General features: G+C 40.9%; 10 protein-coding genes and 3 long non-coding RNA genes across 26 annotated transcripts; 5 read left to right on the top strand and 8 right to left on the bottom strand.

Annotated features, from left to right (window-relative positions):
- Nucleotides 1–4,028: 4,028 nt before the first annotated feature.
- Nucleotides 4,029–36,100, bottom strand: LOC124274039 (indole-3-acetic acid-amido synthetase GH3.3-like). The gene is made up of 8 exons (XM_046709366.1): nt 35,876–36,100; nt 35,525–35,628; nt 33,950–34,950; nt 33,048–33,254; nt 8,467–8,594; nt 7,679–7,815; nt 5,793–5,875; nt 4,029–4,948 (listed from the first exon to the last, which is right to left on the bottom strand). The coding sequence occupies exons 1-8, from the start codon at nt 35,893–35,895 to the stop codon at nt 4,727–4,729; spliced, it is 1,902 nt and encodes a 633-aa protein (XP_046565322.1). The 5' UTR covers nt 35,896–36,100; the 3' UTR covers nt 4,029–4,726.
- Nucleotides 36,101–36,444: 344 nt separating this feature from the next.
- On the bottom strand, nt 36,445–50,764 carry LOC124274038 (probable indole-3-acetic acid-amido synthetase GH3.9). Its single transcript, XM_046709365.1, has 9 exons — nt 50,655–50,764; nt 50,287–50,390; nt 49,163–50,163; nt 47,531–47,737; nt 46,416–46,543; nt 40,239–40,375; nt 39,897–39,979; nt 39,165–39,405; nt 36,445–36,471 (listed from the first exon to the last, which is right to left on the bottom strand). The coding sequence occupies exons 1-8, from the start codon at nt 50,729–50,731 to the stop codon at nt 39,184–39,186; spliced, it is 1,959 nt and encodes a 652-aa protein (XP_046565321.1). The 5' UTR covers nt 50,732–50,764; the 3' UTR covers nt 36,445–36,471; nt 39,165–39,183.
- Nucleotides 50,765–66,287: 15,523 nt separating this feature from the next.
- LOC124274042 lies at nt 66,288–68,023 on the top strand. Its single transcript, XM_046709370.1, has 3 exons — nt 66,288–66,429; nt 67,016–67,098; nt 67,642–68,023. The coding sequence occupies exons 1-3, from the start codon at nt 66,393–66,395 to the stop codon at nt 67,861–67,863; spliced, it is 342 nt and encodes a 113-aa protein (XP_046565326.1). The 5' UTR covers nt 66,288–66,392; the 3' UTR covers nt 67,864–68,023.
- Nucleotides 68,024–70,402: 2,379 nt separating this feature from the next.
- LOC124274043 (indole-3-acetic acid-amido synthetase GH3.2-like) lies at nt 70,403–103,116 on the top strand. Its single transcript, XM_046709371.1, has 2 exons — nt 70,403–71,488; nt 102,604–103,116. The coding sequence occupies exons 1-2, from the start codon at nt 71,340–71,342 to the stop codon at nt 102,746–102,748; spliced, it is 294 nt and encodes a 97-aa protein (XP_046565327.1). The 5' UTR covers nt 70,403–71,339; the 3' UTR covers nt 102,749–103,116.
- On the top strand, nt 74,559–99,766 carry LOC124274040 (indole-3-acetic acid-amido synthetase GH3.3-like). Of its 3 annotated transcripts, none has more exons than XM_046709368.1 (5): nt 74,559–74,668; nt 74,918–75,021; nt 75,593–76,593; nt 98,050–98,256; nt 99,448–99,766. In XM_046709368.1, exons 1-5 carry the CDS (start codon nt 74,631–74,633, stop codon nt 99,676–99,678), a joined length of 1,581 nt encoding a protein of 526 aa, XP_046565324.1. In that variant the 5' UTR covers nt 74,559–74,630; the 3' UTR covers nt 99,679–99,766. The 3 variants fall into 3 exon arrangements, with proteins under 3 accessions (XP_046565324.1, XP_046565323.1, XP_046565325.1); XM_046709367.1 differs by lacking the exon at nt 98,050–98,256 and adding an exon at nt 77,230–77,436 and having other exon boundaries at nt 99,448–99,757; XM_046709369.1 differs by lacking the exons at nt 74,559–74,668; nt 74,918–75,021; nt 75,593–76,593 and adding exons at nt 94,047–94,074; nt 94,297–94,400; nt 94,985–95,982 and having other exon boundaries at nt 99,448–99,756.
- On the top strand, nt 81,436–92,022 carry LOC124274044. 4 transcript variants are annotated; one of them, XR_006897832.1, is made up of 3 exons: nt 81,436–81,486; nt 89,475–89,557; nt 90,624–92,022. It is a non-coding gene; the product is annotated as an uncharacterized LOC124274044 (long non-coding RNA). The 4 variants fall into 4 exon arrangements; XR_006897831.1 differs by lacking the exon at nt 81,436–81,486 and adding an exon at nt 84,751–84,885; XR_006897830.1 differs by lacking the exon at nt 81,436–81,486 and adding an exon at nt 88,597–88,629.
- Nucleotides 102,119–145,646, bottom strand: LOC124274037 (probable indole-3-acetic acid-amido synthetase GH3.9). 2 transcript variants are annotated; one of them, XM_046709364.1, is made up of 10 exons: nt 145,510–145,646; nt 126,165–126,268; nt 124,566–125,566; nt 121,850–122,056; nt 120,844–120,971; nt 116,379–116,515; nt 115,504–115,586; nt 114,428–114,661; nt 110,582–110,586; nt 102,119–102,131 (listed from the first exon to the last, which is right to left on the bottom strand). In XM_046709364.1, exons 1-8 carry the CDS (start codon nt 145,620–145,622, stop codon nt 114,440–114,442), a joined length of 1,995 nt encoding a protein of 664 aa, XP_046565320.1. In that variant the 5' UTR covers nt 145,623–145,646; the 3' UTR covers nt 102,119–102,131; nt 110,582–110,586; nt 114,428–114,439. The 2 variants fall into 2 exon arrangements, with proteins under 2 accessions (XP_046565320.1, XP_046565319.1); XM_046709363.1 differs by lacking the exons at nt 102,119–102,131; nt 110,582–110,586 and having other exon boundaries at nt 114,090–114,661.
- LOC124274002 (uncharacterized protein K02A2.6-like) lies at nt 108,989–111,805 on the bottom strand. The gene is made up of 3 exons (XM_046709335.1): nt 111,290–111,805; nt 109,251–109,617; nt 108,989–108,993 (listed from the first exon to the last, which is right to left on the bottom strand). The coding sequence occupies exons 1-3, from the start codon at nt 111,803–111,805 to the stop codon at nt 108,989–108,991; spliced, it is 888 nt and encodes a 295-aa protein (XP_046565291.1).
- Nucleotides 145,647–161,843: 16,197 nt separating the features above from the next.
- LOC124274001 (multidrug resistance-associated protein 1-like) lies at nt 161,844–191,026 on the bottom strand. Its single transcript, XM_046709334.1, has 25 exons — nt 191,019–191,026; nt 189,929–190,066; nt 188,608–188,895; nt 186,762–186,942; nt 184,984–185,304; nt 184,057–184,194; nt 182,687–182,833; nt 181,664–181,748; nt 180,130–180,196; nt 178,733–178,859; nt 177,580–177,756; nt 176,989–177,156; nt 176,669–176,858; nt 175,844–175,934; nt 175,031–175,214; nt 173,918–174,149; nt 173,086–173,396; nt 172,139–172,338; nt 170,065–170,188; nt 168,872–168,973; nt 167,486–167,632; nt 166,540–166,698; nt 165,106–165,272; nt 163,317–163,511; nt 161,844–161,955 (listed from the first exon to the last, which is right to left on the bottom strand). Exons 1-25 carry the CDS (start codon nt 191,024–191,026, stop codon nt 161,844–161,846), a joined length of 4,059 nt encoding a protein of 1,352 aa, XP_046565290.1.
- A 12,991-nt stretch (nt 191,027–204,017) lies between these two features.
- On the bottom strand, nt 204,018–205,120 carry LOC124274035. The gene is made up of 2 exons (XR_006897826.1): nt 204,765–205,120; nt 204,018–204,177 (listed from the first exon to the last, which is right to left on the bottom strand). It is a non-coding gene; the product is annotated as an uncharacterized LOC124274035 (long non-coding RNA).
- A 1,866-nt stretch (nt 205,121–206,986) lies between these two features.
- On the top strand, nt 206,987–208,112 carry LOC124274033. Of its 8 annotated transcripts, none has more exons than XR_006897823.1 (6): nt 206,987–207,142; nt 207,260–207,289; nt 207,430–207,489; nt 207,550–207,766; nt 207,798–207,828; nt 207,891–208,081. It is a non-coding gene; the product is annotated as an uncharacterized LOC124274033 (long non-coding RNA). The 8 variants fall into 8 exon arrangements; XR_006897822.1 differs by having other exon boundaries at nt 207,798–207,859; nt 207,891–208,007; XR_006897819.1 differs by having other exon boundaries at nt 207,550–207,828; nt 208,024–208,112.
- Nucleotides 208,113–208,252: 140 nt separating this feature from the next.
- On the bottom strand, nt 208,253–221,392 carry LOC124274032. Its single transcript, XM_046709362.1, is given in 11 exon segments — nt 208,253–209,029; nt 212,192–212,305; nt 213,111–213,360; nt 214,294–214,442; nt 214,932–215,147; nt 216,062–216,110; nt 216,778–216,903; nt 216,905–216,945; nt 217,585–217,630; nt 218,940–219,170; nt 221,378–221,392. Coding segments are annotated over 10 exon segments (1,446 nt in total). The 5' UTR covers nt 221,378–221,392; the 3' UTR covers nt 208,253–208,805.
- Nucleotides 221,393–231,863: 10,471 nt separating this feature from the next.
- Nucleotides 231,864–262,449, bottom strand: LOC124274000 (multidrug resistance-associated protein 1-like). Its single transcript, XM_046709333.1, has 23 exons — nt 262,341–262,449; nt 260,882–261,131; nt 257,566–257,842; nt 256,476–256,613; nt 255,845–255,991; nt 254,381–254,465; nt 252,557–252,623; nt 251,615–251,741; nt 251,067–251,243; nt 250,482–250,649; nt 249,709–249,895; nt 248,714–248,786; nt 243,807–243,930; nt 242,161–242,392; nt 240,529–240,839; nt 239,909–240,108; nt 238,622–238,745; nt 238,265–238,366; nt 237,559–237,705; nt 234,932–235,090; nt 234,216–234,382; nt 233,431–233,625; nt 231,864–232,145 (listed from the first exon to the last, which is right to left on the bottom strand). The coding sequence occupies exons 1-23, from the start codon at nt 262,447–262,449 to the stop codon at nt 232,034–232,036; spliced, it is 3,678 nt and encodes a 1,225-aa protein (XP_046565289.1). The 3' UTR covers nt 231,864–232,033.
- Nucleotides 262,450–265,650: the final 3,201 nt, after the last annotated feature.

Below are 265,650 nucleotides of genomic sequence, written 5' to 3'. Positions count from 1 at the left end.
CTCATCCTGTGGTCTACCGAGGTCCCAGTCTACCGAGGTCGGCCAGCGAAAGATTTCTCACATGTTTGCAAAACGAAGAGAAAATCATCAGGAAACAGTTGTTCACCATCGTCCCCATGCGCATGACCCAAGACGTCTGGTGAACTCATAAGAAGGCTAAGAATTGCCACGTGTGCGACGAATGGGGATGTCGTGAGAGATCACATCCACGTCACCGGTAAGTACAGAGGTGCCGCTCACAACGCGTGCAACTTGAAGCTCAGAATCAATCCCAAGACCATCAAAATCCCCGTCGTGTTTCACAATCTTCGTGGTTACGATTCACACCTGATCATGCAGGCCATCGCGAAGGTCGACGGAACATAGTGTGCATCCCCAACAACATGGAAAAATACATATCATTTTCGATAGACGATCTGAGATTTATCCGTGCGTTCAGTTCCTGCTGTAGTCTCTAGACAGTCTAGTGAACATCAACAACACGGACGACTTCGACATCACCAATAGATACACTGACACCGAGACTCGACCCCTGCTGCTGAGGAAGGGCGTCTACACCTACGAGTACATGGATGATTGGTCTAAGTTTGACGAGACGCGATTACCTCCCATCGACCAATTTTACAGCAACTTGATCGATTCCAATATCTCTCAAGACGGTTACGCGCACGCGATTAACATGTGGGACGAACTCGGCTGCAAGAATTTGGGTGATTACCACGACCTGTACTTGAAAACGGACGTGCTGCTGCTGGCCGACATGTTTGAGATATTCAGAAAAACGGTCTCTCTTGGGACGCCTTGTTGAAAAAGACCGGCGTGGAGCTGAAACTACTGACGGATTACGACATGCACCTGTTCGTGGAAAAAGGCTTGCAAGGTGGCATTTCCATGACCTCCAACCGATATGCCAAAGCCAACAACAAGTACATTCCCAGTCATGACCGCGGCAAACCGACCATACAAATACTCTATCTTGACGCCAACAACCTGTACGGCTGGGCCATGAGTCAGTATCTCCCCACCGGGGGATTCAAATGGGTCTCTTCGCCTGAGAAGATTGACGTGAATAGCATCGCGCCGGATTCGAACAAAGGCTACATGCTCGATTCGGACTTGGACTCTTCCGCAGAAATACACGAATCGCACAACAGCTATCCGCTAGCTCCCAAATGATTGACGGTGAACCCTGACTGGATGTCCGAATATCAACGAAACCTGCTGGTAGACAACAAGCTGGCTAACATCGAAAAACTCGTGCCGAACTTGATGAACAAGTCAAAATAAGTTGTTCACTATCGCAATCTGCAACTGTACTTGTCGCTGGGAATGAAACTCACGAAAATACAGAGGGTGCTCCAGTTTGATCAAAGTCCATGGATGGAACCTAACATTCGGTTGAAGACGTATCTGCGAAAACAAGCCATGAGCGACTTAAAAAACAAACTTGTACAAGCTCATGAACAACTCGGTGTTCGGCAAGACGATTGAGAATTTGACGTTAAAGTGAAATTAGTCAGAGACAGCTAGGAAGAAAAACTCAGGAAACTTATAGCCAGCCCGGCGTTCAACCGAAGCAAGATATTCGACGATGACTTTGAACAAAAGCCACATCAAATTCAACCGGCCCGGTTACGTTGGGATGAGCATCCTCGACTTATCCAAACACTTGATGTACTATTTCTACTACAACGAGCTGATAAAGCAGAACGGCGAAGTACTGTACACGGACACAGATTCTCTGCTCATGGAAATTCACACCGAGGACGTGTACGAGGACATGAATAAACACATGCACCTGTAAGACACCAGCGACTACCCTAAAGATCACCCTATGCACAGCCAAGTCAACAAAAAAAAAGTGGTCGGCAAGATGAAGGACAAATGAGCGGGCACGCCGATTCGCCAAGTACATTGGCTTGAGACGCAAGATGTGTTTCATCAAGAAAGCCGACGACGAAATCCGAAAGTCGAAAGGCGTGAAAAAACGTGGTGAAAAAACACACCAAGCACGCCAGATTCAAGGAAGCCCTGTTCAAGAATAAAACGTTCAAACACCAAATGAACATGCTGAGAAGTGACTGACACAAGATATACAGACTGAGAATCAACAAGACATCGCTGTCTCCCATAGACATGAAACAATGGATCGAATCAACGAAGTCACCACTTACGCGTACGGGCACAAACTCGTATCGAATAATTGAATGCTTATGCACACAGACGTACATATATCACGGAGAAAATTTATTACAGCCCGCAAGGGTACTGGAAAGGCGCGGACGCCATCCTTAATCGCCAAAGCCGCTTGAGTCTCGGAAGAGAAAGCCAAAGCCTGGCTTAAAAAACAAGCCATCCGGCAAGTCTACCTGCCGGCGCCTCGATACACCCCGAGAAGAAAATTTGATATTTCAACGCCGAATCGGGTCCACCAAGCCGACCTCCTGTTTCTCCTTCAAGACAGGGTGAGGCGCAAAACCTACAAGTACGCCCTGACCGCCGTCGATGTCGCCAGTCGCTACAAGGAAGCCGAACCGTTGACAACGAAAGATTCGAACGAAGTCGTCAAAGCCTTTGAACTCATATACAAACGCAGTGGCTTGACATGGCCTACTGTATTGCAAGTCGATCCCGGATGCAAGTTCATGGGAGCCGTGTCGCAGCTGCTGGCCAAGCACAAAGTCCAAGTGAGACGAGGTATAGCGGCAGCTCACCGAAGCCAAGACATCATTGAGAGATTCAATTGCACCCTAGCCGAACGCCTGTTCTCGCACCAATACTCGCAGGATTTAATGGATCCCGGAAACAGAAACACAGAATGGGTCGTACGCTTACCGCGAGTGGTGGATGTCATCAACAACGAAGTCACCAGACTCGTGGACAAGAGACCCGTCGAAGCCATCAAAATGAAATCTGTCGAATCTTCGTCGGCAGCAGCACGTCGGGATAAAACAGAGAAAACATTACCAGACCGGGTCAGCGTTAGGTACTTGTACCAGCTGGGAGAATACGAGGTAGACAGCAGAAAACGCGCCACCGATCCGATATGGTCCATGAAAACGTACAACGTAGACCTTGTCGACATCAGAGATGGCGAACCGAACTTGTACTACTTGAAAGACGGACGGCCGAGAACATTCGTCAGAGAGGATCGTACCTCACGACACAGTCCCTTACACATCACCCACCGTGTGATGATAGGTTATCGTCATGATTTTTTTATCAGTCTTCCATGCCTATTTTTCTGCTTAATGTAGCCAGCCAGCCAGCCACCCGTACACCAAGCCGAAAAAGACACACTCCCACGCAATGCGACTCGTCCGCCAAACGTGCTCGGAGGAGGAACCACCCCCGAGGCGACCCGAGCCTGTTTCTCGACCGACCCCATGCTCACTTTAAAGTCAATATTTCAGAAACTATTCCACCGATTTTAATTACATTTTGCATGCAACTCAGTAGTAGTATACACAATGGGGCTACGGGATTAGGGACTTCCCCAAAGGCTAAAGTTTTAAAAATAAATTGAGCCCTTGAGGGGACCTGGTTACGTAGCCACATTGTGTATACTACTACTAGTTTAGCCCCGCTTCAATAAGTGGCCAACTGCATCGAGTTACTGAATTGCAGTCAATAACAGTACTATTTTAACTTAAAAAATCATTCGTATATATTTCACCGTTACTCAAATATACCTTTACTCCAATATACTAACCTTGGCTTGTTTTTTTTCTATCATATGGATACAAGAACATAATGTCATTCACTAACTACAATATACCTTTCTCTCTTGTCTTTTACTTTCTGATTATTAGATTACCTTTAATTACTGGTCAATAGGATTGTATGCATGTAGTTCTTCTGGGAGAGCTGACGGGCTGTGCTCATTACATGCCATGGGGGTGCCTCTATTCAGATAATTAATCCCTGTAGATAATTTGGGATGTAGTTCAAATGGGAAGTAGTTCTTATGGGAGTAAACCAATTTGAATAGCTAATTCATTAATGAAAAAGGTAAATAGAAAAGGAACTAAAATGCACCCTTGTCTAACTCCTAACTGGCTGATAAAAGTTTTTGAAATTTCATTATTGTTACGTACACACACCCTTACATTCTCATAAATACTGCATACAAGTTTATTCATTTTGATACTTAGACCATTTAACCTTAATAAAATGTTTCTCAAATAGATTCAACGTAGGGTATTAAGAGTCTATGGTTCATCAGGACGCTAAGTACATTTAAAGCACATAGTTCCTCAGGACACCAACTACTTACACTTTCAATCGTTCCTCAGGACACCAAGTACTTTAAGAGTCAATAGTTCCTCAGCACGCCAAGTACGTTAAGACTACATGGTTGGTCGGTATGTCAAGTACCTTGTGAGTCCACAGGACGTCAACTACTTAAAGTGTCTGGGGTGTTTTTGGATACCAAATACATTAGGAGTCCATGGTTCCTCAGCATGTCAACTAAGTTTGTGCCACAGCAGTGATAGGAATCAGTCATAAAATTCTCTCAAAAATCCCCCGAAACCCAACCTGAATGTAAGCACCATTTAACCTTCACAAAATGTTTCTCAAAGAGATTCAGGGAAGAGTGTTAAGAGTCTATGGTTCCTCAGGACGCCAAGTACTAAAAGAGTCCATAGTTTCTTTGGCCACCAAGTACTTCAAGAGTCCGTTATTTCTCCATTCTCGGGAAAATAAATATTGCCACAATTACCAATCACAACTTGTTTGCCAACAGGATTCGTATCAATTCGAGTTTCGTCGTAAACTTCGGGTACTTGTACTGCTGTACTGCAGCCTTTGAGTTGAGGTCACAGTTGACCTGCTTGATGACGTCAAGCGTCCCGGACTTGACCTGGATCACTACAGGGTCGACAAACACACTCGTTGAGCGGATTTCATGGTAGAACTCAAAGTGGGATTGTAATGCAACGTCAACCTGAAACATTGTAAAGATTTTAAAGATCCTTCTTGTGGTAGGATGCTGACATATTGTAATGCTCGGGTAGTTTTATGATACAGATTATTGAAATAATTGCCAGTGAATGAAATACTCATAAACATATCAAGGCAGTCAATACCTTGTTAAAATAACCCCCCTATTGAGTTATATCATTTTCAGCCATCAAAATCAATATAATGTGTTATCTGTTTGTTGTCAGGTGCCTTCAGTGCCTACAGCCACAGTGTGCGAAATTTCCGCTGGTCCTGTGGTCCCTGGCGAGTAAAAATCCTGTAAACTTTGTGGTCCTGGTGGCCAGTGAATTTTGTATTGATAGTTAAGTAAATCTACGAATGTACCATGCTTGTAGTAAGGGGCGACTAACGGGATCGGGTGGTCAGGCTCGCTGACTTGGTTGACACATGTCATTGGTTCCCAATTGTGTAGATCGATGCTCATACTGTTGATCACTGGATTGTCTGCTCCTGATTCGATTATTTACAGACCGCCGTCATATTGCTGGAGTATTGCAGAGTGCAGCGTAAATCTAAACTCACTCACTCACTCTTTTGGACCAAAGAAGTGCAGGCAGGACCACTAATTATTGTCCACTCACTGGTCCTGTGGTCCAGTAGGAAATTTGGAAAAGTTTCTTTCCCCGTAGCCAGGGACTAAACATGAGACTTACAAATCTGTGAGATAACAGACTTATTTGTATAGCGTCCCTAATGTAATGTATTGCCTCATGCTATGAACGCTGCTTCTGAGCACCAGGGACGTTCTGCAAACTGCTTAAGCTGCGTCAGTCATATTTCACCCACTCACTGAAACAGGGACATACCTTTTCTTTGTCTTCATCTGATAAGGTAGAGTCATCTTCAAGCTCCAGAAATATATAGAAGCACCGTTCACAAGAAACGTCACCTGTATGTAACACACGTACATATTTACGTACACATGTCATCGTATCCCAAGTGCATAGACAGATGTTGCTGATCACTGGATTGTCCGATCCAGACTGGAATATTTACTGTTGCCATGTGTCTGGATCGTGCGGCTTTTAACAACAATCAAAACAAAAGAAAGAAAATACACAACAAACTTACGTACAATTCATCGAACCATTTTGAGTTTTACGCAAAAGTACTGAAGCACATAACATCTTCATAACCTAACGGGAGACCGTCAACCTAGTCTAAGTTTTATTGTAATTATAAATTGTAAGAATTGTTGTCAATAATTATGCTTGTTTAAACATCACTCATTCCTGCTGTGTATAAAGCGTTACATGTGCTGGAGTAATTTATAACCATTTATAGGCTGTGATGTGATCGTTGGTTCTAAGTTAAAGGCAAAAAATTTCTTAAATAAATAAAAAATAATAATAATAACAAAAATAATAATAATGACGAGAGCAAGGAATTCCACAGCTATTTTAAGCGTGCCAAGGTTGTTGTACAGAATCTGAAATTTGAGGTTGATTTTGCTGATGGCGATGTACTGCTCGACGGTACAACGATGGGAGTAAACCAGGTGAAGGCCTTCACCAAGTCTGCCTAGAGTTGGTCTTTTGTGGAGAAGCTTTCTGAGAAGCCATTGCATCGTGGGTACATGCAGTGTGTAGAACAGAATAGCAATCCCGCCGACTCTTTCGCCTGGATGAAGTCGGCTGGTCTTAAATGTGAAACTGAGGGCTTCCGTTTTGCTGCTCAGGACCAGTCACTGCCCATTCGTAATCGCCAAAATGTGATTCTTAAAGAAAATATCAATATGAAATGTCGACCTTGTAATGAATTTACAGTGTCAGTGGATGTCCTTCTTTGGCACAAACAGCATATCTTAAACGACATGATGGCATGGCTCGTTGCTTTTACTACTGTCTCCGCCATGTCTGAAGCTTTGACTCCGAGGTCCATCCATGGTACGGCCCTGAACATGTCCAGGGCGTCATGGAAAATGATGCTTTCAAACTTCTGTGGAATAGGCCCACATACAGCCCCAGAAGAATTCCTGCCAACAAACCTGATCTTGTCCTTTTTGATAAAGCCAATGAATTTATTTATATCATTGAATTTTCTGTCCCTTTTGACAGCAATGTGATTGGCAAGATTCAGGAAAAGCATGATAAACATGCGGACCTCGCCTTTGAAATGTCTCGCTTGCATCCCATGTACACTGTCATCAGGCACCTCATTGTTCTCGGTGCCCTTGGTTTGGTACCTCCTGATCTCTTGGCGCAGATCAGGTGAGTGCCAGGGTTCTCCACCGGGAGCACAGCCCTTCTGACACTCTGGGTTATGCAGAAGGCTGCACTGTTGTCTCCGGAAAGTTCTTGTTGGGTTCGACTAGGCAGTGTTTCCTGGGAGAAGTCCCATTCGCTGTCTGGGCTGCGTGTAGAGGGGGCAAGGGCCCTGAGCTGATGATGAGCCTTACCAGCCTGACTGTGCCAGGATCACCCGAACCCTCTCTGCTGCATTTTCATCATTAATCTGTAAAGCATAAATAAATAAATAAAATAAGATATAGATAAAAAAAGAAAGAAAAAGATAAACATATGTATTTAGATTTTCAATTCTAAATTAAAATTTCCAATGAATTATGGTATGGGCTGTAAGGGGGGTAATGCGTTTAGATACTAACTGTCTGAAGACTGGACTTGTCAATGCTTAACCACTGCTATTACATCTTACATGATATACCATATGGAACTGTTATGAAACTTGGTACCTGTTACGTCATCGATGTGTTGGTTCATACATGCCATGTAGCTGTATAACGATGTTCCCGACCTCCACGTTCTAGCAGCATCGTGAACGGCCTTCGTGAACAATATCTCAGGGTACTTATTGAGACAGTCAGACGATCTGAAGAAGTAATGGCAACACGTTTAGCAGATTCATCTTTTTTTATGTCTGGGGTGGTGGGGTAGCCTAGTGGTTAAAGCGTTTGATTGACATGCCGAAGCCCCGGGTTCGATTTCCTACAAGGGTACAATGTGTGAAGCCCATATATGGTGGCTTCGCTCCATGATATTGTTGGAATATTGCTAAAAGCGGCGTAATCAAATTGTGCTTTGCACAACAAAGTTTTTCATGTCGATGAACACAATGCCAAAATAATCGCTTTTAAAACTTTCTTATTTGTAAAGGAAAAAGCCACGCAATGCAAATTTTGTAAACTTCATTACAGATTCAAGCTCCTTGGAGGTATTTATAGTGACTGATAGATGTATGAAACCTGTGGAGATTGTGTTCTTGGATTGTCCATCACGTGGTCGGCCTCCATGTGTTTTGTTACTGGCGTGTCACAGTATTGATGGACATCATGTAAAGTATATCCACCCAACCATGTTGTTCGTTGCTCACAGTATCAATCGCTGGATTGTCTGATCCAGATTAAGTTATCTGCAGACTGCCATCATGTGGATGAAGTATTGCTCAGTACAGCGTTCAATATAGAACGGACTACCATTCATTGATTCATGAAAACCTATAAAAACCTGTGTATCAACGTACCTCTGGGAGAAGGTGTAGTTGGGAGTCGTCCCCGTGAAGCTGCTGACTCGCACGACGTCCCCGGTCCTATATCTGTACAGTCCCATCCATGTCGTCACCACCATCTCATACTCTCCACCAACCTCAACCTGGAGGGGGATAGTTCAGGATATTATGGTGGTTATACAATATAAGTTGTTCACTGGTCTCGAGGGGGACATTGACTGATGTACCCTCGATATTTGTTTATGTTCCCTGATCCCCAAAGGCGAGGGGAACATAAAGAAACATCGAGGGTACATCAACCCATGGGCCGAGGGACCAGGGTACATCAACCCGAGGGACCAGTGAACAAAGTATTTATCTTACCGAACACCTCAATGGAATTTTGAACTGTTTGAAGCACGGGTATCGGACCATAGTATTGAGTACCAGACAAGAAAAACAAATTTAGAATGATCTCCCTTCCATCCATTTGCATTCGTAAAACATCGGTAATTTCCGTAAATCATACGCGATTCAATGTAGTAGAATAAAGAATCATTACTACGAAGTAACACATGAGTTCGGCATTTCCAGCGGGGTACATAGAAAATGTTACTCGCTTGTAAGCGGGGTACATTGAAAATAATAGAAGAGCGCCCAGCAATAAGAAAACAACACAAATGTGTGAGGCAAGATAAGGTGGATTACAGGTTTTAAACATATGGATGAACGCGGTGTATTACAGAGGGTATATGAATTTCCCATATTACAGGGGTAAATATACGGATGAACATGGACTATAACAAAATGTAAATGTACGGATCAACAGGGTGTATTATGGCGAGTAAATGTACGGATGTGCATGGGTTACTACATAGGCCATAACTACAAGGAATACCACATAGGGGTATCACAGAGAGTAAATGTCCAGATGAGCATAGAGTATCACAGATAGTAAATGTACCAATGAGCATAGGGTATCACAGAGAGTAAATGTCCAGATGAGCATAGGGTATAACAGAGAGTAAATGTCCAGATGAGCATATGGTATAACAGAGAATAAATGTACCGATGAGCATAGGGTATCACAGAGAGTAAATGTCAAGATGAGCATGGGGTATCAGAGAGAGAAAAATGTACAGATGAGCGTGGGGTATAACAGAAAGCAAAAGTCCAGAAGATCATAGGGTATCACAGAGAGTAAATGTACAGATGAGAATGGGGTATCACAGGGAGTAAATGTCAAGATGAGTCTTGGGTATCACAGAGAGTTAATGTACAGATGAGCATCACAGACAGTAAATGTATAGATGAGCATCACAGAGAGTAAATGTCCAGATGAGCATGGGGTATCTCAGAAAGTAAATGTCCAGATGAGCATGGGGTATAACAGAAAGTAAATGTCCTGATGAGCATAAGGTATAACAGAGAGTAAATGTCAAGATGACACTGGGGTATCACAGAGAGTAAATGTACAGATAAGTATGGGGTATCACAGAGAGTAAATGTACAGATGAGCATGGGGTATCACAGAGAGTAAATGTACAGATGAGCATCACAGAGAGTAAATGTCCAGATGGGCAAGGGGTGTCACAGATAGTAAATGTACAGATGAACATGGAGTATAACAGAAAGTAAATGTCCAGATGAGCATGAGGTATAACAAAGAGTAAATGTACTGATAAGTATGGGGTATCACAGAGAGTAAATGTTCAGAGGAGCATGGGGCATAAGAGAGAGTGAATGTCAAGATGAGTCTGGGTTATCACAGAGAGTAAATGTACACATAAGTATGGGGTATCACAGAGAGTAAATGTACAGATGAGCATGGGGAATCACAGAGAGTAAATGTCCAGATGAGCAAGGGGTATCACAGATAGTAAATGTCCTGATGATCATGGGGTATAACAAAGAGTAAATGTATAGATAAGTATGGGGTATCACAGAGAGTAAATGTCCAGATGAGCACGGGGTATCACAGAGAGTAAATGTACAGATGAACATGGAGTATAACAGAAAGTAAATGTCCAGATGAGCATGAGGTATAACAAAGAGTAAATGTACAGATAAGTATGGGGTATCACACAGAGTAAATGTCCAGATGAGCAAGGGGTATCACAGAGAGTAAATGTACAGATGAACATGGAGTATAACAGAAAGTAAATGTCCAGATGGGCATGAGGTTTAACAAAGAGTAAATGTACAGATAAGTATGGGGTATCACAGCGAGTAAATTTTCAGAGGAGCATGGGGCATAAGAGACAGTGAATGTCAAGATGAGTCTGGGTTATCACAGAGAGTAAATGTACAGATAAGTAAGGGGTATCACAGAGAGTAAATGTACAGATGAGCATGGGGAATCACAGAGAGTAAATGTACAGATGAGCATGGGGTATCACAGAGACTAAATGTACAGATGAGCATGAAATACAGTAAATGTACAGATGAGCATCAAAGAGAGTAAATGTCCAGATGAGCATGGGGCAAAACAGAAAGTAAATGTCCTGATGACCATAAGGTATAACAGAGAGCAAATGTACAGATAAGTATGGGGTATCACAGAGAGTAAATGTACAGATGAGCATGGGGCAAAACAGAGAGTAAATGTCAAGATGAGTCTGGGGTATCACAGAGAGTAAATGTACAGATAAGTATGGGGTATCACAGAGAGTGAATGCACAGATGAGCATGGGGTATCACAGAGAGTAAATGTACAGATGAGCATCACAGAGAGTAAATGTCCAGATGAGCAAGGGGTATCACAGATAGTAAATGTCCTGATGATCATGGGGTATAACAAAGAGTAAATGTACAGATAAGTATGGGGTATCACAGAGAGTAAATGTCCAGATGAGCACGGGGTATCACAGAGAGTAAATGTACAGATGAACATGGAGTATAACAGAAAGTAAATGTCCAGATGAGCATGAGGTATAACAAAGAGTAAATGTACAGATAAGTATGGGGTATCACAGAGAGTAAATGTTCAAATGAGCTTGGGGTATAACAGAAAGTAAATGTCCAGATGAGAATAGAGTATAACAAAGAGTAAATGTACAGATAAGTATGGGGTATCACAGAGAGTAAATGTTCAGAGGAGCATGGGGCATAAGAGAGAGTGAATGTCAAGATGAGTCTGGGTTATCACAGAGAGTAAATGTACACATAAGTATGGGGTATCACAGAGAGTAAATGTACAGATGAGCATGGGGAATCACAGAGAGTAAATGTACAGATGAGCATGGGGTATCACAGAGATTGAATGTACAGATGAGCACGAAATACAGAAAATGTACAGATGAGCATCAAAGAGAGTAAATGTCCAGATGAGCATGGGGCAAAACAGAAAGTAAATGTCCTGATGAGCATAAGGTATAACAGAGAGCAAATGTACAGATAATTATTGGGTATCACAGAGAGTAAATGTACAGATGAGCATGGGGCAAAACAGAGAGTAAATGTCAAGATGAGTCTGGGGTATCACAGAGAGTAAATGTACAGATAAGTATGGGGTATCACAGAGAGTGAATGCACAGATGAGCATGGGGTATCACAGAGAGTAAATGTACAGATGAGCATAACAGAGAGTAAATGTACAGATGAGCAAGGGGTATCACAGATAGTAAATGTCCTGATGATCATGGGGTATAACAAAGAGTAAATGTCCAGATGAGCAAGGGGTATCACAGAGAGTAATTGTGCAGATGAACATGGAGTGTAACAGAAAGTAAATGTCCAGATGAGCATGAGGTATAACAAAGAGTAAATGTACAGATAAGTATGGGGTATCACAGAGAGTAAATGTTCAAATGAGCTTGGGGTATAACAGAAAGTAAATGTCCAGATGAGCATAGAGTATAACAGAGAGCAAATGTACAGATACATATGGGGTATAACAGAAAGTAAATGTCCAGATGAGCATAGAGTATAACAGAGAGCAAATGTACAGATGAGTCTGGGGTATCACAGAGAGTAAGTGTACAGATGAGCATGGGGAATCACAGAGAGTAATTGTACAGATGAGCATGGGGTATCACAGAGTGTAAATGAACAGATGAGCATGGGGTATCACAGAGAGTAAATGTACAGATGAGCATGAAATACAGTAAATATACAGATGAGCATCAGGGAGTAAATGTACAGATGAGAATGGGGCATAACAGATAGTGAATGTACAGATAAGTATGGGGTATCACAGAGAGTAAATATACAGATGAGAATTTGGTATCACTGAGAGTAAATGTACAGATGGGCATGGTGCATCACAGAGATTAAATGTACAGATAAGCATGGGTTATCACAGAGCGTAAATGTACTGATACGTATGGGATATCACAGAGAGTAAATGTCCAGATGAGCATAGGGTATCACAGAAAGTAAATGTACAGATGAGCATGGGGTATCACAGAGAGTAAATGTCAAGATGAGCATGGGGTATCACAGAGAGTAAATGTCCAGATGACTTTGGGATATTACAAAAAGTAAATGTACAGATGTGCATGGGGTATCACAGAGAGAAAATGTACAGATGAGCATGGGATGTCACAAAAGAGTAAATGTCCATATGAGCATAGGGTATCACAGAGAGTAAAATGTACAGATGAGCATGGGGGTATCACAGAGTGAAAATCTCCTATTGGGCATAGGGTATAACAGAGAATAAATGTCCAGATGAGGGGGTACAGATCAGCATGGGGTATAACAAAGAGTAAATGTACAGATAAGTATGTGGTATCACAGAGATTAAATGTCCAGATGAGCAAGGGGTATCACAGAGAGTAAATGTACAGATGAACATGGAGTATAACAGAAAGTAAATGTCCAGATGAGCATGAGGTATAACAAAGAGTAAATGTACAGAGAAGTATGGGGTATCACAGAGATTAAATGTCCAGATGAGCAAGGGGTATCACAGAGAGTAATTGTACAGATGAACATGGAGTATAACAGAAAGTAAATGTCCAGATGAGCATGAGGTATAACAAAGAGTAAATGTACAGATAAGTATGGGGTTTCACAGAGAGTAAATGTTCAGAGGAGCATGGGGCATAAGAGAGAGTGAATGTCAAGATGAGTCTGGGTTATCACAGAGAGTAAATGTACAGATAAGTATGGGGTATAACAGAAAGTAAATGTTCAGATGAGCATGAGGTATAACAAAGAGTAAATGTACATATAAGTATGGGGTTTCACAGAGAGTAAATGTTCAGAGGAGCATGGGGCATAAGAGAGAGTGAATGTCAAGATGAGTCTGGGTTATCACAGAGAGTAAATGTACAGATAAGTAGGGGGTATCACAGAGACTAAATGAACAGATGAGCATGGGGTATCACAGAGAGTAAATGTACAGATGAGCACGAAATACAGTAAATGTACAGATGAGCATCAAAGAGTGTAAATGTCCAGATGAGCATGGGGGAAAACAGAGAGTAAATGTCAAAATGACTCTGAAATATCACAGAGAGTAAATGTACAGATAAGTATGGGGTATCACAGAGAGTGAATGTACAGATGAGCATGGGGTATCACAGAGAGTAAATGTACAGATGAGAATCACAGAGAGTAAATGTCCAGATGAGCAAGGGGTATCACAGAGAGTAAATGTACAGATGAACATGGAATGTAACAGAAAGTAAATGTCCAGATGAGCATGAGGTATAACAAAGAGTAAATGTACAGATAAGTATGGGGTATCACAGAGAGTAAATGTTCAAATGAGCTTGGGGTATAACAGAAAGTAAATGTCCAGATGAGCATAGAGTATAACAGAGAGCAAATGTACAGATACATATGGGGTATAACAGAAAGTAAATGTCCAGATGAGCATAGAGTATGACAGAGAGCAAATGTACAGATGAGTCTGGGGTATCACAGAGAGTAAATGTACAGATGAGCATGGGGAATCACAGAGAGTAATTGTACAGATGAGCATGGGGTATCACAGAGTGTAAATGAACAGATGAGCATGGGGTATCACAGAGAGTAAATGTACAGATGAGCATGAAATACAGTAAATATACAGATGAGCATCAGGGAGTAAATGTACAGATGAGAATGGGGCATAACAGATAGTAAATGTACAGATAAGTATGGGGTATCACAGAGAGTAAATGTACAGATGAGAATTTGGTATCACTGAGAGTAAATGTACAGATGGGCATGGTGCATCACAGAGATTAAATGTACAGATAAGCATGGGTTATCACAGAGCGTAAATGTACTGATACGTATGGGATATCACAGAGAGTAAATGTCCAGATGAGCATAGGGTATCACAGAAAGTAAATGTACAGATGAGCATGGGGTATCACAGAGAGTAAATGTCAAGATGAGCATGGGGTATCACAGAGAGTAAATGTCCAGATGACTTTGGGATATCACAAAAAGTAAATGTACAGATGTGCATGGGGTATCACAGAGAGAAAATGTACAGATGAGCATGGGATGTCACAAAGAGTAAATGTCCATATGAGCATAGGGTATCACAGAGAGTAAATGTACAGATGAGCATGGGGTATCACAGAGTGAAAATGTCCTATTGGGCATAGGGTATAACAGAGAATAAATGTCCAGATGAGGGGGTACAGATCAGCATGGGGTATAACAAAGAGTAAATGTACAGATAAGTATGTGGTATCACAGAGATTAAATGTCCAGATGAGCAAGGGGTATCACAGAGAGTAAATGTACAGATGAACATGGAGTATAACAGAAAGTAAATGTCCAGATGAGCATGAGGTATAACAAAGAGTAAATGTACAGAGAAGTATGGGGTATCACAGAGATTAAATGTCCAGATGAGCAAGGGGTATCACAGAGAGTAAATGTACAGATGAACATGGAGTATAACAGAAAGTAAATGTCCAGATGAGCATGAGGTATAACAAAGAGTAAATGTACAGATAAGTATGGGGTTTCACAGAGAGTAAATGTTCAGAGGAGCATGGGGCATAAGAGAGAGTGAATGTCAAAATGAGTCTGGGTTATCACAGAGAGTAAATGTACAGATAAGTAAGGGGTATCAGAGAGACTAAATGAACAGATGAGCATGGGGTATCACAGAGAGTAAATGTACAGATGAGCACGAAATACAGTAAATGTACAGATGAGCATCAAAGAGTGTAAATGTCCAGATGAGCATGGGGGAAAACAGAGAGTAAAGGTCAAAATGACTCTGAAATATCACAGATAGTAAATGTACAGATAAGTATGGGGTATCACAGAGAGTGAATGTACAGATGAGCATGGGGTATCACAGAGAGTAAATGTACAGATGAGAATCACTGAGAGTAAATGGCCAGATGTGCAAGGGGTATCACAGATAGTAAATGTCCTGATGAGCACGGGATATAACAGAGAGGAAATGTACAGATAAGAATGGGGTATCACAGAGAGTAAATGTCCAGATGAGCACGGGGTATCACAGAGAGTAATTGTACAGATGAACATGGAGTATAACAGAAAGTAAGTGTCCAGATGAGCATGAGGTATAACAAAGAGTAATTGTACAGATAAGTATGGGGTATCACAGAGAACAAATGTTCAGAGGAGCATGGGGCATAAGAGAGAGTGAATGTCAAGATGAGTCTGAGTTATCACAGAGAGTAAATGTACAGATAAGTATGGGGTATCACAGATAGTAAATGTACAGATGAGCATGGGGAATCACAGAGAGTAAATGTACAGATGAGCATGGGGTTTCACAGAGACTAAATGAACAGATGAGCATGGGGTATCACAGAGAGTAAATGTCCAGATGAGCATGAAATACAGTAAATGTACAGATGAGCATCAAAGAGAGTAAATGTGCAGATGAGCATGGGGCAAAATAGAGAGTAAATGTCAAAATGACTCTGGAATATCACAGAGAGTAAATGTACAGATAAGTATGGGGTATCACAGAGAGTGAATGTACAGATGAGCAAGGGGTATCACAGAGAGTAAATGTACAGATGAGCATCACAGAGAGTAAATGTCCAGATGAGCAAGGGGTATCACAGATAGTAAATGTCCTGATGAGCACGGGGTATAACAGAATGGAAATGTACAGATAAGTATGGGGTATCACAGAGAGTAAATGTACAGATGAACATGGAGTATAACATAAAGTGAATGTCCAGATGAGCATGAGGTATAACAAAGAGTAAATGTACAGATAAGTATGGGGTATCACAGAGAGTAAATGTTCAAATGAGCTTGGGGTATAACAGAAAGTAAATGTCCAGATGAGCATAGAGTATAACAGAGAATAAATGTACAGATACATATGGGGTATAACAGAAAGTAAATGTCCAGATGAGCATAGAGTATAACAGAGAGAAAATGTACAGATGAGTCTGGGGTATCACAGAAAGTAAATGTACAGATGAGCATGGGGAATCACAGAGAGTAATTGTACAGGTGAGCATGGGGTATCACAGAGTGTAAATGAACAGATGAGCATGGGGTATCACAGAGAGTAAATGTACAGATGAGCGTGAAATACAGTAAATATACAGATGAGCATCAGGGAGTAAATGTACAGATGAGAATGGGGCATAACAGATAGTAAATGTACAGATAAGTATGGGGTATCACAGAGAGTAAATGTACAGATGAGAATTGGGTATCACTGAGAGTAAATGTACAGATGGGCATGGTGCATCACAGAGATTAAATGTACAGATAAGCATGGGTTATCACAGAGCGTAAATGTACGGATACGTATGGGATATCACAGAGAGTAAATGTCCAGATGAGCATAGGGTATCACAGAAAGTAAATGTACAGATGAGCATGGGGTATCACAGAGAGTAAATGTCAAGATGAGCATGGGGTATCACAGAGAGTTAATGTCCAGATGACTTTGGGATATCACAAAAAGTAAATGTACAGATGTGCATGGGGTATCACAGAGAGAAAATGTACAGATGAGCATGGGATGTCACAAAGAGTAAATGTCCATATGAGCATAGGGTATCACAGAGAGTAAATGTACAGATGAGCATGGGGTATCACAGAGTGTAAATGTCAGATTGGGCATAGGGTATAACAGAGAATAAATGTCCAGATGAGGGGGTACAGATCAGTATGGGGTATAACAAAGAGTAAATGTACAGATAAGTATGGGGTATCACAGAGATTAAATGTCCAGATGAGCAAGGGGTATCACAGAGAGTAAATGTACAGATGAACATGGCGTATAACAGAAAGTAAATGTCCAGATGAGCATGAGGTATAACAAAGAGTAAATGTACAGATAAGTATGGGGTATCACAGAGAGTAAATGTTCAGAGGAGCATGTTGCATAAGAGAGAGTGAATGTCAAGAGGAGTCTGGGTTATCACAGAGAGTAAATGTACAGATAAGTAAGGGGTATCACAGAGAGTAAATGTACAGATGAGCAAGAGGTATCACAGATGGTAAATGTCTTGATGATCATGGGGTATAACAAAGAGTAAATGTACAGATAAGTATGGGGTATCACAGAGAGTAAATGTCAGATGAGCATGGGGTATCACAGAGAGTAAATGTACAGATGAGCATGGGAGTATCACAGAGGTAAATGTCAGATGAGCATGAGGTATAACAGAGAGTAAATGTACAGATAAGCATGGGGGTATCACTGAGAGTAAATGTTCAGATGAGCATGGGGTATAACAGAGAGTAAATGTCAAGATGAGCATGGGGTATCACAGAGAGTAAATGTACAGATAAGTATGGAGTATCACAGAGAGTAAATGTACAGATGAGCATGGGGTATCACAGAGAGTAAATGTACAGATGAGCATGGGGTATCACAGAGAGAGTAAATGTACAGATGAGCATGGGGTATCACAGAGAGTAAATGTCCAGATGAGCATGGGGTATCACAGAGAGTAAATGTCAAGATGAGCATGGGGTATCACAGAGAGTAAATGTACAGATAAGCATGGGGTATCACAGAGAGTGAATGTGTACAGATGAGCATGGTGTATCACAGAGAGTAAATGTACAGATGAGCATGGGGTATCACAGAGAGTAAATGTCCAGATGAGCATGGGGTATAACAGAGAGTAAATGTACAGATGAGCATGGGGTATCACAGAGAGTAAATGTCAGATGAGCATGGGGTATCACAGAGAGTAAATGTACAGATGAACATGGGGTATCACAGAGGTAAATGTCCAGATGATCATGGGGTATCACAGAGAGTAAATGTCCAGATGAGCATGGGGTATCACAGAGAGTAAATGTTCAGATGAGCATGGGGTATAACAGAGAGTAAATGTCAGATGAGCATGGGGGTATCACAGAGAGTAAATGTACAGATAAGTATGGGGTATCACAGAGAGTAAATGTACAAGATGAGCATGGGGTATCACAGAGAGAGTAAATGTACAGATGAGCATGGGGTATCACAGAGAGTAAATGTACAGATGAGCATGGGGTATCACAGAGAGTAAATGTACAGATGAGCATGGGGTATCACAGAGAGTAAATGTACAGATGAGCATGGGATATCACAGAGAGTAAATGTACAGATGAGCATGGGGTATACAGTACATGTACAGATGAGCATGGGGTATATCACAGAGAGTAAATGTACAGATGAGCATGGGGTATCACAGAGAGTAAATGTACAGATGAGCATGGGGTATCACAGAGAGTAAATGTACAGATGAGCATGGGGTGTATCACAGAGAGTAAATGTACAGATGAGCATGAAACAGAGAGTAAATGTACAGATGAGCATCAAATGTAAAGAAGATGAGCATGGTGTATCACAGAGAGTAAATGTCAAGATGAGTATGGGGTATCACAGAGAGTAAATGTAGATGATATGGGGTATCACAGAGTAAATGTACAGATAGAGTATGGGGTATCAGAGAGTAAATGTACAGATGAGCATGGTGTATCACAGAGAGTAAATGTACAGATGAGCATGGGGTATCACAGAGTAAATGTCAGATGAGCATGGGGTATCACAGAGAGTAAATGTACAGATGAGCATGGGGTATCACAGAGAGTAAATGTACAGATGAGCATGGGGTATAACAGAGAGTAAATGTCCAGATGAGCATGGGGTATCACAGAGAGTAAATGTACAGATGAGCATGGGGTATCACAGAGAGTAAATGTCCAGATGAGCATGAGGTATAACAAAGAGTAAATGTACAGATAAGTATGGGGTATCACAGAGAGTAAATGTCAAGATGAGTCTGGGGTATCACAGAGAGTAAATGTACAGATGAGTATGGGGTATCACAAAGAGTAAATGTACAGATGAGCATAGGGTATCACAGAGAGTAAATGTCATGATGAGCATGGGATATCATAAAGAGTAAATGAACAGATGTGCATGGGGTATCACAGAGAGATAATGTACAGATGAGCATGGGATGTCACAAAGAGTTAATGTCCAGATGAGCATAGGGTATCACAGAGAGTAAATGTACAGATGAGCATGGGGTATCACAGAGTGTAAATGTCCAGATGGGCATAGAGTATAACAGAGAATAAATGTCCAGATGAGCATGGGGTATCACAGAGGTAAATGTACAGATGAGCATGGGGTATCACAGAGAGTAAATGTACAGATGAGCATGGGGTATCACAGAGAGTAAATGTACAGATGAGCATGGGGTATCACAGAGAGTAAATGTCCAGATGAGCATGGGGTATCACAGAGAGTAAATGTACAGATAAGTATTGGGTATCACAGAGAGTAAATGTCCAGAAGAGCATGGGGTATCACAGAGAGTAAATGTACAGATGAGCAGAGGGTATCACAGAGTGTAAATGAACAGATGAGCATGAGGTATAACAAAGAGTAAATGTGCAGATAAGTATGGAGTATCACAGAGAGTAAAAGTACAGATGAGCATGGGGCATAACAGAGAGTAAATGTCAAGATGAGTCTGGGGTATCACCGAGAGTAAATGTACAGATAAGTATGGGGTATCACAGAGAGTAAATGTACAGATGAGCATGGGGAATCACAGAGAGTAAATGTACAGATGAGCAGGGGTATCACAGAGTGTAAATGAACAGATGAGCATGGGGTTTCACAGACAGTAAATGTACAGATGAGCATGAAATACAGTAAATGTACAGATGAGCATCAGAGAGTAAATGTACAGATGAGAATGGGGCATAACAGAGAGTAAATGTACAGATAAGTATGGTGTATCACAGAGAGTAAATGTACCGATGAGAATTGGGTATCACTGAGAGTAAATGTACAGATGAGGATGGTGCATCACAGACATTAAATGTACAGATAAGCATGGGTTATCATAGAGAGTAAATGTAGAGATAAGCATGGGATATCACAGAGAGTAAAAGTCCAGATGAGCATAGGGTATCACAGAAAGTAAATGTACAGATGAGCATGGGGTATCACAGAGAGTAAATGTCAAGATGAGCATGGGGTATCACAGAGAGTAAATGTACAGATGAACATTTGGTATCACGGAGAGTAAATGACCAGATGACTATGGGATATCACAAAGAGTAAATGTACAGATGAGCATGGGGTATCACAGAGTGTAAATGTACAGATGAGCATGGGGTATCACAGAGACTAAAGGAACAGATTAGCAGGGGGTGTCACAGAAAGTAAATGCACAGATGAGCTTGAAATAGAGTAAATGTCCAGATGAGCATGGGGTATCACAGAGAGTAAATGTCCAGATGAGGATAGGGTATAACAGAAAGTAAATGTACAGATGAGCATAGGGTATCACAGAGAGTAAATGTCATGATGAGGATGAGATATCACAAAGAGTCAATGAACAGATGTGCATGGGGTATCACAGAGAGATAATGTACAGATGAGCATGGGATGTCACAAGGAGTGAAATGTCCATATGAGCATAGGGTATCACAGAGAGTAAATGTACAGATGAGGGGGTACAGATCAGCATAGGGTATAACAAAGAGTAAATGTACAGATGAACAAGGGGTATCACAGAGAGTAAATGTACTGATGAACATGGAGTGTAACAGAAAGTTAATGTCCAGATGAGCATGAGGTATAACAAAGAGCAAAAGTACAGATAAGTATTGGGTATCACAGAGAGTAAATGTACAGAAGAGCATGGGGTATCACAGAGAGTAAATGTACAGATGAGAATGGGGCATAACAGATATTAAATGTACAGATAAGCATGGGTTATCACAGAGAGTAAATGTACAGATGAGCATGGGGTATCACAGAGAGTAAAAGTCCAGATGAGCATAGGGTATCAAAGAAAGTAAATGTACAGATGAGCATGAGGTATAACAAAGAGTAAATGTGCAGATAAGTATGGAGTATCACAGAGAGTAAAAGTACAGATGAGCATGGGGCATAACAGAGAGTAAATGTCAAGATGAGTCTGGGGTATCACCGAGAGTAAATGTACAGATAAGTATGGGGTATCACAGAGAGTAAATGTACAGATGAGCATGGGGAATCACAGAGAGTAAATGTACAGATGAGCAGGGGTATCACAGAGTGTAAATGAACAGATGAGCATGGGGTTTCACAGACAGTAAATGTACAGATGAGCATGAAATACAGTAAATGTACAGATGAGCATCAGAGAGTAAATGTACAGATGAGAATGGGGCATAACAGAGAGTAAATGTACAGATAAGTATGGTGTATCACAGAGAGTAAATGTACCGATGAGAATTGGGTATCACTGAGAGTAAATGTACAGATGAGGATGGTGCATCACAGACATTAAATGTACAGATAAGCATGGGTTATCATAGAGAGTAAATGTAGAGATAAGCATGGGATATCACAGAGAGTAAAAGTCCAGATGAGCATAGGGTATCACAGAAAGTAAATGTACAGATGAGCATGGGGTATCACAGAGAGTAAATGTCAAGATGAGCATGGGGTATCACAGAGAGTAAATGTACAGATGAACATTTGGTATCACGGAGAGTAAATGTCCAGATGACTATGGGATATCACAAAGAGTAAATGTACAGATGAGCATGGGGTATCACAGAGTGTAAATGTACAGATGAGCATGGGGTATCACAGAGACTAAAGGAACAGATTAGCAGGGGGTATCACAGAGAGTAAATGCACAGATGAGCTTGAAATAGAGTAAATGTCCAGATGAGAAAGGGGTATCACAGATAGTAAATGTCCTGATGAGCATGGGGTATAACAGAGAGGAAATGTACAGATAAGTATGGGGTATCACAGAGAGTAAATGTCCAGATGAGCAAGGGGTATCACAGAGAGTAAATGTACTGATGAACATGGAGTGTAAGAGAAAGGAAATGTCCAGATGAGCATGAGGTATAACAAAAAGCAAATGTACAGATAAGTATTGGGTATCACAGAGAGTAAATGTACAGATGAGCATGGGGTATCACAGAGAGTAAATGTACAGATGGGCATGGAGTATCACAGAGAGTAAATGTCCAGATGAGCATGAAATACAGTAAATGTACAGATGAGCATCAGAGAGTAAATGTACAGATGAGAATGGGGCATAACAGAGAGTAAATGTACAGATAAGTATGGGGTATCACAGAGAGTAAATGTACAGATGAACATTTGGTATCACGGAGAGTAAATGTCCAGATGACTATGGGATATCACAAAGAGTAAATGTACATATGAGCATGGGGTATCACAGAGTGTAAATGTACATATGAGCATGGGGTATCACAGAGAGTAAATGGACAGATGAGCTTGAAATAGAGTAAGTGTACAGATGAACATCACAGAGAGTAAATGTACATATGATCATGGGGCATAACCGAGAGTAAATGTACATATAAGTATGGGGTATCACAGAGAGTAAATGTACAGATGAGCATGGGGTATCACAAAGAGTAAATGTCCAGATGATCATGGGGTATCACGGGGAGTAAATGTCCATATGAGCATTGGGTATCACAGAGAGTAAACGTACATATAAGTATCGGGCATCACAGAGAGTAAATTTCCAGATGAGCATGTGGTATCACAGAGAGTAAATGTCCAGATGAGCATGGTGCATCACAGAGATTAAATGTACAGATAAGCAAGGGGTATCACAGGTAGTAAATGTACATATGATCATGGGGTATAACAGAGAGTAAATGTACATATGTGCATGGTGTATCACAGAGATTAAATGTATTGATGAGCATGGGGTATCACAGAGAGTAAATGTCCAGAAGAGCATGGGGTATCACAGAGAGTAAATGTCCTGATGAGCATGGGGCAAAACAGATAGTAAATGTCAAAATGACTCTGGAATATCACAGACAGTAAATGTACAGATAAGTATGGGGGTATCACAGAGAGTGAATGTACAGATGATTATGGGGTATCACAGAGAGTAAATGTACAGATGAGCATCACAGAGAGAAAATGTCCAGATGAGAAAGGGGTATCACAGATAGTAAATGTCCTGATGAGCATGGGGTATAACAGAGAGGAAATGTACAGATAAGTATGGGGTATCACAGAGAGTAAATGTTCAGATGAGCAAGGGGTATCACAGAAAGTAAATGTACAGATGAACAAGGTTTATAACAGAAAGTAAATGTCCAGATGGGCATGAGGTATAACAAAGAGTAAATGTACAGATAAGTATGGGGTATCACAGAGAATAAAAATTCAGATGAGCTTGGGGTAAAACAGAAAGAAAATGTTCAGATGAGCATAGTCTATAACAGAGAGCAAATGTACAGATGCGTATGGGGTATCACAGAGAGTACATGTCAAGATGAGTCTGAGGTATAACAGAAAGTAAATGTACTGGTAAGTATGGGGTATCACAGAGAGTAAATGTACAGATGAGCATGGGTTATCACAGAGAGTAATGTGTACAGATGAGCATTGGGTATCACGGAGAATAAATGTCCAGATGACTATGGGATATCACAAAGAGTAAATGTACATATGAGCATAGGGTATCACAGAGTGTAAATGTACAGATGAGCATGGGGTATCACAGAGACTAAAGGAACAGATTAGATGGGGTTTTGAAGAGAGTAAATGTACAGATGAGCATGGGGCATAATCGAGCAGAGGTAAATGTACAGATGAGCAAGGGGTATCACAAAGAGTAAATGTCCATATGATCATGGGGTATCACAGAGGGTAAATGTCCAGATGAGCATGGGGTATCACAGAGAGTAAACGTACAGATAAGTATCGGGCATCACAGAGAGTAAATGTCCAGATGAGCATGGGGTATCACAGAGAGTAAATGTATTGATGAGCATTGGGTATCACAGAGAGTAAATGTCCAGATGAGCATGGTGCATCACAGAGATTAAATGTACAGATGAACTTGGTGTATCACAGAGAGTAAATGTACAGAAAAGTATGGGGTATTACTGAGAGTAAATGTACAGATGAGCATTGGGAATCACAGAAAGTAAATGTACAGATGAGCATGTGGTATCACAGAGATTAAATGTACAGATGGCTATGGGATGTCACAAAGAGTAAATGTACATATGAGCATTGAGTATAACAGAGAGTAAATGTAGATATGAGCATGGGGTATAACAGAGATTAAATGTATTGATGAACATGGTGCATCACAGAGATTAAATGTACATATGAGCATGGGGTATCACAGAGAGTAAATGTACAGATAAGTATGGGATATCACAGAGAGTAAATGTACAGATGAGCGTGGGGTATCACAGAGATTAAATGTACAGATGAGCACGGGATATCACAGAGAGTAAATGTCAAGATGAGCATGGGGTATCACAGAGAGTAAATGTCCAGATTTCTATGGGATATCACAAAGAGTAAATGTACAGAAGAGCATGGGGTATCACAGAGAGTAAATGTACAGACGAGCATAGGATGTCACAAAGAGTAAATGTCCAGATGAGCTTATAGTATAACAGAGAGTAAATGTCCAGATGAGCAAGGGGTGTCACAGAGAGTAAATGTACCGTTGCGTATGTCGTATAACAGATAATAAATATCCAGATGAGGGGGTACAGATCAGCATGGGGTATAACAGAGAGTAAAGGTACAGATGAGCATGGGGTATCACAGAGAGTAAATGTACAGATAAGTATGGGGTATCACAGAGAATAAAAATTCAGATGAGCTTGGGGTAAAACAGAAAGAAAATGTTCAGATGAGCATAGTCTATAACAGAGAGCAAATGTACAGATGCGTATGGGGTATCACAGAGAGTACATGTCAAGATGAGTCTGAGGTATAACAGAAAGTAAATGTACTGGTAAGTATGGGGTATCACAGAGAGTAAATGTACAGATGAGCATGGGTTATCACAGAGAGTAATGTGTACAGATGAGCATTGGGTATCACGGAGAATAAATGTCCAGATGACTATGGGATATCACAAAGAGTAAATGTACATATGAGCATAGGGTATCACAGAGTGTAAATGTACAGATGAGCATGGGGTATCACAGAGACTAAAGGAACAGATTAGATGGGGTTTTGCAGAGAGTAAATGTACAGATGAGCATGGGGCATAATCGAGCGTAAATGTACAGATGAGCAAGGGGTATCACAAAGAGTAAATGTCCATATGATCATGGGGTATCACAGAGGGTAAATGTCCAGATGAGCATGGGGTATCACAGAGAGTAAACGTACAGATAAGTATCGGGCATCACAGAGAGTAAATGTCCAGATGAGCATGGGGTATCACAGAGAGTAAATGTATTGATGAGCATTGGGTATCACAGAGAGTAAATGTCCAGATGAGCATGGTGCATCACAGAGATTAAATGTACAGATGAACTTGGTGTATCACAGAGAGTAAATGTACAGAAAAGTATGGGGTATTACTGAGAGTAAATGTACAGATGAGCATTGGGAATCACAGAAAGTAAATGTACAGATGAGCATGTGGTATCACAGAGATTAAATGTACAGATGGCTATGGGATGTCACAAAGAGTAAATGTACATATGAGCATTGAGTATAACAGAGAGTAAATGTAGATATGAGCATGGGGTATAACAGAGATTAAATGTATTGATGAACATGGTGCATCACAGAGATTAAATGTACATATGAGCATGGGGTATCACAGAGAGTAAATGTACAGATAAGTATGGGATATCACAGAGAGTAAATGTCAAGATGAGCATGGGGTATCACAGAGAGTAAATGTCCAGATTTCTATGGGATATCACAAAGAGTAAATGTACAGAAGAGCATGGGGTATCACAGAGAATAAATGTACAGACGAGCATAGGATGTCACAAAGAGTAAATGTCCAGATGAGCTTATAGTATAACAGAGAGTAAATGTCCAGATGAGCAAGGGGTGTCACAGAGAGTAAATGTACCGTTGTGTATGTCGTATAACAGATAATAAATATCCAGATGAGGGGGTACAGATCAGCATGGGGTATAACAGAGAGTAAAGGTACAGATGAGCATGGGGTATCACAGAGTAAATGTCCAGATGAGCATGGAGGTATCACAGAGAGTAAATGTCCAGATGAGCATGGGATGTATCACAGAGAGTAAATGTAAAGCAGATGAGCATGGGAGTATCACAGAGAGAGTAAATGTCACAGAGAGTAGATGAGCATGGTGTATCACAGAAGGTAAATGTACAGATGAGCATGGGGTATCACAGAGAGTAAATGTTCAGATGAGATGAGCATGGGGTATCACAGAGAGTAAATGTACAGATGAGCATGGGGTATCACAGAGAGTAAATGTACAGATGAGCATGGGGTATCACAGAGAGTAAATGTCCAGATGAGCATGGGGTATCACAGAGAGTAAATGTACAGATGAGCATGGGGTATCACAGAGAGTAAATGTACAGATGAGCATGGTGCATCACAGAGATTAAATGTACAGATGAGCATGGGGTATCACAGAGAGTAAATGTACAGATGAGCATGGGATATCACAGAGAGTAAATGTACAGATGAGCATGGTGCATCACAGAGATTAAATGTACAGATGAGCATGGGGTATCACAGAGAGTAAATGTACAGATGAGTATGGGATATCACAGAGAGTAAATGTACAGATGAGCATGGGGTATCACAGAGAGTAAATGTACAGATGAGCATGGGGTATCACAGAGAGCAAATGTACAGATGAGCATGGGGTATCACAGAGAGTAAATGTACAGATGAGCATGGGGTATCACAAAGAGTAAATGTCCAGAAGACTATGGGGTATCACAGAGAGTAAATGTCCAGATGAGCAGGGGGTATCCCAGAGAGTAAATGTCCAGATGAGCATGGGGTATCACAGAGAGTAAATGTACAGATGAGTATAGGGTATCACAGAGAGTAAATGTCCAGATGAGCATGGGGTATCACAGAGAGTAAATGTTCAGATGAGCATTGGGTATCACAGAGAGTAAATGTCCAGATGACTTTAGGGAATCACAGAGAGTAACTGTCCAGATGAGCAGGGCGTACCACAGAGAGTAAATGTCCAGATGAGCATGGGGTATCACAGAGAGTAAATGTCCTGATGAGCATGGGGTATCACAGAGATTAAATGTATTGATTAGCATGGTGCATCACAGAGATTAAATGTACAGATGAGCATGGGGTATCACAGAGAGTAAATGTACAGATGAGCGTGGGGTATCACAGAAAGTAAATGTACAGATGAGCATGAGGTATCACAGAGAGTAAATGTCCAGATGACTATGGGATATGACAAAGAGTAAATGTCCAGATGAGCATGGGATGTCACAAAGAGTATATTTACATAGGAGCATGTGGTATCACAGAGAGTAAATGTACAGATGAGCATGGGGTATCACAGAGAGTAAATGTCCAGAAGAGTACGGTGTATCACAGAGAGGAAATGTCCAGATGAGCAAGGGGTATCCCAGAGAGTAAATGTTCAGATGAGCATTGGGTATCACAGTGAGTAAATGTCCAGATGACTTTAGGGAATCACAGAGAGTAAATGTCCAGATGAACAGGGAGTACCACAGAGAGTAACTGTCCAGATGAGCATGGGGTATCACAGAGAGTAAATGTCCTGATGAGCATGGGGTATCACAGAGATTAAATGTATTGATTAGCATGGTGCATCACAGAGATTAAATGTACAGATGAGCACGGGGTACTAAAGAGAGTAAATGTCCTGATGATCATGGGATATCACAGAGAGTAAATGTACAGATAAGCATGGTGCATCACAGAGTTTAAATGTACAGATGAGCATGGGGTATCACAGAGAGTAAATGTACACATCAGTATGGGATATCACAGACAGTAAATGTACTGATGAGCGTGGGGTATCACAGAGAGTAAATGTACAGATGAGCATGGGGTATCACAGAGAGCAAATGTACAGATGAGCATGGGGTATCACAGAGAGCAAATGTACAGATGAGCATGGGGTATCACAAAGAGTAAATGTCCAGAAGACTATGGGGTATCACAGAGAGTAAATGTCCAGATGAGCAGGGGGTATCCCAGAGAGTAAATTTCCTGATGAGCATGGGGTATCACAGAGAGTAAATGTACAGATGGCTATAGGGTATCACAGAGAGTAAATGACCAGATGAGCATGGAGTATCACAGAGAGTAAATGTACATATGAGCATGGGGGATAACAGAGATTAAATGTCCAGATGAGCAAGGGGTATCACAGAGAGTAAATGTACCGATGTGTATTGCGTATAACAGATAATAAATGTCCAGATGAGGGGGTACAGATCAGCATGGGGTATAACAGAGATTATATGTAGAGATGAGGATGGGAAATCACAGAAAGTAAATGTACAGATGAGCATTGGGTATCACAGAGAGTAAACGTAGAGATGAGCATTGGGTATCACAGAGAGTAAATGTACATATTAGCATAGGGTATCACAAAGAGTAAATGTACAGAAGAGTATGTGGTATCACAGAGAGTAAATGTCCACATGAGCATGGGGTATCACAGAGAGTAAACGTACAAATGAGCCTGGGGTATCACAGAGAGTAAATGTACAGATGAGCATTGGGTATCACAGAGAGTAAACGTAGAGATAAACATTGGGTATCACAGAGAGTAAATGTACATATTAGCATAGGGTATCACAGAGAGTTAATGTCCAGAAGCGTATGTGGTATCACAGAGAGTAAATGTCCACATGAGCATGGGGTATCACAGAGAGTAAACATACAAATGAGCCTGGGGTATCACAGAGAGTAAAGGTACATATGAGCATGGGGTATCGCAGAGATTAAATGTATTGATGAGCATGGTGTATAACAGAGAGTAAATGTCCAGATGAGCATGGGATATAACAGAGATTTAATGACCAGATGAGCATGGGATATAACAATGAGTAATTGTACAGATGAGCATGCGGTATCACAGACAGTAAATGTACAGGTAAGCATGCGCTATAGCAGAGAGTAAATGTCCAGATGAGCATGAGGTATCACAGAGAGTAAATGTATAGACGAGCCTGGTATAACACAGAGATTACATGTACAGATGATCATGGTATATCACAGAGAGTTAATGTACATAGGAGCATGGGGAGTCACAGAGAGTTAATGTCCTGAAGAGCATGGGATATAACAGAGAGTTAATGTCCAGATGTGCATGGTAGATAACAGAGAGTTAATGACCAGATAAGCATGGGATATAACAGAGAATAAATGTCCAGATGAGCATGGGATATAACAGAGAGTCAATGTACAGATGAACATGGGCTATAGCAGAGAGTAAAGGTACATATGAGCAATGGGGAGTAAATGTTCAGTTGAGTGTTGGGTATCACAGAGAGTAAATGTCCAGATGAGCATGGGGTATCACAGAGAGTAAGTGTACAGATGAGGACGGGGAATCACAGAGTGTAAATGTTCAGATGACTATGGGGTATAACCGCGAGTAAATATACAGATGAGCATGGGGTATCACTGCGAGGAAATGTACAGATGAGCATTGGATATTACGGATGGTCAGAGTAACTTTACAGATGAGGGTGGGATATTACTGAGAGTAAATGTACAAATAAGAATGGGATATTACGGGGAGTAAATGTTCAGATGAACATGGAGTACAACAGAGGGTTACTGTACGAATGAACATGGGGTATTACAGAGAGTTAATGTTCAGATGAGCATGGGGTATCAGAGAGAGTAATGTACAGATGGGCATGGGATATAACAGAGAGTAAATGTAAAGATGAGCATGAGGTATAACAGAGAGTAAATGTACAGATGAGCATGGGATATAACAGAGAGTAAATGTAAAGATGAGCGTGAGGTATAACAGAGAGTTAAATGTACATATGTGCAATGGATATTACAGAGGGTGAATGGTCAGATGAGCATGGGGTATAACAGAGGGTAACTGTACAGATGAGGGTATGTTTGAATATATAGGATAAATTTGGTTTGGTATGACGACCAGGCGCATTAACTACTATATTTGTTGGTCAAAATGTGTTGGTCATGATTGGTGTGGTTTGGTTTGTGTGCTGTTTATCGCCGCATCTGTAATATTCCAGCTTTATTGCTGGAAATATTCTGTAAGTAATCAGTGATCAACATCATGAGGATCGATCTATGCAACTGGGATCTGAGCACACCAGAATTTGTCTTCACGTATTGCACCCATGTAGAGTTTTCCGTGTGACGAGCGAACGCTTTACATCTTGGGTACCCAAGCGCTCCTGAGGGTTATAACGAACTAAAATTGGTGGTCCCGTTGGTTATAACTGTAGTCTACTGTATTATTTACCGGAGTGTAAAGTCTCTTGAAAAGGACATGCTCATCGTGGTTTGTCAGGTCCATTATAAACAGAAAAGGTCTGAAATAGTAGTATACACAATTGGGGTTTTGCCGCAAATTTTCCTGAGAGGTTTATTTCGAAAAAGTATTGTCTTTTATCCATGAAGCATCGCTCTTGAACAGAGTTTTTTTCACTTAATACATAAGCTTATGTCGTGAGACATGCCATCCATCGTTTAGTATCGATGGGTGACACTTTTATAACGTATATGCATCCATGAGAAGTTGTAACCGTTTTGTTCCCATAAAAACCTAAACTGTCACACAGGGTGGTGAATTGTCATACAGGGTCATACAGGGTGGTGAATTGGCCTCGATTAATCACTCGACGTAGGGCTGAATAAATATTGAGGCCATCGACGTCCACTCCAACGCGCTTGAACAACCTCTTCTTTGAGTGGTATTTTAGAAGTTGGGAAGTACAATATAGAACAAACTTTATGGACAACAACTTTTTTTATTCGTGAGTGCAACGTTTCGATACAGATTCTCGTACCGTTCTCAAGCATAAATGGAACATGAAGAGGGGATATATATCACGCTACCCATTCCATTGATCGTTTTTCGTGCGTCGCCATTTCTTGGCGTAATGGTGTCTGAACAGGTGTTCGGCTAACGTTCGGTTGAATCTCTGGACGATGGCTTGGCTGCAATGCGCTCCCACCGTACTGCGACTAACCTCGACTTTGTGTCTGGACAGCAGTTGTGACATCGAGCTAAAACACTCACGTACTTGTAATTCTGCAGGCCACATTAAAGGGCTTCGTTTGCAAATATACTATTCACACTTTGCTATGCATCGAATCATGGATTCAAGAGAAAACTATGATGTAGGGTCAAATTTGGTTTAAATATCTATGCTTATTGTAAGCATGGATCCTAGGTCTCAGTATGTAATTGCATTTTGTGGATCCCATACCTGCTATTGACAGGTGTTGAATACTTGTCAGTGACTGGTTCCATGATTTGCAAAATGGCTGACTGGTGGCCTGAGAACCATGTTTATGGTTACTCACGTATCAGGTGCATAAGGTTAGATTAAAGTGTATGTTTGCCTAAAGAGGGGTTACCATATTATAATTTATCCAGTTTTAAATGGATACAATTTCAAGTTGTGGATTTTTGTGATCCTTAGCAAAGTGTGAGTAGTATACATTCCAGCGCCTTAGTCCACTTGAGCCGAATCTTTTGCTGTTAATGGTCCGGCTTCTTTGTAGCGCCTGGCCACATCCATCACGGTCAGGGCATATTTGTACATTTTGCGTCTCACCCAATCGTGCGGTAGAAACAAACGGTCGGTTTGATGAACTCAATTGGCTGTTGATACATTGAACTTTCTTCTCGGGATGTATGGAGGAGCTGGCAAGTAAATTTGCCATACTGCTTGTTTCTCCAACCAAGCCTTAGTGGTACTCTTCGGAGACTTTTGCGACTTCGGCAAGCTTGGTGACAGCGCTCGCTTCCTTTCCAGTAGCCTCGTGGGCTGTAGTAAATCTTATCCTTATATTGTTTTATTCATATTTATTCTTTAATAGGTAAAATGATTTTTTTCATTCTGAGTAGTCGATTACATTCGTTGAGCTAATCTTTCTTCTTGACGTCTGCTCTATGGGCTTTGCACAAACCATAATGGCATTCCACTTCAATACCGCATACTGAACACGTGTTGTTTACGAATCCATTTCTGATAAACATCATGTGTATGCCAAAGTATTCGGTCGTGCATTTCCTGTCGCAGGTTTCGGCTTTTAATGGGTCATTGAGCTTAATTAACCCGAAATAAACCTCTAAGAGGAGTTTGAGGCAAAACCCCTATTATGTATACTACTGAAATATTGTTGCCTGTGGCGATAGACAAACACAAAATGTCCATCACTAACTTTCAAATGTACATTCAGAGAAACACAGAAACATGAGCTTACCTCGTGAGCCTGAACAGTCGTAGGATCCTCCTTGTCTATACAGTCTTTAGGTATGAACTCATAGAAGTTCAGACACGGCAGGATTGTGTACTCCGTCTTTGTCTGATCCTCCACGTGCAGGTTAAGACCGTACAGACTCTCAGACGAGATATGGACGCCGGATGATAGTGGTACTCCTCCCAGAAAGTTCTTCTTCAGAAGCTCGGTCTAATGATAGAATCGAAAGCAAATATAGGCACCAACCATAACTAGTACTCGTCTTTCCAGGGCTTAGTGATTATAACAAGGAATTTGTTTAAGTGGCATTTAGAAGGTGGTGTGATGAACAACAAGGAGAGTTCTATGGATATACACCTTCTTTAATATGATATGAGCGACGTTTCGGTGTAGCTACTAACACCGTTATCATATTAAAGAAGGTGTATATCCATAGAACTCTCCTTGTTGTTTATACCAAGGAAGACAACAAGCGGTATCTTAAGCCTAGAGTACCTAATAGTGAGTGAGTGAGTATCGTTTTACACTGATTTTAGCGCTCTTCCAGCAGTATCGTGGCGAGGGACACCAGGACTCGGCTTCACACATTTTACCCATGTGGGAAATCGAACCAGGGTCTTCGGCGTGACGAGCTAACGTTTTAACACTATGCTACCCCACAGCCCTCGTAGAGTAAGGAATCTGACAGAGTCTGACCCTGTCATTGACCAACCGATCAACATTTGGTGCAGTTGTAAACCAAAGCGTTATCCATCCGTTTGTCCGCCCCTCTGTACACACACACACACACACACACACACACACACACACACACACACACACACACACGCAGATGGTTTGGTCTGAATTTGAAAACCATCAAGTGTCCACAGATCCATTACCAGGTGTCTTAATTATATACTCACAGCAAATGAAAAGGCTCCAGTTCCCGGAGCGTGGAGGGCTGCGAAGTTCGGCCACACAAGTGGACCGAAGTGAGAAGTTCCTTTACGAAATATCTTCCGAAGTTCATCGGCTCTTTCTGGATCTGGGGTCAAGGACGTCTCTAGTTTTTGCCTCATGCCAGGTTCAAGGTCAACGGTTTGGTTTATTGTCCCGGATTCGATATCTTCACACAACTGTTTCCAGTACTTCTGAATGGTTTTAAAGAAAATGAGCGCAGTCGGAGTTCCCAGTGAACTGAAGAGTGTCACGTATTTTTCTTTGAGCCCAAATAACGAGTGAAGATACAAAACCGTCTTCTCCTTTTCCATGGTGTACACTTCCGGTGGTGACGCAGAGAAGGGACATATAAAATATGCTGACCCACTTCCGGCACCCATAGGAACACCCAGATCTGACTTGGTGATGGACGGTTTAACACGGATATCATGCCATAATTGCAGCTTTGACATGTGTCGAAACCGGAACAGTGTGGTTCTGAGATAGACAAAATACATCCAACTCATTTTACCGAAACATTTCATATCCTTTGGATGTCTTTTACTTTTTCCCGAGGTTGTTCCCGAAGAAAGGACGATGTATTGGGGAGCTCCCGGAAACATGACATCACGCTCTCCATCAACCACACGAGACACGTACGAGTCATAGTGTATGTACGTGGTTAGTGGGTGCCTGGCGAGAAATTCCTCTACCGTTTTTATGTCACTGAATTTGAAATCTTTACCATATGCCACCTCTGCTCTTTGATTGAGGATGTCTCTGAGAAGGTGAGCCTGGGCGGTTTTCACGTCCTGCATAGGAGCTAGAATCTTTCTCTTGAGATGGTAATGTTGGATGAGGAGCTTCTTGAAGCTGACGTATTGTTGTAGCATGGAACTCCATGTATGGGAGTGTACGGGCTTGGATCTGTATATGTCTGCTGCTACCACTGAGGCCAACATGAATACAATGCCCACCAATCGTTCTGAAAGCATAAAAAGACACAGTACCTTGTAGTGGATCCTGTCAACCAAGGTAGGCAATTATGCACATAGTGTTTAAACGTATGTTTTGTTGTTTTTTTATACATTTTATTCCTTTCAGCCATTTACAATACTGCACAATTTCCACAATTGTTCATGACAGAAGGGGTAGATCCTTTTCCCATAATAGGTATAGTACACACCATATTTTAGCAGTTCTTTCGGCCTTTACTTTTAAATTTATGCATACTGTTGGTGTATTTGGAGATATATTCTTCAATTGATATAGTGTCCTTGAGAATTTTCACAAAACGTTTAAAGTTTTAAACTCGATATATAATCGTATATTTTAGCTGCTAGAAGAATGTGATTGAGGAACTTGCGTCCAGTATCAATACCCAACAGTATCTCAAAAACTGAAAAGTTTACATCGATATCACATGTTCTATGTATGTACTGTTTCAGGTTATTCCAAAACTCTTTAACACATATACACACAACAAAGACATGCATTATACTCTCAGGTTCAGACGTATGTTACTAGTATGTAATGAAGCGCAACAAATCTTCACTCACCTATAAGCAGGGCAAGGACGTTCTGTGACGAGGATCTGAACGTAAGATACAGGCCAAGAGTTCCAAGATGAATCCCGACAATCAGGACAAGGAATCGATTGAACCTGGAAACAGAAACAAATATCCACGAGGTGACTTCGGGATAGAGCGGGATCACTCACTAACTCACTCACTCACCACCACCATCTCCACATGTCATCGTATCCGAATTGCGTAGATCGATGCTCACAATGTTGATCACTGGACTGTCTGGTTCAGATTCGAATATTTACAGACCGAGGCCATATAGCTGTAATATTGCTGAGTGCGGCGTTAAACAACAAACAAACAAAACAAAACCAATATTCCTACCTTAAGTATAACAGTGCCATTATCCCCGTGTGCGCCTTGTAACTGCAGGTAGCTGATACTGATGTGGGTGGGACCCATCTCAATCCAGGACATATGGTCACGTGTTTAAATACTTGTTGAACAGGTTATCTTATATAAGTTGTTGCGAGGTCTCCTCGCCCTTTGTGAATTAATAGTGCAAATATTTTTATTTGAGTGAGCGGACAACGTCTGCCTTGTGTTATTCTGCATATGTCTTCAGACAATGCATGAATTGACTTCGAAGATGTGACATGTTTAAAATTCGCCTGGATTACATGTTTGAGTGGCATTTTAGAAGTTGGGACGTACACAATTCATGTTTCGCAAAGTGTGTGAGTGAGTGAGTGAGATTAGTGAGATCACTCACCAACTTCTAACATGCGATAAAATAATCAGTTGGAAGCAGTGGCAAATTCTGAATAATCATTGAGTGAAGAACACAACAGTGAGAGCAGTGATAAACACAGCAATTAAACGACACTTTAACCCAGTTTCGCATTGACAAACTGTTTCGCAACAAAAAAAAATGGGTTTCCTGGTAGACATCTGGCGTGGTTTCTATATCCAGGTAAGAAATCCTGCCACAACTTCACAACTTCTTTGCCAACAGGATTCGTATCAATTCGGGATTCGTCGTAACTTATTGTCGACTGTTTTCTTTTGTTTTCAAATAAAAACGTAGAACTGAGTCCTACTGTTTAGATTATAACCGTCATCTAATACTATATGCAGGTGAATCTGGCGTTATCCGGCTTACGGTGTGATGTCACTACGCTCTTTCTCGGCGAACTGTTATGTGAGGTTTGAATAAGAAGGGCCATGAATAGACAGCGACAACAGGGAGACCTTTGTAAAGGGACTCCCACTGAGAGAAGGTTCAACTGAAGTTTGGTTTTTTAAACCTTCATGTACTATGTCATGACAACTCTCGAATCCGCCCGTCTCGTGTCAAACACTCCGCAAATACTCGTGATGTGTTGTGAGCATAATATGTTTGCAACCTGCCTGGCCATGAACCATCTTCCTTCCATTATAAGGATTGCACTGATACCCGTGAAGATCCGGGTTAGAATTGATCTTCAGCAACCCATGCTTGTTTTAAGAGGCGACTACCGGGATCGGGTGGTCAGGCTCGCTGACTTGGTTGACACATGTCATTGGATCCCAATTGCTCACATCGATTCTCATGCTGTTGATCACTGGATTGTCTGGTCCAGACTCGATTATGTACAAACCGCCGCCATATAGCTGGAATGTTGCTGAGTGTGGCGTAAAACAAAACTCACTCACTAGACGTGGACTGTGTGAGTGTAGCAGTGGGTAAAACATTGTTTGTTGCCAGTAACAAGGTCACTCTGTGGCTGGTTCCAAAGCTGGAGGGTGGAAGATGTCATACTGATACTGGGCTGGCTCTTTAACTGCAAGATAGGCACTTTTCTTGCTGTGAGCCAAGGACTAAGTTTGTTGCGTGTCCCACTCGTGAGGCTGGCTGACCTCGACTTTGTTAACTGCTGAACATTACAGATTCATAGGAATCCATACATAGACTGCACTTCCAGCCGGGTCTATTGTGGCGATCCTATTCATTACGGTTCAGCTTCATGAGCAACAAGACTAGCGACACCAACATTATCCAAATTGTATGTCTCTGTTTGATGTCTGATGTTCGCGAATTACATTAACTTGCATACATTTTTATAAGTTGGGATGATGTTTAAAGTAAGTGCTTTTCGATTCGCCGTCCACTGTGATTAACGTGGGACCAATTCTATACATTAGTTTAACTTCACTCAATCTGCATCCTTCTTGTTCTGTGTGTCAAAATGTGACACAGCCTGTAGGAAAAGTTATATGTTATATTTACTGCTACCCGTGAAGATCCTGGTTAGAATTGATCTTCAGTAACTCATGCTTGTCGAAAGAGGCGACTGACTGGCTCGCTGACTGACTGGGTTGACACATGTCATCGTATCCCAATTGCGTAGATTGAAGTTCATGCGTAAAGGTAAACTCATTCACTCACTATTTACTGCTAGTATAGCTCACATTTTCCAAAATGCCGTTTTAAGTTGTGTTAATGTTTCAGCTATTATGTACAAAAGTGCACACACACTTATAAACTTTACATGGATTAAATAAATGTTTACCAGACCCACTGACTGTCTGAACATGGTTTATTACATGTCATACAAGTGAGTTTAGTTTTACGCCACAGTCAGCAATATTCCAGCTATATGGCGGCGGTATGTAAATAATCGAGTCTGGACCAGACAATCCACGAATCAAAAGCATGAGCATCGATCTGCACAATTGGGAGGCGATGACATGTGTCAACCAAGTCAGCGAGCCTGACCTCCCGATCCCGTTAGTCGCCTCTTACAACAAGCATGGGTTACTGAAGGCCAGTTCTAACCCCGATCTTCACGGGCCAACCTGCCCATGGAGCCTTGCAGGTGTCATTCTTCCTAGAGAACTATGCGTAATTGCGGCAGTTTCTGTGGCTGGGGATGACTTTGACGTACACGTCTGTGTAGCGCCTGTCACCAGCGTTCAATTTGTCTGAGATATGGAGACTTTAACAACGACATTATATTCTTGTTAAAGATGGTATTTGATGTTACCCTTCCTGACGCTTGGCACCAAGGGCACAAGACAAGGACCCGGACGCCCAGAATATCGGTACTGTGCACTGTGTACTGAGTCAAGTACCCACGTTAAACGGTGACATGGTATCCCATTGGGTCATCACTACACAACATCAGTCAGGATAGGTACAAGCAGATACACATACACACACACACATGCTGCTATGCAAGTGCAATATTCGTGAACGGTAGACCTACATCATGCATCCCTCCCCACAACTGGTTTATCAGATTGTACGCTTACATGTGCTCACAAATGCGGAATATATCGCCCACAATCAACGGGCCAGTTTAATACTAGTAACAAATCAATCGCACAATAGTTCACAAATATTATATTTATGTTTCGGACAGTTGCGTTAACCTTTACAAAACCTCTACAAGCGCTGTGTGCTAAAAGCGAAAAACAGCAGTGTTTGGAATCGGTTATAAAATCCTCCAAAAATAGACCCAACAAGAATGTAAGCACCATTTAACCTTCACAAAATTATTCTCAAAAGGATTCAGAGGAATTTGTTGAGAGTCTATGGTTCCTTAGGACGCCAAGTACTAAAAGAGTCCAAGGTTCTTTAGGGCACCAAGTACTTCAAGAGTCTCTTATTTCTCCATTCTCGGGAAAATAAATATTGTCACAGTTAACAATCACAACTTGTTTGCCAACAGGATTTGTATCAATTGTGATTTCGTCGTAAACTTCGGGTACTTGTACTGTTGTACTGCAGCCTTTGAGTTGAGGTCACAGCTGACCTGCTTGATGACGTCAAGCGTCCCGGACTTCACCTGGATCACTACAGGGTCGACATACACACTCGTGGAGCGGATTTCGTGGTAGAACTCAAAGTGGGATTGTAATGCAACGTCAACCTGAAACATTGTAAAGATCCTTCTCCAAGTGATTGAAATACTCAAGGCAGTCAATACCTTGTTAAAATAAACACCCTTTTGTGTAATATCATTTTCAGTCATCAAAGTCAATATAATATATCATCTGTTTGTTGTAAGGTGGCGTCAGTGCCTGTAGCTAGGGACTATACATGAGACTTACACATCTGTCAGAAAACCGACTTATTTGTATAGCGTCCCCGATGTAATGCATTGCCTCATGCTATGAAGGAACCCGTGAAGATCCGGGTTAGATTGATCTTCAGTATCTCATGCTTGTCGTAAGAGGCGACTAAGGGGATCGGGTGGTCAGGCGAGATTACTCTGTAGATGTTGTTGTCTGATTTTCGATATATATTACTTGCTTAATATTCAAGGAGTCAATGAACGCGCCTCTGAGCACCAGGAATGTTCTGCAACTGCTTAAAGCTGCGTCAGTCATATCTCCCTCACCCATTGAAACAAGGACATACCTTTTCTTTGTCTTCATCTGATAAGGTAGAGTCATCTTCAAGCTCCAGAAATATATAGAAGCACCGTTCACAGGAAACGTCACCTATATGTAACACACGTACATATTTACATACACATGCTACCATATAATTCACCCCTTCCCCCCTCCTGCAAAGTTCTAATGAATTAATGCTCCATTGCTTTAAATCGACTCTCACGCCCTCTACCGAATCCTGGTACGGGCTGTAAGGGAGATAATGCGTTTGGATACTGACTGTCTGAAGACTTGACTTGTCAATGCTTAATCACTGCTATTACATCTTAGATGATATACCATATGGAACTGTTATGAAACTTGGTACCTGTTACGTCATCGATGTGTTCGTTCATACATGCCATGTAGCTGTATAACGATGTTCCTGACCTCCACGTTCTAGCAGCGTCGTAAACGGCCTTCGTGAACAAGAACTCAGGGTACTTATTGAGAAAGTCAGAAGATCTGAAGAAATAGTGGCAACACGTTTAGCAGATTCATCTTTTCTGTGTCTGGGGCGGTGGGCTAGCCTAGTGGTTAAAGCGTTTGATTGACATGCCGAAGCCTGGAGTTCGATCCTAACAAGGGTACAATGTGTCAAACCCGTTTCTTGTGGCCTCCCTTCGTGATATCCTTGGAATATTGCTAAAAGCGGCATAATCATTTTGTGCTTCGGACAACAAAGATATCAAAGATATTCTGGTCGAAGAACACAACACCAAATTAATCGCTTCTAAAACTGAGAAACCTTTCTTAATTGTAAAGGAACAATACATGTAATGTAAATTTTGCAGACTTCATTACAGATTTTGATCCCATCTGATTTTAATATTTTTACACAAGTTTCGATTTTCGTTTACACAATTTTCTAGTTTTTTAACAAGCCATGTTATGTATGTTCGAGGCTCAATGCGCAAAAGGAATCTCAGCCCCAATGGGGACATAGCTCTACCGGGTACCCAGTAGCTATAAGCCACAGAAAGTCCCTAGCTGCAGGATATAAAACATCGCTTGTTGTTATGCATTCACATTCATCCTCCATGGAGAAAATATATTCCAAGCTACCAACGTTTGACGATGCGTGTGGTTTATGTATGGTGGCTGATTAGGGCCATCGCTTTCTCGCCTTAAAATTCGGAGGCGAGAAAGCGAGAAAGCGATATCACGAGACGAGAAAGCGATAACACGAGACGAGAAAGCGATAGCGCGAGACGAGAAAGCAATAACGCGAGACGAGAAAGCGATAACGCGAGACGAGAAAGCGATAACACGAGACGAGAAAGCGATAGCACGAGACGAGAAAGCGATAGCACGAGACGAGAAAGCGATAGCACGAGACGAGAAAGCGATATCATTGCGCGAGAAAGCGATAGTGCGAGAAAGCGAGAAAGCGATAGAGCGAGAAAGCGAGAAAGCGATATTACCCACAATTCAGTGCTGTCTGCGCATGATCGACTACAAACGGGAGCTCAGTCGCCATTGTAATTTCTGGATAGTATTAAATGGTTTTCAGTAATGTTCTTGCCCACGAATGGCGGTGTATGACTTGACGTTTAGAGAATATATAATAGAGATGTAGACTTTCCTTTGACATGCAATTTGCACGTATGCAATAGTCATATCGTGAAATAACGGAAACGTTCATTTTCTGATGTGACTTAAGGAAGTACATATTTTATGACATGACTGGATTCGAATTGTCTTCACCAACTTAATCACACCAACCAATTGAATTGTTTCTTTGATGGGCATTTTAGAAGTTGAGTTGAAGAAATATAATGACAATTATATTGGATATACAACTTCTTTTATTTTGTGGAGGCGATGTTTCGACATAGGTTCTAATGTCGTTGTCAAGCAAGTGATACATGAGTAACAAATCGAGAGAATATATACAGGAGTTGTTATTACAGTAGATAGGGAATGAGTTGTTTATACATTAAATGAGGTTGATGTACAACGCTTGTATAAGAGATTGAGTAAGTTGATTGGAAGCCAGAAGGGTGATATACAAGGACTGAATTAGAATTTATAGGAGGCCAGGTGGATGTATATACAAAAGATGGGTTTGATGTACATAGTTGAATTGAAACAGATAATGTACACAAGAAATATTATTGATTACTTTATCAAGTGATGGTAGGCATTGGGAATGTACTATCCTTCATCTCTGTTGAGAGCGGATCGTATCTTCTTGATGTGTACTGCTTCCAAAAGTTTCCGAATTTTCTAGTCTGACTGGTTCTTTTCTATGGTTTTCTTTGAATTATGATGTTGTGTGACAAATGTGTCGGAAGTGCCAGATGAACGGGAGGGACCTATGACAAATAAGGCATTGTGACGAGTGGTGATTTCCACCATGAGTGGCCAGCACTAAGACAATCAACCACATCCAAACCATCATCCTAAAATAAAATCACTGAGTGAGTGTGTGAATTTAAATATATGTCGCCTGAGAGCAATATTCATGTTTTAGGTTCATTGTTGATGGTTTTGTGACGCCATATTGTACGCCATCAGTTCAGTTCCAACTCAATGGAATGGTGAGTTACACTTACATTTCAAACAAATTGGAGCTTGCGTTTCTTTTGCAGCTCAGTTTATTACATATACATCACATTCAGAGAGTTTTGAAGGATGTGACACTATAAATGAGCCGTATGTAGACAATTCAAAAATAATTATCAATTCTCGCTGTTTGGTTATAGGTGAAGGAATTAGAAATGAGGCATGGGAACTTAACCGTTTATGTTCATGTCACTTTATTGTATTTCAGGGTGATCAAAATACAGCTGTAGTTTCTTTGAATTAATAAAGACGATGAAATTTATTAACTGAAGAACTTCACCTACATGAACCCAATTCGCTCCTACCCAAAGATAGAGGAGACGCACGTGACAGTAAAGCACCTTGGTACCTCAATGTAGTAACAGAACCATTCCACAGTCAATGGTGTAATCTAAGCAAATAAAAGGATGCAGTCAAACGTTCGTCTAATCAAAGCTGAAAATAGTACGCAGTTAAACGCTGGTCTAGCCATATATAGTGAACTTCTTTGGGTGGCATTTAGAAGTTGGTGTGCTGAACAACGGGGAAAGTTATATGGATATACAACTCCTTTATTTTAATGTAAGCGACATTTTGGTCCGCCAATTTCAAACCTGTTCTGCCATCAAAATATCTATCAAAACCCATCTTTTCCGCCATGTTTTCTTCTGACAAAAGTTAGATAATAGACATGTTATACCAACAACTGGTTTTCTACAATATATTGTTACCCCCCGCCGCCATTTTGACTGTATGTAGTAATTGATGTGTGTGATATGTACTCTTATACCACTATTGGTGGTCTATTGAGAATAAAAGTAAAGTAAAGGCTACAGCAGGACGTGGTCGCATAGGTTTTGAAAAAGTGATTGGTGACGGGTGTATCCAATTAACCTTTCGTAACATTTTAGTTTCCAGAGGAGGACTTGAAACTCGTTCAATATATGGAACTATCTACCTGTATCATCTTGTTTATAACTTGGTCAACTCATGTCAAAACGATTCAAATCGAATGAGAGCAATAGGTGACATTCACTGGGATGCAGACAAATGAGAAAAGGGCGTCAAATCTGCCTGATTTTACGATATATAAATGAACAGATTCAAGAATCTGCATATTTACAGGTGCAGTTGCATGGGCATTTCCGAATAGTACTGAGTCTAATGTATATCCATTTTGGTAACAGTACATGTTATTTCGAGTTACAGTATATATTGGACAAGTAAAGAAAAAGTGAAAACTGTGCTCATTTTTACTAGTCCACATGAGCATATCGGACTTTCTAAAATGTATGTTTCATATTGTGAGCATTGAGGTCACTGCAGCCAAATAAACCCTCCTACACATCTACAAAACATTTATCATGTACACACTGGAGTGAGTCGCTCCCGTCCTTCTCTATCCCCATCTAAACTCCTTACAATATATAAAAAAGCCATAGGTGCAAAGACTAGTACCTACTAGCTAGTAGTTACTAGAAGAAACCAAATTACTCAATAACTACTATACTGGGTCTGAAAACAAAATATCAAAACACCAAACAAAAAAAAGCACCCTTAAATTCAGAATCAACCCTTTAAAACATCCCTATCCAGCCACACATTACAGTGTAAACTCGATTATCCAGACTAACTCACAATGTCAAGGTCACACACCGCACGTTTCACAACCAATAAGTCACAATATACTTTACATTACTTACTTAGTTGAACTTACACGCAATTAACTTCCCAACCCTCTTACGTCCAACTTCTCAACTGCCCATCTAAACTAAATTATTTTCAATATACAGGTGTTTTATGATATAGTGCTTTATTCCCCAAGTAATAATTATGTTACGTTTTTGTTAAACACCTATCACGTCGGTCGATGACTTGTGGCACTGTCTCAAGTAGATAGTTGGGATATGGGGACAGACAGACATATAAGTATGTAGACAACCCATTCTTGTAGAAGTATGGAAGACGATGGCACATACATTTAGAACAATACCTTTTTCACATAAAAGTAGAAATATGTATGTGTGAAATAGGCACACATAAAAAGACCAGATGAAAGGCCCAGGGTGTATAAAAATTCCATCACTGAAACAATAAAGCCCGACGGGGAGTTCATTTGGTTGGTTTGTTGTTTAACACCGGACTGGAACACGATGTTACGGAGTATATTCTCATACTTCATCAGGTGAATGAAGAGACTAGAAACTAGGAAACAGAAAGCTAAAGACGTACATTTAAAACAACAGTGATAAGATAACAAGGGAAGCCAGTACTTAATTAGCGCTAAATTGGTAGGGTGGATGGACAAATTGAAGCCAGGGATTGTTAATCCCGGCATGAATAATGAGATAACAATGGTGGCATTTAATAAGGGAAATGACAATAAAGAATTGTAAGCCAGGAATTAATCCAGGTTTTAATTAGTGATGTAACAATAAATTAAATGATTGTTATCCTTTTTACAGACTTTTTAAGAGCACTCAGTTATTTCAACGAAAACACACTCGGTTTCTGGAGTTATTGTTGGATTATTGTTTGGACAAGTTAAAGGATTAATTAGAAAAGTGCCATAGAATTTGAAAGCATGTTCATGTTGTTTCTATACGACTAAACTAAATGAAAATAAAGCCTCCTGTTGGATGAAATCATACGCAGGTTAGACGTCATGTGCAGACAGGGCAGAATTATGTGAAATATCGCTTTCTCGCTCTATCGCTCTATCGCTTTCTCGCTCTATCGCTTTCTCGCTCTATCGCTTTCTCGCTCTATCGCTTTCTCGCTGTATCGCGTTCTCGCTTTCTCGCTCTATTGCTTTCTCGCTTTCTCGCTATATCGCTTTCTCGCCTTGGTATATCGCTTTTTTGCTCTATCGCCTTCTCGCTCTATCGCTTTCTCGCCTTGGTATATCGCTTTCTCGCTCTATCGCTTTCTCGGTTTCTCGCTCTATCGCTTTCTCGCGTAATGGTATTGCTTTCTCGACTGGTGCTATCGCTTTCTCGTCTCGTGTTATCGCTTTCTCGTCTCGCGTTATCGCTTTCTCGTCTCGTGCTATCGCTTTCTCGTCTTGTGTTATCGCTTTCTCGTCTCGCGTTATCGCTTTCTCGTCTCGCTTTCTCGCTTTCTCGCTCTATCGCTTTCTCGCTTTCTCGCACTATCGCTTTCTCGCGCAATGATATCGCTTTCTCGTCTCGTGCTATCGCTTTCTCGTCTCGTGCTATCGCTTTCAAGTCTCGTGTTATCGCTTTCTCGTCTCGTGATATCGCTTTCTCGTCTCGTGATATCGCTTTCTCGCTTTCTCGCCTCCGAATTTTAAGGCGAGAAAGCGATGACCCTATTCAGCCACCATATTTACGTCAGTCGATTATTAGATTGTAATTCGAGTGACTGATAGATCAAGGAAACCTGTGGAGATTGTGTTCTTGGATTGTCCATCACGTGGTCGGCTTCCATGTGTTTGTTATGGGCGTGTCGCCGTATTGGTGGGCAGCATGTAAAGTTTATCCACCCAACCATGTTGATCGTTGCTCAGAGCATCCATCACTGGATTGTCTGATCCAGATTCAGTTATCTGCAGACTCCATAAGGGCCCGTGAGAACCGATAACCAATTATCCGATCTAACCATCCCCAAACTAGCCAATTATTACGACTGTCCACAGCTGTGACAGCCAAACATAGTTGTACATTTGGTTCGGTCTAGTAAAGTCATGTTTGGAAAAAGAACTGGTTTTTGAATATACGTTTGTCACCGGAAATCTGGTACCGGAAGTTAGCTGGGACCCGTCTCGCATATCCTAATTTCGCGCACGCAAAGGGAGCCAGGAACCAGCTTAGCACCGGAAGTAGCGCCTCGCGATACTTACAGGCACTGTTGCTCAGTACGGCGTTCAAGATAAAACGAACGAACATTAATTATTACATCAAACCGCTAAAAAACCTGTAACAGTATATCTTCGTACCTCTGGGAGAAGGTGTAGTTGGGAGTCGTCCCCGTGAAGCTGCTGACACGTACGACGTCCCCGGTCCTGTATCTGTACAGCCCCATCCATGTCGTCACCACCATCTCATACTCCTCACCGACCTCAACCTGCAGGGGGATAGTTTAGGATATTATGGGGGTTAAACAAAGGTAAATATACGGATGAACATAGGGTAAAAAAACCATAGACAGACTGAGATCAACATGGTTCGTTACAGGTTGTAAACATATGGATGAACACGGTGTATTACAGGGGGTAGATGAATTTGGCATACTACAGTTACGACTATAACAAAATATAAATGTTCGGATCAACACAGTGACTTATAGCGAGTAAATATCGGTTGTGCATGGGGTATTACATAGGTCATAACCACATGGAGTACTACATAGGGGTATCACAGAGAGTAAATGTACAGATGAGCATGGGGTATCACAGAGAGTAAATGTACAGATGAGCATGGGGTATCACAGAGTGTATATGTACAGATGAGCATGGGGTATCACAGAGAGTAAATGTACAGATGAGCATGGGGTATCACAGAGAGTAAATGTACAGATGAGCATGGGGTATCACAGAGTGTATATGTACAGATGAGTATGGGGTATCACAGAGTGTAAATGTACAGATGAGCATGGGGTATCACAGAGTGTATATGTACAGATGAGTATGGGGTATCACAGAGAGTACATGTACATATGAGCATGGGGTATCACAGAGTGTACATGTACAAATGAGTAAGGGGATATCACAGAGTGTACATGTACAAATGAGTAAGGGGATATCAAAGACAGTAAATGTACAAGGCAGCATGGGGTATCACAGAGTGAACGTGTGGATGAGCGTTGGGTTATAACGACCTAAGAGTATAACTGCACTCTACTGTATTATTCAACTCGGCGTGAAGTCTCTTGGAAAAATACATTCACATAATGGTTTGTCTTGTCCATTATTTACAGACAGGTCTGAAATATTGTTTACTGTGGCGATAGACAAACACAAACATGTCCATCATTCACTTGCAAATGTACCAACGTACAGAGAAACACACACAAACAGGATGTTACATAGCCACATCTCACCCACTAGGTTACCTCGTGAGCTAGAAGAGTCGTAGGGTCCTCCTTGTCTATACAGTCTTCGGGTATGAACTCATAGAAGTTCAGACACGGCAGGATTGTGTACTCCGTCTTTGTCTGATCCTCCACGTGCAGATTCACACCGTACAGGCCCTCAGACGAGATGTGGATGCTAGATGATACTGGCACCCCTCCCAGAAAGTTCTTCTTCAAAAGCTCTGTCTAATGATAGAATGGAAAGCAAATATAGGTACCAACCAAAACTAGTACCCGTCTTACCATCAAGCGGTATCCTAGAGCAATTTCCGTGGACTGGTTGTTGCTTTTGTTATTGATTTTCTCCCGTGAGTACCCGGATGATGTCCGAGAATTCTTGACTGGTTCGTGACCTCTGCTGCGCCATCCGCAAACGCAGTTGATAGTGTAAGTATATAGATTGATCAACAAAGATGAAATCGTTTTTACTCGATAACATTTCCATCTTCATTATTCTGATAACAAATGAAAACATTTTGAAGTTTAGCCATCTGCCAGTGGTAAAAAATGTTAAGACTGAAAAATAACTATGTCAATGTACGTCTCTATATTTTGTCTTATATTCCTAATTAGTTTATAATCATATTTGTATGCATTTTGAAACTTAACAAAATGCACATGATCTGCTTATACGTATTGCGAATTTATAACATGACAGCAATATCTAGACATTTTATAGATTGTCAACGTCGACTATATATTATTTCACACACACGCCCGAAAACTTCACACTTCACGGCGAAAAAATTATTGTTGAATGCTACAAGAAATGAATTAAAATCAAAATGCAAATATCAAAATTAAAACAGACTAAAGTAATAGCAACAATGTCAGGCTATTACATTTTGTTCGAGGAATGTATCCATCAATCTACACATTAAGGATCGATATGCCATTCATCTGCAGCTGACAAAGTATCCTGTTCCATGTCATGTGTCTTTTAACAGTCTAATATGCGAAAAAGTAATTTTTCGTTTTAGGTTTTTCACATTGGTGTATAGTCTCATTAGTCACCCAAGATAGCACACCTGGCAACTTATTGCACGATGTCCGCCGTTCTTTAAAAAAGTAATTTAGCTAGCGAATAATGAGCAAGCAATCAATGTATTGGCGGTTATTCCTTTGAAGAAGGGCGTTGATTTTACACGGGCACTTTACGACAGGGTGTGTTCAGTATAGATTAGTTAATCTACGTGCATAATCACTACCTTTTGACAAATCCACCGTGCAAGATAAAAGCAATTAATCAATCAGCATGTTATCGGTTAATCCTTTGATCGATGTTTGTTTTTGTAACGCAGCTGATAATTCCTCTTGCTGAACTTCCATGCGCATATTACATAAGATGTAATTCATTGCCACATCAGACTTAATTGATAATGTTGAGTATTTACTCCAGACACGAAAACATAGAGGGTATTACCAATTTTGGTGAGGGTTATGGGGTTTACGCTATTTTTGACAATATTCCGTTAATTTTATGGGAGACCATAAATATGTTCATTCTTTTCTTAGTCAGGAGATTAGCTCAATTTGAACCTGAATGATCTGAATTTAGAAAACAACAAATGTCCAGAGGTACATTACCAGGTGTCTTAATTATATACTCACTGCAAACGAGTAGCTACCAGTTCCCACAGCTTGGAGGGCTGCGAAGTTCGGCCACACAAGTGGACCGAAGTGAGAAGTTCCTTTACGAAATATCTTCCGAAGTTCATCGGCTCTTTCTGGATCTGGGGTCAATGACGTCTGTAGTTTTTGTCTCATGCCAGGTTCAAGGTCAATGGCTTGGTTTATTGTCCCGGACTCGATATCCTCACACAACTGTTTCCAGTACTTCTGAATGGTTTTAAAGAAGATGAGCGCAGTCGGAGTTCCCACTGAACTGAAGAGTGTCACGTATTTTTCTTTGAGCCCAAATAACGAGTGAAGATACAATACCGTCTTCTCCTTTCCCATGGTGTACACTTCGGGTGGTGACGCAGAGAAGGGACATATAAAATATGCTGACCCACTTCCGCCTCCCATAGGAACACCCAGATCTGACTTGGTGATGGACGGTTTAACACGGATATCATGCCATAATTGCAGCTTTGACATGTGTCGAAACCGGAACAGTGTGGTTCTGAGATAGACAAGATACATCCAACTCATTTTACCGAAACATTTCATATCCTTTGGATGTCTCTTACTTTTTCCTGAGGTTGTTCCCGAAGAAAGGACGATGTATTGGGGAGCTCCTGGAAACATGACATCACGCTCTCCATCAACCACACGAGACACGTACGAGTCATAGTGTATGTAAGTGGTTAGTGCGTGCCTGGCGAGGAATTCCTCTACCGTTTTTATGTCACTGAATTTGAAATCTTTACCATAGGCCACCTCTGCTCTTTGATTGAGGATGTCTCTCAGGAGGTGAGCCTGGGCGGTTTTCACGTCCTGCATAGGAGCTAAAATCTTTCTCTTGAGATGGTAATGTTGGATGAGGAGCTTCTTGAAGCCGACGTATTGTTGTAGCATGGAACTCCATGTATGGGAGTGTACGGGCTTGGATGTGTATATGTCTGCTGCTACCACACAGGCCAACGTGCAGACAATGCCCACCAATCGTTCTGAAAGCATATAAAGATACAATACTTTGTAGTGGATCCTGTCAGCCAAGGTAGGCAATTCTGCATAGAGGGTTTAAAGGTATGTTACTCGGATGTAATGAAGCGCAACAAATCTTCACTCACCTATAAGCAGGGCAAGGACGTTCTGTGACGATGATCTGAACGTGAGATACAGGCCAAGAGTTCCAAGATGAATCCCGACAATCAGGACAAGGAATGGATTGAACCTGGAAACAGAAACAAACATCCCCGAGGTGACTCCGGGATAGAGCTGGTTCCTGGCAACCCAAGTTTGCTCACTCACTCACTCACACACTGACCACCACCTCCACATGTCATCGTATCCGAATTGCGTAGGTCGATGCTCACGATGTTGATCACTGGACTGTCTGCTTCAGATTCGATTATTTACAGACCGAGGCCATATAGCTGTATTATTGCTGAGTGCGGCGTTAAACAACAAACAAACAAAACAAAACAAATATTCCTACCTTAAGTATAACAGTGCCATTATCCCCGTGTGCGCCTTGTAACTGCAGGTAGCTGACACGATGTGGATGGGGCTCATCTCAATCAAGGATATATGGTCACGTGTTTAAATACTTGTTGAGCAGGTTTTCTTAGATAAGTTGCTGCCTGGTGTCCTCGCCCCCTGTGAATTAATAGACCTTATATTTTTGTTTGAGTAAGCTGACTGCATATGTCTTTTATGTAAGTTATGCTGAATTTTATTTTGTATGCAGACAGTGCATGCATTGACTTCGAAAGTGTGATTTATTTATTTTTAAATAGTGGGCCAAAATGTTTGAGGGGCATTTTAGAAGTTGGGACGTACACTATTCATGTTTCGCAAAGTGAGTGAGTGAGTAAGATTAGTTTTACGCCGCACTCAACAATATTGCAGCTATTCGGTGTGTACATAATGGACCAGGCAATCCAGTGATCCACAGATTTAGGGAGCCTGACCTCCCGGTCCCGTTAGTCTCCTCATGCGACAAGTATGGGTTACTGAAGATCAATTCTAACCCGGACCTTCATGGGTCTTCTGCAGATTGAGTACAAGGTAATATGTTTTACATGAAATCTCTGAATACGTCCTTGTGAGAAATGGAGCGGAATATTTTGTTACTTTGGATGTCTGTAGCTGAATTTCTGCAGCTTCTCCTACGGCCCTTATATGGCAGTGTAATTTATCGTTGCTGTAAAACCCTTATATTGGTACAATTGAAATTCGGTAGGAGTGTGTTTTAACTGTAATTAGTTGTCAGGAATGTGTTATTATGTGATGTAAGTAGTTGTGTGGAAAGTACTTTATTTTGATACGTTTGGCATCAAGTGCAGCCTTAAATCTTCTTGAACAGCCATAACTAACTTTTAAGTTTACTTAACCTTAGTTGTTGCCTGTTAATGTTTTTCAAATAAAAACGTTGTGCTGAGTCCTACTGTTTAGATTATAACCGTCTTCTAATACGTCAATAGAACTATATGCAGATGGATCTGGCGTTATCCGGCTTACGGTTAAATCGGGTAATGTCTCTAAGCTCTTTCTGCGCGAAGTATTATGTTGATATTTGGATATGAAGAGACATGAATAGACAGCGACATCATTGAGACTTTTGTAAATGGACTCCCAATGAGGGAAGGTTCAATTATTTTTTGAACCTGCATGTACTTTGTCATGACAACTCTCGAATCCGCCCGTCTGGTCTCAAACTCTCCGTCAGGTTGTTGAACAATACTCTTAATGTGTAAGTATAATGGTCGATTCACATCCCATATTTGCGACCTACCAGACCATGAACCGTCTAGCTTATGTAAGGAGTTTTGTAAACACGTATATACGTTGTATGGGAGACTATTATAATTTTTTTCGATTGCACTGCCATAAGCAGAAACCGGTCAGTAAGTGAATGCGATGGGAAACAAACACCATACAAATGTGATATAATTTTCTGTTAAATTTAAGTGTCACTAAGTGTAGAAGTCAATACTAGTCACGAGAAGAAATAACACCAGTTAGCAAGAGTGACAGTACAGATTGAATGTCAGTTCAAATACACTGGCAACGTATTTTACGCAGCATATATACATGGTCACACTTCACACTTCACTTTATTTAGAATTTAAGGCCATGTGGCAAAGAGTACAACAGGTAATACAACATTGTCATGGTGTGTAGAGTTGAAATATAATTCATAATACAATTATTTTAACGTAGGTTTTGCTTCAGGAATATACATATTCCTTTAATTATTGTCCTTGGGACATCTCAAGACCAGAACCCGCGACAAGGAATTCTTAAATTCTTAAATGACACTGTGTATCTTCATAAGGGCTCGGAATTTGACAATTGAAGGTGGGCTGTAGAAATAGGCTGGAATACAGAATATAAAATGGACATATTGGCAACAAGTGATATTCGTCTTCAAGCACGTTTAAAGTACATTTGTTACAAACTAATTCTTTATATGGGACAATTGTCTTTGAAAAACGTTGTTTTTGTATATTCAAGTTATGTGATTGGCATCGGAATTTGATCAACATTCGCATACGATCTTTGTTTAATGCGCCACAGGAAATATACAGTTCAGGTTCAAGAAGTGACTTAAATGTACATGTACTATAATTTACAAGAAATTATGAGTTTTTTCTTATTTTACTATTCCAGTGTTGTATATTAATATCTATACAGCGTTGTTTGCACTCAAACATGAAGTGATTTACATCGCCACAATCTTGGGCTAACCAGATATAGGAGAAACCTGTAGTAAATAGAAGCATTCGAACATGTGAAACCCAGTTTGTGCCTCCATTATCATCATAGGCTTTCATCATCTTATATACAGGCATTCGGGTATCTATTTTGGTCCATACGAATAATTCGGCACCAATATTTGATACATCTTGAATGGTAATGTACACACAAGTTATATCTGCCAATTTCTCCAAGTACAGCACATGATGCAGTTTTTTTACTGAGTGACAGAAATCTTTTATAGTACTCACTATGAACCTTTTCAATATACGTTCTATAAGTATAGCCCAAAATTTCATTTCCATACGTTAGAATTGGTAGTATCTTACTGACAAATATATTATTAGCAATAGTTAAAGACATACTTTGATACTTGGTGAACAGTTGAAACAGAGGGAAACATGCACGTCTGGCTTGTAAAGATAGCGTTTCACATGCTTTGGACCAAACTAAACGAAATGAAAACACAATTCCTAAATATTTATAATAAGGGGTGGCCTCTACAGGTAGACCTTTAAAAAAACATTTTTCATTTCTCTTAACGCGTCCTCCGTTTCGAAAAACAACCATCTTAGATTTATCCAGATTTACTTCGTGTTACAAAAATCTTCAAGAATGTCTAATTTTCTTTGTAAATCAACAATGCTATCTCCTAGTAGTGCAACGTCATCCGCGAACAGTAATATCTTAATAGCTTCCATGTATTCATTTACATAAATTCCACGATTATTGCCATGATGGAGATCGTCTGCAAGTTTATTGATGAATAGGATGAAAAGTAGCGGACTGAGCATGCAGCCCTGACGAACACCATTATTGGTTGAAAAGAAGTCTGTTCTAGATTTACCAGAACGAACGGAGGCACATACATTTGAGTAACTGTTCTCAATGATTTTATACATCTTGCCGTGTACACCCTTTTCAAGTAGAATATATAACATTTTCTTTCTATCAATAAGATCGAAGGCCTTGCAGAAATCGATGAAAGCTACATAAAAACGATGTTTTGCTTTACGCAGGTACTTATGAACTAAAGAATGGAGTGAGAACTTATTATCTATGGTAGAATAATCATGTCTAATTCATTAAGTAAAGCATTAAACTCGGCCCAGCTACGCAGTCTTTTTTCGAGAACATAAGTGAAAATGTTACCAATGACACTTAACATGGATATTCCCCGATAGTTGTTGGGATCAGACATATTTCCTTGTTTATAGATAGGTACCAGTAAACCAACATTCCAAGCAGAGGGGAATACTCCTGAATCTAAAATGACATTAAGCAATGCATAGAAATGATCAGCAAGGGAAGGTGCATTCTTCATGAATTCTGGTGGAAGGCCATCTATTCCTGGTGACTTGCCCGAAATAATATCAGAGATCGCTTTAATAATTTCCTCATGGCTGATGGTATCTGATTACATATTAATGTTCAAGCATTTTCTACATGGAAAACTATCACGATTTTCAAGAAAATGTGCAACATCGTGATCAAATTCAGTTTGACTATCAGAAGGATTTAAAAGATCTTTAAAGTATACAAACCATTCACTTGGTGTTATATCATTTTCATCACGTTTACTAGCAAGGAGACGAAGAGATGTAAACTCTGATACCAGCTCTTTAGCTCTGATATTTTCAAAATTAGTACTAAAGAGATGTTTCCCATACTCTTTCCATCGGAACTTAGGTACATCGAAAGATGGAATATTAGTTGAAGCCGTAGTATAAGTAGACGTAGATTCGTAGTTCAAACTGCATGATATATACTCCTCACAAAAAATTAAGCAACAAGTATTTTCAGTGTAATATTCTTATCAATCTCGATAGCGATTTTTGCCGACATGTTACTGAAAGGTAAATATTGAAAGAATACATAACATTAAGTGACTGTCAAATTGTTTTATCTCATAACATTGACAACATCACTCGAACACAACCACCCTCAGAAACAACATGCAAAATGTGTGGCATGAATGTGCTCCCCTCTTCACACATGCACCCTGATTGGTGTAAACCTACCTGTAATCATTCCTCTGGCACAACAAGCGGGTCCTAACTTCATTTTTATGGATGAAAATGCCCGTCTATGGATGATAATGCCCGAGAAAGAGTTGTTAACGATGTTGTTTAGATCAACAACATCACACATATGGACTGGCCTGCAAGGTCACTTGATCTGAATCCAATTGAACATGCTTGGGACATTATTGGTAGTCGTGTTTACGGTCTCCATGTTCACCCTCAGACTCTGGATGACCTTGAGCAGGCGTTACAGAGAGAATGGCAGAACATTCCACAACAGCAACTTTAAAAGGCTCATTTGGTCAATGCAAAGACCTGTGGAGGCTTGCATTTGTGCTCATGGTAGTCATACTCGTTACTGAACACTGCTTCACTGTCCAAAGCTGACTTGAACCTTAATGTTAACATTTTGCTCCATCAATGCAGCACATTTTGCACGACTGTTTCGCGGGTACATGCTTTTGATGATTTGTAAGTCTATTATTGCTCAAAACTATTTCATTTCATTTTGCTAATCGTGTGTACATAGGTTTCACCTTTCTATTGCATCATTCAGTGATTTGCAATTTCAATAAATGAAATTGTAATGAGACTACAAATTTGTGTTGCTTAACATTTTGTGAGGAGTATAGGTAAATGATCAGACACTGTAGAAGAATGTACTCTCATATCCGTTATTAACGAAAACAGACTAGCTGAAGCAAGGAAATAGTCTACTAGACTAGTACCATTATTCCCAATAAAAGTAAAAGAACCATCACTATCCGCTGGCTTTCTTCCATTAACAATGTGAAGACCCCAAGCTTTACACAGTGATGCTAAAGATTTTCCGAACCTATTAACTTTTTCATCCATCGAATTCCTTGGCTGACAGAATGATATCCACATGGTACAGAGAACCGAGATTAAGAAATCGGATATCATCCTCATCCTCCAAGATAAAATCATCAAGTTGCCCGGTTCTGGCGTTAAAATCTCCCATCAATAGAACGTCATGTTTTCCCAAATCAAAATCTGCTGCAACCACTGATAGTTTGTTTTCTAGATAATCAATACCGTCATCCTCCTGTTTATCATATACCTGACTATATTCCGGTGGGATGTATACGCCAAATAGTATCAACTGTCTAACTGCAAATGTCAGCTTCAGCACAACAACATTATCAAACTCCGGATACAATCGTGTACAGATGTGCTGCAAGCTCTTATGCACAAACATTGCTATCCCACCCGAAAAACGGCCATACTGACTAAACCTTTTGGCAGGTGTTGCGAAACAGCAGTAATTGGAGAACAGGTCTTTTAATTTGTCTGCATCGTGAACCATGGTTTCAACCAAACAAAATAGCTTAAATGTTTCTACAAAAGAAATAAAGTCTCCATCGTCTTACTTCGACAGGAGTCCGTGTATATACATGTGTGACGTCCGACATTTAACAGCTAATATTTCTATGCTCACAATTATTGTAACTGTTACACGTACATTTGCACACCCATCTGTTACCTGGCAGGGTAATATGTATGGCCATTGGTATATGCTGATACTTGCATAAACACGTAACTTGTTTAGACTGATTTGATTCTGTGCTTAGGTGAGGTGAGGTGAAATTGGGTTTAACGTCGTGCTTGAGAATATTTCGCTCATATGACGATGTGCATGCGTGTGCCCGGAGAGTGGAAGGTCGCAGGTTCGATCCCCGACTGCGTCATACCAAAAGACGTTAAAATATGGTACTTGTTGGTCCCTGCCTGGCGCTCGGCATTAATGGGTACAACAAGGACTGGTCGGCTCGGAGTCAGTATAAAGTGTCTGAGTGAGGTATTCATGCTTCACTGTGGCATGGTATCTCAGTGGGCTAGCACTATAAAACCAGCTTAAGTCTGGGCTAGTACAAGCAGCCGCACATACACATACACACGCATGCACGTCGTCATATGAGCGAAATATTCTCAAGCACGACGCAAAACCCAATTTCACCTCACCTACTACTGGACAGAAAATAGAAGGAAAATGGTTATTCCGTGACTCTTATCGGATACTGAACGCATCATACGATCGACTGTATCACATTTACATATTTTATTTTTCTGTACTCGGCGGCATTAATGAAGGGTCGAGCTATTGGTAACATATTTCTTAAAGGTCGTAAATTCTTCGTTTTCGTTTGGAATATATACAACTGAATGTTTTACAAACTTTCCTAACAGTATGGAAAAACACATCAAGCCATTGAAATGTCATTTTTACGTTCTTTAACGTCCTGATACATTCTGTTACAAATGGCACATTTTTTATTCAAATTGTCAATATGGGAATCCACATGCCACTTAATGTCAATGATTGCACGTGCAAGTCGCTCTATCCATGGAAAGTGGAGGACAATACACATGCATGGATGCTTTTTCACTGTCGTTCACTGTTCAGGTACCTGTTTGAAATCACAGATTAAAATGAGACGTTTCTTGACACATACTGAAAGGGGTCAGGCTATAGGCCTTTTGGAATCAGGTCAAACTCAGCGACAGGTTGCAGTCTGCTTTAATGTGAGTCCGAGTGCTTTTGGTAGACTGTGGCAGAGATTTCAAGCCAATGAGTCCGTGGAATATGCACGTCGACCAGGTCACAACAGTCAGTCCGAAATGATAGGCACATAATTAACACTGCGTTACGTAACAGATTCCTTAACAATGAATAGAAATCCGGGAGCACCGTTCGTCGACCTTTAAGGGCAGGCGGACTCCGCTGCAGGCAACCTGCAGCTCGTCCCCCACTAACACAGGCACAGGTAGGCGCTTTTGAGATGGAGTAGACATCATGGCCGCTGGAATCAGCGTCAGTAGTCTCGTGTGCTCTTCCCAGATGAAAGCAGAATCAATTTTTTCCGCCATGATGGTCGTCAGAGGATTTATCGTCGCAATGGTGAGCGAATCACAGTTGCAACTGTAACTACGCATTACCGATTTGGCGGGGGTCGGTCATGGTTTCGGCATGGATAACTCCTACTGGACGTACCCCACTGCACGTGGTCGACGGTTATCTTACCGGGACGAGATTCTGGCTCCTATAGAAGTACCATTCCTGCAAGCTATGCATGACTTTTATCGTAGCCCCTCTTTGCTGCAGGATGACAACGCTAGGCCTCATAGGGCCAGGATTGTCATAGAATTTCCCAGGCAGCAGGGTGTAGGGCGGATCGACTGGCCAGCATGCTCGCCAGACCTCAACACAATTGAGCATACATGGGATGAACGCGGTCGACTTGTATACACACGTAACCCGGCACCAGTGGATTTCCCAGGGCTCCACAGAGCTCTAGTAGAGGAATGGAATGCGTTTCCGCAAGCTTTCTTTATCAATTTGACAAGGAGCATGAGAACAAGGTGCACCTATGTCTTGGACGCGTGAGGAGGGTACACAAGATATTGAATGACCGAGTGTTTCATGCTTGTCATTTTCCTTTTTGTGGGGGTTGGTCTATACGACTGATGTTTAGCTAGAGCTGTTTGAACGTTTTGTCACTTTTGTCAACAGATAAAACATTATGATGACACCCTTAGTTCTATTATTTCTGAGAAATCTGTCTTTACATGTGCTATATATCATTTTACCCTTTATTAATGGCGCCTAGCATAGATTATAGGAAACACGAATTATACGAATCATTGCATGAACCATGTGAAATTGAAATTGAAAAACAAATTAACTAACAGCATCACAACACATGTAAATATGTATTGGGATATGTAGCTCTGGAGGAACGTTTGAATTCCATGCGTTTTCCAGTAAGGTCCAAAATATAAATCTATATACACACTGATTGCGAAAACAGCGTCACGTTTAGCTTAAAAAAAACGTACGATATTTTACCGTCGGAAGCAGTGGCAAATTCTGAATAATCATGTGTGTGAAGACTACAACAGTGAGAGCAGTGATAAACTCATCAATTAATCGACATTTTAACCCAGTTTCACATTGACAAACATTTTCGCAACAATCACAACTTGTTTGCCAACAGGATTCGTATCAATTCAGGTTTCGTCGTAAACTTCGGTTACTTGTACTGTTGTACTGCAGCCTTTGAGTTGAGGTCACAGTTGACCTGCTTGATGACGTCAAGCGTCCCGGACTTCACCTGGATCACTACAGGGGCTCCAATCCTCACCGTTATACGGCTGCCGCGAAAGAATTCAAAGTGGGATTGTAATGCACTGTCAACCTGAAACGAATTGAGATTGTTATTACCTCTCTTCCTGTACATGTGCACAGTAGAGTAACTGTGATACAGGTAAAAGACAGTTGCCAACACGATTTTGTTTGATTCAAGTACAAAATTGAGTGAAACATGTGATGAAATCTGTTTATCAACTATTGCTTTCAACTACCGTGGGAATCCATCATTTGTTCCAGAATCCGCATGGCGCTTTGAGCTCACAAACGAAGCGGTTCATATGCGTAAGGGAAACGCATATAAAGGGAAACTACTGCTGTAGTTAGCTCTTAAAGGGAACAAATGGTTACGAAATGCAGAGAAAACATAATATCAATGGATTCTTGCACACAATATGAATCACTGGATTGTTTGATCCAGATTCAGTTATCAGTGTAGTTACCGTCATATGTACAGTACAGTTTCTGGCTGTGCAAAATTGAGTGAAATATCTGATGAAAAATCTGATCTGTTTATCAACTATTGCTATCAGCTACCGTGGGAATCGATCATTGTTCCCGAATCCGCATAGCTCTTTGAGCTCTTTGAGCTCACAAACAAAGCGGTTCATACGCGTTAGTTCGAAGTTGTCTCCCTTTATAAAGGCCGTGTGGGAAAGACGCATCATGTCAGAAAGAGCACGTAAAGTCTCAAAATCACCATAATCTGGGGCTTTCTGAAATTGTACAACGCTGTGTAAATTTAACTCACTCGCTCACTCCCTTATCACTAAAGCATTGACGCACCTTTTCTTTGTCTTCATCTGTTAAGGTACGGTTATCCTCAAGTTCCAGAAATATATAGAAGTATCGAGAAGATGTAACGTCACCTGTATATAACGTACGAAAACCTTTATCTCTTGAAACATAAATTCAATGTCGTAGCTATAGTAAGAGGCAAAAGGAACTGAACCTCTCATTTGATTTAATGATATAATAATAATAATAATAATAATAATGGTACTTATATTGCGCTATATCCACGCCATGAAGGTATGCTCAAAGCGCATTGCCTCAAACGATGGAAACAGAGGCAGTTGAGTTCTCCACAGTGGTATGAGTTATGTATCTTTTAGGTATAGTGCTTGAAAAGGTAGGATTTAAGACTGTATTCAAAAGTATCAAGAGATGGAATCAACCTCAGTGATTCGGGTAGAGAGTTCCACAGAGTAGCGGCTGAGACAGAAAAGGATCTGGAGCCGAAAGTTTTAAGTTTGGTGACAGGCACCCGAAGGAGCTGTTGTTGACTAGAGCGTAGAGTTCTTGAAGGGAGGTATGAGACAGTCAGATCACTCAGATAGGCAGGTCCAGTACCATGGACAGCTTGGTAAGTGAGTGAGAGTATTTTGAAAATGATTCGCTCAGGAATGCGAAGCCAGTGAAGCGAGTTTAGCACTGGTGTGATGTGTGCCTTTATGTTCGTCCGAGTGACCAATCTGGCAGCATAGTTTTGGATGTGCTGCAGACGTCTGATTTGTTGTTTGGTGATTCCATAGAGCAAACTGTTGCAATAGTCTATGTTTGATATGTTTGATCATCACATGAAAATGTCTGATCTTAGCGATATTTTGTCCAAAGTCTGAACTATACTGGCGCTTATTTAGTACGTTTAAGATTAATTCTACGTGGTTTTATGTTTAAAGCTATACTTTGATTTAAAAATTTGAAAATAATGATCGCATAATCAAAACTGTTGATGGTTATTAAACTGGGTGTTTACTTCCAATAACTGAGGTGGACTTTGGCTCGTCTGGATTTTGTGGCATTTGGAGTAAAATGCAATATCTGTTTTTTATTTCTCAATATTGAAATTTGCAATTAATAGGTCTCATTGAGTCTACGGTGCAGCAATTTGCTGGTTTAAGCTGTGCGTTTTCGTCGTGGGTTTGAATAAAAGATTTGCCCTAAATACGGTTTTGTTTTTTTGCCAAAATAGCTGTGCTCAGTTGTTGTGACCAAGTTGTAAACGCCTGCATCTGTTTGGGTTTTCCTCTCACATCACACTTCCACACGTAATCTAACTGAAATAATTTCTCAAACAGTGTTACGTTCATTTCAAATCGCAACCAGCGGATCCTGACGTGGACGGTAAAGGAGATGATGTGTTCACATGTCAACACTTTTCAAAGCTAATACTCTGCTGGTGTGTTACATCTTGCGAAATGTATCGTCAGGACGTGTCCACATACCTGCCTCTACATGCTGGCTTTCACATGCCATGTAGTTGTAAAACGATGTCCCTGACGTCCACGTTCTGGCGGCGTCGTGGACGGCCTTCGTGAACAAGAACTCCGGGTACTTGTCGATAAAGTCAGATGGTCTGTGGAAAAAAGTAGCATGTGTGAGTAAGTGAGTATGGGTTAAGCCCCTTTTTTCAATATTCCAACAATATCACGGCGGGGGACTACAGACACGGGATTCACACATTGTACCCATGTGTGGAATCGAACACGGGTCTTCGGCGTGGCGAGCGAACGCTCTAACCACTAGGCTACCCTACCGCCTCCGTAGCATGTGAAGCAGATTAATATTTTGGGTGTTCACATTTACCGTTTTATTTCGATACTGTTCCAAAGAAAGTTAACCATTCTGAGATTGAGAAACTTTGTCACCAGGCTATGTGAATTAACGAAAATATATTCCGTTGTTTTATTCCAACATGGATACACAGACCATTTAGAAAGAGGTCACATGTAACATATGCTAAATTTGGAATTACATTTGCTGAGTTACGTACAGATTCTAGTACTTTTGGGGGGGTTAAGTCTCATCCACACCCTCAGAGTCCACATGTCAAAGTCAGACGCCTAGCCCGCTCAGTTGCCGAATGCGTGATGTCATGTTTCCGGGAGCTCCCCAATACATCGTCCTTTCTTCGGGAACAACGTCAAAAGTAAGAGACACTCACAAGACCTGTAAAATACGGTATAAATAAGTTGGATGTATCTTCCCTATCTCAGAACCACACTGTTCCGGTTTCGACACATGCCCAAGCTGCAATTATGGCATGATATCCGTGTTAAACCGTCCGTCACCAAGTCAGATCTGGGTGTTCCTATGGGAGGCGGAAGTGGGTCAGCATATTTTATATGTCCCTTCTCTGTGTCACCACCGGAAGTGTACACCATGGAAAAGGAGAAGACGGTTTTGTATCTTCACTCGTTATTTGGGCTCAAAGAAAAATACGTGACACTCTTCAGTTCACTGGCAACTCCGACTACGCTCATCTTCTTTAAAACCATTCAAAAGTATTGGAAACAGTTGTGTGAAGATATCGAATCCGGGACAATAAACCAAGCCGTTGACCTTGAACCTTGGAAGGTAACATGAACTTTGGAAGATATTCCGTAAAGGAACTTCTCACTTCGGTCCACTTGTGTGGCCGAACCTCGCAGCCCTCCACGCTGTGGGAACTGGTAGCTACTCGTTTGCTGTGAGTATATAATTAAGACACCTGATAATGTACCTCTGGGCATTTGTTGTTTTCTAAATTCAGATCATTCAGGTTCAAATTGAGCTAATCTCCTAACTAAGAAAAGAATGAACATATTTATGGTCTCCCATAAAATTAACGGAATATTGTCAGAAATAGTGTAGACCCCATAACCCTCACCAAAATTGGTAATACCCTCTGTGTGTTCGTGTCTGGAGTAAATACTCAACATTATGGATTAAGTCTGATGTGGCAATGGATTACATGTTATGTAATATGCGCATGGAAGTTCAGCAAGAGGAATTATCAGCTGAGTTAGAAAAACAAACATCGATCAAAGGATTAACCGATGACATGCTGATTGATTAATTGCTTTTATCTTGCACGGTGGATTTGTCAAAAGGTAGTGTTATGCATGTAGATTAACTATTCCATACTGAATACACCCTGTCGTAAAGTGCCCGTGTAAAATCTACGCCCTTCCTTCAAAGGAATAACCGCCAATACATTGATTGCTTGCTCATTATTGGCTAGCTAAATTACTTTTTTAAAGAACGGCGGACATCGTGCAATTAGTTGCCAGGTGTACTATCTTGGATGACTAATGAGACTATACACCAATGTGAAAAACCTAAAACAAAATATTACTTTTTCGCATATTAGACTGTTAAAAGACACATGACATGGAACAGGATACTTTGTCAGCTGCAGATGAATGGCATATCGTTCTTTAATGTGTATATAGATGGATACATTCCTCGAGCAATGTAATAGCCTGACATTGTTGCTATTACTTTAGTCTGTTTTAATTTTGATATTTGCATTTTAATTTTAATTCATTGGTTGTAGCATTCAACAGAATCATTTTTTCGCCGTGAAGTGTGAAGTTTTGGGGCGTCTGTGTGAAATAACATATAATCGACGTTGACAATCTATAAAATGTCTAGATATTGCAGTGATGTTATAAATTCACAATACGTATAAGCAGATCATGTGCATTTTGTTAAGTTTCAAAATGCATACAAATATGATTATAAACTAATTAGGATTATAAGACAAAATATAGAGACGTACATTGGCTTCGTTATTTTTCAGTCTTAACATTTTTTACCACTGGCAGATGGCTAAACTTCAAAATGTTTTCATTTGTTATCAGAATAATGAAGATGGAAATGGTATCGAGTAAAAACGATTTCATCTTTGTTGATCAATCTATATACTTACACGTTTGCGTTTGCGGATGGCGCAACAGAGGTCACGAACCAGTCAAGAACTCTCGGACATCATCCGGGTACTCACGGGAGAAAATCAATAACAAAAGCAACAACCAGTCCACGGAAATTGCTATGGATCATTGCCCCTTTAGGATACCGCTTGACGGTAAGACGGGTACTAGTTTTGGTTGGTGCCAATATTTGCTTTCCATTCTGTCATTAGACCGAGCTTTTGAAGAAGAACTTTCTGGGAGGGGTGCCAGTATTATCTAGCATCCACATCTCGTTTGAGGGTCTGTACGGTCTGAACCTGCACGTGGAGGATCAGACAAAGACGGAGTACACAATCCTGCCGTGTCTGAACTTCTATGAGTTCACACCCGAAGACTGTATAGACAAGGAGGACCTTACGACTCTTCTAGCTCACCAGGTAACCTAGTGGGTGAGATGTGGCTATGTAACATCATGTTTTTGTGTGTTTCTCTGTTTGTTTGTACATTTGCAAGTGAATGATGGACATGTTTGTGTTTATGTATTGCCACAGTAAACAATATTTCAGACCTGTCTGTAAATAATGGACCAGACAATACCCCATGCTCATCTGTACATTTACTCCCTGTGATGCTCATCTGTACATTTACTCTCTGCGATGCTCATCTGTACATTTACTCTCTGTGATACCCCATACCGATCCGTACATTTACTCTCTGTGATACCCCATGCTCATCTGTACATTTACTCTCTGTGATACCCAATGCTCATCTGTACATTTACGCTCTGTGATACCCCATTCTCATCTGTACATTTACTCTCTGTGATACTCAATGCTCATCTGTACATTTACTCTCTGTTATACCCAATGCTCATCTGTACATTTACTCTCTGTGATACTCCATGCTCATCTGTACATTTACTCTCTGTGATACTCCATGCTCATCCATACATTTACACTCTGTGATACTCCATGCTCATCTGTACATTTACTCTCTGTGATACTCCATGCTCATCCGTACATTTACGCTCTGTGATACTCCATGCTCATCTGTACATTTACACTCTGTGATACTCCATGCTCATCTGTACATTTACTGTCTGTGATATCCCATGCTCATCTGTACATTTACTCTCTATGATACCCCACGCTCATCTGTAAACTTACTCTCTGTTACACCCTATGCTCATCTCTACATTTACTCTCTGTTATACCCCATGCTCACCTGTAAACTTACTCTCTGTGATACCCCATGCTCATCTGTACATTTACTCTCTGTGATACCCCATGCTCATCCGTACATTTACACTCTGTGATACTCCATGCTCATCTGTACATTTACACTCTGTGATACTCCATGCTCATCTGTACATTTACTGTCTCTGATATCACAAGCTCATCTGGACATTTACTCTCTGTGATGACCTATGCTCATCCGTAAACTTACTCTCTGTTATACCCCATTCTCGTCTGTACATTTACTCTCTGACATACCCTATGCTCATCTGTAAACTTACTCTCTGTTTTACCCCATGCTCATCTGTACATTTACTCTCTGTGATGACCCATGCTCAGCTGTACATTTACTCTCTGTGAAACCCCATGCTCATCTGTACATTTACTCTCTGTAATATCCCATGCTCACCTGTAAACTTACTCTCTGTTATACCTCTATGTAGTATTCAATGTGATTATGGCCAATGTAATACCCCATGCACATCCATTATAAGTTACCGTGTTGATCCGAACATTTATAGTTTGTTATAGTCGTAACTGTAGTATGGCAAATTCATCTACCCTCTGTAATACACCGTGTTCATCCATATGTTTACAACCTGTAACGAACCATGTTGATCTCAGTTTGTCTATGTTTTACCCTATGTTCATCCGTATATTTACCATTGTTTAACCCCCATAATATCCTAAACTATCCCCCTGCAGGTTGAGGTCGGTGAGGGGTATGAGATTGTGGTGACGACAAGGATGGGCTGTACAGATACAGGACCGGGGGCGTCGTACGCGATCATCTTGATCTATGTCCCCATGGGGGCTGAGATTCGTTTTGCGCACTGAGCCTTGAACATACATAACATGGCTTGTTAAAAACTAGAAAATTGTGTAAACGAAAACCGAAACTTCTGTAAAAACATTAAAATCTGATGGGATCAAATTTTGTAATGAAGTCTGCAAAATGTACATTACATGTATTGTTCCTTTACAATTAAGAAAGGTTTTTCTGTTTTAGAAGCGATTAATTTGGTATTGTGTTCGTCGACCAGAATAGCTTTATTGTCCGAAGCACAATATGATTATGCCGCTTTTAGCAATATTCCAAGGATATCACGAAGGGAGAACATCAGAAATGGGTTTGACACATTGTACCCTTGTTAGGATCGAACCCCAGGCTTCGGCATGTCAATCAAACGCTTTAACCGCTAGGCTAACCCACCGCCCAAGACATAAAAAAGATGAATCTGCTAAACGTGTTGCCATTACTTCTTCAGATCGTTTGACTTTCTCAATAAGTACCCTGAGTTCTTGTTCACGAAGGCCGTTCACGACGCTGCTAGAACGTGGAGGTCAGGAACATCGTTATACAGCTACATGGCATGTATGAACCAACACATCGATGACGTAACAGATACCAAGTTTCATAACAGTTCCATATGGTATATCATCTAAGATGTAATAGCAGTGGTTAAGCATTGACAAGTCCCGTCTTCAGACAGTCAGTATCCAAACGCATGTCCCCCCTTACAGCCGATATAAGGATCCGGTAGAGGGCGTGAGAGTCGATTTAAAGCAACGGAGCATTAATTCATTAGAACTTTGGAGGAGGGGGAAGGGGATGAATTATATGGAAGCACCCGTGAGGGCTGATAGTTATTATTATTGAGAGAATTTTATTATATAATTCATGTTTTTCTTAGAGAAGTGAAGTGTGACATTTTGTCGTCAACTTCGAATCAACGATCACATCACAGCATATAAACGCAGCAAGAATCATTGATGTGTAAAATCTTAAACTGGTTCGATGAATTGTACGTAAATTTGTTGTGTTTTTTTCTTTCTTTTGTTTCGATTGTTGTTCAAGCCGCACGATCCAGCCATATGGCAACAGTAAATATTCCAGTCTGGATCGGACAATCCAGTGATCAACAACATCTGTCTACGTACTTGGGATACGATGACATGTGTATGTAAATATGTACGTGTGTTACATACAGGTGACGTTTCCTGTGAACGGTGCTTCTATATATTTCTGGAGCTTGAATATGACTCTACCTTATCAGACGAAGACAAAGAAAAGGTATGTCCTTGTTTCAATGGGTGAGGGAGATATCACTGATGCATCTTTAAGCAGCTGCAGAACATCCCTGGTGCTCAGAGGTGCGTTCATTGACTCCTTGAATATTAAGCAAGTAATATATATCGAAAATCAGACAACAACATCTACAGAGTAATCTCGCCTGACCACTCGATCCCCTTAGTCGCCTCTTACGACAAGCATGAGTTACTGAAGATCAATTCTAACCCGGATCTTTAATGCATTACATCGGGGACGCTATACAAATAAGTCGGTTTTCTCACAGATTTGTAAGTCTCATGTATAGTCCCTAGCTACAGGCACTGACGCCACCTTACAACAAACAGATGATATATTATATTGAATTTGATGACTGAAAATGATATTACACAAAAGCGTTGTTATTTGAACATGGTACTGACTGCCGTGATATTGACTGCCTTGAGTTTTTCAATCACTGGCAATGATTACAAATATTTATACAACCTGAGAATTACAATATGTCAACATCGTAACACAAGGAGAAGGATCCTTACAATGTTTCAGGTTGACGTTGCATTACAATCCCACTTTGAGTTCTACCACGAAATCCGCTCCACGAGTGTGTTTGTCGACCCCGTACGGATCCAGGTGAAGTCCGGGACGCTTGATGTCATCAAACAGGTCAACTGTGACCTCAACTCAAAGGCTGCAGTACAACAGTACAAGTACCCGAAGTTTACGACGAAACCCGAATTGATACGAATCCTGTTGGCAAACAAGTTGTGAGTGTTAATTGTGGCAAGATTCATTTTCCCAAGAATGGAGAAACAATGGACTCTTTTAGTACTTGGCGTCCTAAGGAACCATAGACTAACTTCCATGAATCTCTTTGGGAAACATTTTGTGAAGGTTAAATGGTGGTTACATTCTTGTTGGGTGTATTTTTGGAGGATTTTATAACCGATTCCAAACACTACTGTTTTTAACTTTTAGCACACCGCGCTTGTAGAGATTTTGTAAAGGTTAACGCATCTGTCCGAAATAATAATAAAATATTTTTATGACTATTTTGCAATTGATCTTATTACTGGTATTAAACTGGTCCGTGGGTTGGGGATGCTATTTTCCACATCTGTCCATGTTGTGTGCCCTTGGTGCCAGGCACCAGGCTAGGTTACAACAAATACCATCTTTAACATCGTTGGGTGAGTAAGTCTGGTTCTACGCCGCTTTTAGCAATATTCAAGCAATATCACGGCAGGGGACACCAGAAATGGGCTTCAAACATTGTAACCATGGGGTAATCGAACCGGGTTTTCATCGGAATGAGCGTCACTATGCTACCCCACCGCCCTTTAAGGTCTTTGAAGCATACACTCTTTTCACTACTTGGAGTCCTTGGAGTTTGGAGGTAAATATAACAACTCGTCTGAAGAAATATGCACACTATACAAACGTATTTCAAGTATATTTAGACCTAATTGTAATCCATATACATGATTGGTGGGACGACATTTTGCCAGTAATTTACGAATGGCTTTAGATAACATAGTTTTTAAATCATGTGATGCTTCCAGTTCTTTGGGCAATGTGGTTTCATGACTTAAGCTATCGCTGGTGATGATGAAGGCAGGTTCGATTCCCTACACGGATACAGCGTTAGAAGTAGAAAACAATCACTTGTGGACAAAGATGTCTTCATATCCAGGACAACGTAACAGGTCTGCGTTATCGGAACGACACCTGAGTTCATTTCCAGTACGACAATTCTCGCCCCCACACAACACAACTTTCTCAGAGCTCAGAACAAGAATATAATGTCGTTGCTAAAGTCTCCATATCTCAGACAAATTGAACGCCGGTGACAGGCGCTACACAGACATGTATTTCAAAGCCACAGAAACTGCCGCAATTACGCAAAGTTCTCTAGGAACAATGACACCTGAAAGGCTCCATTGGCAGGTGGACCCGTGAAGATCCGGGTTAGAACTGGTCTTCAGTAACCCATACTTGTCGTAAGAGGCGACTAACGGGATCGGGAGGTCAGGCTCGCTGATTTGGTTGACACATGTCATCGTATCCCAATTGTGCAGATCAATGCTCATGCTTTTGATTCCTGGTTTGTCTGGTCAAGACTCGATTATTTACATACCGCCGCCATATAGCTGGAATATTGCTGACTGCGGCGTAAAACTAAACTCACTTTTATGACATGTAATAAACCATGTTCAGCCAGTCAGTGGGTCTGGTAAACATGTATTTAATTCATGCCATGTTTATAAGTGTGTGTGCACTTTTGTACATAATAGCTGAAACATTAACACAACTAAAAACGGCATTTTGGAAAATGTGAGCTATACTAGCACTAAATAGTGAGTGAGTGAGTTTAGTTTTACGCATGAACTTCAATCTACGCAATTGGGATACGATGACATGTGTCAACCCAGCCAGTCAGCGAGCCAGTCCGTCGCCTCTGCATGAGTTACTGAAGATCAATTCTAACCAGGATCTTCACGGGTAGCAGTAAATATAACATAGTACTTTTCCTACAGGCTGTGTCACATTTTGACACACAGAACAAGAAGGATGCAGATTGAGTGAAGTTAAACTAATGTATAGAATTGTCCCACGTTAATCACAGAGGACGGCGAATCGAAAAGCACTTACTTTAAACATCATCCCAACAAATATATGCAAGTTAATGTAATTCGTGAACATCAGACATCAAACGGAGACATACAATTTGGATAATGTTTGTGTCGCTTTTCTTGTTGCTCATGAAGCTGAACCGTAATGAATAGGATCGCCACAATAGATCCGGCTAGAAGTGCAGTCTATGTATGGTTTCCTATGAATCTGTAATGTTCAGCAGTTAACAAAGTCGAGGTCAGCCAGCCTCACGAGTGGGACACGCAACAAACTTAGTCCTTGGCTCACAGCAAGAAAAGTGCCTATCTTGCAGTTAAAGAGCCAGCCCAGTATCAGTACGACATCTTCCACCCTCCAGCTTTGGAACCAGCCACAGTGTGACCTTGTTACTGTCAACAAACAATGTTTACCCCACTGCTACACTCACACAGTCCACGTCTAGTGAGTGAGTTTTGTTTTACGCCATACTCAGCAACATTCCAGCTGTATGGCGGCGGTTTGTACATAATCGAGTCTGGACCAGACAATCAAGTCATCAACAGCATGAGCATCGATCTGCGCAATTGGGATGCGATGACATGTGCCAACCAAGTCAGTGAGCCTGACCACCCGATCCCGTTAGTCCCTCTTACGACAAGCATGGGTTACTGAAGATGAATATTCTAGCCCGGATCTTCACGGGTATCAGTGCAATCAGAACCTTATAACAGTCCCCCATATACAAGTATAACCTTTATATCCGTCTTTACAAAACTCCTTATATAAGCAATACGGTTCATGGCCAGTTAGGTTGCAAACATGGGATGTGAATGGATATGAGGACGTAGGTTACAAGTATCCAGATTGAGATTACCAGTATCAATTGCATGTATATGGTGCAAATTGTAAATGTAAGTACATAAACAAACGGAAGTCCAGGGTTCAAAGCACGACCTTGAACACGGGCATTGGACAGTTTTTGATATACCAGGTGTAACTGAAATATAACTAACTTACGGTCAAGAGAGCAGATATATACTGGTGCTCGAAAGAAACTGTACACCACAAAATATGACATTAAAATTCACAAACACAAAAATGAAGTGATAAAACCTTACTGAGCCATGTGACACACGTATACACCCATCATTTCCGGGAACAAACGGGGAAACAAGTTAACGAATCGACAAACGTCGCAAAAAATCAATACACGCATGCTGATGGTATAAAACACCATACGTGACACGTGAGCGTCACAGTAGTAAACCGAACACAAAAATATTCCACGTTTGAGGCAAATCGAAAGAAAAAGAGCTGTCGGAAGGAACTAACCAAACCGACATTGCCAGAACCGTCGACTGCATCCGAGCAACTGTCATCAGACTGATGCAACGACAAAGACCAACAAGCAATACGTCAGACAGGCCTAGGAGTGGTCAACCACGTGTGACAAAGCCACATCCGAACAATTCATCTGAGAAATCGTTTTGTAACAGCGACGTCAACGGCAGCGACGGCACTAGGACACCGTATCGGTCGACATGCTATGCACTGGAGACTAAGAGAACATGGTATTCAAGCACGTCGACCCTACCGCGCAGAGGCATCAGACTCTTTAAAGCCGACGTCGCCGAATGACAAGGACCAGGCGAGTTCGACGTTGGAATGAGGAGTATGAGATGGTGGTGACAATGTGGATGGGACTGTACAGATACAGGACCGGGGACGTCGTGCGAGTCAGCAGCTTCACGGGGACGACTCCCAACTACACCTTCTCCCAGAGGTACGGAGATACACTGTTACAGGTTTTTTAGCGGTTTTCTTGTAACAATGAATGTTTGTCCGTTTTATCTTGAACGCCGCACTGAGCAATACTTTAGCCATATGACGGTAACTACACTGATGACTGAATCTGGATCAAACAATCCAGTGATTCGTATTGTGTGCAAGAATCCATTGGTATTACGTTTTCTCTGCATTTTGTAACCATATGTTCCCTTTAAGAGCTAATTACATTTGGAGTAGTTTCCCTTTATATGCTTTTCACTTCCGCATATGAACCGCTTTGTTTGTGAGCCCTAAGCGCCATGCGGATTCTGGAACAAATGATCGATTCCCACGGTAGCTGAAAGCAATAGTCGATAAACAGATTTCATCACATGTTTCACAGCTACAAACTTTACTTGAATCAAACAAAATTATGTGTTGGCAACTGCCGTTTGCCTGTATGGTAGTTCCGCCACTGTGCACAACACGGCAAGAGAGGTATTGACAATCTCATTTCGTTTCAGGTTGACAGTACATTACAATCCCGCATTGATTCGCGGCAGCCGTATGACTGGGAGGATTGGCGCCCCTGTAGTGATCCAGGTGAAGTCCGGGACTCTTGACGTCATCAAGCAGGTCAACTGTGACCTCAACTCAAAGGCTGCAGTACAACAGTACAAGTACCCGAAGTTTACCACGAAACCCGAATTGATACGAATCCTGTTGGCAAACAAGTTGTGATTGTAAACTGCAGCAAGATTCCTTACCTGGGTATAGAAACCACGCCAGATGTCTACCAGGAAATCATTTATTTTTATTGCGAAACAGTTTGTCATTGCGAAACTGGGTTAAAGTGTCTTTTAATTGCTGTGTTTATCACTGCTCTCACTGTTGTGTTCTTCACTCAATGATTATTCAGAATTTGCCACTGCTCCCAACTGATTTTTTGATCGGCGTTCTTAAAGTCGGTGAATGAGAGTGAATAATAAAGCTTACGGCTCAAGGATAACGATTTGGTTATTGCTTAGAGCGACATGTGGGTGAAAAATCTAACACCGTTTTCAAGATAAACATAACAGTGTGTATATCGATTTTGCATTTTTACCTTTCTGGAAAATGCTTTCAGAAAATTCAAACGTTCGTCCATAGTAACATATCCAATGATGGTGGCTGAGCGGGTCGGGCGGCTGACTTTGTGTTTGTGTGCTGGTTCTGTATGGTTAAGTCAGTCAGTTGGTGATGCAAGTTTGTATTTAACTCAGTTTCAAGAAAGAAGTCTTGATATGTTTAATTAAGAATGGCATTCAGTAATCGATAATAGTTCACTGTATGACTCTCATAGAATATGCAAAATTACTACTCCAGCCGGAGAAATATCTGTCGTTTTTAACATCAAAGAAATTAAGATATCCATTTATACGTTTTAGGTTAGGCTTGATCAACATAATGGTAAACGAAGGAAGACGTTTTCATATTGAACGATGAGGGAGAAGGTTCCCTCTGTGTAATTTAGATGTGGGAAATGAAATCTATTTTTCACTTGTATGTCCTTTTCATAAAGATTTGTGTTCGAAATATATAGCTGAATATTATCTATGTAAGCCACCTTCATTAGCTTCTTTTACCAACTCACCAGCATGAAATAATAAAGCTGTCGTACTATATTAATTATTCTCTTATTAAACGTAACAATCTGATATAAAGTTTTGTAGCCCCATCGTAATATACTGCCTGTAATATGATTTGCTGTTTGAATCACTAATTATTACTTTTTGCAACGTCTGTATAATGTATATGTATAACTTCAATGTATATGGCCGGGAGGCCTTTTCTAAAAAAACATCTTTGGTATGTTTGAGTGTAATCGAAACGTTATAACAGTCCCACATATACAGGTGTAAACTGTATATCCGTCTTTGCAAAACGCCTTATATAAGCTAGACGGTTCATGGCCAGGCAGGTTGCAAACATGGTATGTGAATGGACTATTATGCTCACAACACATCATTGTGATGTGTTCAACGAACTGGCGGAATGTTTGGCACGAGACGGGCGGATTCGAGAGTTGTCATGACAGTACATGCAGTTTAAAAACAAAACTTCAGTTGAACCTTCTCTCAGTGGGAGTCCCTTTACAAAGGCCTCCCTGTTGTCGCTGTCTATTCATGGCCCTTCTTATTCAAATCTCACATAACAGTTCGCCGAGAATGAGCGTAGTGACCTCACACCGTAAGCCTGATAACGCCAGATCCATCTGCATATAGTTCTAGTAACGTATTAGAAGACGGTTATAATCTAAACAGTAGGACTCAGCTTTTTATTTGAAAACCAAAAACAGGCGACAACTTGACTCATGTATTGTCAACGTTTTGTCGCGTGACAGTGACGACAACGGTGATCCAGGCGAGTGCGACGTTCCTATCGGCTTCACCGTCACGGTTAGTGACCTATAAAAATACAAACACGCTAAGGTCGTGTCAGTTCAATAAACGTAAAAGTGAGTTATGGCTGTTCAGGAAGATTTAAGGCTGTACTTGATGCCAAACGCATCAAAATAAAGTACTTCCACACAACTACTTACATCAAATAATAACACATTCCTGACAACTAATTACAGTTAAAACACACCGGATTTCAATTGTACCAACAGCAATGATAAATTACACTGGCCGTAGGAGAAGCTATATATATAGAATTATAAGGGCCGTAGGAGAAGCTGCAGAAATTTAGCTACATCCAAAATAACAAAATATTCTGCTCCGTTTCTCAAGGACGTATTATGTGATTGTATGTAAAAATTTATTTATCATGTACTCACTTTGCAAAACATGAATTGTGTACATCCCAACTTTTAAAATGCCACTCAAACGATTTGCCTTGCGATTTTACAAAAACTCACACTTTCGAAGTCAAGGCATGCACTGTCTGAATAAAATATAAAATACAGCTTAACTTATGTAAGACACATACAAGATAAAACAAGACAGACATTGTCTGCTCACACACACAAAACTAGATTGTTTATTAGTTCACAAAGGCGAGGAGACCTCGCAATATCTTATATAAGATAACCCGTTCAACAAGTATTTAAACACGTGACTATATGTCCTGGAGTGAGATGGCCCCCATCCACATCAGTATCAGCTACCTGCAGGTACATGGCGCACACGGGGATAATGGCACTGTTATACTTAAGGTAGGAATATTTGTTTTGTTTTGTTTGTTTGTTGTTTAACGCCGCACTCAGCAATATTACAGCTTTATGGCCTCGGTCTGTAAATAATCGAATCTGGACCAGAGAGTCCAGTGATCAACATCGTGAGCATCGATCTACGCAATTCGGATACGATGACATGCTGTGTTGTGGTGTTGGTCAGTGAGTGAGTTAGTGAGTGATCTCGCACTATCCGGAAGTCACCTCGTGGATATTTGTTTCTGTTTCCAGGTTCAATCCATTCCTTGTCCTGATTGTCGGGATTCATCTTGGAACTCTTGGCCTGTATCTTACGTTCAGATCCTCGTCACAGAACGTCCTTGCCCTGCTTATAGGTGAGGGAAGATTTGTTGGGCTTCATTACATACTAGTAACATACGTCTGAACCTGAGAGTATAATGCATGTCTTTGTTGTGTGTATATGTGTTAAAGAGTTTTGGAATAACCTGAAACAGTACATATATAGAACATGTAATATCGATGTAAACTTTTCAGTTTTTTAGATACTGCTGGGTATTGATACTGGACGCAAGTTCCTCAATCACATTCTTCTAGCAGCTAAAAGATACGTTTATATCACAAGTTTAAAACTTTGAAAGTTTTGTGAAATTCTCAAGGACACTATATTAATTGAAAAAATATATCTCCAAATACACCAACAGTATGCACAAATTTAAAAGTAAATGACCGAAAGAACTGCTAAAATAAACTACTATACCTATTATGGGAAAAGGATCTACCCCTTCTGTCATGAAATATTGTGGAAATTGTGCAATATTGTAAAATGGCTGAAATGAATAAAATGTATTAAACAAAACAAAACATACGTTTAAACACTATGTGCAGAATTGCCTACCTTGGTTGACAGGATCCGCTACAAAGTACTGTGTCATTTTATGCTTTCAGAACGATTGGTGGGCATTGTCTTCATGTTGGCCTCAGTGGTAGCAGCAGACATATACAGGTCCAAGCCCGTACACTCCCATACATGGAGTTCCATGCTACAACAATACGTCAGCTTCAAGAAGCTCCTCATCCAGCATTACCACCTCAAGAGAAAGATTCTAGCTTCTATGCAGGACGTGAAAACCGCACAGGCTCACCTCCTGAGAGACATCCTTAATCAAAGAGCAGAAGTGGCCTATGGTAAAGATTTCAAATTCAGAGACATTAATACGGTAGAGGAATTTCTCGCCAGGCACCCACTAACCACGTACATACATTATGAGTCGTACGTGTCTCGTATGGTTGATGGAGAGCGTGATGTCATGTTTCCGGGAGCTCCTCAATACATCGCCCTTTCTTCGGGAACAACCTCGGGAAAATGTAAGAGACATCCAAAGGACCTGAAATTTTTCGGTAAAATGGGTTGGATGTATCTTGCCTATCTCAGAACCACACTGTTCCGCTTTCGACACATGTCAAAGCTGCAATTATGGCATGATATCCGCGTTAAACCGTCCATCACCAAGTCACATCTGGGTGTTCCTATGGGAGGCGGAAGTGGGTCAGCCTATTTTATATGTCCCTTCTCTGCGTCACCACCGGAAGTGTATACCATGGAAAAGTCGCAGACGGTATTGTACCTTCATTCCCTATTTGGGCTCAAAGAAAAATACGTGACTCTCTTTAGTTCAATGTCAACCCCGCTAGCACTCGACTTCTTTAAAACCATTCAGAAGTACTGGAAACAGTTGTGTGAGGATATCGAATCCGGGACAATAAACCAAACCGTTGACCTTGTACCTGGCATGAGGCAAAAACTAGAGACGTCCTTGACTCCAGATCCAGAAAGAGCCGATGAACTTCGGAAGATATTTCGTAAAGGAACTTCTCACTTCGGTCCACTTGTGTGGCCGAACTTCGCAGCCCTCCACGCTCCTGGAACTGGTGCCTTTTCGTTTGCTGTGAGTATATAATTAAGACACCTGGTAATGGACCTGTGGACATTTGATGGTTTTCAAATTCAGACCAAACCATCTGTGTGTGTGTGTGCGTGTGTGTGTGTGTGCGTGTGTCTGAGAGAGAAATATGTGTGTGTGTGTGTGTGTGTGTGTGTGTGTGTGTGTGTGTGTGTGTGTGTGTGTGTGTGTGTGTGTGTGTGTGTGTGTGTGTGTGTGTGTGTGTGTGTACAGAGGGGCGGACAAACGGATGGATAACGCTTTGGTTTAGAACGTATGCATTTGCATATGTCTGCACCAAATGTTGATCGGTTGGTCAATGACAGGGTCAGACTCGGTGAGATTCCTTACTCCACGAGGGCGGTGGGGTAGCCTAGTGTTAAAACGTTAGGTCGTCACGCCGAAGACCCGGGTTCGATTTCCCACATGGGTAAAATGTGTGAAGCCGAGTCCTGGTGTCCCTTGCCATGATACTGCTGGAAGAGCGCTAAAATCGGCGTTAAACCACACTCACTCATTCACTTTTAGGTCCTCTAGGCTTAAGATACCGCTTGATGTCTTCCTTGTTATAATCACTAAGCCCTGGAAAGACGTGTACTAGTTATGGTTGGTGTCTATATTTGCTTTCGATTCTATCATTAGACCGAGCTTCTGAAGAAGAACTTTCTGGGAGGGGTGCCACTATCATCCGGCGTCCATATCTCGTCTGAGAGTCTGTACGGTCTGAACCTGCACGTGGAGGATCAGACAAAGACGGAGTACACAATCCTGCCGTGTCTGAATTTCTATGAGTTCATACCTAAAGACTGTATAGACAAGGAGGATCCTACGACTGTTCAGGCTCACGAGGTAAGCTCATGTTTGTGTGTTTTTCTGAATGTACATTTGAAAGTTAGTGATGGACATTTTGTGTTGTCTATCGCCACAGGCAACAATATTTCAGTAGTATACATAATAGGGGTTTTGCCTCAAACTCCTCTTAGAGGTTTATTTCGGGTTAATTAAGCTCAATGACCCATTACAAGCCGAAACCTTCGACAGGAAATGCACGACCGAATACTTTGGCATACACATGATGTCTATCAGAAATGGATTCGTAAACAACACGTGTTCAGTATGCGGTATTGGAGTGGAATGCCATTATGGTTTGTGCAAAGCCCACAGAGCAGACGTCGTTGGAAACCAACTTATTTATGACAAGAAAAAAGATTATCTCAACGAATGTAATCGACTACTCAGAATAAAAAAATCATTTTCCCTATTAAAGAATAAATATGAATAAAACAATATAAGGATAAGATTTACTACAGCCCACGAGATTACTGGAAAGGAAGCGAGCGCTGTCCCCAAGCTTGCCGAAGTCGCAAAAGTCTCCGAAGAGTACCGCTATGGTTTGGTTGGAGAAACAAGTAGTTTGGCAAATTTACTTGGCGCTGGAATGTATACTACTCACACTTTGCTAAGGATCACAAAAATCCACAACTTGAAATTTGTATCCATTTAAAACTGGATAAATTATAATATGGTAACCCCTCTTTAGGCAAACATACACTTTAATCTAACCTTATGCACCTGATACATGAGTAACCATAAAAATGGTTTTCATGCCACCAGTCAGCCATTTTGCAAATCATGGAACGAATTTCATTGACAAGTACACAACACCTGTCAATAGCAGATATGGGATCCACAAAATGAAATTACATACTGAGACCTAGGATCCATGCTTACAATAAGCTTAGATATTTAAACCAAATTTGACCCTACTTCATAGTTTTCTCTTGAATCCATGATTCGATCCTTAGCAAAGTGTGAATAGTATATTTACAAACGAAGCCCTTTAATGTGGCCTGCCGAATTACAAGGACGTGAATGTTTTAGCTCGATGTCACAACTGCTGTCCTAACACAAAGCCGAGGTTAGGCGCAGAATGGGGGGAGCGCATTGCAGCCAAGCCATCGTCCAGAGATTCAACCGAACGTTAGCCGAACACCTGTTCAGACACCATTATGCCAAGAAATGGCGACGCCCGAAAATCGATCGATGGAATGGGTCGCGTGATTACCTTAAGTGGTAAGGTCGAGCAACAACGAAGTGACGCGTCTCATCTACAAAAAACCCGTTGAGGACATTAGAATGAACTCGTAGACGACCGAATCGGCTACACCACCAAATAAACAAACAGAGAAGAAACTGTCAGGTCGGGTGAGCGTGAGGTATTTATACCATCCCGGTGAACTCGAGGGAGGGGATCGACGTCGTGCCACGGACCCTGTGTGGTCCATGAAAACGTACCAAATCCATTGGGTAGATATCAAAGAGTGAGTGAGTGAGTTGAGTTTTACGCCGCACTCAGCAATATTCCAGCTATATGGCGGCGGTCTGTAAATAATCGAATCTGGACCAGACAATCCAGTGATCAACAGCATGAGCATCGATCTGCGTAATTGGGAACCGATGACATGTGTCAACCAAGTCAGCGAGCCTGACCACCCGATCCCGTTAGTCGCCTTTTACGACAAGCAGTCGCCTTTTATGACAAGCATGGGTTGCTGAAGACCTATTCTACCCCGGATCTTCATGGGTCAGATATCAAAGAAGACAAACCCCTTGTGTATTACCTCAAGGATGGACCCAGCACAGGATTCGTGCGAGAGGAATTGCTTGTTGTACTTCGAGACACGGTATTACCTCCCTATTAAGATTTGAACCCTTTACAGTATATAGGCTAGGCAGTAAGCTGATGAAGCTAGTGAGTTAGACAAAGGAAAGGCATGGAAGCCAATGAAGTAGAAGTAATGAGATGTTTATACAGTAGAGTTTAACTCACTGGCTTCATCAGCTTACTGCCCAGCCCATCATGTAATAATGTTGTTTTCTTTGTTACATTGTTACATTCGGTATATATACTCCCCTCTTCATGTTCCATTTGTGCTTGACAACGGTACGAGAATCTGTATCGAAACGTCGCACTCACGAATAAAAAAGTTGTTGTCCATAAAGTTTGTTCTATATTGTACTTCCCAACTTCTAAAATACCACTCAAAGAAGAGGTTGTTCAAGCGCGTTGGAGTGGACGTCGATGGCCTTAATATTTATTCAGTCCTACGTCGAGTGATTAATCGAGGCCAATTCACCACCCTGTATGACCCTGTTTGACAATTCACCACCCTGTGTGACAGTTTAGGTTTTTTATGGGAACCAAACGGTTACAACTTCTCATGGATGCATATACGTTATAAACGTGTCACCCATGGATACTAAACGATGGATGGGATGTCTCACGACATAAGCTTATGTATTAAGTCAAAAAAAACTCTGTTCAAGAGCGATGCTCCATGGATAAAAGACAACACTTTTTCGAAATAAACCTCTCAGGGGAATTTGCGGCAAAACCCCAATTGTGTATACTACTATTTCAGACCTTTTCTGTTTATAATGGACCTGACAAACCACGATGAGCATGTCCTTTATGAAGAGACTTTACACCCTGGTAAATAATACAGTAGACTACAGTTATAACCAACGGGAACACCAATCTTAGTTCGTTATAACCCTTAGGATTGCTGGGGTACCTAAGAGGTAAAGCGTTCGCTCGTCACGCGGAAAACACTACATGGGGGCAATGCGTGAAGACAAATTCTGGTGGGCTCTGATCCCAATTGCATAGATCGATGCTCATGATGTTGATCACTGATTACTTACAGAATATTTCCAGAAATATAGCTGGAATATTACTGATGTGGCGATAAACAGCACACAAACCAAACCACACCAATCATGACCAACACATTTTGACCAACAAATATAGTAGTTAATGCGCCTGGTCGTCATACCAAACCAAATTTATCCCATGTAATCAAACATACCCTCATCTGTACAGTTACCCTCTGTTATACCCCATGCCCATCTGACCATTCACCCTCTGTAATATCCATTGCACATATGTACATTTAACTCTCTGTTATACCTCACGCTCATCTTTACATTTACTCTCTGTTATATCCCATGCTCATCTGTACATTTACTCTCTGTTATACCTCATGCTCATCTTTACATTTACTCTCTGTTATATCCCAAGCTCATCTGTACATTTACTCTCTGTTATACCTCATGCTCATCTTTACATTTACTCTCTGTTATATCCCATGCTCATCTGTACATTTACTCTCTGTTATATCCCATGCTCATCTTTACATTTACTCTCTGTTATATACCAAGCTCATCTGTACATTTACTCTCTGTTATACCTCATGCTCATCTGTACATTTACTCTCTGTTATATCCCATGCTAATCTGTACCCTTGTAGGAAATCGAACCCGGGGCTTCGGCATGTCAATCAAAGGCTTTAACCACTAGGCTACCCCACCGCCCCAGACACAAAAAAGATGAATCTGCTAAACGTGTTGCCATTACTTCTTCAGATCGTCTGACTTTCTCAATAAGTACCCTGAGTTCTTGTTCACGAAGGCCGTTCACGACGCTGCTAAAACGTGGAGGTCAGGAACATCGTTATACAGCTACATGGCATGTTTGAACCAGCACCTCGATGACGTAACAGGTACCAAGTTTCATAACAGTTCCATATGGTATATCATGTAAGATGTAATAGCGGTGGTTAAGCATTGACAAGTCCAGTCTTCAGACAGTCAGTATCTAAACGCATTACCCCCCTTACAGCCCATACCAGGATTCGGTAGAGGGCGCGAGAGTCGATGTAAAGCAACGGAGCATTAATTCATTGGAAATTTTAATTTGGAATTGAAAATCTAAATACATATGTTTATCATTTTTTATTTATTTATCTATATCTTATTTTATTTATTTATTTATGTTTTACTAATTAATGATAAAAATGCAGCAGAGAGGGTTCGGGTGATCCTGGCACAGTCAGGCTGGTAAGGCTCATCATCAGCTCAGGGCCCTCGCCCCCTCTACACGCAGCCCAGACAATGAATGGGACTTCTCCCAGGAAACACTGCCTAGTCGAACCCAACAAGAGCTTTCCGGAGAATATGTAGACTCTCGAACAGTGCAGCCTTCTGCATTACCCAGTGTGTCAGAAGGGCTGTACTCCCGGTGGAGAACCCGGGCACTCACCTGATCTGCGCCAAGAGATCAGGAGGGACCAAACCAAGGGCACCGAGAACAATGGGGAGCCTGACGACAGTGTACATGGGATGCAAGCGAGACATTTCAAAGGCGAGGTCCGGATATTTGTGATGCTTTTCCTTAATCTTGCCAATCACATTGCTGTCAAAAGGGACAGAAAATTCAATAATATAAATAAATTCATTGGCTTTATCAAAAAAGGACAAGATCGGGTTTGCTAACTGGAATTCTTCTGAGGCTGTATGTCGGCCTATTCCAGAGAAGTTTGAAAGTATTATTTTCCATGACGCCCTGAACATGTTCAGGGTCGTACTATGGATGGACCTCGGAGTCAAAGCCACAGGCATGGCGGAGACGGTAATAAAAGCAACGAGCCATGCCATCATGTCGTTTAAGATATGCTGTTTGTGCCAAAGAAGGGCATCCACTGATAAGATGTTGGACAGTATCTGTAAATTCATTACAAAGTCGACATTTCATATTGATATTTTCTTTAAGAATCACATTTAGGTGATTACGAGTGGGAAGTGACTGGTCCTGAGCAGCAAAAAAGGAAACCCTCAGTTTCACATTTAAGACCAGCCGACTTCATCCAGGCGAAGGAGTCAGTGGGATTGCTATTCTGTTCAACACAACACACTGCATGTACACACGATGCAATGGCTTCTCAGAAAGCTTCTCCATAAAAGACCGACTCTGGGCAGACTTGGTGAAGGACTTCACCTGGTTTACTCCCATATCTGTACCGTCCAGCAGTACATCGCCATCAACAAAATCAACCTCAAATCTCAGATTCTGTACAACAACCTTGGCACGCCTAAAATTGCTGTGGAATTCCTTGCTTTCATCATGAGTCTTCACATGCATCACCAGAGGATCATCCGATAAATAAATATGTGCAAAAGTACACAATAAAATTCTGTCATGAAGAGCATCCACATTAATCAAACCCCAACCTCCAGAATTGATTGGCATGTATAAACGGTTAAGAGAGGAACGAGGGTGGTGGGCTCTGTTATCAGACATGATCCTTCTGGTCAGACGGTCAAGACTCTGGATGTCTTGTTTTGTCCAATCAACTACTCCAAAGGAATAGGAAAGGACTGGTACAGCAAAAGTATTGGTGGCTTTGACCTTGTTTCGAGCATTTAGTTCTGAGCTCCAGATTTTCATTAAGCGAGATTTATACTCGGCCTGAAGTATTTCTTGAATCTGGGCATTTTGGAGCTTGTCTCGAACTTGCATTCCAAGATAGGTGTAGGTCTGATCTTCCACAAGATGCTCAATACTTCCTCTCCCCTGTAACTTGACCGATCCATCATTAACTACCTTGCCACGTTTCAAATGAAGAGTATTACATTTGTCGAGTCCAAATGTCATGCCAATATCATTAGAAAAGGACTCGACAAGGAGAACCTGCTCTTTCAAATTGGTATCTCCTTTGGCAAGGAGCTCGATGTCATCCATGTAAAGGAGATGAGTAAGTGGTGTTGGGGATCTGTGCTGAGGAGGTCCGGGATGGTAACCCTCCTCTTTATTGAGCAGAAAGCTCAAAGGATTTAGAGACAAACAAAAAAGAAAGGACTGAAGGAGTCCCCCTGGACAATTCCCCTTCTGATTGGCATAGATTCCGAAGTCTGCACCTATCCTTGCGAGTACATCTCAAGTTGAGTCGACCAGCAGCTCATTAAAGACTTGAGTAAATAAAGTAGTCGCTCCGGGAGGTGAATACAACGCAGAGACTTAAGAATCCATTCGTGAGGGACAGAGTCGTATGCTTTTTTGTAGTCAATCCAGCACATGGAGAGGTTGCGGTGATATGTTTTAGCCTCTTCCAAAATCATTTATTCTGTACAAGAAGTTGATCCTTGCACCCCCAACATTCCTTTCTTGCTCCCTTCTGCTCTCTGTAAATTATATCATTGGAAGAGCAGTAAGATGACACGAGGTTTGTCAAACACCCTGTGAATATTTTGTATTGTGTATTCAAACATGTGATAGGGCAGAAGTTTTTGGGATCAGTCAAGTCTCCTTTCTTGGGGAGAAGTATTGTGCGACCTTTGCAGAACCATGGGGGGACATCACCTGTGTCCACAAGAGTATTGAAACAATGTAGTAATGGTGTTTCGAATGCCATCAGGCCCTGGGGCTGTATTAGATTTGGACTTTTTTATAACACTTCTCAGGCAATCTGGTGAGATGTAACAGACAAACGACCTAGTTAGTTTCTCATGCATTGCATGGTCATAATCACGGACCCACGGTGCCTCAAGGTTACAGTCGCCAACTACAGACCACAACTGTTTCCAGAACCTTTCATTTGCATCCATGGGAGGCCGTTTATCATGCTCACCATCACCGCTTGTTTTAAGTTGCCTGTAGAAGTGCTTTTCATTATTTCTAAAACGTTTATTTTGTTTGATGAATTTGTTTTTCTTTTCCCATTTTTTCTTTCTTTCAGTCTAAACTTTTATTTTTGCCTTAAGAGAATCGACAATTTGGAGAAATACCTTTTCTTTTGTTGTCTTGTACTGTAATTTTAATTTCCTCCAAATTGACTTTTGCCGTTTTGACATTGGACTTCCTGATGATCTTATTTTCAGGCACAACTCTATCAAGGATATGTATTTTCTAGTTTCCGTTAGTTTTACTTGAAACCGTGTTTTCTTTGGTGAAGGTTTCTTAGATGCTTTTTCTTTGGAAACTTTGTGAAGTTCCTCCAAGGTTCGAGCAGCAGCATAGACACAACAATTTACTTCATGTAATGAACAGTCCGCAGAAAGTTTCATAGAAATAATGTCATTTAATAAATTAAAATCATGTTTGGGAAAAGATACATTTGTTTGTTGAATTGGCCTCCGTTTTTCTAAAGGTATATCAGATATTTCATCATAAATAGAATGAAACAAAATATACACAGGATTTTCTGAAAGATCTGCAACTGAAGAAGAGAAAGAGTGAGGGTCCGACATTTCGGGGCCAATTGGCTCTATGCCAGAAGAATTTCCATCAGAAAGAGGAAAGAGGTTGACACGGACATCCATTAGAAGTTTTGGGTCTGCTGCCACTTGAGCATTCTGCTCATGCAAAGGTTCCTGACGGGCACCAGTTGTTGGTTGAACTGGCTCACGGCGTATGAGATTTATAAGACGCCGGAATTGGTCGCGGCGATTTTGCTCCGTCAGGTAAGCATACATGGGCATGGCATTGTCCCAATGCAGCTTAAGCGACTTGACATTGATGCGTGGATTATCAGGCCACCCTGTAGCTTTCGCACACTCAAGTAGTGTGGATTTGAGATGGTTTGACCAAGATATTCTTGGCTGGGTTCTGTGCCTTCCCCTGGGGCAAGTCCCATCTCCAGTATGGTTTGTTTCTTTACCGGAGGAAGGCTGACTGGGCTGCGGAAGTGAAAGATTGAATTCTTCTTGGCTTGTAGTAACCCAGTAATTTCCCAGCTTCGGGGTCTCAGCCCTAATTGGGTGATGTACATTCAGTTCAGGGAATATAATTCCCCTATCTAGGCCCACCACGAAGAGGCGAACATCATCAGGCCCTTGTTATTATTATTATGTTTTACAGATTAACTCATTAAGGCCGAGAGACGCATATATGGGGCAAATTAATCAGCTCCTCACAGCGAATGACGTGTTTATGGGGCAGTTAATTAGCAGTTTCTCACAGCGAGAGCCACATACAATCGTCAACAGAAAGCACCTCTTATTCAGCGAGAGACGCACATGTGTGTTGTACTTTTCAAAATCGCACTGTACCTATTATTTCAACCAATTTAGCAGTACTGAGCAAATGTTAGCTTTTCTAACGAGAGATCCCACCTTTAGTATCAATCAGAAGAAGTATTTAAAGTGTTTTGATAACAATTGCTAATCATTATCATAGGCTTGTACAGCGTTTAGCAAATGAACAAATGTCGGTGAGAAAGGGGATTATGATGTTTTTACAGAGGTAAGTGCCTGGTACTCGAGTAGATTAAACATAACTGAACTTACTAATTTGAAGTTTACTGAATTGTAACTAGTTGTTTTCCATAATCTAAAGTTCGTAATGTTACCTAAGCGAATATAGTGATAAGTCGCGCCTTTGCATCGAATACATAGATACATGTCAGTGTTATTACTGTCAACGCGTGGATTATATGTCAACTGGGGAATTAGCTCATAATTAAGATGAAGTGTGCGTTGATAAAGACGAAGGCATAGTTGAGTTCAAACATCTTTAGTACATGACAAACAAATACACAAGACATGAGCTAAGTGAGCGGAGTACCCCAGGGCGTTTCCTACGAGCGGCATTATCCTGCTCGTGGTCGCCCCAACAGACAGTCCAGTACTCCTTCACTGTCTAGATGTGAGCATACTAAGTATATATACAGTTTTTGACAACAATGGACAGGCGACGACTCATCAATGGACAGACAGAAAAACAATAGCACTTCCTTGACCAGTTGATGTGATGGCAGACACGGCCAGGGGGGATTACCAAAGAAGGTTATACATGTTTTATACAATAATTAATGGGCTGACAAGTCAATTTACAATGCGGTAGTGATAAGGATGTACAGTAGTGATTAAAAATACAGCTTAGTGTCATATATATATTACAATAAAGTCTCACATGTCTTGAGTACATAGTTTTGGACTTTTTAAATATTTGGACGATGACTGTCCTGAATTAGTCCCTATAACATTACAACAATGAAATGTTTTACTGCGTTTGTTACAAAAGACAGTAAGTTGGTAATTCAAAACATTGTCACACATGGACAGAAGTAATATCATAAGTTATTTCATGTAAGCCATACAAAGGTATTTCAAGCATTTTTGTTCAAGCTGTTGAAAGTTTCATGTTGATTTGAATTGTCAGTTTTCTATGCAATTTTCATGAGCATTCTGTAAAACGTTTGTATTTGATCTGTGTAATTATCAAATCCGGTGCAATTATCACGTGTATCAATCAACTCAGTCTCTATTGATCCATCATCAATAAAAGCTGGATAGTATTTCAGTTACGGTATCGATACACATGCGTATAATCATTCGAGCAGATTACAGTAATGAGATAATTGAACGCCTCTTTCGACCTTGAAATAACAGCCTCCGGTAGAATGCATATGTAGTTACGTCCTTTGTGAAAGGTTTGTCCCGTGACAAGTGTAAAATAAACAGATGCGCTGTTATATCATTGGACATCTTGCGTTATGGAGTCACGCCCCTCTCTGTGATGTTTATACATGCATGCACATCTGTAATCTTATGAACCTCGTTTGCATTCAGTAAAGATATAGGCACGCCCACCTTCATAAATATTGGGGTGGGGGTGTCAACTGCAAGTTTATATACTATGATGAATAATTCAGTATAGTGTCACCTCGTGAATTCTGTAATGCGTGTACTTTAGTTTGGATAGTCATTCGTATCAAGGTGAAGATTATATTTACATGTACAGCACACCATTATGTTTTATGTACTAGTGGTGTGCATAAAATGTATATGAAAATAAATACTACCTCTACTCAGTGGTTGGATTTCAATCGCTTTGTTTTACTTATTGAAAAACACTAAAATGAGGACAAATAAACTCGCCAAAGTGACTATCTACTCCTATTTGTCTTATGTGTGTACAATGTATTTCATACATCGTTACCAGTGTGTATGTTTACAATACACAAACTGTTACATGATAGCTTGAGTTGATAAAGCCGAAACCCAGCATATCGACTGGTCAAGGATATAGCCAATAACCAATCTCTATCCAAGCTGCTGAGTGACCAAACGTGCTCTTCAGAAATTTCGCCCACGCCCCGTCACCTGTCCTTTCCTCTGTGACAGGTATCTCATGATACGATTGGTCCCTGTTTTACATATGACCAGCCACTATACTGAACAGTTGAGATACCAGTGTGTATGTTTACAATACACAAACTGTTACGTGATAGCTTGAGTTGATAAAGCCGAAACCCAGCATATTGACTGGTCAAGGATATAGCCAATAACCAATCTCTATCCAAGCTGCTGAGTGACCAAACGGGCTCTTCAGAAATTTTACCCACGCCCCATCACCTGTCCTTTCCTCTGTGACAGGTATCTCATGATACGATTGGTCGCAGATAACATATGACCAGCCACTACATTGAACAGTTGAGATACCGAACGTTCTATTCGGGAAATTTGATGACGCCCTATCACGTGACTCTTTGTTTAATGTCTATGCAAGGAGTATGTAGTATACATTTTGTAAATGTATGTTTGTATGGTCACGTATGTTTTCTGCATTAAATCTGTATGAAATAAAGTGCAATGCTATGAATGTGCTTTATGCTAGTCACAGACTAGCGTTATAGTACTTCCATTAAAATAATTCGTAAACACTAGAAATGTATCGGCAGAACCGCTATTTTCGTCGAAGATTATAAAGTATGAAAGTAAATTCTTCTTTACAGTATGTCATTGTCATAGATGTTTTGTAAATTTAAACCTCAAACAATGATATAAGAGAGAGAATTATTTGTTAACGTGTGTCTCATCTGTTACATACAAAGAATACATGTGTATGCATATTGTGATAAAATATAAATGTACAAGCCGACAAAAAGTCTACAAGAGAAACTTGCAATAAAATTACATAAAGCTTGCAATACACGACATGTATTCACACCTGATTTCTTTCAACATATATCTTTACGACACAATTAAACAATCAGGACTTGTTTGTACGACTAGACAGTTTCCTGTGATCCCCGAAACCTGCCAGGGAAATCAGGTGTGACTAGCACTAATTAGTCTCGGCACAGAGAGTGGGGAATCAGCGAGGGCTTCCAGGTGTTGAGTAGTGATGGGGCTCTCGGGCTTGATGAGTTAAAGATAGTATGCAGCAGGGAGGGTTCGGGTGATCCTGGCACAGTCAGGCTGGTAAGGCTCATCATAAGCTCAGGGCCCTTGCCCCCTCTACACGCAGCCCAGACAGTGAATGGGACTTCTCCCAGGAAACACTGCCTAGTCGAACCCAACAAGAACTTTCCGGAGAATATGAAGGCTCCCCAACACTGCAGCCTTCTGCATTACCCAGTGTGTCAGAAGGGCTGTACTCCCGGTGGAGAACCCGGGAACTCTCCTGATCTGCGCCAAGAGATCAGGAGGGACCAAACCAAGGGCACCGAGAACAATGGGGAGCCTGACGACAGTGTACTTGGGATGCAAGCGAGACATTTCAAAGTCGAGGTCCGGATATTTATCATGCTTTTCCTTAATCTTGCCAATCACATTGCTGTCAAAAGGGACAGAAAATTCAATGATATAAATGATTCATTGGCTTTATCAAAAAGGACAAGATCAGGTTTGTTGACTAGAATTCTCCTGAGGCTATAAATGGCTATAAATTACTCCAGCACATGTAACGTTTTACACACAGCAGGAATGAGTGATGTTTAAACAGGCATAATTATTGACAACAATTCTCACAATTTACAATTACAATAAAAATTAGACTAGTTGGACGGTCTCCCGTTAGGTTATGAAGATGTTATGTGCTTCAGTACTTTTGCGTAAAACTCAAAATGGTTCGATAAATTGTACGTAAGTTTGTTGTGTATTTTCTTTGTTTTGTTTTGATTGTTGTTAAAAGCCGCATGATCCAGACATATGGCAACAGTCTGTATTCCAGTCTGGATCGGACAATCCAGTGATCAACAACATCTGTCTACGCACTTGGGATACGATGACATGTGTACGTAAATTCGTACGTGTGTAACATACAGGTGACGTTTCCTGTGAGCGGTGCTTCTATATATTTCTGGAGCTTGAAGATGACTCTACCTTATCAGATGAAGACAAAGAAAAGGTATGTCCCTGTTTCAGTGAGTGGGTGAAATATGACTGACGCAGCTTTAAGCAGTTTGCAGAACGTCCATGGTGTTCAGAGGCAGTGTTCATTGCCTCCTTGAATATTAAAGCAAGTAAAATATATTGAAAATCAGACACCAACAAAAACAAAGTGCTCGCACATAGAAGTTCCTCCGTGGTTGGTTGGTTGGTTGGCTAGTTGGTTTATGGTTTAACACTCAGCAATATTCCAGGTAAATGGCGGCAGTCTGTAAATAATCTAGTCTGGACCAGACAATCCAGTGATCAACAGCATGCTCAACCAAGTCAACGAGCCTGACCACCCAATCCTGTTAGTCGCTCTTACGACAAGCATGGCTTGCTGAAGACCACTTCTAACCCGGATCTTTACGGGTTCCTCCATAGCATGAGGCAATACATTACATTAGGGACGCTATACAAATAAGTCTGTTTTCTCACAGATTTGTAAGTCTCATGTTTAGTCCCTGGCTACGGGGAAAGAAACCTTTCCAAATTTCCTAGTGGACCACAGGACCAGTGAGTGGACAATAATTAGTGATACTGCGTGCATTTGTCTGGTCCAAAAGAGAGAGTGAGTTTAGGTTAACGCCGCACTCTGCAATATTCCAGCAATATAGCGGCGGTCTGTACATAATCGAGTCTGGGCCAGACAATCTAGTGATCAACAGCATGAGCATCGATCGATCTACGCAATTGGGAACCCATGGGATGTGTCAACCAAGCCAGCGAGCCTGACCAAAGTTTGCAAGAATGTTTACTAGCCAGGGACCACAGGACCAGCGTTAACTTCGCACACTGTGGCTGCAAGCACTGAGGGCACCTTACAACAAACAGATAACACATTACATTGATTTTGATGACTGCAAATGATATTACTCAAAGGGGTGTTTATTTTAACAAGGCATTGACTGCCTTGATATGTTTATGAATATTTCAATCACTGTCAATTATTTCAAATATTTGTACACTAAAACTACCCGAGCATTGCAATATGTCAACATCCTAATACAAGAAGGATCTTTAAGATCTTTTCAATGTTTCAGGTTGACGTTGCATTACAATCCCACTTTGAGGTCTACCACGAAATCCGCTCCACGAGTGAGTTTGTCGACCCTGTAGTGATCCAGGTGAAGTCCGGGACGCTTGACGTCATCAAACAGGTCAACTGTGACCTCAACTCAAAGGCTGCAGTACAGCAGTACAAGTACCCGAAGTTTACGACGAAACCCGAATTGATACGATTCCTGTTGGCAAACAAGTTGTGACTGTTAACAACTGTGGCAAGATTCATTTTCCCAAGAATAGAGAAACAATGGACTCTTGAAGTACTTGGTGTCCTGAGGAACCATAGACTCTTAACATACTTCCCTGAAACCTTTTGAGAAACATTTTGTCATGGTTAAATGGGTTGGAGAATTTTATGACTGATTCCTACCACTGCTGTTTTCTGTTTTACCACAAACGTACTTGATATGCTGGGGAACCATGGACTCATTATGTCTGAGAGATGACCGAGAGATTCCCCGTATTGGTACAATGTGTGAAACCCATTTCTAACGTCCCCCGTCGGGATATTGCTAAAAGCGGCCAAACACCCAACTCACTCTTCAAATAAATGTGATAATCTGGGTTTTGTCGCCGCCATACGAGTATTGCAGCACAACAAGCACCTAAACCCACCTGAGCCAAGTGAATCCAAACAAGTTACGTGTTTATACAAATATCGACATATACAAATGGCCATAAATATTGCCGCGCCAGGTGACAGATGGGTCTACAAATGTACGTGTAACAGTGACAATAATTGTGAGCATAGAAATATTAGCTGTTAAATGTCGGACGTCAGACAAACGGATATCTTTCAAAGATCTCACCACCCACCATCCACACCACCCACCAACCACCACCCACACCACCGAGATAACTATTAGGGGACAAGGTTCAAGGTCATTGACAGTCTTGGCAATTACTTCATGTCTATCGTAGTGGGTATGGTTTTACGCCGCATTTAGCAATATTGCAGCAATATCACGGCGGGCACAAAAGAAATGGGCTTTACACATAGTACCCATGTGGGAAATCGAACCCAGGTCTTCAGCGTGCCGAACGAACGCTTTAATAACTGGTGCCTCACCGCTCCCTGTCTATCATAGATATCTGGAAGGTAAATGTACTAAAACAGCATGGACCTTTCCAGCATTGTCTAAACCAGTCCAGCAGTTGTGTCAGGTTTACTTTGCACCTAGTTACCCAACCTTAGCCTGTTTTGGAGTCTTGACTATTGCCCCAGTGAGGCGAGTGTTATCAAGTTAGTACATGTATATATGCTGCGTAAGATACTTGTCAGTGTATTTCAACTGACATTCAGTCTGTACTGTCACTTCTTTCGTGATCTGTATTGACTTGTAAACTTAGTGACATTAAATTCAGTCGTAAATTTTATTATATTTGTATGTTGTTTGTTTGTTTCACATTGCATTCTCTTTTTCTGCTTATCTCAGTGCAATCTGTGAGTAATTGTAGCTTAACGCCGTACTCAGCAATATTCCAGCTATAAGGTGGCGGTCTGTAAATAATCGAGTCTGAACCAGACAATCCAGTGATCAGCAGCATGAGCATCGATATACACAATTGGAATACGATGACATGTGTCAACCAAGTCAGCGAGCCTGACCACCCGATCCCGGTAGTCGCCTCTTACAACAAGCATGTGTTGCTGAAGATCAATTCTAACCCGGATCTTCACGGGTATCAGTGCAATCAGAACCTTATAATAGTCCCTCATATACAAGTATAAACTGTATATCCGTCTTTACAAAACTCCTTTTATAAGCAAGATGGTTCATGGCCAGGCAGGTTGCAAACATATTATGCTCACAACACATCACGAGTATTTGCGGAGTGTTTGACACGAGACGGGCGGATTCGAGAGTTGTCATGACATAGTACATGTAGGTTTAAAAACAAAACTTCAGTTGAACCTTCTCTCAGTGGGAGTCCCTTTACAAAGGTCTCTCTGTTGTCGCTGTCTATTCATGGCCCTTCTTATTCAAATCTCACATAACAGTTCGCCGAGAAAGAGCGTCGTGACATCACACCGTAAGCCGGATAACGCCAGATCCATCTGCATATAGTTCTAGTACCGTATTAGAAGACGGTTATAATCTAAACAGTAGGACTCAGCTCTACGTTTTTATTTGAAAACAAAAGAAAACAGTCGACAGCAAGTTGACTTATGAATTGTCAACGTTTTGTCACAGGACAGACACGAACGCGGTGATCCAGGCGAGTGCGACGTTACTATCGGCTTCACCGTCACGGCTAGTGACCTTTGAAAACAAACTGACGTACAAAAGAAAGTACAAACCTGATACTTTGGTAAAATGTTTTCCTGAAAAGAGCGTAATATTTAGAAAAGTGTTTTGAAGGCAACTCAAAAGTCACAAATATTGTGTACGTGCTACAATAACACCATAGATACCAGTTGGAACATTGCTAGCAAAATATTTACGTTGCTTTAATAGTCTCAAAGCACCAGGTGTGTACTTTCTTTTGTATATCAGTATACTAAAAAAATAAGGTTATTTCAAATACACAATGCCATTTTAGAAAGTGGTCAAATGTAACCTATGTTCTATTTGGGATTACGCTTTCTTAGTAAAGTACAGATTCTAGTACTTTTTGGGTTGTGTCCCATCCGGGATTCGAACACACACCCTCAGAGTAATCCAAAATATAACATTTGTTACATTGACCACTTTCTAAAATGTTATAAATTACACTGCCATATAAGGGCCGTAGGAGAAGCTGCAGAAATTCAGCTACAGACATCCAAAGTAACAAAATATTTTTCTTAGTTTCTCACAAGGACGTATTGAGAGATTTCATGTTCAACAGATTACCATGTACTCAATCTGCAGGTCCGGGTTAGCATTGATCTTCAGTAACCCATGCTTGTCGTATGAGGAGACTAACGGGATCGGGTGGTCAGGTTCGCTTATTTGGTTGGCACATGTCATCTTTGCCAAATTGCTTAGATGGATGCTCATGCTGCTGATCACTGGATTACCTGGTCCAGACTCGATATATAGCTGCAATGTTGCTGAGTGCGGCGTAAAACTAATCTCACTCACTCACTCACACACTTTGCGAAACATGAATGGTGTACGTCCCAACTTCTAAAATGCCACTCAAACATGTAGCCTGGCGAATTTTAAGCAAATCACACCTTCGAAGTCAATGCATGCACTGTCTGAAGACATATGCAGAATAACACAAGGCAGACGTTGTCCGCTCACTCAACTAAAAATATTTGTACTATTTATTCACAAAGGGCCAGGAGAGCCTCGCAACAACTTATATAAGATAACCTGTTCAACAAGTATTTGAACACGTGACTATATGTCCTGGATTGAGGTGGGCCCCATCCACATCAGTATCAGCTACCTGCAGTTACAAGGCTCACACGGGAATAATGGCACTGTTATACTTCAGGTAGGAATATTTGTTTTGTTTTGTTTGTTTGTTGTTTAACGCCGCACTCAGCAATAATACAGCTATATGGCCTCGGTCTGTAAATAACCGAATCTGATCGTGAGCATCGATCTACGCAATTCGGATACGATGACATGGGGAGGTGGTGAGTTAGTGAGTGAGTTAGTGAGTGATCCCGCTCTATCCCGAAGTCACCTAGGCGATATTTGTTTCTGTTTCCAGGTTCAATCCATTCCTTGTCCTGATTGTCGGGATTCATCTTGGAACTCTTGGCCTGTATCTTACCTTCAGATCCTCGTCACAGAACGTCCTTGCCCTGCTTATAGGTGAGTGAAGATTTGTTGGGCTTCATTACATACTAGTAACATACGTCTGAACCTGAGAGTATAATGCATGTCTTTGTTGCGTGTATATGTGTTAAAGAGTTTTGGAATAACCTGAAACAGTATATACATAGAACATGTAATATCGATGCAAACTATTCAGTTTTTGAGATGCTGTAGGATATTGATACTCGACGCAAGGTTCTCAATCACATTCTTCTAGCAGCAAAAAAAGATAAGTTTATATCACGACTATAAAACATTGAAATTTTTGCGAAAATTCTCAAGGACACTATATTAATTGAATAATATATCTCCAAATACACCAACAGTATTCAAAAATTTAAAAGTAAATGACCGAAAGAACTGCTAAAATAAACTACTATACCTATTATGAGAAAAGGATCCCCCTTCTGTCATGAAATATTGTGGAAATTGTGCAATATTTTAAAATAGCTAAAATGTATAAAATATATAAAACAAACAACAAAACATACGTTTAAACCCTCTGTGTAGAATTGCCTACCTTTGCTGACAGGATCCGCTACAAAGTACTGTGTCTTTTTATCCTTACCTTGTTCTTTCAGAACGATTGGTGGGGTTTGTCTTCATGTTGGCCTCAGTGGTAGCAGACATATACAGATCCAAGCCCGTACACTCACATACATGGAGCTCCATGCTACAACAATACGTCAGCTTCAAGAAGCTCCTCATCCAACATTACCATCTCAAGAGAAAGATTCTAGCTTCTATGCAGGACGTGAAAACCGCCCAGGCTCACCTCCTGAGAGACATCCTCAATCAAAGAGCTGATGTGGCATATGGTAAAGATTTCAAATTCAGTGACATAAATACGGTAGGGGAATTTCTCGCCAGGCACCCACTAACTACGTACATACACTATGAGTCGTACGTGTCTCGTGTGGTTGATGGAGAGCGTGATGTCATGTTTCCGGGAGCTCCCCAATACATCGTCCTTTCTTCGGGAACAACCTCGGGAAAAAGTAAGAGACATCCAAAGGATATGAAATTTTTCGGTAAAATGAGTTGGATGTATTTCGTCTATCTCAGAACCACACTTTTCCGCTTTCGACACATGTCAAAGCTGCAATTATGGCATGATATCCGTGTTAAACCGCCCATCACCAAGTCACATCTGGGTGTTCCTATGGGAGGCGGAAGTGGGTCAGCATATTTTATATGTCCCTTCTCTGCGTCACCACTGGAAGTGTACAGCTTAGAAAAGGAGCAAACGTCACTGTATCTTCACTCGTTATTTGGACTCAAAGAAAGTTGCGTGACACTTTTCAGTTCACTGTCAACCCCGCTTGCACACAACTTCTTCAAAACCATTCAGAAGTATTGGAAACAGTTGTGTGAGGATATCGAATCGGGGACAATAAACCAAGCTATTAACCTTGAACCTGGCATGAGACAAAAACTACAAACATCCTTGACCCCAGATCCAGAAAGAGCCGATGAACTTCGGAAGATATTTCGTAAAGGAACTTCTCACTTCGGTCCACGTGTGTGGCCGAGCATGGCAGCCCTCCACGCTCCGGGAACAGGTAGTTTCTCATTTGCGGTGAGTATCAACACCTTGCAGTAGACCTGTGGTCATTTAAACAAATCAGATTATTTTAGGTTCAAACAGATCTGAACTGATTAAGAAGAAGAATGAAAATATCTGTATCGTCCCCAAATATTGACGGAATATTGCCAGAAATAGCTGAAACCTCACTCGCTCAATAAAAGTTGCAATATCCATTGTAGCCTGTATTTGCTCAAGTTGATCAGCTACTCGGCCTTTCAAGCATCTCTCCGTGTTACATGCAATGATATTTTACTTTCATTCTCCATTCACAGTTGGTTGCAAGAGATGTCTTTGTAATTATATAGTATTTGTATTAATCATCTTGTGCATCTCCTTTGACATGAACTCACCATTGTCCACCCTCGAACAAATAAGGTCAACAAATTGTTGCATAAAAACAAAAAAAGTAACGGACTAAGAGTACGTTCTTGTCGTACACCAACCAAGCAAAAATACTCAAATAACCTGTTTCTTTTACCCGCAGAGACTGCAGACGTATCATAACTGCAGACTGTATGATGCCAAAACACCCAATAATTTACATTAAATGATCAGATTCTTGAGAGACATTTAGAAATACACAATGCCATTTTAGGAAGTGGTCAAATGTAACATATGTTATATTTGGGATTACACTTTCTCAGTAAAGTACAGATTCTAGTACTTTTGGGGGGTTGAGTCCCATCCGGGATTCAAACCCACACCCTCAGAGTCAGACTGACAGTGTGGCAGTAGATGGGTGGATTGGCTGGTCAGTGTCCGTTCCTCCTTGTCCCTGACTTGTCTTTCTGTTGGTCTGTCCACGAACTTCCCCCGTGTGTCAGCTCTGTCTTTAGGCTTCCTCTGTCCTTGCTGCTTCTTAAGGCAGATGAACGAGCAACAAACTGTCGGCGATTACCATGGACATGAGTCGGTCATATTTCGACGGGATTGACATATCTTGACATAGCTTGACATGATTATAATTTACAAAACTGTATTTTACTGAAAAATATGTCCATTTTAGAGAGTATATGTCAGTCAACGATGTTTACTAAATGAACCACATAGAAATAGAAATAGAATGCAGTGATATCAGTGAGAAAACCACACACAATACTATAACCAGTAGAAATTTACCAGTAAGTTCAGAAAAAGATTAATTAACACTTAAAAGGAAGAAATGAATAATGATGAAAGAATGTGAAAAAACAAAGGAAGTTCTATGACAAGTTTTATACTGCTACAAAGGACTACAAGATATGAGCACATCAACAATTTCACAGTGATCTTGATATTGAAACCATTATACAATGAAGTGGATAGTCTACTACTAATGAATGAGATATCTACACCTGTTAAGCCATGTGAAATAACCTCCCAGGAAGTGATGAATTCATCAGAGGGACATAAGGATTTGCAGTTACAGATTCTTAAAAATAACTTCAAGAAAGACACATTAACGACAATCGTGCAGGCGTTACGTGTTTCCTAAAAAGTACCAGAGACAGAAAAAGTAGTGCTCTATATGCTAAATGAGATTTCCGCATAAGTGTATATAAGTATTTGCATGGCTAATAGACCGTTAATGCCTAAATTAATGCCTGATATTCAGATTGGATTCATTACAGGCATATGCATAAGCAATAACATTAGTCTCTTGCACGACATTACTTACGGAACCAGGAGAACCAATAAAAAAAACTGGATAAATAAAAATATCAATACAAATACATGTCCCTAAAATTAAGTAGCACAGACAATTATTGCCCAACAAAGTATGAATTACATGAATATACTATACGTTTACCCAACATTTCTTCTAGGAGATATCATTTTAATTAAATTGAAACAGATTGATTGATTGATTGATTGATTAATTGATTGATTGATAGATTGATTGTTGGATGGATGGATGGATGGATGGATGGATGGGTGGGTTGGTTGGTTGGTTGGTTGGTTGGTTGGTTGGTTGATTGGTTGGTTGGTTGGTTGGTTATCATCACATCCATCCCCCCTGGTAAGACGGGTACTAATTTTGGTTGGTGCCTATATTTGGTTTCGATTCTATCATTACAGACTCAGCTTCTGAAGAAGAACTTTCTGGGAGAGGTGCCAGTGTCATCCGGCGTCCATATCTCGTCTGAGGGTCTGTACGGTCTGAACCTGCACGTGGAGGATCAGACAAAGACGGAATACACAATCCTGCCGTGTCTGAACTTCTATGAGTTCATACCTGAAGACTGTATAGACAAGGAGGATCCCACGACTCTTCTAGCTCACGAGGTAAGCTCGTGTTTGTGTGTGTTTCACTGAATGTTTGTACATTTGAAAATAAGTTGTAGACATTTTTGTTTCTCTATCGTCAACAATATTTTCAGACATACCACGCCGGTCGGTAAATATACGAGGAGGGCAGTGGCTGATTGTATGAGCAATGCCCTACACAGTCAGATTTTAAGTCACAGTTTACAATGCGATCGCTGTTTTTAAGACTGAGGGTCAACTTGTGGTTTCATAACAAGATCTATGTTTCGTGCGTTAGGTAAAATTACGGTTGGTGTGTTGTTTAACGCCACAGGAATATTCCATCTGTATGCAGGCGGTCTGTAAATAATCGAGTCTGGACCAAACAATCCCTATATCTTCCCTGTACCCACAACATTCACCTCTATCTTTCCCCAATAATACCCCATGTTCATCCATACACTTATATTCTATACGCTATATTCTCCCTTTCTCCTTGTCAGATCCTATGTTCATACGTTTTTTTACCCCCTGTAATATCCTATGCTCATCCGTATATTTACCCCCCTGTAATATCCTATGTTCATCTGTATATTTACCCTCTGTAATACCCTTTGTTCATGCGTATATTTACCCCCTGTAATATCCTATGTCCATACCCGTGAAGGTCCGGGTTAGAATGAGCCTTCAGTAACCCATGCTTGTCGTAAGAGGCGACTAACGGGATCGGGTGGTCAGGCTCGCTGGCTTGGTTGACACATGTCATCGGTTCCCCATTTCGCAGATCGATGCTCGTGGTGTTGATTACTGGATTGTCTGATCCAGATTCGATTATTTACAGACCGTTGGAATATTGCTGAGTGCAGTGTACAGCTCATTCACTCACTCACTCACTCACTCACTCACTCCTATGTTCATCCGTATATTTACCCCCTGTAATGTCCTATGTTCATCCGTATATTTATCCCCTGTAATTTCCTAAGTTCATCTGTATATTTACCCCCTGTAATATCCTATGTTCATCCGTATATTTACCCCCTGTAATATCCTATGTTCATCCGTATATTTACCCCCTGTAATATCCTATGTTTATCCGTTTATTTACCTCCTGTAACATCCTATGTTCATCCGTATATTTACCCCCTGTAATATCCTATGTTCATCCGTATATTTACCTGCAATATTCATCCTGTTATTTCCCATATAATATTCTATATCCTCCCCCTGCAGGTTGAGGTAGGTGGAGAGTATGAGATGGTGGTGACGACGTGGATGGGGCTGTACAGATACAGGACCGGGGACGTTGTGCGCGTCAGCAGCTTCACTGGGACGACTCCCAACTACACCTTCTCCCAGAGGTACGATGATGCACTGTTACAGGGGTTTTATTGTAACGGGTTTCGTGTACCAAGGGATGTTTGTCCATTTGTTCTTGATCGCCGCCCTCAGCGGTTGCTTTAGATTAAATGCCCTAATGGAGCAGTGTGCGAAATACTCCTGATGTTGGAAAACGGAAGTAAAAATCTTCAAATCATCATCCGATAATTAAATAGTGACCAGACAGTCCACTGATTGATATTGTGAGCAGTTAACCATATGGTTACCACTACCTTTTTAACAGTCAATATTGTAACGAAATAAGGAAAAGGTTTATTCCCTCCGTGGTGTAGTGGTTAGGTCGTCGGCCCGGAGAGCGGAAGGTCGCGGGTTCGATCCCCGACCGCGGCATGCCAAAAGACGTTAAAATATGGTACCTGTTGGTCCCTGCCTGGCGCCCGGCATTAATGGGTACAACAAGGACTGGTCGGCTCGGAGTCAGTATAATGTGTTTGAGTTGGGTATTCATGCTTCACTGCGGCATGGTATCTCAGTTGGCTAGCACTATAAAACCAGCTTCAGTCTGGGCTAGTACAAGCAGCCGCACCTACTCTTTCTTAGTAAAGTAGAGATTCTTAAGTACTCACGGTAATAGAAATAAAATGGTTTATGATGTTCATTTTATCAATAATTTTAAACCAAGTAACATTAATTTGTTAAACATTCAATAATCACCCTTTTACACAAAGTTTACTCTTTGACATTATTTGTAAATTCTTCCGAGAAAGATTATTTTACAGGACAGAAAATCTGTACAAATAATTTATTTAATGTATTATGAAATTTCATCAGATTTCAAATTTAATTTTCCGATGCAAGCTATAGTAAGCAAATAAGGTGAACTCTTCACATGTCTGCTAATATAGTTTCTGTACTAATAATATGTTTAATATATTTTTATTAATATTTACAAAATTAACGATATCGGTAAATTGGAAATTATGTGTGTTTTTATCGCAATATATTTCACACTTTTATTCTTAACACACGATTATCATATGATCACATGTTCACAGCGTTGATTGTCACGAGCACAGAGACTATGAGTCCGGACATTGAAACTTTGATCGCCAATGTGTTCAGCTTCTTTAGTCCAGAGATAGATCGGGGAAAACCTCTTGTTAGTCCCGACAGAGTGGTTTACCGCACAAGTCGAGCATTGGGAGTTCCATATGACAAAGTTGATTCAGTTGTATACAAAGCAAAGCAAGTAGGGGTCGTCTCAAAAGTTAAAAAAGGAAGAAAACAGAAGTTCCAGTAAATAAAAATAAACCATGCCCCAGTTACATGTATACAAAACAAAGCAAGTAGGGGTCGTCTCAAAAGTTAAACCAGGAAGAAAACAGAAGCTCGGGTAAAAAAAATAGACCAGTTACATGACGTACAGCTTAACCTTGAGTCAAGGTCATGTTGTCCTGAGAACGCCGGTCCGCCATTGTGAACTCAACACCATCGAGTTTATCTGGGCGAATTGCAAGGGGTTTGTGGCTAGGCATAACGCGGTGGTTCATGTTTCGTTTGGAATTGTAACTCTAGAGGTTTGGCGGAAAGCTGAGGTCACGTCATTGCCATTGAGAGAAGTCAAGTTCAACCAATCATCCTCTCTCTGGCAGACTCCGAGTCAGAATCCAGTGACTCTGACATCGATGAAACCTGATTCAGCCTCATATAGTGATGAATCATACTTGAATCATCATGTAATCTTCACATCCCCTGCTTTTGACATTTGAGAAGAATAAAGCACAAAATATAAAATGCCACATTTCATTATGCATATAATGATTTAGTTTCCTTTTTCAATATTCGTAACAGTAAATCTCTAAAAAGAACCTATTCAGCGCTTGCTTCACATCTTCAAACAATTGAAAAATATTATAGGACAACGAAGTCTCCCTACCTTCAAATTGTATTCCCACAGTGGAAGAAAAATATTAAATATTGTTTGCATTTTTTTATAATAATATCTACCGATATACATTTTGCTTCATATGATTCCTAAATTTAATTGTGATATCTGTTTTGTCCAGACAGACGGATGGACGGACGAACATCGCTCACGCCATTAGAGTGTTCCGGATTGTTAGATTACATGTGCCTTTACAATTCGATATGAATGAGATATACCTCCCGCCTTGTATTGGCATTTTGAATACAAAGTTCTCTTTATTCAACAAAGTATGTTGCACGCTCTGGCGAGCGCGGGCTTGTAAAAATCCGTCAGTATTCAGCGTTATCTACAATTCAGGGTGACATGACTACCTCGTCATTGCGCGCATCATATCAACAGTGCTTTCATTTTTTTCATTTCATGAGAGGTTTCCTTAAAGAATGCACTCGAAAAACCACGGGTTCTTTAACCTTGCTGACCTGTGATGTCGTGCATCCATCTGCCTATGAATGCGTTATCGTTGCATAATTAAGTTCCCTCCACCTTTCCTCCACCAAGAAATGAATATTGAACATCAATGAAACCCCAACCAACAATTAAAGGCACGATTTGAGACGACCCCTAAATGACAATGCACGTGCAAATGAATCTTCCGGTCTCAACAGTACAGCATGCAGTTGTTGTCAATCATTTTTGATGCAAATTTTACCAGTGAAGGACCCGTGCAGGTCCGGGTAAGAATGAACCTTCAGTAACCCATGCTTTTCGTAAGAGGCGACTAACGGTATCGGGTGGTCAGGCTCGCTGGCTTGGTTGACACATGTCATCGATTCCCAAATGCGCAGGTCGATGCTCATGCTGTTGATCACCGGATTGTCTGGTCCAGACTCGATTATTTACAGACCGCCGCCACACAGTTAGAATATTGCTGAGTGCGGTGTAAAACTATACTCACTCACTGATGCAAATTTATTACATGTTTACCTGTAAAACGACCTTTTCGAAGATGTTTGGATGAAAATAATGAGAGGCTTATTTGGCAATAACGATATTGTTGGAATACTGCTAAATGCGGCATAAACTATACTCACTCACTCACACATGCTACTATTTTTCCACAGATCGTCTGACTTTATTGACAAGTACCCAGAGTTCTTGTTCACGAAGGCCGTCCACGACGCCGCTAGAACGTGGACGTCAGGAACATCGTTATACAACTACATGGCATGTGAAAGCCCGCATGTAGAGGCAATAACAGGTGTGTGAACACGTCCTGACGACATATTAGGCATCAGTAGAGTAATAGCTTTGATAAGTGTAGTCCTCAGAGTGTTGGTATGTAAACACAGTATCTCCCTTACCGTCCACGCCAGGATGCCCTGGTTGTGGTTCGAAATGAACGTAACATGAAAATATTTCAGTTGGATCAGAGCGTTGGTATGTAAACACAGTATCTCCCTTACCGTCCACGCCAGGATCCCCTTCTTGTGGTTCGAAATGAACGTAACATGAAAAATTAATATTTCAGTTTGATTATGTAGTGGTACCTGTAGTTAGCATTAGCGGTATCTCTCCCACTAGTCTAAGGGAGACAACTCGGTACGGGAATTCCGGTAATAAAACATTGCTACCGACTCCCGGCTTGTTCATCGCTCAACACTGTAGTGTATCACCTTCTCATATCACCACACAATATCTTCTCGTTTTCACACACTTTTAATCACCCGAAGAGAAACGATAGAGGTACATTGCTAGGTTTGAATATGGCCACCGAGTGACGTCACATAGTACTAGCTTGTATTTATACTCTACCTGAAATAATCTCTAACCCAGCCATGCAGTAAATCCGTGCACGTGAATAACATGAATATCCTCAATCCAAAGTTTAACAAATCAATACAGTACAAACACTATAATGTTAGAATGAAGTCGTTATAACTAACACAACATGGTGTCAGAAGTGGGATTTGGTGCGAGAAATTACAGTAAGCATGTTTTGATCAATCAATGAATTGCAGTCGTCATGTATTGGCATTCACGTAACTGGCGAGAACGCGTTTCGGGGGCTTGGACCGATCGTCTCTCTGCACAGATACAACCAGTTGCCAAGCTTTCTTCTCGGTCTCGTCAATCAAGGATAATCGTCCTGAGGCTCAGGTTACAAGGATAATCGTCCTGATAGAATTGCTGTATCGGCGATCGTTCAATATTCAAAATGAATAATTTGAAGGCACCAACATCAATGGATTTAACGGGAAATCTAGCAGCAACTTTTCGGATTTGGAAACAAGAATTTGAATTGTACAAGGTTGCAAGCTGTCTAGACAGAAAACCTGCAAAAGTCATTGCTTCAACGTTCCTTCACGTCATATGTAAGGACGCACGACAAGTGTATAACACTTTCGATTTTGAAAATGACAGTGATCGTGATAACTGTGACATTTTGATGCAAACAATTTAAGATTATTGTAATCGCAGAAAGAACATTACATTTGACAGAAATGTTCTTGGAACCAGAACTCAACAGATTGGTGAAGAATTTGACAGCTTTTATACTGACATACAGAATAAAAGCACAACTTGTGAATTTGGAGACATGAGAGATTCATTGGTCAGAGATAGAATTGTAATTTGCATTCAGAATGAAGAAACAAGATCACGTATCTTGAGAAAACAGAATTTAACTCTAGAATTGGGTTTGAGTATCTGTAGAACAGCTGAAACAACAGTGTTACAAGTTCGAAGCTTACAAGATTACAAAGCTGCTCATGTTGGGTATGTACGGAAGAAAGTTTCTCGTCATAAGGATCTACATCTAAGGTAAAGCCTAAACAACATCAAAGAAAATCTTCTGATAATTGCACCTATTGTAGTAAGGAAAAACATGACAGGAAATTTTGTCCGGTTATGTCAGAGCTGTTGAGGATAGTAGTGAGTGTGAACAAGTTTCAGATGAACAGGAATCTGTATCGAGTCGATCAGTACAGAGGAAACAGTGTTCAACAGTACCAGTCCTCAGATTACTGACAAGTGCATCTTTCAACTTTTAGTCGACGAAACACCCATCCCCCCTAAAAGCTGACACTGGAGCTGTTTCCAAACAGAGAGCTACAGAAGCCCAGAAGAATTCTCCGGGGAATTCAAAACCCGCTGGACGTCGTGGGATGATTAGTGCTACAGTGAAATACATAGTTAAGTCTGTACAAGAAACATTCTATATTTTAACAGAGAGTAGCCATTTACTCTTAAGTTTCGATGCTTGTGAAGGTCTAAGACTTATTCAGTTCTGCACATCTGTAACTAAACGGGATATGTTATCCTAGTTCCCAGGTCTATTTACAGGTCTAGGTTAAATGAATGGAGAGTATGATCTCAAGTTGAAGTCTGATGCACAACCGTACAATCCAAACGTGCCAGGAAAGGTGACTGCGGATGCTTCATCTTATGGATTGGGAGCCGTTTTGATGCAACAGCACAAGCAAGATTGGAAACCAGTGGCCATCGCATCTATCTCTCCCTCCGATATGGAAACCAGCTATGCTCAAATCGAAAAGGAAGCACTTGCTCTCCAGGACTATCTCATTGGCATTCAGTTTGTATTGGAAACTGACCACAAACCCTTAGTTCCTCTCCTAGGTCTAAAAGGTCTTGACACATTACCACCCAGAATTCGACAGCTCTGATTATGCGATTATTTTTGGTTTATATCAAAGTATTGTTTAAAACATAACACCATGTAGAATTATTCTTACAGGTACTGAATAAGCGCCAATACAGTTCAGACTTTTTTGACATAATATCGCTAAGTTCAGATATTTCATGTGAAAATTCAACATATCATTAAATCAACTGAGAGGTTGAGTTTCTTTTGCCTCTTATTTTAAGAGATAATGGTTTTCGTACATTACATACAGGTGACGTCACGTCTTCGCAATACTTCTATATATTTCTGGAACTTGAGGATAACTCTGCCTTAACAGATGAAGACAAAGAAAAGGTACGTCAATGCTAAAGAGATAAAACTTAGTGAGCGAGCGAATGAGTTACAGTTACACAGCAATCTACAATTTTACAAAGACCCCTGATGATAATACTTTTTGAGATGTTAAGAGCGCTACATGATGCGTATTTCTGAAATGACCCCGGTGATCCATGGCGTTTGTATTGTCCACAAGTGCTTACAGAAAGATATATAAGCCACTACATTGTTGGTTAGAGAGAAAGTATTCAAGTGAGTGAGTGAGTTTAGTTTTACACCACACTCAGCAACATTCCAGCTATATGGCGGCGGTCTGTAAATAATCGAGTCACGACAATCCAGTGATCAACAGCATGAGCATCGTTCTGCACAATTGGGAACCGATGACATGTGTCAACCAAGTCAGTTGAAGATCAATATTCTAACCCGGACGTTCACGGGTGAGAAAGTATTCAAGATAATAGCAATGGCTGCCTGACCCTGAAGGCATGGATGATACGGGTAAGGTAGTGCAGGTATCACGGAGCTTTCGCTTCACACGGTCCGCTTTATAAAGGGAAACAACTCCGAACTTACGCCTTTGAGCCAAATTCGTTTGTGAGATCAAAGCGCCATGCGGATTCTGGAACAAATGACCGATTCCCACGGTAGCAGATACCAATAGTAGATAAAGAGATTTCATCACACTTTACACTTAATTTTGTTACAGCCAGAAACTTTACTTCAACCAAACAAAATTATGTGTTGGCAACTGCCTTTTGCCTATATGGCAGTTCCGCCACTGCCAGCATATGTGCAACGCGAGAAGAAAGGTATTGACAATCTCATTTCGTTTCAGGTTGATAGTGCATTACAATCCCACTTTGAATTCTTTCGCGGCAGCCGTATAACGGGGATGATTGGCGCTCCTGTTGTGATCCAGGTGAAGTCCGGGACGCTTGACGTCATCAAGCAGGTCAACTGTGACCTCAACTCAAAGGCTGCAGTACAACAGTACAAGTACCCGAAGTTTACGACAAAACCTGAATTGATACGAATCCTGTTGGCAAACAGGTTGTGATTGTTAACCTGGCAAGATTTCCTACCTGGATATAGAAACCACGCCATGAAACCTTTTAATCTTGTTGCGAAACAGTTTGTCAATGTGAAACTGGGTTAAAATGTCAACTAATTGATGAACTTATCACTGCTCGAACTGTTGCAGTTTTCACACACATTATTATTCAGAATTTGCAACTGCTTCCGACTGTAAAATATCTTGCACCATTTTCAAGCTAAACGTGACTACAACTGATGCTGTTCTCGCGTATATAGATATTGTATTTTGTACCTTTCTAGAAAATGCATGGAAGAAAATTCAGACGTTCCTCCACAGCAACATATCCAATAAATATTTACATGATTTGTGATGCTGTTGTTCGTTTATTTATTTTTCAATTTCCATTTCACATGGTTCATGCAATGATGTGTTTCGTATACTAGGCGTCATTAATAAAGGGTCACTCGGTCATTCAATATCTTGTGTACCCTCCTCACGCGTCCAAGACATAGGTGCACCTTGTTCTCATGCTCCTTGTCATATTGATAAAGAAAGCTTGGGGAAACGCACTCCATTCCTCTACTAGAGCTCTGTGGAGCACTGGGAAATCCACTGGAGCTGGGTGACGTGTCTCGACCGAGTTCATCCCAGGCATGCTCAATTGGGCTGAGGTCTGGCGAGCATGCTGGCCACTCAACCTGCTCTACACCCTGCCTAAGGAATTCCATGAGAATCCTGGCCCTATGAGTCCCAGCGTTGTCGTCCTGCAGTACAGAGGGTCTTTGCAGGAATGGTACTGCTATAGGAGCCAGAATCTCGTCCAGGTAAGATTACCGTCGACCACGTGCAGTGGGGTACGTCCAGTAGGAGTTATCCATGCCGAAACCATGACCGACCCTCGCCAAATCGGTAATGCGTAGTTACAGTTGCAACTGTGATTCGCTCACCATTGCGACGATAAATTCTGATTACCATCATGGCAGAACAAATTGATTCTGCTTTCATCCGGGAAGAGCACACGAGACCATTGTCGTTGATTCTAGCGGCCATGATGTCTACTCCATCTTTAACGCGCCTGCCTGTGATGTGGTGTTAGTTGGTGACGAACTGCAGTTCGCCTGCAGCGGAGTCCGGCTGCCCTTAAAGGTCGACGAACGGTGCTCCTGGATATATATACATTGTTTACATTGAAGTGTTCTGCCTAAAGATCTGCTATGTAACGCAGTGTTAATTATGTGCCTACCATCTCAGACTGTTGTGACCTTTTCGACGTGCAAATTCCACGGACTCATTGGCTTGAAATCTCTGCCACAGTCTACCAAAAGCACTCGGACTCACATTAAAGTTTGCCCAGATTCCAAAAGGCCTATAGCCTGACCCCTTTCAGTATGTGTCAAGAAACGTCTCATTTTAAGCTGCGATTTCAAACAGGTACCTGAACAGTGAACGACAGTGAAAAAGCAACCATGCATGTGTATTGTCCTCCACTTTCCATGGATAGAGCGACTTGCACGTGCAAATCATTGACATTAAGTGGCAGGTGGATTACCATATTGACAATTTGAATAAAAAATGTGCCATTTGTAACAGAATGTATGAGGACGCTAAAGAACGTAAAACTGACATTTCAATGGCTTGATGTGTTTTTCCATACTGCTCGGAAAGTTTGTAAAACATTCAGTTGTATATATTTCAAACGGAAACGAAGAATTTACGACTTTTAGGAAATAGTGTTACCAATAGCTCGACCCATCATTAATGGCGCCGAGTACAGAAAAGAATATGTACATGTGATACAGTCGATCAAATGATGCTTTCAGTATTCCAATAAGAGTCACGGAATAACCATCATTCCTCTGTTTTCTGTCCAGTAGTAAGATGAGGGGCAAACAGCACTGTAGCATATATCTTCAGACTGAACTGGCAGATTTAACTGTATCCGTGATTGAATACATAACCATGCTCGGCAGTCTCTTAGTTTTTATTCCCGACATGCATTGCCTTACATACAGGAAACGGAAGTGGTCGGTACTCTCCAGGGAGTAATCATTGTAGCTGTCAACTGCTAGTACTACACCTCTTTTCTTCTTAATAAAATTGAATTACAACTGTCAACTAAATAATGTGAAACATTCAACCACTTACTTTAACTATACTTTACCAATGAACATGTTTATGTTAAGCCTTAACCAAAGTGGAATTTTCATTCCTTAATCCATCAATACTTTGTTTCAGTCCAATAAAACACTTGGAAAGATATCCAGATAACTGTTCACAAAACTTCAATATGTCAGTGACTTTCACAATTACAGTTCATGCATGTAATCTGGCCTGACAGAAGTAAGTCTTCATGCTCCATTCAGGTGTTCACTAACTATACAAGTCTTTATGCATCATCCACTATATATCCGACGATGGTCTGGGTGATGAATTTGAAACTTGTGGTTTGCTAAATACTAGTTGACTATTATCTAGCTCGCTCTCACATTCATCCTGAAAATTCATAACAGGATTATTCACAACACTTTCATGCTCTTTTCTCACTGGAGAATTCACAACACTTTCTTCCCTGTCATGAAACTTTTTCACTGCAGTAATATTTCTCGTATATTCAACTCCTTGAGGAGACTCGATTACCACACTGTTCCCCTTTCTTTCAACCACTGTGAAAGGTGTCGGGTTAAATGGTGTAGACAATTTATTTTCACGATACTGCTTCACAAGCACACTATCTCCACTCTGAATATTACTTTCACAAGCTCTCCTCCTCTGATCAGCATACTCTTTTCCTTTCTTCTCGTTGTCTCTGTCTCGTACTTCACTGTCTTCCTTCTGGTAGTCTTGAATTTGTGGTATCTTCGTCCTGATGATTCTCTTGTACATCAGCTCCGCTGGACTTCTCCCAGTTGTCGAGTGTGGTGTACTCCAGTACATTATCAAGTAATGATCTAACTCTGATTTCCAGTCTCCGCCTTCTGCTTGAACAATTTTGATCCGCTTCAGTATAGAACGATTTTGCCGTTCTACTTCTCCATTCGCTTGAGGCCACAATGGTGTAGTTGTCCCATGCTGGATACCATTCACTTGCATGAATGTTTTGAACTGTTCGCTGATAAACTGAGGTCAATTGTCAGTTTGTATTGACAAAGGCAGTCCATGAGTTAGGAAGAATTTTGATAGTACTGTCACAATCTTCTCAGCTACCGTTGACTTCATGATTTATATCTCGAAGTACCTGCTGTAGAAGTCCACTACTACAAAGATGTAATCTCCTGATGGTAATGGTCTTAACAAATCAGCAGCCAAATGTTGCCATGGTGATGTTGGCATCTCTGTTCTTGACATCGGGGTTGGTAATAATAATAATAATAATAATAATAATAATACTTTATTGCCCAAGAAGGGAATTTGTCTTGCGTTATGGACGCTGGAATTACAATGAATACATATATCCATTACACACACATTACAACACGAACATCAGTCACACGATCTGAGGAGCTCTCACAGATCACAGTGAGCAATCAACAGTGGTTAAAATGATTTAAAGTACGTTGAAACATGACCAAATGCTGTTGTTTTCACAGATTAAATGAATGTAAAGGGGAAGGATAAAACTGGACATTAAGAAAATAAATAAATAAACTACAATGTATAACACTTTAAGACTAGCACTGGATACAGAAGAGATACATAAAACACAGTAGAATGCTGAGAAATCTTCCTTCTTAGTCCGGAAGTATATTATCATTTCTTTTGTCTTTTTAGTATTTAGGACAAGAAAGTTATCTTCACACCAGTGGTGCTGGTTGTGACACTAGCTGACATCCATAACAAGTGCGACAATACTGTTCTGCTTCCCTGTCGATTCCAGGCCACCAAACTTTAGTGCGTAGTCTCCGCTTCATGCTCACTATTCCAGGGTGTCCTTCATGAGCTAACTTGAGTACTTGCGTCCACAAACTCTTCGGGATTACAATTCTAGTCCCTCGTAACACCAGTTTCCCTACTGCTATTATCTCACTTCTGATTGGAACAAACTGTTCGCAATCAATCCTATGCAACTGTCCATTCAGTAGACATTGTCTCACGTCTTCCAGCTCTTGGTCGCTGTCTGACTCTCTCTCTCTATGTCTCTTGTTGTAAGAGCTACCGGAGTTGCCTCACTTGCCACAAATTTAATGTATTCTTCTATCTTGGAGTGACATGTAGAATTCTTCTTCACTTTCAGGAGCCTTGACGAACTGTCTGCAATGTTGTTCTTCCCAGGAATGTGTCTAACTGTGTACTTGTACGGTTGCATTCGAAGAACCCATCGTTCGATTCTTGCACTGGGCTTTGATCTTTGAGAGTAGATAAATTCCAGAGGTTTGTGATCTGTCAAAAGTTCAAATTCTGCTCCGTAGATGTAAGCATGAACTCTCTCACAAGCCCAAACTAGTCCTAAAGATTCTTTCTCGGTCTGTGAGTATCTCCTTTCAACATCTGCCAAACTTCTGCTTGCGTACGAGATAATTCGATACTCGTCTCTTTGCATCTGTACTAGAACTGCTCCTAGACCAACAGGACTTGCATCTGCAATCACCTGTGTTTTCGCTTGCTTGTCGAAATATGCCAAAGTCTCGGCACTTCCTAGTCTGTCTTTTAATTATTGAAAGGCCTCCTACTGTTCAGGTCCCCATACAAATGGTTGATCTTTCCTGGTGAGTCTCCGTAATGGTTCAGAAACTGTCGCGAGATTCTCAATGTATCTTGCCGTGGAGTTTACTAGTCCTAGAAATCTTCTTACTTCACTTGCACTTTCAGGTGCCCTGGCTTCCTGCACTGCTTTTATCTTTGTCTCTGTAGGTCCTATTCCTTGATCTGAAAGTACATGCCCCATGAACTCAAGTTTCTTCATCTTGAATAGACACATGTCCGGGTTCAGTTTCATCCCTCGGTCTCGTATTACATCCAATACTTGTCTCAATCGTTTGTCGTGTTCTTCGTCTGTTGCTGCATGCACGATGATGTCATCAAGTATGTTGTGTGCTCTGTCACAGTTCTGTAATAGTTGCTGTAAAACCTTTTGGTACATTTCAGGTGCACAGGATATGCCAAACATTAACCGTTTGTAACGATACAGTCCCTTGTGAGTGATGAATGTCGTTATGTCTCTCGCATCTTCTGACAGTTCTTCTTGATGGTAGGCCCACTTGATGTCAAGCTTGCTGAAGATTTTACTCTGGTTGAAATCTTGTAGAACCTCGGCGATAGTTGGAATTGGGTGTCTGGCTCTCCTCACAGATTCGTTTGCCAATCTCATGTCAACTCAGTCTAATGTCATTTTCACCTCTCGCCACGACGACCACAGGTGATATACAAGAACTTGGTCCTACAACTTTTTCGATAATGTCCAACTCCTTAAATTCATCCAACTTCTTTCTTAATCTATCACGCAGATGATATGGAATCCGTCGCAAAGGTTGGGCGACAGGTTGAGCATCTGCATCTACTGGAATGTTAAGTTGAAAATTGTTCAGCTTACCAAATCCTTGTAAGCAATCTTGGTAATCTGTCTTGATCTTGTCGGTTGTGTTGGACGAGCTGACAGCGTTCACATTTAGTCCTAACTTCAATACCCATAGCTGTATAGCTGTCTTTCTTCCCAGCAAAGATGGTCCCTTTTCTTCAATCACTGTAAACTCGACTTGTTTCAAGAGTCTGTCACACCAATTCACTGCACATGTAAATGTTCCTGTCACTTGTAGAGCCTTTGTAGATCCATATGGACACATGTTCCTTGTTTCCTTCTTTGATGAACACTTTATCCATCTAGCTTTCAAATGCTCCTGTGTATTTCTGTCAATGATATTACAAGTTGTACCTAAGTCAATGAGCATCTTCAGTAGCACTCCACCAGCAACTATGTCCCCTTCATAATCTTCTGAATCACTAGAAACACTGAATGAAAAGTCTTTCTCACTTTCTTCTTTTTCTGTGTCAACCTGATTAACTGATTTCTTGTGATTGTAGTTTCTGTGATGATTTCGTCTGTGGTCATCTCTTGATTAAGTCTTGCAGCATGTCTCAAAATGTCCAACACCCTTACACTTTCTGCACTTCTTTCCCCTAGCAGGGCAATTTGAGTCTTTATGCATATGATCTTCAAACCCACAACAGTAACATCTGACCTTCGGGTAATCCCTCTGAGACTGACCTGCCTTGAATTTCCCCCTGACTGATAGTCTGTTAACTCCCATATTTAAACCTTCCATCGTTGTAGCTTGCCTTTCTGTATCCTCGAATATCCTCGCCATCTCTCTAACTTTCTTCAAGTTAAGCACTGTACCTTTTTCCAGAAACTTCCGCCGAAGTTGATTTGAGTGACACTTCTCAATAACTTTATCCCTGATTTACACATCCACCTAATCTAAATCTCCAAAATCCCAAGATTCACTTTGTTGACGCAACCTTCGGACGAACTGTTCCATCGTCTCAGTCGGAGACTGTTTCATATTACGAAAGAAACATGTGTCTCTCATATGGAATGTTCGATTGCGGTGTGAAATACTGATTTAACGCTTTAACACACTTCTTGAAACAATTATCGTCTCCAGCCACGTCTGGTAATGTAAAAAAATGTCCTGCACACGCATACCAGCTTTATGCAACAACAACGCTTTCATCTATTCCAGTTTCTTGACCCCTTTTCCAGTCGCGAAAAGTTTGTAGGCACGAAGCCATCGTTTCCAACGAGGCGCTAATCCACTCGCATCTGAGCAGTCAAATTGAGGTAAATCCCCAACATCCCAGATCGAAACAGCAGCCATGATCTTCTGTCCGATCTAAGTTTTCTCTCGTCGCCAAATGTAGCATATATCTTCAGACTGAACTGGCAGATTTAACTGTATCCGTGATTGAACACATAACCATGCTCGGCAGTCACGTTTGTATTCCCTACATGCATTGCCTTATATACAGGAAACGGAAGTGGTCGGTACTCTCCAGGGAGTAATCATTGTAGCTGTCAACTGCTAGCACTACAAGCACATCTGTGATTCAAAGAACCGTTGTTATGACTGTTGGTTTACGTAAAGTAATCCATTGCTGGGTACAGTGTGTAAAATTAGACAGGTTCAATGAAGACTGAAGAAATAAATGAATTTGACAGTAACATGTCTGAAATAAAATGTGCCAATATGAATCTGTCCGTTATTTAAGCAGGGCCTGTAATTTCCAACTCATGGACCTATGACTTTTATGTAGTCATTAATATAAGTCAGGTTATCTGGAAATCAAACATGTTCAGCGAATATGAAATGCGAGACAGAAATGTACCCGTACAGATCCGGGTTGGAATTGGTCTTCAGTAACCCATGCTTGTCGTAAGAAAGGAGACTAACAGGAATGCGTTTCGCCAAGCTTTCTTTATCAACTTGACAAGGAGCATGAGAACAAGGTGCACCTATGTCTTGGACGCGTGAGGAGGGTACACAAGATATTGAATGACCGAGTGACCCTTTATTAATGACGCCTAGTATACGAAACACATCATTGCATGAACCATGTGAAATGGAAATTGAAAAATAAATAAACGAACAACAGCATCACAAATCATGTAAATATTTATTGGATATGTTGCTGTGAAGGAACGGTTGAATTTTCGTCCATGCATTTTCTAGAAAGGTACAAAATACAAAATCTATATACGCAAGAACAGCATCAGTTGTAGTCACATTTAGCTTGAAAATGGTGCAAGATATTTTACAGTCGGAAGCAGTTGCAAATTCTGAATAATCATGTGTGCGAAGACCACAACAGTTTGAGCAGTGATAAGTTCATCAATTAGTCGACATTTTAACCCAGTTGCACATTGACAAACTGTTTCGCAACACGATTAAATGGTTTCATGGCGTGGTTTCTATATCCAGGTAGGATATCTTACCACAGTTAACAATCACAACTTGTTTGCCAACAGGATTCGTATCAGTTCGGGTTTCATCGTAAACTTCGGGTACTTGTACTGTTGTACTGCAGCCTTTGAGTTGAGGTCACAGTTGACCTGCTTGATGATGTCAAGCGTCCCGGACTTCACCTGGATCACAACAGGAGCGCCAATCCTCCCCGTTATACGGCTGCCGCGAAAGAATTCAAAGTGGGATTGTAATGCACTGTCAACCTGAAACGAAATGAGATTGTCAATACCTTTCTTCTCGCGTTGCACATATGCTGGCAGTGGCGGAACTGCCATATAGGCAAAAGGCAGTTGCCAACACATAATTTTGTTTGGTTGAAGTAAAGTTTCTGGCTGTAACAAAATTAAGTGAAAAATGTGATGAAATCTTACAACTATTGGTATCTGCTACCGTGGGAATCGGTCATTTATTCCAGAATCCGCATGGCGCGTTGATCTCACAAACGAATTTGGCTCATAGGCGTAAGTTCGGAGTTGTTTCCCTTTATAAAGCGGACCGTGTGAAGCGAAAGCTCCGTGATACCTGCACTACCTTACCAGTATCAGCCATGCCTTCAGAGTCAGGCAGCCATTGCTATTATCTTGAAGGTCCAAGTTAGAATATTGATCTTCAGTAGCCCATGCGTGTCGTAAGAGGCGACTAACAGGATCAGGTAGTGAGGCTCGCTGACTTGGTTGACACGTCATCGGTTCCCAATTGTGCAGAACGATGCTCATGCTGTTGATCACTGGATTGTCGTGACTCGATTATTTACAGACCGCCGCCATATAGCTGGAATGTTGCTGAGTGTGGTGTAAAACTAAACTCACTCATTCACTTGAATACTTTCTCTCTAACCAACAATGTAGTAGCTTATATATCTTTCTGTAAGCACTTGTGGACAATACAAACGCCATGGATCACCGGGGTCATTTCAGAAATACGCATCATGTAGCGCTCTTAACATCTCAAAAAGTATTATCATCAGGGGTCTTTGTAAAATTGTAGATTGCTGTGTAACTCATTCGCTCGCTCACTAAGTTTTATCTCTTTAGCATTGACGTACCTTTTCTTTGTCTTCATCTGTTAAGGCAGAGTTATCCTCAAGTTCCAGAAATATATAGAAGTATCGCGAAGACGTGACGTCACCTGTATGTAATGTACGAAAACAATTATCTCTTAAAATATAAACTCATTGTCTGAGGTATACTAAGAGGCAAAAGAAACTCAACCTCTCAGTTGATTTAATGATATGTTGTTTTTTCACATGAAATATTTGAACTTAGCGATATTATGTCAAAAAAGTCTGAACTGTACTGGCGCTTATTCAGTACCTCTTAAAAATAATTCTACATGGTGTTATGTTTGTAAACTATACTTTGATATATAACATTGAAAATAATCGCATTATCAGAACTGTCGAATTCTGGGTGGTAATGTGTCAAGACCTTTTAGACCTAGGAGAGGTACTAAGGGTTTGTGGTCAGTTTCCAATACAAACTGAATACCAATGAGATAGTCCTGGAATCTTTCACATGCCCATGTGAGAGCAAGTGCTTCCTTTTCGATTTGAGCATAGCTGGTTTCCGTATCGGAGGGAGAGCGAGATGCGAATGCCACTGGTTTCCAATCTTGCTTGTGTTGTTGCATCAAAACGGCTCACAATCCATAAGATGAAGCATCCGCATTCACCTTTCCTGGCACGTTTGGATTGTAGATTGCGAGAAATGTGCTGCTACTGACAGCTTGCTTGATTCTCGACAAAAGCAGTTTTCTGTGGATTGTCCCAGTGCCATGCATTCTTCTTGTTAAGATGCCAGGGCATCCTGGCGTGGACGGTAAGGGATATACTGTGTTTACATACCAACACTCTGAGGACTACACTTATCAAAGCTATTACTCTACTGATGCCTAATATATCGTCAGGACGTGTCCACACACCTGTTATTGCCTCTACATGCTGGCTTTCACATGCCATGTAGTTGTATAACGATGTTCCTGACGTCCACGTTCTAGCGGCGTCCTTAACGGCCTTCGTGAACAAGAACTCCGGGTACTTGTCGATAAAGTCAGACGATCTGTGGACAAATAGTAGCATGTGTGAGTGAGTGAGTATAGTTTATGCCACATGTAGCAGTATTCCAACATTATCGTTATTGCCAACTAAGCCTCTCATTATCTTCATCCCAACATCATCGAAAAGGTCGTTTTACAGGTAAACATGTAATAAATTTGCATCAGAGATGATTGACAACAATTGCATGCTGTACTTTGGAGACGGGAAGATTCATTTGCACGTGCATTGTCATTTAGGGGTCGTCTCAAACCGTGGCTTTAATTGTTGGTTTGGTTTTCATTAGTGTTCAATATTCATTTCTTGGCGATAACATAGTCGTTTATGACAGGTCCGCAGGGCCTGCTTTTGGTAGAGGATCTTAATTATGCAATGATAACGCATTCATAGGCAGATGGATGCAGGACATCACAGGTCAGCAAGGTTAATGAACTCGTGTTTGTTTGTGGTTTCATTCTTTAAGGAAACCTTTTATTAAACGATAAAAACAAAGCACTGTTGATATGATGCGCGCAATGAAGAGGTAGTCATGTCACCCTGAATTGTAGATAACGCTGGATGCAACCGGATTTCAACAAGCCCGCGCTCGCTAGAGCGTGCAACATACTTTGTTGAATACAGAGAACTTTATTCAAAATGCCAATACAAGGCGGGAGGTATATCTCATTCATATCGAATTGTAAAGGCACATGTAATCTAACAATCCGGAACACTCTAATGGCGTGAGCAATGTTCATCCGTCCGTCCGTCTGTCTGGACAAAACAGAAATCACAATTAAATTTAGGAATCATATGAAGCAAAATGTATATCGGTAGATATTATTATAAAAAAAATACAAACATTTTTTAATATTTTTCTTGCACTTTTGGAATACAATTTGAAGGTAGGGAGACTTCGTTGTCCTATAATATTTTTCAATTGTTTGAAGATGTGAAGCAAGCGCTGAACAGGCTCTTTTTAGTGATTTACTGTTACGAATATTGAAAAAGGGAAAATAAATCATTACATGCATAATGAAATGTGGCATTTTATATTTTGTGCTTTATTCTTCTCAAATGTCAAAAGCAGGGGATGTGAAGATTACATGATGATTCAAGTATTATTCATCACTATATGAGGCTGAATCAGGTTTCATCGATGTCAGAGTCACTGGATTCTGACTCGGAGTCTGCCAGAGAGAGGATGATTGGTTGAACTTGACTTCTCTCAATGGCAATGACGTGACCTCAGCTTTCCGCCAAACCTCTAGAGTTACAATCCCAAACGAAACATGAAACATGTTATGCCTTGCCACAAACCCCTTGCAGTTCGCCCAGATAAACTCGATGGTGTTGAGTTCACAATGGCGGACCGGCGTTCTCAGGACAACATGACCTTGACTCAAGGTTAAGCTGTCCGTCATGTAACTGGTCTATTTTTTTTACTCGAGCTTCTGTTTTCTTCCTGGTTTAGCTTTTGAGACGACCCCTACTTGCTTTGTTTTGTATACATGTAACTGGTTTATTTTTTTTACTCGAACTTCTGTTTTCTTCCTGGTTAACTTTTGAGACGACCCCTACTTGCTGTGTTTTGTATACATGTAACTGGTTGTGTTTTTTTAATCGAACTTCTGTTTTCTTCCTGGTTTAACTTTTGAGACGACCCCTACTTGCTTTGTTTTGTATACATGTAACTGGTTGTGTTTTTTTTACTCGAACTTCTGTTTTCTTCCTGGTTAACTTTTGAGACGACCCCTACTTGCTGTGTTTTGTATACATGTAACTGGTTGTGTTTTTTTAATCGAACTTCTGTTTTCTTCCTGGTTTAACTTTTGAGACGACCCCTACTTGCTTTGTTTTGTATACATCTAACTGGTCTATTTTTTTTAATCGGACTTCTGTTTTCTTCCTGGTTTAACTTTTGAGACGACCCCTACTTGCTTTGTTTTGTATACATGTAACTGGTTTATTTTTTTTACTCGAACTTCTGTTTTCTTCCTGGTTAACTTTTGAGACGACCCCTACTTGCTGTGTTTTGTATACATGTAACTGGTTGTGTTTTTTTAATCGAACTTCTGTTTTCTTCCTGGTTTAACTTTTGAGACGACCCCTACTTGCTTTGTTTTGTATAGATGTAACTGGTCTATTTTTTTTACCCGAGCTTCTGTTTTCTTCCTCGTGTAACTTTTGAGACGACCCCTACTTGCTTTGTTTTGTATAGATGTAACTGGTTTATTATGTTTTTATTCGAACTTCTGTTTTCTTCCTGGTTTAACGTTTGAGACGACCCCTTCTTGCTTTGTTTTGTATACATGTAACTGGTTTATTTTTTTTACTCGAACTTCTGTTTTCTTCCTGGTTAACTTTTGAGACGACCCCTACTTGCTGTGTTTTGTATACATGTAACTGGTTGTGTTTTTTTAATCGAACTTCTGTTTTCTTCCTGGTTTAACTTTTGAGACGACCCCTACTTGCTTTGTTTTGTATACATGTAACTGGTCTATTTTTTTTAATCGGACTTCTGTTTTCTTCCTGGTTTAACTTTTGAGACGACCCCTACTTGCTTTGTTTTGTATACATGTAACTGTTGTTTTGTTTTTTATTGGAGCTTCTGTTTTCTCCTGGTTTAACTTTTGAGACGACCCCTACTTGCTTTGTTTTGTATACATGTAACTGTTTTTGTTTTTTTTATTGGAGCTTCTGTTTTCTCCTGGTTTAACTTTTGAGACGACCCCTACTTGCTTTGTTTTGTATACAACTGAATCAACTTTGTCATATGGAACTCCCAATGCTCGACTTGTGTGGTAAACCACTCTGTCGGGACTAACAACAGGTTTTCCCCGATCTATCTCTGGACTAAAGAAGCTGAACACATTGGCGATCAAAGTTTCAATGTCCGGACTCATTGTGTCTGTGCTCGTGACAATCAACGCTGTGAACATGTGATCATATGATAATCGTGTGTCAAGAATTAAAGTGTGAAATATATTGCAATAAAGCCCACATAATTCCCAATTTACCCACATCGTAATATTAATGAAAATATATGTATGTAGTACAGAAAATATATTAGCAGACATGTGGAGAGTACACCTCATTTGCATACTATAGCTTGCAAGTAAATTTGAATTCTGATGAAATTTCATAATACATTAAATAAATTATTTGTACAGATTTTCTGTCCTGTAAAACTAATCTTTCTCGGAAGAATTTACCAATAATGTCAAGGAGTAAAATTTGGGTAAAAAGGTGATTATTGAATGTTTAACAAATTAATGTTACATGGTTTGAAATTGATAAAATGAAAGCCAAAAACCATTATATTTCTATTTACGTGAGTACTTAAGAATCTGCACTTTACTAAGAAAGAGTAATCCCAAATACAACATATGCTATTACCATGATATGTTTCACAACGGCTTTTATGCTTGGAATTAATTTCTAATTTTACCTCACTCACTAATACTTTATTCATTCAAAGCTAGACTGTGAGGTGAGGTGAAATTGGGTTTATGAATATATGTCGTGCTTATGAATATTTCGCTCATATGACGACGTGCATGCGTGTGTATGTGTAGGTGCGGCTGCTTGTACTAGCCCAGAATGAAGCTGGTTTTATAGTGCTAGCCCACTGAGATACCAATGCCGCAGTGAAGCATAAATAGCCCACTCAAACACATTATACTGACTCCGAGCCGACCAGTCCTTGTTGTACCCATTAATGCCGAGCGCCAGGAAGGGACCAACAAGTACCATATTTTAACGTATTTTGGTATGAATCGGTCGGGGATCGAACCCGCGATCCGGGCGCCCTAACCACTGCACCACGGAGGTGGTCCAAAGCTAGACTGTAGCATGATGAGGTTTACAAGAGATATATACAACCGTATACATGGTTAATTACATACATTGATACCATGTACATGAATAATACAATGATGGAGTATTTATTTGAATTTACATAGCACATGGTGACAATATTATTAAATTGGATACATTTGTTTGCCTGAAATAGATTAATCATATCCAATGTTGAAGGCTTTGTAATGAACTTTTTGGGAATAAACCTTTTCCTTATTTCGTTAAAATATTTACAGTTAAAAAGGTAATGGTAACCCTATGGTTAGGTGCTCACAATATCTATCAGTGGACTCTCTGGTCACTACTTAACTATCGGATGATGATTTGAAGATTTTTACTTCCGTTTTCCAACATCAGGAGTATTTCGGACACTGGTCCAATAGGGCATTTAATTTAAAGCAACCGCTCAGCGCGGCGATCAAGAACAAACGGGAAAAAAACATTCATACACAAACACCGCTAAAAATACCCTGTAACACCGTACAAGAGTACCTTTGGGAGAAGGTGTAGTTGGGAGTCGTCCCCGTGAAGCTGCTGACTCGCACGACGTCCCCGGTCCTGTATCTGTACAGCCCCATCCACGTCGTCACCACCATCTCATACTCTCCACCTACCTCAACCTGCAGGGGGAGGATATAGAATATTATATGGGAAATAAAAGGATGAATATTGTAGGTAAATATACTGATGAACATAGGATATTACAGGGGTAAATATACAGATGAACATAGGACATTACAGGGGTAAATATACGGATGAACATAGGAATGAGTGAGTTGAGTTTTACGCCGCACTAAGCAATATTCCAGCTATATGGCGGCGGTCTGTAATTAAATCGAGTCTGGACCAGACAATGCAGTGATCAACACCATGAGCATCAATCTGCGCAATTGGGATACGATGACATGGTTGTGTCAACCAAGCCAGTGAGCCTGACCGCCCGATCCCGAAACATAGGATATTACAGGAGGTAAATAAACGGATGAACATAGGATATTACAGGAGGTAAATGAACGTATGTACATAGGATGTGACAAGGAGAACGGGAGAATATAGCGTAGAATATAGAATATAAGTGTATGGATGAACAGTGGGTATTATTGGGGAAAGATAGAGGTGAATGTTGTGGGTACTGGGAAGATAAAGTGATTGTCTGGTCCAGACTCGATTATTTACGGACCGCCTGCATACAGATGGAATATTCCTGTGGCGTTAAACAACAAACCAACCGTAATTTTACCTAACGCATGAAACATAGATCTTGTTATGAAACCACAAGTTGACCCACTGTCTTAAAAACAGCGATCGATAAACTGTGACTTAAAATCTGACTGTGTAGGGCATTGCTCATACAATCAGCCATTGCTTTGTCTCCTCGTATATTTACCGACCGGCGTGGTATGTCTGAAATATTGTTGACGTTAGACAAACAAAAATGTCCATAACTTATTTTCAAATGTACAAACATTCAGTGAAACACACACAAACATGAGCTTACCTCGTGAGCTAGAAGAGTCGTGGGATCCTCCTTGTCTATAGAGTCTTCAGGTATGAACTCATAGAAGTTCAAACATGGCAGGATTGTGTACTCCGTCTTTGTCTGATCCTCCACGTGCAGGTTGAGACCGTACAGACCCTCAGACGAGATATGGACGCCGGATGACACTGGCACCTCTCCCAGAAAGTTCTTCTTCAGAAGCTCAGTCTGTAATGATAGAATCGAAACCAAATATAGGCACCAACCAAAATTAGTACCTGTCTTACCAGGGTGATGGATTTGATGATAACCAACCAACCAACCAACCAACCAACCTACCAACCAACCAACCAACCAACCATCCATCCATCCAACCAACCAACCAACCAACCAACCAACCATCCATCCATCCAACCAACCAACCAACCAACCAATCAATCAATCAATCAATTTAACTAAAACGATATCTCCTGGAAGAAATTTTGGGTAAACGTATAGTATATTCATGTAATTCATATTTTGTTGGACAATCATTGTCTGTGCCACTTAATTTTAGGTACATGTATTTGTATTTTACTCATTATCTCTCTATTTGTCCAGTTATTTTTATTGGTCCTCCTGGTTCAGTAAATAATGTGCAAGAGTCATATGTTATTGTTTACGCATATGCCTGTAATGTTCCAATCTGAATATCAGGCATTAATTGAGGCATTAACGGTCTATTAGCCATGCAAATACTTATATACACTTATGGAGACAACTCATTTAGCATGTTGAGCACTACCGCCCAAGTGTCCGTCTGACTTTATCACTTTCCCCATAGTAGCTCCTGTTGGACTCTTGTCAACTGTATAGTAAGTGTTCTCCCTGCCCCCACAAGGTTTTACTGCGAGAATAACAACACGCATTCTTTGTGCGCCATTACAACTCGTGTTGTTTCAAGAATGCCAGAGGCGTTACTCTATGTTCATTCTCGTAGTAATTCTGAAACGTCTTTGCCAAGAATGAGGAGCTGTCATTTACCGACATAAAGCCACCAATATAAACGATGTCACTGCGACAATACGACAGTTTGAGAGACTAGCGACTTGTCAAACATTAATCATACTTTGGGATGTTTAGCCCTGAGGTCAACAGACCTCATTGCGTTGATATCTCATCTGAGAAGTTTATAGCTGGCGTTAGAAGGGCCAATGTGGCACATAGATAATGTTACAATGTCGCTTCTCACTATACCGGTGCACATGGTCTAAACTGCGCATCTGTGTTTTGCATATTCAGAGAACTCCCATGGAATCCCACCATCTCCTGATTGATCAACTTTAAGATTATCTATTGCAAACCATATTTCATAAAGTGTAACCTCTGATGACAGATGTTGTGGGCACATTTCTCAATTACTAATTATATGTAATGATATGGCTTCCACCTCCAGACCCATTGTTTCTTTCCTCTCGTTCACCTGTTTGTTCAACAGATTATTAAAGTGTTCCCGTCAGATTTGAACGCGTATATCATGACTTGTAAAAGACTTATCAGGATATCACATAATTAATTTGTAATAGATATTACAGTCGTCCGTCACTGACGCTAGAGCTAACTTTTACTTGACATTTAGCTTAAGATTCCTAACTTTTGACAACAGATTCGTTAATATATATCTGACAATTAATATGTTTTTCTTTGATTTGGTCTAAGACGGAACACATTTAGAAATGTAATGCTTAAATCAATATATTCACGGTCAAGTCACACTCTGGCTGTAATTTACCCAAATGTGCCAAGTTTGGGCATGACGTCTTTTCATCATATCCACTGGATTTCTAATAATTACTTTATATAATGAACCCCAACATAAAGGCAATACAGAAATAACCAGTAGTTATGGAGGAATCTCCTTGTTTAACACCGAGAGCAAAATAACTTTTGACATATTAAATAAGAGACGAGACACTTTTCTTGAAGATATTGAAAGACATATTAAAAGATATCAAAATGCCAAAGTGGATTCCAAAAACATCATTCCACTGTCGACAAGATATATATTTTGCAGGCATTAGTACGGCAACACATTACGAGTAAAATGGTATAGTTTACCGCGCTTGCATGGTCTGTATGTACTTTACAGAAATAAACTAATGATTTAAAGTAAATTCTTTGGTGTTTGGGCATCGAACAGTCTGCAGTTATGATATGTCTGCAGTCTCCGCGGGTAAAAGAAACAGGTTACCCGAGTATTTTCCATGCTTGGTTGGTGTACGGCAAGAATGTACTCTCAGTCCGTTACTTTTTCTGTTTTTGTGCAACAATTTGTGGACCTTATTTGATCGAGAGTGGACGATGGTGAGTTCATGTCAAAGGAGATGCACAACATAATTTGTTTAGCATTTGCAGTTGATTTAATACAAATACTATATAATTACAAAGACTATTGCATCTCTTGGGACCAACTGTGAATACATGGAGAATGAAAGTAAAATATCATTGCATGTAACATTGAGAGATGCTTGAGAGGTCGAGTAGCTGCTCAACTAGAATGTGAAAGGAATCAGGATATTGCAACTTTTAGTCAGCGAGTGAGGTTTCAGCTATTTCTGGCAATATTCCATCAATATTTGGGGACGATACAGATATTTTCATTCATTTATTCATTAATCAGATCAGATCAGTTTTAACCAACTATGATCTGATTTGTTTTAAAATGACCACAGGTCTACTACAAGGTGTTGATACTCACCGCAAATGAGAAACTACCTGTTCCCGGAGCGTGGAGGGCTGCCATGTTCGGCCACACACGTGGACCGAAGTGAGAAGTTCCTTTACGGAATATCTTCCGAAGTTCATCGGCTCTTTCTGAATCTGGGGTCAATGATGTCTGTAGTTTTTGTCTCGTGCCAGGTTCAAGGTCAATGGTTTGGTTTATTGTCCCGGATTCGATATCCTCACACAACTGTTTCCAGTACTTCTGAATGGTTTTAAAGAAGTTCAATGCAAGCGGAGTTGACAGTGAACTGAAAAGTGTCACGCACCTTTCTTTGAGTCCAAATAATGAGTGAAGATACAATGACGTCTGCTCCTTTTCCAAGCTGTACACTTCCGGTGGTGACGCAGAGAAGGGACATACAAAATATGCTGAACCACTCCCGGCACCCATAGGAACACCCAGATGTGACTTGGTGATGGGTGGTTTAACACGGATGTCATGCCATAATTGCAGCTTTGACATGTGTCGAAAGCGGAACAGTGTGGTTCTGAGATAGACGAAATACATCCAACTTATTTTACCGAAAAATTTCAGGTCCTTTGGATGTCTCTTACTTTTTCCTGAGGTTGTTCCCGAAGAAAGGGCGATATATTGGGGAGCTCCCGGAAACATGACATCACGCTCTCCATCAACCACACGAGACACGTACGACTCATAGTGTATGTACGTGGTTAGTGGGTGCCTGGCGAGAAATTCCTCTACCGTTTTTATGTCACTGAATTTGAAATCTTTACCATATGCCACATCAGCTCTTTGATTGAGGATGTCTCTCAGGAGGTGAGCCTGTGCGGTTTTCACGTCCTGCATAGAAGCTAGAATCTTTCTCTTGAGATGGTAATGTTGGATGAGGAGCTTCTTGAAGCTGACGTATTGTTGTAGCATGGAACTCCATGTATGGGAGTGTACGGGTTTGGATCTGTATATGTCTGCTGCTACCACAGAGGCCAACATGAAGACAATGCCCACCAATCGTTCTGAAACAAACAGAGCCAACTTTTCTTTAAAAGGTAATCATCGAGCTTTCATTCCACACGCGGCTTAATAAGGAGTCCTGCAATGTTAAAGTCTTCCACAGTTACAGAAGTAGCAGCCTTCCAACATTTGGTAATAATTATCCCGTGTTACTCATGGAGTGCGGGTCTCTGGGTGTCCATCTGTGGCTCCTGATTTACACTACTTCGACAATGAGATTTGGTATCCCCGATGGGATTTCAGGAAAAAACAAACTGCCAATGAGTGAGTGAGTGAGTGAGTGAGTGAGTGAGTGAGTGAGTGAGTGAGTGAGTGAGTGAGTGAGTGAGTGAGTGAGTGAGTGAGTGAGTGAGTGAGTGAGTGAGTGAGTGAGTGAGTGAGTGAGTGAGTGAGTGAGTGAACCAGTCACTTATCTGGCAACGTGGCAGCTTCATGTTGGAAGAATGTTGAACACTGATGTATGGTCGAGACTTTTATCTCTGATCACAGGATGTTGCCAACTCACACGTTGTTGTAATCGTGCGAACGTAGCGGACCTTTACAGAGTGTTTATGACCTCCAATAATCGTACAAGATATAGCTTGATAAATCATCACTCACCTGTAAGCAGGACAAGGACGTTCTGTGACGATGATCTGAACGTGAGATACAGGCCAAGTGTTCCAAGATGAATCCCGACAATCAGGACAAGGAATGGATTGAACCTGAAAACAGAAACAAACATCCCCGAGGTGACTTCGGGATAGAGCTGGTTCCTGGCAACCCATGTTTGCTCACTCACGCACTCACTCACTGCCATTTTGTGTGTTTGTTTTTGTCACAGCTCTTCTGATACTAGTGATACAATGTATGAGGTCAAAGAGCATAACAGTATCTTTGCTTCTACAATTGTACACTATCGAATTATAATAAACTTTGGTAACATTATCAAACATTATTTTATTGTAGATAGGACAATATGTCTGCAGTGCTACCGACGCGGGTGATTTAATATTTATCGTACAGTCACAGAACAGAGCTGTGGATGTTCGAATGAAGACTTTACCTGGTCTCCACCTTGAGAAAGAGGTAATTTATTTCCTCGTTAAAATGTCACGCGAAAGAATTTAGCCCAAGGGCAAGGTTGCTTGTCCGCGGTCTAACAGTCGTCCTATATAGACAGTGCATGTACTGATATTAAGATTTCTAAATAATGATTTTATAAAATCAAAAGGGTAACCCCATAGCATGTTGGACATTTATTGATATCAAATCACCGAATACATATTAAATGACTAAGTATTATAACTATCTAAGTGAGTCGCAAGCCAAGCTTTCCAAAATGAAGCTGATACGAATCAAGCAGAATTTGTCTGAATTTGCCTCCTTGGTAAACTGTGTCGTGGCATTTCATTTGGTATTAAACCATCATTAATTCGCATACACGCAAACATGAAGTCTTTCTGTAACTGCAATGATCTGGAACGAGTCGTTATACCAAATTTCATCGAACCATTAATAACTAAGTTGATTTAAAAAAAGATATGTAGCTCCAGTTTCTGTTTTATTGTACTTGAAAGTGTAAACATGAAGTGTTTCCTCTGAGGCTGACTCTCAAATTTGTCTGGCCATTAATAATTAAGTTGATTTAAAAAAAGATATGTAGTTACAGTTTCTGTTTTATTGTACTTGAAAGTGTAAACATGAAGTGTTTCCTCTGAGGCTGACTTTCAAGTTTGTCTGACCATTAAAAATTACATGTTGATTTAAAAAAAAATATGTCGCTAAGTTTCTGTTTTATTGTACTTGAAAGTGTAAACATGAAGTGTTTCCTATGAGGCTGACTCTCAAGTTTGTCTGACCATTAATACTTACATGTTGATTTAAAAAAGATATGTCGCTACAGGTCCTGTTATATTGTACTTTAAAGTGTAAACATGAAGTGTTTCCTCTGAGACTGACTCTCTCAACAGATAACTTCATTTTTATCGCCATTTGCTCAAAATAGCGGTCAGTGGATGGTATGGTCCAGACTTAACTACGCATAGGCCGCCCGCCTATTGCTGAAACATTGCGTTAAGGTGTGACGTTAAACATCAAATACATACAGACCCATCACCCCGCGAGGTACTCCTTAGTCTGTCATACAAAATATATCCAAGACCTCCCACGCAAGTCTAGAAAATGTGGCAAGTCTAGATTTTCACAGCTTCTGAAAATGAAGAAAGTCTCAGGGCTCCTTATATTATGTGTTGATTTGTTTCACTATGAACCTTTTTTCTGTAAAATATGTTCATTTCAGAGACTAGTTGTTAGTCTAGGTACTCCTTAATGAAGAGTACAATGTTAACCTACACAAGAACCACACAGAGTAAGGTAAACGACTACTGTAAATGATGCGTTCAGTATCATTCATGTATACCCTACCTTGAGTGGACGAAGGCCATTATTCCCCAGTGACCATGTGCCTTGAAGTAAAACTGAGGGCCACAAGGAGACGACGGTTGGAGCCCCTCATCCGCGGGACCTCATTTCATTGGCTACAAAATCGAGCATGTATGGTCACATGTTCCATAATGAGAACATTTTTCATCTTACGTTTTGCAGTTCTTGCTGAGCCGGTTTTATCATGTGTGGCTTTCTGTACCGGCTCTTTATTTTGTTGTGAATTATTATACAGTTAGCGTTGTTTTGTGTGAGTTTGTGTGAAAGTGTAAGTAGAACGCACATTTGTCAAGAAACCCAACTTGGCCATTCTGAAAACAGGTTTTCCATAATTCATCATGATATTTTCAAGGTTATATACTAAAGCCACAATAACTCGGTCCGCCTAGTGGCTGCAAGAGTTGTATACTCCTCAGGGAGTTGAGATTGATAATATGATGTGCCGTTGAGATTGAGATCCAGTGATCGAGGGAAGAAATACCAGCGCCTTGAGCAAGCACTATTTGCTTGGATATGTGCGCTATATAAATATCCTCTGATAATACTAAAGATGAAATAATTAATTTTTTTAAAACTCAAAATGTTAACTATGTCGTCCTTGTTGAAAAAATATCCTTGCCCCAAACTCATGCATTTTGGTTTGCAAATGAATGTATTTATACTACTGGAAAAAAGTAACGTCCATTATTTGGTGTTATGTCATTTTCAAATGTCATTTTCTTTTATGACTTCTGGAAATGATACCGATATTTTACACCTGTCATTATATCTTGACAAAAGTATGCATTGAACAAAATTTAATACTGCATGTAACATCTGACAGTGTAAGTTACTGTATGTGCTGCATACTCTGTATGTGGACCGGAGGCCTAAAATACAATAAACTTCTTCTTCTTCTGATGCAAAAATGAATATCATTATCTCTGGTGCTTTCCTTAATCACTGTTTCACTGTTGACAGGATAATATCGAAATCTGTGTGTTCTGACAGTAGGCATTGTGACACGCGCTTGAAGATATTTGTTGTTAAAAGTTAGTTCACAAATAAATTGGCGTTGATCCAGGCTTGACAACGACGACACAGACGACACTAAGCGATTGAAGAAATCTTGGGCAATGGTGATCGAATGTGTGAACCATCGCTTGTCCCAATTCAACTAACGTCAATGGCTAATTCTGGGCTAGATGTAAACATCGCTCCATTTCATCCCAAAGTGTGCTTGATAGGGAACAGGTCCGAAGAAACAGCTGGCCAGGGGAGTATCGGAATGTTCTGCTGCCCCAGGAAATCTGTCACATCACCGGTGACATGTGGTCGGGTATTATCTTGCTGAAGTTGCGTCACTGTCCTTGAATGAACGGCTGCACACGAGGCCCAATGATCTTTTCCCCGCAGACCTGTCAGATTGCCCTTGACAATGACAAATTGTGACCGACCATGAGATGCGATTACTCCTCATAACATAACGCCCATGCAACCAAACTGTCGACGTTGAACAACGCACGCGTCAGTATACCCTTCACCTCGTCGTCTGTAAATAATTGCCCTGACATCTGAGCTATCCAGATGAAATATCGACTCACCTGTTGCTTGTCGTAAGAGGCGATAAACAGGATCAGGTTGTCAGGCTCGCTCACTTGGTCATGTATCCCAATTACGTAGGTCGATGCTGATGCTGTTGATCACTGGATTGTCTGGTCCAGACTCGATTATTTACAGACCGCCGCCATATAGCTGGAATATTGCGGTATTCAGGGGAAAATCAGGACTGATCAGTTTGGAGTCTAAGTGTCCATGAGAGTTCAAACTGTTTTCGCCTGTTGCAATTTTTCAACCAAAGCCAATTCCAACTCTTCTGAGAATAACCCGTCCACCAGTATGGCGGCATGTTACAGAAAATCCATACGGAGGGATCTTGCATTAGTCGTCTCATGGTCACAACATCACCACGCTCTTGCTGCGTGAATTATTGTGTTGACTGGTAAAACGGAAGAGTTTACCCAAGTATGTGTGGAGAGGGATTCCCGCTGTAGGAGCTGGAATTGACTCAGTCGGTTTTCAACCAAGGCTACCAGCCTGCATGGGCTACGTCACGACTCTCGAACATCCCTTCGCATGTCAAGCTCTCGTCCATTTGATATACACGCCTCTTGTTGTGCCGCAAGCGTTTTGGGTGATGTACATGTTAGCGACCTACATGTTTATGGATCATCCATCTTTTCTGTGGACTGAAGGCGTGATCCCTTATTTAAAGGACTCTATGTTCCACGCTCTATCGCTTTCATTTCCAGCAATATCCCGGCGGGGAACACCAGAAAAAAAGATTAAATTGAATACTCAAACAAGTCGATACATTAGCCATTACATTATACACTGTGTGAGGTAACGTATGTGTTGATGTAACAGTAACTTATGATTCTTGTTTTAATAATTACTTCAATAGGATATCTACCGAGTTCCCCATAAACCACAACATTTGGAGTAGATTGTTTTACCTTAAGTCACGGGAAGGGTTATTTTCAACAGGGACTGCCAGATCCTCATATTCACCTGCCCGATAGTCGGGTTAAAAGTTAGACATGTATATATGAAGATAGTTTGTGAGTAGGTAAGTTTTGGTCAGGGCTGGCAAATTTTACATCTAACCAGCCCTGTGGTCAGGCTGAATTTTTGGGGAGTTTTTTACCCTGCTTAAGTATATATTTACAAAAGTTCTGATGCGTTTCCTCTAACATAGTTGCATTTTCATACCCCATAGTTGCATTTTCATACCCCAAACGTCTGACCCACGTAATAAAAGTGGTAAAGCGCATTGAGCAAAAAGTTTTAGCTGACAGTCAATTAGGATTTCAAGTTCCCTAATAGTTTTAAAAACATCGCCCTTGTTGCATGCTCTACAAATCTCTTCATTGCTTTAGCAAACTTACCATTGCCGTTAAATAGAATCCCCAAGTATATATATTTTGGGACAACGCCAATTTCCTCATCAAAAAGTTTCAACCTATATTTGTTTTTGACATAGACTTTTGGAAATATGTTGAGAAATTGTCTAAGCTTAATTGTAATTCTTCAGCACTTTCCGATAACGAAACAGTGCCATCTGCATGCAAAAGTGCTAATAATTCTATATACACGCCAAGCTGATCCTCAATAAAACAATTTACAATACCAAGTTCATTTATATTATGTTCATAAAATGGTTTCAAGGTCATTAAGGTAGAGAGCAAATAAGAAAGGAGATAAATTTTCACCCTGTCTAACGCCAATATTACAGTGGAAGAGTAGTGAAGAAGAATTACCATGTTTTACACAGGATTTAATTTGTTGATACATATTATAAATTATATTAAAACATTTGCTGCTTATATTACTTTTAATAACTTTATTCCATAAACCATTTCTCCAAACAGTATCAAAGGCCTGACTTAAATCAATGAAAGCACAATATTGTTTTTATTAAAACCTTTATATATATCGATAAGAGATTTCAGTAAATAAACACTGATCTGTAGTAGAAAAAGCTTTACGGAAACCGGCTAGTGCTTTACTTATAAGTGCAATGGAATCTGAAAAGTTTTGTAATCTCTCCGACAGTATGGAAGTGAAAACGTTGCACAAGCAGCTCATAGGCGGATCCAGAGGGTGTGTGTGTGTGTGTGCGCCAAAAACTTTTGTCCTGTAAGTTTATTAAATGACCATTGAAACTCTCGTGAAAATGAAGTGTGCACCCCTCCTTTCTCAATAGTGTGCATCCCCCCCCCCTTTCTCAAAAAGCTGTATCCGGCCCTGCAGCGTACAATTGTTATACCTCTGCAATTACTAGGATTGGATGGACACCCTGTATTCTTATAGATTGGTCTGATGTAACCGATTAACCACAATTACACACGCATTTACACATTCTAACATATGCCGGCATGAGAGTATCAAGCGTTGCTTTTATATATTCAGTGTGTTCACCGTCAATACAACAGGCCTTGTTGTTGCTGAGCGCTTGAAAAATCACTGTAATTGGATTATCTAATACATGTATGTCACAATTACTCAATTTACGCATGTCGATATTGACATCATCGCTTTCTCATTCATCGCAATCTCATTCATACTCTTAAAATTGTTAAAAACCTTCACTAACTCAATATTGACACTCTTTTGGGGAAAGATTTCAAAATATTCGAAAATGTTTTGGGATTAGATTTTAGTGCTAAGCGTATTTTTTCTGCACATTGCCTTTTGCAGGCTTGATTTAAATGTTTTAGAGTTCTGTTATAGTTTTTACAGGCCGTAACAAACATTTTGTGGTTTGTATCGGATATGCCTTTGCCAAATATACGTCTAGCTCTATGATATGGCTTTTCTGCCGCTTTTTCAATTTTGATCAAACCACGGTTTCGATTTTGCTATTTTCGGAAATATTTTTACACCCAAACGCTGCTTTGGTGGCAGAGATGATTTTTTCCCATAATGAGTTGGTGGCACGAGTAATGCATTCTTGCGAAACATTCTTTTCCAAATTCGAAACATTTAGAATCAATATGATTGGAATATTCAGTGCCTTTGTCATTGTTCCATTACTTCTAGTGGGAAAATGTGCATAATTCATGTCAATATCATCCTCAGATTTCTGTACATTACTCTTCTTTTGTTTTCAATGGAAAATGTAATCTCTGAACACTGTACTGCCATTAGACTTGCAGTGCAGCGATGTCATAACATTGTTATGTCATCAAGTTCATGACGTCATAACATTGTCAGGGCATTGTACAAAATCTACTGTCAAAGCGATATCTCCTAGTTATTAACTGCTATGAGTTTCTAATTGAGCGTTTTCTTGGACGATCTTGCGGGCTTTCTTTGGAGATTTTACTTGCGCTCTCTGACGTTTTAGGAAATATAATTATTAACAGCTAAACTTACATTTCACTGCACTGGGGATAGTTTAGTTTGATGTTTCTGAGATCCTTCATATTTGCTAAACGATTTCATTTCAAATACGACAATGAGTGTGGCAGCATGTTGCACGCAAGTTCAGACAACTGGTAGACACCGCATACACTAAATCCCGATATGACTCCACACAGTTTTCGAGAAAACAGTCGCCTGGAAAGAAGTAAACGAACGCACGTGTGTGTAACTGAATGTCTCACCGTAATGAAGATATATATTTTTCATGATTATTTAAACAATCACATAATGCCATGGCCGATTTTAGTAGTCGGGATTATTTTGTATCAAAGTACCTCTGTGCTTACGCTTGTTTTGACTGATCTGTCGTGTTTTCGCACATAACAAGCACCGAGAAGGGGGCAAGTCTTCTTGGAGGTTTTAGAAAGGGGCAAGTGATGACGAAAGATTTCAAACCGTTGGAAGCCGTCACAATTGTTTTTATAAACACTACCTGAGTATCCATCATTGGGAACCAGTAATTAACACCGTTTCACATTGAGGGGGCGGTGGGGTAGCCAAGTGGTTGAAGCGTTCGCTCGTCACGCCGAAACCGGGTTCAGTTTCCCACATGGGCACAATGTGTGAAGCCTATTTCTGGTGTCGCCCGCCGTGATATTGCTGGAATATTGCATACAGCAGTGCAAAACTAAACTCACTCACTCAAACTCACCGTTTCACATTGGGAAACTGTTGAAAGCAGCCACATATCTGTATAATTGAGTGAGTTTACGTTTACGCCGCTTTTAGCAATATTCCCGCGATATCATGGTGGGGGACACCAGAAATGGGCTTCACACATTGTACCCACGTGTGGAATCAAACTCCACGGGTCTTAGGCGTGATGAGCGAACGCTTTAACCACTAGGCTACCCCGCCGCCCCTAACCTGTATAAACACTACCGGAGTATGCATGACTGGGAACCAGTATTTAACACCGTTCACACTGACTGGTTCCCACTGAAGTCAACGTTTAAGATTTAGGTAGGTGGCACAACATTCAACCAAAAGAAAGAAATTGTAACCTCTGTGACATATGCGATGGTGGCGATGAAATTTTATTACATTTTTCTCTGCTCTTTCTTCAAACGTCCTCGGAAGACATATATTGTACAATAGTATGTTAAAAAATCAAAGTGTACAAATCTAAAGAATTGTTTACCTGTAAACAAATAAGCGTTTAAATAAATGTATGTACATTCTATAATACTATCATGAAGACTGACTTACGGCCTGAGCGTAATATAAGCTGTTCTGACAAACTGTTTCCCAACAAAGTTCAGCCGAGTTGCTTCCGTGATATGACCCAGATTCATTAAGAGTCCACTGTGTCTGTTGACATCACGTTTATATTCAAGTAAGAATAAATTTTCACACACTTTAACATTTACAGCTTGTTTGCAAGCAAGATTCGTAAAAATTCGGGTTTCTTCGTAAAGGTCGGGTACTTGTACTGCTGTAACGCAGCTTTCGTGTTGAGGTCGAAGTTGGCCTGCTTGATCGCATGAAGTGTCCCGGCCTTGACCTGCACGATGACAGGGGCGACAACCTTCCCCGTTGTCCGGTTGCCATGGTAATATTCAAATCGGGATCGTAGTACAACATCAATCTGAAATGAAATCCGATCATTAGGACAAAATCATGTTTCACATACTGCATCTGATTGTGGCTCACTGTACTCTGTTTCTTTCTGTAGAAGATTCCAGGGTGCAATTTTGATGTCGTTTTTAGTACATTCTAAGATGGCTATTGGATTTTCCTCGGCAACCCAGTCACTCATCACAACGTAGCTGAATACGTTGTCAGACGGCAGGGATAAGGTGAACGCACTCTCACTCATTCACTCACTAATCATAATATACGTTTGAATAAGATTAAGGCACAGGTTTCGTTTCTGAATGGCAGCTTAAGTGGGTTTCATAACAGACGAAACCATTACGGAACAAAATATGGAGAAACAGGGACCTAGAAAGCATGGCAAAATGTCTACGCGTCCTTAGACGTACAAGAGCTTACAGCTTTTAATTATTGCTTAAAGCTTAAACAAAGCATGGAAAAATGTTTCTGCTTCCATAGACGTACAAAAGCTTAATTATTGCTTAAAGCTTAAACACATGAAACATACGATTTCACCAACTGGAAGCAAAGGCTTACCTTCCCTTGTCTTCTTCTGACAGGACTGTATCATCTTCCAGCTCCAGAAATATATAGTAGCACCTTGAGGAGTTTACATCACCTGTGTACAAACAGTCCCCGTCGTTATATGTGCAATTGCTCTTGTGGGATTTGGAGCGGCGATGGGTTTCACTTAGCGAATATTTAACCTTATAACTTCTGACTTAATGTCTTCGGGTGCATTTAGAAGTTGGAGTAGTAAGGGACGATAACGATATATGGATGAATAACCTCTTTATTAAAGTGAGAGCGACGTTTCGGTGCAGGTTTTAACAGAGTTATCCTTCCCAACTTCTAGCTTATTTCTGGCAGAACCGAAACATTGCCGTATGGAATACCGCGTTCAATAATCGTGTAAATAATAATAACGAACAAGCAATGAAATAGTGATGTCTTAAATGAAGTGACGGCTAACGGCTGGATTGGGGATGCTATAGGACGTCCATAATGTAAAAGATGTACGGTCGTTCTCAATAGAATTATTCGGTCGCCCGCATTACCTTATCGGTTGCTGGGGATCTGCCGGAGTGAGTGAGTGAGTGAGTTTAGTTTTTAACGCCGCAATCAGCAATATTCCAGCTATATGGCGGCGGTCTGTAAATAATCGAGTCTGGACCAGACAATCCAGTGATCAACAGCATCAGCATCGATCTGCGCAATTGGGAACCGATGACATGTGTCAACCAAGTCAGCGAGCCTGACCACCGATCCCCGTTAGTCGCCTCTTACGACAAGATGGTCGCCTTTTTATGGCAAGCACACGGGTTGCTGAAGACCTATTCTACCCCGGATCTTCACGGGTCTACAATGAGTTAGGTTCACTGTGAACAACAGCTCCAGCATATCGTGTTAACTAGCCATGGGGGAAACTGTGGTATGCTTTTGCATGACAAACGGAATCTGTATTTCGAATCACGCCCATCGGATCCAGTCATTGCAGGTAAGGGAGGTAACTTATATATCAGGGCTCTAACGACATGGCTTATGAATGAGAAAAACACTATGTTCAGAAATTTGTTGCTGCGAGATTACTAATGTGTACCTGTGATTGTATCTATGTGGTGACTCTCACACGCCATGTAGCTGTATAATGACGTTCCTGACGTCCACGTTTTAGCGGCGTCGTGGACTGCCTCCGTGAACAAGAACTGTGGGTACTTGTCCATGTAGTCAGACGATCTGTTGGAAAGACAATACAGGATTCCTTGTACCCGAGTGTCAGATGTCAAGTTAAAGAGGTAAAGAGAAAATCTGGAATTTGTTCTATGTACCAAAATGGCACAAGCACCATGAGTCTGTATATCATACAAAACCAGAACTACATCTGGATATACAAACTGACAAACACCTGACATTCTGAAATTGAAAAGAGTGTTAATGATATCACATTCATATGAAAGAAGTGAGTTGGGTGTTTGGTCACATTTAGCAACATCACGGCGGGGGACATTAGGAATGGGCATCACACATTGTACCCATCTGGGAATCTCTCATCTCAGTCTAGTAGAGAGTGTTTTGTCTCTGTTTGTTTCTTTGCTACTTAACGGTGCACGATTCCAGCTACATGGCGACAGTGTGTAAATGATCGAATCTTGACCAGACAGTCCAGTGATCAACCGCATTGGCATCGATCTACGCTACTGGGATACGATGACATTGTCTCGACCAAGTCAGCAATCCTGACCACACGATCCCAATAGTCGTCTTTTATGATAAAATGGGTTGCTGAAGAGCAATTGTAACCCGGATGTTCACGTGTCATGTCATTTTGAATTTGGTCTTCATACAGAAACAGACGAAAGGGACCCATTTTGTCCCTTAAATCGACTGGAACAGTTATCGCCGAGAAATGGTAATTTGATGGTTATTGAATCATCTCAGATCATGGTTATACCTAAAACATAAGTCTCATGTTCAAATTACTTGAAAAATACAACCAATATGTAGTGGAACATATGGTATACAAACAATAGCTGTGTTTAGAAATACTCGTGGAATCTTCAGTAATTTATGACTGGCAACTTAACATGCTCGTTTATTTAAAAAAGATTAACATTTGTTCCTAAAGATTTGTCCTACAGTTTGCATACACTATAAGATTTGTCCTACAGTTTGCATACACTATAAGATTTGTCCTACAGTTTGCATACGCTATAAGATTTGTCCTACAGTTTGCAGACACTATAAGATTTGTCCTACAGGTTTGCATACACTATAAGATTTGTCCTACAGTTTGCATACACTATAAGATTTGTCCTACAGTTTGCATACGCTATAAGATTTGTCCTACAGTTTGCATACACTATAAGATTTGTCCACTACAGTTTGCATACACTATAAGATTTGTCCTACAGTTTGCATACACTATAAGATTTGTCCTACAGTTTGCATACACTATAAGATTTGTCCTACAGTTTGCATACGCTATAATATTTAGAGAGTGTGGGGTCGCCTGGGGGCTGCGCTTAATCTTCACATAAACGTCATAAGAGAAAGGAATAACTCATAAATAACTGACACCTTATTCATGACACAGAGAAAGTGGGCGGTATAATCATTGCCTTTATTATAGCCGTTATAAACACACGTCTCATCAACCGTAAGAATGGCGATGGTGACAAGACGATTTAAAAAACAACAACAAATCACAGTGAGAGTGTGAGAGTTTAGTTTTACGCCGCACTCAGAAATATTCCAGCTATATGGTGGCGGTCGGTAAATAATCGAGTCTGGACCAGACAATCCAGTGCACAACAGCATGAGCATCGATCTGCGCAATTGGGAACCGATGACATGTGTCAACTAAGCCAGCGAGCCTGACCACCCGATCCCGTTAGTCGCCTTTACGACAAGTATGGGTTACTGAAGGTTCATTCTAACCCGGACCTTCACGGGTCCCCAACACAATACAACACTGATAAAATGACATATTACATTCTCGTCGCTACAATACCCACATACATGCTCTTGGTTCTAATTTCACACAGGGTAACAGTGGACAAACACGCTGATAACAGTGGGCGAAAACCATGGTAACAGAGGGACAACTACCCTGGTAACAGTGGGAAAACACCGTGATAACAGTGGGCGAAACTCCCTGGTAACAGACGGCAAATACTCTGGTAACAGGGGCGAAACTCCTGAAAAACAGTGGGCGAAACCCTGGTAACAGCGGGCAAACACTCTGGTAACACCATGGTAACAATGGACGAACACCCTGGTAACACTGGGCACTCATCAACGTACCTCTGGGAGAGAGATGTAGTTGGGAGTCGTCCCCGTGAAGCTGCTGACTCGCACGACGTCCCCGGTCCTGTATCTGTACAGCCCCATCCACGTCGTCACCACCATCTCTCATACTCCCCACCGACCTCAACCTGCAGGAGGGGGCTATAGTATATTATGGGGTGAATATACAGATGGACATAGGGTATGAGAGGGAGTATATATAGGAGGTACATATACTGATGAACATAAGATATTACAGGGTGAAAATACATGGATGAATAGTACTAGCAATTGTCCGCTTATGCGCTCATATCCAGGCACATTGCATGCTCACGGCGCTACGTACATTACTATCCCCGGTCATAGGACACTATCGTACTTTCCGATACTTTTTCAACTCCCCTGGGGATCATATAACCATGCTGCCTGTTAGGCGCGATGAACTAAACACTCACATTGCCAGCACATCCTCACGGGTACCCATTTTACAGCTGGGTGAACTGAGGGATACGCATGTGGAGAACATTGAGAATTACAGGAGGTAAATAGTGAACTGAAAAGTGGGATAATACTGGATGTACAGGAGTGAGTGAGTTTAGTTTTACGCCGCACTCAGCAATATTCCAGCCATGTGGCGGCGGTCTGTAAATAATCGAGTCTGGACCAAACAATCCACTGATCAATAGCATGAGCATCGATCTACACAATTGGGATACGATCACATGTGTCAACCGAGTCAGTGGGCCTGACCACCCGATCCCCGTTAGTCGCCTCTTACGACAAGCATGGGTTACTGAAGATCAATATTCTAGCCAGGACCTTCACGGGTCGGGTATACAAGAGGTAAATATGGGTACATATAAGTGAGTAAGTAAGTAAATGTGATGTGAATAACAAAACGAAATACTTCGGTAAGAGTGAAGGGTATACGGTGTAACAACGAGACGTGTTAATTTGAAGTTGTTCATGGTGAGTACAAGTGGCTATCTCGTTGCTACACCGAGGTCCCGCTAAGGTTGTACAGGTGTCCGGAATGGTATTTCTGTGATTTTAGAGGGGCGGTGGGGTAGCCTAACGGTTAAAGCCTCCGCTCGACACGCTGAAGACCCGGGTTCGATTCCCCACATGGCCATGATGAGTACAATGTGTGAAGCCGATTTCTGGTGTCTAACGCTGAGTTAATCCTGAAATATTGCTAAAAAGCGGCATAAAACCATACTCACTTACTGTTTGGTTGTTCGTCAGTTTGAGTGTCTCATATGCCGATTGCATACCCCTGATAGTACGTATGATTTCAGCTGCCCAAGAGGTACTTGCGTTTCACTTTCTTGCCCCTTCTATAAGAAACTGTGCCGTGGAAATGCATCTGGACAGAGCACTGCTGTGTTTGGGCGATGTGTTTCTCATTGATTTAGTCTGAAGTTGTGTGTCTGGTTACGGAAGCGTTATTTATAGTGGTGAAGTGTCTTTAGGCCATCAGTTATATACAGTGGGCATGTAAGCGTAAGTCAATTAAACAAGCATAGCCCCATCTCACCCACTAGTTTACCTCGTGAGCTAGAAGAGTCGTGGGATCCTCCTTCTCTATACAGTCTTTAGGTATGAACTCATAGAAGTTCAGACACGGCAGGATTGTGTACTCCGTCTTTGTCTGATCCCTCCACGTGCAGGTTCAGACCGTACAGACTCTCAGACGAGATATGGACGCCGGATGACACTGGCACCCCTCCCAGAAAGTTCTTCTTCAGAAGCTCAGTCTGTAACGATAAAATGGAAATATCAGTACCTTCCGAAATGGGACACTTATAATACAAGGCGGGATGCTTGGGAAAATGCTGAATATTAATGGGATCGACCGATAATGTAAGCCTTGAAGGCCTTCTACAAACACGTGACCTAAACCCGTCAAACAGCTTGTGTTGGACTTTGCCCGGTGATGTAAGAAAGTTTCTTTTAAGGAATAAGCACAGCGTGAACATTATCCTACAGTCTAATAAGATGTAAATCTTGGTCATGATATCGTACAGCAATCATGTTAAAATATTTACGGAGTTCTTACATTCCGTTTTCAGGAAACCTGGAGACACCTCGACTCAAAATGTATATCTTTTGCCAGGCAGTTGGCCCGATTCTGAGGGTAAAGAATTATTTTTGCGGGTAAATTTAAGGGAGAGAGGGGTTGATTGATAGCAACAAATCACACATTCTTATACCCAGCACTTCTAAACACATACTCACAGCAAACGAGTATCCGCCAGTTCCTGGAGCGTGGAGGGCTGCGAATTTTGGCCACACAAATGGACCAAAGTGAGAAGTTCCTTTACGGAATATCTTTCGAAGTTCATCGGCTCTTTCCGGATCTGGGCTCAAGGACGTCTGTAGTTTTTTGTCTCGTGCCAGGTTCAAGGTCAACGATTTGGTTTATTGTCCCGGATTCGATATCCCTCACACAACTGTTTCCAGTACTTCTGAATGGTGTTGAAGAAGTTGAGTGCAAGCAGGGTTGACATTGAACTAAAGAGTGTCACGTGTTTTCTTTGAGCCCAAACAGGGAATGAAGGTACAATACCGTCTGTTCGTTTTCCATGGTGTACACTTCCGGTGGTGACGCCGAAAAGGGACATACAAAATATGCCGACCCACTTCCGCCTCCCCATAGGAACACCCAGATCTGACTTGGTGATGGGCGGTTTAACACGGATGTCATGCCATAATTGTAGCTTTGACATGTGTCGAAAGCGGAACAGTGTGGTTCTGAGATAGACGAAATACATCCAACTCATTTTACCGTAAAATTTTGTGGTCTTTTGGATGTCTCTTTACTTTTCCTGAGGTTGTTCCCGAAGAAAGGACGATGTATTGGGGAGCTCCTGAAACATGACATCGCGCTCTCCATCAACCACACGAGACACGTACGACTCATAGTGTATGTACGTAGTTAGTGGGTGCCTGGCGAGAAATTCCTCTACCGTATTAATGTCTCTGAATTTGAAATCTTTACCATAGGCCACTTCTGCTCTTTGATTAAGGATGTCTCTCAGGAGGTGAGCCTGGGCGGTTTCACGTCCTGCATAGGAGCCAGAATCTTTCTCTTGAGATGGTAATGTTGGATGAGGAGCTTCTTGAAGCTGACGTATTGTTGTAGCATGGAACTCCATGTATGTGAGAGTGTACGGGCTTGATCTGTATATGTCTGCTGCTACCACAGAGGCCAACATGAAGACAAACCCCACCAATCGTTCTGAAACAAGACAAGAGTCATGAGGGTTTTTTCTCTGCTTTGATGTTAACAATGGAGGTTTTGTTAAATCGCAGCTAACTAATAAAGCTTGCAATGTTTAAACTCTCTGGTTTGGGCAAGCCCTGTCTCGAATTCCTCCTTACAGAAACAGCTTTTCGGTTACCCTAATGCCGTAAACGTATGATCCGTCACCAAAGAGTTAACTTAGCTGCACATCGCATTTAATTGTACTATCAAGATGCATCCGTTTTGTGTGGCGCCAAAGCTGGAAGTAATTTGTTTGGTGTTTGACCTTTACTAGCTGCATCAAACACAAAGAGAGTGTATGATACTGAACCGTGGAACCGTAACCCTTGACAACCAACAGATCCTGTCAGCTAAGGTAGACAACTCTGCACAGGAGCTTAGAATGTCTCACACGCTGATGTGGATCTCGATAAATCTTCACTCACCTATAAGCAGGGCAAGAATATTCTGTGACGATGATCTAAACGTGAGATATAGGCCAAGTGTTCCAAGATGAATCCCGACAATCAGGACAAGGAATGGATTGAACCTGGAAACAGAAAGAAACATCCCTGGGGACAATCGCCCATGTGTATATGATGTTAAGCGGTACTCGTGGGCATTTTCTATATTTCACTTCTCGATATCAGTTTTTGTTGTTGCTACTGTTTTGTAACCGCTCAGCGATTTTCCAGCTATATGAGGGTGTTCAGTATATATTCGAATCTTGACCAGACAACCCAGTGATTAACATTATGGGCGGCGATCTACGCAACTGGCACATTATCTGACATTCTATACATAACAGTCCAGATATGGTCTAATACTATATACATAACATTCCAAACATAGTCTGACATTCCACTTATAATTTTCCAGACATTGTTTGACAGTTCAATCATAACATTCCAAACATCGTCTGACATTCATTTCTTAACATTAAAGACATTGAAATATACAATGCCATTTAGAAAGTGGTGAATGTAACATTTGTTAGATTTGGGATTACAGTTTCTTTGTAGACTCTAGACCACTTTCTAAAATGGTATTGTGTATTTCATAGCTTTCGGCCGTGGGAGCCGTGCCAGTTATCACTTATCAGAGGGTACACAAAGTCCGCAGTCTAGACTACCAGTTGTCCGACTTCCATTTTTGTGGAAGCCGCGGTGGCTGAGCGGTCTAGGCGTCTGACTTTGTGTGCTGGCGACTAGGTGTCTGACTCTGAGGGTGTGGGTTCGAATCCCGGATGGGACTCAATCCAACAAAAGTACTAGAATCTGTACTTTTTCAAAGAAAGAGTAATCCCAAATATAACATATGTTACATTAAAGACATTGTTTGAATTCCATTTCTAACATTCCAGACATTGTCTGACATTCCATTTCTAACATTCCAGACATTGTCTGACATTCCATTCATAACATTCCAGATATTCTTTGACATTCAATTCATCTCCTGATTTTCCATTCATAACTTTCAAGACATTGTTTAACATTTCAATTCTTAACATTCCAGACATTGTTTGACATTCCATTGATAACATTCCAGTCTCTTTCTTGACTTTCCTTTCAAAACATTCCAGACATTGTCTGACATTCCATTTATAGCTTTCCAGTCTTTTGTCTGACATTCCTTTCATAGCTTTTCAGACATTGTCTGATATTCCAATAATAATTCAGCATTTAATTTTCCAGAGATTGTTTGACATTCCATGCATAACTTCCGGACGCTTGATATTCCAGACATACATCGGGTAGAATATATAGATTTGACCCCAAGATTGACAATTTTAGGGCTATTTTTGACATGTATGGAGTGTCATGGAAAGGCGATGAGGTGAGGTGAGGTGAAATGTGGTTTAACGTCGTACCTAAGAATATTTCGCTCATTTGAGGACGTGCATGCGTGTGTATGTCTGGCTGATTGAACTAGCCCAGGCTCCGATTTCCCAAGAAACAAACTTTAGTTTTTACTCAAATTTCAAACTGAGTTTGATAATTTTAATCAGTTGAATTTCTAACTCAACTGTATTTCTAAAATCAAAAGCCAAAGCAACTTAAGTAACTATCTACTAAACTTAAATTGTGTACTATGTTTGAGTTAAATGTCGATTTCTGTTTATTCTGGGAAAATGTTCCTTCGGTTTCTAAAATTTCAGTAAAACTTTAACTTAAGTCAAAAAATCGAGGCCTGACTTATGCTGGTTTTATAGCTCATTGGGAAGTAAAGCATCACTGGGAAGTATGAATACCCCACTCAGACACAGTATACTGACTCCGAGTCGACCAGTCCTTGTTTTACCCATTAATGCCGAGCACCAGGCAAGGACCAACAAGTACCATATTTTAACGTCTTTTGGTATGACGCGGCGGTGGATCTAAACCTCGACCTTCCGCTCTCCGGGAGGACGCTCTTAACCATTACAACAAACGGATTTCATCATTCAAGAGCACGCCTGAACGCACTTGTATAGGTGGACAACAGATCTGAACTAGGCTGGTCAATAGACAACTTGTAGACACATTATGGGGTCCTATTTTAAGGTCAGGCGAGATTTTTTTCCTTACTCGAGGTTAAACCTAGGGTAAACCTTTTCAAGGGCAATGGACATAGTGCTAAATAGTAACACTGAAGCATAGAGAACAATCGCATTGATATTTATTGAAAAATAATTCCAAAAGCTAATATATGATGTATTTTAATGTTCACGAGCCATATTCTTTGTTACATCTTTAATTCAATGCTATTGTATCATATGAACACAGACACCGCAATGAACCGAACGAATCAATTTAACTAACTTGCTGTGTTTATGCTATAGCATTGGAACCAGGGACCAGACACACACACACACGCACGCGCATTCACACACGAACACACGAACACACGCACACACTCAAAATACATATGTACGTACGTACAAACATACATACATACATATATAAATGGGAGACATTTACATAATTATTGTCGTTTAAGCGATGTATTTTTGTCATAGCACAAAGATTAAAAGTGAGTGAGTGAGTGCGTTTACGCCGCTTTTAGCAATATTCCAGCAATAGTATGGCGGGCGACACCAGAAATGGGCTTCACACATTGTACCCTTGTGGGGAATCGAACCCGGGCCTTCTCGGCGTGACGAGCGAACGCTTTAACCACTCGGCTACCCTACCGTCCCAGATTCAAAGATGTGTACATGCATACATGGACCTCATCTCCAGTACAGTAGCCTAATTTTACTTTTATAGTATACTTATATGTGTTTTAGATACAGAACAACACCCGTGCGATATTAATTAGGACCGGCTATCGATATAAATCATAGAGATTGGTAATCGTTAACTGTATATCAATCGACTATCGATAAATATCGGAGAAGTGACTTTGAGCAAAAATGCTCAAAAATTCTGAAACAAACAAATATATTTCACATTACTGAAGAGTGGTGACATGTATATGCGTGGATTGCTAACAGAATAACGTCCTGAACATAATTTAGTAGCAGCCCATGAATAAAACCTAACTTTTGTTATTGTGAGTTTAAATGAAAACTTTATTCTATCACTAATGTTGCTGTACAATATTATCAATAATACTATTTTAATATGAATAATCATTTATACTCTTTCCTATCGACGATATTTCCGATTATCGATCAGCCATCCGCAATATTAATATCAAATTTGTTTTTGTTTCACTGTGTAGATTAAGATGTTCTTCGCATGATCCTATGGTAGAAAAAAAGTAGATATAATAATAAATTCAAAAGAAATCAGATTGTTTAGATTTTCTACATTGAATGTAATTAAAGATGAGTTCAGCAGTACTGGAAAAATAGAGAGCTGATTGACACCCCATTAGCATGCCACCATTCACAGTAGTTAAACATCAACATTATGTGAAGTGTTTAGAATCAGTCATGCCTACCTTGAGTGGATCAGAGCCATTATTCCTGTGTGCGCCGTATACCTGTGGATAGCTGATAATGACTTAGATGGGAGCCAGCAGAGGTAATCCTCGACCCTGGGACTTCGCTCCATTGGGTAACAGCCCCGGCATATATGGTCACGTGTTTCGTGGAGTGCACCTTCTTTATTTTGTAAATATCCGTTGAACCGGTTTTCTATGTAAGCTGCCGTGTAGACCCTTTTCTCCCCCTCTGTGAATTATTAGACCGTGAATTTTTGTGTGTGTCAGTTATGTTCTAGTTTCAGACAGTGCAATATTTCCATATTGAAAGGGTAGTATGTTTTATGTCTTATTCCAGTTTCTGCTCAGGAATCCTCTGTGAAATATTAGACAGTTAACAAATCAAACAGTATATATTGTTGATATGTTAGTTAGCTGGCGTCGTATAGATTCACACGAATCTGATATGCGACAGGTAGATATAGTCTGTTTCGAATTCTGTCAAACCGCATTATATCTATTGGTATTTTATTATGTTGTAGGGGCACATGAAACAAACCATTTCTTGGTGAGTGAGAGTTTTCAGTGGCTCGTGCTTTGTGCAATATTCCTGCAATATTAACAAGAGGAGGTTGTTGAAAAAACATATCTGGTCACGGGGGGCAAACGGTTTTAAATCGACATCGGATTGGGGTTGGGGGTTGGGGTTGGGGGTTGGGGTGGCCTATGGTTAATGTTAGCTACACATGGAACAATACTGCATGCTTGATGTAAAGCAAGGTGAAGATAGTTGTAGTTCATAATTATAACAGATAGCACAGTCATAACAGATTTGTAACACATGGAACAGTACTGCATGCTTGATGTAAAGCAAGGTGAAGATAGTTGTAGTTCATAATTATAACAGATAGCACAGTCATAACAGATAGTTGTAACACATGGAACAGGTTAATTATAACAGATAGCACAGTCATACACATGGAACAGTACTGCATGCTTGATGTAAAGCAAGGTGAAGATAGTTGTATTTCATTATTGTAACAGATAGCACAGTCATAACAGATAGTTGTAACACATGGAACAGTACTGCATGCTTGATGTAAAAGCAAGACAGCTGTATTTTATAGTTGTAAAAGATAGCACAGTAATAACAGATGGTTGTAACAGATTTAACAGTACTAAATGCTAGACGTAGAACAGAGTAAAGATAGCTGTATTTTATAGTTGTAACAGATAGCACAGTAATAACAGATGTTTGTAACACATTTAACAGTACTAAATGCTAGACGTAAAACAGAGTAAAGATAGCTGTATTTTATAGTTGTAACAGATAGCACAGTCATAACAGATAGCACAGTCATAACAGATAGTTGTAACACATGGAACAGTACTGCATGCTTGATGTAAAGCAAGGTGAAGATAGTTGTATTTCATTATTGTAACAGATAGCACAGTCATAACAGATAGCACAGTCATAACAGATAGCTGTAACACATGGAACACTACTCATTCTGACTCATGACTGCCTCTACAACGATAGCTTTCCCGACTATCTAAAAAATCTCGTCTCTGTGTATGTACGCCAGTGAAGTCTCCGATCCTCCTCTGAATTTCTCCTCACCCAACACATATCTCCAAACCAATTGTCTGAACGAGCCTTCTCCTTTGCCAGCCATGAACCGTGGTACTCTCTTCCAAAGGAAATAAGGAACACTTCATCGAAAGAAACTGTTAAACCTCTGCTAAAGACACAACTATTCACTGGTGCCTTTTTGTAAAACATGAACTATTTCCTTCCCCAATATTTTCACAGCGCCACTGAGCATCTCTATGGTGGTTATTAGGCGCTTTAATACATTGTTATTATTATTATTGCTAAATGATAGATGTAAAACAGAGTAAAGACAGCTGTATTTTATAGTTGTAAAAGATAGCACAGTAATAACAGATGGTTGTAACAGATTTAACAGTACTAAATGCTAGACGTAGAACAGAGTAAAGATAGCTGTATTTTATAGTTGTAACAGATAGCACAGTAATAACAGATGTTTGTAACACATTTAACAGTACTAAATGCTAGACGTAAAACAGAGTAAAGATAGCTGTATTTTATAGTTGTAACAGATAGCACAGTAATAACAGATGTTTGTAACACAATTAACAGTACTAAATGCTAGACGTAGAACAGAGTAAAAATAGTTGTATTTTATAGTTGTAACAGATAGCACAGTAATAGCAGATGGTTGTAACACATGCAACAGTTTTAAATGATAGATGTAAAACAGAATAAAGATAGTTGTATTATACAGTTGTAACAGATAGCTGTAACACATGCGACGGTAATACCAGAAGGTTGTACGACACAGTATAGTACTGACAGATAGATGAAATGCGGGAAAGACTTACATACATACAGAAAGAGTGTGGTGTATGGGGAGACACTAGAGTACTAGTTTTTGATCATGTTAACACGTGGCGACATATGTTCTTGCCCGTGTCAATTCATGTCATTTTTTTATTCTCATAAACCACCTTGGTAGTACAAAAGCATATATTGTAAACTCATATACATATACAAATTCAAATTCAAATTCAAGATGGCAGAAAACAACATATAAACATTTTTTTCTGACAAGAGAAGATAGATGTTGGAAATATTTTGATAGATTTACTATGTCTCGAGATGTTTTTTACAGATAATATTTTCGTGAACATTGTTTCATTGGGAAATAGAGGTTAGATGGGTGGGTAAATATTGTTTCCTCAAAGTATCTAATGCTTTGCAATGAAAAATATAATGATGTTCATCTGCGATGGTTTTACAAGTGCATAGTTGACACGTTCTCTCGTCCCTTGGAATGTTATGCAAGCGGCCCGTCACAATAGGTTAACTATGACTACATGTTCTAAATCTGTCACCGTGATATGCAACACCATGACATTTTACAGCACATTGCGCGTACATAGATGTCATACACAGCACAGAGGTAACTAACGGCCAAAAGAGACGTGTGTGTTTAGAAATTGTACATGCAGAAACGTTATAAAAACTAGTAAGTTCACATGTTGTAGATACGAATTGAGACAACCCACAAAAGAAATGCCACGGTTACCCCCCCCCCAAAAAAAATAAAAATAAATAAATAAAACAATTAAAACAATTAAAAATAAATAAATAAATAAATAAATAAATAAATAAATAAATAAATAAATAAATAAATAAATAAATAAAATTAATTAAAAAAATAACAATAACCAAAAATTTAAAAAAACAAACCCAAAAATAACAAAAACCGTAAGAGGGCCATAAGAATGCTGCCAATGGAGCATCACAGACCCATGTTGCAAGAACATTGGACTGTTTCCGTAATACTGTGGTGATCATAGTCCGGTGATGTGAACAAAACTATTTACAGGTAGGACAACAGACAGGCCAAAAACAGACAGAACAAGGGTCTGGAAGTCGCAGAGTTGTTTTTACAAAGGTATGTCTAGTATGTACATGTAAAAACAACTCTGTGCTCCCTGTACATACTATGTATACGTTTGTAAAAGCACCTCCGTGCTCCCTGTACATACTAAACATGCCTTTGCAACTACTCACTGTCATTCACATGATGAAGGGGCAAGTATTAGCCCAGAAACGTTGTGTGTCAATAGTAAAGAAGTTGCACATCCATATCAAGTGTCTTGTATTACAATGTAGCTAGATATTCGCCAAGGTACGTAACGCTGTGTCAGTGTATGTGTCATCAACGTACGTATGACATAGGCGATGCTATACGCAAGTTGGTGTTTAACGTATAATGGGATATGTGTCATGTGTGATTTAATACGTTTACGTACGATATGTTATCTACCATGTGCCATGTGGTATGTTACGTTCAAAGGGATATGTGTTATGCGTTATTTGATAAGGTAACGTATGATATGCTATGAACCATGTGATATGTAACGTTAGTTGGTTGGTTTGTCATTTAACGCCACACACAGCTATATGTCTGTACATAATTGAGTCTGGACCAGACAATCCAGTGATCAACAGCATGAGAATCGAACTACGCAACTAGGATACGATGACATGTGTCAACCAAGTCATCAAGCCTGACCACCCGTTCCCGTCATTTACGACCTGCATGCGTTACTGCAGACCAATTCTAACCCGGGTAGATAGCTATACGTAAGCACACTGGAACTGGGACGTTGCAATTACCATGGTGATGTTCATTGTAATTACATATTGCCGATGTGACGTTAAATATTAACTCACTCACTCACTCATTGTAATTACCATGTTCAACGTAGTGATACCAAGGCTCGCATATCTCTAAGTCGTTATCAGTACAGAAGAAACATAACTCTGGTATACCGTCACATAGCCTTGCTCCAAGGCTGTACTAAATGCCAAGCCAATGTCTGTATAGTAATTCTATCCCTTAAAGACACAGGTGTAGATGAGCTGAAGGATGCCAGCCTTTTTCAGGGACTACGTGTTAGTTTTATTCATATTTCTTAGAAATTATCATTTAAACTATAAACGATTACATTAGAGACTTGCGCAAATCTACTCATAAGGCTGCTGTTACTATTCCGAATAGGCTTGCTCCAAGACTTTACTGACTGCTAAGTCCATGGATGTGTATTAACTCTTTCCTTTAAAGTTGCAAGTCTTGATAAGGAGATAAAATAAGGACGCCAGTCTGTTAGAGGGATATTTATACTTTTTATAAATTATCATTTAAACTATTAATTATTACCTAAGAGACTTGTGCAAGTCAAAACGTCAAGCTATTTACGTGTCACAAAAAGTACCACAATTTCCAACGCAAAAGGCAGTCGCTCCAGTGATTGTGATGGTCATGTGATTTTTCAGTGGTGTAATTGACGTGACGTTGCATGTGTTTATGACGGGTGGCACTGGTGGGGCAGGAAACGCTCAACTATTGTAGTGATCCATAAACACCCTTTTACGACATAGCCGTACTCAATCGTAAACATCAATAAACATTGCATTTGGTACAGATGTCTTACGATGAGGGAAATGTTTTTGTCCTTTATATTCTTGTAGATCACCCAAACACCCGAAACAGACGTATCCATAGTTGTTGCTCAGACGCACTGGAAACTTGTTACATAATCAGCGAAATAATAGCCTGATCCGCTATCTATGTTCGGGGTTTCTACTGTCCACAATGGTCAAGGAGAATATCAAATTGAACTTGCTATGTGCAATGTTTTTGTGTGATATGTAACGTCGGATGAATGTGTGCAATGTGTTGTGTGATATGCAATGTACGATGTGTTATATGGGCCATGTGTTATGCAACGTCGCATTGTATGTGTGCCATGTGTTATGTGTTATGTGACATGTAATGAACGATTTGTTATATAGGTCGTGTGTTATTTAACTTCGGATGGGACGTACCATGTGTTATGTGATATGTAATGTACGATGTGTTATATGGGCCTTGTGTTATGTGACATTTAATGTACGATGTGTTACACGGGTTGTATGCTATGTAACGTCGGATGGGATGTGTGCCACGTGTTATGTGATATGTAATGTACGATGTGCTATATGGTCCTTGTGTTATGTAACGTCGGATGGGATGTATGCCATGTGTTATGTGATATGTAATGTACGATGTGTTATATGGCCCTTGTGTTATGTAACGTCGGATGGGATGTATGCCATGTGTTATGTGATATGTAATGTAACATGTGTTATTTGGGTCTTGTGTTATGTAACGTCGGATGGGATGTGTGCCACGTGTTATGTGATATGTAATGTACGATGTCTTATATGGTCCGTGTGTAATGTAACGTCGGGTGGGATGTATGCGATGTGTTATGTGATATGTAATGTACGATGTGTTATATGGGCCTTGTGTTATGTAACGTCGGATGGGATGTATGCCATGTGTTATGTGATATGTAATGTACGATGTGTTATTTGGGTCTTGTGTTATGTAACGTCGGAAGGGATGTATGTCATGTGTTATGTGATATGTAATGTCCGATGTCTTATATGGTCCTTGTGTTATGTAACGTCGGATGGGATGTATGCCATGTGTTATGTGATATGTAATGTACGATGTGTTATATGGGCCTTGTGTTATGTAACGTCGGATGGGATGTATGCCATGTGTTATGTGATATGTAATGTACGATATGTTATATGGTCCTTGTGTTATGTAACGTCGGAAGGGATGTATGCCATGTGTTATGTGATATGTAATGTAACATGTGTTGGTTGGGTCTTGTGTTATGTGATATTTAATGTACGATGTGTTATATGGTCCTTGTGTTATGTAACGTCGGATGGGATGTATGCCATGTGTTATGTGATATGTAATGTACGATGTGTTATATGGTCCGTGTGTTATGTAACGTCGGATGGGATGTATGCCATGTGTTATGTGATATGTAATGTACGATGTGTTATATGGTCCTTGTGTTATGTAACGTCGGAAGGGATGTATGCCATGTGTTATGTGATATGTAATGTAACATGTGTTGTTTGGGTCTTGTGTTATGTGATATGTAATGTACGATGTGTTATATGGTCCTTGCGTTATGTAACGTCGGATGGGATGGATGCCATGTGTTATGTGATATGTAATGTACGATGTGTTATGTAATGTACGATGTGTTATATGGTCCGTGTGTTATGTAACGTCGGATGGGATGTATGCCATGTGTTATGTGATATGTAATGTACGATGTGCTATATTGTCCTTGTGTTTGTGTTATGTAACGTCGGATGGGATGTATGCCATGTGTTATGTGATATGTAATGTAACATGTGTATATTTCCTTGTGTTATGGTCGGAAGGGATGTGTTGCCATGTTATGTGATATGTAATGTACGATGTCTTATATGGTGCCTTGTGTTATGTAACGTCGGATGGGATGTATGCGATGTGTTATGTGATATGTAATGTACGATGTGTTATATGGTCCTTGTGTTATGTAACGTCGGATGGGATGTATGCCATGTGTTATGTGATATGTAATGTAACATGTGTTATTTGGGTCTTGTGTTATGTGATATGTAATGTACGATGTCTTATATGGTGCTTGTGTTATGTAACGTCGGATGGGATGTATGCCATGTGTTATGTGATATGTAATGTACGATGTGTTATATGGTCCTTGTGTTATGTAACGTCGGATGGGATGTATGCCATGTGTTGTGTGATATGTAATGTACGATGTGCTATATGGGCCTTGTGTTATGTAACGTCGGATGGGATGTATGCCATGTGTTATGTGATATGTAATGTACGATGTGTAATATGGTCCTTGTGTTATGTAACGTCGGAAGGGATGTATGCCATGTGTTATGTGATATATGTAATGTAACATGTGTTATTTGGGTCTTGTGTTATGTGATATTTAATGTACGATGTGTTATATGGTCCTTGTGTTATGTAACGTCGGATGGGATGTATGCCATGTGTTATGTGATATGTATTGTAGGATGTGTTATATGGTCCGTGTGTTATGTAACGTCGGATGGGATGTATGCCACGTGTTATGTGATATGTAATGTACGATGTGTTATATGGTCCTTGTGTTATGTAACGTCGGATGGGATGTATGCCATGTGTTATGTGATATGTAATGTAACATGTGTTATTTGGGTCTTGTGTTATGTGATATTTAATGTACGATGTCTTATTTAATGTACGATGTGTTATATGGTCCTTGTGTTATGTAACGTCGGATGGGATGTATGCCATGTGTTATGTGATATGTAATGTACGATGTGTTATATGGTCCGTGTGTTATGTAACGTCGGATGGGATGTATGCCATGTGTTATGTGATATGTAATGTACGATGTGCTATATGGTCCTTGTGTTATGTAACGTCGGATGGGATGTATGCCATGTGTTATGTGATATGTAATGTAACATGTGTTATTTGGGTCTTGTGTTATGTGATATTTAATGTACGATGTCTTATATGGTCCGTGTGTTATGTAACGTCGGATGGGATGTATGCGATGTGTTATGTGATATGTAATGTACGATGTGTTATATGGTCCGTGTGTTATGTAACGTCGGATGGGATGTATGCCATGTGTTATGTGATATGTAATGTACGATGTGTTATACGGGTCGTGTGTTATTTTACGTTGGAGATGATGTGTGTCATGTGTTATGTGATATGTAATGTACGATGTGCTATATGGGCCGTGTGTTATGTAACGTCGGATGGGATGTATGCCATGTGTTGTGTGATATGTAATGTACGATGTGTTATATTGGCCTTGTGTTATGTGATATGTAATGTACGATGTGCTATACGGGTCGTGTGTTATGTAACGTCGGATGAGATGTGTGTCATGTGTTATGTGATATGTAATGTACGATGTGTTATATTAGCCTTGTGTTATGTGATATGTAATGTACGATGTGTTACGCGGTTCGTATATTATGTAACGTCGGGTGGGATGTGCCATCTGTTATGTGATATGTAATGTACGATGTGTTATTTGGGTCTTGTGTTACGTAACATCGGGTGGGATGTGTGTCATGTGTTATGTGATATATAATGTACGATGTGTTAACGGGTCTTGTGTTATGCAATGTCGGATTGTATGTGTACCATGTGTTATGTGTTATGTGATATGTAATGTACGATGTGCTATATTGGCCGTGTGTTATGTAACGTCGGATGGGATGTGTGTCATGTGTTGTGTGATATGTGATATGTAATGTACGATGTGTTATACGGGTCTTGTGTTATGCAACGTCGGATTGTATGTGTGCCATGTGTTATGTGTTATGTGATACGTAATGTACGATGTGTTATACGGGTCTGGTGTTATGCAACGTCGGATTGTATGTGTGCCATGTGTTATGTGTTATGTGATATGTAATGTACGATGTGCTATATGGGCCGTGTGTTATGTAACGTCGGATGGGATGTGTGTCATATGTTGTGTGATATGTAATGTACGATGTGTGCAGCGTTATGGGCCGTGTGCTATGTAACGTTGGAGGGGATGTGTGCAGCGTTCGAAATAATCGCAGGCCCGGAGGCCCTTCGCCTGTTGTTGTTGTATCGGGCCGGCAGTTTCAAATATTTGCAGGGCCTTGTGTTTTTTTTGCTTAACTGGAAGTAGTGTTTTACTACCTGTAATGACAGAATTAAACAGTGTGTGTTATATAACGTCGGATGGGATATGTACCATGAGGAATATGTTGTGTGGTATGTAACTTCGGATGGGATATGTACCATGAGGAATATGTTGTGTTTTATGTAACTTCGGATGGGATATGTACCATGAGGAATATGTTGTGTGTTATGTAACGTTGGGTGGATATTTACCATGAGTAATATGTTGTGTGGTATGTAACGTCGGGTGGATATTTACCATGAGGAATATGTTGTGTGTTATGTAACTTTGGATGGGATATGTACCGTGAGGAATATGTTGTGTGTTATGTAACTTCGGATGGGATATGTACCATGAGGAATATGTTGTGTGTTATGTAACTTCGGATGGGATATATACCATGAGGAATATGTTGTGTCTTATGTAACGTCGGGTGGATATTTACCATGAGGAATATGTTGTGTGTTATGTAACTTCGGATGGGATATGTACCATGAGGAATATGTTGTGTGTTATCTTACTTCAGATGGGATATATACCATGAGGAATATGTTGTGTGTTATGTAACGTTGGGTGGATATTTACCATGAGGAATATGTTGTGTGTTATGTAACTTCGGATGGGATATGTACCATGAGCAATATGTTGTGTGTTATGTAACGTTGGGTGGATATATACCATGAGGAATATGTTGTGTGTTATGTAACGTCGGATGGGATATGTACCGTGAGCAATATGTTGTGTGTTATGTAACTTCGGATGGGATATATACCATGAGGAATATGTTGTGTCTTATGTAACGTTGGGTGGATATTTACCATGAGCAATATGTTGTGTGTTATGTAACTTCGGATGGGATATGTACCATGAGGAATATGTTGTGTGTTATGTAACTTCGGATGGGATATATACCATGAGGAATATGTTGTGTGTTATGTAACTTCGGATGGGATATGTACCATGAGGTAATATGTTGTGTGTTATCTTACTTCAGATGGGATATATACCATGAGGAATATGTTGTGTGTTATGTAACGTTGGGTGGATATTTACCATGAGCAATATGTTGTGTGTTATGTAACTTCGGATGGGATATGTACCATGAGGAATCTCGATCTGTTGTGTTTTATGTAACTTCGGATGGGATATGTACCATGAGGAATATGTTGTGTGGTATGTAGCTTCGGATGGGATATGTACCATGAGGAATATGTTGTGTGTTGTGTAACTTCGGATGGGATATGCACCATGAGGAATATGTTGTGTGGTATGTAACTTCGGATGAATATGTACCATGAGCAATATGTTGTGTTTTATGTAACGTCGGGTGGATATTTACCATGAGGAATATGTTGGGTGTTATGTAACGTCGGATTGGATGTTTACCATGAGTAATATGTTGGATGTTATGTAACGTCGGATTGGATGTGTACCATGAGGAATATGTTGTGTGTTATGTAACGTCGGATTGGATGTTTACCATGAGTAATATGTTGGGTGTTATGTAACGTCGGATTGGATGTGTACCATGATCAATATGTTGGGTGTTTTGTAACGTCGGATTGGATGTGTACCATATAAAATCACGGGACGGTAGACACAAATACAAACACAAAGTGTTGATTGTCTCTATTGTATTATGATGTGTCGCTTACGAATATATACATGCACGTCTAGCGTTGTCAAGCCGGAGTTACAGACTGTGAGGCTACTGACATAGGACATGACATTCTATTGTTTCATTCCCGGTCATTGTGACACTAGAAGTGAGGTATTTAATGACCATGTAACCTGTACGTCGCATGTCTAATCGTCCCATTTGTTTAACCACCAACTGTCACATGTCATGATTTTGTTTTGGTTAAGTTACAACCTTATCCCCATAAATGTTCGGGTTACTGTCGACAGACCTGCAGTCTGAGTGTGCCTGTGCTCCAGATACGGTTCACTGGTTCAAACCGTGCGTTCAGAATGATAACGTACATTAAACGAACAACCTGGTTTACCCGTGATTACAAAATGGATGTCTACTTGTCTCATATCTGTACTGCCTCGGGAAACAAGTTGCCGGAAGACCTTGATTTTATTTCTCCCATAAAGCCACAGGACGTCAACGCTTATTTTCTGCAGCAAAATTTCCATATGAGAACTCAACTCATAAAATAATACTACACCTTAGCTCACTGCCCCACACGATAAAGAAACTCGTCGAAAATGCAATTAAAAGCCTACCCTCTTGAATAAATGGAAATAAATATTGCAGGCTTATAAATGACGCCAGCGCCTAACATGGTTTCTTTCAAATACTCCAGATATTTGTGATTAGTTTGCTAGTTTCCAAATGTCATCTTACTCTTGTGTTCCATGAGATAGAAAGTGTACGATGTCATATTTAATATTTGTGATTTGATACGTTTACGTACGATATACTGTGTACCAAGTGCCATGCGATGTATAACGTAAATAGGGGATATGTTCTATGTTTGATGTTAATGTACGATATGCTGTGTACTATGTGATATGTAACGTGCGAGGGAATATGTGCTATGTGTGATGTGATATGATAACGTACGATATGTTGTGTAGCATGCGATATGTAACGTGCGAGGGAATATGTGTTATGTGTCATGTGATAAGTTAACGTACGACATGTTGTGTAGCATGTGATATGTAACGTGCGAGGGAATATGTGCTATGTGTGATGTGATATGTTAACGTATGATATGTTGTGTAGCATGTGATATGTAACGTGCGAGGGAATATGTGCTATGTGTGATGTGATAAGTTAACGTACGATATGTTGTGTAGCATGCGATATGTAACCTATGAGGGAATATGTGCTATGTGTGATGTGATATGTTAACGTACTATATGTTGTGTAGCATGTGATATGTAACGTGCGAGAGAATACGTGCTATGTGTGATGTGATATGCTAACGTACGATATGCCGTGTACCACGAGTCATGTGATATGTAACGTACGAGGGAATACGTGCTGTGTGCAATGTCATATGTTAACTTACGATTTGATGTGTACCATGTGTGATGTGATATGAAACGTGCAAGAGAATATGTGCTATGTGCAAGGCCATATGTTAACACGTACGATATGATGACAAGACAAGACAAGATTTTTATGAGGTCAAAGACCAATACAATATAAATATACTGAATATTCGCCTGTGCACATGGCGAGGTACGTATATAGAGAGCAATCATATTGTTATTAACATTATTGCCCAAGAATGATGATATGTGTGAACGATTTACAAAAATTCAAGTTTGTGTCTTTCATTTAAGATATAATAAATACACTTTGCAGCTTTCAATACTTCAAAACTGTTTTTACATTTTAACAATTTGATAAACTTAAACATACTTATATTTTCCAATAAAGTATTACTAAAATGCTGTTTACGTATTTCTCGATATTTTGGACAAATCAAGAGTACGTGGTACTCATCTTCTATTTCGTAAGTACAAAAGGGACATAATCTATCAGCAAGAGGGATTTTAGTCACACTCCATCTTCCTTTGTCAATCATAAGCATATGTGAACTAAATTGGAAACGTGTAAACGCAATTCGGTACTTCTTAACATCAATATTAGTTAAATATTTCTCGATGCACAGAGTTATCTTAATATGAAGATACAATCTAGTTTCACTCAGAGTTGATAATTGATGTTTCCACATTTGTGAATAAATATCCTTAGCCCTTTGTGTAAATTCTCTCACAAAATCACAACTTTCACAACATATTGGGCAACCCAAATATAACCAAAACCAAACCTGAAGAGCGTATCTCTCAATAAACTTGCCCAATTTTCAACATCAGGGTTCTCATTTGAACTATTCAAAACTATATATCTATCTGGTTTACTTCTCAAAATCTTAAGCCAATATTTGATCATTCTGAAAAAAGGGCATGTACCCAATTCTCCATATAAGAACGTTGATGGAGTTGACATTTTGACATAATATATGTTTCATAAATTTCAAGTGTACACTTTCAATAGCATTAGCTTCCATAAAGCCCCAAACTTTGCAAACCATATGAGAGAATAGGAGAAACAACTGATTGGAATAACTGATACTGAATATCTGGAGTATTGTACACATTATCATTGAATATATTGTACAATGAACCAAGTGCCTTCAATCCTTGTTCTGATAGGATTTTCTGAGCTTGTGAAAAACTGCCACCTGTTGAAAATACTAAACCCAGATATTTATAACTATTGATTACCTCAAGGGTGAACCATTATAGGACCACTTTTCAGCCTTGCCTTGTCTACCTCCTTTACGAAAAAAAAACAACCTTCGTTTTTATGACGTGTACTATGTGTGATGTGATATTGAACGTACGAGGGAATAGTGCTATGTGTGATGTGATATGTAACGAACGGTGAATATGTACCATGTGTGATGTAATATGTTGTATGATGTAATCGTACAATGGGCTCTGATGTTAATCAATATTTCTTATCATTATGAAAAGGGTGTTACTGTATTCATTTAAAATCACATAAGCACTGTTTTCAACAGAAATACATGACGGCGCTTGACGATTAGATATAAAGAAAACAACAACAACAACAACCGTAACATTTCAGAAGGAATTAATATTTAATTACTTGATTGATACATACAACAATTAAATATACATGTAGGAACCGACCAGACAATATACCAACATGGTTTGTCAGAGGCCAAGATAAGCTGCGTATCCGGGTAAAATACGCATCGAAAATTTTCAATTACGCATTGAAAAATAATTGTTGCGTACCAATTTCGCATTTAAACTGTTAGATACGCAAAGAGTTTAAAACAAATGCGTACGGAATATACTTATAAAAATCGCTTGCGTAATGAAATAGACATCGATTGCTATCAATTTGTACTGTTAGTATAGGTCAAGTGTTGTACTGTCAGTATAGGATGAGTGATTTTTTATCAAATCATTTCCCTTATATTTAAGTTGGTTTTGAGTAGGTATGACATAAGGCAGAACATACCTGCTTAGTAAACTTACTCAATGACACAATACTTAGGTAGGTAAAATGACTGAAATACGCACATATTTCAAAGCAGTGGGTAACGGAAAATGAAATACCCACTCAACATTCATAATACCCACTCCAAAAAAATACAGTGGGTACAGTACCCACATTAGCTAAATCTTATCTGGAGCTCTGGTTTGTTACTTATTTACTAAGAATAAACTCTTGTGCCTGGGACGAAATGCACAGCCGTTAATCGAAACCTAATACCCTCTTATTCTATGTTCTCTGAGTTGACTCCCTTGTGCACTCCAGGAACCTATGATCGAGGTTTCGAATCTGGATTCGCCTCCATTTTATTTCTACGTGTTTCTTTGCCATACACGTTGTGATGCAAAAGGAATACTTGTAAAATCTCCCTCCCTCCCTCCCACCCCTCTCTCTGTGTTGTTGGTTATCTACGGACTCAGTATTATTCCAGTGATAACGACATATCGAATCATAACCAGAAAAACCCGTGATTGACGTTGTGACGAACGATCCAAAGCATCCCAAGTCGCCTCTTATGACAAGCTGGTAAATGGCCAGACGGTGGCCACATGAATACGTGCAAATACCTAGTTGCGGGTACAGCAACGTGCAGTAAACTTGGAAAAAGTACTGTGACTATGTGTCCCAGTCCACCAACGGTGAATGGGTACGGTAGCTCCTAAGGATGGGAAAACCACATTAACTCGGTGCGCGTAGTGGCTGCAAGAGTTGTATGATCCCCAGGGAGTTGAGATTGATAATACATTGTGCCGTTTGAGTTTGACATCCAATGATCGAGGGAAAATCAAAGCGCCTTTGAGCAGGTGAGCTGGATATTGGCGCTATACAAATGTTAGTATAAAAAGCACATACCTATTGTGACCAGGGATAGGCAAGTGGTTACCGTAAGAAGGCTTTGTGGCTGATATGGTTATAAAGAGACTTCAGGAGGGCCAGTGGTCTAAGCAGTCAGGATCCGCTAGTCGCGGATCATTGTTGTCATCACAATAATCATACGATTACGTCTGACTGATTTCGAACATGCTTTCCACATTCATTTAACAGGCCGTGATATAGATGCGATGACAATGGTGTGTGACATTGCTTTTAATATGTGTCATAATTCTCTAATAATACATACTTCAATTTCTTAACTCTATGCACAATACTGTTATGTTTGCGCTGCATGTTAATGCACTGTATACAAATAGGATGTTAGTGTGTTTGTTTGAAGCATGACACTCATACACGTGTTTTTAAAATGTAAACAACACACAGTAAGTAATCATCTTGCAGGTGCCCATAAAAACGTTTGATTGAACTTAAAAACAACTGAACTGATAAACAACTTTGTACATTAACAAGCAGTTGTGCATTGTGGCTTAGTATTCTAAAGTACCATCAAGGTACTTCGTACCACTGAACAAACACGATTCCATCGTCTACATCAGCATCCAGGGATGCAGCAAACGTCCACAAGTATAGTCATTGATGATGTCGTGTGAACAGTGATTATAAAACAGGTTGATTGGACTGAACTGAACTGAACTGAACTGAACTGAACTGAACTGAACTGAATCGAATCGAATCGAATCGAATCGAATCGAATTGAATTGAATTGAATCGAATCGACTTGAATTGAACTGAACAGAACTAAACTAAACTGAATCGAATTGAATTGAATTGAATTGAATCGAATTGAATTGAATTGAACTGGACAGAACTGAACTGAATCCAATGGAATCGAATCGACATGAACTGAACTGAATTGAATTGAATTGAATTGAATTGAATCGAATCCAATCCAATCCAATCCAATCAACTTGAACTGAATTGAATTGAATTGAATTGAATTGATACTTCGGTACATCCTAATATCTGGGCGTAAGTTTTCATGGGTATATACTGAATCGGAGAAAGGAATGTATGCACTTCAATCTTGGCTCTATTCATGAGTGTGCACTGTAAAATGCCTCCTTGTGTCCATCCAAAGGTCATGTGCACGTCATCCGTTGTAAGGTAGTCATTGAAGTAATGCATGTACTCATTCGTAAGATTCCTGCATCACATATACAGCGTCCAATAACTATTTCTTCTTTGTTTCAACATGGCTGTATACTTTCATTCGCCCGGCGGTTTAATTTTGAAAGAATAAATTTGAAATACGAAATGCGAGTTGATCGTGCCATCTTCAGATTAAACCGGCGTCTTTTGCCATTCCGTAGAATACAGACTTCCCATCCTTCAGAAGGTCCTCTGGTGAACCAGTCTCCTGTATTCTGCCAGAAGCCATCACTAATATCCTGCAACAATATGGTGTCCAGTAAATCATTAATGTTTGATCGTTAACCGCTCAACAACAATACATAACATATACAGTCAAATCCCGATGAGTCGAATGCCGGTGTCTCGAATATTATGCATAACTATGCATAGCTAATCAGACTGGAACTGATAAGGTGCCCTTATTAGTGATAGGGAAATCATTAGGTAAACAAATGCTTACGTGGAGGAATTAGGACTGGATCATCTTTTGTTCTACCCTCATAGACATACCTATGTCTCGAATACATCGATAAGTCGAATTTATTACTTGGTCCCCAGCGATTCGACTCATCAGGATTTGACTGTATATATAAAGTATACAGGTCATATAACAATGTGTTTCTCACTTTCGTTTGATTGTTGTTTAATCTCACGCTCAACTATAGCCTCTTTCACATGGACACAATTTACTTACATAAGCAATTTACTTACATGAGTATGTATACTCACATAAGTAAACGTAAATATACATCATGTTCACATGTTGTGTTTCGCCAGGTATAAGGAAACATTATCTCGTGATTAGAATAACTGAAGTTTCATCATTTGAGACAATGTCGTTGAATAAGCTGCTCATGCAAAAACGGAGGAGAGATTTCCCATACTTTGTCAGTTTGGCCCTGGGGTTGTGTCATGAGAGAGAAGTATGGAGTAGAGAACGATCTCGCCATTGGTCGTCTCAAGCCATGAAAATGTCCGTTGATGACACGCTTTGGATAGAGAACTTTCGCATGACTAGAGAGACATTTTATGTTCTTTGGGAAGCACTTTAGAAGTTGGGAAGTACAATTCTGACAAATGTATGGAGAACAACTTCTTATATTGTATGAGTGCGATGTTTGAGTACTGAGTTGGCTTACAAGTATCGTTTCATGTGGACGCTAAGACAAATTGATATAGTTTAATAAAATTAAATATACTATTTTAGGTGTTTACAAGAGCATCCAGTGATAATTCTTTCCCGTTGCCAATATGTCAGGGCCTCATGGAGATGCAAGTAGGAGTTCACCATGCTTGTCCTAAGTGGCGACTAACGGGAGGGTGGCCAGCTCACTTACCTGGCGCTCCTTTCACGAAGCAAACTTTACTAAGGTTAAGCCTTAACTTCCATTCTTTAACATTGCACTAAGGTGACCTTTGTGACTTACGATCACCCTTGTGCTTTGTGAAAGGAGGCCCTGGTCATGTCTGTCATTGTATCCCAATTTCCGGAGATCGATGTTCATGATGTCCATCGCTAGAGTTTCTGATCCACATTTTATTATTTACACCCCCGATCACACAGCAGAATGGGACGATGAACAACAAATGGCTTAAAATATCACTCAGTCCAACTTACTTGTCATAATCCATGACTGTGTTCAACCTGTGGGCTATTGTGATGACGGTGCATTCATCAAATGCATCTCTGATTGTCTTCTGAATCAAGGAATCTGTTTCCATGTCAACAGCTGCCGTGGCTTCATCGAGCACCAGTATTTTAGTGTGGCGCAATAAAGCACGGGCAAGACACACCAGCTGTCTTTGTCCAACACTGAAAGAACATCAATTTGGCAATTTGTCTTTAGCTTACCTTTGCAGTATTTTCTTTTTTCAAGGTAAAAATAAACACGTTTTTCAACAATAATAGTAATAGTAATAGTAATAGTCTGCTTATATGGCGCTCATATCCAGGTACATTACGTGCTCATGGCGCTACGTACATTACTATTCCCGGTCATAGGACACCATCGTACTAACCGATACTTTTTCAACTCCCTGAGGATCATGCAGCCCTGCTGCCTGTTAGGCGCAGTGAACTGATCACTCACATTGCCACATCCTCCCGGGTACCCATTTTACAGCTGGATGAACTGATACAATGTGGATCTAAGTATCTAGTCCAAGGATACTACGCAAATGTGCCCACCTCGGGACCGGAACCAAGGTGCCTCCACCCGGGAATCGAACCCGGGCATTCAGCGTGATATGCAGACGCTTAAGCCACTGCACTATTGCGCTCTAATAATAGCAGTTACCAAACCCTCTGGAGAGGGTAAAAAAATCCAAGTCAACATTCGTTTTACGTTCGTGGATGTTCCAGAGGCTAAATCAAATTGCCGTGTTGGCGCATACTTTGTCCAAGTTTTTTCTTAGTGTGTTTTTTTAAACATCCATTTGATAAATTACATGAATTTCATATGAGGTGTACATGAAACCGACTAGATATTTTTGTATTTATGTAAATATATCATGCATAAAAAATATTTCATTTAACAGACAAACTCGTTCTTCTTTTTGTTCAAATCAGTTAAAAATATCACAATTAGTCCACAGTTCACAAGTGATAAGACGCGTGTTTGACAAATTAAAGTTTACGGAGCACCGCGGGGGTAATATTTCTCTTTTGTTCATATATGTTTTTAGCGGTCTACAATGGGCAGGTTGTCCAGCAACTGATCGAATGTTTAATTAAAGACCGCTGTTAACCCACTGACAATAACAAGTCGGTTGTTTACGTGTGAATTAAAGGGGCACTGCCTTTAAACGAGTACGTTGATTTACTTCGTTAAACAAGTCGGGCGGTGAGGTAGTCTTGTGGTTAAAGCATAAGCTCTTCACGTTGAAGGGCCGGGTTCGATTCCCCACATGGATGCAATGTGTGAAGCCCATTTCTGGTGTCCCCGGCCGTGATATTGCTGGTCTTGTGCCAAGAGAGGCGTAAATCCAACTAACTCACCCATCACTACCTCCATAACTTGGGCTTTGTGCACACTTCCATACATCGACTGATTGGGTGTACATTATAGAGGCACAAGATACACACTCATACACCACTTATAATGTATAAAACTGTCGTCACTCTGGTACTGATCGTGTGTATATCAGAGAAGTACCCTCAACACACTCATACATCTATTCGTGTGTATTTAAAAGGAGTATTCTCATCTGAATGGTACATTAAATAGTGTATATATTAAAGGGACTGTCAACACACTTGTATTTCACTTACATTTAAGTCGCGTTCTGTGTGCATTAAAGGGCTTGCCTACAGACGTGTACTTCACTTACTGTGTGTGCATTTAAGAGACTGTCAACACATTTTTACTCCATTTACTGTGTTACTATTAAAGGGACTGTCTACACACCTGAGATTCTCCCCTCCTTCTCCACACTCGTACATCAGCTGGCCGGGTACCTCTACCACAAACCTCCTCAGATGCGCCCTGTCCAGAGACCGCCATATCTCGGTATCACTGAACTCGTTGAATGGGTCCAGGTTCATCCTCATGGTCCCGGAAAACAGAACAGGGTCCTGAGAATGAGGGAACGTATGAAACATGTTTCAGTGGAAACAGGACTATTTGAGCTCTCAATCAAGCTCTTAGATGCTTAATACAACGATGATTAAGTGCTGCTTCATCCTAAAGGCGCTGCTATTACATCTTTACTGAAGCAACGGCTCAAAATAATTACAGCATAACTTCATAGGCAAATGGCCATGCACATTTTTTTCTATCATTATATCTACCATGATTACATTTCCTGAAATCATTCCACGCACTGTTCACGCAATACAGTCTCATTAAAATCACATCAAGTCAATGCATTGATTACACAACAGTCTCGTTTCCTGCTGACTGGGTTTCATCTTATTACGCAACTTCGTACAATAACCAGTCCAGAATTTTGAGGCCAATTCATTCAACTGGATACATAAATATTAATCAGTATTACATGTATTTGATACATCTGAGCACTTGTATATTGCAACACTACGCTCCTTCTAATCCTTGCAAACACGTCGTGCATCGTGCTCTGTCGTACAGCGTGCTCTGACAAACGGAAATCTGGAAATCGTGGAAATCTCGAAACGAGGCTCTGCCGCTAGAAAGGTTAGGCGGTCTGGTACGGACTTGATATTATATCAACCACATTGTGCATTATCAAACCGCATTGAATAAGCGCAAAAAACACATAACAGGTGTAACCAGTGAGCCAAATGAATTGTGAATCATTTTACGACCTCATCAAACAGGGGCAGTCTGTGACGTCTTAGTTAAGGTCATGCGGCCTAAACCGCGACATAAAATATAGAAATACGATGTTATTAAAGTTTAAAATTAAAAAATACTTGTAAATACCATTTTCTTATGAAACAAGTAATTGGAATACAGTGTAACCATAGTTGTTTGTGGTATGTCTTTTCACTTTCAAACGAGATAATTCGGATCGGCTGAAAAGAAGGTCATTGTCTGAATAGGTTAATGAGACTCATGTTTCGGTTTGTTAGGTAAAGGGGTGAGTGTGGGGTCTGATTTATTTATGTCAGCGTCTGTATTATGAGAAACATATCGTTTTGGTGTATATTCGTACTGCTTCATCAGCTGATGAAGGAGGTAGAATACGCTCTGAAACGTCTTGCTCCTGCTTCATCACCTTCATCTTTAAAATAATTGCTAACTACCTGGTAATGGGTAACAATCGTACAATAATCCCCACATCTCTGACGTCATTCCTATTATCGGTATTCCCCACAACGGATCTACATCGTGGTTGTTATAAACAGTTAATTAAGTCACCTGGGGAAGAATCGTCAGTCGGGATCTGACGTCATACAACCCGATCTCAGCAATGTTGATCCCGTCTATCACAATGGAGCCTCCAGCGGCTTCAAGGATCCTAAACAGAGCCAAGGTGAAGGACGACTTGCCGGCACCAGTTCTACCCACAATTCCCACCTGAAAACATAATATGACACAGAGGTTACATGCCCTACATGTTCATTCCTGGTACAGTACAGCATTACAGTTTATCGTGTTGGGCCTGCCAGCATCAGGATAACCATGTGGGGTTTTTTTTGCCTTTATTTGTTTGGTTTTGTTGAACACTCAGCAATATTCCAACGAAATGACGACGTTCTGTAAATAATTGCGTCTGGAACAGACAATCCAATGAAATACGATGACATGTGTCAACCAGGTCAGCGAGCCTGACCACCCGATCCCGTTAGTCGCCTCTTAGGACAAGCATGGGTTGCTGAAGATCAGTTATACTCCGGATCTTCGTAGGTCATTTATGTATGAATCCGGACTGATGGAAGACGTGAGCTTCACTGAGGAAGTAAAGAGAGCGGAATAACTGCAATGGATTTGGATTTAGATTTGGAGGTAGGGCGGAGTCGACGGGCAGGCTGGGAGAGGTGGTAAAGATCCCATGCACAGCTTCGTGGGCAAGTGACAAATGATGATCCCGGGTTATGTTTCACTTTATGTGATCATACTGAGAAACAGACCACGTGGAATTATACACATGCTATCAACCACTTAAAACGTATGAGTAAAACTCCAATTTTTGGAATACTTTTAGGAATCCCAACAGCTAATACAATCATTACTAAGCACTCAGAAACACTATTAACACAATGCTTTATTTAACACAATGCCTTTATTGTGTTTATCGCTTTTGTTTCAAAAAAACCAAATCCAAATCATCATAATGGGCTCATAATTTTAAGAAAGTGTATACCTTCTCTCCTCCTTCTATTGTGCAGTGCAGACCCTTCAACACTAGGTCCAGCCCGGGCCTGTAGCGGGTCATGTAGTTGATGAACTCCACCCTCCCATACTCAGGCCATTCCACTGGAGGCCGGTTGTTGTGTATTATCGGGTCCGCCTGGATTACACAACTGTTGTATATGATCATGATAATAACAATGAAGTCGTTTGTTTAATGATATGAAAGTCATACGTGTTTTATTTTGTGTGTGTGTTTGTGTGTGTGTGTGTGTGTGTGTGTTTGTGTTAGTGTTTGAATGAGTCTTTATGTTTATCTTAGTGTGTATGAGTTTGTTTATGCATGTGTGTGTTTGTATGTAAATGTGTGAGTGTGTGAATGAATCTCTTTGCGTATCTTAGTGTGTATGAGTGTGTGTATGTGGATGTAAATGTGTGAGTGTGTGTATGAATTTCTTTGTTTAGCCTAGTGTGTATGAGTGTGTGGATGTAAACGTGTGAGTGTGTGAATGAGTCTCTTTGCTTATCTTAGTGTATAAGTGTGTGTATGTAAATGTGTGAGTGTGTGAATGGATCTCTTTACTTATCTTAGTGTGTATGAGTGTGTGTATTTGGATGTAAATGTGTGAGTGTGTGAATGAATCTCTTTGCTTATCTTAGTGTGTATGAGTGTGTGTATGTGGATGTAAATGTGTGAGTGTGTGAATGAATCTCTTTGTTTAGCCTAGTGTGTATGAGTGTGTGGATGAGTCTCTTTGCTTATCTTAGTGTATGAGTGTGTGTATGTAAATGTGTGAGTGTGTGTATGACTCTCTTTGCTTATTTTAGTGTGTATGAGTGCGTGTATGTGGATGTGTGAGTGTGTGTATGAATCTTTGTTTAGCCTACTGTGTATGAGTGTGTATTTGTATGTAAATGTGTGAGTGTGTGAATGAGCCTTTTTGCTTATCTTAGTATATGAGTGTGTGTATGTATGTGTGTGGTGTTGTGTGTGAATGTATGAGTGTGTGAACGAATCTCTTCGTTTATCTTTGTGTGTATGTATGTGTGGGTGTGAGCGGTATGGATGTCTCTGTCTGTGTGTATCAGTGTGGGTGGGTGTGTCCGGTTGTTGGAGTGGAAGACGATATTGATGATACTGCACTTTGGTGTATGGGCAGATTTGTTTGGTTGCGGGAAGGGGAGACAGTATTGATAACCCTGACTCTGTCTCTATGTAAGCTTAGGGGGGTTGGCGGAATATTGATATCACTGTTTCTTTGTGAGGGTGGGACTACGTACATGCCCGCAAAAATGATCTTGGCGCCATGTTTATTGCAACTACACTATCTTAACATGATCTTACGACAATCAGAGCGCTGAGGTTGTTTTGCACAACGGCAGGTGTTCATAATATTACCTCTGTCTCAAGCTCGGCGTACTCCTTGACCCTCTCGACCGACACGATGTTGGTCTCAAGGTCACTCAACTGCCGCACCATCCAGGACATCGACCCCGCCACCTGTGACATTCAACATCAGCCATGTACATCGTTGAATAGACTGCATTAGATACTATACACTGCGTCCAGAATTAAAATACTTATGAATACACAATACGGGCCAAACGCTGTATTGCGCTCTATCTAGTGCTAAGTTGATTGTGACGAATAAAGACGAGGGAATGTGATCGTACATGATACGATAGCCGCCATTTGAGCTAGCTAAACTAGATATTACCAGAACTATATGTTTTGCGTCAAATGAGCACGCTACTCTGATACCTAACCATCATTAAACAGAGGCCCAGATAAGCTGCGTATTCGGGAAAAATACGCATAGAAAACTTTCAATTACGCATTGAAAAATAATTGTTGCGTACCAATTACGCATTAAACTGTTAGATACGCAAAGAGTTTAAAACAAATGCGTACGGAATATACTTATAAAAATCGCTTGCGTAATGAAATAGACATCGATTGCTATCAATTTGTACTGTTAGTATAGGTCAAGTGTTGTACTGTCAGTATAGGATGAGTGATTTTTTATCAAATCATTTCCCTTATATTTAAGTTGGTTTTGAGTAGGTATGACATAAGCCAGAACATACCTGCTTAGTAAACTTACTCAATGACACAATACTTAGGTAGGTAAAATGACTGAAATACGCACATATTTGAAAGCAGTGGGTAACGGAAAATGAAATACCCACTCAACATTCATAATACCCACTCCAAAAAAATACAGTGGGTACAGTACCCACATGAGCTAAATCTTATCTGGAGCACTGTAAATCATGATGAAAATGTATATCAAGTCGATGACATTTTTCTGAAGTTGGTCAAGTGAGTACAATATCTCAGGTATAAATACACAATACCAATTGCAAAGTGGTCAAATGTAACACATGTTCTATTTAGGATTACACATTCTCAGTACAGTACAGCTTCTAGTAGTTTTTGTTGAACTGAGTCCCATCCGGATTAGAGGCCTGATGTTGAGGGTGTGGGTTCGAATCCCGGATGGGACTCAAGCCAACAAAAGTACAAGAATCTGTACTTTACTAAGGAAGTGTAATCCCAAATATAACAAGTGATACAATCGTAATACTTACTTGAAGGGCGTACGACACAGAGAGCCCTATAATCCCACCATTGGTCCCGGGGGAGACAACCGCAAAGATGGCGGAAGCGAAGATTATGAAACTGCTGATCATATCAAGATAGTAGGCCAACCACCTGCAAATACATGAGTTCTGTTTAAAAGAGGATAGCCAGAAAATAAATTGTCACAAAAACAGTATTCTTACGCTAACAACACATTTGTACTATACTCTTATCAAAAGTGTGGTTCATATAAGTAAATGTCTTTGAAGACAAAAATCTTATATTCGTAGAAATTTAAATTTATGAGGATTTCAATTGAATGAGCATCAGTAGATTATGAAGGGTAATGGCCTGACACATACAATTAATGTCATTAATTTAATTTGGTCTAATAGCCTGGCAAGAAAGCATAACACCTACATCGATCTTGTTAACCCCAAAGATGTTTTGGTTTTGCTTTATCCATCGTGTTTTCCAGAAAGTTGCAATAAATGTCATAAAACGATAAATTATTATTTGCTCAACATATACTGTATTGTATCGATTACATCATTCCAATTTTCTTTGGTGTAAAATGTCAGTAATCGTCATGACTTATGATTTCGCCAAGCGTGTTGCGATCCTTGCTCGGGGGTTATTTGGTCGAGTTGTGAGCATTCGGGACCTAGGTGGGGATTATGACAAGTTTTCTTTTGGACTTGATGACGACATTTCGAGATTAGACGTAGCAGTCACAACTATGAGGTCTAATGCAATTCCCCTTTTCGCTTGTACCAAGTGTCTGCGTGCATAAACAATTTTCTTGGCATTGAAATAGTTAGTGACGGGTTAGAGTTTTCTCCAGCAGCCCGTGTCATCACTGTTTGTTAGTGTGTCAGTCCTGAGAGTTGAAGTGGGCAGTCGACCCTGGCAGGTACTTATCATGATTATAGAGATGGTATTTTCGGTTTTGATAACTGCTGAACATAAGAGATAATGTCATTGTAGATATAGTCAATCTTTCATTGCCTTATCACGAGGTAACTATGTTAAACCAGCCAGAACTTATTCTACTTCAGCACAGAAGAGTCACGCTACTTGGTTATCTTCAGGGTGCACTATTCCTGGTATGTGAACCGTTTGATGATGATACAGGTTGATGTCAATGACAATAAGACTGCTCTTCTGTGACTAGAGACCATTGTCGTGATCCTATTCGTTCACTTTATGCTTCACGAACACACCAAACAAAAGAAATATTATCATATGTTTTATGTCGTATGCCTGAAAGGTTAAGAACTAGACCCAAACTTTATTTGACATAAGGCTGCTGTGTTGGGGTTTTCAATAACATAGTTATTGTGCAGGTATTTTATATATCAGTCTCAGTCTCAGCAGAATAGACATACTATCTAAACTCATCGTGAACGGGGCGGTGGGGTAGCCTAGTGGATAAAGCGTTTGCTCGTTACGCCGAAGACCCGGGTCTGATTCCCCACATGGGCACAATGTGTGAAGCCTATTTCTGGTGTCCCCCGCCGTGATATTGCTGGAATATTGCTAAAAGTGACGTAAAAATAAACTCAGTCAGTCAGTCATCGTGAACGTCACAGGTTTTCCTTCCACATTAAGCTGACAAGTCGTAGTAAAAATAAAGTTGTATATATCATCTAACTGACTCCAATCCAACTCGGAAAGCCCTGCCGCCTGACTAAAGGAATGTTTGGACCTAGATATAGACAGTGACCTGTTTAGTCCTCAGTAGTTTGTAAGATAAATCTTGTTCATATACGTTTTTATTTACTTTTAAATCTGATCTTCCACACAAGTCGAAATTTAAATTTTACGACTGAGTCATCTGGTTCATCGATCACTTGATTGTCTGGCTTCAGTTCTGGTAGTTGTTTTGTAAATACATTTTGGGGAAATTGTGTGAATTACGGGTGCCACTTGGTGTCAAAACTGAGCTTCATAGGTCCATTAATATTATTTTCCTATTTTTCCTAAATGAAATCTCTCTCTGAGAAAAGTCGTGCGGGGTATTCTTTTGCACTTGCTGAATTGAGCCTCTGAATACACTAGTTGCTTAGAACGACTGACTACCTGTTCGCCATCAGACCGGCAAAGTAAAAGACTTGATTTTTGTCAACTCTCTTCTTGGACTCTTCTATGAATCTGTCCACGGCACCATACGCGCGGATGCTGCCTGCGCCGGTAATGGTCTCGCTGAAATGGATGTAGATTGGGGAGCGTGTCACGGACTCGATACGCTTCAGTTGCCTGGACGTCGGGATGTAGAAGTTCTGGGGAAAAATCGAGACAGTCATTCAAAATTCCATAAGTATCTATGTCGACACGTCGCTATTGTGCAATAAAGAAGTTCATCATCAATAAAGACTTCAAGTTGTCATTCTTAGGGCATCTGATGTTGGGGAGTTATACAAAACCATTTGATACACGAGCCCATATTTCCTATGTCTAAAATGTCTAAATTTGACTTCTTGAATAAAGTTCCTGTAAACAGGTGGTGGTGGTGGTGGAAATTGGGTTTAACGTCGTGCTTGAGAATATTTCGCTCATATGATGACGTGCATGCGTGTGTATGTGTATGTGCGGCTGCTTGTACTAGCCCAGACTGAAGCTGGTTTTATAGTGCTAGCCCACTGAGATACCATGCCGCAGTGAAGCATGAATACCCCACTCAGACACATTATACTGACTCCGAGCTGACCAGTCCTTGTTGTACCCATTAATGCCGAGCGCCAGGCAGGGACCAACAAGTATCATATTTGAACGTGTTTTGGTATGACGCGGTCGGGGATCGAACCCGCGACCTTCCGCTCCCCGGGCGGACGCTCTAACCACTACACCACGGAGGCGGTCCTGTAAACAGGCAAGTAGACTAACATTATATTATACTGTAGATTGTTTGGCTTTGTCTTGGTATGCTTGCTCAAGTATTGAAGACGTGCTTGGGATATTCGAATTACTTGGTGTATTAAAGGTTATCTGATCGTGTTGAAGCTGAGAACCCGCTCGTCTCTTCTTACCTGTATGCATATGTATAATATAACCAGCGGAACCAAGACGGAGATGAAGAAGGGGGTGTTGACGCTGATGATGATGAGAGTTGCCACGACGTTGGAGAGTGTGGACAACAGCATCCTGATGATTAAAGGTAGGGTGTTGTCGATTGTCTCAACGTCACGTGACAAGCGGTTGATGATACGCCCGTAAGGCGTGGTGTCGAAGAACGACATAGGCGACCTGAAGACGCGGCTGAGGATGGCATCATGGAGACGAGCGGCCGCCCTCACCATCCGCACCCGAAGCAGATAGCCATACCCCGTGACAACGACAACTGCAACGGAAATGAATTCGTTTATGCCTTTTCAAATCGATTGATACCAAGTACATATTCTTAGGCCATCCGTATTTTTTAAGTGTTTCTCATCTCGAGGGCGAAAAAATATATAGCAACTCAATTACAATCATATTCTATGAACCTTCAAAAATATTGGATAATTGTCGTTCAATTAATTTACGAGGAGCTTTAAATTTGCTTTTTAAACATATTTTACATAAATTATGATGAAGACATAATTATTAAGCTGATCTGGTTTTTACGAGTTTTTAAAAAAAATGGGCGGACGGGATGATGAAGATGATGATGACGATGATAAATTTTGTAATTATTCCCAAAAGGTCTGATTTTCAAGGGTATACACTCAAACACTGTGTGACCAATTACGGTTATCTCGAAGTGAAAGCTTGATGCAAGCATATTGCCTATTAGGTATACATTTGCGATTGAGTCGAACATCGGATAACTCGAAGTATTGTTTGCGCTTTCTTTTGCCCCTTTTCCTGATGTTAACTCACGCATGTATAAGGAGAAGGCGGAGTATAGTCCAAGATATCTGTGATTCACGTCGACAAACGTCTGGGAGGTAACGGCGGAAGCGTTGGTCAGTCTAGGATCCTCTGTCCAGTCAGTGAGGTAGAAGCCGGACCAAGAGTTGATAGCCTGGTATGCAAGGAACAGCAACACGGCCACTGTGACCGAAGGTAGCCCCGCCGCCCTTCCGTACATCAGGAACACGCCCCACTTCACCTGCAAATGTCCACGTACCACAATGTATAGTTTGATATGTTGTGTGACAAACATTGTTTCTGAAATTAAGTGGAGGGTCCTTGGGAGAGGATAGGGGGTAGCCAGGCAGAAATGTTCACCGAGTTGTTCAGCTGAATGCTCAGGAATAGCACAAATCTAGCAGTACATTGATATCATTCTGAAACTCAAGGTGCAGAGTTATGTCCCTTGTTTTCTGAACCTGATGATGCTTAATTTGGCTTGAACCCAATATTCGCACTCAGTGATAACTTGCTGAACCAAAACATTTAAAGGTTGACTTTAAGGTTACATATTGGGTAGTATACTCTGATATGTATTAAGTAATAGACATTAACAGTTTATTTTTGCTGAAATAGTGTACACGTCATACAAGTGAGTGAGTAAGTTTAGTTTTACGCCGCACTCAGCAATATTCCAGCTATATGGCGGCGGTCTGTAAATAATCGTCTGAACCTGACAATCCAGTGATCAACAGCATGAGCATCGATCTACGCAACTGGGAACCGATGACATGTGTCAACCAAGCTAGCGAGCCTGATCACCAGATCCCGTTAGTCGCCTCTTACGACAAGAATGGGTACCTGAAGGTTCATTCTAACCCGGACCTTCACGGGTACGTCATACAGGAATGAGAGGCATATGTCATAACATTGTGATCATTACAGTCTGTAGCAATGGATTCTGAAGCAGGACATCACTGGCCATTCTGAACGTTCATTTGGTATAGATGAATCTGGTGAATACGCAACCTAATACAGAAGATACATATCGACCATAACATATTTGAACTGAGGATAAATCACTCAAACCTGCTGATTCCTGATATTGAATCAGCTCGAATTCGAGATCGGTAAATGTACTGCCTGAATCAAGGATCTCATAATTCCTTCATCAAGGACGATGTCGTATGAGCTGATGACGCTGCCTACCCGTCCGTATAGAACGTTCTCCTCTTCCGTCAGAGCCCCACTCTTCACGACCCCTTGTTGTTTTCGACTCCTTACACTCCGGGATAACGACATCGACTTCGACTCCGCCATTTTCCTGAAAATTATAGACAGGCGTTGTCGCTGAATTTTGCAAAATGTTACACTGCCAAAATGCGTGTCTGATATCATGGTATGGAACGTGCTGTTTTTTGGGTTTTTTTATCAATACTCAGACAAATGGGAACTTGTAAACACAAAAAATGGAAAAGTTCATATGAGAGTGAGCATAGTTTTGCGTCGCCTTAAACAATATTCCAGCAATGTCACCAGAAATTGGCTTACACTGTTGCTACGAGTACAGGGCCTCAACCCTTCACAACTGTGTTTGGTCCTATGTCCCATTGAGCACCCGTGTGAGTGAGTGAGTATTATTTTATTCTACTTTTAGCAACATTCCAACAATATCACCGCTGGGGACACCAGAAATTGGCTTCACACATTACAGCCATGTAAAGAATCGAATCCGTACCTTCGGCGTGACAAGCGAACGCTTTAACCACTATGCTACCCCACCGCCCACAGATTAGTGAGCTCCGTTGAGATTTTAGTAAAATTCCCGAGCGACCTATGCTTCTCGTAAAAGGTGACGATTGTGAGTCAGTGAGTTAGGATTTACGTCACGTCGACAATATGTCAGCCATCATGTGACGGAATAGCGGCTATAATGATCATCGTTTACTATACCTTCTTCTCCTCATGTAACCGTCGTCAGAGGAGCTGTAGTCGGACATGAGGAGTTCCAGCCTGTCCCGCATTCTCTCCCTGATCTGCTGGACTGTAGATGACACGGATACAATAAACCATTGAACTTACATGTGTCACAGGTGGGTACCCGGTAGGGCAGGGCATGGTCACCACGCCGTTGTTTAACATGGATACCTTACCAGATCCTGACCCGTGCAGACCTTGTTTTATCCCTTAGTGCCTAGCACAGTATATATTTTAACGTTTAATGGTGTGACACTGCTGGGGATAGTTAGAACACAAGGGAGATAACTCTGTACTGGGCACTGCGGCGGCGCCTAATCATGCGTCAGTGTCACCGTTACACCACGTAACATCATAGGTGAGGTGATGTGAAATTGGGTTTAACGTCGTGCTTGAGAATATTTCGCTCATATGACGACTTGCATGCGTGTGTATGTGTATGTGCGGCTGCTTGTACTAGCCCAGACTTAGGCTGGTTTTATAGTGCTAGCCCACTGAGATACCATGCCGTAGTGAAACACGAATACCCCACTCAGACACATTATACTGACTCCGAGCCGACCAGTCCTTGTTGTACCCATTAATGCCGTCTTTTGGTATGACGCGGTCGGGGATCGAACCCGCGACCTTCCGCACTCCGGGCGGGCGCTCTAACCACTACACCACGGAGGCGGTCAGATAACTCTGTGCTGGGCACTGCGGTGGCGCCTAATCATGCGTTAGTGTCACCGTTACACCACGTAACAACATAGAATTACATTCATTGCAACTGCTTATATTGTAGTATTAATGGTTCCGTACTTTCCTCGTCCTCTTCCTCGTCCTCATCTATCCTATCAATGAGGTATTCCTGCAGAAATTGGGCAAAATGGCCGTTACGGGACATCAGCTCATCGTAACTTCCGGTCTCTGTGATGTCACCGTCATTCATGACAATGATGTGGTCCACCATGGGGAGCCAGTGGACGCCGTGTGTCACCAGGATCCGGGTCTGGTGACAAACAAAACCTCATCAATTGTTTGATCGAGGAAATGTTATTTTACGCAATAAAACACATTCATAACGAGTGACTCGTTAAACAAACGCGAATACATGTATCAATCGAATAAATGGTACCTACTTTGCCATGGAGTAAGCCATTAGCGCCGATGACGTTCTTGAAGATGTGTTTTCCCACGTGACTGTCCACGGCGCTCAGAGGGTCATCAAACAGATAGATATCCGAATTGCTGTAAACCGCACGTGCAAGACTCACGCGCTGCTTCTGACCTCCGCTCAAGTTGATGCCCTGAAAGTCAAGGTCATCATGATAAACAAGACCAAGGTGAAGGTGATGATATACGGCTTGTCGTGAAATCAACTAAAGGTTCATGCGTTGATCCACAAGGTACAGCAAAAACTTAAATCGACCTTTTCATTCTCGCCAACAATAGTTGCAAAAGTTGCTGATACGGACTTTAGCCAGAATTGATCACTCGATGTCTTTAACAGAATATATTACAACAAGTGTCTCCATATCACTGATGTTGGCATTTGACTGCGTTCTTTGACGACTTTATAATCATCACATATTATCAAACTTTTTACGTTAAACCTGACATTGGACAAAGTCGAAAGGCCCCGTATCTGTGACGTCGTAGGAAAAGAACGTTAAAACGTCACCGGTTTTTCTACAAGTCAGATGATTAAGAAAGAAAGAAATGTTTCTCACCTTCTCGCCAATCTCAGTGTGGTCGCCAGCAGGGAGAAGGGCAAGGTCTTCTTTTAGTGCGCATGCGTCAATCACGGTCTTATATTTCTTCTCCCGCCATCTTTTTCCAAACACGATGTTGTCCCGGAGACTACAGTTTTGTATCCAGGCTTGTTGTGGCACGTACCCTGTAGATGACTGGAGTGGAGTGAGTGAATGAGTGAGTTAAGTTTTACGCCGCTTTTAGCAATATTACAGCTATATCAAGTTGGGGAGCACATACATGGTCTTCACACACTGTACCCGAGTGGGGAATCGAACCCGTGTCTTAGGCGTGACGAGCGAATGCTTTAACCACCAGGCTATCCTGCTGCATCATTGGAGTGGAAGGGATTGAATATATACTAGTAGTCAGTTTTTCTTTCATAAATTTTAATGATGTTTGTGAATCTGTTTAAGGCCAAAGCAGACAATAGTCAGCTACATGGCATTGTATGGACACTCCTCTTGTCTCGAGCTACTTTTCACTCGATATGTATCCCCGAACTCGAGACGATTATATTGTCCAAAACACACAGAGGATATCTCATGATCACAGATGCATTGGTGTTGATATCTGACAGCACTGCCACAGACATACTCTTAATGATTTCCTTTTATCTGCGTATAGTTTGGAAAATTTGGTATAGTACACAAATGGATGGATGGACCAACGGACGGATGGATATATGGATGCATTATGCACGGGCGGATGGACGGAATGACAGGCAGACTAGTATTTAACTGTTATAGTGCACTGCTTCCAAACGTAAACTGACGTACAAAAAAAAGTACACACCCGGTGCTTTTGGATTACCTTCCAAAAAAGCGACGTAAATGTTTTGAAAAGAGTTTTTACACTGATACATAAGTCACAGACTTTCTTAAGATGTTGCCAAAACACCACAGATATCGTGCCAAATTGTGAAGTTGCCAGTCAAAATCACAACACTTTTCAAATAATCCCAAAACACCAGGTGTGTACTTTCTTTTGTACGTCGGTTTATTTTGAAATATTCGATAATCTTCACAACCGATACTGTTCAATCAGATAGATTAAACTGGCCCAGAAATATCGATCTGAGATCATTTCAGGTAACATGTGAACTATTTCCACTATTTTTATTGGTAGTACCTGAACTGTGACGGTCCCTGATATTTTCTCCATCTCGCCCAGGATCGCCGATATGACGGATGTCTTCCCAGAAGCCACTTGGCCCACGATAGCAACCAGCGCCCCCTCGCGGATATTCAGGTTAATACTGTAACGCATAAAGAAATACACTCATCTAAGGCGATTCCTGATCCTCAGAGAACCAGTTGCCTGCTGAACCTCTACCCGTGAAGATCCTGGTTAGATTTGATCTTCAGCAACCCATGCTTGTCGTAAGAGGCGACTAACGGGATCGGGTGGTCAGGCTCGCTGGCTTGGTTGACACATGTCATCGTATCCCAATTGCGTAGATCGATGCTCATTCTGTTGACCACTGGATTGTCTGACCCGGTCTCGATTGTTTACAGAACGCCGCCAATAGCTCGACTATTGCTGAATGCGGCGTTAAACAACCAACCAATCAACCAACCAACAAATACAGTATCTCTTCAACAGGTGCCTAAATATGATATGCAGAGTTGCGTCCCTTGAAGGCTCGCTGACTTGTTTGACACGTCATCGTATCCAACTTGCGAACATCGATGCTTATGTCTTATGTATCACTGGTTTGTCTGGTCCGTACTAGATTATTCACAGACCGCCATCATACAGGTGGAATACTGCTGTGCGTGGTATTTTAAAACAAGTTTACACGAAAACAAACAAGTGCGAGGCCCGTCGGAATTAAGTTTCTACGTGTGTGCAGCCTTCTCAATGGTTCATCAAAGTGGTAACGTCTGACACCTACATCATCCTGGGCTTTCCTCCTACATTAAGCTCATACAAGTGAGTGAGTTTAGTTTTACGCCGCTTTCAGCAATATTCCAGCAATATCCCGACTGGGGACACCAGAGACGGACTTGATACATTATACCAATGTGGGGAATCGAACCCGGGTACCCGACGAGCAAAAGCTATAACCACTAGGGTCCTGATGATGAATAATGAGAATATTTGTAACGCGCCTTTTCCAGGCTAGATATCCTGCTCAAAGCGCACAATCTGATCATTATTACCCCGGATACCCAAAGCTGCCTGTGAGGCGCTAGAAGGTTAATAGTCACATGACTTATCCCACAAGGTACCCATTTTCTGCTGGGTGAACAGAGGCAATTTTAAACAATACTCACTTCCCTAAGGTGAGAGCACATGTGCTTCGTTGTGGGCAGGACTGAAGTCGAAGAAACTCAGGAGTCAAGCTGCCAAACGCGGTCACCCATCTAAGGACTCTCCGCGCCCTGAGCTCTATGCACAACACCACACGCCACCGGAGGGATGGCAACTGAACAACCCTCCAATGCGGCGTTAAAATACATTCATTCGTGAAGGAAAAACGTGGATATGGTGGATTAACTAACTGATACCAAGAAGAGCCTTACTTTGTAAGCGTGGGCTCCATGGTCCTGTCCCAGGTGAATGTTCCGTTAATTATTTGTACTGCGTAATCTGAAAGTAAACGCATAATCTGTCAGCATCTCTTGTGACAGAAAATAAAGAACAGCTTACTCGAAATCTGTCAACAGTCAGTTTTAACTTGACACAACTGATGCAGTTCAATGGTTCCACTATGGTCCTTTCTGGCGTGAATTAGGACTGACTGACTGAGTTTGGTTTTACGCCGCTTTTAGCAATATTCCAGCAACATCACGGCGGGGGAACACCAGAAATGGGCTTCACACATTGTACCCATGTGGGAATTTGAACCCGGGTATTCGGTGTGACGAGCCAACGCTTTAACCAACAGGCTACCCCACCGCCCCCGCGAATTAAGAATGAGGATAGTTGTAGACGATCTCTCATTGATGCAAAAAATTGTTTGTTTTGAGTCATATTCGAAACTTTTAAATAATTTGTCAACTTAAACTACTTTTACTCAAAATGTGTTTTAAGATTAAAACCATGCGTGTATCATAATTACTTATACTTATTCTACTTATGATTATAACTACTTACATGTTACATAAATATACTCATGCCAATAATGGTTGTCACGCCTTAAATTTTTTAATTGGAGAGGGATGTGGGGTTGGGTTGGGGTGGGAGAGGGGGGTGACAACCATTATTGGCATGAGTATATTTATCCGACAAATGATATAATTATTAATACTGGCCGTGTTGTATTAATACTTGTCCTGTTCATAATATATATAATTACCTCCCTGATATCATGTATATTTACCTAAGAGACAGTATGTATATCTAACCCACGAATAATGTATTTGATAACCTTATTTACAGTGCAAAACTTTACCCTTTATGTATCCCTAGAGGTGTTCATTGATAAGTACCCGACTTATGACAGACGTCTTATCCAACAATGAGGGGCGGTGGGGTAGCCTAGTGGTTAAAGCGTTGGCTCGTCACGCCGAAGACCCGGGTTCGAATCCCCACATGGGTACAATGAGTGAAGCCCATTTCTGGTGTCCCCCGCCGTGATATTGCTGGAATATTGCTAAAAGCGGCGTAAAACCCAACTCACTCACTGACAATATTATTCCAGTTATCCTTGATGTTATCTTCATGCTGTTTCAGTTTCATATACTACCCATCAAAAGTTTAGACTCGCTTAAATCAATCACTATATGTTATGTATGTACATATGGTAACAACGATGGTTTCTCCACTTGGAGGAAACATCTGCAAACGTTATGCAGATTAATTGCACGAGGATCATGCATCAAATCGCTGAAAAGCATGTGGAAATATCAGTCAGTCAGTCAGTCAGTCAGTCAGTCAGGCCAACAATGAACTCTGTCATATAACGAATGATTGATACAGGTTCTAGTCACTTTCTGTATAATTTATTTTGTCAATAGGCGCGGCGGCGTGTATAACGAACTACAGTTTTAACCAACCAAATGGTGTGAATCCTTTGAGTTCGTTATAACCGGAGTTTGCTGTACGTATAATTACCCGATTGGTGGTCAGTCTGCACGTTCTCAGGACTAAGGTCTTCAGTACACAGAAACTCGTTGACTCGCCGGGTAGATACGAAAGCCTGAGAGCGAAAGAGATGATACATATCATTTTCCCGAAATCTTTCCGTTGTGTCTGTTGATATCAAATATATGAAAGGTCTGTATATAGTTACAACTTGTAATTCAATATTAAACATGTATCGATGAATGTTCATGCAGTTCTGATTTGTCTTCCAAAATCAATATTCCAACTTTTCAGTTTGTAATAAAGAAATACAGTTCGCCCTACTTCCAAGTATTGTGTAATTAAAGTGCAGTTTTGCCCTGAACTATTACAACTGAAGCGCCAATACGCATTTAAAACAAACAAACATCGTTAGTATTGCAGACATGGTGTTCTGTTCCCAATATTTCGGTGCTTTCACAGTCACTCATTAAATCAGCCATCTTCACACTAACCCACACACTGACACAAACACCAACCCACCTCTACACTTAGCCACCGACCACTCTCATACTCACCTAAAGTTAAACACACTGACTCTCTCACCTACTCAATCACTCACTCACTGACACAAACACCAACCCACCTCTACACTTAGCCACCGACCACTCTCATACTCACCTAAAGTTCACACTACACTCAATCAGCCACCGACCACTCTACACTTAGCCACCGACCACTCTCAAACTCACCTAAAGTTAAACACACTGACTCTCTCACCTACTCAATCACTCACTCACTGACACAAACACCAACCCACCTCTACACTTAGCCACCGACCACTCTCATACCTCACCTACTCACTCAACCATCCGCTCACTCACTCACTCACTCACTCTTACATGCAACTGCTATGTCAGATATTCCAATCGTCAGGTTGGTGCCAGTGGACCATCAACCCAACTATTTCGATCGCAGACCAAGGATCCTAACAGCTAAACAACATGGAAAAATAACTCTCAACCAGCGGATCCCGACACCGACAAGGGGCGCAACTCGATATACCGTGTTTACCTGTATTGCGGTGGTGATGATCCCGGGGAGGAGGTTCATGGGGACACGGAGGATGTTGAAGAGGGAGAGGGTGACGAAGGCTTTGTTGGCGTCTAACTGGTTGGTGGGGTCGCTGAAGATGTACGTTGCAAACGTTGCCAGGACAACCTGTCGTCGCATAAACACAAGCTTAGAAATGTATATCATGGGGAACTGAAACTGACAGTCCGGAAAACTATCTTAACTGTGCTATGCTCGTTTTGCGAAACATGCAAGAATTCTGAGTAATGATTTAATTTATATAATTTGATCAAGTTCACTTACCCTAAGCTGCACCATACCTGTTAATACAGTGAGGGTCAGGACCGGGGCGCTAGAAACTCACCGGAGGCTATAATTTCTCTTGTTTTGTCCGTGTGAAATTACATTTCTCTTAATCACCAAATCACAAAAGAAAGTTACTACGTTAGTAAATTTTGATTTAGCATGTTTTGTGCAATTACGTATGCTATGCTATTGGCATATATATTCCAGAAGTCAAGAGAAGATGTTTGACCTGCACCCGGTGAAGATAATGTTTGACCTGCACCAGATGCATCCTCGATAATCTCCAGGGTATAGTGGAGATTTATACGGTTCGGCCCGATGATTTTATTACCTCCCTTGGCTGACTTTTTATTCTATCAGGTGTCTACGCTGGGAAGTTGAGCGTACCAAGCAAAAGTGACAAGTCACTTTCGCTTCTTGAATTATCTAACCGATTAAACTTGGCAACACAATTGATGCAGAGGTACTCTGAAAGAGGTAGAAGGAGTTCTTGCATATATATTTTTAAAGTTTCAGACCTGTCAATATGTCTGTATGATTTCCCCCAAAATCTTAGTCGCGCTGCTCGGTCGTAACGGCGGCTTAGCTGATTGGCTACTATGAGAATGCGGAGCCAGCAAAGGGAGGTAATAAAATTATCCGGCCGAGCTATAGATGCATCCAGGATGTAGTGGAGAGTTATCGTAGCGTATACCCTGGAGATAATCGAGGATGCACCAGATGAGGATGATACTAGAATTTGACCTGCGCCAGATGAGGATAATGTTTGACCAGGTAAGGAAGAAGTTTGACCTGCACCAAATAAAGATAATGTTTGACCTGCACAGGTAATGATTATGTTTGAATTACACCAGATGATGATAATGTTTGACCTACACCAGATGATGACAATGTTTGACCTGCACTGGATGATGATAATGTTTGACCTGCACCATGTTAGAATGATTTTGTACCTGCACATGGTGATGATAATGTTTGACCTGCACAGGTAATGATTATATTTCACCTGAACCAGATGAGGATAGTGTTTGACCTGTGTCAGATTGGGATAATGTTTGACTTACTAGGAATGGCGCCAATGTCCAGCTGATGCCCAGACCCGCGGACAGGTAGGAGATCTTCAGCAGCACGTCCACCTCCTTCCTCCGCACAGACTCCACCTTCCGCTTGAAAGACGTCTCCCACGCGTACAGCTTCAGCACCTGAGCAATGAGACATCGGCATACACATGGAGAGACGTTTGAGAAGAGAATACGATAATAGTGTTGACTATGACGATGTCCGTAATGATGTTGAAATGATTGCAGAGAACAGTGATGATGATTATGTCTGTGTTGTTGTTAACGATGGTGATGATGATGATGACGATGACGATGACGACGACGACGACAACGACAACGACGACGACGACGACGATGATGATGATGTTGATGATGAACATTTTGCTTTTTTTTGATCGCTTTGATTGACGTTGATAGACCCTCAAGAACTTTACAAGCAATAATATCACAATGCGTTTTGTTTGGCTTTTTATATTTTTAAATGGGAGTCGATTGGGGCTAAGGATAATATATTGCCTTGACAACGGCTGTAAAACTAGATTTAGTTTCCATTGACGCAATCACCCTAAATAAAAAATATAAAAATGTTACAATACTGTATTTAATGCCGAAAAAGTCTTTTGGGGCAGATTATATTTTTTTCATATTCCCTAAAATCCCAGTAGTTTATACGGGTATGCTAGTTTGTTGAGATTGGGGCAGTGATTTAGCAGTGTGTCGGTGATTAGCAATGTTAAAGAAAAATGCAATTTTCAAGTGAAGATTTTATTTGCCTGACAGTTTAGCGCATATGCAGAGAATCCAGAGAATCAGAAAATGACAGAGTTCTTTTGTGAGCTATTCAGGCCACTAGTGTTCCTCAAGTCCAGGATGAAGTATGACCCGATAACTACTGTGGAATTAAGAGTAACGGAGTGACGAGGCACATACCTTGATCCCATTGAGGACTTCGTTCAGTAGTTTGATGCGCTCGCCCTTCAGCTGGAGATTCAGGGTTTGGAGTCTCTTCTGACGTCCACTGAGGGCAGCGTTGAGAGGCAGTAGGAAAAGCAGAAGGCCCAGACCGGAGAACACTGACGCACCTATTGTCCGGTAGATCATGGCGATGGACACGACGATCTGGATAGGCACGGACGAGAGGAGGGCGAGGTTCGTCATGACGTCACAAATACGTTGAATGTCCACTGACATCAGGTTGACGATTTCACCGGTCGTTGTGGTTTTCTTTGCCTCGTTGTTCAGTGTTAACGCCTACAAAGATCATCGTGATGAGGTGAGGTGAAATTGGGTTTAACGTCGTGCTTGAGAATATTTCGATCATATGACGTCGTGCACGCGTGTGTATGTGTATGTGCGGCTGCTTGTACTTGCCCAGACTTAAGCTGGTTTTATAGTGCTAGCCCACTAAGATACCATGCCGCAGTGAAGCAGGAATACCCCACTCAGACACATTATACTGACTCCGAGCCGACCAGTCCTTGTTGTACCAATTAATGCCGAGCGCCAGGCAGGGACCAACAAGTACCATATTTTAACGTCTTTTGGTATGACGCGGTCGGGGATCGTACCCGCGACCTTCCGCTCTCCGGGTGGATGCTGTAACCACTACATCACGGAGGCGGTCATCGTGATGAGGTTATCATCGACGTTAAGTGGTATCGCAAAGATTTTTATCTGAGAATTAATGTGAATTGCAGTTAGTTCTCCCAGCAAATATCGAAAGGCCATAAGTAGTACACCAATGGTGATTAGCACAAGAACCCTCCTGTGCCGTCGGAGAACACTGAATAGCGATGGTAAGACAGGTTCGCGAGTGCGTGTGTGCGCGTGTACGTAGGGCTCAGTTCGTGGGTGGAGCTGGTATTGAGAGCTATGTCCCTAATCTGTATCAAGGGTAGTGTTTCTTTTCACCGACCTATTTCTTTTACTTATGACGCATTTCAATCCAGCGTATCAATTGCGGGTTAAGAACCATTTCGTTGAAGAAACAACTCAAATTTGGCTCGATCTTCACCGTTTTTCAAAAATGAAATACTATACGAACGTATATGGAAGCTAAAATAATTCCAAAAGATAAAACGCAAATTCTATATTTTTATTCTTTTACATGCAGGTAAAAAATACAAGCGACATTTTGATTTACAGGTATTTTATTCTATACATTTGTATGGGCCGCGTATAATCACTATCAGGTCACCCTACCCAACTGTCTATGTGGGAATTTGGGAGCATTACAAAGTACACGTGGACGAAATTTGTCATTACTACTCGCGTACAGATATTTTTATTAAATGATATGCCATATATTCATGACATCCACATCAAGGCTAAACATAATATAACATCAGCTTTCAATTCTAATTGTTTGTTTGTTTGCTTGAGACTAATGCTGCTCTTTTTTTCAAAGTTTTATCAAATGCAGTTTCGCGTGAAGGAGTGAGGGGCAACATCAGTATTCCAGAATTTTTCCAGAAATCTCATATCCTCTTCCACAACGAATTGGTATGCAACTTATCCTCTGTAGGAACACTTTAACCCAGCTTCCCCGTATCAATAAATAATAAAAACAAACAAAAGTAAACACGTACGATTATGTCGATGCAAAAGACCTGAAGCACGTGTCTAGTGTGCCTTTTTTAAATAAAAAACACCATATAGATTCAAAAATTTCATATCAGTTCACACAATACTAGACAAAACTAACTGACCTTCTTATACACGGCTGAGATACACGTGGTCTTAATGTGCATTCCCAGAACGGTTGCTATGGCAAAGCCCGCCTGTCCGATGACACTTGTGAGCAGCTGTAGAGCCAACAGCGTGGAGGCCAGGACATACCCCCACCAGGCCTCCCGGTCAGACTTGTCCGAGACAAAGCTAATGAGGGCACTGCGGAAAGAAGAGATATAGAAAATATCTTCGAATAAACATTTGAGAGCTAACCACATGAAAAACACCTTAAGTTCAGCGTTTCAGAGCTCTTGATGTCCACAACACATGTAAAAGGCTCCAGTTCGATGCACCCAACGGGTACAGGATACAGTATGTGAAAATAATTTCATCATCATCATCATCATCGTGGTCGTCGTCGTCATTATCATCGTCGTCGTCGTCGCCATCATCATTATCGACGTCGTCATCGTCATCATCATCATCATCGTCGTCGTCGTCGTCACCAAAAACATATCATTATTACCAATACAATTATCATCATCACCAATGTCACATTCATCATCACCATTGTCTTAATATCTACTCATAATAAACTTCCCGAGGATACCCTGCTCTAATTTCCCCTTGTACGAAATAAATTCTCGTTCAGTTGCAAGGATATTTGAAGACGAATACAATTTTTTTATTTCTTTCAGACAAATAGTAAACTCTCCGTGTTTTTATATCGAAACTCCCAGCATCCACATAGCTTTCAATCACTGGGATACAGAGTCCGGGATATTTTCCGTAGCATAAAACGACATTTACTCACAGCCACACTCGCCATGGTGACACGTGGAGGGTAAAACACTTGGTGGGTAAAACACTTGGTGGAGAAAACACTTGGTGCGTAAAACATGTGGTGGGAAAAACACTTGGTGGAGAAAACACGTGGTGATGAAAACACGTGATGATGAAACATTTGGTGGGGAAAACATGGTGGGGAAACAAGTGGTGGGGTAAACAAGTGGTGGGGTAAAGACGTGGTGGGGAAAACATGTGGTGGGGTAAACAAGTGGTGGGGTAAAGACGTGGTGGGGAAAACATGTGGTGGGGAAACAAGTGGAGGGGTAAAGAGGTGGTGGGTAAACACGAGGTGGGGAAAACATGTGGAGGGGAAAACACGTGGTGGGGAAAACACGTGGTGGGGAAAACATGGTCGGGAAAACATTTGGTGGGGAAAACATGGTGCGGAAAACATGGTGGGGAAAACACATGGTGGGGAAAACACATGGTTGGGAAACAAGTGGTGGGGTAAACAAGCGGTGGGGTAAAGACGTGGTGGGGAAAACACACGGTGGGGAAAACATGTGGTGGGGTAAAGACGTGGTGGGTAAACACGAGGTGGGCAAAACATGTGTCGGGAAAACACGTGGTGGGCAAAACATGGTCGGGAAAACATATGGTGGGGTGAAAACATGTGGTGTGGAAAACATGGTGGGGAAAACATGTGGTGGGGAAAACATGTGGTGGGGAAAACAAGTGGTGGGGAAAACATGTGGTGGAGAAACAAGTGGTGAGGTGAACACATGGTGTGGTGAACACGTGGTGGGTAAACACGTGGTCGGGAAAACATGTGGTGGGGAAAACATGGTGGGGAAACATGGTGGGAGAAACATGTGGTGGGGAAACAAGTAGTGGGGAAACACGTGGTGATAAAAACACATGGTGATGAAACATGTGGTGGGGGAAACATGGTGGGGAAAACACATGGTGGGGACAACATTGTTGGGAAACAAGTGGTGGGAAAACATATAATAGGGAATCACATGGTGGGTAAAACACATGGTGGGTAAAACACGTGTTGGGGAAAATACGTGGTGGCCCTTGTGTGTTTCTCACCTCAGTATCAATGGACCTGCAAGTTTGAGTGTATCGCTGGTTAATGTTAAAGTCGACATCAGCATTATTCGTGTTCCGTACAGCTTCCACAGGACTCGGAATAGCGACGGGCGTCCACGTGAAGTGTCGCCATCTTGAATTTTCTCCAGTGAGTCCGTGTAACTTGACGTAGCGCTGGTACTGATGTTGATGTGATGCTTCTTCAACAATGGCGAGTTTTCCCGGTAGTCATTATGATAGGAATAATTAGATGTGTTTACCCTTTGTTTTTGTTTTTTCATCTGTGGTCTGAAATAACATTTGTTTATATTGAAATTAGAAAGTTGAGCGTTTAAAATTTGTTAAAAATTGTGTCTTTGAAAATAATATATAAACGTTTGATCTTTGAAAAAAATATTTAAATGTTTGATTTTTGAGCAGTTTTGAATGTTTGATCTTTGAGCAGTTTTGAATGTTTGATCTTTGAGCAGATTTTGAATGTTTGATAAATTAGAAAAGATGTTTGAATGGTGAGTCTTCGAGGAAACTCTTGGTATTTTGATATCCTTTTGAATGGTGGAATTTGGAATGCGTTTTGGACGTTTATCTTTTCCAAGTTTCGTAGCATAAGAATATGTCAGAAGAGTGTTCAAAATACATCATCATAAACTGATGCGGAAGAATTATAGTCCTGGGGTACGATACACAGAACGTTCGTAGCACAACGACATTCGTAAGCCTATTGTAAACTATAGAGTTACGACATATCGTAACGTTACGAACCTTTTGTGGATCGGGTAGGTACGATACACAGAACGTTCGTAGCACAACGTCATTCGTAAACCTATGGTAAACTATATAGATACAATAGCTCGTAACGCTACGTACGTGTATGCTTTGTGGATCTGGAATCATTATTTGTACCGTATTCGACGAAATAAAAGCTGCCTAAAACAGTTGGCCTATTTCTTGTAGCTTGTCATATGTAGATGTTCAGAGATGCTTCCCTTTGGTGAAACCCCTGATCGTTGTTTCAAACACGCAATCATGATAATTCTACCTGTGTTCATGGATTTCAATAATGTTATACAGGTCAGTGACTTTGAGCATTCCTGGCAAATCAGTCTAACATGCTGTGATATCACTGGTATATTGTTGAAAGCAGTGTTAATCTAAACTGATTCACCAACTTACTTAGGGGCAGAGTGGTAGCTCAGTGGTTAAAGCGTTCACTCGTCATGCCAAAGGCTCTACAACACCATTTCTGGTGCCCCCCGCCGTGATATTGCTGGATTATTGCTAGAAGCGGCCCAAAACCATATTCACACACTCACAAACTTACTTGACTGTGTTGACCCGAGTCACCTCGTCCCGCCACTGGGATTCAAAGGGAGGTACCAGAGTTCGGCAAGCATCTCTTGGGTTCAGATTCCATAGATCCACTTCTTGTATTCCTTTTCTGTAGCCGAGGATCACAAGCCTAGCAGGAAATGACAATAACGCTTTAATATATCGATAAAGAAAATGCACATAGAGCACATTTGCTACAGGTTTTGCAAAGTTTAAACGTTGCCACGAAGTTGAAAATATGTTTACTGTACATGGTGGAAGCTCTGTTATAACGTATTGTGGAATTCGTGTCAGTTTCACAATAAGAGACATATACGTCAGTGTTGAGAAATGGAGAGCGAAACATTATAAGTTGTTCACTGGTCTCGAGGGGACATGGGCTGATGTACCCTCGATGTTTGTTTATGTTCCCTGAGCCCGAACATAAAGAAACATCGAGGGTACATCAACCCATGGGCCCCGAGGGACCAGTGAACAACTTATTTATCTTACCGAACACCTCAATGGTAATTGTGAACTGTTTGAAGCACGGGTATCGGATCATAGTATGGAGTACCAGACGACAAGAAAAACAAATTTAGAGTTAACTCCCTTCCATTCATTTGCATTTGCAAAACATGGGTAATTTCCCTACATCATACGTGATTCAATGCTATTCGAGACAAAGACTTACTACTTCGAAGTACCAAATGAGTTCGGCATTCCCACCGGGGTACATAGAAAATGTTACTCGCTTGTAAGCGGGGTACATTGAAAACAATAGAAGAGCGCTCTGCCAATCAGAAAACGACATTTATGTGTGAGGCAAGATCGTCTTTCTTTTCAACTGCTCATATCAGTCTAGCATTATACTGCTTATCTTTTGAAGCGATACTTTGAGTAAGATGGCGGACTCTGAATAAGATGAAACATCAAGTGTATTCAACTGCATAAATAAAATACACGTACAAAGTTCGTATACAGTTCAAATACTTGTTGTCTGTTAGTTTGGCTTTTCTCGGTACAAGGCAGTACAACATACCTCATGAAGCCAACCAGAACTTCTCGATAAAACCGTCCTGATAAACCGATTTCAAGCATACCTCGACATAGTTGACTTTACTATAACGACGTTCCAACGAGATTTATAGGCTAACGGTGCTACACTCACGGTGTTTTCAGATAACGACACTAATCAGTTTCAAAACTAACAACGTCCGTACTAACGAAGTTTCCAGACTACCGGATCTGTACGAAAGAAGCTTTCTGGAATGACGAGGCCCGTACTAAAGAGGTTTCAAAACAAAAACTGTCCGTACTAACGAGGTTTCCAGACGAACGGGTCCGCACAAAATAGGACTGGGCTGACGGGGTCCGCACGTATCGCACAGCCTTGCGTAAATACTTTTATAGATGTGTAACAATATATGAATGTGAATTTACGGAAACGGGTTAAGGGCTATATTTTCGTACGGACAGAGACAAACGGCGGAAATATGTGTGGAAAGATACAAAGGGCAACGGCAACATCGTACCGAAAGCTTTGACGCACGCCAATCGGTAGGGAAGGAGGCTTGCTGACAAATGAAGTGGTCAGTTTAGAAAGATTGGCTGATTCGATTGTTGTACGCCGCACTCAGGAATATTCCAGCTATATGGCGGCGGTCGGTAAATATTCGAGTCTGGGCCAGACAATCCAGTGATCAGCATCATGAGCATCGATCTACGCAATTGGGCTACGATGACATGTGTCAACCAAGTCAGCGAGTCTGACCACCCGATCCCGTTAGTCGCCTCTTACGACAAGCATGGGGCACTGAAGACTGATTCTACCCCAGATCTTCACGGGTTCACTTTAGAAAGAGTGAGCGGGTGAGTTTAATTTTACGCCGCACTCAGCAATATTCCAGCTATATGGCGGTCGTCTGTAAATAATCGAGTCTGGACCAGGCAATCCAGTGATCGTCAGCATGAGCATCGATCTGCGCAATTGAGAACCGATGACATGTGGCAACCAAGTCAGCGAGCCTGACATCCTGATTCCGTTAGTCGCCCCTTACTACAAGCATAGTCGCCTTCTGTGGCAAGCATGGGTTGCTGAAGACCTATTCTACCCCGGATCTCAGACAGTGTATAGATTGGGCGCTACAGGAGCTACCTACTTCGTCATCCACCAGAAGATGCGTCTTGACGGGAACGACGCTGTCACCTCAGGGCAAGGATTCTGGAAATATTCACATCTACGTCCACAGACACAATAGTGAAGGAATGATATATTTTGTGATACAAGCAGGAGCAGAAGCTAAAACACAATTCAAGAGAGTGGAAGATGTGACTCCCTGCACAGTTTGGTTGACACTGCTGCGTTATTTCAAACTATGTGAATGTGTGTGTTCGTGTGTAAATGTGTTTGTGAAACAGCCAGAGACAGAGAGAGTGAGAGACAGAATTAGAGCGAGAGCGAGAGTTAGAGCGAGGGAGGGAGGGAGCAAGAGAGAGAGAGAGAGAGAGAGAGAGAGAGAGAGAGAGAGAGAGAGAGGGAGAGAGAGAGATAGACAGAGACTCAAAGTCGTCTATTTCATCTTGATTATTTCAAATGCATAACAACTCGGTTAGAGTTGGATTTTTAAGTGAAAATTCTAATTGAATCAAAAGAATATCAACACCCTAATAAAATATTAGACCCTAATCTGCATAAAGTACCTTCAAACATGTCCTTTCTTTTCAAGTAGTGGTGTGTAAACAATTAGAAGTTTAATCAATCTACTTTATTGTCCATGTATTGTAATCGTTATTATATTCAACGATCAACAATCTTATATGATCAGAGTTACTTTTGCCCGGAACATAGAAAATACCCTCGACTCTCGAGGATGATCACAAACCTCTCCCAGCGGATAGTAACCTCTTCTTGATCCCGGCAGATCCGAAAACCAATGCATGAGAAACAAGATGCTTATCAGCGAAAATTTCAAACAGAAGAAACAGAATTTCAGGATGTCGTCTTCGTAAGTCTGAAAGAAATCATTTGCCATTGTAACACATGATTGGTGAAATTTCCCACATCTTTTCACGTGCAACTATATTATCCAATCGGAGACTCGCTCTACTATTCGGTGCGTGTCTGTAGCCTGAGATTTGTTTACTTCCGGGCATATGTCCTGACTTCGTACGAGATAGGACGGCAAAATTATTGAAAGCTTCAAATGGGAGTAAAATCACCAAGTTAATGATATGCAAGGTACTTTACAGAGGTCAACTGAGTATAAATTGTGCAGTTTATTCAACGGTCAAAGCGATGGAAGCGTTTGTCAGACCGAAACCAAGCCGAGCCGAGCCGGGCCCCCATTTTGTTTCGATTTACTGACACACCTTTCTTATATCTTATATATATAGGTCATAGTTATAAATATATCAGAGTCGGGTGCCTATGAGGATAACGAAGTGACATGTTAAAGGCTGAGTGAAACGACGGGTAAAAGGAATGTGTAAATGAAAACAAGTGCAGAGTCTAACTAAACGGATAGAGTGAAAGGCAGGCTTCAAAACAGAGGGAAAGGGTTGGACAATTGTGATGAAAGTCACTTGTTGTTGCAGCCTCACCTCCAGCATGACGTACGTGTAGAGGGGGACAACAGATGCGATCAGCATGAACGTCCAGAATACAAACAGGACACCCGATGTGAACACCCCTCTAACTCGGTCTAACTGGATCAGAGCAATCGCCAGCACCTGACAATAGAACAAGAAACGTACTGAAGTCATTATTTGATTGGCAAGTTGGTGAGTCAGTGTTGAAGTCATTGTGTGATCGGTAAGTTGGTGTGTCAGTACTGAAGTCATTGTTTGATTGTCAAGTTGGTGTGTCAGTATTGGAGCCTTTGTTTGATCGGCAAGTTGGTGTGTCAGTATTGAAGTCATTGTTTGACTGGCAAATTGATGTGTCAGTAATGAAGTCATTGTTTGATTGGCAAATTGGTGTGTCAGTAATGAAGTTACTGTTTGATTGGCAAGTTGGTGTGTCAGTGTTGAAATCATTGTTTGATTGTCAAGTTGGTGTGTCAGTAATGAAGTCATTGTTTGATTGTCAAGCTGGTGTGTCAGTATTGAAATCATTGTTTGATCGTCCAGTTGGTGTGACAGTAATGAAGTCATTGTTTGATTGTCAAGTTGTTGTGTCAAGTTGGAGCCTTTGTGTCAGTTGAAGTCATTGTTTGATCGGCAAGTTGGTGTGTCAGTATTGAAGTCATTGTTTGATCGGCAAGTTGGTGTGTCAGTATTGAAGTCATTGTTTGATCGTCCAGTTGGTGTGTCAGTAATGAAGTCATTGTTTGATCGGCAAGTTGGTGTGTCAGTATTAAAGTCATTGTTTAATCAGCAAGTTGGTGTATCAGTATTGAAATCATTGTTTGATCGTCCAGTTGGTGTGTCAGTAATGCAGTCTCTGTTTGATTGGCAAGTTGGTGAGTCAGTGTTGAAGTCATTGTTTGATTGGCAAGTTGGTGAGTCAGTATTGGCGCCTTTGTTTGATTGGCAAGTTGGTGTGTCAGTATTGAAGTCATTGTTTGATCAGCAAGTTGATGTATCAGTATTGAAATCATTGTTTGATCGTCCAGTTGGTGTGTCAGTAATGAAGTCATTGTTTGATTGTCAAGTTGGTGTCTCAGTAATGAAATCGATATTGAATCAGTATTGAAACACCAGTTTTGTGGATAACAAATTCTTGTTTATTGCACAGAGCGACGTTTCCGTGTAGGTTCTTACACCGTTGTCAAACACTTTATTTTACACCGATAGTTAGCTACTTTTTTAAGTTTAATAACGTTGTAAGAAATATTACGGTAGGCTAGGGACACCGGAAATGGCCTTCACATATTGTATGCATGTGGGGATTGAACCTAGGTCTTCGGTGTGACGAACGAACGCTTATAACCCACTGCCCAAAAACGCCCACAACACTAAATTTCTATTAGAATAATGCTTGAAGGTTCACTTACAAACGTGACTACTTCCACCAGGTGGCCTGTAAACCTGGCCCATGGAGTTATCTCCCCATTGGCTTCAAGTCCCGCCAGGTGGGACATATCCAGAATACCAAGCATGATTAAAGACATACAGCATAACTGAAATGAAAAAATGAATACACACATGCGTCAATGAAACAGATTGATAGAATATAATCAATGACATACATTTGTCTTAAATATGCTTTCTCTTGTAATTGTTAGTGCCTATCCACACCGATAAGCGAGTACACCGAACGTTAATCTAAATATAAAAGAGCGAGTGTCACATATCTAGAACACCTTCCCTTAATCTTCGTACCATTGGCAGAATAAGAAAGTGTCTCTCTAGAGATTCGGCATTGGTGACATCTCGTTACATCTCAGTTGGGTTAACCTGACGGGCTCCTCAACAAACATCAGGTTCAACGTTCGCAGACAGATACAGAATACTTGTCAGACCAATCACCACATATCTCCAGTTCCATTTCGTGCCTGTATTACCATGGACCAACCACCTGCTTCTCTCTTGCCTATCGATGCTATAATGATGAAGCTCAAGCTTATCTCTCAGATTTATTTCTCCCTTACAACCAACGCGTTCGCAGAGATCCCAAGACAAGATATGATCTCCTCAACTACACAAGTGCATGAGGTAAAGAAAGAATCCGAGAGGACCAAGCTTTGAGTTCGAGATAACCTTCAGTTTGACACATCAAAGTTCGCCAAAACGGTGTATAATTTAAGAAATACCGTTTGCTCTTCCCTCATCGCTGCCAGCGATTGCTTCAGCTCGCTTGAGTCCGAGTGCTTTAAATAACTATAACAGTTCACGACAAAACTGTACTATATTACATCATACATGGGTGTAGAGCGAACTCCCTGTTCTAAGATGCTAATCTAATCCTTAACATATTTTAATTGAAGGCGCAAAATAAAAAAAACAACGCATCGGTGACCTAAATTAGCAGTTCTTCATCAGGGCTAGCTGACGTACTGTTCTATTGACGTGTCTGCCCCATACGTTAACATACATGTACATGCTACCAATATAACATATGATAAACAGTTTCAATACGGTTTACGTTCAGGTTTAACATTTTCTCTTTGATACTTCAGTTAAATACGTCACATCTTTACTTTCAATATAAGTTTACATCAGTACATTTCGAATAAGCTGACTAGTCACGTGACATTCACCAGATGCACTGTGGGAATGTGGACAGCTAACATTGCTTTTTAAATGTTAGTCAAGCTGGGGCATTTTTTCCGTTGAAAAAGTTAAACGTTATGTTTCCTCCATGATTGAATCAACTGTAAACTTTGAAACTGGGTGTTAATGGAGTTAGTTGCACTGGAGGAGACTCTACAAGACAATGACAACTGACAGCAATCGCCCCAACGGTGCTATTGATTGCGAGGGGCAAACAATTTGCGTCCGTTCAATGTGGAATTTACGGCTTGATAAGGTACTGCTGGCGATTTCGAACTTTTAGCGAAACGACTTATGTATATTTAAAAAAAGTACTATATAGTGTATTATTATCGTTGTGTCCGTAAAAGTTATTAATGGCCCCAAACTCTGATTTTATGTTTGTTGGGTTCATATCTGACTACAAATACTGTCCGACGAGGCATCACAACCTGAAGGTCAGCTAAGCACTCACTGTTTTGATGAGGTTCAAGGTACTGAAAGGAAGTTTCGGCTTCTTGGGTCTGGAGAAGGTGTAAGGTATATAGATGACGGCAACCACCCACAGGAAGGCACAGGGAGCCCAGATTAGAAGTGTAGACCGGAAACATGACGTCAGTTCCGGCCACGTGTTGTTTTGCAGTAGTGTCTGGTTCTGAAATTAGTATTCAACTATGATCAAGTATAGTGCTCACAAAAAGTTAAGCAACACACATTTGTAGTCTCATTTCATTTTCATTTATTGAAATTGCAAATCATGGACTGATGCAATAGAAAGGTGAAACATATGTACACACGATTAACAAGATGAAATGAAAAAGTATTGAGCAATAATAGACTTACAAACCATCAAAAGCATGTACCCGTGAAACAGTCGTGCAAAATGTGCTGCATTGATGGAGCAAAATGTTAACATTAAGGTTCAAGTCAGTGAGGGAGGGAGGGGTGCAAAGAGAGCAACAGCCAGGTGTGCCAAAAAAAAAAGGAGGAAACGGCACAGCACAGGTTAATGAATCAATGACTTTGTCGGCACTTGTGCAAGTATTTCGCGTACACCTGTCTGTTCCTCTCGTTGCAGTCCTCCCTCGTAACAAATAGTGAACTGTAGTTTGTTCACAACTCTTTTTTTAAGGTCATAAATTCTGCAAAAAAAGCAGGTCTGATGGTCTGATGTTATGATTATGATTAGTGTTTCATTGAGCATGCTATGTTTAGTTGTTTTCGATTTAGATTGCAATTCATCGGTCCGATTTTGAGCCACACGGACTATATATAGCACTATGTCGGGGATTGCAATTTTGTTTTTAAAAAAAGACAGTAACTTTAAATAAACATTCACAGTCCTGAATTACGTAATAATGTATTTGACATTACTTAATAATGTATAGAAAATAATTATTTGGTTGACATATGGAGACAGTGTAATCTATTTTATAGTGCGCTTGGTGGAAGAGAATGTATTCTAATTTCAAGAGATCTTGCCAATTCATCCTTATCTTGTGACAAACATTTGGAATAGACAAACAGAAACCTTGACTGCACAGCCATTACATTATCACTATCAAGCTTCGAAACCGCCTCCGTGGTGTAGTGGTTAGAGCGTCCGCCCGGAGAGCGGAAGGTCGCGGGTTAGATACCCGACCGCGTCATACCAAAAGACGTTAAAATATGGTACTTGTTGGTCCCTGCCTGACGCTCGGCATTAATGGGTACAGCAAGGACTGGTCGGCTCGGAGTCAGTATAATGTGTCTGAGTGGGGTATTCATGCTTCACTGCGGCATGGTATCTCAGTGGGCTAGCACTATAAAACCAGCCTCAGTCTGGGCTAGTACAAGCAGCCGCACCTACACATACACACGCATGCACGTCGTCATATGAGCGAAATATTCTCATGCACGACGTTAAACCCAATTTCACCTCACCTCATCTCATCAAGCTTCAAGTTCAGCAAATCTTAAATGACAAAATATATACGTATACTTTAAACACTTATCCAAGAAACGTGACACGAATGTGTCAAAAATGTCTCGCGTGTGATGCTGAATGTGAAAACTGAAATCAACTGATTCTGTTTCCAATGGGAGTATGGTTTTATGCCACTTTTAGCAATACTCCTGCAACATCACACAGGGGGGAGTCAGTAGTGGGCGTAAAATGGCACCTGCATGCTTTTCATAATGTGGGGCGGTGGGGTAGCATGGTGGTTAAATCGTTCGCTCGTCACGCCGAAGGCCCGGGTTCGATTCCCCACATGGGTACAATGTCTGAATCCCATTTCTGGTGTCCCCCGCCGTGATATTTCTTGAATATCGCTAGAAGAGGCGTAAAACTAAATTCACTCACTACTCATAATGGTCACACAGTTGACATATTTGAGTGACTAAAATGAAGATGGGTGTCCCGTTATCTTGCAATGTACTCTCTATTGGTGATATGTCACATACCTACATATCGTGATCACTTCATTAAATGTCTAATAAAGATATAGTTTTCGCGCTGTAAACTGATCCACATGTATCTGTGATATTGAATAATAATAATAATAGTCCATATATTGTGCATTTATCCATGCACATTGCATGCTCAAAGCTCTGACATATTACCCCTGGTCAACGAGTACAGAACACTTCCTGCGGAGAATACAACCGGTCGCCTGTCAGGCGCTCAACGTTCAAATTCAGACTACCATCGTATCATACCAGATACCCAATTTTACTGCTTGATTTAATGGCATTTGGTAACGCTATCGTAATGCTTAAGTATAATGGGGGCGGTGGGGTAGCCAAGCGGTCAAAGCGTTCGCTCGTCACACTGAAGACCCGGGTTCGTTCCCCACATAGCCCATTTCTGCTGTACACCGCCGTGATATTCATGGAGCATTGGTAAAAGCGTCGTAAAGCCATATTCACTCACTCACGTTTGCATAATGTGTGTGAACATACGTGCCTGTGCACGTCCATTGTAGGCGAGTTGTGCTTGTGTGACCACGTCTTTTGAATCATACTCGCCAATTATTCATGGGGTAGTGGAAACGTGGAAAGGAGGGGATGTATCTGTACAAGGTGTTTATGCATTGATACGTCTCATTGTTTTCCTGATGCGATAATGTTTTGTTGATTCAAGTTGCTTTCAAAAACGAGCAATTCCGAGTACATTTTTCAATTATGTACAATGTAATAACTTTTATTTTCATGAGTTTCCTGAAAGTTTGAGTATTTTCTCGTTACTTCAATATTCTTTCAAAAACCCGATACTTACGAGTTTTTCACAGAAAGTAAAAATAAGCACAATATAACCAAATAGAGAAAACAATCGTAATTTCAAGTTTTTAAAAGCGAATTTGAAGTAATGACAAATTAATCGATATTAGACAATATAATGATACAACGAAAAACTAATCGAAGCATCGAGAAATTTCGAAACATATTTATACTAAAAGAATGGCACCATCAGGCTCTCGTATTAAACGTAGTCCCATTCTTTATTTGTTTGGTTCAACCTATGTCAACATCGCTACACACTGTTAATAGCATGTTACGTCTTGGTGGAGCTAACGCCGTCACTGTCATCTCTTGTGATTGCATCCATACAAAGGTCAAAACACAGAATACATGATGTCGATGTGTTGCAGAAGGTGAAGCTACCGTCGTATCTAGACTCACGCGTTGATGCCGCGAATCACTTGTCATGTAACCATAGGAACTGCACTTGGTGAACCATCGACCTTATGAAGCAGACTCGCTTAACACAACTTCACGAAGAGACGGGGACTCGTCCACATGCGTATCCTTCATGCTCAGGTGACGTTTAGGTCAAACTGGTTTCTTTAGGAATGTCCGTTCGTAGAGCAACACTACAATGGCTTCATTACAGTTTTATATACTGCGGTGTTCGCAGCCGAAACTCCTCAAATAGTGTCATAGTTTCATACCTTACTTTAACAAGAAAATCCTCATCAGAAAAATATTTAACCAATGTTTGCTTGGTTCATACTTCTCGTAATGTATATTCTTATATAGTAAGATGTAAGCAAAGCCAAACGTAAGAGAATCGTTGTCTAAATATCGATCTATTATCAATAAATATCGGAGACGTAACTCTGAGCAAAATGGGAAAAAAAGAACTGAAAGAAATAAATCTATTTCCCACTACTGGTGAGTGACATTTTTTAGCATGGGTTATTAACAAAAGTTCTGCTCATAATTTAGAAGTTTTTAGGCTCTGTGCTGAGCACAAATAAAGGTACTGAATACAGTCCTAAAATTGCATATTGACTGAGAAAGTTCACAAAGGTTACTATACAATATTAACGATAGCACAATTTTCATATCGATAATCATTTATAATTTTACTATCGATTATCTTCGATTATCGATTACGTTAGCCAGCCCTCGTGGACCCACTGATGAACATCTGTGTTTGACGAGACATATATTCCAATTAAGCAGGTCGGGATATACAAGTATATATGACCTTCTTGTTGAAACACATATCCCACCATGTACAGTGTCATCAAAAGGTAGGACTGTCACAACGGGCATTCACGCCATCATGGTTCCAGATCACGTCACCAGCCGTTCATTTAAATGGCGTATGAATGGGAGGGTTGTAAATCGTGTAAACGTCACACTCATTTTACGTACATCATTACATGAATATACATTGCAGAATTAATGTCATGTGTCAAGACAACCTGCCCGCTGTGACCAGTCCCTGACGAAGTATTTAAAAATTCCAACATGGTTTTTTTCCGTTGGTATATACACATGACGGAAAATAAAACCAGAAATATTTTGAAAAGCCACTTTCATTTGCTCAAAACGCATGCTTTTCTTTTCCTTCGGAATAGGCATTCAGGCGTTTCTACATGCATCATGACACATATCATCTAACTCATGTGTAACTTAAAAGGTGACATTTATGGATGTCAATTTCTTTCTGAGGAACACAATATTTCGGAATATATTTACACTCCTCCATCGAGTGAATGAAAAAGTAGGAAGCAGATAGCAAAATATTCAATATGTGGAACATTGATAAGACATGGTTGGTTGATTGGTTGAACATTGATTGATTCCTGGCTTGTTGGAATACGAATATGCTGCGAAACATTGTGTTTGCTGGCTGGAAGCTCTTGTTGGAATACGAATATGCTCCGAAACATTGTGTTAAAGAAGTTGACCCATGAAGGTCCGGGTTAGAATGAACCTTCAAAAACCCATGCCTGTCGTAAGAGGCGACTAACTGGATCGGGTGGTCAGGCTCACTGACTTGGTTGACACATGTCATCGGTTCCCAATTGCGCAGATCGATGCTCATGATGTTGAATACTGGATTGTCTGGTCCAGACTCGAGTATTTACCGACCGCCGCCATATAGCTGGAATATTGCTGAGTGCGGCGTAAAACTAAACTCACTCACTCTCTTAAAGATGTTGACACCCACAAGTTAGCATCATTTAATTGCCGAGGTTTACGTAATAGAAAGAAAGGAAAAGAAACAATGAATATATGTGAGAACAAATGTCCCATCATATACCAGTCAACCAGACATTCATGGTGACTTTAACATCATGGGAAATATATGGAGAATATAAAGTATAAAATTGCCACATATAAACCTATTGCTGGAGGGCACAATATATAGTGTGAATAAAAAACATATCAAAACCTCAGTTTTAAACCATCGCTCATTCCTTTCTCTTCAAACCGAATCAGGACGACGTGAACAAAGTTTTTGGTGATGCGTAAAAATATCTTGCAGGGTTATTTAAAATCGCATCGTGTCATTTTTAACTGAGAATAGGGTCACAAAAGGATCAGCAAACTAACATTTTGCCAGTCAGCCTGTTATCTTGATGAAAAGGTAATCTCTTTGTTGTTTAACGCCGCAATATGGTGGCAGTCTGGTCCATACAACCTAATGATCAATAGCATGAGCATCGTTCTACACAAATGGGATACGTTGACATGTGTCAACAAGTCAGCGAGCCTGACCACCCAAGTCAGCGATGGGCCTGACCAATTCTAACCCTTCAGAGGTCCTATTCCTGCATGTATTAAACGGCAAGTAAAAAAGAAGTAAACTAAAACGTGCTTTCGTTACATACGTCAATTTACAAATCTACTGAAAAGGCTGACTCAGGTATGCCCAAGCAGCGATATCGAAGATTATATATAGATATATCCCCAGCAGACCAAATGACCTAGAAACATGCATACTCAGACTACCCAGTGTGCATCAGGTGGTTATGGCACTTTCCATTCATCAAAGAAGTGCCTCTGTAAGTCAATTGTTTCTGACCAATGCAAATATGACATGATCCAAACATACAAAAAAAAAAAATCGTAATTGCACTAACAGCTTTAAAAGAATGAACAAGCAAAGGGAAATAGTTGCAACCATCTAAATAGGACTAGCCTTGGTAACCACAATACACGGTATGGAGCCTCTGCATGTATTTTACTACTAGGTGTGTGTCAACGGTTGACTTACCCAGAATGGACCTCCACAGAATTTTTCAAACGAGCCCATATCCAAGTATGATCACACACAGCACACCTTCATCTTGTCGTGCATGAATCCGACCCCCTCACTGGGAAAGTCGAGTCAACAGGTAGCGAGGAGTGTGACATGGCACTGTATTTTGACCCCGCCGTAAACACCATGGCTACATACTTACATGGATACTTAAACCGTCTTACAGGAACAGCTTCCGACTGAATAAAATGTCCACATGTAGCTCCCTTGTATTTGGTATATATATACACATTCATTCATTCATTTTATTTATTTATTTATTTATTTTTTTATTTATTTATTTATCCTTCATTCATTCATTCATTCATTTATTTATTTATATATTCATTCATTCATTCATTCATTTATTTATGTATTTATTTATTTACTGATGTGTTTGGTTGTTTTATGTGTTTGGTTGTTTTATTTATTGATTTTTATTTATGAACAAATTGATATACTCATAATGAACTAACTGATATACACGTAAATGTTTTTGTAAGACCACAATTATATGTACATTATATATATATGATGATCATGCTTTTTTGTCCGAATTATTATTTAAGTTTTCAATTTCTGGTCCACTACTTGCAGAATTCTATATTTGCTTGAAGATATTCACTGTTTTCGTAACTATATTTTCACCGATATTATAGCTGGTATATCGCAGAGTGTGCCGTTAAAATGTTGTTTCAAAAATCGCATGCTTTCTAAGGCATGGTGTACAAGTTTTAGAGCATGATAGCGTGCGGTTGAAAGCATCATGCATCAAGCGAGTGCTTCAGTGTAGACGGACGGGGACAGGTTATAAACTGGAGCGACACTTACGAAAGACACAGCGACTCTGTTGATGCATTATGTTGAGTCTCACACACGTGATGATATAAACCAGGCTGACTGACAGTATTCTCTACTTACCACCATAATCCATCCAGAGGCGGTGAAGGATTCTCTACACATGCATTCAGAAAGGGGAGAAGTTGTCAGAGCAAAGAAAGATCGCACGCATTAATTAGCACCCAACTTGGAAAATCAGTTCTTATAAAAATGTAAAAATGAAAATACTTTATTTTGCTTGATCAGTAAGAGGTTTCAAATCACTATACACACCTTTAAATGAAACAGCCGCTGTTAAGGTTTCATCACCATGAAATCTATATGTAATGTATAGTCGGTTGTCATATCAAGTCTACTATGGCCCTGAAGAATGTTATGTTGGTATAGGTTAAAATAATTTTAATATCAGGTTGTTAATTCAATTCGATATCGTCAAAATCTGCATTTTAACGCCGAAGAATGATGAAAGTTAGTTATTATTGATCAAGAAATAATTTTAATATCAAGTTTTGAATTTGCATTTTAACACTGAAGAATGATAAGTCGGTTTGTATTGAACAAAATAATTTTAATATCAGGTCTTGAATTCAATTCGATATTGTCAGGATTTACCTGCATTTTAACAGAAAACATTTGCACATTTAAATATTCATTTATGGATAGCCTCCTTAAAACTCATGCAACAATGAATGTCGATAACCTATTACCTTGCGTTCTATATTTCAGAAGTTGGAGCAAGTTCTAAATCTGTTTAGAATAGAAGGTAAGTATCAAACTGAACACTTTATTGTGACATTATACATTACTTTGTTGTCTGTTAACATGAAAATACTTTACTTGGCTTGATCAGCAAGAGGTTTCAAATCACTATACGCACCTTTAAATGAAACAGACGCTGTTAAGGTTTCATCACCATGAAATCTATATGTAATGTATAGTCGGTTTTCATATCAAGTCTACTATGGCTCTGAAGAATGTTATGTTGGTATAGGTTAAACTAATTTAATATCAGGCTGTTAATTCAATTCGATATTTTCAAAAGCTGCGTTTTAACACCGAAGAATGATGAAAGTTAATTTTAATATCAGGTTTTGAATTCAATTTCATATTGTCCAAATTTGCATTTTAACACTGAAGAATGATAAGTCGGTTCGTATTGAACAAAATAATTTTAATATCAGGTCTTGAATTCAATTCGATATTGTCAGGATTAACATGCATTTTAACAGAAAACATTTGCACATTAAAATATTCATTTATGGATAGCCTCCTGAACAATCGATATGTCGATTACCTTGCGTTCTATATTTCAGAAGTTGGAGCAAATTCTAACTCTGTTTAGAGTAGAAGGTAAAGTATCAAACTGAACTCTTTATTATGACATTGCACATTACTTTGTTGTAACTTTTCGTCTAGTTGTGGAGTTCCTTTTACGTGCATATTTGCAGGTTTATAATAGTGTACCTTATAACACCTGTGTGTACTACAAACACAAACAAATTCCCTGCTGACTAATCTCAGGAAGAACCCGTTAATATGGATGGTACCGCGTTAATGTGAGTGAGTTTAGCTTTACGCCGCACTCAGCAATATTCCAGCTATATGGCGGTGGTTTGTAAATACTCGAGTCTGGACCAGACAATCCAGTGATCAACAGAATGAGCATCGATCTACGCAACTGGGATACGATGACATGTGTCAACCACGTCAGCGAGCCTGACCACCCAATCCCGTTAGTCGTCTCTTACCACAAACATGGGTTACTGAAGACCAATTCTAACCTGGATCTTCACTGTGCCGTGTTAATGAGATCGACAGATATATATCCGTATTAACGAGTGAGTTGGTCGTTTGTAGTCCCCTTTCGGGATCATCACAACATGAATCACATTGGCTTCACTGACAAAAGTAACGTCTCGATTCGAACCCGCACATTCTGCGTGACGACCAAATGTGACAACTACTAGGCTAGCCCACCACCATTGACTGATAAATCACAAAAACATGCATAGTGAATGTTAATTGTTTAAGTATTGATCAAAACGTTTTAAAAAGGAATTTTCACAGGAGGCGTTTGTCAGGAGTGTGCAAGTTCTGGACAAGCGGTGTTTCTCCGGTCTACGAGGGAACACACAGTATATACAGCACATGTCTACAGCTGGTCTCTTTGTCAACATTTATGATCGTTGTAAAAGATATGTAAAACCGCAAACCGGATATATACTAGATGTGTGACGATACAGAAATTTCACCATATGAGGCGTATCGCAATATCTTGGAACGATACGATTCGATGTATATCACGATGTGTTATCTTTACTTATTATTCTTTAAAAAAATATATTTTGATTGTAAGTAACAGTGTAAATTTTTACATAACCATCAATTTCTAGTGAAAATACACAATTTTAAGATCCACTGTACATATCATGATAAGAAAAATAGTATCGATATATTTATCGTAAGATAAAGTATCACGATTATCGATACTACGATTTAGATAAATCGTCACAGCTTTAATATATACTTGGTGAGTGAGTGAATGAGTTTAGTTTTCCACTGCACTCAGCAATATTCCAGCTAAAAGGAGGTGGTCTGTAAATAATCGAGTCTGGACCAGACAATCTAGTGATCAACAGCATGAACATCGATCTGCGCAATGGGGAACCGATGACATGTGTCAACCAAGTCAGCGAGCCTGACCACCCGATCCCGTTAGTCGCCTCTTACGACAAGCATAGTCGCGTTTTGTGGCAAGCATGGGTTGCTGAAGACCTATTCTACCCCGGAGTTTCACGGGTCAATACATACTTGGTATGAGTATGTTCCATAAGCGATAAGTGAGGCAATATTTTGCCAAATATGACATATGTTGCATGACAATTTTCGCTTTTTCTTTGAGAGATCATAACAGTCACGCAAAAGGATAGAAAATACTCTACAAATTAAACAAACATATTTAATGATTTTACTTTCAGCACAATCTTACAATGATTAGATATGTTAATAACAGTACAAACATAAATCCATGCATACAGGCACACAGGCGAACAGGACAAAATCTATATGTCAAACCTTTCATCACGTTTAATGTTAGTTTGTTTACGAGATACAGTGAGTGCTTATGAAAGACTATGACGGCGACCAGACAATGTAGTGACGGTTAGTCTGAGCAACGAGCCGTCTTGGTAGGACGAGACACGATCAACCAAGTCAGCGATACTGACCACCAAGTAGATTGCAGAGGAACGGCTCACACCTGGAATGTGTTGTTTGTTAATGTACTTGACACGGAGGACTAATAATTAAGACCGAGCACCCATATACACAGGGAACAAAGCGTCAGTAGCACCGGTTACATATGTTGTTATGTCCCGATCTGCTGTGAATTCCTTACACATTATACATATTACATTGATCTCAGTTGCAAAATTTGTAAAGGACGTGTTTCTCCAAATTTCACATCATCGAAATGAAGATGTTTCATTTGAAGTGGCCAAATAATTATTGCAATTAATGAAGCATTTTCAGACACGGCACTCGATAACCGATTATCAAAATGGTAAATCCGCAGGAAACAGGTTATCAAAATGGTAACTATATAGCAAAATGGTTATCAAAATGGTAACTATATGGGAAAGGTAATCAAAATGGTAACTGTATAGGAGAAAGGTTATCGAAAAGGTAACTATATGGGAAAGGAATTATGATCAAAATGGTAACAATAGTAACATATCAAAGTGGAAACATCAGGAAAATATTATCAAAATTGATCTATATAGGAGAAAGGTTATCAAAATGGTAACTATATAGGAAAGGGTTATAAAATGGTAACTATATCCAAATTATCAAATGGTAACTATATGAAAGATGTTTCATATTAGTGGAAGAAATAATCAAAATGGTAACTATATAGGAGAAGCATTAGGAAACAGGTTAGTAACTATATATAGGAAAAGGTTATCAAAATGGTAACTATATAAGAGAAAGGTTATCAAAATGGTAACTATAGGAGAAAGGTTATCAAAATGGGTAAATCAAAATGGGTTAAAATCAAAATGGTAACTATATAGAGAAAGGTTATCAAAATGGTAACTATACAGGAGAAAGATTATCAAAATGGTAACTCTATAGGAAACAGGTTATCAAAGTGGAAACACTATAGGAAAAAGATTATCAAAATGGTAACTATATAGGAAACAGGTTATCAAAGTGGAAACACTATAGGAAAAAAGTTATCAAAATGGTAACTATATAAGAGAAAGGTTATCAAAATGGTAACTCTATAGGAAACAGGTTATCAAAGTGGAAACACTATAGGAAAAAGGTTATCAAAATGGTAACTCTATAGGAAACAGGTTATCAAAATGGAAACTATATAGGAGAAAGGTTATCAATATGGTAACTATATTGCGAAAAGGTTATCGAAATGGTAACTATATAGCAAAAGGTTTATCAAAATGGTAACTATATAGGAAAAGGTTTATTAAAATGGTAACTGCTTATGAAACAGGTTGTCAAAATGGTAACTATATAGGAAACAGTGGTCCAAGTACTGAAAACTGAAGGTAAAAATCACAACAATGATTCCTGCATCAAACACATCAATATGGAAAACCGTAATAAAGATTGATGTCGGGAACAGGAAACAACATACTATTATGCAGAGTAGTATACGTGATGGGGCATGGCATCACTTCCTCCACCGATGGTCGAAAAATACGGAAAACGGCGTCGACCATTGTTCGATGTCCTCCATATTTTTATATGTATTTTTTAAAATTTTATTTTATGCCGTTAAAATGAAATCAGTGACTGCCGAATCGTCTGCACCGCGCAGGGATAAAGAGCCGAAACTTTCAGGCCGGGTCAGTGTGACGTACAACATCGATCAAGTGGATATCAAAGAAGGCCGACCGCAATTGTATTATCTAAAGGGATCACACATGGGATTCGGGCGAGAGGAATTTCGCATCGTACCATGGTCGACACCGTCTTCCATATTTTCCGATCATCGGTGGGGCATTTTTTGACATAAATATTGCCAGAGACGGAAGTAATGCCGTACCACCATCATGTTCACTACTTGCACTACTATAAGAAACCGGCATTTTCAGTATTGTACGACTCTGAAACGCCCCGACGTTGCTGGAGATGGGTTTTGAGAGTATTTACGTCATATCACAGCGTGCCATCTTGAAGTGAAAGTAAAACATGAACAGATCTGGTCGTAGACATGGACCTTGTTGAACCCCATGAGCAGGGATTTCTGCTGACGAATGTAGAAAAACACGGATAATCAACACGGCAAATCATTCGCCTCTGACGACGACATTCATACATAGATGACAGTGTTGTTGTAATGCTTCCAGCCACGAATGATCTCATACAGTCTGTCTCCAGGGGATTCTGTCGGATAACCTACGTCGCGACGCCCCAGCAACGTGTACGACGGTGTCAGTTCGCCGTACCTGACTCCGTATGAAAGCAACGCCATCAGGGCGTCAAGGGCGGCTTTGCTTGGCTCCCGGTCATTGAACTTGCCAATGAAAGCGATTCCTGTAGTAATGAGAAACGCTATTGTATAAATTCATTTATGGTAATTTGTTCAACATGTTCAATATCAACAGACGCCAGCGTAAAAGCCGAATTGTTTTAAGAACTTCTTGCTGAGTATTATACCTTTCGCTTCATGCTGATTGACCCTTGTGTTCCTCTTGAGGTGTTGATGTAATTCATTCTTCACAACGTCACAAAATCTTTTATTTGACATATTTACAACTGTAACATATGTCATATTTGGGATAACACTTTCTTTGTAAAGTACACGTTCTAGTACTTTTGTTGGGTTGAGTCCCATCCGGGATTCGACCCACACCCTCAGAGTGGGATTCTGGGATTCGAACCCAAAGAAAGTGTAATCCCAAATATAACACATGTTACATTTGACCACTTTCTAAATGGCGTTGTGTATTTCATATTTACAACCCTAATCCAACCGAGTTGGTATCCTCACCATGGATCAGAAAACCTGTTTTTTCCACATCAATTCAGCATGGAAGAAGATTTAATATATATCAACTTAGGGAGAAAATAAAATTTACATTTGATTTGAAAATGGTTTAACATACATACAAGAAATGGCGTTTAGTCAACACTCAAAGAATTATTTTACTTCTGATTTGAAACTTCTAAACTTCTAAAACAAAGTATACTAAACTACCTTAGCACCATGTGCTTGAAAACGCATATCCATGTTTGACTAAGCACAAACATATTTCTAAGACATGACGGGAGTCACGTGCATGCAATATTATTTCTCACCCTGTCTTCAGTAAACCAATACCGTTTTACACAAAATTACCCTGCCGTGGAATCATTTCTACAACCCGGAATCTGTGATAGTGAAATAAACACTATCTAATCTAAAACAGTTCTTTTTTTAAACATAAATTAAATTTGCCAAAAACGGCTACTTTCTTTTGACCCTCAATTTGGAATAATTATAACCTACGCTGTCAAGGCGACGTATCTCGACATGAGGCCATGTACATGTCTTTCTCGAGAGGGCGGTATCGTCTCGGAGTGAATAAAACATACTTTGTCTTGACAACGCATTAAGTCTTTAGGAATTATAGTCACTTGGCTATTCCATTGTTGCACAACATGAAGTGAAGTGTCGTTAAGGAAATGTGGCCTGTTTTACATGCTGTAATCCATGCGTAACAGCCCATACTGTGCCTTTCGTTCACACAGCTATTCATTAGATGACATTGATACAATAATGACAAAGTGAATGCGACGTTTCGGTATATATTCTTGTACCGCTATCAATCAGGGATGACATTTATCGTCTTATTTGATTATCCCCTGATGTGTATGGTGTCAGATCAAAAGGTTCAATGTCAAGGTCAACGCTGATATCTATTTGTCTGTGTGCTGCCTATCACTATATATCTGAGTACATCTATACTGTCTGTTAGTATGGCAGCACGACTTTTTGTGAGTTCAATTTTATGCCGGTTTTAGCAATAATCCAGCTATATCAGGGCGGGGGACAGAAATAGACTTCACACATTGTACCTGGGAGCCCGAGTGTGAAGCCCATTTCTTGTTCCATTGGTTGTGATATCAATTGAATATTGTTAAAGGGGCGTAAACCGATACTCACTCACTACTTGTTTCCCTTGGAACACCTGGTGGAGAATCCTTAACCTCCCGCAAAGCTAACTAAGACGACTTTGTATCAAGGATTTGGCTTTTGTATTGAATTGCCCTCAGAGGTTGATATTTCAACAATTGAAGCAATTTGAAAAACAGAAAATCGTGAATAGACCAAATATGTCGCATATTTGATATGTTATCAAAAAGAAACATTCATTTTAAGGAATATTATATGAAATATTACAATTCCTTTTCGAGATAATATAGAGCAAATTGCACGCGAAAACACGTCCATTAACCCTGAAAACTCTCCAAGGCAGATACCCTGTACGAATTCGTATTTCGTAAATTCTGTCACATATATACACTACACGCCAAAAGAAACGTTACCCTCCTACCTTTATGAATTACTGAAAAACTATGAAAGATATGTTGGAAGGTATTAGTTTACAAGAAAGCTTAACAACACATCTTTATGCAAATCAGGAAAATACTAAAATACATTCATATTTAGGTGAGGTGCATCGTTTTCAGAAGAGTTAAATTGTCCTATTTTCGTCAATGCCGAAATAAACCAAGAACAGTGATTTAGATGTCCAAAAGAAAGGCTGAAATATAATGCTGCTTTGAGACAAATATAAACCATTTAAAGTCACCAATTTTCAACTATTAAAACAAGAAACAGCTGTTGTAGAGTGTGTAAAATTGTAAAATAAACATTCCTATGATTCTTATAAAACATTTTCTGCTGATTTGCATTAGAGAAAACAAGTAAAACGTGTCTGGAAATTGTGAAAAATGTTTAGGAACATCTAAAATTATCTTTGTTAACATTGTTGCTTGCAAAGTAACATTTTCTTTCCATTTTCTGTGTACACATAGCAATATCAATCGCCAAAACGCAGCAATTTTCAAGCAGTATTTGCATCCATTTTACATGTGGAATGATTCTATAGAGTATGAAGAGAGCCTAGAATACTTGATATGATACACAAGTACGAGAAATATGCCACGATTAACAGCTGAAGAGAAAGAAAGAGCCACTGGGATGGTGCAGATGGGGTCGACGTACAATTATGTTGCCAACGCCCTCGGATGTCACCTTATCACAGTTATAAGACTTATTCCGGGCCTCAGTCAAACTGGGGTCACCGTAGACAGACCAAGGAGTGGACGTCCACGCATCACAACGCCAGCTGAAGATAGGTACCTCCGTCACTAAGGCAGGAGGGTAACGTTTCTTTTGGTGTTTAGTGTATGTTACCAACATGTACCTCGACAAGTTCGTTCAAAGAATCGATCTGTGGTAACTCTAAAAGGATTCATTGTCCGAATTGGCAGCCAGTATATCATTCTTGTCGCAAATTTTAGTTTGGGGTGTTTGTCCTTAGCAACATTCTTGCTCTGTGACAAGTGAATGAGTTAAAGTTGTTGTTTTTTCAGCCATATCGTGACTACTATGACACGTGCCATGTTAGCAATCGTATCGATTTTCTCCATGATAACAATCTGAGTCAACTGATTCCTGAGCTTCAACAAATCCCCTTTTGTACTCACCGACTGATACCTTGTTGTAGCCGCCTGTGTGAGCCCCCACGGCGCCCCACCCACGTCCCTCGTACACGTTGCCGTCATCGCCGATAGCGAAGTTGTAGCCGATGTCAGACCAACCTGCAAAACAACATGAGACTTAACGTTTAATATGTTTGGACCCAAATATTTTCCAAGATTAGTTTGTTATATTTCCCTCATGTATTTATCAATGTTACACATTTGGATGGGTTGTAGGCATGTGTTACCAACAACACAGCTTTGTTTGATTATCCACTACATAGCCCTTCAGATACCGATTCACTGGTTCAAACTGACATTATAGTCTGTTTGCAGTGAAAACGTACCGACGGATTTCACTTTAGGCAAAAAAGTAAATCAAATAAAGTGAAATTAAGACTGCAAATCCTCATATATTTGCCTTGCCAACTGAACATTTAAATCTCAGAATTTTATTCATTGTAGGACAAAAGTTGTTTAACAAACGATCATACATTCAAATCGCTATTATTGGTTTTATTTACAAGGGGTGAGCGCAGTAGATGGAACAGTGAAACAAATGTACATGAGGTTCGTGATGAGCGTTAACTTAGACCAACTCTACTTGTTCTCGGTGTTTCAGTTAATGTGCATACACCCTTGTAATACAAACCAAAAATAGCGATTTGAAACTATTATTGTTTGTCAAACAAGTTTTATCCTAAGTTGAATAAAATTCTGAGCTTTAAAGGGTCAGTTGGCAAAAGGTAATATTATGAGGATTCGCAATCTTAATATCATCTTATTCGATTTACTTTTTTGTTTAAATTGACATTCATCCGTACGTTTTCAATGCAAACATACTATAGATACCGGATTCTCACTACGTCAGGGACCTGCCACTATATCTACGACTTATCTCCCTTTGTAGCCAATAGTTACTTACCTCGTCCGTCCATGTGAAAATTCTGGTAGGACTGCATCAGTCTGACACAGTCTTGCCTGTAGCTGCACCCTGCCGATGCCCCGTGGTGAATGATGACGTATTGAGGAGTTGCCGTCAGCCTGCCTACCCCCTGGCCGGCAAGCCGTGCCCCCCACACAGCACGTGCCATGATGGCGGGACAACCGGGCACCATCACTCCTGACGTGCCTTCTTCTGTTAAATGTAGAATGTTATATTGGGCCAAGTCAATCTGTGAAAAGAAAAGAACAAAAAAAACTTTTAAAGTCTTTACATATTCAATATAGTGTTTCGTCCTGCGACAAAATATACGTTTTTGTTACGCCATAATACGATGACATCACGATGCTGCTCAGATATACTCATTTACGTTGTATTACCATTGCTATTGGGGGCTGTAGGTTACCCTAGAGGTTCAAGCGTTAGTTCTTCGCGCCGAAGACCCGGGTTCGATTCCACATATGGGTACAATACGAGTAACCCATTTTCGTGTCCCCGCCGTGATGTTGCTGGAATACTGGTAAAAGTGGAAAAGGCATACTCGCTCACTTGTCAACATGGAGCATCCACGTCAGTTATTTACATCTATGCAATATTTACACCTCAGTGACTGGCGACAGAAAACTTCCCACGGTAGGAAGGCCCCATAATTGATAATTGTCTTGGTGGCATGAGATTCACAATATTTTATTAGAAAAAACATATATTTATACCAAAAGAATCTTAGATTTTGTAAAAGCCCGTACACTGCGGATTATATATTGTTACTTGTTAATTTCAGTGGTGTAAACGTAGTTTGCCTTTTAGTGAGCCATTACATTTTTACGCGGATGGTATGAGGATGGTTTCGACAATTTACGAAGAATAAATTAAGAACAGATATATTATGTCTTTGTCACAGTTAGTATCCCCATTTAACTTCAAAATGTCGGAAATTGCGAAAATGAACGATGCCAAAACTTTAATACTAGTGAGTGGGTGAGTGAGTGAGTATGATCCTCCAGTAATATCACGGCGGGGAACACCAGAAATGGGTTTACCACATTGTCTTCTGCTGACGAGCGAACGCTTTAACCACAAGGCTACCCCACCGCCCCATGCAGTACTAACTCCACACTGCTGGAATAACGCCGAGTGTGTGGTACAAGACCACAAACACACCTACCTTACTCCCTCGTTGGATTGGTGTAAGTATTCCGTCACTACCATCATGCATCAACATTTCCTGGTTAGCGCCCAAGGTCGTCAAGGGGACGCTACTCTCAAAGAGGGACGCGGGGGCGTCAGTGTTCACGCAGGAACTGTCCAGTGGTTCTATAAAGAACAGACCTAAGAATGAATGTGGAGTTACGCCGTTTTAATGTTACGTGAAATTGAATTTCGTTCAAAATTATCGCACTTTTGTTGCAAAGTTAATTTCTCAGTGATTTTCAGTAATATATAATCGACACACAAAAGGAAACACGTGCACATCTTCTTTTAATTTAACTCCCATTTCATATCAGAACAAACCTTAGAGAATTTTGGAGAGTAAGCCAAAGTGACCACTAATTTAAGTTCGTTAAAACCGTAGTTTGTTATATGCATTTGGAAATAAATATACAGCAAGTGCCCGGGTCTAAAGGACAGTTCGTTACATAATTCAATTCGTAATAAGCGTGTTCGATACAAATATAGTTATCTGTACCATCGGTGTATCAATCTAAGAAACGCCAATTCCATTTCAGAGAAAAAACCCGAACGTCACAACATACAAGAAACCAGATGAATAGTTATCTATAAGGTTGATTAGTTACACCCTACCGTCTCCATCCTGATGGTCGTCATGGTAACGGTGTTTTCTTCCCATGCATCCACCATTACTGCGGAAGCCTCGCTTTGGTTCGTGCTGGCTGTCGGCGTCATGGGGAGGCTTGGGGACACTTGCTGTATCTGGATCTCTCGCTTCCCAGTCCTCACGTGATACTGTTTTACGACATGCCGTCATGCGTGTCCGTGACGTATCATCCGTCATGTGTGCTGGCAGGAACAGTGTTTCCGTATTAATTTCCTGCTTGTTTCAAATTACGTCCTTCTTTCATGTCAACACTAATTGAGGTGTAGAGTTTTTCTTGTTTTCCAAAACAGGTTTTCATATTTGACCTGGGTTCATTTATCCAGTATTTACTTTTGATATAACTGGTTTTAACGCTTTGCAAGGGGTGAGAATTAAGCTTTATTACAAAAATCTTAATTGTAGCAGGATGTATGTAAAAATACTCGTTAACCCTGCTGCGCACATTGGGGCATTTGGGTACCCGAGTGGTTACGCCGAAGACTCGGGCCGGTACAATTTCCCGCAATGTTTGAAACCAATTTCTGGTTCCATGTCGTGATATTGCTGGAGTATTGAAACCAGAAATAGGCTTCACACATTGTACCCGGATCATCGGCGTGACAAACGAACGCTGTCGACACTAGGCTATCTCATCACCCCGCATTTCCGAAAGTGGTCAAATGGAACATATGTTATATTTGGGATTACACTTTCTCAGTTAAGGGCGTGATCAGTAATTGTTTATTTTGAGCTGTATGGTTAGTGAGGTGAGGTGAAATTGGGTTTTACGTCGTGCTTGAGAATATTTCGCTCACATGACGACGTGCATGCGTGTGTATGTGTATGTGCGGCTGCTTGTACAAGCCCAGACTTAAGCTGGTTTTAAAGTGCTAGCCCACTGAGATACCATGCCGCAGTGAAGTAGGAATACCCCACTCAGACACATTATACTGACTCTGAGCCGACCAGTCCTTGTTGTACCCATTAATGCCGAGCGCCAGGCAGGGACCAACAAGTACCATATTTTAACGTCTTTTAGTATGACTACACCACGGAGGCGGTCGTATGGTTAGTGGTTACGGCACATATGTAGATGGTTGTTCCAACTGCTAATTACCTGCACAGTTCTTATGGAAGGAGACGTTTCCCGCCGTCAGCCATCCCGTCTGAAATGAAGTCAATAATGGTAGAGAGTGAGTGAACCTGCCGAAATGTCGCTTTGAACTGTTTTCAGTTATATCACGGTGTGGGGCGGTGAGGTAGCCTAATGACTAAAGCGTCGGCTCGTCACGCTGACGACCCGGGTTCGAATCCCCACATGGGCACAATGTGAGAAGCCCATTTATGGTGTCCCCCGCTGTGATATTGCTGGAATATTGCTAAAAGCGGCGTAAAACCCAACTCACTCACTCACTATATCACGGTGTGTTGGATTGAGGAAAGCGACGTCTCGGACGATCATCAGTACGGTGAAACTCGCGCACGAAAATAAGTATGACAAACTTGGAACACATGATCATATATTTCTGCACAGCCTTGCATACGCGACCCTGACGACCGAATGTGTAATTTGAAATCTGAAAATTAACACTTTATTTTAACTTCGTCGCGAAATAGTTAAACTAGTGAACATATTTTGCTTTTACACATCACATTTGTCTCCAACCAGCAGCACAATCTATGAAACGAAAATATGACAAAACACTTGTGCACAGTTTGTTTGCCAGGAGTGTTCGATATTACGATAACCTTACTACTAACTGAACTGGCGGTGACCTTAACCTTGCCCGAGTAAACGATTTTATACAGTTAAGCTGAGAAGCAGTTGCTGACCTTGTTATTGACCTTGACCTGCACCCAGGTTCCGGCGCTTGAGTTGTACGACTTCCCCTGCAGGGTCAAACACTGACCAGAGGTCAAGGTCGTTATTGAAGCACCTCGGCTTCTATAGGTAGTTTTTTACGTCGACATTGGCATTTGCGCATACACAGTCGAAGGGCTCTGAAAGAGATGTATGTGGTGTGAAATGTCTGTGCGATAGCTGAAAATGTAACGCTGTACTGGAGACAGGACAATGTATATATAATAAAACCAATTGATATTCATATAACCAAAGACCGCCTCCGTGGTGTAATGGTTAGAGCGTCCGCCCGGAGAGCGGAAGATCGCGGGTTCGATCCCCGACCGCGTCATACCAAAAGCCGTTAAAATTTGGTACTTGTTGGTCCCTGCCTGGCGCTCGGCATTAATGGGTACAACAAGGACTGGTCGGCTCGGAGTCAGTATAATGTGTCTGAGTGGGGTATTCATGCTTCACTGCGGCATGGTATCTCAGTGGGCTAGCACCATAAAACCAGCTTCAGTCTGGGCTAGTACAAGCAGCCGCACATACACATACACACGCATGCACGTCGTCATATGAGCGAAATATTCTCGAGCACGACGTAAAACCCAATTTCACCTCACCTCACTAACCATACAGCTCAAAATAAACAATTACTGATCACGCCCTTAACTGAGAAAGTGTAATCCCAAATATAACATATGTTCCATTTGACCACTTTCGGAAATGCGGGAATTTCACCTCACCTCACCTCATATCACCAAAGTCGTCTTATTATTTTCACGTAGCTCACTCACCATTACACTTTTTTATGTATATGTCGAATGCCAGTAGCCAGGCGATCTGAAAGATGAAAAAAGAATTGTGACCAATATTAGAATAATTAATTGATAGTTGGCTGAATTTTATCACCAATATCTGTCTGCTGAAACAGTTGTAGACTAGAGGTCTCTCGAGCCACCACGGTAAAATCAACCTGCAGGGGCGGTGGGGTAGCTTAGTGGTTAACGCGTTCGTTCGTCACGCCGGAGACCCGGGTTCGATTCCCCACATGGGTACAATGTGTGAAGCCCATTTCTGGTGTCCCCCGCCGTGACATTGCTGGAATATTGCTAAAAGCAGCGTAAAACCAAACTCACTCACTCACTCAGCCTGCACAAGTAGGTTTACAATCATTACTCTCAAACTTTAACATGGGTTAAACAGTCAGCCCTGACGACCCACTTCTGCATTTGAGACAAGGGCAATACAATTACATTGTAAACTGACGTACAAAAAAAAAAGGTTACACTTGGTGCTTTGGGCTCGTTTTGCAACAAACAACGTACATATTTTGAACAGTGTTTTGACTGTGACTTACAAGTCACAAACATTGTGGACATGTTGCTGAAACAAAATAGATTGTGTTTTGAACGTAATCCCTAAACACCGGGTGTGTACTTAATTTTGTACGTCAGTCTACTCACATGATATGTAGATGTAATGGAATCAAGGATCGGTATGCAAACACCAAATGAATTAAATATATATGTATATACTTCACAGGAAAGAAAACAATAGGTACTACTGTTACTACTGCTGCTGTTGCTCCTACAACAACAACTACTGCTACTACTACTACTACTACTACTACTACTACTACTACCGCTACTACTACGTTGCATAACGCCGAACTCAACCAGATAGATCCAACTATATAAAGGCGGTCAATATCGAATCCGAACCAGACAATCCAGTGACTGATAACACAAGCGAGCCTGTCCACCCAACTATAACTGCTACTGAGTGAGTGAGTATGGTTTTACGCCGATTTTAGGAATATTCCAGCAATATCACGGCGGGGGACACCAGAAAAGGGCTTCACACATTGTGCCCATGTGGGGAATCGAACCCGGGTCTTCGGCGTGACGAGCGAACGCTTAAACCACAAGGCTACCCCATTGCCCTCTACTGTTACTACTGCTGCTACTACTACTACTACTACTACTGCTACTACTACTGCTTCTACTACTACTACTACTACTGTTAATAATGCCCCACACAAACGCTCTTCAAAGCATTTCAATTTAAATACGAGCCCGATTTAATTTGACGAATGATTAATTCACGAGATCAGTCTTAATTCTACTTGACTCAGCAGTTTTGTACTCACCATTCCGTGATATGACACTTGGACATATATCCGGCCGTCATTGAGAGCTTGTTGAACCCCGTGGTACGGGAGGCACCTCAGGGAACTCAGCGTCCCGAAAACATCATCGGCAGTTTCCGTGTAGTTCCTCTCGATAGCTGTGTCCACTGATGCGCATGCGCACTGACTGGAGGGAGCCGTGTACCCAAGGGTTGATGTTACCAAGGCAACCGAAATTAGTGTACACAACATCTGAAAAAAGTTATTTATTTGAAGATCAAACAATCAAGAATAAACCTCACCTAGAAAATGACACAAATGCAGCTGTTTTTACGTTTTAATTTTCTACATATCATCTGTCAACCTCAAGCATATTTGTGATGCCATGTTTCGGCCTAACGATCCCCATTTTGTTTGACTTTTTATCTCGGTACGCCCCAAAACACCCTCAAAATCTGAAATAAATGCATCACAAACTTCAGGAAATAACATATGCAAGATTATATATTTTGTGTGTTTGAGATTGGCAGAAGTCCGCCAGAATCAAACTTAGATATTAAAATGCATAAAATAGCAATTTGAAACTATAATCACTTGTTAAATTGGCTCTCCCTTCATGTTTACTGAAAGAGCTGTTTTGGAGACACTACGCATCCTCCTTTCAGATGACGTTATCATAAGATAACTTATTCTAATGTTTCCACTTATTCATACATGGTGCCAAGGGTTCAAACTAAATACGGAATGGTCACACATGTGTCAGCTCTCAATATATTGCAAACAATGCCAGCCAGGACACACTATTTTTGAAAGATTAAAATGGGAGGTGTCCTTAAAAACATCCCCCGTCTAAATATGAATCAAGCAGTCCAAATCATGGAATGTTGATTATGAAAGTCATCCAATACTATATTGAACATATTCTATATGATATTATCTGAGGGCATACCACAAGTCAAAACATTGATTACACAGTCTCGTTTCCTGTTGACTGGGTTCCGTCCTATTGCGCAACTTAGTACAATAACCAGTCCAGAATTTTGATACCGATTCATTTAACTGGATACATAAATATTAATCAGTATTATCTGATACATCAAAGCACTTGTATATTGCAACACTACGCTCCTTCTAATCCTTGCAAACACGTCGTGCAGCGTGCTCTGTCGTTCAGCGAGCTCTGACAAACGGAAATCTGGAAATCGTTGAATTCTTAAAACGAGGCTATGCCGCTAGAAATGTTTGGCGGTCTGGTACGGATTTGATATTATATCAATCACATTGTGCGTTACAGAACTACACTGAATGAGCGAAAAAACACACAACAAGCGTAACCAGTAAGCCAGATGTATTGTGAATCATTTTACGACCTCATCCAACTGGGCAGTCTGTGACGTCTTAGTTAAGGTCATGCTGCCTACACCTTGCCATAAAATATAGAAATACGATGTTATTAAAGTTTAGAATTAAAATTCATTTGTAAATACCGTTTTCGTATGAAACAAGCAATTGCAGTTCAGGGTAACCATAGTTGTTTGTGATGTCTACTTTCACTTTCAAACTTCAGCTTTGCTAATGATTCCTTCAAAATAAACTGGTTCCACGCTTTTCAAACACTGGACATCGAGAATATAGTTAGGCTGACTACTTTTTGAACGCCCCTCACACGAAATGAACTTCAAGAATCGGGGGGATAGGGAACAATTATGGTGTCACACATATATGCGGCTAATAGAGGAGCAATGTGTTTGCGTTAATTGCCCTTATCATCAGTAAACAATAACCGTGAAGGTCTTCATTGGTCTTAAGTGATTGAGTGAGTGAGTTTAGTTTTACGCCAGATTTTTAGCCTTGTAGCAATATCACAACAATATCACGGCGGAGAGACACCAGCAATGGGCTTCACGCATTGTACTTATGTGAGGAATCAAACCCGGGTCTGCGACGTGACGAGCGAACGCTTTAACCACTTGGCTACCCCACCGCCTCCCGGTATTAAGTAACCCATGCTTGTCGTAAGAGGCGACTAACGGGATCGTATACACATTGGGTAGATCGATGTTCATGCTGTTGATCACTGGATTGTCTGGTCCGGGCTCGATTGTTTACAGACTGCGGCCATATAGCCGGAATATTGCTGAGTGCGGCGTTAAACATCCCATCGACCAAGTAAACGAGCGCTAGAATAATTTAGCCACCGACGAGTAACAAGTTATTTATAGACGGGGATTTCCCTTACGATCTCCCGCTAAGCTGTTCAAGCATTACCGAACTGCGCCGCTGACGGTTCGCTTTGAGATGTATATGTTTTAATGGAAACACACATCCTTCAAAATGACACAGCTAAGCGTTAGATCTCTTACTCTAGGGCTTTATGATACAAACAATATCATCAAAATCCATGACGAGATTAAAACGACAGTGCAGAGCACAACACTGACGCGCGTAACAATACCTACCTTCTCTCGGAGCTGGCGACTGGGAACTGACTAAGACTGGGCCTCCGTCGGATGACGTGGCAATGTATTGCGCCTTGAGTTTAGTTACATCCTTTCGGCTTTACCGAGATGGCTACTTTCATTATTGACAACTGCTATTTCTAAGAAAGAGCAATTTTGTATAATTTAAGGCTTCTATTTTTACAGGAATAATGAATGTTGGTGAAGCAGTATCAGTTAACAGAGGCATTTCTATATTAAGTAACAGTGATTCGACATGCTCAAAATATATGACTACACCCTTACAGTGTGTGCTTTTATACTATAATGTCACAAATGAGCAAACACAATAACAATGCAGAGTCTCGGTGTGCTGGCTATGAAATCTTCGTGTGTTGATGACACCCAGCCACAGAGCCTTAACACCACAGCCGTTATGGCGCCTCTTACTGTGAGGTGAGGTGAGGTGAGATGAGGTGAGGTGACGTGGGGTTTAACGTTGTACTTGAGAATATTTCGCTCATATGACGACGTGCATGCTTGTGTGTTTGTGGCTGCTTGTACCAGCCCAGACTTAAGTTGGTTTTATAGTGCTATATGACCTTATTAAAGTATAAATCATCAGTGCAAGAGTTTATTTTCATTAGAGGAAGTATGCCTCATTAGTGGAAGGGTCTACTTTTCGAAAGGTAGAACAGCATTTACGTGATGTGCAGTCAACCCTAAATTTGTTTTGATAAGGGTGTAGGTGAAATGAGGTGTAGGCGAAATGAGGTCAGACCTTTGTGGCTTTACCATGAAAGCCGAGCGCCAGGTAGGGACCAACAAGTACCATATTTTATCGTCTTTTGGTATGACGCAGCCGGGCCTTTTACTATGAGTATACGTGTAGGATCCAACACGGATCCTTTTCCTTTTCTCAGCGTGTACCATATTCCCAAAAGCTGTCAGCAAGCCGCCATTATATATGCAGGGAGTATTCAATGTTTTCAAAGTTATCCATTACTATTGATGTAAATATTTCTTCTCCTTGCATGCACCCATAAATTGTTAAGCATGACATTATTGGTTTGTAATGATTGAAGGAGGATACACTGGCAATTGTCATATTTTTTATGGACTGAAATAAACACAGAGATAAACACCACCATATCTAAATAGGATTTGAGACACGTTCTGTTTCACGATGCCACTGAATTTAGAAGCTCATTTATGATGGAAACTTGAACTTAGCCGCTTTACATAACATATCCCATGGAAATTGTTTCACATCGTGCTTTCCCAAACTTAAGTTAGCACGTTCCAACTCATTCACAGAGACCTTTATAAATCACCCACGTAAAGACCTAACCGCCTGGGGCGGTGGGGTAGCCTAGTGGTAAAGCGTTTGCTCGTTAAGCCAAGGACCCTGTTCGATTCCCCAGGAGGGTACTATATATGTGTGAAGCCCATTTCACTTGTTCTCTGCTGAATATTGTTGGAATATTGCTAACAGCGGCGTAAAACCATACTCACGTCCTCACTCGATTCCGCACGTGGGTACTATATATATGTGAAGCCCATTTCTGGTGTTCCCCGCCATGATGTTGCTGGAATATTGCAAAAAGCAGCGAAAAGACCTACTCACTCACTTAGTAAATGACGACCGCCTCCGTGGTGTAGTGGTTAGAGCGTCCGCCCGGAGAGAAAATCAGTGAGGAGAGGGATTCAGTGACAGCTGGTGTGTGAGGGGACGGGCTAAAGTGCAGAGTATGTCAGAGCGTGCACGTGTGTGTGTGAGCGTACATGAGGAAGTTGGTGAGCGGGTGGATGTGGTGTGAGGCGTGGAGTGGTTGCGTTTATCAGTCGGGATGTGCGTGTGTCTGTGATCAACAGCATGAGCATCGATCTGCGCAATTGGGAACAGCGAGCCAGACCACCCGATCCCGTTAGTCGCCTCTTACGACAAGCATAGTCGCCTTTTGTGGCAAGCATGGGTTGCTGAACACCTATTCTGTCTCGGATCTTCACGGGTCTGGATAATGAAGATGTGAGGGTATGGAAGCGTGGTTGGGTTGGGTGTCCGAGTTTGTCCGTCTATGGTTGGATGTTGTGTGAGGTATGTAAGAAGATGTTTGTATAGGTTGAGTTTTATGAATGTGCTTTTTTTAAAAACAAAACGCTTGTAAACGTTTGTGATTTTACGCTCAGGTGTCTTTTCGGACAGTAATGGTCCGGTATGTTAAAAATGAATATGTATGTATTTTATCTACCTGTACACATGACACCATTCTAAACCTAGTCTATATTATTATTATCCATCGGGGATATACGGTAGAAGACGATCCCGACCCAGTAAACACGCCATAGTGTATCTGAGGGGGTCTCCTCGTTTTGCCACCCCCTATTGTTAAGGGTGGCGAAGCAGTCATGGGAGGTGGCAGGGGTCGTCTCAAGTATTTTAGAAAGTATTATGAAACTCTGCACAATATTTACATAACAGTGTCTTAAGTATTATTAAGAAATTGCACAAAATGTGCACACGTTTTTAATGTATTTACACAAATTACATGAAATTGTAATACAGTACAAAATAAGAATATTAAGGAATTTATTACACAGATTACACACTTTCACAATTATAAACAATTAAAGTCCAATGAGGTGAAATACAGAATCGGCATACTCCATTGGCGTCTTCATGTTGGCCTGGCTTGGAGGATGGTTGTGAACATGGTTCTGGGTTATGATGAGGTCGTTCTGGGCATGTAGCAGTACAGTATTTCCAGTGAATGCTGGCACCTCGCGTTCTCGTAACTCTATACGTAAAACCTTGAAGTATTAGACTACGGCCACCCCGACTGTTAGGAACGAACTCGACATTCACAAGTGAACACCGTTAACATTATCATGGATGCTCATTAAGTCTGAGTTCAGTTCACTCACTGCTGCTGTGAGTAATTTTGACATGACCCCTGTGCTTGTATAAACACAGTAACTGTCACTCCTTTTCAGGGTGGTGGCAAAGTGAGTATAAACCATCTGAAGCCTGGCACTAAGACGACTACCATTCAAAGCCGTCATTGATGCGTATATTGGAAACAAAGGGGAACCACGGTGAACTGTTCACTATAGTCTGTTTGCAGTGAAAACGTACAGATGAATTTCATTTTAAATAAAAAAAGTAAATCAAATTAAGTGAAATTACGATTGCTAATCCTCATAATTTTACCTTGTCAATTGAACATTTAAATCTCAGAATTTTATTCAACTCAGGATAAAAGTTGTTTAACAAACGATCATAGTTTGAAATCGCTATTATTGCTTTGTATTACAAGGGAGTACGCGCAGTAGTTGGAACAGTGAAACAAATGCACGTGCGGTACGTGATAAGTGTTAACTTAGACTACCGTAGAAACCAACCCTTCTTGTTCTCGGGGTTTCATTTAACCGCGAGGCGCAAGGAGGGGCTGATACCAACAACTGTCAGTGCCCCCTGTGTTGTTACAGTGTGTCAGTGGGGCTGGATGTCAATGTGTCTCAGCGTCTTGTAGGGATGTTTGGATACGACAGAAATGTGTCGGGGATATCGGGCTACGGACCACCTGGACAGAGCAGCGAACCCTTTCCTCTTAGTAATGACTCTATGTTTGTTTCTACTGTAACACCGCACTCATTTGCTGAAAAGTGAGTTCAGTTTTACGCCGCACACAGCAATATTCAAATATATGGCGACGGTCTGTAAAGAATCGAGTCTGGACCAGGAAATCCAGTGATCAACAGCATGAGCATCGCACTGGGATACGATGACATGTGTCAACCAAGTCACGAACATGACCACCTGATCCCGTTAGTCATCACTTACGACAAACATGGGTTACTGATGACCAATTCTACCCCGAGTCGTTCACTGAAAAAAGCGTTATATAACTATGTTTTTTTTGGTGTTTTTGTATAATTAACGTCTGAGGCATATAACTGTAGAACATGGACAATATGAGACAAACTCACATCAAGTATTTCAGTCTTTCAGGCATCTTCCCCATGAGTTTACGTAAGTATGGTCTTAAGCCGCATTTTGCACTCTTCAAGCATTGTCACGAGAAATGGGCTTTACAAGTTGTGGGAAATCAAAAGGGGGTTCTCGGCGGCGTGATAAGCAAACGTTTTAAGCACTGAGGTTCCCGACCGCCCCCTTTTTGAAAATGCGCGTTTCGGGAGGAGAGGATTGTATGTAAGAATCTTCTACTTGGATAAAATAGGGTCATCGAGGAGATTGTGAAGAAGTAAGTGAGTGAGTTATCACGCCTCTTCTAGCAATATTCCAGCAATATCAATGTTACACAATAAAGACAAGTTACCAACAGATTTAACAGCGTCGCATTTATTTAGTTTCAAAGTGGGAAAATTACAGAACTGCACAAATCAGTATATATTCAGGTGTTAGAAAAGCACGTGCCCATGTGCCGACAAAGTTATTGATTCATTATCCTGTGCTGTGCCGTCTCCATCATTTTTTTCGCACAACTGGCTGTCCCTTTCTCTGCACTCCTCCCTCGTAACAAATAGTGAACTGTGTCGATATTTAAATGATAGTTTGTTAAAGAACTTTTTTATTTTTAAGACATAAATTCTGCAAACACCTCTCAGAGTTGGTCTGACTTTTTGATTATGATCAGTGTTTCATTGAGTATTTTATGTTATCAGTTTTCGAGTTTTCGATTGCAATTCATCGGTCCGCTTTTGAGCCAAACGGAGTATAGAATAAATGTATACTCTTGGGTCAGCTTCCGTCATTAAGTGTGCGACTGGATACAGGAAACAGTAAACAGTTGAGGACTGGTGATCACTGAATAACTCAAGTAGGGTGAAGAGTCAAATGGTTGTACAAGTAACTATACAATGACAAATGTCAAATTTACTTGATCAACTCTTCTTTTATGTCATACTGGTGTAAACATCATGTGACACATGGGTTACTGACGTCGTTACCCACTCTTATTCCACGGACAGTATAATATGATTAAATACTGGTGTAAGTCTCTTACGACTGGTAATAGTATTTTATGTTCTGTATAAAGAGGTGGAGACTCCATGGTGTTAAGAATTGGGTGTATCAAGGAAGTCACTGGATTCAGTGAAATAGGGTTGTTTATCAGCAATAGAATAAAGAATTGTACAGTTGTCTAATGTCAGTCAGCAAACAGATATACATAAAAAAACAACAGAGATATTCAGATTTCATTGTTTATTAGCTGCGTTTCCATCTGTAGACATTAGGATAGGAGCACTCCTAATATCTACTTAACATCTTTTGTGAACTGTCTCATTGCCCCTCCTCATTGTCCTATCCTTCGCTTTCTGTATCAGCTACGATGTCTTCATCGTCATCTTGAGTCAAGTCTTCCAACCAAGATTTATATTTGTACAGTTTTGAAAACATGTCATGATACACATTGTCGCGTCTTGTACTTGTTTCAGTGTTACTTGTGTCTTTGGACTTAACTGCATGTGACACAGATAAGTAATAAAATCGTGCATACGTCTCTGTAAAAGTAATCCAGATTAATTTCTTCATTTTGGCTCCTATCATGTCTTCGTTTAAATCTCTGCTCATGTACAGCTGTCATTTCTCGTCCAAAACGTCTTTATTCAGCTCAAGCGTACGTGAATGCATTTGTCTTATACCTTACTCTTCAACATCAGCCATCTTATTTTTCCTTTTGTTGTGTGTGACATCACTTAATGATTCTTCATCATCATCATCATCATCATCATTTTCCATTTCAGGATATTGTTTATTGGGTATATGTCTTTGTAAGTTGTGGTTATTGCTTCCTCTTGAAGCCCACCTGTGGTATCCCAGGTGGACCTACTGAAGACTTTTCGGCACACAAGTTTTTTCTGTGTTTTTCCAAATTGGGTACGAATTGAAACATGATTCCAAAGATATCACAAGATGGCATTTTTTCTTCATACATCTGCTCACGCTGAAAGTCTAACTCTGACTGTATTGTCCTGGCTTGGAATGCATTGGGACAAAGTCAAAAATGGGGAGGTGTTTTAGATCAACCAGCAAGCATCCATAAGGTTTCTGGGTAGCCCTTTCAAACTGGTCCATGAAATGTTTATAATTTTCTGGATACATTTGTTTTGCCAAAGTCATGATGGGTTCTTTATCAATAGGGTTGTTGAACAAAAGCAGATACTTACTTACTTACTTACTTACTTACTTACTTACTTACTTACTTACTTACTTACTGTAATACAAATTCTGGTTCAAGGCGATCACTGAGAGATTATCTTCTGTAAAATATCTGTAATGCATGGATCTTTGCTGGCAGTAGACATTAAGTCGTTGATCACAATGATGTTCACAACACTGGGGTTCAGAAGGAATGCCTTGATGAAATTCAACAAAGGCATAAACACAGGTTTGAATGGCACTATACAATTTCTGCCACCGTTTGTAGAGCCATATAATGCATTCAGGATAAAGTTTAATGTTCATCCTTTCTAGAATCTGCTTCACTAAGTAGGTTTTCCCACAGGAGGTTGGCCCTGAGACGATCATGGTGAATGGATGTAGTAGCTTAAACTCTTCCAATGACTGGGTAGTAATTTTTGATGAATGTGGTTGCACTGGTTGCATCATAGGTGATGGTACTTGTGGCAATGGTACTTGTGATGGTACTTGTGGTGGTACTTGTGGTGGTGGCTGCTGCTGCTGCTGCTGCTGCTGCTTGAGATCTCCTCCTGAATGTTTCGTTTGTTTATGACGGGACAAGTCATGAGCCAATACATATTGTTTACAGCATACAGGACAGAGATGCATGATGATGTTCACACATCGGCAGTCCTACTACAAATGAAGTATTCAAGGACAAATTTAGCCTTTTTGTTTTCCCTTGGTCAGTTGACACTTCCCTTACCCTCTTCAACTTCGCCTTGGCCTGTAGGACCACTTGTTGAGTAGGGGTAACAAAATTAATCTTGGGCTACTCTGAGGTTCCTGGTTCTTTTTGTTTCTTCCACTCTTGGTCACACAATTCCAAATATCGATTGACAGACATCATGGCATATTTTTCTCCTCCACATATAATGGAAAGATAAGGATCTCCTTTCCCTTTAGGATGGAGCATGTTAAAGCGTGTCCATTTATCAGCATCAAGTACGAAGAGTTTGTATTGTGGATTATTCATGGTGAAAACCAAAACGGGAGTGGCTTGAGGTGAAGTGTCACTGTCACTGGTCCACGGATAAATGAAGCTGGATTGCCCTCATGGTCTTTTATAAAGATATCCACAGTCTGAAAATCTCTGAGATTCATAGGGACAAACTGACACTGAGAAAATGAAAAAGAATATTCTTTTCAGTTTCCCGTAAAGGTTGTTTAGTTCTCCAACATACGAATCGCACAATGAGGAATAGGTATATATGTCACGACGTTCCGATTTTTCCCCCCAAAAATGTCTAATTGTCAGACGATGAACTCTGCATGAGAGATGCTGCTGCTTCAATGTCTTCCATCATAAATGACTCTGAAAAGAGGTTACGTTGTGCTTTTATACTCTTTCACATCACTTTCTGGCTGGATATTTTCTACCACTGCTCGTAGCTCTGATGAATTATTGGTACCTCCGATAGGATCAAAACCCCTCCCCCCAATCTTTAAGCTTGTACAAGTCATTGCCTTGAGACCAATATCTTCTTATTACTGTAAAGATTTCACCAGACCATTTATCTTGATACTCTCTGTCAAAGGTTCTCTTTAGGTGACTGATTCTTACTTTATTGCCCACTCTGAAGGCGAACTTATTTTTATTGTGTTTAACTTTTGGGGGTTTAATCAAATACTGTGAGAGTCTCACTTCATCTTCATTTTTATGAGTTAAACGTTACACTGGCAGGACACTGTCCTAACATTCAATGTTTCTTGTGATTGTAACTCTTGACTACCCCTTGTAAGATATCCATATATCTCTATGTAAACATTTCGACATATATTGGTATAATTTCATTTTAATGGTTTTAATGACTCTCTCAGCATAGGGGCCTTGGTTTCACTCAGTGTAAAGAGTTGGGTTATCTTGTGCTATTTCTAAAAGGTTTGACCCATCAATTTATTGAAAAATACCAGGCCGATGATTTTGTGTATTCCATAAGTCGATCAATGCTTTCACCACTTCCTGACCTTTTGCCGACATCAGCGGAAGTACCCACAAATAATGTGAAAATAGATCTATGATGACTAATGAATACTTAACACCATTGTTGTACTTTTCCAGTGAAACCATGTCCATGAGATGTGACTGTCAGTGACTATCAAGACCTTCGACCACGTACTCATTTCTTGGAAACATGTTCCTAACTTGATTAGACCTTTCTACTATTTCTTAATTCTATGTAAGCCAATTTTAAACTGACCATCAACTTTCACAGTTTCATACAGTTTCTTGGGTCCAGTATAACTACCGGGATGTTTGGGATCATAATAGATCCTATTCAAGTACTCTTCCCAAGGTGCCAACACAAACACAACTGAACACGATTCACATGAATCATGCCATTAATACAGATATAACCGGTATACAATACAAAACAAATCAAAGACAATATTTACAACAATAATCTCAGGCTATATTTTGATGATCTAAGGAGTCCCTTGAGGTATTATCAGCGTACTTGCCATCATCTGAGTTATTGGGTTATGAAGACCACTAAGGTCAACCTAAAGGTCACACACACCTGGGCCGGAAGGATATAAAAGGACGGTCACACAAAGGTCACACACTTGTGTGATGACATCATAAAAACAAAATGGCCGATTTCCAGCGACCTCCCCCCCCCTGCCTTACAACATACACGCCCTTAGCTTAGCTGTACTTTTGTATTATTGTATTTTATCACAAAACAATACAACAAAACTGTTGACATATCCTGGGTACACAATAACGGTTCACACAGCTAAGAAAGCTTTATGAACGAGCTATAATACTATATATAATACCACGTTAAAACAATTAGTACTCTGTCTGCTGATTAGACCCGTGAAGGTCCGGGTCTATTAGAATAGCCCTTCAGCAGCCCATGCTTGCTATAAAAGGCGACTATGCTTGTCGTAAAAGGCAACTAACGGGATCGGGTGGTCAGGCTCGCTGACTTAGTTGACACATGTCATCGGTTCCCCATTGCGCAGATCGATGCTCATGCTGTTGATCACTGGATTGTCTGGTCCAGACTCGATTATTTACAGACCGCCGCCATATAGCTGGAATATTGCTGAGTGCGGCGTAAAACTAAACTCACTCACTCACTCACTGTCTGCTGATTAGTATTAACAATAGCAGTAAACAATAAGGACACGTGTACCAAGAAACATATTAATTGAGCAGTCACGTGGCTGGTCATGTATGAAATAAACGAGCACTATTTACAATACAGTCAATTCTCGTTAATCCGACACTTGTGTTTGCAGAGAAATATGTCGGATTAACGAAAATGTCGGATTAATGAAAATGTCGGATTAATGTATTGAAAATATCAATGTTTACTAAATGTCATGATCGTCATACTGTTGCATGCATATCAGAAATGGTTGAAAAATATTCACAGAAATAAAAAATACTTACAATACATACTTGTTATCATTTATTAACATTCGTAGATGGCATAACATACATATATAATCATATCTATTTCATGACCACATTGGCACAAAACTCAAGTATATTTTTACCGCATATCAGCTGCCATTATGACCCGGATGTTGAATATGTTACAGTTTCCATACAACTAATTCCATAATAACATGAGGACGTCTAATGTACAATCAGGCGTTTATCATAACATATATAATTTATAACTTGAAAAAGTCTTTGATGGTCATCAACATCAAACACGTCTAAGTAGTGTGTCAGAAATGTTTGCAAAGTGTTCAACGATGTTTTGGCCTCAGATAGCTTGAAGCATTGGAATCAGTCGTAGGATGCTCAACCACTAAGCAGACTGCTTCAGGATGTCAGATACGGTTGATCGTTCAATCTTCACATCAAACTTCTGCTCAGCAAAAGTGATGACTTCTTGTTGTGTTGTCTGGGGTTTGTCTTTCTTCAAAAGGAGATTTCTTTCCTGATCAATGGCATAACTTCTACAAGGGGTCGCTTAGCAGGTTGTGTACTCCTGACAAACATCTTGTGATGAAAACTCATGTCGGTTGTAAACATTTTATACAGCTCGCTCTACTGTTATTTCTTGATTACATCGTCTCAATTAATTATCCTGTGTTCCTAATTAACAAGTGTGATGTTCACCGACGTCAGTGTCAAGCAGCCAGTAAGGCACACGCTAATTACTACTCACGTGTGATTGTTTGTATACGGTCAGATTATCCGACTGGCTGTGTTGATTGTCGGATTAACGAATGTTTTTACAATGTATTTGCAATAATCAGTTGCTAGATTGGTGTGTCGGAGTCCGAATGAGAGAATGTCAGATTAACGAGAGTAATTATCACTGTTTTAAATGGTTCCCTAATTTGTTTGTCGGATCAACGCGATTGTCGGATTAATGAGTGTCGGGTTAACGAGAGCTGACTGTATATTGCAGTATAGAATAACCTTTTCTTTAATCTTCGCACAAGCACTTGCTTGTATTCTCATGTGACTGGCTCATACTTGAACAGAACCCGAAACTATGTCATATCAGGCCGGCATTTCTGGCCAGTCCGTAAAATATACTGTTTGAGTTGCTGAGAAGCGTTTCGGGCGTGTCATACTCCTTTATCATCCCTGCGTCCATTACGATGATTCTGTGAAAACAAAAGCTAAATTCAAAACGTCAACACCAGAGTCAGAGAGTGAAACGGTTTTAAGCGAAATGCCAGCAATATCACCAGCAATCGCAGCTTCACAAATTGAACCTTTGGGAAATCTAAATCGGGTCTTCAGTGATGTTTTTTCACCACGAAGACACGCACCACTTCAGTGGGCTAATTAAATGAGCGACGTGAGTTTTACGCTGATTTTAGCAATACTCCAGCAATATCACGGGGGGGGGGGGGGGGCACCAAAAAGTGGGTTCACACATTGTACCCATGCGGGAATCGAACCCAGGTCATCGACGTGACCAGCGAACGCTTTAAGGCTAACCCACCGCCCCCTCCTCGCTACAGATAAAAACGGACACTCAAATCAGGCTCCTAGCCTACCAGTTCGTCGCCTGAAAACCAGAGTGTTCTAAGTCCACTTTTGACAAAATTAGAGTAAGTATGCTCAGTGTAGGTTTTAGAGCATAATCTATTACTCTAGCAACGTTTTACAGTGCTATCTAGCTGTAAAAGTGGTTTTTCAAACAGAAAATTTGTTCTATCTCCATGAAAATCACATGTTGTTAATTTTCGAGTGTTCTAAGTTGTCAATTGACCAATGGGCAAGCACATGTTGATCACGTGACATCGAGATTTACCAATATTGAAGTGATTGTCATCTTGGAGATGGAACATGTTAACTCTGTTCTTATTTCTGCTTTATCTAATTAAATATAGTTCTTATGAAAGAAAAACAGGTTTGAACGACAAAAATACAACCTGGTAAAAAGGAAATAACAATCAAATATCGATATAATATAATAAAGCTGAGTTTTAGCTGTGTTTTTTGACACTTAGAACACTTTGGTTTTGAGAAAAATCACGATTTTCTTTGGTCAAGTGTTCTATCTCCAATCATCTTTCGTGAATTTCTTATTTATTTGAATAGATTGAGCATATAATTTGATATTTTCTGATCCTGTTTAACATGTCACATGCATGTGCAAAATTTGAAAGAATTCGATTGAAAAGTGAAGAAGATATTGTTGTCCTAAACTTCAAGATCGAATTTCTCGAAAATAGGTTTTTGTGACTTAGAACACTCTGGTTTTCAGGCGACGAGTTGTTTCACTACTCAGTGTAACACGTGCCAGCTTTTTATGTCTTAATGTAGTACATGGCCGGGGTTCAAAACCGGTCTTTCGGTCTCCAGGCAAACACTTTAACCACAGGGTGGCGGTGAGAGATAACTAATGTGTTTGTGTAATAGTACATCATCTGTACCAACCTGTCATAATCCATGACCGTGTTTAACCTGTGAGCTATTGTGATGATGGTACAATCGGTAAAGGCTTCCCTAATTGTCTTCTGAATCAAGGAATCGGTTTCCATGTCAACAGCTGCCGTGGCTTCATCAAGCACCAGGACTTTTGTGTGGCGCAATAGAGCACGAGCAAGACACATCAGCTGTCTTTGTCCAACGCTGCCAACACAAAATGGTATTAAATGTCAGCAATAATTCATGAGTGCAGGACCAAACATATTTTTGAATTTTAATTGGTCAGCTGATAAATTCGTGCACATTGACAATTAAATCAGAATTAGTTGTAAATCACATATCCTGTACATGCAGTTATCGATAGACTATATGAACATAATAAAGTATGATGGTTTGGGAAGCTGATGGTGATATTTCAGCCATATGACGACTGTCTGTAAATAATCGAGTCTGGGCAAGACAATCCAGTGATTGACATTGTCTACAATGACATGCATGTATCAGGCCACTAAACCGATCTTGCCAGTCGTATCTGGAGAAAAGCATGGTTTGCGTAAGTGCATTTCTCGACGATACATCCTTACATTAAAGGGGCACCGTCTATGTGCTCGCACGTCACGTATAGAGACGCATTCTGTACACTCGTGAGTCACTAATCTGTAGTCGTTTACAGATTAAATGTCGTGGCATATTCTCTACAAACCCGTACATCACGTATTGTGTTACTATCAAGGGGTCTGTCTAAAACTTGTATATCGTGTATTGAGTTACTACTTAAGGGGCTGTCTACACACCTGAGATTCTCCCCTCCTTCTCCACACTCGTACATCAGCTGGCCGGGCACATCCACCACGAACCTCTTGAGATGTGCCCTGTCCAGTGCCCGCCATATGTCGGCGTCACTGAACTCGTTGAAGGGGTCCAGGTTCATCCTCATGGTGCCGGAAAACAGCACAGGATCCTGGGAAGCAGAGAAGGGAAAGAAACTTATGACCAATTAAACGTATAGTGGGACATATCTGCAGAGAATCCTTCATATATTTGGAGTGTGCCAGTTTTTGTTTGTTTGTTGTTTAATATTTCAGCTATATGGGGGCGCTCTGTAAATAATCAAGTCTGGACCACACAATCCAGTAATCAACAGCATGAGCATCGATCTACGCAATTTGGGATACAATGACATGACAAAATGGCATCATGTATTTCAATGACATGTGTCAACCAAGTCAGCGAGCCTAACCACCCGATTCCGTTAGTCGCCTCTTACTACAAGTATGGGTTGCTGAAGATCAATTCTAACTCGGATCTCATTAGCTGTAGCTGAACTGTCAGTCCCGATCTGATCTGATTGTCATCATTTGCATAATGACCTTGCATCATTCAGATAAGTTCAATTTGGTTTTTGACGCCACACTCAGCAGTTTTCAAGATGTATGACGTCGTATCTTCACGGGTTCATTAAGCTAAACTTGATCCACCATAATACCACAACTACATCATACCCTCTCACCTGGGGAAGAATCGTCAGTCGGGATCTGACGTCATACAACCCGATCTCAGCAATGTTGATTCCGTCTATCACAATGGAGCCTCCAGCGGCTTCAAGGATCCTAAACAGAGCCAAGGTGAAGGACGACTTGCCGGCACCAGTTCTACCCACAATTCCCACCTGAAAAGACATACAGACTTTGCATGCCATACACTGTGACTACTTGGAATTGTGAACGGAATGTGTGGAATGTGCAGAGCAGCCTTGACAGGCAGAATGTGCAGGACAGGGTGTAGTCTCTCATATCGACCCTCAAAAAACATGTCTAAGTAAGAACATGCAAGTCCAGAATATGTGGCAAATCTAGATTACCACACTTTCTCACTTTTAGCTTGATAACAGTGTAATCGTCTACATTGAAACGTCACTCAATGCAAACAAACAAGAAGTTGTAATCCATAAAGTTGTATATTTCATTTCTATGTTACCACAGTTTAAAGAAATGAAGAAAGACTAAACTAGCGTCCAAAAGACTGACTGATTTTAGTTTTACGCCGCTTTTAGCAATATTCCAGCAATATCACGGCGGGGGACACCAGAAATGGGCTTAACACATTGTGCCCATGAGGGGAATCGAACCCGGGTCTTCGGCGTGACGAGCCAACGCTTTAACCACTAGGCTACCCCACCGCCCGCGTCCAAAAGAAACGCCACCAAAATAAAAATTATCATAAAGTGTCAAAATAATTGCCAATCTGCTGAAAAACGGCTGAAAACACATCCATCGAACACAACCTGTGTATTCCCAGTGAACAAGTGGACGAGATTTTAATGATTGGTGAGTTAAATGAATTGGCACAGAAAAAAACGGAAATTGTACACAAATTTACCCGTATGACATGAGGGTATAAAACCTGACTAGATTTGTTCTCTCTCATCATGTGACACGATTGAAAGCAGCCAACATGCCTCGATTGACCAAAGAAAAGAGGGAAAGAGCAATTGGTATGCTTCAGATGGGCGCAACACAGGAGCACGTGGCCAGGATCAAGAGATGCTGCAAGTCCGCCATCGCCAGACTTGTCACACGTCACAGACAGACTGGCAGTACTGCTGACAGACGCAGGAGTGGCAGACCCAAGGTCACGACCCCACAGGAAGATCGATATTTACGGGTGCCTCATCTGAGAAACCGCTACCTCACTGTCACGTCATCAAGCGCCAATAGCCTTGGACATGCAGTCAGCAGACAGACCGTAGCAAGACGACTCCGTCAGCATGGTATTCAAACCTATCGACCTTTCAAGGGCATGACGTTAACGCTCCGACAAAGACGTGCCAGACTGAGGTGGGTCAGGACTGTAATGCAGTTGCAGCAGCGAAACTGGCGAAGAGTGCTCTTCAGTGACGAGAGTAGGCTCCAGCTCTTCAAATCTGATGGTCGTGTTCGAATCTACCGACGTCGGGGCGAACGGACGGCACCTACTTGCATCCAAGAAGTGGAGCATTACGGTGGTGGAACCGTTATGGTAAGGGGCTGAATTTGTGGGGACCAAAGACAGATCTCGTCATCATCAACGGTAATCTCACCGCACGTCGTTACATCGACGAGATTTTATGGCCTGTGGTGCTGCCTTACATGCCACGTCACCCAAGGACTCTGCTTCAACAGGACAACGCCACACCTCACACAGCTCGGATCACTAGTGACTTCCTCAACACTAACAACGTCAACCTGCTACAGTGGCGCGATGACCCGATCTGTCTCGAATCGAACACCTCTGGGACCAACTGGGGCAACGTATTCGGAATCGTCAACAGTCGCCATTGACTATGGACACTTTGGCAGTTGCCCTGCAAGAGGAATGGCACCGAATCCCTTATGATGACGTCAGAAGGCTCACATAATCAGTTCGACGCCGTGTTAGAGCCTGCATCACTGCTAGGGGTGGCCACACACGATACTGAATCATCTGTGTTGTTCAGGACAGTTTAAGACCTTAAAGACGAATCAGCGGTGGCGATCGAATACTGGACACTGCACCCCTGTGTCATCCATGTGCCTTCAGAACACGAACTGTTTCGGTTTTCTAACTGAAAAGTTTCAAGAACTGCTGCTGAATGATCGTGTTTTACAATACAACACTTCCTGTTACCATAATTTGCTATTGTTGTGTTTTAATGAAGAAAACTGTTTGGTGGCGTTTCTTTTGGACGCTAGTTTATGTGCTCCGTTTCAATATATTTTATGATTATAATTTAGGAACCTTTTTTCTGTCAAATACGTTCATTTCAGAGACGAGGTGTTAGTCGAGATAGGGTGGTGTGAGCGGAACTAGGCAGAAAGTAAGGGATAGTGAAGGATAAGCTGAAGCAGAATATGCAGGCATGAACAGGCTGAATAGGCAGAAAAGTGAGAATGTGCATGAAAGGGCTGAATATGCAGAACATGCTTGAAAATCGGTTCATACTGCATAGCCACACATACACATTTTAGCCACGGTATGAGCTCATTTGGTGGAACAGAATGCCATAAAACTGTTTGGTTTAGCCTTCAGCCATTCTCTAGTCAGTCAATATTCAATATCAATCAATCAATATTCACAAACACAACTGGTTGGAAAATATACTTTATATCTCGTTCTCACCTTCTGCCCTCCGTTGATAGTACACGTGATCCCCTTGAGGACAAGGTCAAGGCCGTCCCTGTACCGCGTCCTGTAGTTGTTCAGGTGCACGGTACCATTCTGGGGCCAGTCTGTCGGGGGTCGAGAGTCTGGGAGGACCGCGTCCGCCTGCCAACATCCACCATTACGCATGCGTTAGTAGGCCAAAGTTCAGTCGTTGAAGAGACATATTTTGTTAGAAACTACATTTAAGATGAATAGGAGACCTATCATGATGGACAATCTTGACGTCTTTTTGGCTATAGCATGACAGTAATGGCTAGGCTCAAGGGAGAATAGTGTCGTCCAGATATGAGACGGGCCTATTCTATTCCTGCACATTTTAAAAGGTCACTTTTTTTAGGTCTAGGCAGATTTAATAGAGGCTGAAAATCTACTCATCGTTCCAAGGCACACATTCTTGTCTCTCTGACAGAATACCTCGAACTTCCCGGTAGAGTGAGTGAGTTGGGTTTTACGCCCCCTTTTTAAAATATATTTCAGTAATATCACAAAGGGGACACCAGAAATGCACTTCAAACATTTTACCCATGTGGGGAATCGAACCCAGGTCTTCGACGTGACGAGCGAACTATCTAACCACTGGGCTGCCCCTCCCTCCCCTCCCCTCCCCCTCCCCTCCTGATAGAGCGTAAATTACCTTAGATAATGATTTATGCGTTTATACCTCTGTTTGTAGCTCGGAGTACTGCTTCACCCTCTCAACGGAGACAATATTGGTTTGGAGGTCGCTGATCTGCCTGACCATCCAGCCCATAGTATCGGACGCCTGCAGGTAAATGGTCAGCAACATTGATTGTGTGATGGAAACATATCTCTCATACATTTAAAAAAAACCCATCTATATATATTTGTCTTAGAAACGACCAATCATTCTACTACAGCACAAGGAAATATACATTGAACAGTGAGCAGTGAGTGATGGAGTTTAATTTAACACCGCTTTCAGAAATATTACGGCCCAGGACACCACACATTAACCACAAGGCTACCCCGAAGAAACATTGTAGACACATATACCAACCTGTAGTGCGTATGACACCGATAGTCCTAGCTGACTGCCACTGGCATCTGAAGACAACACAGCAAAGATGGCGGAGGCAAAGATGATGATAGTTCCGATCATGTCCAGGTAATATGAGAGCCATCTGAATCATTAGAGTGAATTACTTTAGTTTAACGCCGCTTTTAGCAATATTCAGCAGTATCACAGCGAGACATAAAAAAATTGGCTTCACACACTGTATCCTTGCTGCGAATCATGACGACCAAACGCTGTAACCGCTGGGCTACCCCACCGCCCATACATCATTAAAACGTCGTGTTAGTAGGGTTCATTGCGGACTTAAACAGTATTCATGTTGTGCTAGCTTATATCAGAGGAAAGCTCCAAGTGACCTCAGATTTTCATCACTTGTTTGACGGCCACTAGTGCGGGTATGGTGCTGACAAAACCGGACACACACACACGAAGAGAATGCGAACTGAGATTCGAACCCAAGAGCATACATGGAGGTTTCTGTCGTGCTTGCTTGATAAGGGAGCACAGTCCGAAGCGATACAGGTCTCAGACGTTTGCCAAGTAACACCCACGAACACGTGTGTGGTTAGGAATATTTAAAAAAAATATTTTCTTCTTATAAATGAACGTAAAAATCCATTAAAATATTCACTATCTTGAATTATTTTCTTCTTCGATGGGCATTTTAGAAGTTGAGGTGATGAAGAATGATGATCATTTTATGGATATACAAAGTGATATATTCTGTGAAAGGCGACGTTTCAACATAGATTCTAATGTCGTTGTGAAGCAAGTGATGACATTAGAATCTCGATGTCGAAACGTCTTGAAATAGTTTGTTCAGTATATGGTCTTACAAGAAATATTATAAAAATATTTTCCTTTTGGTATAATTTCTTATTTTCTGAGAAATTATCACAAACATATTTCAATCATCCAAAGGAAACAAAATGACTAATACCATATCTAAGGGTTAGTATTCACAAACAATAAGTGCACGATGCCTTCACCTTCCCGCCATTGATACGTGTCCTCGAAAAAAAATAGAACCTCAAATTCAAGTTGATGTTTTTGAGATGTTACGTACGCTCTCCGACATAATGGGTCTCTCAGACTCCGTGTCAAGTTCAAGTGTTGAAGTTCATTTGTTGCAGGACAACATATAAAGCAATCTTCAAGTGCCTGCGATATCACATCCTCATTTGAAAGTTTGGGTCAGACAAAACAGTGATTCATTTGAGCATCATTTGCGCATCACTTGATCATCATGCACCCATGTTGCTATGCTACCTGTTCGAGACGAGGCCTCCGAAGAAGAAGACCTGATTTTTGTCCACTCTCTTCTTGGACTCCTCTATGAATCGGTCCATGGCACCGTAGGCGCGGATGCTGCCTGCACCGGTGATGGTCTCACTGAAGTGGATGTAGATTGGGGAGCGTGTCACGGACTCGATACGCTTCAGTTGGCAGGAAGTCGGAATGTAGAAATTCTGCAAAATTGATGATGTCATCAGAAAGAAAATATACATTTGCGTCTTAAATGTTCCTATTTAACAGGTTAACTGAGACAAACATCTAGTCTAGCATATCTACAGAAAAAAAACTGCTCCCAAAAACAATCAGAAAATATAATGAAAATAATCAGAAACTATAATGAAAAGGAGCCCCGGAGACTGTCTTCATTTTCCTGAGACAGTGCAAATCTAGACTTGCAACATATTCGAGACTTGAATGGGCTTTCTATTGCATTTGTTTCAGGGTTTGTATGGCAGACTAAAGTTAACTCAGTACCCTGATTTATTAATAAATCTATTTCACAAATATTATTACTTTCAAATGTGTCCAGTACTCCCCAGTGGTTATCATCACTTTTATGGAACCCTTCAAACGGATGTGTGACTTCGTCTCACCTGTATGAAGTAGTAGAGGAGTAGCAGTGGAATCATCGCGGCTATGAAGAGAGGTGTATTTATACTAATGATGACAATGGTGCCCACCACGTTTGTCATTGTCGACATGAACATCCTCACGATGATTGGCAGCGTGTTGTCGATTGTCTCAACGTCACGTGACATCCGGTTGATGATACGTCCGAGGGGCGTGGTGTCGAAGAACGACATAGGTGATCTGAAGACGCGGCTAAGGATTGCGTCATGGAGTCGAGCGGCGGCTCTGACTAATCTCGTCCAGAACAGATAGCCACAGACTGCCATGATGTCGACTGAACAGAAAGTATATGACATCAATTTATTCAGCGGACACTTGGATGTTTCATTTTTTGTCATGTAACGACCTACTCATGAATATTGCAAAGTTACAAAGGGTAAGGAAATATTCTAGACTACATGGTCTCTGAAATGAACAAATTATTTTTTTAGAGAAAAAAGGGTTTCTTGCCCTCATTCTAGACTTAGATGGGCTGCATTGGGTATATTTGTTTCAGGGTCTTTATGACAGACTAGACATGGTCGAATCAGGACCAAACTGAGAAGGAAAGATTTCATCACTTTATGACCCAAAACCCCGAACTATATTCTCGATGTCAAATGTTTGAAAAGCTTCCATTATATTTCTAAGGAATCATTAGCAAAGCCATATAAAAAATTCACATATGTGGGTAATGTGGTTAACGAGATATCGGTCATCACAACACATTGGGATATAATATTTCTAAAAAATTGCAGAAAATGAAAAACGATCTGTCATTTTGTACCTCTAGGATAATGGTATCCCCTAAGGTAAAATCATATAAAATATGTTCAATATAGTATTGGATGACTTCCGTCATGATCAACAGTCAAATATTTGTATTGCTTAATTTATATTTAAACAGGGTTGTTTATAAAAGACACCCCTATTTTAATCTTTCAAAAACATTGTGTCCAGATATTCAAGCTGGCACTGTTTACAATATATTGAGAGTTGACACTTGTGTGACCATTCAGTATTTAGTTTGAAACCTTGGCATCATGTATCAATACGTGACAACATTAAAATACGTTTTGTCCTCATGATTACGTCATCTGAAAAAGGGGCTGAGTAGTGTCTCCAAAACAAGCTCTTTCAGAAAACATAGAGGGGAGAGTCACTTTAACAAGCGATTGTAGTTTAATAAATAAGTTTGATTCCACCGGACTTCTGCCTATCTCAAACGCACAAAATGCTTCTTACATTTTTTGTTTCCTGAAGTTTGTGATGCATTTATTGCAAATTGTGCGTTTTTTGAGTTTACCAAGATAAAGGGTCAAACAAAATGGGGATCGTGAGACTGGAATATAGCAAAACCAATTTGCTTGAGGTTGACTGATAATATGTAGAAAAATACAACATAAAACAGCTGCATTTGTATCATTTTCTAGATGAGGTCGAGTACTTTTTGATCGACCCTCGTAAATTGATAACGCAAATACTGCTATCAATGCACAAGTTAGCAAATACAAATTTTGATAACAGACACACTTCAACAGCACATACATTGATAATAGCAGACACCCTGCTAACACACATTTTGATAACAGACACACATAGGTAACAGGACACACCTATAGCTAAGGCGAAGGACCAGTATGTTCCAAGATACTTCTTATTCAGTGCCGCATACTCTTCCGGTGGGAGGGACGATGAATTGCCGAGCTGTGGATCTTCCGTCCAGTTGGTGAGGTAGAAACCCGCCCCAGCATTAACGGCTTGGAAGGCGAAGAAGAGGAAGAGTGAAAGCGTGATGGTCGGTAGCCCTGCAGCTTTTCCGTACATCAGAAACACATTCCACCGGACCTGTAGTGAGTGATTGCTGTTATAAAGGGAGACTATAGGGTAGTGAGCGAGTCGGGTCTTACGCTGCTTTTAGCAATATTCCCGCAATATCGCGGCGGGGGGGCGCCCAGAAAGTGGCTTCACATATTGTACCCATGTGGGGAATCGAACTCGGGTCTTCGGCGTGACGAGCGGACACTTTAACCACTAGGCTACCCCACCACCTCAGGGAGACAATGGTCAGATACTGATGTTAAGTGCCAGTACTACACACTATGTATTAATGCTTTTAGTTTTTTGTTTGTTTTTATTTTCTATAAATGAAGAGATCAATCCATCAAGTGTTGGTCACTGCGCAGATGTTATATCCACATGACCACTCCAGATGATCACGTTGATGGTTCCCGATCTTTGAGCTTCGGATTAATGTAGCAGGGCGTGGAGTCATCCTACATCCGTGCTGACGGGGTTAACCTCTTTGGTCATGTGGACAAGGCGTCCGACTTCGGATCAGAAGGTCCGTGGTTCGAATACCAGCACGGAACTCGGAAATTTTATGACCACTACATTAACACATCAAAACGGGGAAACTTATTTGGGTGGTAAACAGGACAGCCAGGGAAGAATATAGAAAATACACTCCACCCAAATACTGGGTGGGGCAACAAAAACAGTAATCGTCGTTAATGACGGTCACACTTACATTGGGTTGGATTCGTTGTTTAATGCTGCACTTTTATCAGGCAAACAGTGGATTTGTCTTGAAATTTCGATGTGATTGTGCGTGTCACCAGTGGAGCAGGATACACTCACAGTTTCACGAATATCTGAGTGAGCAAGTGAGTTTAATTTTAGGCCCCACTCCAGCTATATGGCAATATTCCAGCTACATGGCAGCGGTCTGTAAATAATCGAGACTGGTCCAAAACAATCCAGTGATCAACAGCATGAGCATTGATCTACACAATTGGGATACGATGACATGTGTCAACCATGTCAGCGAGCCTGACCACCCATTTCGTTAGTCACCTCTTACGACAAGCACTGCTGAAGATCAGTTCTAGCCCAGAGAGTTGAACACGCTCATAACGAACTGACGGATATAAAGACTTGTTTCTGTGCCGGCTTCCAGTCTATTTTAGTTGAAATGCATATAACGAAGTACGGTTATAATGAGTGAGTGAATGTTGGGAATTGAACCAAGGTTTTCAGCGTGACGAGCGAACGCTTTAACCACTAGGCTGTCCCACTGCCTGGTTAAAACGAACTATAATTAGTGGTTCATGTGAGTTTGTTATAACCGTAGGTTACCGTCGTATACCATAGTTCTGTATTCTATCTTCTTTGGGTCGTTACACACCACATATCCCACTTATAATGTTCCTAAACTTCAGGAATTACGATTCGTCATGAAACGTTTCAGTTGTCCCCTCACTTTTCCTGTCTCCATGGTTTCTGTCTGTGTCAGTCGTCCTTGTAATGCCTTCATGGTGTTGGTCTCTTTCTTCTCAATGGTCGATCTTCTCCTCCCTGACCCACTCAGTCCCTGGCTTGTTCGCCTGTTACAAACAGATCAATAGCTGGGATTTACCCAACACATGTACATACTCTCACTTAATCCAAGGTTCGTCACACACAGATAAGAATAGCTAGCGATGTACCCTACCGTACTGACTCATGCAGACATATAGACCCACTCAGTCCCTGGCTTGTACGCCTGCTACAATCAGATGCATTTTGAATCCTTCTCACGTGACCTCATACGTGGGTTGCTAAGGATACCTATGAATAACATTTTGACTTTAGCAGAATTTTGACAGCTAACCTATTTGAAACAATGAGTGTGATGAATGGCTTTTTTAATCAACAACACGACCTCAAATGGATAGGATCCTCATGTGACCCATGCTCTGATTGCAAGTGACCAGTGTCGCATCATCCTGTCCCTCTGGTACATCATTTGATGATTTTATTAACAAGAAGGTTAACCTAAAATGACATCAAAATACAGAGACGACAACCCAGTCTATGTAGGTTGAAATGTTTGAGTATCTGTAATTAGACATCATTAGCTCTATCCACGCTGTTTGTTGTTGGAGTGGCTGTGGTTTGATAAGGTCCTCGCTGATACCAAATGTGTCTCGTGATCTGTCTGTTGCAACGTCTCGACCATGTCCAGCATTGAAAGTGTTAAGTCAGAGAGAGATAAATCCAGGTAGGGTCACTGTCTGTAGCCAGGCTATTGTTTACTTCATAACACAGTTGTAGGTCTCCTTAGATCATTAAGTCAGTCATCAAAAAGTAGCCTGACCCATTCTGAAGGTTATTGTAAATATTGTCCTTGATTTGTTTTGTATCAAATACATCTTTGTATTTTATTTTCGTCTTGGTTTTTATATGTGTATAAGTAGCTTGATGCATGTGAATCGTGTCCAGTTGTGTTTGAGATGACACCTTGTGGAGAATATCTAAACCAGATTTATTGTGATCTCAAATATCCTAGCAGTTATGCTGGAACCGAGAAATTACACGGAGCTGTGAAAGCTGAGGGCCAGTTTAAAATTGACTTACATAGAAGGGTGTGAAGTCTTTATTAGTCATAATTAATTTATTTTCATAGGGCAAAACAGGCTGTTACAGTCCACGAAGGTGTAGGTCCTTGACTTTGGCAATCCCAAAATCCTGATCCAAAGATTTGACATTTCTGGTTATGATTTGAGGGTGACCAACAGGATACTGACCATACTTGTTCACCCAAGGGTACAATGAAGTGAAATCATAATAGAGAATGTCTTCATCAACCACTGTCTCATGAAACAATTTGTAGGCATTGGTTCGTCCACCCAAAAAAGAGTCTCTGGGATCTAAACCTTCCTGAAGATCTAAGGTGGACAGAAACGTCTTCAGTTCAGGTTTCGTTTTGACTTGATGTCTAAACTCATGCTCCCAAATAGTCACCTACTCGTAACCCTTCTGTTTCATGGTTGCATTTCTCCTTATGGTTAAGGCATACAACTCACTGACAGACTGCTTGGTGTTAGGCAGTACTGTTTTGCCCTTGTCATGAGTATAACATGTAGGACAACCATGATAGAGACAACCGTAAAATTGGTAGACAGTGTTGCTGTCATGACAGTATCCATCTACCTTATATTTGGTTCATGGAATCTGATATGGATCAACCATTCCAGCTACTGTATGGAAATCAGATTGTATTGATCTTTGGTGTCCATCTCCAGGGACGATGGCAATGGTATTGGGAAAGGTCTCTTTTTCATGAACGATAGACTCATCCATGTAAACAGCTGACCAGGTTTGATTTCCACCCATTGTTGTACTTTTTCAAGGAGTAACCTGACCACGTCAGAGTAATTTCACATGACTGGTTTGTCAAAAACTTGTGTTTGAATACCCCATGGCAGACATTGGCAATGTCAATGTCAATGTAATCTGTAGGATCGATGCCAGATTCTTTCATCTGATTGATTTGCTGGGTTGTATAGTCCTTGACAAGATACTTTTCCTCTGTGACAAACAATAATGATAGTCCTGAAGTCATGTGAGCTTCCCCCAAGATTTGAACAGCGAACCAACAATAATCTTCCATTTCTTGAGCAAAGTCAAATATTTTGTCTTTTTCTTCTGCATGCATTGCAGGAAGTCACTCCTGCCTTGGGAGGAGATGATGTTCACCCCATACAAGAAGCATCAGGATAAGGTCCAACATACTGTTGGTTGACAGAAGTGTTAAAATAACGAGGGAAATAGTCCTTCTTCAACTCTTCCAAGTGAAACATCTTTGGGAAGGTCATCTAAAATTGGTACTGAAAAAGGACAAACTGTCCAACAGTCGAATGTTCAAACCCGGAGGACATTCATGGACATGAGTTTAGACCCACTGTACAAAATGTTGTCAGGTAAATTACTGTTTTAAATCAGATAATCCAAAAGGAAATGGCCGTCATAACCACTGAAATTGTGAGCAATCACAGAAAGGTTTTTGTGAGTTTTGTCAAATTGCCATTACAAAATAGTGCAGCTGTGTGTGAACCTTGGAACTTGAGCTCTCGATGACCACACGTGTCTGGACAAGGAGGCATCTTGAAACATTGGGAATTCTTGTGCCATATGTTGCATACATCACAAATTGGAAACACAGCTATTGCACCGGGCCCAGGGTGTCAAAGGTTCATCTTTTCAGGCATCACAGACAGACTGGGCAATGACGAAATTGGGTTTGTGTTCCTGACGCCCACACTAAGATTGATGACAGTAGGCACATTGGGTATGGTGTGAGCAATCATCTTCAGATCCACACTGTGAACAAGTGGAAGGTAGATGTCCTTCAACACAAGTAGACACTTGGTCGTGTGAACATTCAAAATCAAACATGATAAACTTCTTGACTTGGGGTTTGCCATCCATAGGCAATGGCATATGATAACAATTGTGCTCTAAGGGCACCCTCTTACCACAAGGTTGACACATGTAGGTATCAAAAGCCTGTTTACCATCTTTATTTTGCGAAATGTTCAGCAAACATTGGTCACACCTCCACTACGTTTCACACTCTGAGGGGAGGTCACCTTTCTAGGACTTTTTTGGTTTCTTTTGTGCCACAAAACACGTTTCAGGTCGACAATGCATGTGGCAGTCAGGTCAAGTTCTTGTGGGGACCTTGGTCTTACATTATATTTTCTTACAAGCCCTACAGTAAGTTTCACATTCATGCAATTCTTTATTTGGGAAATAGGGTGAGACTGAAATAACTTTGACTGAAAAAGCCTGAAACGTTTGGGATGGCAATGAAAATGATTGTCCCCCATTAAATAGACAAACTGCTTTCTGTCATCTTTGATTCCTTTAGTGATAAATGTATTCCCAAACTTGGCACTCACCACCAAAATCTGGCAACCTAAGACTGCTTCAAATTTGGGAATACCAGTCAAACTTGCCATTCTCTCTTTGGACACTGCTGCTGGGTCAGAAAGGACTTGGGCCAAAATGGTTTGCTGTGTACTTTTAAAATCTTTCCTTTGGTGTTCAGTGATGGAGGACATTTCTTGTGTTCTAAAGTCAAATGAGCCATATGAGTATTTTTCTTGTCACTGTTAGACATTTATAGAAACCGACACTGACATTGATGTAAAGGATGAGCCTCGAGGAGATCCTCCCATTCAAGCAATGCGACTTTTAGCAAAACATAGAGAGAACTCTGGCCATACGCATCTGGTCTGCATTTGTTATTTCTACAATACCACGTTTTAGTTTGACACTTTCTGACACTTTAGTGATGTTAGTAGTAGTTTTGTATTTTCTTACCTTATTTCAGTAAGATGTTCTGGAACTGTTAATAACTTGTCTGACGAGGATTGCGTCAGCAGTCAAATGCATGAATGAAATTTGTAGAAACGATGGCCATTTTCATAGGTGTAGTCAAAACTAGCTTAAACTGGTCATAACTCAAATTCTAAGAAAATGATGAATCATGTTCTAAATATAGTCTTAATCAAGAGTGTCAAAAGTATTTTTACCATATATGGTTGTAAAGCTTAAAAAAATAATTTGCGTCGCAACCGGATCCTGTGGTATATCACTTATTACTGACCAAATCATAGCCATGTGTGGTTGGATCATGGATACATCATTCTCATCAACTTACACAACATGATTTAGCTTATCAGTTTATGACCAAATATAGTTATTTAAAGTAATACATCAACCGATCATATGAATTATCTTATGAGTTACAGCATCACATGACATTCACCTATTTCATTTGTCACAGAAACAACTATTCATTGATGGATACTGTTTATTGATTGGGCGATATGATTTTAGTGTCTGTATTTTTCATGTCATGTGATGCCCTTATGAGTGTCATGAGCTGATAAGGATGGGCTTTTCCATTAGGTCACCTAGCAACCCACGTATGAGGTCACGTGAGAGGGATAAAAATCTCATTCATCACACTCTTCAAATGAAGTAGGTCACCTGTCCAAAGAAAACCAAAAGGCGGATTTTCTGCTGTTAACCTCCTATACAACAACCGTATAGACACATGTAGACTCATTCAATCCCTGGGCTATTGCACCCTTGGGGTACACCTTGTTGGCGTTAACATTGATAAGAAAATAGGAAAGGGGTCGTTGCAGAATACTATCAATGAAAACGGGAACTCTCCCCCCTGATGTACAGAGACAATAGATGGGTACCAGGCAGGCGTAGTTGAACAATTATTGCCAACTTGCAGCGTCGACATAATCAGGCTCAACTGCTTTTCAGAAAAGCCAAGCCAAGCCGAGCCAATTTTTTATCATTTACTGTTATATTGTAAGATACCTCTTTCTTCGCCTTGATGAGCCCTCCTCCATCGATTCTACCATTTCAAGCATTTTCTCCTTGATCATTTGAACTGTGAAGTTAAACAATAATTAGTATTAGTTTAAATGGATCGATCCTGTGACATATGAACAAACAAATACAAAATAACATTTTTTTACATAATAGAGGGATTTAAGAACATCTTTCAACTGAAAAAAATGCACTAACTACCATTGTCTGTCTGCCATCAAATAGCTGCAATATTCCTTAGTGTGGCGTTAACAACAAACAACGAAAGTTATACCTAGAGTATTTCTGTTCAACAACTATCACTTTTATTTAGTCTGTACAATGCTTATTTGTCTCTCAAAAAGCTTTTAGATATTATACCATCCTTGGATATGGTTGGATTACTGATTATATCACAGTACAGAACCATTAGGTAATACCATGCTTTATTAAGCGCATTTTAGTGAAGTGCATTTTAAACTTAATGAAACTTTCCAAAAACTTCTTTTTTTTAAAGTTTCACACTCCACTTTGTCAAAAATCAAGCATGACAATGGTGTTGACAAACGAAGTGTCATAATCGGATTAATGTTGGAATGAAACCCACGATCGATGGAGTATAGTTTTACGCCGGTTTCAACAACATTAATGCTTTATCTATTACTCAGTAGCTAATCAGTTTCTACATAGGATGAAGTGTGAGGACCTTATCTCCAAAGTAAAACAAGAGTCATCAGAAGATGACATATCCCCCCGGCCCCGACATATGTGAAAGAACAAATCATCTGACAGTTACTTAAAGTCCAGCTTGACTTTTTTTTAAACTAAGTCCAAATCATTTCAATGGAAATCATGAGAAATATAAATGCCAAAAATCTGTAAATAGCAAAAGGCACCTAATATATCTGCCAAGTTTTGTTGAAAGATACTGAACGCTTTTCGAAATGAAGCCCAACACTGGAAGATCCGGGTGGGAAATAGAGAAACTGTTTTATAAAACTTACTTTCCGGATCTTCACTCTCATCCTCTTCCTGTTCTATGAGGTAGGTCTTGAGGAACTGGGCAAAATGGCCGTCGTGGGACATTAGCTCATCGTAACTTCCGGTCTCAGTGATGCAGCCATCATTCATGACAATGATGTGGTCCACCATGGGGAGCCAATGGACGCCGTGTGTCACCAGGATCCGGGTCTGTTCAATGGGAAATAATGCGTTACACTTGACAAAAGAGCCGGCATTTACGCTTTCTCATCTCACACCTCAAACAATACCATGGCTTGTACACGAGAAATAGCTTCAGCAATATTATGTGACACTGACTTCCTGGTGATGAAGGGTTGCAATTGTACGATGTTTGGTTCTGTTCAGATGCAGCAGAGGGCATTGTTGAATAAGTTACCATATTTAGACAGTGGGTCAAGACCAATCTAGAAACTTCTGTGAGAGCCGGGCAAATCCCGCATGTTACATAATGCTCTATGAGAGATTTATAGGCCACACATCACTGTCATCACATATCACATCAATACAGGACCAGCAGCATGTACATATCGTTATCTTTCACCCTGGATATCGTGTTTGGGCCTATTTGGAAACCTGGCCTCCCGATCCCGTCAGTCGCCTCTTACGACATGTATGGGCTGCTGAAGAGCAATTCTAACCCTGATCTTCACAGTCTTTAACAACTTTGACCAATCTAAAATTGAATCTGGTAAACTCACTTTACCAACCGATTTAGTTCTTAGTACTGGGAACATGTTATTATCCACATCCATACCTTTCCATGGAGTAAGCCATTGGGGCCGATGACATTCTTGAAGATGTGCTTTCCAACGTGGCTGTCCACGGCGCTCAGAGGGTCATCAAACAGATAGATATCCGCGTTGTTGTAAACCGCACGTGCAACACTCACGCGCTGCTTCTGACCTCCGCTCAAGTTGATACCCTGAAGGTCAAGGTTAAGGTCACCAATACCAACATAGAACTGCACAGGCTGCTTTGAGTTGTTTCCAAATAATCCGTAAGTAAGTAATCGAGGCTGCACTATATACCTTATACGCCTTGGCGGTTTCAGAGCCTCAGATTGATGATGCTATGATCCACACGATCCTTATTTTAATAGTTATGTTTCTTATTGTAGTAAATAATACAGTTTCAAAAAAATTCTATGAATTTGTTTCACAAACAACTCTGTTCATGATTCGATTCAAACTATGTCATTATGAAGCAATAACATCCTCTGTGAGTTATACCATCGTCTCATGCTGACATAAACCAATTACGTTCACATTACATAATGAAATGTTAAAAGTATTTTTTAGAATAGAAAGATTCCGGTCAAACTGGTCTCCCCAGTGCACACCTTTTCTCCAATTTCAGTCTCATCCCCGGCAGCTAAGATAGCAAGATCCGGCTTCAGGGCGCATGCGTCGATCACTGTTTGATACTTTGTTTCACGGAATATTTTGCCAAAGAGTATGTTGTCTTTGAGTGAGGCGTTTTGTACCCATGCTTGCTGTGGTACGTAGGCCGTTGATGACTGAAACAATATGGGATGGTGATAAACTGAGTAATTCTAAGACGTTTGTTCGTTGTTTAATGTCACAGTCAGAATAGTTATGTATATTGCAAAGGTCTGTAAACAATCAAGTCTGGACGAGATAATCCAGTGATCAATAGCATGAACATCGATCAGCACATAGAGGATACGATGACGTGTTAACCAAGTCAGCAAGCCTGACCACCCGATTAAAGTATTCACCTAATACGAGGCATGGGTTGAAGTTGACCAGTTCTAACTCCAATTTTCACGGGCCAGTCTTTGTCAAATGAAACGTAGAGTCAAGCATTACATAATAATGAGTGAATGGTAGGAATTAAGTGACGACCGACATTGTTTAGTTATCTTACCTTGACTGTTACGGTGCCAGACAGCTTCTCCATCTCACCCAAGATGGCGGATAAAAATGACGACTTCCCACTACCAACATGACCAACAATGGCGACAAGTTTTCCTTCCGGCACCCTCAGATTGATGCTTGTCAAAGAGAAAACAGGAAAGGATCATACATGTCACTCGATAGATTGTTTTCGACAATCAGCTATTGCCAGTTGTTTGGTGCAAGTTTCGTTCTGTTTTTTTCTGACAGTTTTACCACGGTCTGTAAGACGAGTCTGGACCAGACAATCTCATGACTGAGAAATTATTCCCGCTATTGGGATACGATCAATCAAACCACAACCCTGACCACCCTATCCCACTAGTCGCCTTTTACGACAGCATGGGTTCCTGAAGACTATTTCTTACTTGCATCTTTACCGATACTGTAGTAACTATGGTGCATATGCCATTTCGCGTACGTGTATACATGCTTTCAAAATATTTATATATTAGACAACTGCGACTGCTGGTTCGAATCCCACTTCACATGTTCCTGTTTGTCAGCAACATAGTCGTGTTCGTGGATGTCACTGAACACGAAAAGCCTTCAGTTCTGAGCTCGTCCCACCCCCATCCCAACCCCACCTCCCAGCCCCCTCACTCATTAACAGCAATAATTGCTGGACAGATGAACAGACAGACTTGATATTGCATCGTTCTACCAAGTGTACGAGGGTTTTAACGCCTCTTTGAACAGTATTCGGTTATATCAAGGGCGTGTTTACTGTAAAAGGAAAGCCAGAAGTGACATAAGTCTTTTGCTGACATATGAAGCTGGATTCGAACCCACGATCACTGGTTCTTCTCGAACTAAAGTGATTTAATCCAGTATTAAATAAACGCACACACGACATGAAGTTTCAACAAAGAGGTGAAATTGTTTCATTTGAAGCGGTATTGGGAACACTTACCCCTTCAAGTTTGGGGACTGAGACCTGTCCCAGGTGAAGATCCCCTTCTCAACCTGTACTGCATACTCTGAAACAAACGTACATAGGACCAGACAATTCAGTGATCAACAGCATGAGCATGTATCTACGCAACTGGGATGCGGTGACGTGTCATCCAAGTCAGTCGCCTCTGATGACCAGCACGGGTTGCTGAAGACCAATTCTAACCAAGATGTTCACAGGTCTAAAACTTTTAGTGGTTTATGTTTCTAATCTCAAACCTCACCTGGAAAGAGAGGGGAGAAATAAAGAAACTAGCAAAATAAACACTTATTTTATGACATTCTAAAGTTGAGATTACTTGGTGATAGTCTTGAAATTAATTTATGATTTTTGTAACCAGTGGTAAATAGCAGAAAGTCGGTCATTTCTTATTTTTTTTTGACAGCTGACCTACTTCATTGGATGAGTTTTTAATCCCACTAACATGACCTCATACTTGGGTTGCCAGGTGACCTAATGGGAAACCCCATCCTCATCAGTTCATGACACTCATATGACCTTTGTTATGTGACCTCATTTCGGGTATAAAGATCACCTTGTTTTTCCCACAACTTTATTTGCATTAATGTATGTCCGTGAAAAGTTGTTGTAAATATTGTCCTTGATTTGATCATGTATGTGAATAAAACCCTGTATTGTATTTTCGTCTTGGTTTTGATTTTTATCTCTATAAATAGCATGGCGCATGTGAATCATGTTCAGTTGCGTTTGAGATGACACCTTGGGAAGACTATCTAAACGTTATTTATTATGATTCCAAACATCCTCGTAGTTATGCTGGACCCAAGAAGCTATACCAAGCCATGAAAGTTGAAGGTCATTTAAGACTGCGGATATCTATATCAAAAGGCCACGAGGGAATACGAACTTCATTTTTACGTGGACCACTGACAGTCACCCTTCACCTGAAGCCACTCCCGTTTTGCTTTTAAGGGTATAAAAGGGGGAAACAAGTATACCTTGTGAACATTCATGAGGACAAACGCCAAACAGAACACATCACCATGAATCAACAATATAAACTGTATGTCCCAGACACAGAGGAGTGGGCTCGGTATTATATCTTGCAAGTCCAGGGTAAACTGAAACCTTATAATTTTGTCATGAGAGGAGAGGAAAGACAGGGGACGACGTGATAGACCACTGGAACTCTATGATCCTGAATGACAAAAACATTTGGAAGAACAGAAAAGAAAGGATCAGACACAGTACATGTCTTCTCAGGAACCCAAAGTTACATTTGTGTCCCCTACTCAACAAGTGGTCGAACAGGCCAAAGTGAAGTTGAAGAGAGAAAGGGTAAGTTTCAATTGGCCAAGGGAAACCACAAAGGAAGGAGTGTCAAGAAAGCGACTGAAAATAGGTTTATAAAATATCTAAAAGGCTACATTTGTCATTGAATACTTCATTCACTTTAAACCTGTGTTTATCCTGATGTTGAATTCCATTAAGGCATTCCCTCTGATCTCGAAAAGGCTGGAAAAAGGTCAATGTGACTAGATTTATTATCTCATCTGATAAAGTATGCGGACTCACATTGAGTGACTGATTGAGTGAGGGAATTTAGTTTTTAGTTTTCAGCAATATGGCTGCAACATCACAGCGGGGGATGCCAGAAATGGGCTTCACACATTGTACCAATGTGGGGAAATGAACTCGTGTATTTGGCGTGATGAGCAAACGCTATAACCACTAAGCTACCCAACTGCTCCCACCAATGAATTGTAAAGTAAAGTAAAGTATAAATTGTGTCCTGACTCATTAATGTGTACATCTACTTACCGGCGTCTTTATCGTATGTGACGTTGCTTGTGTCAAGATCTTCACTGCATATAAACGAGTTCACTCTCTTGACCGACACGTAGGCCTACAATAGTACGTGACACATCTCACCATTGTACACATCTAACAATCAGTGGGTTAGTGAGTGAGTCCCTTATCAATTCTTGACTCGATGAACAGTTGATAGTTAGCACTGTACAGTCGAACACCCTTGTGTCGAGCTTACGGTGTCCAAATAAAAGCTTGGTCCCTTCTTAAGCTTCTTGATCATCATATTTCGTTGTGTGGGAGGCCAGAACTTGATAACTCGAAGTATTCTCGTAGTTCCCTTCTCATTCAACACAACGGTGTTAGACTATATTAACAGTGTTAAGGTTAAAATTCGCAGTGACAAAAGGTTTAAAAGTCCCCTTTGAACCAGCAAAATAGAACACAAACAAGTCTAAAATATTCAATAATATATAGAATAAACAATGAGCAAGCTACAATGAATGGCAGTACAGATTTCTAGCACAATGCAATTGAGTAAACAATCTAAAATATTGGGTCATAACTATAAAATATCAACTCACCAGAGTCTTGACATTTACAGTGAGAGCAGATATACTGATTGAAGGTTGTTTACAATGACAACAGTCAAGCACGGTCAGTCTTGAAATGTAGGTCAGCTTGACAATGACAGACAGATGTGTATAACTCCAGTGACGTGATAAGTACTGTCGCACAACACAACAACCATCCTTTCTATAGCTCTTTCACAGTTCTCGAGCATTCTAGCAAAGCTATGCTCCATCATTATTCTCTCAGAACGTTAAGCAATCATGTGGAACACACGACATGATGAAAGCCGTAAATAAACAAAATTGCCAAGGGAGGCAATTCTGAATTGCTATAGAAAAGGCGTGCCGCTAGAAATACTATTGCCATTGAACATATATGATGCGAGATGCAAGCTAAACCCACAGTCAAAACTTTAAACATTGTGACCCACAATAACTATCACTTAATCAATGATATTACAAATTACAAAAAAACACACTCTCATAACACCAGTGGTACTAAATGCACATGATAACTCAGATCACATTTTGTTTTTGACCAAGTCATTATTTCAATCTGCTTGATTTTACACCTGAATCACCATGGTTGATTTTGAGCATTTACAGAGGTGTGGCTCTAATTGTGGACAAATGTCACAATGTCGCTTTAAATTACTTCTGGCTGGAGATTCCCATCATATGGATTGTTTGTAAATTCTTGGACCAAACAGAACCCTAAGAACATGGATTGGAATCCAGGTTCTACTCAAATATGATTGTGGGTCTGTCAGCACCAAAGAAAGCTTTGGAAAAACAGCATTTGTGACCAAATCTGGGACAAGCCGAATAGCATTTACGGAATGGGGCCAGTGGTGACGAATGGGCAAAACAGCCATGCTAGTCAAGGGAGGTAACTGCCTCGTACCTGAACAGTATACGACATGATGGCCGACAGAAGATTCATGGGGACACGGAGGATGTTGAAGAGGGAGAGGGTGACAAAGGCCTTGTTGGCGTCCAATTGGTTGTTGGGGTCGGCGAGGATGTATGCAGCAAACGTTGCTGCAACTACCTACAACACATAAAATGTGTGAGTATGGTTTTATGTCGCTTTTAGCAACATTCCAGCAAGATCACGGCGGGGACACCAGAAATGGGGCTTCACACATTGTACGCATGTCCGAAATCAAACCCGGATCTTCAGCGTGATGAGCAGACGCTTTAACCACTAGGCTACCCCACTGCCCCGTATTGTTTTGTGCTGCTTATGTCGGCGGCCTATAAACATTGAGTCTGGAGGAGCCAAACCAGACGCTTATATAATGTTGTGAATTACACATGGTCAGCCGGGTTTCTAACCTCAGACCCATTTGCATTCGCCGATGCTTTGGTCACACTGAATTCCAATCGAGTGAACACTTTAACCACTCATCAGCTACCCTCGCCCTTTACCAGGAGTGAGTGAATATCACGGCTGGACACACCAGAAATGGGTGAGAAACGAGAGAACGCTTTCACCACTCAGCTCCCACCCACCCCCCAACCCCTCCCCTTACTAGGAATGGTGCGACGGTCCAGCCGAGCCCAGTGAGAACAGAGAGGTAGGCGATCTTCAGCTGTGAGCTTATCTCTTTCTTTCTGATCTCCTGCACCTTGCTCTTGAACGACTCCTCCCATGCGTACAGCTTCAACACCTGCAACGACATCATCTCGGTGAGTGAATGCGGGACACTATGCCCATAACTGATCGAGTTAGTGAGTGAGTGGTTTAAGTTTTATCCCACTTTTACCAATATTCAAGCAATATAACGACGGGGTACACCAGAAATGGGCTTTACAAACAGCACCCATGTGGGGAATCGAACCCGGGTCTTCAACGTGACCAGTGGACAGCTTAACCATTGGGCTATCCTACTGCAGTGGGTGAATGCTGGACACTATGCTTGGAACTGATCGAGTTTGCGACAAGTCAAGCAACAAGTAAGCATTTGTTATGTATTCTTTGAATTTATGCAGTTCATTGATTTGGCGCTAAGGATATTTTGTTATTTTTTTGTTTAACTTCGGAGGGCGGTGGGGTAGCCTAGTGGTTGAAGCATTCCCTCGTCACGCCAAGACCTGGGTTCGATTCCCCACATTGGTTCAATGTAAGAAGCACTTTTCTGGTCTCCCCCGCCGTGGTATTGCTGAAACATTGCTAAAAACGGCGTAAAACTAAACTCACTCACTCATTGTTTAACTTTGCACTTGGCAATATTCCAGCTGTATGGTGTATTCAACTCTCGACTCTGGACCAGTGATTTATATTTCAAGCAATGATCCACGTGTCAGTGTGCAATGACACAGTCAGCCACATGCCAGAGCCTGACACTCCTATTTCAGATATTTTCCCTGATTTTAAATATACTAGGAAATCAACAGCAACCCATGCCTGTTTTAATAATGCTCATGAGTTTAACCATTGGATGTCCTGCTCAAAATTCGAATATTTACAGACCGCAGCAAAATAAATGGAATATCGCAAGGAACACACAAAACCAACACCGGAAATCAAACCTGGACGCGTGGCAGTCAAACACTGCATTCAAATGAATATGGTGGGGTTTAAAACAAAACACTCAAGACAAATGTATTAATCATTCAAACCTTGATTCCGTTCAGGATCTCATTCAGCAGTTTGATCCGCTCGTCCTTGTCCTTGAGGTTCCTGGCCTGTAGATGACGTTGTGTGTTGGAAAGGAAGCCATTGAAGAGAATCATGATGAGGAGGACTGCGAGACCGGCAAACACGGACGGTCCTATCGTGACGTACAGCAGGATGATGGACAGGATGATCTGGACGGGAACTGTCCACAACAGGTACAGGTAGTTCATGAAGTCACTGATGCGCTGATTCAGTATAATTAATTTGGAGATATTAAGTCTTGTATTAATGTGTATTGGTAAATTCAGATTTTGAATGTTAGACCGAATTGATAGAGTCTCTAAATTTCATTTGAAGCCGAACGCGTAGCGTGAGGTTTCAAATGATTAATTTAGAGACTATCAATTCGGTCTAACATTCATCTAATTTCCAAACACAGTATGTTTATCTCCATTCTACCATAACCGATTTAACATCGAACTTCCTCGTCCTGCGGAAGACACTGCGTAATCCGGCATGGGACGAGAGGCGAATTGAACTCGTCTGTGAAGGGAGTGGTAGGTGCCGTTCGTATTTTTTTAACATTGCAACATAAAAAAATATTCTGTCCAAAGAAAACAAACTACTGTTTATTCAATGCAATAATGTAACACCTAAGAGCTTGGTTTTATAATCATAACTCCACACGACCGAAACCAGCCTATTGTTTTGTGTGCCGTGTTACTGTACCCCTGGCCACACTATAATGGAATCGTCTGACCTACTTATTTTCTTGGAAGTAGACAGTTACGCAACAGTTTGAAATGGCGGACGAGCCAGTGTTTACATTTTGCGAAAGGTTGAAATTCGAAGTGACAGTGGAAAATACTTGACTGACTGTCGAACCTGAACCCTGCAGAATCGAAGAATACATCCTTTTCTGATCGACCTATGACCTGTAACTCATCAAAGACTGTTAATTTTTATGACCGGCGAGTGTCGATCATGATTTCACGTACGTGCCTCCACCCCGGCATGCGACGAAAGAGTGACAGTGCTGCTTTGTGTACATGCGACTAACTTGGGATTCCTTGGAACATTGTTCTCATCATTTGGGACTGGATTGTGGCCAAGCTTTTCAAAGTGTACGAACATAGCAGTGACAGCCTTGCGGGGAAGGTGGCAGAGAGCGGAATTCTCGTGGTTCAATTTTTGACATTTTGAACGATGCAACGGGACATGATGGAGTATGAGTGGCATAAAATTTTGTGTTTCGCCTGACCGTTATCTTGCGAATTTCTCATTCTAAACGGAAACAAATATACCAATCACCAGGTAGGTAAATGTTTACGAACGTTTTGCCGCACAAATAGGGATAGATAGGGATGTATTTTTACAAGGTTTTCTGATTTATATGTTAGATATTGTTTGTTTATGTTTGGGGCTGTGTATTGTAATTGAGTTTGAATATTTTTATAATAGAAGGTAATAATTATGATAGTGAGGTTCCCTAATAATTGTGGAGGAGAAATCGTATAATTGTATTTTTCGAGTTTTAATAAATGTTTCATCAGCATTTCCATCACGTCTGTTGTGTTGATATCAGTCATGTTGGTGGCCAAGCTGAAGTAGTGCGACAGTGTTGTATACGTGCGCAGTGAAGCGCCGTGAAATCAGACGCATTTTCAATCCAAATTGATACCGTCTGATTTTATTGATTGACCAATCAAATTCGAGCATTTCACGTAGCCATGGTAGAATCTCTAGATAAACATTTGTTTCGGAAATGAACATGTACTACACAAAACAACGGTTTCTAAAATATTACTACAAAACATACTTTAAAAGAGATTTCCGTCAAATTTGGTATTTTAGACTAGCCACATTTTCTAGACTTGCATGGGCTTTCTTGAATATGTAAAAAAAAAATTAGGGACTGTATCACCCGACACCAAACCTTCTGTGTCACAAAAATGACCATGTGCATTTATATCTATCTATCTATGTCGGAGCCTGGTCTATGGGTTGGAAGTCGGAACCTTCAAAAACCAGAAAACCAGGGATTGATACCATGAGCATCGATCCAGATGGAAAACGGAGTAACTGAGGAGGTTGCACACGGTCATCACTCGCCGACATTATTAGGTGAAGGAGACACGCCTTCAAAACTCGAGCTGACACAAAGTGAGTGATTGCAAACTCGAAAACGATGAATTAAACTCGAAAACTAATATACATAAAATACTCAATGAAACGCTCATTAAAATCAAAACATCATACCCACTCTGTGAGTTTTTTGCAGAATTTTTGTCCTAAAAATTAAAAAGTTGTTTAACAAACTATCATTAAAATATTGACACAGTTCACTGTTTGTTACGAGGGAGGAGTGCAGAGAAAGGGACAGCCAGGTGTTCGAGAAGCACGTTCACAGACAAAGTTATTTATTCATTAACCTGTGCTGTGCCGTCTCCATCCTTTCTCTAAACCTGGCTGTCCCTTTCTCTGCACTCCTCCCTCGTAACAAATAGTGAACTGTGTCAATATTTTAATGATAGATTGTTAAGCAACTTTTTTTAATTTTAGGACAAAAATTCTGCAAAAACCTCACAGAGTGGGTATGATGTTTTGATTAAGATCAGCGTGTCATTGAGTGTTTTATGTTTATTAGTTTTCGAGTTAGATTGCAATTCATCGCTCCGCTTTTGAGCCAAACGGACTATAGCGTGTAATCGTGAGAGTAAACTCAATGTCATGCAGATCTTTAACCACCTTATTCAAACCCACGAGGACGGTTACGTGCTGCCAAGCTTCGAAACTTAACCTGGGTGAACCTTGGTTTGGGTGAACTCACGATCCAGCACGTTAGGCTTGGTACATTAGACAAGTGAGTGGGGTTTGAAACCAGATCAGGAATATTCCAGCAATTTCATAGCGGAGACCACGGAAAGGGGTTCACACTTTGTACCCATGTTGTTAATCAAGGACGGTGTCCGAAACGATGGAAATGTGACCACTACTGCTTATAACATATTCAGGGCGGAGGGGAAGCCCAGTGGTTAAAGCGTTTGGTGGTCACGCCAAACGTCCAGGTTCGATTCCAGACATGGGTACAATGGTATTTCTGGTGTCCCCCGCCGTTATATTGCTGCAAGATTGTATAAAGTGTCATAAAACTAAACTATAGTTTTACGCCACTTCTGGCAATATGACGGCGGAGCACACCAGATCTAGGGTTCATACATTGTACCCATGTGGGGAATCGATAATTTGGCATGACGAGAGAAGGCTTTAACCACTAGGCTTCCACACGAACCTTCATGTCCACGACGACACCCTTACCTCATAACTAAAGGCCCTGCCATCTGTAGAAGATCGGCCACAAACTTGATGCCAAACAACAGAATCAGGCTGCAGCCAAACAGTCGCCATAGGACCTTCATCAATGATGCCTTCAGCAGACCACGTGACGAGTCGTCGAGGTCGGCCCTCTTGTCCGTGGAGGTGACCGTACCCTTGACCAGTGGACTGGGTTTGGTGGACGAGATTAGCGGGGTATGTTCGTGTTCCGAGTTTGTATGTTCGATAGACACTGCACCATTTGTGTAAATCACTTTTCTTTTCGCCCTCCGAATATGACTGAAAATGTATTTTTTTGGTGATTACAAATTTAATTTCTTTATGATTTTACTTGTAACTTTCTTTTCTGTTTAAAGCCGCACTCAGCAATATTCCAGCTATACGGTGGCAGTCTGTACAGTCTGGACCAGACAATCCAGTGATCAACAGCATGAGCATCGATCTATGCACTTCTGATACTATGACATATGTCAACCACGTCAGCTAGCCTGAACACCCGATCCACTTATTTGCCTCTTACGACAAGCATGGGAAAGTGATCATAAAAATGGTCTTTCCTAAACGTATCCGATAAAGCTCCACTAGTACCCTGGATGCATCTATGGCGTTAATTCTGACGGTTTGTACAAATGCCGGAAGCCATATTCCAGCAATATCACAGGGGGGCATCAAATACTGGCTTCACATATTGTACTCATGTGGGGACTCGAACCCGGGAGTAGTATATACAATGATTGTCCGAGATCAAGTCCAACAAAAGCCTCTGTAAAGCTTTATTTCACAAATAAAGCTTTTGTCAGTGGACTTCTTCTACGACAGGGTACAGACCCATCCTATAATATATTATATGAGATACTTTTTAATTGTGTTTCCTATGGGTTTACTATCGGTTCAATATATTTATTTATATATTTGAAACTTATAAGGTTAAGCTTCTCGTGCAGGGAAATAGGTGAGAGTTTAAAGGGTAAATCTATGACTAGACGAGCCCCTATGGGGGATACGAAGGAGGCTATTAAATTCCATGTCGCCCCCCCCCCGCCGGTGTATGGTGATATGGAAACGTTCGTGAATGCCCATGGTGCCATCGTGTATTGTCACCCCAGGTAAAAGTTGATGCCCTCTATCAAGAGGATCATTATCTCTTAGCTGGACTTCTATGATGAGTGAGGAGTCCGGTTTCATATCCAATTTGGAATCGGGTACGTTAAACCTTAACTCTGCGTTAAGTTCACCATTTATCATGTTACACGTGTGACCTGGTATTAGATGAGGTTCTATAGGGCCCCTTTCCGGAATAAAAGACCCGATTAAGATACCATTGTTTCTAATTTCAGTAACACGTCTATATGCATTTAAAGAGACGTAAGGTGCGGTGAGGGTCATGTTGATCAACCATTCAGGCTCTATAAGGTCGTCTGCCACAGGCACCCGCACGTACTAACGGCTCTTAAGTGGAGGGCGTACGAGGTGCCGTCCACGCCAGGCTGATCGAATTCCTTTATGCCTCCTAGGTCCCCGAGTGTGATATTGGGCCGATGATCTGCCATTGCCGCCCTTCTATTCACGTTGTCTTTCAAGCGTAGGTCATACAAGGCGTCTTCCTCACCGGGCAGATCGAAATTCCTCCGTGTCTCCTAGATCGTTAAGTGTGGCGTTGGGCCGATGACGATTGGACATTGCTATAATACTATTACGAGATAGTTTCCAATTGTTTTTCTGATAATTTCTCAGGGGTGCACCTCACCCCCATGAAGTGTATGTTGTCGGGTAGGAAGATCTTAGTGAGTGATATCGTGTCTTCCACGGTCACGTCGACTCCCTGCAGACTGGAGTGGGAATCGACACCCACCCGCACGTAAACAGTGCAAACCTGATACTGGGGCCGTTTCACCCACCGGAGTTTGATCCCCTTCACGACTTCGACTTCGTGCTGTGGTTCCCCTAGGTATACTTGGAGGACCAGCATGGAGTTCGCCGGTAGGTTCTCCAGGATGTTGACCACGCCTTCGAATTCAGACACCAACTGCAATACCACGTTTTGCATCCGGGGCTTGCTCGACAGCATGTGGGCCGCCATACTGGAGACTGGGGTGATGACTACGCTACGTCTCTGCGTCGGGACGTAAGCCACTAGAAGGGTTCCGTTGTTCACGACTTTGTTTAGGTAGTTGTCTTTGTTCTCCATGAACACGTAGGGGGAGCCGAGCCTAATGTTGAGAAACCAATCGTGAGAGGGTAACAGCACCCACTTGTCGTCGTCGGTGAAGACGAGCGTATATGGCTTGTTTCGAGCGACGGTCGCTTGTTTCGAGCGACGGTCGTGCTCTCAACATCTTCTAAGTCGAACAGTTTGCCTCCGAACGATTGGGATACCGCCCATCTATCATCGCCGATGGGGACTAGGTCGAACCGAGTGTTGAGGGCCGCTCCTGAGGTATCTACTATGTTGCCTAGGGTTCTCCCGGAGGGGACTTCAACGTGTTTGTAAATGTTGTTTTTCAGTTGCAAGGCGTACAATTTACCATCTACTCCGGGGTCGTCGAATCCACGTGTGTCCCCGAGGTCGGAGATCCCCGCTTTGATGCATTTTTTCAACCTCATTCCGGGGCCTTGTGCGCTAGTCATTTTATGTGCAACGTTATGCTGAGGAATCCTATATTAACAGGATTATGCTTTATATCTAACACTGATATTATCAACTCCGGGATGTTGCCCCGTGTTAACCTCTTATACTGACGCGGTGAAAACGACTCGGTTCTACCGTCGTTGTACTTCTACGTTTTCACCGGTCAACTCTCAGGATCGTGGAAGGGTGGCCACCTTGAATGTTGTCCGTTGTGCTCAACTGACTGAGATGAATGCACAGCTCTCGGTACGGTACTAGGTCGGGTAACTTCGTGCCTGTGACGGTAGTTGTGGGTTTTATCTTGTCAGGCGGCATACCGAGTGTCCTCACCAATGGCCGACCGAGCCTCAAGAGGTTTATTCCGTTGTTGATTAACATCACAGTGCCGTTTGAGTGGTTCATCTTGAGTTCGGCTCCCAAGGGTTCTAAGACCTTGTCGCCTAGCGAGCACACGCTGTAGTAACCGTCAGTTATCTGGTTGCGGGCGCCACTGACGAACAGCTTATAAGGAGCGTTTTACCCTCCGGGAGTGTTTTACCCTAAACTGGACATAGATTTCCCGCACATGAAGATCATGGTCCCTGCTGGGCTGTATTTCGGCGCCCAGTTTATAGATGTATTTGACAGGTATAGATTTTCGGTGACTAACGTCAAGGTAGTCCACGCCTGGTTCAACAACCCGATGCAGTTTTGGCAGAATCAACTCAACTTCACCGTGTGGTGTGCTACAACGGGGTGCGGCTTGACATTGACCGACACTCGGTGGGGACTGCTGAGTCAGTCTGTGTTCACGTTTGAAGTGTACTACCAGGTCAGGCGTATCCTCAAAGAGATCAGCGCTCCACTCCCACAGGACAAAGCATGGGACGCAGTAAACAACCGGTACGATCGACGGGCCTACGAACGGGTTTGCAATGAATTCAAACTAGACCCGAAGACGGATTGGCGTTTGCCGGGCCCAAACCACAGGTTGGGTATCCACATCATTCACAACATGCCCCTCGTGGAAGCCAGCGAAAAGATGAAAGAATGGGGGTACAAGCCGGATCATATCACAACAAACGAGTGGGATGACCGTTACATGGCTTTCGACAACAGCAAGGATTACCGAGTCTGGAGGTTCGAGCAGGGGCCCGCGGATGACTGAAAAAGTTCATGCTGGACACGTCGAGAGGGTTTACTAATGCCGGCATCAAACGCTTGAACGACTCGATTCGAACGTACGTGTGGGCCGTGCTGGGCGCTCAGAATCAAACGCGTTCCGGTATCATCGGTACGGGTACTGCGTCAACTACGTGTTCGACGTGGGACTAAACATTGATCCGAGCGACTTGCGACTGAGAATCAACAACAAAATCGTCGTAGCCACGGCAGACCAAAAGTTGGGCGTCAACCCCGATGTCAACGTCACCCACGTACCACCTCCCACGACCGGTGAAACGGGTATAGTGGCGCCACCCCCATAGCCTAGGGTTCAACCCACACACCCACAGCCCCAACAGCAGGCGGCCAATCAGCAGCACATCGACCGTAAAACAGCGCTGCTGTTTGGCAGGATCGCTGTCAGACTCATTTGGTTAAATATTCCTTAGCCGCTACGTACACCAGACCTGCCATGTCGACGACGGCTGCCCACAGGTTTTGACCGAGCCACGTGACTGTTTTCGACAGCGTGCGAAGTAACCACGAGACGATGCTACCCAGGATGCCGGGCAGGGCTTCGGCGGCCTTACCAGCGAGTTTAGCCAGGGCCTCCCCGAGGGATTTCAGATGTTTTTTTATCCACAGTGGGTGTACCACCACCCCCGAGTCCGCCGGCAGGCGTCAGCGACATGACCAGGGTTGATATGATGAAGCCCAATGCAGTCAGAATGCTTGCGATGATGATCTCTTGCTCTCAGAAGAGGATTTGGATCCTGTCAGCTAGCGTGGTGTCTTCATTCAGGACTCGATCGATGGTTTCACGCACGCGGCTGATCTGGGATCGAAGCTGTTCACGGTTCAAGGAAGCGGATTCCAACCGAGTCCGTCTCTCATCTTGCAAGTTGCGCAATCGTTTTTCGATGATGGTTTTGAGAGACTCGTCTTCCGTTTCGGTGAGTTTTACTTTCTCGTGGGCGAT

Source organism: Haliotis rubra, unplaced genomic scaffold (assembly GCF_003918875.1).
Source record: "Haliotis rubra isolate DU_JTF1 unplaced genomic scaffold, ASM391887v1 Scf187, whole genome shotgun sequence".
In the NCBI taxonomy this organism is placed as follows: domain Eukaryota; kingdom Metazoa; phylum Mollusca; class Gastropoda; order Lepetellida; family Haliotidae; genus Haliotis; species Haliotis rubra.
The sequence above is the reverse complement of the archived record's forward strand: the minus strand, read 5'-3'. Positions and strand labels throughout refer to the sequence as shown.

Coding starts and splice junctions, on each gene's coding strand:
- LOC124274038 (XM_046709365.1), bottom strand. CDS start 50,731: ATGAGCCCCATCCACATCGTGTCAGCTACCTGCAGTTACAAGGCGCAC. Junction 47,738..49,162: donor CTGGTAGCTACTCGTTTGCA/GTGAGTATATAA, acceptor TTCTATCATTAG/ACAGAGCTTTTGAAGAAGAA. Junction 39,980..40,238: donor ACACATCGATGACGTAACAG/GTACCAAGTTTC, acceptor TGTTACATATAG/GTGACGTTTCCTGTGAACGG.
- LOC124274042 (XM_046709370.1), top strand. CDS start 66,393: ATGGCATGTATGAACCAACACATCGATGACGTAACAG. Junction 66,430..67,015: donor ACACATCGATGACGTAACAG/ATACCAAGTTTC, acceptor TGTTACATACAG/GTGACGTTTCCTGTGAACGG. Junction 67,099..67,641: donor CAGACGAAGACAAAGAAAAG/GTATGTCCTTGT, acceptor ACAATGTTTCAG/GTTGACGTTGCATTACAATC.
- LOC124274001 (XM_046709334.1), bottom strand. Junction 175,935..176,668: donor CGAGGAAGAGGACGAGGAAA/GTACGGAACCAT, acceptor TGTCATCTACAG/TCCAGCAGATCAGGGAGAGA. Junction 173,397..173,917: donor CGCCTTCTCCTTATACATGC/GTGAGTTAACAT, acceptor TTTCCGTTGCAG/TTGTCGTTGTCACGGGGTAT.
- LOC124274002 (XM_046709335.1), bottom strand. CDS start 111,805: ATGAGATTGGCAAACGAATCTGTGAGGAGAGCCAGACACCCAATTCCA. Junction 109,618..111,289: donor CACCTGAAAGTGCAAGTGAA/GTAAGAAGATTT, acceptor AATTGACCTCAG/TTTATCAGCGAACAGTTCAA.
- LOC124274043 (XM_046709371.1), top strand. CDS start 71,340: ATGACAAGGACCAGGCGAGTTCGACGTTGGAATGAGGAGTATGAGATG. Junction 71,489..102,603: donor AACTACACCTTCTCCCAGAG/GTACGGAGATAC, acceptor ATTTTTCCACAG/ATCGTCTGACTTTATTGACA.
- LOC124274000 (XM_046709333.1), bottom strand. CDS start 262,449: ATGGCAGATCATCGGCCCAATATCACACTCGGGGACCTAGGAGGCATA. Junction 240,840..242,160: donor GTCCTTCGCCTTAGCTATAG/GTGTGTCCTGTT, acceptor CTTTCTGTTCAG/TCGACATCATGGCAGTCTGT. Junction 238,367..238,621: donor CGGTGTCATACGCACTACAG/GTTGGTATATGT, acceptor ATTTACCTGCAG/GCGTCCGATACTATGGGCTG.
- LOC124274039 (XM_046709366.1), bottom strand. CDS start 35,895: ATGGCACTGTTATACTTAAG. Junction 7,816..8,466: donor AACTACACCTTCTCCCAGAG/GTACGTTGATAC, acceptor TTACTTCTTCAG/ATCGTCTGACTGTCTCAATA. Junction 4,949..5,792: donor CAGATGAAGACAAAGAAAAG/GTATGTCCCTGT, acceptor ACAATGTTTCAG/GTTGACGTTGCATTACAATC.
- LOC124274037 (XM_046709364.1), bottom strand. CDS start 145,622: ATGGAGCGAAGTCCCAGGGTCGAGGATTACCTCTGCTGGCTCCCATCT. Junction 122,057..124,565: donor CAGGTAGTTTCTCATTTGCG/GTGAGTATCAAC, acceptor CTATCATTACAG/ACTGAGCTTCTGAAGAAGAA. Junction 116,516..120,843: donor AACTACACCTTCTCCCAAAG/GTACTCTTGTAC, acceptor ATTTGTCCACAG/ATCGTCTGACTTTATCGACA.
- LOC124274040 (XM_046709368.1), top strand. CDS start 74,631: ATGGCGCACACGGGGATAATGGCACTGTTATACTTAAG. Junction 75,022..75,592: donor CGTCCTTGCCCTGCTTATAG/GTGAGGGAAGAT, acceptor TTATGCTTTCAG/AACGATTGGTGGGCATTGTC. Junction 76,594..98,049: donor CTGGTGCCTTTTCGTTTGCT/GTGAGTATATAA, acceptor CTATCATTACAG/ACTCAGCTTCTGAAGAAGAA.